Source organism: Podarcis tiliguerta, assembly GCF_965153285.1.
Source record: "Podarcis tiliguerta genome assembly, chromosome: 7".
NCBI lineage: Eukaryota > Metazoa > Chordata > Lepidosauria > Squamata > Lacertidae > Podarcis > Podarcis tiliguerta.
Genome location: NC_139540.1, coordinates 62,162,088 through 62,433,043, shown reverse-complemented (window position 1 = coordinate 62,433,043; position 270,956 = coordinate 62,162,088). Strand labels below are relative to the sequence as shown.

The 270,956-nt window shown below is 45.2% G+C and overlaps 2 protein-coding genes and 5 long non-coding RNA genes across 30 annotated transcripts; 4 read left to right on the top strand and 3 right to left on the bottom strand.

Moving 5' to 3' along the window:
- The first annotated feature begins 40,992 nt into the window (after positions 1–40,992).
- LY86 (lymphocyte antigen 86) lies at positions 40,993–60,036 on the top strand. The gene is made up of 5 exons (XM_083449729.1): positions 40,993–41,275; positions 51,827–51,913; positions 54,204–54,332; positions 59,005–59,057; positions 59,218–60,036. Exons 1-5 carry the CDS (start codon positions 41,161–41,163, stop codon positions 59,299–59,301), a joined length of 468 nt encoding a protein of 155 aa, XP_083305855.1. The 5' UTR covers positions 40,993–41,160; the 3' UTR covers positions 59,302–60,036.
- Positions 60,037–94,374: 34,338 nt separating this feature from the next.
- RREB1 (ras responsive element binding protein 1) lies at positions 94,375–219,624 on the bottom strand. Of its 23 annotated transcripts, XM_083449286.1 has the most exons (15): positions 217,630–217,992; positions 213,097–213,140; positions 165,123–165,253; positions 152,721–152,843; positions 150,890–151,011; positions 149,775–149,987; positions 142,548–142,637; positions 141,259–141,422; positions 129,329–129,476; positions 127,625–127,764; positions 118,372–118,561; positions 115,303–117,979; positions 109,450–109,614; positions 102,416–103,168; positions 94,375–100,197 (listed from the first exon to the last, which is right to left on the bottom strand). In XM_083449286.1, exons 6-15 carry the CDS (start codon positions 149,886–149,888, stop codon positions 99,683–99,685), a joined length of 4,956 nt encoding a protein of 1,651 aa, XP_083305412.1. In that variant the 5' UTR covers positions 149,889–149,987; positions 150,890–151,011; positions 152,721–152,843; positions 165,123–165,253; positions 213,097–213,140; positions 217,630–217,992; the 3' UTR covers positions 94,375–99,682. The 23 variants fall into 23 exon arrangements, with proteins under 23 accessions (XP_083305412.1, XP_083305408.1, XP_083305390.1 ...); XM_083449282.1 differs by lacking the exons at positions 165,123–165,253; positions 217,630–217,992 and adding an exon at positions 219,325–219,624; XM_083449264.1 differs by lacking the exons at positions 165,123–165,253; positions 217,630–217,992 and adding an exon at positions 218,897–219,593.
- LOC310681681 lies at positions 180,169–187,237 on the top strand. Its single transcript, XR_014513504.1, has 3 exons — positions 180,169–180,429; positions 181,155–181,297; positions 186,286–187,237. It is a non-coding gene; the product is annotated as an uncharacterized lncRNA (long non-coding RNA).
- On the top strand, positions 198,709–211,342 carry LOC310681759. The gene is made up of 3 exons (XR_014513591.1): positions 198,709–199,160; positions 210,882–211,092; positions 211,187–211,342. It is a non-coding gene; the product is annotated as an uncharacterized lncRNA (long non-coding RNA).
- Positions 219,625–223,429: 3,805 nt separating the features above from the next.
- LOC310681722 lies at positions 223,430–227,943 on the bottom strand. Its single transcript, XR_014513551.1, has 3 exons — positions 227,795–227,943; positions 225,946–226,069; positions 223,430–224,350 (listed from the first exon to the last, which is right to left on the bottom strand). It is a non-coding gene; the product is annotated as an uncharacterized lncRNA (long non-coding RNA).
- Positions 227,944–246,401: 18,458 nt separating this feature from the next.
- LOC310681679 lies at positions 246,402–248,061 on the bottom strand. The gene is made up of 2 exons (XR_014513502.1): positions 247,963–248,061; positions 246,402–247,599 (listed from the first exon to the last, which is right to left on the bottom strand). It is a non-coding gene; the product is annotated as an uncharacterized lncRNA (long non-coding RNA).
- A 39-nt stretch (positions 248,062–248,100) lies between these two features.
- Positions 248,101–255,000, top strand: LOC310681650. 2 transcript variants are annotated; one of them, XR_014513444.1, is made up of 3 exons: positions 248,101–248,476; positions 252,280–253,477; positions 254,005–255,000. It is a non-coding gene; the product is annotated as an uncharacterized lncRNA (long non-coding RNA). The 2 variants fall into 2 exon arrangements; XR_014513445.1 differs by having other exon boundaries at positions 248,148–248,476; positions 254,002–255,000.
- The last annotated feature ends 15,956 nt before the right edge of the window (positions 255,001–270,956 follow it).

The window sequence follows — 270,956 nt, the reverse complement described above, 5'->3', positions numbered from 1 at the left end:
TGGGTTCATCAGAGTTCACTTCTTATGCACTTCAATTGTCTATGGCAGGGATAGGGGTGAGGACTGTTGCCCTCCAGGTTTTACTGGGCCCTAAACCTAAACAACATTCCAAACAAAAAACCCAACACATCCAGAAACCTTCTCCGGTCGCCACTTATCACTTTGTTAATCTGCCTCTTGCCCTTGCCCTTATTGGCTAGTGTCTGTGACATCATTGCTTCTGATAGTCTCACGTCCAAAGTCTGGCATTTGGTTAGCAGGGTGTTCAAGCCTATCAGTTCAACACAGGGATTGAGAGGCTGCCTCGAAATCTTCTTCAGTGAGAGGTATGATCCTCCTCTCAGATGCACATCACCTTAAAAGGAGTTCTGTACATCTATGAGCAAAGCAACTGGGTTTAATGGAGGTGGGCAGGGAAATATACGATGTCCATGTCTCCAAAGTCTCCACACTTCCTTTGGAGTACAGTCGTACCTTGGTTCTCGAACGGAATCTGTTCCAGAAGTCCGTTTGACTTCCAAAAACATTCGAAAACCAAGGTGCGGTTTCTGATTGGCTGCAAGAGTTTCCTACACTCAATCGGAAGCTGCAAAAGCCGCGGAAGCCGCGTCGGATGTTCGGCTTCCAAAAAGGTTAGCAAACTGGAACACTCACTTCCAGGTTTGCGGCATTCGGGAGCTAAAATGTACACATACCTGTTGAGATTTCCATTCCACCTTAAGGAGCAGACGTGTGGAACTGTTGCATGTCACATGTCTGTTTACATTCCAGCACAGCTTGCTGGGAACTTCTGTTGTGTATAGCTTTTGCTTTTCCGGTTCTCTCTGAGACGATGAGAGAGAGAGATGACATGTTTCTTTGTCCTGATTTATGATTAATAAATCTGTAGTTGTAGTATGCTTCCACAAGCCTCATGCCTATTCTGTGTACACAGTTTGATCTGCTGATGGTGTGTGCCCTGGCTTTGAAGCACAGGTCACTGATTTACGTCAGAGCAGAGGCGAGGGGTCTTCGCAGCGGGATGGCAGGAAGGAGACGGCCCACCTGGGGCTAGCCAGCTGGCCTTGTGACCCTCTGCATGTTGACAGTACCAAGGCGTTCGAGAACCAAGGTACAACTATATTCCCCCAAATGACTCCAAAATGGGTATCCAAATTTCCAGTGCCTACATGTAAAACTAGAGCACCACATCTACCAGCATGCACAAAATGGCTTCCGCTCTGCATTCTGTATTGCATCCACCACACTCAACAACAACATGCATTCCAGACTGAAAGCATTCTTAGCATCGCTCATAAAAAACGCCCTTTGGAGCCACTGCGGACCCGAGATCCTATTTGGGCTGCTCTGCGTCTCATGCAGTCCTATTATTAGATGCAGCAATCATAAAAACTCACCATAAAAATAACACTGCCATGAATAATATTGCATGTATATTTGTTCCATACATACAAACAAACAGCAAGATCATCAGGAACTAATTCTGCATTTAATTGCTGGGACCACAGTCACACCTTGCAGGTATTGAGTCTCAAAAAGTTAAATGCATAACTTCTGGAACACCTTGTAACATTTCCCAAAACTGTGCTTAATAAGTATTCCAGAAATGCACAACAAGATCATCTACCGCAAACTTTTATTGGCCATTATCCTGCCCTGAATATGGTGCAATCACCCCAAATGCAGTAAAACTTGGTCGTTTTTCACAATGTTTCCCTGTGTAACTGACAAATTTACTGGCACCATAAAAAGGGCACATTTTTTTTTAAATCCCAAGGGTGTCTTAGAAGTAATGGTGTCAAACATGTTCCTGTTTTCATTACTGTCCAAGCCACCACAGGACCCAGCCAGACTCACTGTCTTCTCTTTGCCTTTTAAAGTTAGATCACGCTGGAAATTTACATCTGCAACTCTTGCTTATACCAGGACGGAGTGACGGCCAAGGCCCATGATACTGGCAAATCCACATCGTTAAATGCAGGTCTGTTCCATTTGTGTGGGGCAGACAAAGAGGGACATGCAGTGGGGGGTGGGGGTGCTGCTGTACACCTGTCTCGTCCCCCCCCCCTCCAGGGCCTAATAATGCTAAGTGAATGGCAAGGTGGGGCTTTTCCTTGCGTTTCCTCACTCCCAGAAGTTAAGGTCACTAAAACAGCACAGCAACTTCATATTGATATTACAGTAATTGTGCATTACTGGACATTACTAGATTCAGGTAGGTAGCCATGTTGGTCTGACGCAGTATAAATAAAAATAAAAATAATAAAATTCACTTTTTGAAATATGGTAACCCTACCTAGTAATGTCCAGATAAAAAAAATAATTTTAAAAAATTGTCCAGTAGCACCTTAGAGACCAACTACAGTAAGTTTGTTCTTTGTATGAGCATGCACACGAAAGCTCATACCAAGAACAAACTTAGTTGGTCTCTAAGGTGCTACTGGACAATTTTTTAAAATTATTTTTTTATCTGGACATTACTAGGTAGGGTTACCATATTTCAAAAAGTGAAAACCCAGAGACAAAAGCTGTTGAGTTGTTTGAGGAATTTCACCAAAAAATGAAATTCCAACATAGGTTGCCCAAGACATTTTTTCCTGTTTTTGGAAATTCCGCCCAAATGCTATTTCTGAAGGGCGAATCCTGGATATATCCGAGAAATCCCAGATGTATGGCAGCCCAATTAATGGGGGAAAGAAGAGGAGAGGATATTGTTTTCTGTCAGATGAGATTTACAGAGTACTCCTTGCCATAGAAAGCCGGCGTAAGCTCCCCCTATTCCAAACTCTGTTCAGGAGAAATTTGAATTTTTGCTGGCTTAGTTCCACTGGTTTGCTAGGTCATGCGACCAAGCTGAATTGAGTTTGAAACAGATATACGTTTCTTCTTGCCCTGTCCTGCCTCAAAAGCGGTTTTAGGGTAGGGCAACTGGTTGGGCCACCTTGGGTGCTGCGCTAAAGGGGGCACCACAACAACGCTATACAACGGAGCATAAGAGGCAGGGGCCACTGAATTTTAGCATCACACAGGGGTCCATTGACATTTGTGAGCCCAAAGTCTGCCACTGCCTGCCCACTCCATACACCCTTCACACCCACTTGGAATAACCTTTTTGGGGGGACTTATACCACCTGAGCTGTGAAAGCCCAAGGTCTGCTGAGTCAAAACTCTCTCATCCATTACTCCCATTTGGTTTCCACAGCACCCTTTACTATCTAATTTGACTAGAGGGGATTAACCAGATCCCAGCAGCCTTCTTTGGTAAACTTTATCTAGTAGTTCAATTTGTGTAATGGCTATTTCTTCAGTCCAAGGGTGGCTAACTTGCAGCCCTCCAGTTATTAATGGACTCCAGTTCCCATCAGCATAACCACTCATCAGGGGTGATGGAAGTTGGAGTCCGGCAATATCTGAAGGGCTACAGGTTAACCAACCCTGTAGTAAAAGAATCTCACAGAAATTAGCAAACCTCTCTGTCTACCCAATACTTGCTTTTATTTTATTTTTCTGCATTTGCACATTGTTTGAATACTGAAAAGATCAAATATAGGAATTAAATTCAGCTGTGTATGACTGTTTGTGCATACTTTCCAGGCCTGGAAAACATCAATATAGCACTTAATCAATGCTATCTATAGAGGAATATCGCTTTAGCATAGAATATAGCCAAATAACACAATTTCTGGCCAGTTTGGGATTTTGTTCCCGTTTTATATCCCCAAGAGGCTAAGAAAGAAAGATTTCCACATAGGGTGATCAACTTCTGCTTCTTTTCACACTTTATGTCAACCAGCATGACATCATGCAATAAGAACTCTTATCTTATCCACACTGGGCTTATCTGTACTGCTGACTTAAACTGGTTTTAGGAGCCATTCATTTCTCTCAGGTACCTTGGGGCTCTCACTAGGGAGGCAATCTAGAAACAGCATTCCTTTGGAATATTCACCCGCACACCACCACCACCACCATCACAGATACAAATTTTCAGGAGACCCAAACTGTGGTGTGTGCTTCTGGCATTTGTTAAAAACATAGCTTTTTGCTCAGGCATTCCCTAGCCATTAACACTAGATCACATTGCCCTGTTTTTGTGATACTTGGGGAGAGTGGGGAGTTAAGATGGCTTTGGTTTTGTGGTGTTGTGTTACTGGTTTTGCCTTATTGAATGTTTCGACATCGACTTCTACTGTAAACCACTTAAGATATTTTTTTTATCCTGTAAGCAGCCTACAAATTTACTAGTTACAAATAAATAAATAAATAAGTCACAACACACATAAACACCCCAATCCCAATTCCCAGGGTTCTTAGATGGAATCTAAAATACTTAAAGTGGTATAAAATTAATGTGGGTAATTCTTCTGTCACAATCAAGACTGGGTTCAAGTGTCACTGTCTAGGGCAGGCATCTCCAACCTGCGGCCCTCCAGATGTTTTGGCCTACAACTCCCATGATCCCTAGCTTACAGGACCAGTGGTCAGGGATGATGGGAATTGTAGTCCAAAACATCTGGAGGGCCGAAGGTTGGGGATGCCTGGTCTAGAGTCTGTCTGGAGATTTTTCTCTCTCTTTTATTCCATTGTGAGTTAAGTCCCCCTTCAACTAAACTTAGGACTCCCCACCACATAAGCACAACCTGAGACGTGTCCAAACAAGTGTTTAATCCATTCAAATCATCTTTCTGCCCCCCCCCCAAAAAAATCCCACAAGGATATTGAACATGTTCAAAGTTCCCCACTTTCTCCCAAAGTCAAGATGTGCCAATGTAAGCCTATGGCCTTACTCACAGTTGCTCCGAGGATGCAGTTTGTTGGTCAGTGTCCTTCCAACAAGGTCAATCCAGCAGGTGGCAGTGAACAGGCTGCTATGCCCTTCTCCGCTCCAGCCAATTTTTTAAAAGAGCATCTCCTAAAGTAGTTTTTTTAAACTTCCCCTTCTTTCACACTGGAAATTTCAGCAAGGAAGAAGAAGACCACCTATTTAAAAAATTCAGAGTAGTTTACAGCTGTGGTGCTTAGCATGCATCCCTCAAATGCTCAGCCAAACAAGTTCACCTCTTAGAAATAGATTGTAATATAAGATCTAATGCTAACCAACCAACTCCTTGTATATCAACTCAAAAAAGAAAGAAAAGCATTCCCCAATATCAACATCCTTTTATTCCAAGTCTTGAACCCCTGTCCTCTCACGACTACTTGTCACAGTGGCTGACACACACACACCCCCGAACACTCTACAAGCAACCATTTCTTCCATTAAGATATTGTAATTTGCACAGTTAAACAAGCCCAAGAGGCAATGCTGTAAAAAAGGAAAGGAAAATGGATTTGCATGTTAGGTGGAACTCCTGAATTTTCCTTTCTTTTTTTACAGCATTGCCTCTTGGGCTTGTTTGCAATAATGATGCAGTACCTGTCTCACAAGTAGAGAGTTGCAGCTTACGTTTTTCTAATGTTTGACATTGCGTCCTTTTGCCTTGCCATTTTTAATGGTAACTTTACAGGTGTTTGGAGCAACCAGATTGTTGCCCAATTGTTGTTGCTTATACTACATTTTTCTAGATTTGCCTTGAGAGAGTCTTTAAACCTCTTTTGTTGACCACCAGCATTACGCATTCCGTTTTCAAGTTTGGAATAGAGTAGTTGCTTTGGAAGACGATAATCAAGCATCCCCACAACATGATCAGTCCAACGAAGTTGATGTTGAAGAATCATTGCTTTGACACTGGCGATCTTTGCTTCTTCCAATAAACTGGATGATCGAGCAAGTGAGGGCTAAACAGCAACAGGATAGCAACATACATTTGTAATGTCAAGGCTTAGGGCTCCAATAGTGAAGATTCAAAGCCAAATACATCTCAGGAACAGTTGCCTTCAAGTGCAACCCACTACAGGTTCATTCTCACTGTGGGTTCTGTGCACATGCTGGTAGGTGATTGTGAGCTTCCTGTAAGCAACTAGTTGGCAAATCTGAGAACAGAAGGCTAGATTCAATGGGCCAATGCAGCATGGCTCTTGATATTTTTATTTGTTTCTTTAAAGAATTGCTATACCATCTTGAGAGCCAGTGTGGTGTAGTGGTTAAGAGCAGTGGACTCGTAATCTGGTGAACCGGGTTCGCGTCTCCGTTCCTCCATGTGCAGCTGCTGGGTGACCATGGGCTAGTCACACTTCTTTGAAGTCTCTCAGCCTCACTCGCCTCACAGAGTGTTTGTTGTGGGGGAGGAAGGGAAAGGAGATTGTTAGCCACTTTGAGACTCTTCAAATATAAAGAAAGAAATAAAGTGGGATATCAAATCCAAACTCTTCTTCTTCAGCAGCAGCAGTGAAGAAAGGCTTCTAAATCAGTGCAAACAAGATAGTCCCTGAACTCAGACTTTCAGTCTCTAAAGATATGATACCAAAGGAAAATGGGAGGGAGGAGGGAATAAGCAGATTCAGGTTCAAGATCCTGGCTACAAGTTCTTATAATAACCTCCTGGAGTGGAAAACTGAGGAGATTTCACTCCTCCCATATCCAAGAATCTCCTGAGGAGTCTGCTGATTCTGCAGAGAGGAGGAGGTGTGTTCTGCTCTTTACATATTCTGCTCCAGCACCACATCAAAGAGTCGGTCAGTGAGTGAGTCGGTCAGTGTGTGGGTCAGTGAGTCAGTCAGTCAGGGAGAGAGAGAGACCGAGTGTTAGAGATTGTGTGTATAGATAAGGTTGCTGCTAAGAGCAGCTGCAGGCACTCAGTGCGGTTCAGCATTCTTTATGCTTAGACCTATTTAGCTCTGTATATAGTTGTATAATAGTTGTAGTTATAGAATAAAGAGAATATTCTACAGAGCTGCTCTCCGAGTTGTTTATATACTCTGCTGGACTCTGCTAGACTCTGCTGTACGACGACTGTCTTGTTGGAGTGAATCCGGTGCTCACAACTCTAAGATGTGAGTCCACAGGACTTTGACCTGTTCCTGTGCTGAAGGTGGTCTCTGGAAGTGCTACCCAGCTCGCCTAGCCCAGTCGGGGCTGAAGCGGATGAGTCCAGTTGGTGGCACTGGCTCAAGGGCGATGCTGACAAAAACGTCGAAGACAAACAGCCCAAAGTTGGTGACTTCTCAGCTGGGAGTAAACTACAACCATGGTGTAACATATTATCCATGGCTTGGAAACATAACAGAGGACTGGGAAGGCATCAGATCCGAATGATTCCCTTCTCTTTTCAGTTGTGCTGATACCGGAGCTCCGATGATGGCAGAGTAAGAGCTGCAGCAGAGGGAAGGGATCCAACAGCTCTTCTTTAGTTCTAAAGCCTCTCTGAAGTCAGAGCATACTCTCTGCCCTGTGGGTGGAACAACTGGTGCTACCTATTAATGCAGAACGCCCTAGGGAAATAAATAGCTCTTTGCCTAGCACCAAAAGGACATTTGTGCAGGTGCCAGACAGACCTTTCTGGGAAGCGGATTCCATAATTAGGGTGCCACCACTAAGAAGATCCTTCCCCCCCCCTCACTTCAGATGGAGGGGGTACCTACAGAAGGAACTCTATATAGAACATCTCAACGTATGCAGACAGTTTCTCCCTCAAATCTCCTAGTCATTATGAAGTTCTTTGAAGGTCAAGATCTATAAATTTTACTGGTGGAGTTGTCGTTCCCTAGAAGACAAAGAAGGGTATCTAGGTTGCTTCAAGCAATCAAGCTACAACATCACTGTGAGAAAAGTTCCTTGCACAGACATGTGAATCATGGCAGGATAATCCAGTTAAAAAATAATATTTTGGACCCCTCTCCAGAGTATTAATGCTTATACAGGCAACCAGGTAAACATACATGCATTGCTAAGAAGCCCAAGACTACAACCGTAGCCTCCTCCTCACCACTAAGAATCTCTGAGACAAACCTGGTGTCCCTATATGATTCATTGAAATATATTTGAAATTTCAACATAAAAAATGAGAGAGACAAATCAATTCCAGTTTCCAGCACTCTTCTCCAATGGTCAGTAGTGCTGTAAAGGAATATTGGCGTCCCTGATAAAGGAGCGGCTCAGAAGAAATTAAATTTTAAAAGGATGGAGTAAGATATATTGATCCCAACCTTTCCAGAGTGTAAAATATTAACCAGAGGGCCTTTATTTTACACCAGACAGAGCTATTAGATCAATTAAAAACAAGGGAAACTTGGCTGCAAGCATGTGGAAAACAGCTCTGATTGAAGTCTTAATTTCACCTGTTTTTCCCCCCATTGATATCCGTTAAGTTTGAGAAGATTAATTTGGGTATTTAAACAGGAAAAGGAAAAGAGATTTTCCTTCACTTGTACATGTACATTAAAGAAGACTATGGCTAAGGAATCCCAAGCAACATAGCTAAAATGCTCATTCTTACATTTTGGCCTGAACACAAAAGCATCCAGATGTTCGTCTGTCTGTCATTAAGCTGCTGTGGCAAAAGGGGTCATAGCATGGAAATGGTCCAACAAACAGCATTATTTGACTAAGGTGTGATTTGCAATCCATGCTTAGTCAAATATCTCTTGAGAAGTTGTTGGGAGATGATGGAGGAGATGCTGGAAGAATTGGCTGTTCTTGTAAGAATAGCATCCTGTTTTCAGACGGTGCCTCATTCCTTTTCCTTAAAATGATAATTAGTAACCTATTGTATGAAGGGGATCCAGACTGCAGGGCATTCTGAATGTTTAAAGGTACACCAGAACATTTTTGTATCGTGAGATTGGCGCTCTGAACCAGTCTCTTACTACCCTGGTTTTGCCTGAACTGTCATTGATGAGAGATGGGTATGTATTTGCCCAAAGAACTTTAATCACAGAATCATACAACCGTAGAGTTGGAAGGGACTCTGAGGCCCACCCCCTGCAGTGCCTTTAAAGCACTATGATACCACTTTAAACAGTCATGGCTTCCCCCAAAGAATTCTGGGAGCTGTTACGGGTGCTGAGAGTTGTTAAGAGACCTCTCCCCCATTCCCCTCACAGAGCTACAATTCCCAGAGTTCCCTGTGAAAAGGGACTGATGACTGTTAAACCACTCAGAATCATAGCTCTGGGCAAGAGTTAGGATAGATAAGTGTGCTTATCTTTTCCTGAAGTTGAAATATGATAGTCAGCCACAGGAATAAGAAAGGGAATGAAATAAACGAACCCATAGCTATAAGGGTGTTTTTTTAAAGCAGGAAGGGGAAGGAACTGATGAGCTAAGGGTCTTGTAAAGCAATGCCAAAATCGCAGTCAAGGCTCTGAACTTTCAATCAACCTATCCATAGTATTGCAGGGGTCGGCAAGGTTTACCTCGCCTGGGCCGGTTCACTCCAGTGGAGATCCCTCCGTGGGCCGGATCACACGTGCTCCCGCAATTTCCCACATCTGCGTCTGTGAATGCGCAGACGGGATTTCCGGCGCTGTGGAAGCGAGTCCCCGCACCGCGCTGCGCTGGTTTAGCGCAGTGGCGGTGACTCGCCAAGCAGGTAGCTCAGTTTGGGGGCGGCTTGTGGGCTGGTTAAACGACCCCTATGGGCCGCTTGTGGCCCATGGGCCTTAGGTTGCTGACTCCTGTGTTAGGGGCTTCATAAGCTGGATGCTTACTTGGAAGAAGTTACTAGTTCTACAGTGACTGAACACAAAGTAACCCAAATTTGTAGTGGTTAAGAGTAGTGGACTCGTAATCTGGTGAACTGGGTTTGCGTCTCCACTCCTCCACATGCAGCTGCTGGGTGACCTTGGGCCAGTCACACTTCTTTGAAGTCTCTCAGCCCCACTCGCCTCACAGAGTGTTTGTTGTGGGGGAGGAAGGGAAAGGAGATTGTTAGCCACTTTGAGACTCTTCAAATATAAAGAAAGAAATAAAGTGGGATATCAAATCCAAACTCTTCTTCTTCAGCAGCAGCAGTGAAGAAAGGCTTCTAAATCAGTGCAAACAAGATAGCCCCTGAACTCAGGCTTTCAGTCGCTAAAGATATGATACCAAAGGAAAATGGGAGGGAGGAGGGAATAAGCAGATTCAGGTTCAAGTTCCTGGCTACAAGTTCTTATAATAACCTCCTGGAGTGGAAAACGTCAAAGACAAACAGCCCAAAGTCGGTGACTTCTCAGCTGGGAGTAAACTACAACCATGGTGTAACATATTATCCATGGCTTGGGAACATAACAGAGGACATGGAAGGCATCAGATCCGAATGATTCCCTTCTCTTTTCAGTTGTGCTGATACCGGAGCTCCGATGATGGCAGAGTAAGAGCTGCAGCAGCAGCAGCAGAGGGAGCGGATCCAATAGCTCTTCTTTAGTTCTAAACCCTCTCTGAAGTCAGAGCACACTCTCTGTCCTGTGGGTGGAACAACTGGTGCTACCTATTAATGCAGAACGCCCTAGGGAAATAGATAGCTCTTTGCCCGGCACCAAAAGGACATCTATGCAGGTGCCAGACAGACCTTTCTGGGAAGCGGATTCCATAATTAGGGTGCCACCACTAAGAAGATCCTTCCCCCCCCCACTTCAGATGGAGGGGGTACCTACAGAAGGAACTCTATATAGAGCATCTCAACGTGGTTAAGAGTAGTGGACTCGTAATCTGGTGAACTGGGTTTGCGTCTCCACTCCTCCACATGCAGCTGCTGGGTGACCTTGGGCCAGTCACACTTCTTTGAAGTCTCTCAGCCTCACTCGCCTCACAGAGAATGTTAGCCGCTTTGAGACTCCTTTGGGTAGTGATAAAGCGGGATATCAAATCTAAATAGAGGTGTCTCTATTCTCTTTTTAGTGTAACCAGCTGTTCATGAAATGCCCTCCAAACCAAATTTAACGTTACAGAATTCCTGGTCCCGGTCACAGAATGGCTTTCTAGAATTTGTAATGACCAGTGGCGCCGTGGTCAGTTTTGAAGTGTATATACTTGCCATAGCCAGGTTCCTGTAACCTCATCCCTTCTAAGGCTATACAAGAAAAAGTAACTTTTTACCAATGCAGGCAGCATGGCGTCAATACCAAGTCAGTTCCTCACCTCCCAATTTCCCCATCTACCCATGAGTTTGTTTGACATTTTCAGCCTGATGAAGACTCCTTGCTCACTATTTTGTGGGTTGGACATAAGACATGGATTCTGGATATTTTTTGTTCTCCCAAAATGAGAAAGAGAAATGTTGCACGTAACAATTATTCAGGAAAAACAAATCTATCTATCTCTATGGGAAGCACTGTTGCTGCCTTTAAAAAAAAAGCCTAAGGAATTAGCAGAGTCCTTAAGATTTGGTTTGTCCTGTCCTTTTGAAAAAAGATTAATGAAATTTCAAAGGGGAGTAAATTACTATTGGAAGGCATATTGAAAAGAAGGAACTGTAGCCAAAAGTAATTAAGATATTTTCAAGATTTTATTATTATTATTTACAAAAATCAATCGCGGTTCCACGTCCAATTCCTTTAAAATAGCTTCAGCCAGTATTCCCAGTCTGTAAAACTGTAAAAGCTCCAACAAATTTCTGTCCAAACCTGATTAGTTTCTCATTAGCAGGATAAATGTCTCCAATAAGCAATTGCACCACTCTGCTTGGCTCCATTTTTGGGACTTAAAAAATATATTCGCTTTCAAGTTTCAGACTTAAAAGGGTACACCTGATGCAAAAGAAAAGGGAAGATTTTCCGTTAGCAAGACTGATAATATCTTAAAACACAAATACCTTTAGCTGTGTTTTACACTGTTCTGATAAATCTGTCTAAGCAAAAGACAGAACAAATGCCCGAATTAGTGCCATGTAATGTGTCATTAGTGAAGAGGTCCCGAGCACTGTCCGGTTCAGTTTTCTTGGGTGAATTTCAGTTATTGGGACTTAAGGCAAAGTGCGTTTTTGAGTCCAGCCAACCACTTGTGTACTCGATCTACTAAATCTAGCAAGAAGGGGGTGATTCTCAAGAGAGAAAATGTTAGGTTTCCTGAAGAAACCTAAACTGCCCCCAGAATATGTTAACAACTACAGGGTGGTGTTCACTTCTTGGGCAAGTGCCTTGAGAGAGCAGAAGCCAGGCAATTGCAGTCATTCTTGAATGAAACAGATGATCTAGATCGATTTCATATGAGCTTCAGGCCCAGTTCTGGGATGGAAACTGCCTTGATTACTTTGTGGGATGCTCTTTGATGGGGGAGAGACAGGAGGAATGTGACCATGTCAATTCTTCTTTTGATACCATCAACCATCGCACTGGCTCATAATCTGTTTCCAGGTCCAGCTTAGTCTTGTTTACACCAGCCTCCCTCAACCTGGTGCCCTCCAAATGTTGATGGGTCCTGGTACCCATCAAGCCCAGGAAGCATGTCTAATGGTCAAGGATTATGGGAGTCATGGTCTAAATCATTGTGGGGTAAGCAGCCTCCTAATGCATGAAAGGAGTTAAGACCATAGAGTAAGCTGTCCTGCCAGGCTTAGCTAGGTCATCCCCCCCTAGTGTCAGAGCAGTGTCAGAGCAGGTTTCAAGGTTTTGTTGTCAGGCATATAAATAATTGTAATTAATTAGGCATTGGCACTGCTATTCACACCTTGCCATACAGATTACTGAGGCAAAGGGTTGTCTTTACCCTTTACCCTAAGTGGAGACACCGATCAAAACCTGCATATCATCTCCCTTGGGTCTATAATAACCAGGTCAACATCAGTGGAGGCAGCCCAAACTGAAGGCAAGGAGGCATTAGCTGCAATGTGACTCTGAGTTTGTTGCAACAACTATCCTCTTCTGGGGCTTTCATTCACTGTCTGAAATAAAACACAAAAGCAGTAATCAAGCAATTCACAACTGGGGACGATTACTGGAAGACTTTATAGACCATTTCCAGGAATATCTTTCACTCCAGCACCCATAAAAAAAAAACCTTGCTCTCTCCTGGACTAATTTCCCCTTGTAAAACTAAAGCTATAATAACTACGGGCTGTGCTTTATTCTGGCCTTCTGTCTAGAACTTGGTGCTTCAGAGTCCTTTGTCGGACTCTCAAAGTGTCCCCATTTTCCAAGGACAGTCCTGGATTTATCCCGGAATGCCCCGCTTTTCCTTAAGATGTCCCTATTTTCATCGGAGAAATATTGGAGGATATGGAGTTATGCAACCCACAGTCAAGGAGATAAGTAACTATACAAACTTTAGAAGACATCTAAAGGCAGCTCTGTATAGGGAAGTTTTTTGATGTTTATTGTTTAATTGTGTTTTATATATATTGGAAGCCGCCCAGAGTGGCTTATGCAACCCACTCAGATGGCCAAGGTGTTGTTGTTGTTGTTGTTGTTGTTGGCACCCCTATTTCCATCAGAGAAATGTTGGAGGGTATGCTCTGTAACTAAAAGAAGGGTTCTTACAATGTGATGTGGTTAATTTTTACTTTTATCAGCAGGTGTGGTTGATCGAGACGAGGATTTTAATTGAACCCTAATGAGGGAGTGGCATCCTGTGGTTACTGTTGTTCTTTGTGTGTGCTATAGACCAGGAAAGATCAATACCATGCCCTCCATATGTTTGGGGCTGTAATTCCTTTCAGCCTGACCCTTGGTCACGCTATCGGGAGATAGTGGGAATTGTAGCCCAAAACATCTGGAGAGAATCTCATTTATTACCTCTCATGAACTGCAGCAAGCATTTTAAAAGTTGCCCACTGAGAAGACATGAGTGTGCTTTTTTTCCACGAAAGTCATTCCCCCCCTCCCATTTTTAGCTATTGTTCTAGGCTTGTCCCAATGCACATGCCAAGAACTCTCTGAATCATGAGACCTCTAGCTGTCATCATTCCTTGCCAAAAAGCATCTTCTCATCTGGTATGCTATACAGACAGCTTTATTTTAACCAGAAGTATTGTAAGAATTGTTGGATCGCCATTCTGAACACTTTACAATCAGGTGGGATGTGTTTGGAAACAACTCAAAATCAAGTTTGGTCATGAGTTTGCCCTCCAGTTTAATCTTTCTGTGCTTTACTATTCTCTCCCCCCCCCCCAATCCAAAAAGAGAGAACAGACTCCTTTATAAGAGATATGCAGGACAAGGGACCTCTAACGCTGAGATACCATCCAACTGAGAAATGACTGTTGAAGAACTGACCAAAGCACTGGGCAAGAGATTCAACACCTTCAAGTTGTGAGACAAGAATTTCTAACTCTCTCCTCTTCCCTCTTTCTATAAAAACTGAACTTTAACCAAGTGATTTGCACTAAATGAAAATACTGCAATAACTGCAGATGGGAGGGTGGAAGAAGAAAAAACGAGAGTTCATAATTAACACAAGATGCAAAAAAGAAAGAAAAGAAAAGAATATAAATCAGAAGAATTTCCAGCAGTTAGAACATGTAAAAACAGCAGAAAACAGATTGTGATTGAAACTATGAAAAGTTTGCAGCCGTAATATAAAGTTTGCTGAGCATCCCTTCTGAAACTGAAGCAACAAAGTACAGATGTAATTTGGTTCTTTCGGCTGAATTAGGGAGATAATGGTAATTTAACATAGCATCAACAGCAGCTTCTCCCAGAAATGCTCTCAAAATTATTTTGTCTTGTATTCCGGTCCTGTTCTGCCTAGCTGCTAGAAAATTGAGATTTAAACAGGGCTGGAGGTTTGCCATAAAGGATAGATTTACTAGATTTATATTTCATAAAGCAAAATCAAATACTCCTCAGTGCATCAACTCAAGGCTGAGCCTAACCAAGGCCATTCTTCACAACCGGAACCCACACACAGACCTGCTGCTTTTTGAAAGAAAGCCAGCAAAATCCTATTTTAGATATGTGCACACACATATTTTTACCCCTCCAGAAAAGGGGGAAAGGAAATATTTGTATGCCTAGCCAGGAGAGGCAAACAAACGAAAAGAAGCAGATGATAACATCTTAGTTATTCATTCGCACATCAGCTCCCTTCCTGTAGCTTCTCAGATCCAATGTGACTATAAAAACCATTCTTTAAAGGCATACCTAAAAGAATTGCTTTTATGGAGCCAAATTCACTCTACCATATTGTAAGGGAGGGAATAAGGGAGGTTCCCGCCTTTTAACTCTCGGGATTAATGTGACAGTGACACAGAGTTTAAAATGTGATGTCTTGTTCTCGGCAGCACCTCTGTGTTGTGCAATCTAAATGACTCCCCAAAGGGAGATGCTTCTGCGTCATTTACCTAGAAAAATAAACGAAAGACGCGGCAGTTTATTGGGAACTCTGTGCTGCTTATGTAAACTGTCCTGGACTCTGCGTTCATCATCTGAGGCCCTTCTTCGTGCGCCTCCTCCACATGAGGTCTGGAGGGTGGTGACATGAGAACGGGCCTTCTCTGTAGTGGCTCCCTGTTTATAGAATTCTCTTCCCCGGGGGGGCTCACTTGGGCCGGTGCCTTCATTATATGTTTTTAGGCGTCAGGCAAAAACATTCCTGTTCAACTAGGCCATTGGCTGATTAATATTCTGCAGCCTTTTAAACGTGTCTGTGGGAAGCGGATATTATTGTGTTGTTGTTTTGATTTAATTATCTTGTATCTTATACAATTATCTTGTATCTTATTCTGTGAACTGCCCTGAGATGTGTTGAGGAAGGGTGGTATATAAATTTAACAACAATAATAACAATAACAATAATAATGCATGGGAGCTTTGCACAGCACTCTCATCAAAATGCTACCCCATATTATTTCCCCATTTAATTCAAATTGACCATTTCCATGGAAAATCTGATGTAAAAAAAACCAGTGGAAATGGTCAGTCTGGATTAAATGGAGGAGGAGAATGGTTGGCATATTAACTAAGATGACACCGCATGGACTTCTGCATAAAACTTTCCTGTGTGAGTTTGACCAATAAACTACCCATAGTGTCTGACCAATAAGATGCATCTGCAATGCATTTCTGCCAGCAAATGATGCCATTTCTCATTGTTTGCAAGATGACCCAAAGGTCCAAAATAAGCTATCCAAGGTGCCCAACTTCTCAACACACAATCAAAGCTTTCCCTGGGCTACTTCTTCTCAAGTGCAACCAGATATTACCATGGTATCTCCAGGTAGGGCTGTGAAAGTCTCCTGTCTAAATCCCTGGTTAGATACACCAACAGTCTAGCTAAGTTCTTCCATGCTTCTTGCAGAACGTGGCTGTCCCACAGTTAGGGAAAAGAAGCAGAGAGCAGAGGGTGAGGAACCATTGATTTTGCTGAGAGTTGTGACTATGCAGGTGACTAGGTAAAGGACCTCTGAATGGTCAAGTCCAGTTGAATAGGGATTTGTGGCACTCATCTCTGCTTTCAGGCAGAGGGAGCCAGAGTTTGTCTACAGACAGCTTTCCGGGTCATATGGCCAGCAATGACTAAACCGCTTCTGGCACTACAGAACACAGTATGGAAACACAGAAACGCCATTTACCTTCCCACTGCAGTGGTACCTATTTATCTGGTATGCTAGGATGGCAGAAGCTGGGACAAAGCAACAGGAGCTCACTCCGCCACATGCATTTGGACTGCTGACCTTACGATCAGCAAGCTCAAGAGGCTTGGTGGTTTAGACCACAGCACCACCCGTTGGAGCCATTGCAGCAGCGTGAGGACCCAACGGAGCTCGTCGCAGCCATGGCAGGCCCCACTGGTCCTTTCGGTGGGTGCGCAAGAGCCCCTCCCAATGTGTGACATCACGCACAATGTTGAGCAAAACCCAGCGTGCCTTGCGCATGCTCAGAGTATGATTATTTTTGGAGTCCATGAAACTTCATGCCATAATAAGATGCCCCGAGTCTGATTTTGTGGTACCTTATCTCATGCCTTGCTTTCTTAGGGAAGAGGGGCCCTATTCTGGGAACTACAGCAAGGTCCCCAACTACCCCCCCCCCAATGCTCTTTATGGATTTTATCAAGTATTACAATTATTCCATTTGTTGTTCAAAATAAAATAAGATACAAAAAGGAAAAAAACCCAATTCAACATCGTATGTCGCCGATACATTAAATCACAAATAGATAACCTTCTATTCTTTAAGTGTGACTTCCATCCATCTCACTACAGGTCCTTCTTTTTAAAATATAGATATAGATAGATAGATAGATAGATAGATAGATGATAGATAGATAGATAGATAGATAGATAGATAGATGATAGATAGATAGATGATAGATAGATAGATAGATAGATAGATGATAGATAGATAGATGATAGATAGATAGATCTGAATTTGCATGAGAAGTTTCAACTGGGTGATTCTTTTGCTTTGTAGACACTGGGGGAAATCCTATGGCAAGATCTGCCTGGATGAGCATTTTAGAATGCAGTGGATCTCCGGTTGATCCAGGAAGTCCCTGGCTCAGCTGCGCTTAGACAACATTAAGGTGAAGATGACACTGGCATAACTTGCTCAGCCCAGCTCAGCCAAGCTGACAGAGCCAAGGCCAGTTTAAGTCCCCAAAGATTAGCATTCTGGGGGCTAGATCAGAGAGTGGGGACTTAGACTGGATCCTAAGCCCATTCAGCTCAGTCACATGACCTGACGACTCGGCATAGAACACTATTTGAAAGACTCACCACCCACTGCTGAACGGCATTTAGATCTGGCGTAACTATATGGCAGCTTAACTTGCTTTGGGCCAGTTTCTTGTACAAAGCATCGGTCCCGCTCTGAATGGAAAACACCATGTATGAAATAGCCTGAAATTGTTTAATGGGATTCCACAAAGGCACTGATAATATGCACAGAACCCGCTGTAGCGAGAGGGTGTGTTCAATAATTCAATTTTTGCACCTGAGGGAATCAACTGGCAGGCCGCATTTTTTAAAATAAAAAAAACAAACAAAAGAGAAACCTTTTTGCTTCATCATCTACTTTTCTAAAGTTGACAAAATGGGGGGAAAGCTAGAAAAGCAGCTGTTAATGGATAATGACAAGTAGTTTCTTGTGGTCTTAAAACAAGCCATCAATTTGCAGGCAGCCTTTTAGATTCTACAGGCTAAAAAAGAAATTCAATACCATTCAAGCCGGTTGCATGTTGCTGAGTGATTAAGAAAAAAGGAAAAACCCAGGAGGGGAGGGTGGGGATGTATTAAAAAGAAATGATGCCCCTGTACTTTATCTGGATACTAGTACCATTTGGGTAAGCATTCCACAGGCACTTGGCTAATTTTCATCCTGGTGAAAAAGAAAAACAAGGAACATTTGAAACGCTACAGCAAGGTATTCACTTAATTTGCTGCATCGATGTCTCCTGACCTAGGAGTGAACTCATTTTTTGAATGATCACAAGAGCCATGCTGGATCAAGCCAAAGTCCCATCTAGTCCAGCACTCCATTCTCACAGTGACCAACCAGAGGTCCATGAGAAGCCCAAAGGCAGAACCAGAGTTCAACAGCACTGTGATTCCCAACAACTTGTATACCGCCTCCAAGAATAACCAGTATCATGCACAAACGTCAGCTTGGGGACAGGACCGGCCCTACCAGTAGGCAGAGCAAGACAGCTGCCTCAGGGAGCAGCAGCAAGGCGTCAGAGGCAGATAGGTGTTTGCCACACTGTCCGTTCTACATCCCCATAATGATCCTGCTGCATTCGGGTATGATGTCCTGTCACCAATGTTGAAGTGAGATATGGAAATAGGGGAGCGCCATCTTGACCTTTGCTTCGGACAGCAAAATCTCTTGGGCCTGTCCTGTTTTGGGGCATTGTGATTCCTTCATTGGGACTAAAATGCTGGTTTAAGGCACTTCAGGCAATACATTTGGTTAATCCCATACAACAAAGGCAGCTGCTCTAATTGTCAAAGTGTTATAGACGTTGAGCCAACACTGCCACACCCCTTTGCTATCCTATGTATGGGAATTAAGTGTTTCTGTAATCTCTTGCTACACCTAGTCGGTGGAACCCTCTGTTCCTTTCTCTTTCGGCTAATCCTGGACCTAAGATCTTCTCGGTGGCTGCTCCCAGACTTTGGAGCTCCCTCCCTGAGAAGTTAGACTGGATCCGTCCCTATTGTCCTTCTGCTGGCAGGGGAACACCAAAATGGATGAGACAAGAGAGCAAGTTGAGGGAGCCCCCAACCCCAACCTCAGGATCCTTGTTAGCACACTGCCCCACATTCTACTGGACCACTTCCTCAGATTTTTAGCCAATCCTGACTCAGCCATCCTGTGACAAAAATAATTATACTGGGTGCTTTCCCAGGGGGATTTCAATGTGACTGGATCACTCCCATCATGACCAAAATTGGTCAACAGGGAGTTACATTTGTAGATAAGGAAAGATATCCACGTATGACATTCAAAGATCTTTGCGGGAAATGCAAAATGCAAGACGATACAAAGAGCAATGCATTGTTGAGGTTATCTTGCATTTCTGTGCTGTAGCCCCATGGCACTTCCAGCCTGACAGAGGCCCTGCTCGTATCACAAGTGACAAAATACCACAAGAGATAAAATAATGCCGCCGCCTGCCCCACTCCCAAAAAAGAAAAAGATAAAGCCATTCCTGGTTGCCACTGTTCTCCCTTACCTCAAACGGATATTGTCTCATTGAGATATGCCAAGCGGTTTAAAAAAGTACTCCGTAAGCAATTCTTGCTGTGGTCTGAAGAAGCCACCAGAAAAAACAATATGCTGGCACATTGTTTAAATATTTACAAACAAAAAAACCCCCCAGCAACCCATGTGCATTTAAATACAGTGGTACCTCGGGTTAAGTACTTAATTCGTTCCGGAGGTCTGTTCTTAACCTGAAACTGTTCTTAACCTGAAGCACCACTTTAGCTAATGGGGCCTCCTGCGGCTGCCACGATGCTGGAGCACGATTTCTGTTCTCATCCTGAAGCAAAGTCCTTAACCTGAATCACTATATGTAGAAAGGTTCCTGCCCCATTGTTGCATCTCCAATAGATATCACTACAGTTTTTATACATTTTTGCCAGTCTGACCAAGGTCAGGTACCATCTGTATTGCATTTTCATTACATTCTCTCTTAAATTATAAAGGTAAAGGTAAAGGTACCCCTGCCCGTACGGGCCAGTCTTGACAGACTCTAGGGTTGTGCGCCCATCTCACTCAAAGAGGCCAAGGGCCAGCGCTGTCCGAAGACACTTCCGGGTCACGTGGCCAGCGTGACATCACTGCTCTGGCGAGCCAGAGCCGCACACGGAAACGCCGTTTACCTTCCCGCTAGTAAGCGGTCCCTATTTATCTACTTGCCCCCGGAGGTGCTTTCGAACTGCTAGGTTGGCAGGCGCTGGGACCGAACAGCGGGAGCGCACCCCGCCGCGGGGATTCGAACCGCCGACCTTTCGATCGGCAAGCCCTAGGCACTGAGGCTTTAACCCACAGTGCCACCCACGTCCCTTTCTTAAATTATAGCATGCCGTAAATTTGATATCTCTTTTCCACAGCCGTTCCCATTGGCTCATCATAATGTTTTTCCCTAAATCCTGGGCCCACTTTACCATCACTGTCTTCTGTTGTCTTCTAAAATTTAGATAGTTGTTTATTTCCTTGACATCTGATGGGAGGGCATTCCACAGGGCGGGCACCACTACCGAGAAGGCCCTCTGCCTGGTTCCCTGTAACCTCACTTCTCGCAGTGGGGGAACCGCCAGAAGGCCCTCAGAGCTGGACCTCAGTGTCCGGGCTGAACGATGGGGGTGGAAACGCTTCTTCAGGTATACTGGGCTGAGGCCGCGTAGGGCTTTCAAGGTCAGCACCAACACTTTGAATTGTGCTCGGAAACATACTGGGAGCCAATACAGGTCTTTCAGGACCAGTGTTATATGGTCTCGGCGGCCACTCTCAGTCACCAGTCTAGCTGCTGCATTCTGGATTAGTTGTAGCTTCCAGGTCACCTTCAAAGGTAGCCCCATGTAGAGCACACTGCAGTAGTCAGAGCGGGAGATAACCAGAGCATGCACCACTCTGGCGAAACTTCCATAATTCAACTATGTGCGGAGAGGGGAAAGGGTGCTGAGCTATCCTAAGCAAGATGGAACTTTGCCTTCTCCAGGGACCTGTCTCCTGTCATGCTGAGGGGTAGACAGGATGGGAAGAGGTCCTGATCTGCTTGTTTTCTTGTTTCAAAACTTCCCTCCTCCAGCCCTTCAGATTCCTTCAAGGGCTAGGTGCTGCTCCTCAGTAACGCTCAAGCCAAAGGGAATGAAATGCAGGGAGCACGGAACTGTATTTAATTATCCATTTTATGTAATCTGAAATGAATGGGACTGGAAAGTATCATAGCAGCCTGGAACAAACTCTTGAGATGACATCACTTTAATCACACCACAAGATGGTCCTCTTAAGCACTGTTGACATAAGCTGAAATAAATCAGAACTATTCTCCATTATATTACAAGCAAACAGAGCTCCAAAAGAAGAGCCAGAAAACAAATTCTTAGGGAAAGAGCTGGGTGCAAATAGTATTATCATTTTTTGGCACATCCCCTTCACTCTTCGTGTAGGCATGGCATTAGCAAGCAACCTAGAAATGCCTAGAAATCAAATAGGTGGACAGACTTGGTAACTTCATGCATAATGAACTCCAGGACAAGAAAACAGCTTAACTTCTTGCAAGCTTCTTCCATTGAATCCTGCCAAAATGCCCCTTCCTTTGTTAGGCCTCTGAGGCACTATACATTTAAAGTGGGATCATACCACTTCAGACAATCATGGTTTCCCCCCAAAAATCATGAGAACTGTAGTTGGTTAAGGGTGCTGCTGGGAGTTATCGAGAGGCACCCAATTTCCCTCACAGAGCTGCAGTTCTTACAGTGGTTTAACCCTCAGACCCTCTTCCTAGAGAAATCTGAGAATTATAGCTCTGTTAGGGGAGACAGGGGTCACCTAACAACTCTCAGCACCCTTAACAAACTACAGCTCCCAGAATTCTTTCATAACTGTTTAATAATAATAATAATAATAATAATAATAATAATAATAATAATATATTTATTGTCATTGCCCCCTTCGGGGACAACGAAATTACTCAGCTGCTCCTTAAAAACACTAATTAAAAAAATATAGTAAAATACAGCAAAGGAGATTTGATGACTTTCAAAGTCCGGGCTTCCCATTCAGGGACGAGATCGCTCTGGAGAAGAAGCTGTTCTTAAGACGGCTTGTTCTTGTCTTCATCGTCCTGTATCTCCGTCCCGACGGCAAGAGCTCGAAGAGACAGTGACCAGGATGCGATGGATCTTTTACTATGTCCAGTGCCTTCCTATGGCACCTTGTGGCATAAATCTGCTCTAAGGTGGAAAGTGGGCAGCCAACAATGCTCTCTGCTGCCTTCACAACCCTGCGCAACCCCATCCTGTCCTGGGTAGTGCAGCTTCCGTACCACACACATAAGCCATAAGTAAGCACGCTCTCAATGGCACAGTGATAGAAGGCAAGCAGCAGTTTCTGCGGAAGATGGTTTTTCCTTAGTATTCTCAAAAAATACAGTCTCTGCTGCACCTTCTTCACAAGCCCCCTTGTGTTGACACTCCAGGACAGATCCTCTTGTAACTCAATGCCCAAAAATCTGAACGTTGTTACCCTCTCCACACAGACCCCATCAATCAAAAGTGGCTGGACATTGCTCTTCTGTCTCCTAAAGTCCACCACAAGTTCCTTTGTCTTCCTTGTATTTATGAGCAAGTTGTTAGCTCTGCACCACTCTGTCAGCTGCTCCACCTCATCTCTATAATCCATTTCACCCTCCCTTTCAGAGATGAGCCCAATCATGGTTGTGTCATCTGCAAATTTGACAACCCTATTACTAGGGTGAGTAGCGACACAATCGTACGTGTAAAGAATATAAAGGAGCGGACTGAGTACGCATCCCTGTGGTGTTCCTATGTTAGTCTTAAGCATATTAGAGGTATAAGGGCCCAACCGAACCCTCTGGGGGCGGTCTGACAAAAAGTCCAATATCCACCCACAAAGTGATAACGGAAGCCCCAGATCTTCCAGTTTAGACATCAGACGTTGTGGTAGAATGGTATTAAATGCCGAGCTAAAATCTAAAAAAAGCAGTCTGGCATAACCCCCCCCCCCTGCTCCAAATGTGCAAGGACGGCATGGAGGGCAATCGCCACAGCGTCCTCTGTCGATCTTTTCGTTTTATAAGCAAATTGGAATGTGTCCAGTCCCTCTGGTAGGCAGGCAATGACATAATTTCGTACCAGCTTTTCAAAGCACTTCATGATTATAGGTGTGAGTGCTACTGGACAAAAATCATTCAGATCTTCCGGGTTAGGTTTTTTTGCTATTGGAACGATAATAGAGGACTTTAGGCAGGATGGAACAATAGCCTGGGCTAGGGATTGATTTAAAATCCCAGTGAAAACTCCTGCTAGTTGATCTGCACAGTCTCTCAATACCCTTCCAGCTACCCCATCTGGCCCTGTGGCCTTCCTTGGGTTGATTCCCTTCAACACCTTCCTCATCTCTTCTTTTTCCACAGAGACTACTGTATTCCTTTGTACTGATGATGGTAATGGTGGTGATGATGGCAAAGCCTTCACAGGGAGTGGTGTTGGTGTTGGTAAAGCCTTAGCAGGTGTTGCTGCAGATGTTACTTCAAAACGGGCAAAAAAGGCATTCAAATCCTCAGCGAGGGATGCCCCTCCCTCGTCTGCCAGGGAGTCCTTGGATTTATACCCTGTTAATTCTTGTACACCTTGCCACACCTGCCTGGTGTTGTTACTTTGTAGATGATTCTCCAGCCGCTGTCTATACGCCTCCTTTGCTACACGGATACCTCTCTTTAGATCGGCTCTAGCTGAGCTGTACAGCGACTTATTTCCACTTCTGAAGGCAGTATTTCTTGCCTTTAGCAACCCCTGGACCTCCCTTGTCATCCAGGGCTTCCTGTTTGGGTAGATCTTTATCCGGCGCCTCCGTGTTACATTGTCAGTGCAGAACCTAATATAGTCCAACACTTGCTCAATGTGAGTCTCTACATCCTGTTGGGCGAATACCTCCCAATCGGTGTCATGAAAACAGTCTTGTAGTTGTTGGGATGCTTCAGCTGGCCATATTGTAATGTCCCTCTTTATAGCTGGAGTCCGTTTTCTCAATGGGATATATTCAGGAGTCAGGAGCAGGGACATATGATCAGATTGGCCTAAATGTGCCAATGGTTCGGCCTTATAGGCCTGTTTGACATTTGTATACAGCCTGTCCAGAGTCTTTTCTCCCCTGGTTGCACACTTTATGTGTTGATAGAATTTAGGTAGGACCACTTTCAAATCTGCCTGGTTGAAATCTCCGCATACAAGAAATGCAGCCTCGGGGTACTTGCCTTGTTGCCTGCTAATGGCATCATGCAGAAGACCCATTGCCTCATTGATGTTCGCATCAGGTGCAATGTATACTATAGTTATCAGTACTGCTGTAAATTCTCAGGGGATATATATAGGTCTGCATTTAAGCGTCATAAATTCCACAGTTGGAGAGCAATAGCTAGCTATCACGGCGTGGTTTGTGCACCAGCTGTTATTCACGTATGCACACAAACCTCCCCCCCTTCTTTTACCAGAGTCCTCTGTTCTATCATGGCGGAACACTGTATAGCCTGTTAGTTCTATGGCTGAGTCAGGAATAATTGGTGTCAGCCAAGTGGCACTGCTTTATGGTATGGCACTGCTTTAAATGTATAAGTGTCAGGGACCGTGCTGAGGAGGGCTGCACTGAGGAGCAATGGTGGGAATCTTCCCAGGAGCAGGAGGACAGTATAGATTTAGAATAGTGGTTTGCAGAGGGGCATAGTTCAGAAGGTGGAAGCTGGGAAATACTGGGTGGGGAATAGCTAGGAAAAGAAACACTGGAAGAGAGAGGGTTAACAGATTCACAGTTGCTGGATAGCATTCCTCCGCTCTCCCCAAGGTCAAGAAAGTCTCAGAACAGAAAGTGCAGAGGGTACAAGCTCAGATTACAAGACGTAGGAGTGATGTAGATTAATAGGGACGGAGGGGGTGTGATCCTTAATTGGTAGCACCGCCATTCTAGGAGACTTTTTTTTGTTCTCTCACTGTGATTATTAAAGATTCTAACTGGTAAGAACTTCCTTTCGTTTGATCCTTTGTTTACTGCCACGGGAGAGGAAGCTGATTCCCTGAAGCTTGACAATAAGGTAGATGGGACCTAAGTGACAGTAGCTATGAAACCTGGTTACAGGAAGGTTGTTTGTCAATGCTAGCAGAAAATAAACCTGCTTGGTCATTGTTCACCATTCTTTGAAAGGCCCGAGACCTCCCTAACTAAGCGTTCCCAACAGTTTGTGAAACCATTACCACAATTCTTTGAAGGAAAGACATTACACTGAAATTTTACACTGTCAAAGAGATTCACATGTGTAAAGGCTCTTTGAACCAAGGCTAACGTGAAAGCTGCCGTGTGTTTTCAAAAGCCTGTATAATTCTACTAAAGGAGTAAGTTCGTGGACCAGACCACCAGCAGTTCATCTAGAGCAGTCGTCAACAACTGGGTGCCCTTAAGATGTTTAGGACTACAACTCCCTTCAACCCTGGCCAGCACATCCCTCAGCCCAGTAAAAAGATTAAGGAAGCTGCCTTATATAGAGCAAGACAATTGATGTTTATTATTAAAGAAAGCTAACTTTTAGTTAAGTATTTGCTGACTTGCCTTGACACTCCAAATCAGCTGCCTGAGGGGACCATCTTACCCTGCCTAATGGTAGGACCAGCCCATGGGCAGATTATTGCTTCATAATCCTTCCCTGTTCTTTTCCATTTCCCATCTTGTTCTTTGCTCCTGTGCACATCCAGCAACCTGCCATAATTAAGCACCTTTCTGATGATTTTCCAGATAAGTAAATCCAGAAGAAGAGAAACCTGTGAACTTCAGTTAGAGCTCATCCACACTTCCATTTACTGCTGAATCAGAGCAAACATCAATAGTGTTTTCTGCAGATTAACTTTGTTCCAATTCAGCAGGTTTTCCCAAGGAAAAAGGTGGGACAAAAGAAAAATCTCTCAGACCCATGCCTAGAAATTGTGTGGAGGGGTCCTTACTCAGCCCAGGAATCGAGAGACACTGTTCTTTGGGGGGCATGAAAAACATTCCAGCTTGCAATTTGACCAAAAGCAGGACAGAAAGGAAAAACTAACTTGAAAAGATGACCTATCTTCTAAGGAAGGATTCCCACCTCCCCACCCCTAAGCAGATTTTTAAAGCAAAGGCTTTTAAAGCAAAGGTTCAGCCACCAGCTGAACAAATGCAAGCAGGTTCACATTATTGAATATGGCATATACACAAGAGAGAAAAGCCAATGACAGTGGAGAAGCTGACTGTGCTAATCTGAGTCGGCAAGTTGAAATTCAGCTATGCAGAACCAATTCCATCCACCCAGCCAAGGTTTGCTCATTATTATTATTATTATTATTATTATTATTATTATTATTATTTATTATTGAAAACTAAACGTTTAGTTAACCATCTGCTGACTTCCTTTGACATCCCAAATCAGCTGCCTGAGGTGGCCACCTTAAAGGTAAAGGGACCCCTGACCATTAGGTCCAGTCGTGACCGACTCTGGGGTTGCGGCACTCATCTCGCTTTATTGGCTGAGGGAGCCGGCGTACAGCTTCTGGGTCATGTGGCCAGCATGACTAAGCCGCTTCTGGCAAACCAGAGCAGCGCACGGAAACGCCGTTTACCTTCCTGCCAGAGTGGTACCTATTTATCTACTTGCATTTTGACGTGCTTTCGAACTGCTAGGTTGGCAGGAGCAGGGACCGAGCAACGGGAGCTCACCCCGTCGTGGGGATTTGAACCGCTAACCTTCTGATCAGCAAGTCCTAGGCTCTGTGGTTTAACTCACAGCGCCACCTGCGTCCCTTGCCCAATTGTAGGACCAGCCCTGCAGTGTCTCAGCTCCTCACAATGCCACCTGCGTCCCTTGCCCAATTGTAGGACGAGCCCATGGGCAGATTATTGCTCCATAATCCTGCCCTGTTCTTTTCCATTTCCCATCGCTCACCCTCCTCTCTGAACAGCTGAAGCAAGTAGCACTTTCGTTTCCCATCCGCACCCCGCAGCATGTGAGACAATGATGAGCAATGGGGAGAACCAGACCAGAAAGCACAGCAGTGACCTTTCCTGCTGCATAGGCAACACTGAAGATAAGAGTGCAACCTTGGGTTGGCAACCTGGCAATGCCAGCTATGGCCATGTTCCCCTGATGCTGCTTCTCCTTCAGAGTCTGTGCCAGGTCTGGACTATTGGTCAAAGGGCAGCCCTGCAGTGTCTCAGCTCTTCACAATGCCGCTGCTACTAGCGTTGACACCTCAGCTCCTGTCCTTGCTTTTTATCCTGACACACTGGGGGAAAAAATTAGCTTTCCTGACAACTTCTCTCCAAGCCAGGAAAAGCTTCCTCTGTTCTCGGTGTATTGAGCTGAATTTGTAGGGATTCAGGGGAATGGAAATGTATTTTTTAGTTTTGTTTTTTTCTGTTTCATAAGTTGTATTTTTAAGCCATTCACCACCCTGGGCTCCTGCGGAAGGATGAGAGAGATCGACAGATTTCCCCCTACATATATCCCCCTCACCCATCTGTTTTTCATTGATTTCCATCTCTCCCACCAGTCTGCAAAATCAGAACTGAGCCTGTCTGTTCCTTCCCTAGAGTGGTGGGACGTTTGCCGGGGACAATTAGCCGACACAGGAGGGAGTATGCAAGCACTCCTCCTCAAATCCTTCCCTGCCAATGTCCTCTCCCCAATATTCTCTTATTCTTTTTTAGGATTTAATTGAGGATGGGACATCATCATCATCATCATCATCATCATTTATTATTTATACCCCGCTCATCTGGCTGAGTTTCCCCAGCCACTCTGGGTGGCTTCCAATCAAGTGTTAAAAACAATACAGCATTAAATATTAAAAACTTCCCTAAAGAGGGCTGCCTTCAGGTGTCTTTTAAAGAGAAGATAGCTGCTTATTTCCTTCACATCTGAAGGGAGGGCATTCCACAGGGCGGGCGCCACTACCGAGAAGGCCCTCTGTCTGGTTCCCTGTAACCTCACTTCTCGCAATGAGGGAACCGCCAGAAGGCCTTCGGTGCTGGATCTTAGTGTCCGGGCTGAACAATGGGGGTGGAGACGCTCCTTCAGGTATACTGGGCTGTGGCCGTTTAGGGCTTTAAAGGTCAGCACCAACACTTTGAATTGTGCTCGGAAACGTATTGGGAGCCAATGCAGATCTCTCAGGACCGGTGTTATGTGGTCCCAGCGGCCACTCCCAGTCACCAGTCTAGCTGCCGCATTCTGGATTAATTGCAGTGTCCGGGTCACCTTCAAAGGTAGCCCCACGTAGAGCGCATTGCCGTAGTCCAAGCGGGAGGTAACTAGAGCATGCACCACTCTGGCAAGACAGTCCTCAGGCAGGTAGGGTCTCAGCCTGTGTACCAGATGGAGCTGGTAGACAGCCGCCCTGGACACAGAATTAACCTGCGCCTCCATGGACAGCTGTGAGTCCAAAATGACTCCCAGGCTGTGCACCTGGTCCTTCAGAGACACAGTTACCCCATTCAGGACCAGGGAATCCCCCACACCCGCTCACACCCTGTCCCCCAAAAACAATACTTCTGTCTTGTCAGGATTCTACCTCAACCTGTTAGCTGCCACCCACATCCACATCCATGGCTGTATATACATGGCTTCTGGCTTCCTAAGTTCTTATGACACTCGTTTGCCTAGACAATGTCTAGCTTGGCTCTAGTTCTAGAATTCTAGGGGAAACTGGATTGACTGCTGGTCTCCATCATGTCCCAGGAGGATGGAGATACAAAGATTGCTGTTTAATGTGGCTCTGCATGATGATGACCAGCCGGAGTGTGCATTACCCAAGCCCTGAGTGGCCCAGGGATCCACTCCAGGAACTGTACTCACCATATGAAAATGCTGTTTTATTCACGGCAGACACCTGGGAATTAGACACCAGACTTATTTGCCAATATGGACACTTTAACAGTTATGACGTTTATGGGAGCCTGGGTTAATGATTTTTTGTCTCACAAAGATGTCACCTAGCTGTCTTGTTACACAGGATGATAAGATTTAGAAGGCAAGGGCTTTAAACAGAGGTGTACTAACGCACCCTGGAAAAACAGCACTGGAGGATATATCTCTGATTTTGCCTTGAGTCAGTTGACTGTATATCTCTGCAACAGTGGGCGTGTTTGCTTTTAGAAGCTGCCAGCTTTAGGACATAGAATTAGAATGTCTTATTTCAGTACAGATGGGACGCGGGTGGCGCTGTGGGTTAAACCACAGAGCCTAGGACTTGCTGATCAGAAGGTTGGTGGTTCGAATCCCCATGACGGGGTGAGCTCCCGTTGCTCAGTCCCTGCTCCTGCTAAACTAGCAGTTTGAAAGCACATCAAAGTGCAAGTAGATAAATAGGTACCGCTCCGGTGGGAAGGTAAACGGTGTTTCCGTGTGCTGCTCTGGTTTGCCAGAAGCGGCTTAGTCATGCTGGCCACATGACCTGGAAGCTGTACGCCGGCCAATAAAGCGAGATGAGCGCCGCAACCCCAGAGTCGGTCACGACTGGACCTAATGGTCAGGGGTCCCTTTACCCTTTACCTATTTCAGTACAGAAGAGGGTGCCTGAACTCTTCGGGGGAAATCTCATTGCATGCAGCTTCTCCCTTCATTCCTCTATTACTACGGAAAAAGCACACCAGCAAAAATTCTTGCTTTTTTTTTAATTCTCCCATTAAAAGGACAGGATATCAATGCTGTAATCCTGTGTAAAGGGACTAGGAAGTAAATCCTATTGACGTCAGGTTCAAGCTGCAAAATTGCCAACCCTGCATAGAAACCCTGCCCTTTCCTCTTTAGATGATCAAAGTTCGGTCAGCACTCTAATTTTAAAAGCATCCATTGAAATATTTGAACTTGCCTGCACTGTCAACAATCCTGAGCTCAGGTCAAGTGTGCTAAAGTCCCACTAATAGAAGTCAATGAGACTTTTGCTTGTGAAACTGAATTCTGTTTGACTTCTTCTGCGTCTGATCCCAGTGAGTCCTTAACACTCAGAAATCTGAATTTAAAGGCACACAGCCTGCACCGGCAACTTTTTGAGAATGGAATGGGTGCCATCGTTTGAGCCCCCTAGTTTGAGCACACAACTCACCTCAGCCGTCTAGGGTAACAGAATCGTAGAATCATAGGGAAGGGACCCAGGGGTCATCTAGTCCAACCCCTGCAATGCAGGAATCTCACCCTTGAACTGGGAAGAGCATAAAGCATTTTATTAATTTTTCTGAATTAGAAACAGTTGCAACACTGGTTAATGCCTAGCTATAGACCGATGGTTAAATGTTATGTACAAGACTTTTTGGACTGGAAAAGTACAGTCCAAAAAGGTCAAAAGGAAAAGTTTCTCTCTGTGTTGATTTCATTTCACAATAACTAGAATAAGAAGTTCAAGAGGGAGATTCGTAATTACAAAAGAGGGAATGTATAGCGCCTGGGGAGGTCTCAAGTGGCTTCCCAAATAAAGGGGGGAGATGATGGTATGAATTCTTGAGTTATTAAATTTTTTTGTTTGTAGTTTTTAGTTTTCAGGAATTTGAATTTTTTTCCCCTTCCTATTTCTACAGTTCTTTCAGCTGCTGTGTGGACAGATGAAATAATGCAGGTTTGGGATAGGCTGAGAGAAGCTGGTCAAGTGAGCTTTGTGTGGGCATTTTCACATCCAATTCAGTGAGGCATGGAAGGCTTGAAATAATTTGCTGTCTGTACTGGAGGCATCCCACAAAGCACAGCAGCGGTGAGTGTAGCAGGGCCAGGAGCTATGGAAATTTGTGTGTGTCTGCCACATATAGTGAATTACAGGTGGAAGCCTTCTTAGCTTCCAGACTGAGTTCATCTACCCAACCATTGGATCTTTCTGGGCAGGAAGTAGAAGAAAGGGTTTTGTTTTGCAGCTTACTCTTGCTTGAGCAACAAGGTCTTTCTGAGCACACTAGTATGTTCCTGTATTTCCTCTGTGGGTCCTGACTTCCGCCTTGCTCTGACAGGTCCAGCTCAATTCATTTTCCTGCCTGAGACAAAGGACGAAATGGCTCCTCCTGGCGCCAATTCCACGCACCAAAGCTGACTGGACTAGCAAATGAATCTTAATTCAGTACTGGACAGAGGGTGGTGCTCCCCAGTAGTGTACCTGAGCACAGCTTGCTAGTTTAGGGATATTATGACACACACAGCAGAGGGCAATGGCCTGGGAACTCAGGAGGAAATGGAGTGTGGGGCTGTCCCATTGCTTCCCAACATCTGCTCCACTCTGCCTAATGGTAGGCCCTGATCTCTTTGGTTCCTTACTTCTGCATCCTGATGTGTCCCTCAGTCCTGTCTTCATGACGAATAACCTTTCACGTGTCTCTTAATTCTCAGTTTCTGACTCATCTCAAACTGCTGCTTGTTGCCCAGCCTGTTCTATTTAGAATTGGTTTTTTCATCAAATTTGGGTCCCCCGGCGGTTGTTGGACTACAACTCCCATCACCCCTAGCTAGCAGGACCAGTGGTCAGGGATGATGGGAGTTGTAGTCCGACAACAGCTGGGGGCCCAAGTTTGAGAAACACTGATTTAGAACAATGGCCTTTGGTGATGCTTTGATAGTACCGTGGACAGTTCTATGCAAGATTTAGGCTGAAGCCTCTATAAGACCAGAGCTGAGATGTTGCTTCAGCAGCAATCAGCCTCCGACTGCACCTTAAGCAAGAACAGCAGCTTTATCTCAGGTGCTATCTCTACCTTTGATGAGCGGAGCCTCATCATTCTGAAGGACCAAGCCTTCCTTTAGCAGTTGGAGTCCCCCGAGTCAGAAGAGGAGACTGTGATATCCTCAGGCCTGAGGCGTACTTGCGCCACAAGCTTATCTTGCACAAGATCTAGGGCTGAGGGCAATTCTATGACAAGATTCAATTCAATTCCTATGAAATACTGCTCTTCACAACCTACTGTTCATGCATATATGGCAGGGATGAGGATCATCGGGTCTTGGAACCAAATATGGCTACTCTACCTGATCCTTAGAAATCTCTCCAGACCAAACACCTCTGCCCAAAGAAAAACGTACTTTTCTGCCTAATTTTGCCTCTGACCCTGCCCAGCACTAACACGTTACCTCTGGGAGGTTGTTCAGAAAGGAATGTGTCCCTCAGCCTAGAAATGCTTTCCTACCCCTGACATAAAAGGAGAAGCCAGATCGTTCCCCAGGCCACTGATCTTTAATGAAATAGCCTCCGCTTCTCATTTTAATAATCCGGTTTTCTAAAAGTCTTGAGGGAATAGGCATCAGTCAGAGAAAGGTGGCGGTGGAACGAAATAAAACTTACAGCCTTTAAAAATAGGCGCACACAAAATATTTTGCCACCTGCCGCGCCAGCAATTAGTATACATCTCGAAGACAGCAGCCATGTGGCAACCTGCTTCAGGTGGAGCACGCTGCTTGTGGATGCTCTGCCATGGAGCGGCGCTTTTGACGGGATTCCTAGGGAACACGATGAAATATTCATCAGCTCCTATTTGTAAATGGCCTGGCAACATGCTGAGTAAATGACCTCCGATGAAACATCCGCATTAAAATGGAATAGAAACCAGACAAAGCGAGGGAGCTACAAACAACCCGTGTGTTTCGTCGGCGCTGAAAAGCAGCAAACAGAAAAACAGAAGGATTTGCCGGTGTGGAGCCACTGTCTTGGCACTGAGCTACAAACAAGGAGGACACCTGTTTACCTGGGAGAGGCTCATCGGAGGGGCTGCCAGCACTAGAATGCTCCTCAAGCATCTCCAGGAACGCATGTGCCTAGAAAATAGCTGCAGCAAGGAGAGGGTCTTGTTTTATTCTCTGCACTAAACACACACACACCTCCAGGCTGCTTCACCATTGTGCAGGCTGCCAAAGCCCATTCGGCGGCTACTTATTGGCACCTGAAAGGAAGTCTGTGTGATGGACGAGCCAGAGTTGGACCTCCTCTCTTTCCTCCCTCCCTCCCTTTGGCACCTCTGTTGAAACTGAAATTGTGAGCTCTATAAGACAAGGATATAGACAACTTAGGAAGCGGCCTTATACTGTGGATCTGTCTAGTTCAGTATTGGCGACACCGATTGGCTTTCAGGGTTTCAGACCAAGATCCCCTCTGGTCCTACACAGAGATGCCAGGAATCAAAGCTGTGGCCTTCTGCATGCAAAAGAGATTCTCTGCCACTGAGCTATAGCCCTTCCGAAGACAACAAAGTGTTTTCATCACATCACACTGAAAAGTGCCTTGTTTGTGTCAAGTATGTTATTATAATAGTAATGAAAAGATGCAAGAGGCCCTATAAGATACAGGCTGTCTTTGCCTTACATGGGAAGAAGATACACAGCTAGGCATTCAGTTCTTTGCGTGGCGAGTTCCTGCCCCCCCCCTCGGAAAATAAAGACACAGGACACCAGTATTTTAGGTTAATGGGCAAAATAGGCCACAACCTTATTGATTACAGGAATTGAACAGTATTGGCTTAGGCATTGGTACTATTGACTATCCGGCTTCAGCCTGATTGCTTGAAGACCGGCAAGGGTTAACCGCCAGTAGGGGGAGTCCTGCTGATGCACATCAACTAGGAGCTCCCCCGGGGTCACCGCTCGGGGGCGTGCCTTAGGCCCACACCTCCATAGGCTTAGGACAGGGCCACGCCCCCCAGAATCCTTTACCGGACTACCCTTCAATTTGGGGGGAGGTGATGGCACTTCCTCCCCCCCCTTCATCTGCATAACCAATGCCTAACCGCCAATGCCGAGGAAGTTGTGACGATTTGCTACGAGGTAGGCGAAAAACCAAATGGCTGGTGCCAATTTGCCAAGTGGAAAAAAATCCTACCAGGCCCCTTGACGGCGACCAACCAAAGTCCATAGCAATGTCAGAGAGCCAAACCTAACGGGTGAGCGGGGTGGGAAAACCTGATCAGCTGGAGTGCGGAAAGAGGGAAATCCTCAGTCACGCCGGCCCTAAATAGGCCAGGCCATGCCTCCTGGGCCAGCCAATTGGCTGGCCGGGGAGATGACGCGACCGAGGATTCCCCAGTCTCGCGGGGGCTGTGAGTTAGCCCCCGCGCACGTGGGGAGGGCGTGAAGCCCACAACCCCACCTCCTCTCCAGCTCGGAAGTGGCTTTCTAAAACAGGTCTGCAGTTCTGCAAGATCAGTTCTATAGCTTGCAATCTTTCCTATTTGGAAAGCCAGCTCTTTGAAGGACTGCTTCCTCCGGGACCCTCCCCACCCAAAAAGAACTATTACAGATACTCCTGGAATATCACATTTCCAAACACGAACCTGTCCAAGGATGCAGGTTGTGTGAGTAGGAACTTCCACATTTCCTTGGTTTTGTCTTTTGGGGCTGAGAAAAGAGGTGGGTTTTCTCTCTTCCCTTTCAAGTCATCATCACTATGCAGGCGGTGAAATTTTCAAGGAGGTTTCCAGTTCTGCAGTGCATCACTGCTGACGGTTAGGTACCCGTATAGGAATGTTCCACTCTCGAGGCTGTGCAGTGTGTACAAGACCATTTCAGAAACCTGCCAAAAAAGAAAGATGTTGGTATTCTGAGATAAGCAGAGGCATCTGAGTCCAGCTGGTTTCGCCTCTTTCATTCCTTACGTGTAGGCCTGAAATAAAAGTTTAAAATTAATTGCTCTGGCACTTGCAGCAGGGTGAGATACTGTCACTAAACCAAACTGGAGACAGGCAGACACACACATGCACACACGAGAGAGAGAGAGAGAGAGAGAGAGAGAGAGAGAGAGAGAGAGATGTATGTATGTATGTATGTTAAATGTTTCACATTGAGAAGATTTGTCTTTGGTCAATACTATATTGTAGAATGAAGAGGTGGCTTGCAGAAATTAGAATGTAAACAGCACCATCTGGTGGCTAATGGAAGGGGGAAATGTCTGGAGCAAACACATTTCCACAATAATTGCTTTTGAACACTCCATAGTGCCCTGCAGATGTTTTAGACTACAACTCCCATCATCCCTGGGCATTGGAAACGCTGGCTAGAGCTGGTGGGAGTTGTCATCTAGAACACCCAGAGGGTGTTGGCTATTCCCACTAACACAATGGGGACTTTGACCCCCTCCTCCCCACTGTGGTGCCCCATCTCCCCCACCCTACTAGTCTCTTAAGACTCACCCACCACTCATGCTGACTCCAATCTGCACCGTGGCCCTTTTAAGACCAGGCTCCTGTTTCTCTGCCTTCAGCTCTCAGTGGTACCCTGCTGATTGACATCATCAGAGTATGCCACCAAGCTCAGAGCTGACTGCCATGCTGCAAGGGGCAGAGAGGCAGGATCCGTGTGGCTTGTTTCCGAAGCACCTACACTGGAGAGTTCAGTCCAGGGGTCAGCAAACTTTTTAGCAGGGGGCCGGTCCACTGTCCCTCAGACCTTGTGGGGGGCCGGGCTATATTTGGGGTGGGGGGAATGAACGAATTCCTATGCCCCACAAATAACCCAGAGATGCATTTTAAATAAAAGGACACATTCTACACATGTAAAAACACACTGATTCCCAGACCATCCGCGGGCCGGATTTAGAAGGCGATTGGGCCAGATCCTTAGTTTGCCTACCCATGGTCCAGTCCACCACGCTGATGGCAGGTGAGCCTCAGGCCCCATGTGGCTTCCATGATCTGCTTCCATGATCTCTCTCACTCAATGCTGGGGCCGTGCTGTGAGGGGTGGAGGGAAAACAAAGCCTTGAAATCAGGGCGCCCCAATTTCAAGTCAGAAGCTGTGGTGGCTTTACCAATTATGAGACTGTGCTAGGAAAATCAGGACAGTTGGGGAGTATACCCCTCCCCAATCTCCAACCAGGCAGCCAAACAGCATTATCTCAGTTCAACACCACACCTCACCCAGGCAAAAGTACTTGAGGAGAGAGTGGAGAAGGATATGCTATGGGGCTCTCCTTAGTGTGTGGCCTCCTCAGAGTCCCAGAGCCCTGGCCCAGAGCCCTGGAGGGCTACATTTGGCCCCAAAGGCCTGTGGTTCCCATCCTTAATTTAGATAGGAAAGAAGGGTAAACAACAATTGTATCTAGAGGATTTTAAAAATATGTGGGTCCCAAAATGCCGATTCGGGGAGGCCCTGGAAAGGGTTGGAGAGTAACACATGCCTCTTTTCAGACAAGAATGTGCTAACATTACCAGCGAAAGCTTCCAGTGCGGATGTCTTTGAAAAACAAAGAACAAAAATGACGGAAGACACGATTTGCATTTGTACCATCATAGCGGCAAGTGCTGCTGTCAGCTTGAGCAGATCTGTGACAAACCGTACAACTGGAAGGTCAGTCGATCGCACGAGCCTCCGCCTCTGGGGCAACGGGGTTCCTGTGTTCCATTATAAGTGGCGACCCAAAGCAGGCACAGGTCACCGTTAAAAGCCGCCAAAAATGGATGCTGAAATTCTCTGTTTCCTCTAGGCATAGTTGACTAAGCCAGGCTGCATTGCAAACCAGGTTCCCTACCATAATGATCTGGGTATCTCCTGCCTCTTATGAGCAGGATCTTCCTATACAGCATAATCCTGCACATTTACCTCAGATTTTCCGTACAATTAGTGCATTGAATTTTGAAGTGGCATTGGTCAATTTAAAATTTTTAAAAAATCATTTTGCTACTTGGGTGAGATTTCACTCATGCACAAAGAAGCTTTGTCTCAGTACCAATTTTAAATGTAGATCTACTTCAATTATTTTGTCCTTGCTAGTGTGTGTGGTTTTTCTTCCCAAACTGCTAATTGTGGCAGCCTACTGTCTAACAGCAGCACAGGCCTACTCAGAGGTGAATCCCATTGATTTCCATGGGGATTACAAGCCAAATATATGAATTCACGCGTGGCGGTAAGAGGTCAGAATGTGTAAAATTGACTTTGCAAGCTAACATCCAAATTGGACTCGCACGTAATTCTCAGCTGGAACTTTTTGTCAATATTAAATACAGCACATTCGCCGCCAGTGCCAGACACTCCTTCTCCATCACATTCCCTTGGATAATTGTTCTTGCTTTAACCAGACGTTGCTATTGGTTTGCTTGATCAATTGTTTGATCAAACTAGACAGATCTATGGCCCTGCTATCCCTTTCCTGGGCCAACTTACGTGATCTGCACTGCAGCTCAGTTCTAGATGGGCTGACTCTGAGCTTGCCCACTTCGAATAGGAAGTAAAACAACACAAAGAGTGTGAACCTTGACTTGTGCTTGCATGTGCCGCTCTGTATATAAAATGAACTCCCAATTGTGACTTTGCAAGCACTGATCTGCGCTGACAGTGAGCCCCACTGAGATCGGCTGCACTTACGAGTTCCCCATTGAGCGCCGTGGAATCAGGTCTGTCAGTGAACCTCGCTTTGCCCACTTGGATTCAAAATGCACCTGCAAACAGATTTCAAAGTGGCTCACCATAACTGCTGACCCTCAGCAAGTCCCTTTGATCTTTGAATGGTGCCATGGATCCCCTGGGTGGGTTACCACCAATTGGGAACCACTAGTCTAATATCAGGGACGCGAGTGGTGCTGTGGGTTAAACCACAGAGCCTAGGACCTTGACCCAAACATCATGAACCTTCTGCTTGTTTCTTTCACACAGAGAAGCTTCCAGAACCCTCTTGAACTAATTAGAACAGGAAAGATCTCTACACATCAGATCAATACTTTCTGCACTTAGAAATGCAAACTGACAATAACAAGTGGAGACAGTGTTGCTGCAACAAAGTGTTGGGCAACCTGAGTATTTAGAGTAAGTTCTTGTGCTAACCCCTTGAACGATTTCAAAGGAGGTTGAAGCACATGGTTCCATGTTCTGCCACTCAATAATATTCCCTTTCATTGTTGTTGTTGTTTTTTTAATAAAAAAACAACTTCTTGCGATCTGGTATAGTCCATTTCTCACATCATAGAACTATACTGGTGAAATATCCACAACAATGTAGTAGGGAAACCCTAGCCCCTCTCATATATTTGCTATGCAGACAACCACAGCATCCTTCTCCACAAGACTGAGAAGCCAACCGTGTAATGATTGCACATAACTGAGGGTGGAGCCACTTACTACATTGCCACTTCCTTGTTTCCCTGCATGTATCAGTCACATGAAGAATGTCTTTAAAAGGAGACCAGGAAGAGGCTTTCCCTCCCTTCCTCACGCTGATAAAGTTCTCAAGAACATGCGCCAGAGTAGCGTCCAGGGAGAAGTTGCTCCCATTGCCCTCTGGAAGTAATCATTTCTGCCTCACCCGAAGCTGACAATGCTCACTTGACAAATCAATATCAACACATCTTTTAAATTGGGATTTTTCACATATTGATGGACCTCATGCTTGCTTTTTTTCTGAAGTCATTTGGGCTCTGGTGTGTCACTGCAGTAGGGGGAAATGAAATGTTTTTGAAGCTTAAAGTGAAATGATGATGATGACGACGACGATGGCTTTTGCTTTGCATACAGTGGCAACTTTTAATTATACTTATAAGTTTTTCAGCACATAAGAATAACTCCCCTCTGGCCCTAGGATCCATACACAGCATTACCACTGACGTTTTTCAATCTGTGAATGTGTTTAAATGCAGTCAATTCATTGAGTGAGAAGCTGCGCTGTAGATCCATTCAAAAACATTAATTTCATTAATGCACATCTCTGCAGTATCCTCATTTCCATTAGTCTGCTAGCCCCTTGCTTTGCAAGTAGTTCTATCGAAATAAAATGGACCACTCAAGGCAAAACTACATACCCATTTTATGGGGATCCATTCCCAGACAGATCAGGTGTATAATTTTGCTCTTGTTAAAAAAAACAAACCACACATCAAACACATAAAAATATGCAATTCTTATGTGGTACACTAAATTTAAGATAGCAGCATTAAAGACTTCAAAATCCAGACCAGGAAAATGAAACACAAGAGCAAAATCACCACCTTTAAAACTCCAGACGAGCTGCTTCTAGAAGGGTTGTCCCTAGTACTACCCAATCATTACTATTCTGTTGATGTTCTACAAGGAAAAGTAGAATTGACTTTCCACGCCTTCCCTTTGCGCTTCTTCTGTGTGTCATCAACACCAGTGGGTATGACATAGCTGCTGCATGGTTGAGAGCATTTAAAACTCAGCACTTATTCACTATAACCCAGGGCAGGGAAATTTTATGGTCCAGGGTTTGGTTTTGGTTTTTAAATCAAGCTATTGCAAAAGAAAATCTGACATCTGGTGAGGGGGCACATTATGCTCCTTCTTGGGTAGTTTGTCCACCCTACACTCAGCTCTCAGCTGTGGTTTCTAGAAGCTGTCAGCATGCAACAGCAGCCACATCCTAGAAACAGCTCCAACTGGCTGGCTAAACCAAGTGAGGGAAGACGATGGGTCTCAAACTCTCAGTGAGTTAGGGACTTGCCCTGCATGCATAGATAGGCTCTGGCAGATTGAGCAGACGAGACCAATAGTGGGTCCAATGGTCAAGAAGACAGTTTCTACACGTGCAGGGGGAGGTGGGGCTTGTCAACCTGGGAAGGTAGACCATCAGGGAGAAGAATAACTCTAAGAATAAGAATAAGAATTTATACCCCACCCTTCCCGGTTCAAAACCCAGGCTCAGGGCGGCTAGCAACAAATTTAAAACACTTAATTATAAAAGCAGCATAAAATACAGTATAAAAACATGAATAACAATAAAAATAAAAAATCAATTAGATAATCCCCAGGGCTAGCTGGCTGAATTGGTCCTACTTGGGCCAGCGAGGAGGCCAGGGGAGAATTAGCTGTGGGGTCTCAGAGTGAGTAATCTTCATAAAAGGGGAGGGGGAGGGAAGAGAAGGGAAATAAAAGATCAGGCTGAATTCAAATTAAAGGCCGGGTGGAATAGTTCTGTCTTACAGGTCCGACGGGAGGAGGTTAAATCCTGACACACACACACACCTTATCCTAAACCCCCACTGCCGTGCAGGTTATCTTTAGGAGAAGAAAAGGCTAGGAGGTAAACCATATGCAAATCAGGAGTGGAGTCCCTAAGACAGTTGGATAGCGCCTTGTACTGCTCCTTCTGGCAACTCCTACAGCCAAGCTGGTGCCAAACATATTGCTCTGCTTTCCTTTGGCAGACATCAGTGAGGCCAAGAGAGAGGTCTTGTTGTCTGGGCTGCCCAGGTCCTCCATACACACTGTCCAGGCTTGCACACCATGGAAGGTCACTTTGGTGATGCAATGGATTGCAATGGATCCATTTGCTAATGCAATGGATTGACTTCACCCCCTGAAGTGCACTCCATTGTCTCTCAAGACAGACAGATGAGACTTCCAGGGCAAGCCATAGCTCAAACTGACACATGTAGTTCCTCTCTTCTCACCTCTTCTCATCCCCTGAACACCCGCAAGTTTATAATACAAGTTATTATATTAAAAAAACACAAAGCAAAACAATTGCAGAGAAGGGCTATTCCTATGTGCACATTCCTAACTGTGACATTTACCGGCTGGAGGAACACGAGGCTACATAAGGGATGAGACTACAGCCACATAACTTTTCTCAATTCAGACACAACCCGCCATTAGTCTGGAAAAGAAAGCTCTGTGTTCACTCTCTAATAACAGGGCTACTCAACCAAAGGTGCAGACCGTCAGCTTCATATTCACTCTTAAAAGCATTGCATCACACAGCAACTATCCCATTATATAACTGGAAAGAGCAGAGAGTCTCTTACTTAGAAGTAAGCCCTATTGAACTCAGTCAGTAGGTCTTATTTCTGAGTGGATTATGTATGAGATTGCACTGCAAAACTGGCTGGACTTTTGCTTGTAACCTGACGAAGCATGAAAGTGCTATAAAGGCTTTTGGGGACTGCATGGGCGATAGCATGAGTGTTCTTGCCACATGGAACTAAGGTTTAGCGAGTGACTCATTATTGGACCCTTCATTATTAGCACACAGTAGCAGGAAACACAGCCCAGAGACCTTAAAAGAGGAACACCGCCCCTCTGGTTAGCCAGTTGCTCACTCTTTCATACCATCTCAAGGCACGAGTCCTTATTGGATTAACATTTGTGTAAGCAGTTTGTGTAGTGGCTTGGAGCTGCCGCAATCACTAGAAGGAGGAAGCAGGCAAACAGACTGTTTTCAAGATAGAGACACAAGCACACAGTCCCTCTTCCTCAGCGTGAAGATGTTTAAAGTTGTTTCCTTTGTCTTTTTGTTGGTTTATACCACCCCCAGCATTGAATGGCCTACGCACCTCCTCTGCAAGACTGACCGGCTGGAGGTAAACTACAGAAGCTGTGGTGAGATCTTTTAGCTCCATTTAACTTTTTCTGATTGGCAGAAAACAGGCAGCTGCAGAGCAGTAGGTGGCTTGCTAGAGTTGGACATAGCAGACCCGTGGCAGATACCACATTCAGCCACAAAAGGTTTTGGGTTAATCTAAGACAGTCACTCATCCCAGTCCAGAGATTTATGTGTATCTGGGTGTGTGCATGTGGGTGTGTGCATCCCTTTCATGTGCAAGAATCTCCATCTTTTTTTTCAATGGAGGGACATACAAAAATGATCCAGATACAAAAATACACTGTCTGTGTGGATTGTTTCCTCCAATTTAACTAAATGGAGGGACCATTCTGTGCAAGCAGCTTCTTGAGTACATCAGAATTCCTCTGCTTAGAACTCATCACTAGATTGGAGCAATTGTTTTCCAACCTAATCACAGGACCATAGCTTGGGGGGGATGAACCATAGCTAAGTTGTAGAGCATATGCATTGCGCACCAAAGGTTCCACGTTCAATTCCTGACTTATCCTGGCACTGATTTGAAAGACTCTTGTCTGAAACACTGGAGAGCTGTTCCTGGTCTGTGTAGACGATGTGGAGCTAGGTGGATCAATAGTCTCATTCAGTGTATCATTCATTCTGTGTTCTTAATCTGCTTTCACTGGGCCATGGGAGCTTTGCATCAGATAAAACTGTGCATGATGAAACTTTCCGTTGTCAAGATTAAAAACAATTGTAATAAAAGAAATAGATACATAGGAGCCAAAGCCTAGGGGCCAAGGTCCCTTCGCTCCCTCCCATAAAATATTTGAGGGGACCTGGGCCCCCAAAATTGATGGATATTGGCATTCAAATGGTGTGTGCACTGCATCTTGTGATCAATTATATGGGATGGGACTTATCTGCCCCCCCCCCATATTTTATTCAAGTTGGCACCCCTGCAGAGATATAATGAAGAAAAGTCCCTAATATATGTCTTTCACCAATTCAGCATGAATTTGGGCTTTTGGACCAATTTCTAATAAAATCAACAAGGAGTCAAGGACAGGCCCACTGCAAAGATGACGCATGAGCAGTCAAAAAAATAATAATGCAATTTCGTAACTTTTGTAAAAAGGAAGATTTGTTTGTTCTTCAGATCTGCTGGAAAGAATAAGGGAAACAAGCTGCTCCGAAATGAATGGAAAGGCAGCCTCTTGGCAGTGCTTCCTTTTCAAGTCGGCACCTCGGCTGGCCTTGCGCTGCACTGATGCGCCCTGCAGTGGGGACAAAGGGAATTAGCTTCATAGGCATCTCATTCATAAGAGGCACGTGACGTGAAAAGTGATTAATGGCAAAGGAAGAATCTAAGCGTTTGTTTTTCCAATTCATCCCAACACAAAGGCTGCCCTCCCTGCTTTCCCCTCCCCTGAAGCTCAGGCGCAGCTTTACACATCCATTAAAATAAAACCAGTGAGGGGCACGAGGAGCAAATAAATATTTGGAATGAAATCTTTTAGCGGCCGATTCTTAGGAGACGAAGTTAGCTTTCAGGTATTGTAAGCGGATTCCCTTCCTGTAATAGGAAAATAGAACTGGCGCTATGAAACTGGCTTGTTTTGCCCCTTCAGAAAAGGAAAAACACACAGATGGCCTCTTACTGGTAGTCCAGTCCTGCCAGTCTCAGCTTTTCTAGACTTGCTACATGTGACCCTTTTCTCTAGTCGAGACACATGGGGTAGGGGGTATTTGCATTTTTAAAACCCATGAGGTAATTTATATGCACAGCTTCAGATTTATAAATGATTACTAGAATTCAAATAGAAATGCAAATTTGCATCTCACCACTGCAGAGAAGGTTGGGGACAGGTGACCAGAGTGCCTGCTCAGTCTGTTGTTCAGGTGCTGCTCACCTTTGATGGGAAACCTTGTGGTTCTTTTGTCTTCAAACTGGACTTTAAAATAGAAGACTTCTGCAAACAGGGGACTATCAACAGATGAGCCACTTTTTACAACCCAGTTCTAAAAGCCAGTTGTGAGCATCCCTGAGATCTACGGATGAAGGGCAATATACAAATACAATAAAATGAAACAAAACCCTCTCTCACACATGATAAGCAGACAGGTGTTTTTTTAAAAAAGTATATATATCCCAAACTTAATACTGTCTGGTTCATGCCACAAACATTGACTAGCAAACACAATCCTATACCTTGGTAGCATGTTCCACTGAAACCCATGAGGTTTTCGTCAGAGTAAACATGGTTAACTCAATGCTATACATGGTTTTGAATGGTGTTAGCCAGCCCAACTTCCTTGAATGTTTGGTTTTCCTTACAAATGGATGAGTAAATGAATTAACTCTGGTTGGTTAGCAAATGGGGGCATCTGGACCAAATCTATGCCCCCAAGAGCATAGTTTTTGCCCATCCAGCAGGTTATCTGCCACTTCTCTGATCAAAATGGGACCCTCCTGAAGTGCTGTCTCTTGAGGGGAAAAAGCAGCCATATTGGAGCAGGGTTATGCATATTGGTCCTTGCGCCCCAGCGACAGATTGAAGGCTATTGAGTTTTATGGCTGAATAAGGGCTTGGACCTGGATTAAACATCCAGCCCTCTATCAGCTGTGGCTCTCATGAATCAGTTTCTTCAGTTCATTTCTCAAAAGAGCTTAAATCGAAAGCATGTGATTCGGAAGATTAGGTCTGTCTGAATTTCTGTGCTTCCTTTGTATCAAATTAGCAGGCAGAGACACAGAGAGCTTTTCTTAAAAAATAAAAAGTTCATACCTGAGGAGAAAAAGGAACTCTCTCTCTCTCTCTCACACACACACACACACACACTTTTCTCTCTCCACAGCCAAAGTACTGTTCCCACCCCTCTCTCAGTCACTCTGACAAATTAAAACCCAGGCTCATCAACCATCGTGACAAGAGATCAAGAAAAAAAACAAACCCAGAAGCCAGTACATTTCAGATTTGTCTTTCCCAGAGGTTGTGGGCTTAGATTAAACTCTGTCATTTAACATGAAGCATAACCCGGTGCTATTTCCAGAAATCAACACCGTGGCAGCAGGAAGAAAAATATCCCTAAGCTTCAAGGTACCAAAATGGCTCCCCAGTGCATGCTTAAGGAGAGTCAGCAATAAAGACAGATTAGGCGCCAGATGGTTTTACTGATCATGTGAGGCACAAATCAGGGCATGTCAATAGAGGGCGACTTATAAAGCACTCAGGTGCCTGACACACAGGATGACATGAGCTGGTCCCAGCCAGGCTCTGCTCTTTGGGTAGACAGACACTGCAGTATTGGCAGTCCTTTCCTTGAGGGCCAAATATTGATGCCTTCACACTCAACCAAGCAGTTCAAGTTATATTGCTTGAAGTAGGCTCACGAGAACCGTTTCAGGTCTCGGCAAAGGGAGAGGGGGAAAGGCGAAATTCACCACTTGGATTTAAACACTTCTGGATGTTTCCAAGATTAAACCGCAAAAAAAACCTATTGTTGTGAATTCTGGGGGGTGGGCTGTTTGCCTGATTTCCCTTACAGGGTTGCCATACATCCAATTCCCCAGACATATCCAGGATTCAGCCCTTGTATACAGTGTCTGGGAATTCCAAACGTTTGGCAACCCAGATGTTTGGGCAAAACTTTTTTTTTAAAAAAAGCTCACTTTTTGAAATATGGCAACCCTACCTTCATGTTGCTGAATCAAAGCAAGGATTTAATTGCTGGAATAGCCGGGCCAGTTTCTTGGTGAGATAATGGCACAAAAAGCACAAAATCCAGAGTTCAGTTGAGGTGTGTGTGTGTGTGCTAGAAGCAGGAGGCTGCAGGTTGAAGCCTGTGAGGGAGAGAGATGCTTGATTTCTGATGGAATTCAAGGCAATGGGAGAAGCAAGACCTTCTTGGGGGGTTAATGCTGTGAGCCCCTCCACCATATGCTCAGGCAGTGTTTCTTTTCCAAGGGGGGGGGGGTGCCAGTACTTCACCGGCGGCTCCTGTGACCTCACTGCCCCACCCATCATGAGCATCACCAGCAAAGCAACCAGGGTGCACATGGCGGGCAGCAGAGCACACTACATGGTGGAGCAGGGCATGACTGCCATGCCACCCACTCAGTCTAATCTCAGTCTAATCAGTCATAGTTTGTTGCCTGTGTATTCTTCCCTCCCCTACCCTCCTTCTTTTCCTCACACATTTCAATAAGAACACTTCTTGGGAGGGTGGCATATCCTGGTTTGCAAAGGGAAATCAAACCATCGTTTCCCTGTTACAGTGCCTCAAGAAACTGTGGTTTAACAAGCCACAATAGAAGTACCGAAGTCGAGTGTGTGCAGGGCCACACGCTTCATTCTTGGTCTAAAAAGCCCAGGTGTCTGAGATTGAGTCTGTCATGACCAAATGTGTCATAGTCTTCATACCGGAGGCAAACTATGGTTTGCAGTAATCAAAGTTTGCCCTACTCAGTTGTTATAGCGAAGATGAGTTCTCACCAGCCAGAAAATTAGAGAGAGGAGACAACGGAAGCACGTCAGGAGAAATGCAGGCGTGAAACCATGACTTGGCTATGACACCTGAACCAAATGCCAGTATGCCGAATTAGAGCGGGGAAACAGGTGCTCCTGAGAGACCAGGGTTGTCTGTTCTGGCCAAGAGTGACTCTCTAGGGTCTCACATAGAGGTCTTTCCTTTCACCTGCTATCTGAGATATTTAAGAGGAAAGCAGCAGCAGCAATAGCCTGGAGACGCCAGGGACTGAAATCTGTAAGAAAAGCGTTTACTCTGCCCAGCGGCCTTGCATCTTAAGCCTTTGGGTGTGCTGGGGCACACATGCCTCATAACCAGTTGATTGCCTGAAATGTTACAACTTCCTCCTTTCTCAGGCAAATTGTTTGGCGGGGGGGTGTTGTTTCATCCCCCAGCAGGAAGTGGGGTGGCAGAAAGCCCAAAGTGCGTTCACAGTGCTGCAGACCTCTTTTTAATGACCTTCTGCATCTATGCAAGTGTAAAGCTGAAAGGAGGGGGAGAGCTTACATCAGCTGTCAGAAGTTTGGGCAAAAACGTTTAACTATGATTTTTAAAAATGTCCTGCAATCATTTTTTCATCAGTGCTGTTGGGAGTATTAAATGAGAGGGTGTATTTTTAAGGGTTTTGAAAGCACTATGTAAGTGTTAAGAATTATTCATTCATGTGTTCATTTCCAGCTTCCTTCCTGCTCTATTTTAGTGTGAACCTGGGGGATGGAGGGGGGGGAGTGAGCTAAAGTAATTCACTGCCCTGCCATTGTTTCACTGCTCCCAGAAGTGTAATACGGAAAGGCCAAAGGATTCCCCCCCACACACACACACCACTAAGAACTGCATGAACTCAGCCAGATCATTTTTTTTTTTATAATAATATTTATTAATTTTCCAAGTGTACAAAAAAGAGAAAAGCTAGAAATAATAATAAAAAAGAGATACATACAATAAGATAAAAAAAAAAAAAAAAAAGGAGGGGAAGAGAAAGCAGGGGGAAAAAAGCAAAGCCAAAATATACCCAAACAAGAATCCCACACCCTCCCTCCACCCTTCCCTTCAAAACATACAAAAAGAACATCAAAAAACAAAAAACAAAAAACAACAACAACAACAAAAAAAAGAATAAATCTCCATCATTCCACATCTATTTTCAAATAACTTATTTCCTTGGCCTCCTCCCCTCTCCCCTTCTGCATTCCAGTTATTAATCAGATCAGCAAATTCTTTCCGTCTTTTACTGCTTACTCACTTATTTACTTAATCCATTTATATCTTATTATCTTCCCAGTTCAAGTAAGCGCCTAAAAACAAATTTAACTAAACTCCAATTCAGCCAGATCAATGCCTTAGTAGAAACCCATGCCATTGATTTGCAGGGTTCTGTTTTCACAAAAAATAATTTAAAGCAATAATGTGTTAGAAAATTATCCACCGTTCAGGGTTATTGAACCAAATCATGCATGGGCAGTAAGAGGTTATTGGTGGAGGAGGTGATGGAACAATTCTAAACCCCTGTTCAGGTATTCAAAGAACAAATGGGGAGAAAGAGTGGAAGGGGCAGGAGTTTGTGGATGCTAGCTCCTCCCCCAGTGTCCCTGTAGGCTATGACCCCAACCTCCACTCATTAATGCTAAATGCCTGAACAGGAATTATTTATGGGAGGAATTCAACTTTGCGCTCTTCAGACCATTCACTCTGCATAAGCATTGCAGCTTGACAGGCAAAGCGATTCCACCCTCTCCTTCCTCCTAGGAGTTCTCCTGACCCCTTCCAGAGCTAATTTCAGGGGAACAGGATGCACAAGGAGAGGAGAGGCTTGTCGTGTAAGTGGAAATTCTCAGGGCTCCTAGGTGAATCCCATCTCATGCGTTTGGCTGAACTAGCTTAGTATTCCCGTGGCAATCAGGATCCCTGCACACCCAGGGTTCCTGAGCACAGGGAAGGTTCTAAGCATGCTCAGCCAAACAAAGAACCACCATCAGATCTTCAGCCTTGATATCCAGGGGATCTGGGTTGGTTCAGGTGGAGAAAAGGGGCATTGGGGGAGAGCTGGTACATGCTTTTATTCCCTCCTGTTTCTTTGAAGACCTGAATAGGGCTGTAGCATGTTTCTATTAGTGATTCCAAAATGCTGGGCAGGTCTCCTCTCCCCAGTGGCTCATAGGAGCACCAGATACTTCATTGTTTGGGACAGAGCAACCCGTTGCTTAGATTATTGGCTGAAGGCATGAAAGAGATAAGAATACAGTGGTACTTAGGGTTACAGATGCTTCAGGTTACAGATGCTTCAGGTTACAGACTCCGCTAACCCAGAAATAGTACCTCAGATTAAGAACTTTGCTTCAGGATGAGAACAGAAACCGTGCTCTGGTGGCAGCAGGGGGCCCCATTAGCTAAAGTGGTGCTTCAGGTTAAGAACGGTTTCAGGTTAAGAACGGACATCCAGAATGAATTAAGTTCTTAACCCATGGTACCACTGTACAGAGTTGGACAGGCAGCTAACCAAGTATTTACCCAAGTTGTTCCCTGGCTGAAGGCCTTTTGGATAGGGCATCATTGTGCATGCACACATCTCGGCAAGCTTCATCTCCAGAACAGGAGTTCATTTCCTTTTCCCAAGTCAGACTGTGGGTCTGTCCAGCTCAGTGTTGTCCAGTGTTCTCCAGATTGGGCTCTTTCCCAAACGTACCTGGAGAGGCCAGGAGCTGTCCTTGGGACTTTCTCCGTGCAGAGTTTGTGTGGCACAGCAGTCAACCCCTACTGGAAACAATATTCCATCCTCAGCGGATGTTCCCAGAGCTAGGGTCCAGTTCGCCATTTTTTCCCTTTCTCTTGGAGCATTGCGGCTTCCCATTGGTTCCCACATGGTGCATATGCAGCTATTCCATGATCAAAAGGATGAAGTGTGACGAGTAAACTTTGAATTCTGTGAGTGAGAACAGATTGGAGAAAGTGGGTGGAGGGAAGACTGTGAATTCAACAGTGCCACTTGTTCTAGAATGTGGCAGCGACGTGAAAAGTTGAAGTGAGAGTGTCATTTTCTCCTAGGAAAGAAGGGTAAACATTATGACTCTGTGAGAACTGAGGATGTGTACATTTGCAGCCTGCAGTTGGACGGGTGAATGAATGGGGCTCCCTGAGTGAAATAAGGAGAAGGCTGGTCCTCAGTCAGGACTGCAAACTGGGCTGGGCTTCTTTGCCCAGTCTGTGCATTTCAACGTAAGAAGAGCTTGCTGGGCCATCTAGTCAAGCATCATTTTTCACAGTGGCCAAACAGATGACTGCAGGAAGCCCAAAAGCACAACAATACTCTCCCCTCCTGTGGTTTCTAGCAATGAGTATTCAGAAGCATTGCTGTCTCCCACAGTGCACTGCTTAATCCGAGCCAGAGCTCACCTGGAGTTAAGCCCAGAATCTGCTTCCAAAAGCATAGCTCAGCATCAAAACTTGGGAAACAATATAGACAAGCATGCCTTTCAGCTTATATACAGCACCTTTCCTTTATCAGCTGAATAATCACCAACAGCCTCCCCACCACACAACCTGCGGAGCGCAGAAACAGCAGACAGACAAGCCAGTTAGGTGACACGGGACCCAGGCTATTTTGAGCATCAGTGTCAATCAGGGCCGTGTTAATTGGCTGTCCCAGGCACAACCCACTAGGTTGTGTATCCCAAGCTACACAGTTTTCTTAAATGACCTGCAGCACCCTGTAGAGCAGTCATGGCCAAACTTGGCCCTCCAGCTGTTTTGGGACTACAACTCCCATCATCCCTAGCTAACAGGACCAGTGGTCAGGGATGATGGGAATTGTAGTCCCTAAACAGCTGGAGGGCCAAGTTTGGCCATGCCTGCTGTAGAGGATAGGAAAAAATGCTGCATTTACTGAAATTAGCCCAATCTGCCATTCTGTGGATTGCACACACACACACACACACACACACACACACACACACACACACATATATATAGAGAGAGAGAGATTTCATGACATCTGAAACAAAATACAAAATGCCAGCTGCTGTACATCTCTCCCCACTGCAGGTGCAAAAGTAATCCACACTTGAAGGCACAATACACAGATAGAAGAATTACTGTTCTCAGATCTGTGACTTGTGCAGCATACAAGCAACATTTTGAAGAAGGAAGGAAGTGTCTCTCTCTCCCCCCACCCCTGACCTTCTGCACAAAAATAAAAAGAAGTAAAACATTCTCTTGCAGAAGTCAAATTACCATTATCCAGAAGAGGCCGAGGAGGAAATGGGAAAGGGGTAATGAAAACACTGAAAAGAGAAGTCAAAATCAACCTGGTTTTGTAGGTCCTTCCCGAAAATACAATTACAAAATAACTGTCAGAAGCTTTTAAATGAAAAAAACCACCAAACAACATTCTAACAGTAACCCTGTAAAAAAAGAAGAAAAAGATTGCTGCCAGGTTCCCAACATACATTAAAGGGAGATGATTGGGTGCTTGTCTCATTGGCTGAAATTAATGTGTGACATGGCTTCAACTGTGTTGGCATTTTCCGCACCCCGCACAAAAGGCAGCCAGTGAAGAAGACTGAGGGAACAGAGAAACATGAACGCTAGGAGATCACACCTGCAATATTCAAAAACCAGGAGGGAAATTTTGAAGCCTAGCTAGCTTAGACATGCAACCACTGAAAACAGAAAGAGCAGGAATGGTGAGGGGCAAAAGTAGGGCTCCATTTCAATAATTGCCCCATAAGTCAGGTCTGGCCTTCAGTGAATGAAGAACAAAGGAAAATGCAGCCTTTTTTCCTATAGCATTGGCTTTTAAACTGTGGCCTGGGAACCACCAGTGGTCCTTGGTGCCCATAAAGTAGTTCCTGGCACATAATGAAAGCAGAGGAAAACACTATGAGGTTATTGGGGGGGGGTTGCTCTGTTTCAAGTGCCATCTCAGCAGTATTGGGGGTCTGACTCCCAAAAAGAGTTCAGGTTTGAATAAAATCTAGATGGAACGAAGGGGTGCAATACAATGGTTTCAGAATTCTGGGTGACCCTGAACAGCTCTGGACAGCTCCGTACAGAGCTCAAGTGGGAGACTCCATACAAGTTGTTTCAAATGTTGTTTCAGCACCAGTCAGCCTCAGACTGAGCCTCCAAAAGGAACTGCAAATCTGAGAAGCTGGATCTGTATTCTTGCTTTAGTAATCATCAACTTCAGCTGAGATGGGGAGGCTGTGGTCCCACTTGAGTTTATGACCTGGAACCCTCAAAGTCAGAGGAGAGCAGCATGACCTCCTCGGACCTCAGGAGTACAGGCATTGTGGGCTCCTCTTGCACAAGTTCTTCTGGATTAATATGGACATCAGGGTCTGGGGGCAATTGCTATGCTATGCTATGCTAGTGTTTATTTATATACCACTTTTGCACCCAAAGCAAAACAAGGCAGCTTCCTATGCTGCTATGTAACTTGCAGCAGGTTTTGAGGTTCCTTGAGTTCATAGAATAAGGAAGTGTGGTGGCACTCATAGAGAAATGGAACAGCACGTCATCAGACCAAAATAGTGGTTCTCATTACAACATTTCATTTCAGAGTGGCGCTTTCATAGGACATCTGATCTTAGGGCCCCTCCAGACTGGTGTTTTATTGCAGGTTTTATTCTTAATGCAATTAGTGCATTAGTGGGAGATATCTTCTACTTTCTTTTGTCCTGTAATACTTTCCCAATGCTACCACATTATTGCCGTCCAGAGGGGCTGTAGCCCAACAAAAGCAGGACAAAAATAACCAGAACATTTGTGGTCTAAAAAGTGAGACAATGTCAGCGGGAAGTTACGGCACTGGTACTGACTGGAAATGCAGCACTGTGGCCAGCCCAGAACTTGTGTAACTGCAAGCGGGGGGGGGGGGGTTGTGTGTGTCCACCTTGATAGCATCAAATCATGATGAATGAATATTCAGTGGCGCCACCAGATTAATAGAACAATATTTTCTGGACCTCCCATTTAGGGGTCCACTTGCTCCTAAATCAAGTCTCCTTTGTAATGTATAGAAAATTGGTTCACCTGTGGCTTTCATTTTCGTTTCTTCACAGATCCACTGCAAGATTTGGCTTTTAGCATTGACACCTGCTCCAGTGTAGTGCCCGAAACTCTTAACATCAGAATAGCAACCATTTTAAGTAAGTATAATGTGTTTGACTGTCTCCCAGGACTCTCAGTCCTCAGAACTCAACCGCAGCCAGATGATACCTCCAAGGATGGGGGTGACTGAGTCCCTGAAGCTCCCAAGAGGCGATGTCCCTAGACAATGAGGTCTCCATCCCTGGCCTCAGAAAAGGGTATTCTACCCTCCTTCCTTCTCAGGGTGACTCAGATGACTCCTCCCCTGAACTACCATCAGCTTAAAAACACTCTCTTCCTATACCACACCAAACACAAGTGTTGCAGGGTATCTTTCAAGTATGGCATAGCACATAGCTATGTAATGGGACACATAACCTTTATTTTCCAAAACAGACCCCTGCCAGGGAAGCGGGCGGCTCAACCTGACCACTCTCTGGCAGTCTGTATAATGCACCCATTGACTTCAGTGCTGAAGCAACGCTCCAATTTCCTTACTTCCAAACTTGCTTTTATCTATGTAATAGCAAATCACATGTGACGAATTGCCCTTGCAAGAGTCCAATCCAGATCAGGACCCAGGGAGCGGGGAAAGACTGAGTGTGTGTCTAGATACATTCAGCCAATCTGAGCCCTGACAATAGGCCTTTCCCCCAACATGTACTTGTCTAAGGGGGCTGTCATGGACATATGTGTTTAGTTGGACTTACTCCCAAAAAAGTGTGTATAAGACAGCTGCCTAATTTTGGAAAGCATCACTATTTATTACACTCAGAAACACATAACATCTTGCTGCCACCAAGGTCCTCTTCAATATGCATAAATCTGAAGGATATCCTTCTTGGCATCAGCATCCCAGTAATGGAATTCCTTCCCTTTTCAGATTCATTGGACATGGACTTTGTTGGGTTTTCTTTTTTAAAAAAAATATTTTTATTAACCAACCAATCAAATCAAATCAAATCACATCACATAAATTCCGAATTACAAAGCCGAATTTTAATTTTTTTTGTTGGGGATACCCATATTTCAAGTTCCGAAGGGGATTCCAATCATCTTCTTGCTGCTGCGTTAATATCCACAAATCTGTCCAAATAATGTTCATAATTCTATCCAGTCCTATCTTGCTGTTCCCACATCTCATCTTATTCATATATTTTTCTTTTTTCTTTGTGATCTCTTCTGATAATCTCCTTAAGCAGGTAAACACCAGTTGTAATCCTGTGTGAATTTTTCCGTTCGTCCAATCAACATATCGAGATGGTTTCCACATATCATCACTTCCATAAATAAAAGCACTCTTTCCATCATTAATCTTCGCAAATCTGTCGCCCTCTGAGGAGGCTCGCCCGCAATATGAAAACAGATCCATTCCTCCTCCCAGACATAAGTCTTTCGACAGAGCTTGCCAAAATGGCGACGCTATTTTTTACTGCGTCATCCCAAAGCACTTATACTTTCCACGATCTCCTTAAAACATGCTTTTGGTTAGAAATTATCTCCACACAGTCTTAAATCATCAGCTTAGGTCATTTAAGCGGCATTTCTGACTAGTGGGGGGCGGGATTCTTGGTTAATCACATAAAGAAAAGAAAGAAAAGTCCCCCCCCCCCGCCATCCAGTCCCGTTGTCGACATCCCGAGCCTTGGTGTGTCTTCTCATAATATATTCCTGTTTATCCGGCCCATCTTCTTTCTCAGAGATCTCTTCAATTAGCAGTCTTTACTCCCCATTCTTCCTTGAAATATGTGCATTTGCTTCCTCCTAATTGTTTCTTGTGAAGTTGCTGCAGCTAGTGGCGCGAATCAGAGACAGCGTCCAGGAGAGCCGAGGTCCACACAAGGGCTTTCTGCCTAGTGCCCCCACCCCCTCGAATTCGGGGGTGGTATAGGGCACAGCAGGCAAGGGTAGTCCCCCCCCCATCTCCTTGGTGGGGCAGGGAGGCTGCTTACTCCCATCACAGCCTCTTAATTACCTCGTGTGGGTCGGAGAGATGTTATTGTCGGCCATCTTCCAATGCGCCCCTAGTGGCCCCCGGACTTTGTTGGGTTTTCAGGGCCAAGCTGAACTTGTTGTTCATACTGTTGATTTCAGCTTATTCGTTCTGTTTGTTTTAAATATGTGTTTTGCGTTTATTTTAATGTAACCCTCTCTGGGATTGTCTTGGCAATGATGAGCAAGTAGGAAATATTTTAAATAAATAAATAGTGGTGATTAAACCCATTATGTGAACAAAGAACAAAATTTCCCTCCCTCCCTGTTCTTTAAAAAAAAACTAACTAACATAGTGACAATGTTCTGATTTCCATACAATTGCTCATTAGATTTATATTCTGTCTCTCTCTACAGGGTACAGCATCAGGAAACTGTCTGTGGAAGTAACTCTTGGCATAAATGGGGCGAGTGTTCCGTTTTACTCCAAGGAACTTTGCGAAGAGGATCACCCAGAGTTTCTTTACTGCGGAAAGAAGAAAGGAGGTGATTAATTTTTCAGGAATAGCATGCTAAATGTTCAGTGGCTAGCAGTTGTAGTGAGCAGGGAGAAGGTGCCGTGTCAGTTGTACACACCAGGTTGGAAATATCTGACCAGCCTGTTTAATTTTACACAAACAATTTTCCATGACAAAATCATTTCCTGCAAAAAGCATTGTGCTAGAATTTTCTTGTAGGAGGTTCTACTTACAAGGCAGAGCACAATGTGAAGGTATACAAAGCTTACAGGTAGACAGGTGTTGCTCTGGTCTGGTAAGCACATGGACAGAAGACTACCAGGAAAGCTCATGGGTGTCTTGTTGAATTCCAGGATGAGCAAACATAGGACACAAACATATTAAATAAACGCAAGCCCAAGGGATAAGTGAAGCACAGCACCTTTAGCAAGGAAAGGGCAGTAATTCAGTGGTAGAACACCTGATTTGAATGCAGAAGATTACAGGTTCGATCCTTGGCAACTCCAGGTAGGGCTAAGACTGTCCCCTGCCTGTGACTCTGGAGAGCCACTCCCGGTCAATGAAGACAGTTCAATGGTAGACGGATCAATCCTACTACCATTCATTCCTGATTACAGCAAAATGTCTACAAGTAGAAATATGACTGGGTTAAATTATGCAAGAAGCATGGAGCAATTGCAAAACACACAGCTGCCATTCAGTACATATGCAGTAGCGCTGTTTTCATTACACTGGTATGCATGGTATTGGTCACATCAACAACACTGAGAAAATATCCATAGTGTTTGCGATAATGAACAACATTCCCACTGCCAAACATGCAGTTCCACAGCTGTATACCATAGGGGTAAAACAAATTGTATTCTTGGCATACATAACTGGTAAGCAGGGTGATCAATTTGTTAAAGATTTGTCAATCAATCAATCAATTAATTAATCAATCAACTGCCTTGCTTGGAACAATTCACCAATGAATTTTACATAAATATAATGACCTATTGCAAAGTCATACTAAAACAGCCTTTTTAAAGCTTCCTTCCCACATTACTTAAAATAACTCCTCATTTTATCCTAGCTTCTAATAAAGACAATAAGGGGAAGGCATATTTTAATTTTCTCGGTCATCAGATTTGACATTTGGAGGAATTACATTTGCCTGGCTCGCAGCGTGAGAGGTCCTTCAGGAGTTTTAAGCATTGTGGGCCCTATCAATTAATCAGGAGGAAAGTGGTCACCCGCCATTAACACGTTCGTTTGTTAAGCCTGAAATGCTATACTGTATACACTTACCTGGAATTTGGCGAGTCCAACAAGTTCTGCTGCACTGGGCGCCAGCACTAGAGGGCACTGCAGGGCTTCTCAGCTACAACATAGTGACTTGAGCAGAACGGAAGGTGAGAGGTGGGGGGTGCCAAATTTTGGCTTTGTATAGGGTGCTGTCGAAATGTTAAAGACCAACATCTGCCACTGAATTTGGGGACCCAAAATGTCAAGCTTCAGGGGCCAGGAAAAGGCTGAGCCACAGAAGCAGGTTTTTACAGGTTAACTACCAGGGCAGTTTGAACATGCTACTGCTTGGTGAAGCATCGAATACTGCTCATTGCTGTGCAGCCCTCTGCTATCGGTAGATAGCGCACACGCGGACAGTGTGCAATAAATGAGAAAGAAACGTGCTTTGATAACACAATAAGGTAATCATGTGCAAAGGCCCCCGTGGCTCTTTCTCTGCTGCTGTCACATCTCAATCTGAAACATAATAAACACCGCGCTGTGAGTTTCATGACCACGCAACGGTTCATCTACTAAGATGGCCTCGGAGGAATTGCTAGCACTTTTTAAAAAATATGTCACAGAATAATAGACAAATACTACATGAGCAACCAATCATGCAAATTATTGAAGTCGGACTGATGGAAACATTACATTCCGAGTCTCTCTCTCTCTCTCTTGCATATTGAATTAAAGAAAAATGAGAAGAGGAATAAAGGCACCCACAGATCTCCTGCCAGTCTGCCTTATTCTGATGAAGTGCTTAATAAGAACCTGTAGAAAATACATTAGAGAGTACTGGAGTCCATCGCGGGTCCCAACACAAACTGCTGTGCGCATATTAAATCAGAAGGCCACATTTTTTCTGGGGGTTTGCAAATCCTCAGTAAGACAGGAAGTATTGTTCCACGCTCACACACACCCCAAAGTGAAGCATATTGTGACAAAAAGTCACAGCTGATTGTATCAGATATTACTATATATCTTCATCTATAGACGCTGCTCCCAAATGCTAATAAAACTTTTTCTCCGTGCTTTGAATTGAAGCTACTTTCCCTTTAGTGATATGTGATTACAAATATTTCCATCCACATGCTCAAGGAGGATAATAGTACAGGTTATCTATCTATCAGTTATCTATCTCTACACTCTAGATCAGGGGTCAGCAAACTTTTTCAGCCGTGGGCCGCTCCCTTGTCCCTTGGACCTTGTTTGCCTACCCATGCTCTAGATTCTAGTGTGTAGAAGAAGAAGAAGAGTTTGGATTTGATATCTCACTTTATCACTACCCAAAGGAGTCTCAAAGCAGCTAACATTCTCCTTTCCCTTCCTCCCCCACAACAAACACTCTGTGAGGTGAGTGGGGCTGAGAGACTTCAGAGAAGTGTGACTGGCCCAAGGTCACCCAGCAGCTGCATGTGGAGGAGCGGGGACACGAACCCAGTTCACCAGATTACGAGTCTACTGCTCTTAACCTTACACCACACTGGCAGAGGTGGGAAACCTTTATGTCTCCCAAGGCAAGATCCTTACCAGGATGGGCCTCGCAGCACTAACCACCTGTCAGTCACATGAAATCATTATGACATCGCAAGATTGCCAGGTGTATTGTCCCGCCCGCTTGTCGAGATCCCCTGCAGGCTTCCCAAGCCCCAGCTGCCACGGAGAAAGAAGCCTGCATTTTAAGGTGCAGTTACGCTTGCTTCCCGCAGTGGCAGCAGCAAATGGGGAGAAAGATGTTCAACCTACAGCACTGGAAGAGGGAAGGATCAGCACAGGGCAGTTTCACAGAACCACACTGGGAGGGATAAGCGGCTGCCATCCTCCAGCAAGGCATACACCTACTGCTTATGGTCTGTAGACAGTGCTTTTTTTCTTAAAAGAAAAATGTTTAGGGCTACTCTCATTTTGACTCAAGAAAATCACCATTTTCAAATCAGGAAAAATAAATACAGAAAATGGAGAAAAGTACAAAGATTCACAGAATGCTTAAGGGTATCATCATCATCATGATTTTTTAATTTGTATACCGTCTTTCTATCTTATAATACTCAAGGCGGTTTACAAGCTGAAGAAACAAAAAAATGTACATCTTATAACAATCTATGCAATACAAAAATGTGGTAATAAAACTTTAAAATAGGCAACCTACATCAAAAAAGTAACATTTAACAATCATTAGAATAGTATTAAATAATAATAACATAGAAAAGGGACGCGGGTGGCGCTGTGGGTTAAAGCCTCAGCGCCTAGGGCTTGCCGATCGAAAGGTCGGCGGTTCGAATCCCAGCGGCGGGGTGCGCTCCTGTAGTTTGGTCCCAGCGCCTGCCAACCTAGCAGTTCGAAAGCACTCTTGGGTGCAAGTAGATAAATAGGGACCGCTTACTAGCGGGAAGGTAAACGGCGTTTCCGTGTGCAGCTCTGGCTCGCCAGAGCAGCGATGTCACGCTGGCCACGTGACCCGGAAGTGTCTTCGGACAGCGCTGGCCCCCGGCCTCTTTGAGTGAGATGGGCGCACAACCCTAGAGTCTGTCAAGACTGGCCCGTACGGGCAGGGGTACCTTTACCTTTACCTTTTAACATATAAAAGTTAAACAGAAATCCACTCAACAGTTACAATAAATAATTTCTAAACTATAATCAATAAAACAATGGCAAGCCTCAGTATGCATACTGCGTTCTGGGGGGGGGCACACAGGCGTATGCGTACCCCTGTGTCCCCCCCCCCCAGAAAAAAGCACTGGTTGTAAGCAGCAAAGGAGCAATCAGGAGTCCACTTTCAGCTCCCAATCGTTCCTCTGCAGCCTTGCCATTACCTGAAGTCATGCATGATGTCAGAAGTAGGGTGACTTGACATGGCTTCCTCAAAACAGCCTTGTGGGCTAAACTGGGAGGCTGGCAGACTCAGTCTGCCCCCTGAGGCAGAGGTTCCCCACCCTTGTCTAGAGCAAGGAACAGTATTCCACAACATGGAGGCAACAAGCAAGAAAGCCCCTTTTCATGTATCTTCAAGACACGCTTTGGAAATGAATGGCCATCTCTGTCTCTTGGCTCTGTTTTGATTCCAGTCTTGTTGGCACTGGCCACATCTATTTGGCATACAGGAGGAGTCCTACTGCCCACACTCAGTTAAAACAGCTATAAATACCCATATGTCCCGGTCACTATGATAAACTGCTAGATGTCCAAAAAGTTTGTATGTTCTTAATGCACCAGGGAAGGAGCGAGCTGGAGAAAGCACATTAGACATCTACTGGAACAACAACTCTGGATCTCAGTTCATTTCTGAGAGGGATTTCATTTCTAGTTTTCTTCCAGGATATTGGAGTTACCCATTATAACCATGGATATTATGTGCACAGACAGTACACTACCTAGCTGTAAAATCATTTCTGGCTCTCTCACTTGCTACTGATTTATTTCCTTTGCAGAACTAATCTACTATGAAGGGCCTGTCTCAGTGGGATTCCACCAGCTCCCTCAGGTAGGCTTTTTCTAGTTTGCCCTCTGAAATATAAGTATTATTCGAGTAGCAAAACCACCAGTGGCAGTGATGACATTTTAAGTGAACATGCCCCCAAAAGGGGTGAGCCAATCATTGCAGGGTTATTCTGATCTAATGACTTCCTCTTCTTTCTTTCTAGGGAGACCTTGATGTAAAGGTGGAGTTTTTAAATCAAGACCATCACACTATTATTTGTGCTAATTTCACTGTTAAGAGTCACTGAAAGGGTGTTGCTGTTGTTAATGCAGTCATTAAGGGACATGACTAAAGGCACCATGAACTAGAGAAGGGATTTGTTTTACTTTTGGAAACCTTACTGTCTGCAATCTTACAGATGTGGCATAGCAAAATAATGTAACACACAGGTTTAGTTGCAATTGCTGTTTACATTCTGTTGACCTAATGAAAGTACAAAATCCCTTTTATGCCAATTTGTCCCAGCAAGGTTCAATGCAATATATGCAGCTTTCCTTCCTATAACACGCTGCTTCCTTTCATTACATGCATTGTTTAAACTCAAAAGTATGACTCAAAGAATAAGTACATTGAGGTTCTCTCAGTTACTAATTCTTCCCATCTGAAATTCAGTTCCCCACATTTCTGCAGCTTTTTGCAAAATCCTCTTTTTTTAAAAAAAATCTTCATGAAAATTCTTCAGCATTTTCGTGCAACTTTTTCCTAATAAACATATTTTTATACGCAGTTTTGATTAGTATACACTTATGTGCAAGCAATTTCTCATCATGTAATGTATTTCAGTATGTTATTTTCACGAATATATTCATTTTTATGCAATTTCCCCCAATATATGCATTTTTGTAAACATTGTTTAGCTAGAAAACTGTATCATGAAGTCTACTGTCCCAGGGAAACTGGTGGAAAATATTTTTTAAAATAAAGTAAAGCATATGGAAGAACAAGTCTTGCTGAAGAGCCAGCATGGCTTCTGCAAGAGCAAGTCCTGTTTCACGAACCTATTAGAGTTAGTTGAGAGTGTCAACAAGTATATAGGAAGAGGTGATTTGCAAGACATAGTGTACTTGGACTTTCATCAAGCTTCCAGCGAGCCTCCGTGGTTTCCCACATTCAGTTAAAGCCCAGAACATGATGTCATGAGGTAACAGTCAGGGGGTTGCAGGGGACTGAATAAATATTAAATGGAAATAAAAAATGCACATACCACCCTCAGCCATCTCATAACAATAAAGTAAGCTCAACCGTATAACTATCAAAATTATAAAGGAATTCTAAAATGCCCTGCAAATGCAGCACAAATACAAACGCCTCATTTGTATTTTTCTCTACACACATTTTGTAATCACACAAAGATACCAATTCTTCAACTCAGATGCAATAAGCTGCTTAAAGTCACAGGGGAGAGGTAGGCCTAAGGCATGTTTGAACTCAGCAAGGGATGAAGTCTGCCTGCACCTGAAATCTGGCAAAATCCTCCTTACCACATGTCACAGTGAGAGAGAAAACTGAGGTCCTCTAAGGAAAGGGAACGCACCCTGAGAAGGCTTAGTCATGTGTTTGGAAGCTCTATAACAGGCATAGGAAACCTTCAGCCCTCCAGATGTTTTGGACTGCAATTCCCATCATCCCTGATCACTGGTCCTGTTAGCTAGAGATCATAGGAGTTGTAGGCCAAAACATCTGGAGGGCCAAAGGTTGCCTATGCCTGCTCTATAACAATCACCAAACTCTCTCTCTCTCTCTCTCTCTCTCTCTCTCTCTCTGCGTGTGTAAAGTCTCCAAAGATATTTCAAACAACTTAACATCATATACATGTTTTTTATATATATACATACATGCCTAACTTCTTCTTGACTTCCCACCCCTCCTTTCCTGATGATTATTTTCATTACTCCTTTTTATTAGCTGTTTTGAAACACATCTGGTTTTTTTATTATCTAAGACCCGATATCATTAATTCTTTCAATAATCTGCTGCTTGTATTTCAAATCCTGCCTGCGACTTCCAAGTACAGGTGATAATTTGATAGATATCAATGGTTTCCATTCTTATCAGTGAGCTTTTCTATATCCCCCTTGCTCCCACATTATTTTTAATTGTGTTTGGATATATAGATAAGTCCTCCCAGCTACTTGGCAAGATCTTTACATGCACCCTGTGAAAAAGGGGCACAGTAAATTGTCATTATTATTCCCCTTCTGTGAAGGACACATGGGTGCACCATGCTAAATCTTCACATTCAAATAATAGGAAGTCCACCCACAGAAATACTTTAATGGCCTGTCCACTGCAAAAGGAACGTCTAAGAGTGTTACTACAGGCCTTCTTCATGAGTCAAATGTGAGGATAGTGGAGGAATTTACGTAGGAGAATCAGCCTGTGTCCTACCTGTGGGTTCTTCTTCTTTTTACCTTCTTACCTGAGAACTCCCAGGTAAGTTCTGCCCACTGTTGTGTGGGCTGGTCGATCCCTCCCCTTACCTGGCCAACTCTCTCCTGGCAACGCAAGTATTGGGTATCTGACAGAGTTAGGTGGCTACCTCCTGGTGTCCAGCCTGGGGAGGGCGTATCCAAGCTGTACTGCCGGGAGCTGCATGGGATTAGGGGAGGCTGCGCGCAACCGTGCAAAAGGCGCCCCCCGTTTTGATGTGGGGAGCGGTCAATATTATTATTTAGTTTTACAAATTAAAATTTACATTCAAAATCAGGAATAATATAGAAACAAAGAAAGAAAGACTCGGTCAAATCTCTGGACTTCCCCCCAACCCTCCATGGGTTCTGTCACTGCATATTTTAAGTCACTTCAATTGTTTCAATATCCCATGTATTCCTAGTTCTTGTTACGTTACAAATGTTATTCAGATCCTTCTAAGGAGCTCAACTGTTTACAATGGTCACCTGCAGGTTCTTCTTAACAAATGAGCCCCACCATGGCTGGCTGGTGACCCACATGTCGTATCCTGAGTGCTGTTGGCGGGGGGGGGAGGCAAGGCATAATGTAAAAAATGGAACCTAGAAGTAAGCCTAGATGAGGCAAAATCAGAGCAGGAGATTGGAGTTACAGTGGTACCTCGGATTACAGACGCTTCAGGTTACAAACGCTTCAGGTTACAGACTCCGCTAACCCAGAAATAGTACCTTGGGTTCAGAACTTTGCTTCAGGGTGAGAACAGAAATCGCACGACGGCGGCGCGGTGGCAGTGGGAGGCCCCATTAGCTAAAGTGGTGCTTCAGGTTAAGAACAGTTTCAGGTTAAGAACGGACCTCCAGAATGAATTAAGTTCTTAACCCGAGGTACCACTGTACAACCATTTGCAGGGGAGATCAGCAAGTGCAAATGAAGCCAAGCACCTGCCGATTCTCCCTTTGCAAAGCACCCTGTCCCTGCCTCACCTTTGCCTCGGCAAACGTGGGTGTGTGGCCACACGCCTACCAAGGTAGCATGAAGTCCTGTCCTAATTTAGAACTGACTGCATCTGGCTGCCTGAAATAGCTTTGCGGAGCCAAACACAGCTATGCCCAGCAACCTCACAGATCCCGATTATAACCTGAGTGAAAAGAACATCCTACTATGACACACAGCTCCAGAGAGGTGGCGGAAGATGCTTTTAGAGAAACAAGGAGGCCCACGATCTTCCTGAAAATCAAGAGAGGCAGAGGCTCAGGTTCTTTGCTCAAAAGCTTTCTCGGAGGATCTGTGTGTGTTGGAAACAACTTTGAAGTCTGGGGTTTTTTCCCCCCAAAGCGTAAGGCTTGATTGTCTTCAAAAGGAGCCTTGGAGGAGGAGGGAGAGCAGCATGCAGTGATTTTATTTTTAACACCTTTGTGTGGAAGTTATCACTTTATCAATGAATCTTGAAGCAATGTCCCCAAGGCTCTCCACCTCTTTTGTAGATATTTGGGACCTAGTGCTGGCAGCCCTCATAGCCAACTCTTATATTTATACTCCTATACTCAACAGGTTTTGCTAGGGTTTGACCATTTTCCTTGTCCCACCTTTTGGGGGGAATACGTTGCATTATGCATATATTACCAAACTTGCATGGTCACATAAACATCATCATGACATGCATTGTATTTATGTATGTATGTATGTATGTATGTATGTATGTATGTATGTATATTATTCCTGTACCACCTTTCATCATAGGATCACAGGGCAGTTTAAAAGATAAAAATTATCATTATGGAAATTTACGTGTAGATTACGTGTTCACGGCCTGTAGTTTGGAGTATAGTTATTCTTGTGTATAATCCCTGGACCTTCCGGGGGGGAAAGATGCTAAGTATGCAGCTTGAACAGAACTGGGTGCTCAGTGTAAGAAGGGATCCCATAGGAGGCAAATCTCAAACACAGTGGAACTCAAATTCTTACTGAGATTCATTTCTACCTCATTATTGGCCCATCCATAGTTTACACAAATGGCACCTCAGTACACAGTCCCATTCCTGAATATCTTGCTTACAAGCTAGCAGCAAGAGCAAAGCAGCCCTATGTTGCAAACATTTCAAGCTACCTAGATACAGCTGTTGCACAGAGACCAGATCAGATACAGTGTCAAACTATGGTTTGTTGCTGTGCGATTCAGCCCTGTGTTCAACAGTACAGTCATACCTTGGGTTACAACCGCTTAAGGTTGCGTTTTTTCAGGTTACGGACCGCCAAAACCCGGAAGTACCGGAACAGGTTACTTCCGGGTTTCGGCAGTTGCACATGTGCAGAAGCGCTAAATCGCGCTTTGTGCATGCGCAGAAGTGCCAAATCACAACCCGTGCATGAGCAGACGTGGGTTGTGAACACTGCGGGTTGCGAACGTGCATCCCACACGGATCACGTTCGCAGCCCGAGCGTCCAATTTATCTCAATTTATCTCATACACTTTTGATTTAGAGTGCAAGAGGGCCTCTCCAAACAACAATCACCTAGTAACATTGGGGGAAGCATTGCAGGACAACCAATAAAATAGATTAACGCCACCACAAATGCACTACTATTGCATCAGTGACATTTTACAGAATACACCTGCGTAGAAGGAGAAGAAGAAAATGCCGGTCTGGAGGGGCCTTTAGTGATTTGCATTGGCTCTTGCTTAAACAACAGTCTTTCAAACCAACTAGCAGGTGGCAGCTTTAACCTTTCAAAAGTCACACAGCCTTGAGGCAGCCATAATCTTTTGGCTGGAAGCCAGGTTATACCTGACCAGAAAGCCACTGAAAGGGCTACTTAAGCTCATTATTATTGTTGTTGTTAAATGACAGAAATGGGAATTTTTGAAACATGCAGCAGCATTATGGCTCTGCTATAATCTGCCGGGGTTTTTTTGAAAGCACACACCTTCCAGGCTTCTTGACAGTCATTGGTAAACTGCCTAAAATCCTAGTTGCTGAACAGAAACAAAAGGTCTGACAGAGCTTTTCCCTCACGTGCCTAAACTGCTAAATTCGGAGGATTCTGGGCACTGTAGATTACCCCTCACAGGGTTACAAGTCCCAGTAAGCCGCCACCATTTACAGTGCTCAGAATTCTTTTTGAGGAATGGGGAAATGTGCTTCGAATTTGCTTTAAAAGTATAGTGTTTATGTATGTCACAATCAATTAACAGTAGCATTTCTCACAACTTGCATAGGGTTGTATAGTTTGTGTGAGATGGCCCTGCCCTCTATCTGGAGCATGTATGGGTTTTGATAGCCCAGAAACGACATCACTTCCATCCCTTTTCTGTTAATGTAAAAGCCAAAATTCTCAGAATTTTTGGAACTGCAGGCTTTCAGAGAAAACCTAGCAAATCATTCTGTGATAAAACTGAGGTCGTAACAAGTTGAGGTGCATCAAACTCTTGGGGCCCTGTTTGTCAATTTGGTACGTGTGTGTGTGTGTGTGTGTGTGTGTGTGTGTGTGTGTGTGTTTTCCGGTGGGGACACTGGAAGAATCCTATTCCACTGTTGTATTATTTTGTAAATTGCTTTGGGTTACTTTTTGTGAAAGGAAAGCGACGAGTCAGTGCAACCAATAAATAAAAATAACAAAGCATTCTTCCATGCAAACATAAAAACAGCTATTTGGGAACTGTGTTTGGACAGTAATATCCCAACTACATCACCAAATCTTGGCCAAAGGCAGCAAAATAGCCATTTAGCTCCGTCCAAGCCACTAGCAAACTGCCAAGTGATTTGCTACTCCAGCTAATCTGAATCGCTGGTGGGCATCTGAATGCTTTCTCCTCTTAATTATAGTCTTTGTGTTACTGTGATTTAGACGGCTCTTGCCTTTTGTTTGCGGTGAGGGCTGGGCGCGCATAATAGCAGGTAACACAGTGCGGCTGCAGGAGGGGAGGGCAGGCCATGCCAGCGTGTGCAAGAGCGAGCTAAAAAACAAACCAGTTCATCTGGAAACAAACAGCACAGCAGCAAAGGAGTGTTACTCATTGCCCATCATCTCCCCTCCCTCCGTACTCATGCAAGGACAAGAGGCAGGAAGCCAGTGAGTCGTCATCCCCCGCTCCCCACACAGTGTTTGCCACCAATTACTGCCACCAATCTCCTTGGCAAGATAGGAGGGCATTTCTTCTGGGTGCCTTTAGAAAGTCAGGCTAATTATGTTCTGTGCCCTGTCCCAGACTTCTTGTAGCTAACCAAGCAAAGGAAATGAGAACCCCACTGCGTACACACAATTCATTCAAAGAGCATATAAAGCACACAGCCCTTCCAAGGCATCCTGGGAACTGTAGCTACAATTCCCGGCACCCTTAACAAACTACAATTCCCAGGATTCTTTGGGTGTGGTGTGGGCTTTAAAAGCATGGTGTATGAGCAGATTCACTTGTCAGCAATTTTGTGTTGTTTTTCAATGCTCCGTGCCAGCTGTCGTTAGCAGGTGCTGAGCTCAAATAAATGTATTTGTTTGCTCATTTGTTTATTAATGCATCTATATTATACCTATCTTCCAAGAGTTCAAGGTGGATGGGCTTAAATAGTCTCATAGGCCAGATGGGAAATTTTGGTCTCAGTAATCTGGATTATTGGTATTCCAAGACTTGGCAAATTGTCCTTCTGGGGGTGGGAAATCTCACATAATCTAGCAATATTCTGGGGGCAACATTTTTTAAGATCACTTCTTTGCCATTTGTTTGAATTTCTTTTTATATACAAAGCGTGTGAGGTTCCACTAATTATAGACCACACATCCTTTCCCTCTTGGTATGATATATTATTAACTCAGTGAACTGCACACCTGAATGCTACACTTCTTTACTGGCAATTGTGACAACTGAATCTCTCTCTCTCTCTCTCTCTCTCTCTCTCTTTCATAATGGCTTTGTCTTTATTTTTATTTTTGAAACTTGTTTGTTCATATTAAAACTCAATAAAAAATACTGGGGGAGGAGAGAGAATTAAACCTGGAGGGTTTAATTCCTCTGAAGAGTGCTGAAGAGACATAGGCTGAGAGATGGTAAGTTGCCCAAGGCTGCTTTGGTGGCTGAGCACAGGTCCCAGATCTTCCTGGTCCAAGTCCAATGCAATGCTCCACACACCACACACACAAGCTCTCTAATCATGCCCTCCATCCATTTTGTTATCATCCTTCCTCCAGCCCTGAACTTTTGTCCTAAGCAACATACTTGGTTCCCTGCCAAAGATGACTGGATTATATTTTGCAATTGTTCTCTCCGTTTCATTAGTCATTAACCCAACACCACCTTTCCACTCCCCCTTGTATTCTTCACTCTACATTGTGCCTGGATCACTTTGACATCTTAAAGTCTTTCCTGGGCTTGCCAAGAAAAAGAACATGCTCTGCAATGCTGAGGAGGCACTCCCTTGCACCACAAAGAAATGCCAGTTGGTTCTTGGAGGCAGGGCATCGTACCTTACTCCCAACAGGTGCAAATTCTTCAGCCAAGAGCGGGGTGTTTGGCCCCTGGTCCTGCTCATGTCAGATAGAGTACAGTTAGCTTCCTGAGGACAGGACAGGAGTTGTGACATGTCCGGTTATAAACTAAACAGAAGTTCAGAAACTGGCTCACTCTTACAATAAAGGGTGGTTGCTAAAGTAAACCACCTGTTAAATATTATCCAGCTAGATCACTCGTTCTCAACCGTACAAGCTGCACAATTACAGATCTGGAAGTTACTCTTTGAACTCCAGGCAAGAACGGATTCAAAGACAGAAGATGTGCGTTTGTTTACTGAACAAATTTCAGGTCATGAAGGATGGTGGACCTCAACTGGCCAGTGTCAGACCACATGCTGTGAGGGGCTGAAAATCTGGAAGTTGTGGCACAAGTTCTGGAGCAACAGCAGACAGCCTGGTGACAACTAAGGCCAGAGACAGAGTCTTTTTAGGAACAGATATATAACCCCACTGATCACTTCAGGTCTGAGCTCGAAGCTGCAGTTCTGCCCTTTGGCCATCTGCAGTGAGGGCTCTTGAGAGCAACTCCATCCTCTGTCAAGCTGCCACAGTGGTGCAGATAGCACTGGCCCTGGTTCTTGCCATCAAATTCCTGGTTCAAATCCAACAGCCTCTTTCACTCAGTTAATTTACTGGCTTACACACTGAACCATTTGCTATCTTTTGTGTCTATTGACTTGCTTGCTTCCTGTGTGACACGCACACCATCAAGATCCCTGCAGTTTGCATGCTGACTCTCCAACCTACTCATCATAATCGCAGGGATTTGCTAGCAATAATAAACCAGGTCTTTTCTCTACAGGATTGGCTGTCTCAAGCCAATCAATCAGGACAAAACTCAGTAAGAAGCATCTCCCTTAAAGAACAGCAATGCTCCAATAACAAAAAAAGGTGTAAAAAAAATTGGGGTGATGCTCTCTCACCCTTGGAGTGACCCAAAAGGGAAGGTTCCCACTGGTGCTTTCCTTTCAGAATCAACACACGGAGTGGGCCTGAATTGTGGTGATACTGAATGACAGAGAAGTTGACAGGTCTTATAAAGCCCACTGACTACTACCCCTTCTTTCTGATTCATGTGGGTACAAATAATACTGCCACACATAGCCTGCATAGCAAGGGACTGTGAGACACTGGGCAGGGAACTGAAGAGCCTTGGGGCACAGGTAGTCTGTTCATCCCTCCTTCCTGTAGAAGGTCATGTGGCCCAAGAAGAGAGAGGAAAATCCCCTTGCTGTCAATGCACAGGCCTCGTGGCATCCTTCCAAAGGAAGGAGTCAAGATGAAGCAGAACCCCCTGGAGACAAACTAGCCTGATAGGCGCAAGGGTCATTGCCACTGCATGGGTACTCTCTGCCACTTATTTTAAGGTGGCCATATTTAACAAAAGAATTTCAAAAGAAGGCTCCGGCCTGATTATAATCTGCTGGATCACAATGAGTCAAGACATTCCTCTCTGTTCCTTTGGATATGAATAACGACAATGGTTTCCTTTCCCATTGCAGATGTTAATTAACACGGCATTGCAGAGTTGCATTGTTTCATCAGACTACTGTTGTAAAGGCCTACAGTGCTTATCTTGCATACATTCTGGTTCTAGCTGAATTGTTACTTATCTGGGCTTCTTGTCTTCCATTTCCCTTTGATCTCAATGCTTACAGCTCTTCCGCCTTACTCCTCTCTCTCTCTCTCTCTCTCTCTCTCTCTCTCTCTCTCTCTCTGTGTGTGTGTGTGGTTGTTTGTGTGTGTTTCTGCAATTGAGGATTATGCCTCATCTAATGAAACCTGACGCGTACTCTAGTATACTCTAGTCCAGAAATGTTTGCGCTATTTGTAAGTCTTCCAAGTGCCACCAGACTCTTTGCTGATTTTGTTTGCAGCAGACTGTGCTGGTCCCGGGGGTAAGGTACCTTGGGTGTAGCAAAGTCCACACGAAGAGGGGCAAGGTCCGAGGCAGAGTGCCGGGCGGTGAACAGGAACGCTGGAACAGGAGGCTGTGCAGGGAACAGGAACACCGGATGGTCGGGAACAGGAGGCCGAGCAGGGAACAGGAGTACCGGATAGTCAGGAACAGGAGGCCGAGCAGGGATCAAGAACGCAGGAAGGTCCGAAGCCAACAACGACGTTGCTCCCGCAACCTGGGGCCGGGCTGACTGGGCTTTTATCCTCTTCTAAGGCCAGGGGCGGTCCCGGCCCCCAGGAGCCCCGCCTCCTCTGGCCTTAAGGCGAGCACTCCTCCTGGGGGCAACCAGTTCCCTTCGCCTCTCTGCTCTAAACCTCTGCAGATCAGGAGAGGCCGAAGGGTTACTGGGCCCTGGAGGAGGCTCACCTGTGGCCACTGAGTCGTCAAGCCTCTCTGGGGCCAGAAGGGCTTCACCTGGGGCCAGCTCCTGATGCACTGCCACAGGTGCAGGCTCTTCAGCACCTAGGCCTGGCCCCAGTTCAGCCGGCCCTGGAGGCGGGGACTCCTGTGCAGGCCGGGATTCCTCTGTTTCATCCTCCGAATCGGAATCCCAGGCCATCACACCATCCCCCCTCCCAGGCCCCCCCCTCAACCGAGGGTCCGGACCCGGCTTGCCGGGGTACGTCGCATGGAACTCTCGGAGGCAGGCAGGTGCGTGGACGTTGGCCGCTGGTTCCCAGGAACGGTCCTCCGGTCCGTACCCCTTCCAGTCAATGAGATACTGCAGCTTCCCCCTGCGGTATCGGGAGTCCAGGATGCGTTCCACCTCGTACTCAGGCTCTCCCCGAACCAACACTGGCTGCGGTCGGGGACGGTTCGGGTGGAACTCGTCGGGTGGGGCCACCGGACTCAAAAGGGACCTGTGGAAGACCGGGTGAACCTTCAGGGTTGCGGGTAACCGGAGACGAAATGCCACAGGAGAGACTTGGTCTACGATAGGGAACGGGCCGGTGAAGCGGGCGTCCAACTTCCGCGAAGGTCGAGAGGGGTGGAGGTGGCGAGTGGAGAGCCAAACCAGGTCACCGACGCGAAGTTCCGGCCCCACCTGGCGGTGGCGGTCGGCCTGGGCCTTGTACGCTTCCTTGGCCTGGTGCAGTTGCTCCACCAAAAGCTGTTGCTGGGACTGGAGCTCTTGAAGCCACTCCGTCACCGCCGGGACTGCGGATGTCGGCAGCACCTCTGGAAACAGCCGTGGATGATAACCATAACTGGCCTGGAACGGGGTCTGCTGGGTGGACGCATTCACCGCGTTATTGTAGGCGAACTCCGCCAATGCCAGGTGGTCGACCCAGTCATCCTGCTGGTAGCTGCAGTAACACCGGAGGTACTGCTCCAGCACCGCGTTCGCCCGTTCCGTCTGGCCATCGGTCTGTGGGTGGTAGGCTGACGAGAGGCAGACCTCCGTCCCGAGGGTCCGGTGTAGTGCTTGCCAGAACCGGGATGTGAACTGAACGCCCCGGTCGGACACCACGCGCTCAGGTAGGCCATGCAGGCGGAAGACATGCTGAAGGTACAGCTGAGCAGTTTCCTTGGCTGTGGGTACAGATGGACAGGGAGCGCAGTGCACCATCTTGGTGAAATGGTCGGAGAAAACCAGAAGGCAGGTACAGCCACGAGACGAGGGTAAGTCCACTACAAAGTCCAACGAAACCGTGTGCCAAGGGTGCGGTGGAACTGGCAATGGCTGAAGTAGGCCGGGGGGTCGCCCGGTAGGTCCCTTGGCGCGCCGGCAGACATCACAACCAGCAACGTAGCGAGCCACGTCAGCCTTCAGGCGGGGCCACCAAAACTCTCGACTGACCAGATGGGTGGTCCGATACCGTCCAAAGTGCCCCGCTGCTGGGGCATCATGGGCCATCCGGAGAACCTCCAGCCGTAGTGGCCCTGGCGGGATGTACAAACGACCGTGGTGCAGCAGAAGGCCCTGATGCAGGACCAGCCCCGGATACTGTGGGCTGGACCCTTCAGCCAGCTCCCGGAGTCGTTCCTGGGCCCAAGCGTCGACCCGCTGCTGTTCCCGCACCCGAACCTGCAGTGGCTGCGCCTCCTGGGTGGCCAGGAATGCAGCCGGAGGTAGGATCGTGGTGGGTTCTGCTTGCTGTACCGTGTCTGCGTTGTCGTCAGGTTTCCGGGACAGGGCATCCGCCTTCTGATTCTGAGAGCTAGGGATGTAGCGGATCCGGAACTGGAACCGGGAAAAGAACAACGCCCACCGGATCTGTCTTTGGTTCAGCTTGCGGGTGGTCTGGAGGTACTCCAGGTTCCGGTGGTCGGTTCTCACCTCCACCGGATGTCGTGCCCCCTCAAGATGGTGGCGCCAGACCTCAAAGGCTACCTTGATGGCCAGTAGTTCCCGCTCCCACACAGTATAGTTACGCTCCGCTGGTAGGAGCTGGCGGGAATAGAAGGCACAGGGTAAGAGTGGCGCTTCAGGACCAATCTGTTGAGACAAGACGGCACCGAGAGCCGTACTGGAAGCGTCGGTCTCCACCACAAAGGGTCGAGAGGGGTCAGGATGTTGTAAGATTGGTGCCCTCTGGAAACAGGCCTTCAACCCCTGAAACGCCTCCTCTGCCTCCTTGTCCCAGGAAAACGGCGTCTTTGGGCGCAGTAGCCGGGTCAACGGGGTGGTGCGATGAGCATAATCAGCGATGAAGGTCCGGTAGTAATTGGCGAACCCCAGGAAACGCTGTAGGTCCTTGCGGTTCCGGGGTGCCGCCCATTCTTGAACCGCTGTCACCTTCCCCGGGTCCATTTGCACCCCATCTGGAGAGAGCCGGTGACCAAGGAAGTCCACAGTCCGCTGATGGAACTCGCACTTGCTGAGCTTTGCGTACAAACGGTGCTCACGCAAGCGCTGCAGCACGGTCCGGACATGTCCCTCATGGCGAGCCGGGTCACGGGAGTAAATCAGTATGTCATCCAAATACACCACCACGTACTTGTCTAACAGGTCCTGAAACACGTGGTTGATGTAGCGTTGAAACACAGCAGGCGCGTTGCACAAACCGAAAGGCATAACCAAATATTCGAACTGCCCGTACCGGGTCCCAAACGCTGTCTTCCACTCATCCCCGGCTCGGATCCGAATCAAGTTGTAGGCCCCCCGGAGGTCCAGCTTGGTGAACACCTGTGCCCCTTGCACCCGCTCCAGCAGCTCCGAGATAAGGGGCAAGGGGTACCGGTCTGGGACGGTAATTTTGTTCAGGGCTCGGTAATCATGGCAAGGGCGGAGTTCCCCACATTTCTTCTTAACAAAAAGCACCGGCGCCGCGGTGGGCGAGGTGGAAGGCCTAATGAACCCACGCTCCAGGTTCTTGCGCAAGAAGTCCTGCAAAGCCTCGCGCTCTGGCTCTGTTAGGGAATATAAGCGACTCACTGGTAAAGGCGCTCCGGGTTGGAGGTCTATGCCGCAGTCAAAAGGCCGATGCGGCGGCAGCTGGTCTGCCCCCCGTTCCTCGAACACGTCCTGGTAGTCCTGGTACACGGCTGGGAGCGTGGGTGCTGCCTCCTCTGAGGGCGCGGCCGCCAGCGTTCCGGATTGAGCATGGGAACATGGGTCTGGGAAGTGCACGGTCCGTTTGACCCAGTCAATCTGAACGTTGTGGGCCTCCAGCCAGTCCATCCCGAGCACCAGGGGGAAGCGGGGCATAGAGGCAATGTCCAAAGTTCGCAACTCCCGGTGCTGCTGGAGACACAGGACCAGAGGCTGGGTCTCCTGAGTAACGGCACCTGAACGCAGAAGTCGTCCGTCAATCGCTTCCACCTGGACCGGTACTGGCTTGTTCCGAAGTGGCACCTGATGATGGGCGGCAAAAGCAGCGTCCATATAGGAGCGGGTTGCCCCTGAATCTACCAAAGCATGGGTGAGGATCCAGGGCCCACCTGGAGGGTATAAACGTACCGAAACCATAAGATGTTGCAAGTCCATTGGTGCGGGCCCATTCTGTACGGTTTGGGACCCCCGGTAGCTAGGGCCATCAGCTACTGGGGTTGGCGGTTTCCCTGCGGCTGGCGTTTCTCAGGGCAGGACCGAGCGAAGTGTCCACTTCCGCCACAGTAAAGACAGAGATTTCCATCCCGACGCCGCGCCTTCTCTGCGGGGGAAAGGCGTGGCCGCACTGCCCCGAGCTGCATAGGCTCCTCCGTTAAATCAGTTGTGACCGTGGGGCTGCCGGAAAAAGCTGGTGCCGTGAACTGGAAGTGTCGGCGACCCCGGGCCTGACGACGATCCTCCAACCGGTCGCCTATTTGTAGACTCCGTTGAATGAGAGTGTCCAGCGTGGTGGGGCGTTCCATTGTGGCCAACTGGTCCAGTACCTCGTCCGAAAGCCCTTCGAGATACTGGTCCCGCAGTGCCGAGTCATTCCAGGTCAAGTCCTGTGCCAACAGCCGGAACTCCGTGGTATATGTGGCCACCGTGGACTTGCCCTGTTTCAAATGCCGAATCGCCCGGTTGGCTTGACTCTCTTTCTGGGGGTTGCCGAACGCGGCCTCCAAACGATTGCAAAACCCCGTATAGTCTGCCAGCAAGGGGGAGTCTTGCCTGAGTAGCGGCAACGCCCACTTGGCCGCCTGGTCCTTTAACAAGCTAATCAAAAAGTGCACCTTGGTACGGTCGTCAGGAAAGTTCCGGGCTCGCCCCTGAATATACAGTTTGGCCTGGGCCAGGAACATGGGAAAGCTGGCCGGGGCTCCATCAAATTTCTCAGGCAAAGCCACTGGGTACTTGCCCGGAGCCGGGGCGTCGGCCCCAGAAGCCGGTAGGGCTTCCAAGCGTTGCTGAAGTGCCTCAACCGCGTCACTGAGCTGCTGCACGGTGTGAGACAAGGCCTGGTTCTCCTGGGCCAAAGCCACCAGTGCAGCCGCCTGTTCAGCCATGGCCTCTGGCTCTTCCCGAACGCACCCCGACGAAGGGGGAGTGCGGGAGGTGGCGGGAGCAAACTGTGCTGGTCCCGGGGGTAAGGTACCTTGGGTGTAGCAAAGTCCACACGAAGAGGGGCAAGGTCCGAGGCAGAGTGCCGGGCGGTGAACAGGAACGCTGGAACAGGAGGCTGTGCAGGGAACAGGAACACCGGATGGTCGGGAACAGGAGGCCGAGCAGGGAACAGGAGTACCGGATAGTCAGGAACAGGAGGCCGAGCAGGGATCAAGAACGCAGGAAGGTCCGAAGCCAACAACGACGTTGCTCCCGCAACCTGGGGCCGGGCTGACTGGGCTTTTATCCTCTTCTAAGGCCAGGGGCGGTCCCGGCCCCCAGGAGCCCCGCCTCCTCTGGCCTTAAGGCGAGCACTCCTCCTGGGGGCAACCAGTTCCCTTCGCCTCTCTGCTCTAAACCTCTGCAGATCAGGAGAGGCCGAAGGGTTACTGGGCCCTGGAGGAGGCTCACCTGTGGCCACTGAGTCGTCAAGCCTCTCTGGGGCCAGAAGGGCTTCACCTGGGGCCAGCTCCTGATGCACTGCCACAGGTGCAGGCTCTTCAGCACCTAGGCCTGGCCCCAGTTCAGCCGGCCCTGGAGGCGGGGACTCCTGTGCAGGCCGGGATTCCTCTGTTTCATCCTCCGAATCGGAATCCCAGGCCATCACACAGACTAATGCAGCTGCCTCTCTGGAAATTGATACTGTATGAAGGTATAGAAGTATGACAGCACTCAGAGAGATTAGCCATAAGAGGGCAGCATGCCCTTAATATAGATATATAACAAATTAAACAGCGCTTCCATTCAAAATGTCCTCAGCTAGAAGAACAGAGGTAATTTTAAAAAACCACACACGAAAAGGAAATAAACTCCCAGGATAACAATGTGTGTGTGTGTGTTTTAAAAAATAAAAATATATTTAATATTAATTAATAATATTGCCCAGATAATATTCTTATCTCAGTTATCTAACTAACCAATAGATCAGGCAACTGCAGTTTTAGTTTAAGGTGGGTTCATTTTCACTCAAATGAAGGACAAACTTATTTAATTTTGTCACCTTTTTTGTTGTTGTTCTGTCATGCCGCCATAACAGGGAACAAAACTGGAAAAGTGGGAAACACTGGTCTCTGTTTCTGCTGTTCAATGGGTTGTATAGTTACATTACTGTTCCTTCAACTCTCCTAGAGGTGTTTTGCAGACAGGTATCAAAAGATGTAAATTTATTTAAATGTAACTAGCCAACGAATGATTTAAAAGACAGAGGAGTCATCAACTAAACATTGACAGCTCTGCATTTCAACCATCTGATGCCAGGAATCTTACATTTGTGGCTGGGAGTTACAGGCATTAAGGGCTGAGAGAGAGAAAGATGGAGGTAGACAGGGACCAGTTTCTCACACAGAGTTAGCATGAGAGGGTACCTGGAGAGAAAATCACGGCCATTGTGCTCATCCCCCAAGTCCTGAAGCCAAACTCACTCAGGCAAGAGACAGAGAGGGGGAACATACCCTCACATGAGATTGCCAAAATGGTGATTAGAAGCATGGAGCTGGGGTTGAGAGGAGGCTCGCACAGTGGTACCTCGGGTTAAGAACTTAACTCGTTCCGGAGGCCCGTTCTGAACCTGAAACTGTTCTTAACCTGAGGTACCACTTTTGTTATTGGGGCCCGCCGCGCTACCGCTGCGCCATTTCTGTTCCCATCCTGAGGTAAAGTTCTTAACCCCGAGTTGCTATTTCTGGTTTAGCGGAGTCTGTAACCTGAAGCATCTGTAACCCGAAGTACCACTGTATTATGTTCAAGCAGTGAGAGAAAGATAAGCAATAAAACCAGGGTGACATCCATTTAAAGGCTTCCCCCCAAAGGACACTGGGAATTGTAGTTTGCCAAGGGTGCTGAGAGCTCTGTAAGGGGCATACTACATTTCCCAGGATTCTTTGGGGGAAGCCATGTGCTTTATGGTGTGGATGTGACCTGAATGTACTTATTGCAGTGGAGGGGACATGTGCAGATATTAATCAGGCAAAACAGTGGCTGGCAGCCTGGAGTCTGCTGTTATTTCTCTCCCCCACCCCGCAATCCTTGAGAGCATGAGATAGGTCTGTTGATTGAAGGGGGAGAGGGGATCGCCCTTCAGCAGGGCACCCCACTCTAAAATTCACCCCTCAGGATACAGAAACAGCTTGGCGTGCAGATGTTTTGTGGCCATGACATTATACGGGCAAGGCGGGAGCCGTGAAACTTGATCTCGCCACCTGGATACAATCTTCAGTACCCCGGGTGATCAGACTCTGGAAATGTTAGCTTGGCTGCCGAAGATGTGCGTCACGCTTCAAAGAGCGTAACAGCAAACTGCCAAGATTATAAGCGGTGGCGGTTCCCCCATCTCCACCTGGGGGGCCAGGGCAGTGCACCATCCTGCTTTGAGCAGCTAATTTATATCAAGCTGTTCTCTCACCCTCTTTCTCCTCACAAAAGCTGGGGGGGGGGGTTCCTATTGCACAATTGAAAAAACTGAATAAAAATAAAATACATACACACAAACAAGTCAATGCACCCAGAATTTCTAATTACTAACCACCCAGTTCCATGTTTGCAGTTATTTACACAGATTAGTGTCCTCATTGTGCCTACATATGAGCATTGCAAGGTTAGGGACCATCCCACATTTAGCATCCCCAAGCATATACACAAAGAGGTGACGATTGCTTATTAAACTGATGCCAGCTGATTGGTAGGTGCCCATGACTTTTGGACTCGTTGGTGGGTCAAGATCAGCCCAATGGCTGGATGGTCTCCACTCTTGTATTCCAGGCTAGAAAATCTTCATTAAGATACATTAAATGTGTGTCCTAAGCCATGACTGTTATTTTTGAAAGTGATTCATTCAACTACATCATTCTCATGTTGAGTTGCAGGATAGGTCAAGAGGTTTATTTTATTTGTTTACTTACATCGTTACAACCTGCCCTTTCATAAAATAAAAATGCATCAAATATATACAAATGTGTCTGTAGTGTTGCCTATTTCTTTCTTGTTAACGGTTCCTTTACACCAGCTAGTAAGGTAAAGGTAAAGGGACCCCTGACCATTAGGTCCAGGCATGGCTGACTCTGGGGTTGCGGCGCTCATCTCACTTTATTGGCTGAGGGAGCTGGCGTACAGCTTCTGGGTCATGTGGCCAGCATGACTAAGCCCCTTCTGGCGAACCAGAGCAGCACATGGAAACTCCGTTTACCTTCCCGCCGGAGCGGTACCTATTTATCTACTTGCACTTTGACGTGCTTTCGAACTGCTAGGTTGGCAGGAGCAGGGACCGAGCAACGGGAGCTCACCCTGTCGCGGGGATTCGAACCACTGACCTTCTGGTTGGCAAGTCCTAGGCTCTGTGGTTTAACCCACAGCGCCACCCATGTCCCTAGCTAGTACAGGCACAGAAATTGAGCAGGTGAATTGATTCCCCATCACTTTACCCCCATGCCAGGAAAAAGCTGCCCCCGATAAATTTCTGTATGTCAGAATTCACAGGACTAGTGGGTGGGGGGGGAATGTTGGCAATGCTAGAGAGATCGACTGCGGGGGGGGGGGCAGAGATCTGAATCGTGCCAGTGAAAGCCACGCCCTGATGGAACTTTTCATTCAAGGGTGAAATCAAGAGATTTATTAATGCTGAGCCAGAAACACAATGTACAATCTTAGCAAAGCAGAAACTTACTCCCATGAATCTTGGAGCCAAATTACATGTTCTGAATACTCTCCTGACATAGCCCTCTCTGGACTGTACCACTTTAGAACGTAGGTGGATAGCAAGTTTGAACCCTCCTCCACATTAAAAGTTCCCTGCCCAAGGTTAGCAAGCATCCGGCTGCCAGTTCTGAAGCCCTCACTCCACACTCTGAATGAAAGACTCTTGCATTTAAATCAAAAGGATCACATCGGTTCGTAATAAATGCAACAAGGTCAAAGTGTCCTTGAACTTCAACATTGCCATTTTCCCCCTTCCATTTCCACCCTGAGCTGAAAAATTGCCTTGGATGTGGTTTAGCACAGTAAGAGAAATTTGATGATGGGGACAGATAAATAATAACTCGTCATAAATAAAGGGCATGGTCCACCCACCTCCGATCGTCTTCATCTTCTATTACTGTCTGTGATGCAGGAGAAAGCCTTGGTGGGTTGGGTTCAAAGTCAGATAAGGATGTTGACAGTGACCCAGTGAAGGCTACAGTGAGCCCTGAAGGGCGAAGGACTCAGTAGAGAGAGGAAGAAAAAGAGAAAGTACAGCTAATTAGGACTAACGATGACCAGGCAGCTCAGGGGTTAAATAGGCAGCTGGGGGTACAACATGGGGGCAGCTGTCATAGAAATGAAGCCCAGGGTTTTCTGCTGGAAAGAATAGCCATCCTGCCATCTACAGGTGTTGAATGAGAAGGAGGCTGAGAAGGAGACAGTTTTTCCAATCCATTCAAACCAGGCTCCTGCATTGCAGGGGGTTGGACTAGATGACCCTCGAGGTCCCTTCCAACGCTGCAATTCTATGATTCTATTAAATGGACTCTTCAAGGTTGCTGACTTTCCGCTTCATGATCAGGAGCACTGCTTAGATCATGGATAGGCAGCCTAAGGCCCAGGGGGGGCTGGATGCAGCCCAATCACCTTCTCAATCCGGCCCACGGACGGTCTGGGAATCAGTGTGTTTTTACATGAGTAGAATGTGTCCTTTTATTGAAAATGCATCTCTGGGTTATTTGTGGGGCATAGGAATTCGTTCATTTCTGCCCCCAAAATATAGTCCGGCCCACCACATGCTCTGAGGGACAGTGGACCGGTCCCTTGCTGAAAACGTTTGCTGACCCCTGGCTTGGGTCATATATTCTTTGAAGTCCATCCAGGATCTTCACCTAAGGAAGAAAACATGCAATTATAAACACAACGAGCAGGATTCATCTAATGAACCCCATCAGCAGGACTTCTGCTTGTGCAACAGGGATATCTCCCTGCTTCCTGTGTGCCCCCCCCCCCCTAAAAAATGGAGGGAGTTCAGAGGACCTCAAGGACAGTTCAGGGAGAGGACGAGAACGTTCATGCTTGCATAGAGGAAACATTTGCAATAGCACGACATTGAACTTCACCCAAATATTCTCTTTATAGCAGGCAATGGAGCCCACGTGCCAGAACTTAGCTTTTCTGCTCTCTCCCCCAAACACAGTGTGACGTTAACGTACTTCAACAGAAACGCAACACAATGACAAATTTGAAGCTTGCGTTGCCTGATCCTACAGCACAGATCAATAATGAAGTGACGCTCTTTCCCAGTGTCCACCCCAACTGCAGAAAGGCCCAGCTGAGAACAAATGGGAGCAGTCTGCAAACCACTCTGTAGAAAAGAGCAGGCGTCGGATTAATGGGGTCTACAGCGATACATCACTCTCCGTAAAAAGGAAAGGAACCCTGTGCTTCCTCCTCCATCCCTTTCCCCCCCTGTTTTCATCACAGCTAACCGGGCTGCCACAGCAAAAGCTTTCATATTCCAGCATCTTCAGGACAACCGCTTGCATATTTCAGAAGGGGGGAGGGATTTTTATTTTATTTAGAAAAAAGAAAAACGGAATATAACAAGAATAACCAGCAGGAGTCTCATTCCTGCTCAATAACACATCGCCATTTAAATTGATTTAAACTGCACTAATTTCCCCAAGGAACCATGGGGATGATTGCTTAGCGAGGAAATTCCATTCTTTTAAAAACTAGCTTTATGATGGAAGAGGGTTACCTAAGGGGAACCCTCAGGAACCAGCTTGTGCTTCTCATATAGAAACAGTTTAAGGCAGCAGTGGTCAGTTTGGGTCTGATGCAAGAGACCCTCCCAAGGAACTGGAAGCACAGTGGACCAAGAAGAGTGCCATGGACCCATGCTAAGGAACCTGCCAAGTGCCATTTCAAATATGAAATACAAGGATGCTCTCGAGGCTTCAGGAGGGGAACCTCTGCAACCCTCCATGACTGCCTATCTGGCCCTTGAGATCCTCCCAACAACACACACTCATCTCAGGCTATAGTCCTCATTATCCCTGCTTTGCACCTCCTTGACTTTTTTGCCTTGCTGGAATAATAATAATAATAATAATAATAATAATAATAATAATAATACCCCGTCCATCTGACTGGGTTGCCCCAGCCACGCTGGGCAGCTTGGTGGAATGTGTCCTGAAATCTGTTCAGGGCCGACCTGCGCATGAGGCGAGGTGAAGCAGTGGCCTCAGGCAGCAGATCCAGTCTTCTCTGCAGTGGCAAGCTGGTGGTGGCAGTGGTGGTGGGCAGTGGCAGAGGAGGTGGTTGGGCCACAGAGGACATGGCCACAGTGGTGGGTGGCCATGGCGGAGATGGGGGTGGCATTTTCTGTTTTCCTGAAGCAGCAAAATGTTCTGGGCTCGCACTGTTAATACTGTGACAAAAAATGGGTGCCACCCTCAGCCACCGCTCTCTGCCCAGCATTAGCAAGATTCCAGGGGGTTCCAGGCACCCACCCAGGGTCTGTGTTCCTTTGAGAATCAAGACCTGGCAGAGACTGTTGTATCTTTAAGAAATATGATTTATTCACACATTTACACCTGAGTTTGAAGGGAGGAGTCCAGATCTTTTCAGCATGGTCATCTCAAGAGGGACTTGTTCCTCACAGCAGTGCAGCACTGGAGTCCAAGGCATCTCTTCAGCCAGCCTTCAGCCAGCCTTCCCAAGATAGATCCTTGTCCTTTCTCTCCTCCTCCTCCTCCTCCTCCTCCTCCTCCTCCTCTTCTTCTTCTTCTTCTTCTTCTTCTTCTTCTTCTTCTTCTTCTTCTTCCCAGCACACCTTGCTAAAGACACTCTTTTCCTGTCACCTCTCTCTCTCACCCTGCCACCTTGAGCCACCACCACCTTTTGTCATGTTAATGCCTCTTTCCCAGGTGAGGCCCCATCTTGGAAAGGAAGTTTAGCCTGTATTTTTCCACTGACCTGCAATACTCCATGTGGCTCAAGAAATGAGAGGCGTGTGTTGTTTTGCCCTGTTGTTTTGCATATCCCATGAGGTCAGGGGATTTGAAATCTGGTCCACAAGCTTCTGTATGTCAGAAGGGTGGGTGAGAGGGTTTGTAGAGCCTAATACATTTTTATTGGTGCAACTGATGCAATTCATTTGCCTCCATGAGATGATGTTCACCTAGAAGCACCCATGAAGGCTCTTAAGTCTGCACTCATGTCTCTGTACTTCTAAACATAAAAGCTTAAGTGCATCTCAAAACGATGACCTTCCTGGTAGTTGTACTGCTCTGTCAGTCTATATATCTAGCCAGGTCCTTTTCAATCCAGATGTTCAAAGGCATCAATCCTGTTCATTGATTTAATCCCCACCAAAGTTACAGATGAAGTAGAACCATATAATGTCTGGATCAGTTTTAACCTCCAAGGTCCTTTCTGCCCCAGTTCCCAAAGGTATTATATGAATGGAGGAGCACTTGCTCGCATGCACACAAGTGGCTATTGTCAGAATCGTTAGCTGTATGAAATGAAAAGGGAATTTACAGTGCTGGGTTTCACAGTGGCATTCTGAAGCTTAAGATCAAGGGCTGTGACATTTTTATAGTCCTTTCCCTCCATCCCCAACATAAATATGAAGCAACTTTAAGGGGAAACATCTGGTCTCACTTTTCTTTTCTCCACCGCCGTTCCCATCTGACAAAACGGCAACGCCTGCCAGTTCTCCCTAGCAAAATTAGCTGTTTGTGCTTGTTCTGTTCGAGAGCCAAGGCTCTCTCGGCTGTGTCATCTCTGGGAGGCGAAAGCGCTCTAAGCACTGCAAGAGTACACTCTGCCTCAGGCCAGAGGCATCCTTGGTCTGGCCATTTGAAAAAGCAACACCTGACCCACGGGGCTAGACGCCTGGATTGTCCTGGACATTACTGAGATTGCAAAAGCAGAATTGACACCCAGGGGGAGTTTCCAAAGGGTGGTGCTTTGTCCTGGATCTTGGTATCTTTATGCCTTCGTAAAAAGCTCAACAACTCCAGTGGTTTCCTTAAAAAAGCTGAGCCCGGGGTGTCCAGGTTTTTATTTCTGGCAACCCTACACGGGGCCCAAAGTTGCCTTCCATGTTGTGATTTGGAACAGAGCTCGTGAGCCACGTTCAACATCTCTACAAGCCACACTGCTTGTTAAAAGCATTAGGAAAACAAGCCATTTAAATCGAAACGGGTGTGGGCTACTGCCCTAACATTGAGATCATCTTTTACAGTTCAAGAACAGGGATTTCTTTTTCCCTTTCAGAGCAGATTTGGTGAAGAAGCCAAAAACAACTCACTCCAGATTTCCCCTGTTATGAGGTCCTATGGGAGCCTGCAGGCCCCATCCAAGCCTATTAAACGTCTCACAACCTCAATACTTCAAGGACTGCCTCTCCCATATGAACCAACACGGACCCTGCGGTCATCATGAGAGGCCCTTCTTTGTGTGTGTTCTTCGCAAGAGGTCCGGAGGGCAGCAACATAAGAACGGGCCTTTCTGCAGTGGCTCCTTATCTGAGGAATGCTCTCCCCAGGAAGGCTTGCCTGGCGCCTTCATTATATATATTTTAGGCACCAGGCATAAACATTCCTCTTTTCCCTGTCCTCCACCCATCCAGAGCAAACAGGAACCTGTTGCTGCCACCCCGGCCATTGGCCATGGTGGGAGGAGCTGAAGTCCAGCCACAATTGGAGGGCCACTGGTTCCCCCTCCCTGCTCTAAACAGTTGCGCCAGGAGACAAATGCTCTCTGACTCTGAATGAGGCAACTTCATAGAGGCTGCTGTCTGTACCCGTAGATCTCTGCCAACTAAAGGAATCAGTTTATGCATGTGACAATGTGGATTTTTACCCATGATGAAACTTTAAGCCACAAAAAAAATGGTTTAGTCTGTTAAGGTTTCACCAGAAAGTCTCCTTCATCCTCTGTAATATGTAACAACAAAGACAACTTTGATGTGAATTGGCTGTAACTACAATCCACAATTCTTTCCAGGCAGTGTAAACCCTTCAGTTCCTTCCAAATCAGAGTAGGAAGGGAGAAGGAAGTAAATGCTTTGCAATCTCTTCCTTAGTTTTATATGCTTCTTTAAAAAAAAAAAAAGAAGTGCTTTATTTATTTATTTTTACCAGAAACACACAGAAAAGGAAAAAGGGGCAGAAGTACCGAGACACAAAAAAGGCCTCTGTTTCTCTTTGACCAGGGAGAAGGGATCAAAGAAAGCAGTGGATATGAAAAACACCTAAATTAAACATGGTCTTAGAATGGTTGTTGCAAATAAATAAATAAATAAATATGCATGCCCTGAATGTAAATATTGAAATATTTCCACGGAACCACCTTCTTGGTTCAAAGCACCTTAAAAACTCCTCTATCCCAGATACATTTCTGGACTTTCTGGACTATCTTCAGGAGGGAGATCCCATAGTTCTAACTGCTCCTATCTACTAGGGATAGTTCCTGGTACCTGCAAATCACTGTCTCTTATATAATTGTCATCGTCATTACCATCAAACAGGATTCACATACAGCTCAGTTATCAACACCTCAAAGCACTTTACATAACATGTACTTTAAAATTACCAATAAAATCGGACAACTGACACTATATTATAGTCTAGAGCAGGGTTGGCTAGCTCAGACCCAGGGATGTTATCCAGCTGCTCTCCACGCCCCATGCCCTCCAGCAGGCCCACACAAATTTGGGCAGAAGGGACAAATGGAACGACAAAGGATGACACTGCCCTGGGGTAGGTGAAGAGGTTTGAACTTCTCTGCCCAGCCCAGTGCCCTGATGAGGATGCGAAGTATCCCTTCCCCAGTCATCAGATCAATCGCCTGATTATCAGGGAGGGAAAATAACACACATACACCCTCAGCTAATATCAGGTGGAGAGAGAGAGGGGGGCGTGTGTGTGTGTGTGTGTGTGTGTGTGTGTGTTGGCCAGCCACACATACCCAGGTGACTGGCCAAGGGTTAACCATTAGCTGCCACCACCCCATCAGAGTGTCCGACTAGGAGTCCTGGGTTCCAATCCTTCCCCCACCCCCTTCACTGGTTGTGAGAACGAAAGGTGGGGGGGGGGCTGTACATAAATCACCCTGAGCCACTTGGAGAAAGGAAGGCTATAATTAGAAGAAGCAAAATACCGTATTTTTTGCTCTATAAAACGCACCAGACCACAAGACGCACCTAGTTTTTGGAGGAGGAAAACAAGGAAAAAAATATTCTGAATCTCAGAAGCCAGAACAGCAAGAGGGATCGCTGCACAGTTAAAGCAGCAATCCCTCTTGCTGTTCTGGCTTCTGTGATAGCTAACAGCCTGCATTCGCTCCATAAGACGCACACACATTTCCCCTTACTTTTTAGGAGGGAAAAAGTGAGTCTTATAGAGCAAAAAATACGGTAAATAAAGGCAGCACCAGATACAGCACAGTGCACTCTAAGAACTGCCCTGAACCATTTCTTTGTGCTTGCATTCATCTCCAGATGAACTCCCACCTTTCCATTGCGACGGGTTCCTTGCGTCGATTCTGTTACCAAATGCCCCGTCTCCTTAAGGAAGCTTTGCTCAGGCCGGTTTTGCAACAGTACGTGAATGACAGCTCGTGTAGGACACTCCCTTTATTTCCTCAGCAAACTTTTTTTTTTTTTTTTTTTACAAAACACCGTCAATGACAGTTGCAGATTATATAACTCTAAGGAAAAGCAGGATTTCCTGGTGTGAAGAAAAAAAAGTAAAGATGCACCACAATGGCCTGGATTGCAAAGAGGAACTAAATGCAGCAAAGCAGAGCGAAACAGTTCTGGACCCCCCCCCCCTTTGTTTGCTCTTGTATCCAAAATACAGAAGAAGAGCCTAGCAGGGAGCAGCGGATGTCAGAGTCTGCAATTTCCCTTCCTTTCTTTGCTTCAGCTCCTCAAAACTGCCTCGGCTGCCTAAGTGCCCACCCACAGGCCTGGCAGAAGCAGCCAAGCATATTCTGCCCCAGGAACAAACCGTGCGATGCTCGAGCCACACACCTGTGAGCCACACATGCAAGCACCTGTGTGAGCTGCTCGCTCGGCCTCTTCTCTGCCGAACCTACTCCAGGACCTGAACAGGGGTTGGGAAATGCCAGCCCATTCTGCAAGCCACGCCAAAGGAATCACGGCAGCTGTCAAAATGCAGATCGCCCGCAGCCTGACAGTTGGGAGGCTTCGAGTGCAGCGTTTTTTTTCCTGGCAGTAGAGAAAGCTGCGTAGAGGAAAAGAGGTTAAGAAGGACAGGAAGCCTCCAGAGTTAAGGCAGACTTCGGGATGTTTTCACGGAGAGACCCAGAGGTGCAGCAGGCCATCTAGACTGGAGAAAGATAATCTCCAAAAGAGGGCTGTCGAGTTTCAGCCTTTAATACAGGAATCGGGGCCACATTCCATTCTGAGCAATCCTCCGAGGGCCGTATGGCATGGATGGGTGTAGCAACAAATGAAATTGTTGCTTTTTGTACTGCCTTGTTTCTGTTGTTGTTTGTGTTGTTGTTTAGTCGTTTAGTCATGTCCGACTCTTCGTGACCCCATGGACCAGAGCACGCCAAGCACTCCTGTCTTCCGCTGTCCGCTGCCTCCTGCAGTATGGTCAAACTCATGCTGGTAGCTTCCAGAACACTGTCCAACCATCTTGTCCTCTGTCGTCCCCTTCTCCTTGTGCCCTCCATCTTTCCCAACATCAGGGTCTTTTCCAGGGAGTCTTCTCTTCTCATGAGGTGGCCAAAATATTGGAGTCTCAGCTTCAAAATCTGTCCTTCCAGTGAGCACTCAGGGCTGATTTCCTTCAGAATGGATAGTTTTGATCTTCTTGCAGTCCATTGGACTCTCAAGAGTCTCCTCCAGCACCATAATTCAAAAGCATCAATTCTTTGGCAATCAGCCTTCTTTATGGACCAGCTCTCACTGTCATACATCACTACTGGGAAAACCATAGCTTGTTTCTACGCTCACTCAACTCCATCCCAAAAGGCTCCAGACTCTCCTCTGCAGGCAGATGCAAGGGCGAGGAGGAGATGGAAAACTTTCCTTCCACAAGCATCTTTAAGTTAACAGTATTTTAGGATCCAAGTCCCCGAGGGTGTATCTGGCCCGAATTAAATTTCTAAGCCCTTACACAACTATCAGATTTGCAAGGCAGTTTATTCATGTGATATTAATTCCAGCAACAATGCCATCACATTGTTAAGTCAGCCACAGTAATGCACTAAAGCTCGACTCTGTAGAAGCTCTCACATATGGAATGATCTGCGAACCACTGTTTTAGCTTCATTGCATTAAAATCCACTGGGTCCCATTTAAACATCAGTGGTGGTGTTGCTAGCTAAAAACGCAAAAGCCCTGCTGCATAGCTGAGGTCCGCAGGGATCTAGGACAACCTTCAAATCTTCTCTTTAAAAGCAAATCACACCAGAAGTTTTCCCACCAAGTTGCAAAACTGGCATTGGAAGTTCTGGTGTGACCAGGCAGAACCGTGAGGGAATGTTTTTACAGCCACAGGAAGCTGCAGGTGAGATGGGCAATTTGGGGCAACCATGATGCTATTGATAAAATCTTTGAAATGGACCTGAGTGGGCACCTGAGGAGATTCACTTGAGCAAATCCACTTTATTTTTGTTTGTTTAAGCAAGAGTGATTCACACACATACCAGGTCACATTCAGGCATGGTTAAGTAATTTTAGATGCTGAACTTACTTAATAGTCTTACAGGGCCACCTTCCTTAGATGGCAATGTTGATTACTTCACTTTTTTCACTACTGATTTTAAAAAGCACCTTTTTTTAACCAGATCTGCCTAGTATACCCTTGTACTATATTATTCAAAAGGGAACATCTATGGCAAACCCCTGCCAATGCAAGGGGTTTTTGATTAAAGACCTACAGTATTTGTTGTTGTTGGCCTTTGGGGGATAATGTACAGTGGTACCTCGGGTTACATACGCTTCAGGTTACAGACTCCGCTACCCCAGAAATATTACCTCGGGTTAAGAACTTTGCTTCAGGATGAGAACAGAAATCGTGCAGCAGCGGTGCAGCGGCAGCAGGAGGCCCCCTTAGCTAAAGTGGTGCTTCAGGTTAAGAACAGTTTCAGGTTAAGAACGGACCTCCGGAACGAATTAAGTACGTAACCAGAAGTACCATTGTATGTTCCCTTCAGGTTTCCACTTAATGTGGGAAGATCCGGGCAGAGACACTTCCTTATTCCATGTGTAAGAATACCAGATGTATCCTTTGAAGACCTAAATAGGGCTGGTGACGCTTGGAGATTGGGTAGGGCTTCCTCACCATCTAGGCTCCAGCCCATGGCAACTTCCAGTCACTGCTGACCCCCAACTGTGACATATCTGCCCAAAGTATGCAGGTGGCACTGTGCTCTAAACCACTGAGCCTCTTGGGCTTGCCGATCAGAAGGTTGGCAGTTTGAATCCCCACGATGGGGTGAGCTCCCGTTGCTCTGTCCCAGCTCCTGCCAACCTAGCAGTTCGAAAGCACACTAGTGCAAGTAGATAAATAGGTACTGCTGCGACGGGAAGGTAAACAATGTTTCTGTGTGCTCTGATGAGTGCCACAACCCCATAGTCGCCATTGATTGGACTTAAACCACCAAGGGGTCCTTTACCTTTACCTTTTTTTACTAGCAGAAACTGACCTCTGGAGGCAACATTGCAAATTTTATTTTTATTTGTTTCTTTGGTCAGGCATGGGCCCACAGTGCAAAAAATTACGCTTGTGACTTTGTGCAAAGGATGCAGTGTACTTGTAAAATGCTGCAACACCAGATAAGACACCTCAATTCACTCCTATCTGGCACTTGTGTTTTGACAACGTAGACAAAATTACTATGCCAACTCAGAAGGCTAACCAGGCCCAAACAGCAACTGAACGCTTTTCTTCCTTTTTTTTTAAGGAGTAGGCATTGGAGAAAGCTACAGAAGGCCAAGAAAACAATGGAGCTCACGCTCAGATGCTTCCCTGAGCAAATGGAAAATTGGGGAGTGTGTGTGTGAAGCTGTAAGTACCATTGCGTCGTGCTAGGCCAGAACGGATGGAGGCCTGTCATTAGGTTCGCTGAATACGGCAGCCGATACAGAAGCTCAACTATTCACCAAACGTTGTTAATTCCAAATTCTGTCTCAAAAGCTCTTTGCACTCGGTTGCTTCCGTTCCAGATACCGAATGCATCAAGCTGCCTTGCTAACAGCCTGCTGGGTTTTTCCTTCCTCACAGAGCAGAGAGGGAAACAAGAGGAGAAGCTGTTGGGCTTGTCGGGTTTCACAGAACTCTGCGTGAGCCACTTTTCCACATCCATTCAAGCAGCTCAGGGGAGTCTGTCAGGGTCAGGAACCGGGACGACAGGAGGAGAGTCCTCACCACAGCAACAAAAGGGGACCGTTTATAGAAAGGAAGGAAGTTCTCATGCATACGCACATACACATCTATAGGAGTCAAACTTTCAGACTTCCACATCAATCATGGGTGTTAAAAAAAGATGAGAGGTTGGAGAGGAAATGCTATTTAAAACAAATCCCCATGTGCAAAATCACTCCTGTTCCACAGTGCCTCGCAGCTCCTGTTTGGTAAGAGCAGTTTCTACATGAGCTGCAGGTCAAACCCATGTCTCTGCCTGAGAGGAAAATGTCTAATCTACCTCACAGGGTTCTTCTGAGGATGAAAACTCTAGTAGTATGTTCCCTTTTGTGCGTTTAGCATGGGGTACATTCTTCCTTAACTAAAAGCAGCTTGGGGGTGGGGTGTGAGAAGAGAATCGGTGTTGGATCGCTTGCACTCTGGACCGTTGCCACCCTTGGCTAATTAAAAAAATGAGCAGGGAGGGGACAGGGAGGAGGTAAATGTCTCCCTGCGAGAGGGGGGTGGTCCATGAAGGAGACAGAGGTCAAACCACTCCTTGGATCTGGAAAATCTAAGTAACTACCGGCCAGTTGCCAGTCTCCCCTTCTTGGGCAAGGTTCTTGAACAGGTGGCTACTTCAACTAGGCCTTGGGCTGATTAACATTCTCTGGCCTTTTAAACGTGTTTGTGGGAGGAAGTTATTGGTTTGTTTTTGTTTTATTATGGGTTTTGTGTTCCCATGTTTTATTTTTATATTGTGAACTGCCCGGCAAACTTTGAATGAAGGATAGTATAAATTATTATTATTATTATTATTATTATTATTATTATTATTATTACTACTACTACTACTACTACTACTACAGTGGTACCTCGGATTAAGAACTTAATTCGTTCTGGAGGTCCGTTCTTAACCTGTAACTGTTCTTAACCTGAGGTACCACTTTAGTTAATGGGGCCTCCCGCTGCTGCCACCGTGCAATTTCTGTTCTCATCCTGAAGCAAAGTTCTTAACCTGAGGTACTATTTCTGGGTTAGCGGAGTCTGTAACCTGAAGCATCTGTAACCCGAGGTACCACTGTACTATTATTCCCAATTGTGACTGCAGTGTGTGTGTGTGTGTGTGCGCGAACCCTTTCATCCCATGGTATACTTTAGGCATGCTGCAACTGGCACACGTTACCATTTGGGTTTCCAGAAATAAAATGGTTTGGTTGTGTTCGGGTGAGGAGCAAATGGAAGGCGAGGACTTGTGGTAGAGGCTGCCCACCAAAATATCACCGTACACATACCAATCCATCCACCAAAGGGGGGGGGGGATGCATGAATGAGCTCACATATCAGGAGTGACAGTGGCTGTATAATGGGTTTATTAGTACAACACAGACACACACACACACAAATATATAGGCTGGCATTTTGATGATGATGTAATGGGAACCCTGCAGGGGAAAAACATGTATACCTGTGCAACACTGATTCCTACTATCACGCAATGGGTCTGCCTGTTGCCCAGAAGGTTGGTGGTTCGACTGTGAGCAGGATTCCTGCATTGCAGGGGGTTGGACTAAATGACCCTTAGGATTCCTTCCCACTCTATACAGTTCTGTGATCCCTATCTGGAAGCATTCTAATTAAAGCAATTGTTCGTTTTATTTTAAGCACCCACATCTTAATTTTCAGGTGTACAGCTTCCCCAAGGTGTTTGTAAAGTGTAGAATAGAGTGGGGGCAATGATGATAGTATTTAATAATGATGTATGCAAATAACAGACTGGACAACAACAACAACAAAATAAAAACAATAGTCTTCACGTGACACTGAAAGGATTTCAGAGACACCCCCAGTTGACCTTCACTGGAGAGTTTCAAAGGCAACACAGCAAGTCATGCTCTGCCTCACCGCAGATGACCCAGGGACCCCCAAATGGGGCTCAGACAAACTTCATAGAATCTGCAGTGCCGTTTTACAAAAACAGATACCTTCCAACAACTCGTAAATGTACCGACTGTCAGCAAATACTGTTGCTGCTGGGATGGGGTGGGTGGAGAGCCGCATTGACAATAACTGTTCACTTTCCAAGCTGTATGGGTTTGTAAACAACACTTGCTTGGTTAGCTCTGGCAAGCAAGAATCCACCTCACCCCCTAAGTGACCATGCAGAGAAGCTTCCTTAAAATGTTGTGCCATTCCTTCGCAGCCCCTGCTCTTCAATCTGCTTTTGAACCACCAATGAGTAAGACAGTGAGTGGGCAAGTTGGCAGGATTCGCGGGGGGGGGGGGGGGCGCTACTAACTTTTACAGCTCAGTTTCCAAGGCTGGGTTCCCACATTTGTCATCAGGTACCAGAAACTAAACAAGAATAATGATGGCCAAATGTTGTTTACTTGCATGTTGTTGTTTTTTGTTGTTGTTTTCAAATTGCCAGCAAGAGACATGCTGGCATCTGCTGGCAATTCTGATGCAAAGCTTCCACTACACACCTGGGTCTTTTTCGAGCTTTTATGCATCCTGAGTGCCACGGCAGGCTGTCAGCTGTTATTTAGCAGCTCACGCTCGCCCTCATTACGAAACCTGGAAGGGGCGCAGGAGCTGAAACTGGAGAGGTTTCAAACAAGAACCAGAAGTGGCTTTGGAAGACGTGCAGAGATATGACGACACCCCACGCTTAATTTTGGGTGGTCTGCTTTTCAAAGCTGCACACACAGGGGCCACACACATGCACTCTCCGTGCCTGGTTTATGCATCTGAGCACTCCACACGCCCCGAAAGCAAAGGCAGAGTTATTTCAGTTGCTTGAAAAAAAATGGACTAAGGATCGACAGTCTTGAGAGCCACAGAATTAGAACTTGCAACAACAGATGCTTCAAACTCACATTTGCATCTGGCCCTTCCTCAGCTATGCAGTTCACTGGGCGACCTGGGGCCAGGCAGTGCTTCTCAGCCTAACCTATTTCACAGGGCCATTGTGAGAATAAAACTGGGGAGGCAGAGAATCATGTATGCAAGTTGAGCGAAAGCTGGAATAGACATAATATCAGAAATTATTCCATTCCTCCGATAAGCAACAGGCATCATGATGTTATGAGTTGTGAAGGGCCGACCACTACATAACCACTATATTCAGTGAAGGGTTAGAAATTGGACAAACTTATAAATTTACAAAGGCTAGGAAATAATAGTGGCAATCTCCCTCATGAGGTCGGGCTGGCAATGGCTCACTGGGTCACTGAAGAAACAAAAGGCTGAGAATGGCCTGGTTTGTTGGATAATGGTAAGCCATGGGCGAAGGAGAAGACCCTCTGGCCTAGTAGCTTTTGGGAAAGGGCTACTGATGTCATATCTGCCAGGTGTCCCGGAAAAAGCGGGACATCGTGCCGGCCATTTTGGGTGCCACAATCTCTCACTGGGCTCACCCCCTGAAAAACAGCTTTCTTCAGGGCCAAGTTTTGGGGCGCAGGGAAGAGAGTGAGGGCCACATGACTTGCCAGAGGGTATGCCCCAGAAGATGTGCATCCCAGTTTTGGGTCTCCAAATTTGGGCAGTATTTGATGTGAACAGTGGAGGGAAATGTCTTCTGCAATGGGCTTGGGAAAGAGGGGTCGCCAGGGTGACCAGGTTGGGATGTTGGAAGCAGACAGGGAGTTGCTGTTTTCAGCAAGTGCTGCTGGGAAGGAAAAGGAAGTGGGCAGAACTCCATACAGGAACTGAAGGGCAGCCAACACAGTGGATAGTTGGCAAAGACTGTGACAGAGACAGGAGATGGGTAAATAGGATGCCTCTGAACCCAACCGAACGCTCTGCATCCCCTCCGTCTAGGTGCAGGTTGTGTGTGTGTGTAAATAAATCATATCTCATAAAGACACCACAGTCTCTAATGCAGTGTTTCCCAACCTTGAGACTCCAGCTGTTTTCGGACCACACTTCCCATCACCCCTGACCACTGGTCCTGCTAGCTAGGGATTATGGGAGTTGTAGTCCGAAAACAGCTGGAGCCCCAAGGTTGGGAAACACTGCTCTAATGTGTCTTAATTGCCCCCCAAGGGAACACAGACCCTGGTAAGTGCCCTTGGCATCTCACACTGCTCATGGAGATTAGGTTGGTGTGGAGCAACATTTAAAACTTGATGCAGGCTCGAAGAGCCTCCCGCACAAATCAAGGACAACGAAAGCTCAAGCTACGCAAACCCACACAATGTTGGCAAAGCTTTAGAATAGAGGCAGGGAAACGTTTTCAGTCTGAGGGTCAACTTTCCATAGGACGCATGTCTGTGGTGTGGTGCAAGAGGCATTAGTGGGTGGAGCAACAGTATGCTACAAACTGCCTATCCCCTGCAAACCCCCCAAAAAACTAAAGAGGAAAGCAAGAAGCATTGCCACATTTCAAGGACAAACTCTAGTCTGGTGCAGAGGAGGCCTGGTGAGCGTTATGGCCTGGGGAGAATTTAGAAAGCCAATAATTTTACCCCATTTCAATCTGGCTTCAGACCTTCTTTCAGCACCTGAAACTTGGAAGATGTTGGCGGCCCACTTCCTTGAGAAACAGGCTCTCCCTGGGCCAAGTTCCACGGTCTCCACATCAATTGCAAAATTATATTTGAGGGCCTTAGGCATCTCAAAAGCCTTGCTATCCACCTCCTCCTCTGCCCTAATGACATCTACACACATTGCAAAATGGTCAGCTTATTTAAGTTTTTAAAAATCCCATTCAAGGCAGTTCCCAGTAAGAAGAAATTATTAAAAGACACCACAAATCAAACATTAATGCTGCTAGGACTGCCTGTTCTTATTTTCAAATCCTTCTGCATATGGAAACTTGGCCGCTATTCCTCTATTGTGTGTGTCAAAGTTAATTGCCTCCAGGGGGGTTATGAGTGTCCGTGGCCAGTTTTTACAAGGAAGTGTCAGCGTGTGAGAGAATTTAAAAGAAGCCCGATTTTCTTCCAGGGTTGCTTGTCCTTTTAAGTGTGCCTCCCAGTGGTAAGAGAGAGACATGACCAAGAGCAATTCCTCCCATTTAAGAACTAAGAATCCTTTCCCTTTTGCTATTATTTCTTATTGATTATTAGTCAGGCAAAGGCACTGTTCCTCTAAGTTGGATTTTGGTGGCATAAATTTCAGAGAGGAATGAGGGAAAGTAATTAGGATATTATCTATTCCAATGGCCTAGCAACTAAATAAATGATCAAATAATTCAACAGAGGTGAAACAGCAAGCATGACCAATTTAAATCACTACTAATAAACATAGTGTTATGTATTGAAGTTCTCACCCTTGCCACCAGGGGTATTGTGTATATAGTTTTCACTCAGGTCCACGTCAGTTAATTTAGGCGGGAAACCCTGGGATATTGTTAGTGTTGACAGCCGGCTGCCTATAAAAGCAGGCCAGCTGAGCTGTTTAGTTCAGTTCAGTTCCAGCTTACTATAAAGAACCACTTGGAGAAATCCCTGTCTCGTCTGCTTTGTCAACCCACTACTTAATACAGTGGTACCTCAGGTTAAGTACTTAATTCGTTCCGGATGTCTGTACTTAACCTAAAACTGTTCTTAACCTGAAGCACCGCTTTAGCTAATGGGGCCTCCAGCTGCCGCTGCGCCACCAGAGCACGATTTCTGTTCTCATCCTGAAGCAAAGTTCTTTACCTGAAGCACTATTTCTGGGTTAACGGAGTCCGTAACCTGAAGCGTATGTAACCCGAGGTACCACTGTACATAGTGTTTTGGCAACTTAACTTTTTTTTTTATAATGGCATAATGCTTTCATGGGCTAAAGCCTACTTTCTTAGATGTACTCTAGCCCATTAAAGTTTACACCATTACAAAAGTTGCTAGCCTTTAAAGGTGCCACACAGAATACCGCTGTTGATTTTGATGCAACAGACTAACACTGCAGCTTCACCGGAAATTAGTAGTGAAACACACATACGGTATTTATGTTTGGGAGAAAATTTACTTAGCTTCAGTTGGCAGGACAAAAAGAAATGTGAACTATCCCTCAGCACATGCTTCATTTAGAAATGTCACTTGCAACAGACTGGATTAAAATATAATCACATACAACGCCCCCCCCCCAAAAGAATTAATGCATATTTTGCGACCTCCAAGGTTGCTGTTGTTTTTTTAAATATAACATTTTATTGCGAAGATTGTTTGATACAGAACAGCAATTACTTTCATCATGTTGAATTTGGAAGTAACATACAACTGAATGAGAAGAGGAATAGAAACAACCAAACAAAACGCGTGATTCTCTGTTCATGTGGCATAAACCAGTCTTGTACATAACTTGTAGCAGCAGTTTTTTTTTTTAAGAAGTTCCCTTTAGAAAAAAATAATAATATTATATATATCTGCATGTGGATTCTACACACTAATTGTTGTTTCCTTGCACAGGCTGAAAGTTTAACGATTGAACTTCCTTCTCAAGGGGACAAGGGGGGGGGGGACAAAAAAGACAGTCCACGCCCCATCCTCTTATCTCTAGCGAAACTTGACTCAACCAGCCCAGGGACAGCGCAAGGGGGAGAACCTGCAATGGATACGTTGGCTCCTCAAAACTATTATGATGCTAAAAGAAACAAGGCAAGGATTTACCACAACACCTCAGTGTATAGACCTTATTTCCTTTCCAGGACCTTTTCCCTTAATCGCTTCGAGGGGCTAGAACAAGGATGACGAACCTGATGCCTCCTCAAAATCTTCCTGGATTCCAGCTCGCATCAGCACCACTCAGCATGGCCAACTGCCTGGTAGAATGGGAGATGCAGCCCCAACGCACCTGGGAGGGCTGCAGGTTCCCCACGCTGCACTAGTGGATCTACTCCAAGTGTCCTGCTCTGTCCTCACAAATCATCTCACCACAGTTTCATGATCCAACCAACACAGGGGGTAGCAACACAGAGACTCATCATGGGACATGGAGGTAACTCCAGTGTCTGCTCTAGGGTGATGGGAGAATTGGGGGTTTGGGTGCTAGAAGATAAAAGACTGTTATAAATCATTGCGAAGCTGGAATTAAATCAGCAGAAGAGCTAGCTCCAGATGAACTTTGTCAGCCTTCCCCAATCTGGTGCCCTCCAGAGGTTTTGGACTAGAATTTCCACCAGCCCTGACCATTGGTCATGCTGGCTGGGGCAGGTGGAGGCTGCCATCCAAAGAATCTTGAGGTTGCCAAGGGAAAGCCTGAGCTATGCCATTACAGCTGCAAATGTCACTGCCTCTTTTAAACCTTGTTTCTGTTCTTCCGTATGTATTGCTTTCACAGTCAGGTGCTTATTGTAGTGATTTGAATTTTCAGAATTTGCTCCATTGCAAATCCAACAAGAGAATTTCAGAAAGGGGTGGAGGGGACATGTTGTTTTAAAAAGCCCTGAGAGAAGAGGAGGTGGGGAGGGAATAAAAAAAACAAAACAAAAAAGAAAGATGTAGAGACGAATTAGCTGAACATGCAAAACTAAGCCTAAGATTCACCCATAGTTTAAACACGTTATAAATTTCACAGTTTAATATAGGGGGGGGGGTGTGAATGTGAGGAGGATGGAGGGGGAGGCAATCAACAAAAGGGGGAGGGAAACAAGAACAGAGGGGTTTTCTTCCTCCATCAAACGCGACTAATAAAAACATCAATAAAATGTGGCAAGATTTTATAATCTACTAGGATATAGATAAAGGCTAAATAAAGCTTTAAATCAATAGTGATTATTGCTAGCAGATGTCCCGGCAGGGTGCTGGGAAAATATTTGCCACATTACTCCTGCAGCATAGAGTTTAGTTCACGTCTGTCAAACCTGCGCCCGCCCACCCCCAAAAGACAGAAACCATGTGAATTGGCCTGCGAAGAGACTTGGCATGTCCGTGGAATGACCCACACAGTCTGGGGTGGGATGGGAGCAGTTTTTGACAGTCCTGGTTTAGTTAATGGCTTCTCCCCCACAGTATTGCGCAGTTTAATGTGGAGAGCTGCAAATTTATATATATATATATTTATTTAAAAAAAAAACCAGCCCAAGAACAAAAATACCCCCAAATAATAATTATAATATAATAATAATATAATAGCAATTAAAAATTAAGGGATGCATTAAATTGGCTTTGATGAAAAGACTCATTTAACAGAGGGATTTTGTAAAAAGAATCATCGGTACTGATTTTCTACTAATCTGGAGGAATGGTTTCAAAACATTTTTTTAAAAAATACTCAATGACAACAAAACCTTATCTATACCTCAACACCTTTCCCCTTGCTTCTTATTATATATTTACTATTTTCAGCTCAGAATGATTTCTCCCCTCTTCCTGTGCAGTCTGATTCGAAGTGCTAAGAAGCAGCAGACATTAAAAAGATAATTGGTGTTGGGTTTTGTCCTTCCAATTGCCAAACTGAATACCGGGGTGCGGCTGTGCAAGATCACTTGAGGTACGGAGCCTCACTGAGGGCAGGAGAGGTTAGCAGTGTGAAGAAAAAGAAGAAAAAGAGGCCCAGGGAAGGAAAACAGCAGGGGCTCCAGAAATGCTTCACTTCCCTCTTACCCCAGAAGACTAAGGGGCAAGTCTGGTACCCAACTAATTCTACTCTTAAGGCGCACTGAAGGTAGTGGGACTGAAGTTAACCATGACTAACTGAAGTCCACCGATTTCAGCGGGTCTCATTTGAGTGTGACTTAGTTGGATACCATCCAGAGCATCGTTTCCCAAACTTGGGACTCTAGCTGTTTTTGGACTACAATTCCCATCATCCTTGACCACCGGTCCTGCTAACTAGGCATGATGGGATTTGTAGTCCAACAGCAGCTGGAGAGATCCAAATTTGGGAAACTGATCCAGAGCTTTCTGAACAATGCCCAGCTACTGCGGCAGAATGCTTATGCTTGACCCACAAGTCAATCTGAACAAGAATACTTGGGTCTAAGCTGGTGAACAGTCTGCAGCAGACTACAGGTAAAACCCAGCAGAGCCCATCCTATAGAAGTTGGTTCTGTTCTGTTTTCAGTTCTGAAGGTTCGCACACCTACAGTTCCATTGCCCACTTCCAAAGGCTCCGTTCTTACAGGAGAGATGGGAAGTCAATGTATGAGAACTAAACTCACGGCCAATGGAACTGAGGGACAAGCCCAATGTTACTTCCCAACATTTTAAAAAAGGAAGCTACAGAATTGGTGAAACCATCCAAAGATGTGTGCTTCCATCAAGCTGGAAAGGTCGAATATAGAGCATGACACACAGACCTCGGAAAACTCATGAAATGTATCTGTGAGAGCCATTCTGCAGAGCCTGATGGCAGCGACGTGACCGAGAGGCACAATTTAAATCCAACTCTGTGTCTGTATCTTTAAATGCAAATGAAGGAATGTAACAACGCAGGTAATCTTGATCATGTGATTCAAGAGAAGGAAGTTCAAACTAATGGATTGTTTTTCTCCCTCTAAATAAATAGGTTCAGGGTGAAAATAAAGCTTACATCCCAGCATGCCAGCTTAACTGGTCTGCGGGTCACAGTCCTAATGTGGTTGACTTGCAATGGCTCCTGCTGCCAGCAACAGGATATGCAGTCTAATCCTGGCTTCATGGGAAATTTTGGGAAGGAAATTTATTTTGTCAATCCCTAGTTTTATCGCCGGTAGTATTTTCTTTATTTTGCTTTAAAGCACAGTAAGGTAGCGGCATCATTTAAGGCTTGCAAATTTTCTTTTCTACATTTAATCTGGAAGACTGAATCATCGTGCTCATTAACGTAAAAAAAATTGATAACGCAACTATTGCAGTTTCGAACAACGTCAACTTCACAGAATCCTGCAGTTCCCTCCTCATGCAATTTGGGGGACCTCCTTGCCCCTCGCATTTCTCTCCGCGCCAGCCTACTGCTAATTCCATCAATCCTTCTCCTTTTCACTCACTCACACTGAACTGTTCACCCATGAAATGCCCCCTGCCCACGCCCCGTGCCATTTTAACAACGGCTTAGGCCTTGTCAATGCAACCAACTTGGATAAACTGAATACACAGCGGGAAGGAAGGAGGGGATTGGCAGCAATGCTCAGGTGACCATGTGAACAACCCTACAGCCATGCCACCTGGGTGCATGTGGACCAGGGATCCTGCAATCGAAGAATAAAATGACACATACACACACATGTACAATGTGTATGCGCATAGGGCACAAGTGGTGGTTCTCCCCCCCCCCCCCCCTTACAATCCCACTCCCTCCCTCCCTCCCTGGAACACTCGTTCAATCTATCTGCTCTGGTTGTGTGAACGGGGCTTGAGTTGGCCTACACTTGATTCTCTAGATCAGAGGACTCCGTGCAAATACAGTAGAAGAGTTGCAATCCCGACGGGGAGAGTCGGGGAGAGATTAGATCACAAACATTTAAGCAGGCAATCCAAACGGCGTTGTAGATTTCCGTGGGCAAATATTGCCCATTGGTTTCTGCTGAACGCAGAGATTAGCAAACTGACAAAAAAATTTTTTTTTTATAAAATATTAAAATAACAATAATATATTGAAGCACAAATCAAACATATATATATAACAAGTGGGTGCATAATTTCCATAGGTTTCTTTTTTTTTTTTAAAGTCGCTATGCAACTCTTTCTGTAGAGTCTTTAAGTCCACAAGGGCCAGAAAGAGCCTTTTACAAAAGGACAGTAGCTAGGACATCATCATCGCTAACGCGGAAGGGGAGAGGCAGAGAAGCAGAATCGAGTGAGGTTGAACATTTCGCTTTTCCTGGTTTTTGGCTTGGACCAAGTTTAATCAACCATGTTTACACCTGGAACTGGTTTTGACTCTCCCCCCACCCCGTGTGGCAAGTACAAAAAGAAAAGTAGCAAATCAAGAATAGGAAAACAAAATCAACACCTTATTTCTAGTTCCTCTGTTGGGGGTTTCTCAAAATCTTCTTCCAGTTATCGGCTGCAAGTTTCCAAGGGCTTCCTTGCCCCAGTGACTCCTTGTTTCCAGCTCAGAGAACACACAAAAGCGGCTATCACAGATATACAGTAACAAGCTCACACACCCCAATACAAAAGGTAACATTAATGCTCAAATGAAAAAGGTCCTCTCCAAATAATTGTCATTAATATTTTTTTTTTTAAATCATCTTTTTGTTTGCGTGTGTGTGTTTTTTTTAAAAAAACCTATGATACCAAAAGACCTAATAAAGTAGTAAGGCACTCAAATCAGTATATAACTGTAGTCTTTTGCATTTTTTTTTATACTGAAAGACTTATGGCACTGAATCCAGACTGCCATCTTCCCACTCCCACCAATTCCCCAGCCCTCAAAGCCCATTCCTGCATAATTGACAGGAGGCCAATTCAGCATCTCAAAAAAGAAAAAGAAAAAAAAGCTTGCATTGTCAACTTTATTCCATGTACGCCGGGTCAGTTCGCTGGGGGTGCGGCTGATGATTCTGCAGCCGTCATTCGACTCCCAAGAGCTGAGGTGCACTCTCTGCAGAGGCGAGAATGTGACTCATGGAAGATTTTTTGTTGTGAATCTCCAGCAAGTCCTGGATGAAGCCAGACGGGCTCCCGCGATCACCTTTCCCTCGGGACTCTGTTTGCTTCTGGGCATTCTTGCTGGACTCTGCAGGACATGAGCCTGCCGTCCGACTCCCAGCGGTGGGTTTGTCTTCTTTGCAAACGGCCTCCTTGGCGGCGTTGACAAGGCTTTCCTTGCGGCTCCTGGTGACTGGGGAATGGCTTCCCAGCCCAGCAAGCGACTCGCTCTCGTTTTCCGAGATGGGGTTGGTGCTGCTGTGGAGAGACTCGTTTTCGCTTTCTTCCTCGCCCCGAGAGTGGCCATCCTCTCGGTCGCTCTCCTTCTCGTGGTTCTTAGCGCTTTTTACTTTCTGATGGATACGCTGGTGGCGAACCAAGCTGTGCTTCAGAGTAAAGGTCCGTTCACAGGTTTGACATTTGTAAGGTCGCTCCCCTAGGATAAAATCAAGGTAGAAAGGTTGGGATGCAGTCTGCCACGTAACACAAACCTACCGTATTTTTGCTCTATAAGACTCACTTCTTCCCCTCCTAAAAAGCAAGGGGAAATGTGTGTGCGTCTTATGGAGCGAATGCAGGCTGCGCAGCTATCACAGAAGCCAGAACAGCAAGAGGGAATGCTGCTTTCACTGCGCAGCGATCCCTCTTGCTGTTCTGGCTTCTGAGATTCAGAATATTTTTTTCTTGTTTTCCTTCTCCAAAAACTAGGTGCGTCTTGTGGTCTAGTGTGTCTGATAAAGCAAAAAATACGGTATTTAGCACAAGCTGGCAGAAGGCAAACGATTGTGCCATACAGCAATGCAAATTTCGATTTCTTAGAATATTTCCCCTTATAAAACGGCAACCCTGCATTAGACAGTTTCATCTGTCAAGACCATGAAAACATCAGCGATATCGTGACCTTTGATTTCCCACCATGGAAGGGGTGCTTCTGCCAGGGTGGAAGCTCCGGCTGGTTTCACTAACAACTGATCATGTTTATTGTCAAGGAAAAGGGACACCAGATTTCAGTGAGATCAGGGATGGGGAGCCTGTGGTCCTCCAGTTGTTGTTGATGGCAACTCACATCATCCCTGACCTCTGAGCCACATAGACTTGCACTGATGGGAGTTGGGAACCCATCATCTGAAGGGAGGGAGGTTCCCCATCTAACCACTCACAGCATACTAAAAGCAAGAGCTTTTACAGCAAAACAAGAAACTCTATGGACCATAGTCTGAATGTACTCCATGTTTTCATTTGCTTGCTTAACCCCTGACTCTTGGGAGTGAAAACTGGCAAAACCAGTTGCTTTTCTGAAGATCTGTGTGTCTGCACTTTATCTTCATATTTCATTAGCTCCCAATACATTTCCTAACACAATTCAAAGTCCTGGTGCTGACCTTTAAAGCCCTAAACGGCCTCGGTCCAATATACCTGAAGGAGCGTCTCCACCCCCATCATCCAGCCTGGACACTGAAGTCCAGCGCCGAGGGCCTTCTGGCGATTCCCTTGCTGAGAGAAGTGAGGTTACAGGGAACCAGTCAGAGGGCCTTCTCAGTAGTGGCACGTGCCCTGTGGAACGCCCTCCCAGCAGATGTCAAGGCAATAAACAACTATTTTACTTTTAAAAGACAACTGAAGGCAGCCCTGTTTAGGGACGTTGTCTGATGCTGTATTGTTTTTAATATTCAGTTGGAAGCCACCCAGAGTGGCAGGGGAAACCCAGCCAGATGGGCGGGGTATAAATAATAAATTATTATAGTAATATTATTGTTGTTGTTGTTGTTAGTCTCTCTACAACCATAGTTAAGTGCCCCAAAAAGGTTATTTCCAAGGGGGCTTTGACTTTGCAAATAGATGGCTGGAGAGATGCTCTTAGCAAGAATTAGGCCAAAATAGTTTGACATGCTGCATGCAACGTGAGCAATTTACGAGGTGTTCATTCTTCACGTTTAGGCTAGCGTGCTTTCTGCAGAAATTTTGTGAAATGCATCCAGCAGCAGTGACAAAGCACTTTCGCTCTGCAGTGTAAACAGGCTTCCTTCTTTTTCAGGGAAAAACACACACCAAATTTTCACTTATTTTCCAATTGGCATAATACAGCCCTTGGAACACGAAAAACAGCCCAACAGCTCATGAATCAGCACTTCCTTTTCAACCTTCAACCGAAGAGCAAATAAAGTAATGCACAGGGAGAATGAACCGAGTTCTATTTACTGATGGTTGTGCTTTGCTATAAGGAGACTGGTTATTTTATTTTTTCGTTTTTTAAAAAAGGAAGGCCAGGGAAAAACAGTTTTTAAAAAAAAAAACTACAGCAAAAAATTAAAAGTGGGTAACCTGCTGAAGCTAAAGGATTCTGGATATTATAAGGGTTGAAGAGAGCACAAGAATACCTTTTTGAAAAGAAACACAGGAAGCACTCTAGCCATATATACAAGGTGGGAGATGCAAGGCTGTTTTCCCTCCTCTGCCTATTGCTTGGCTACAGAAATAGGCAAGTCAAACCAGTGGCCTTCCTGGTTGAAGATTGCCTAAACTGGTGGCAGCTCTCTAGGTTTTCAGACAGGGGAGATGCTGGGAACGAACCTAGGAGCTGCTCCACACAGTACTCGGGCGCCGGGCTACAGCCTTTCCTCACAGTCATACTGTTGTGAATAATGCCCTCTTACCTGTATGGGACCTCATGTGCCTTGTCAAGTCTTGCAGAGACCAAAATCGCTTGTTGCACACTGTGCAGACTTTCTTCCTCTTGTCTGCCTTTGACTCGCTCTTAGTCCCGCCATTCGCTTTTGGCTTCCTGTCATCGTCGCTCTTCTCCGAAGACTTCCGCTCCGTGCTCTCCCCCTCGGAGATGCTCTCACTTTCCTCGTTCTCCTTCCCCGTGGCCTCGCCGTCCATGGGAGACTCTGCTGCCTTTAGGTCTCCTGTGGGCTCTTCCTGCTCTGGAGAAGACTCCTCCTGAGCCATAGGAACTTGGCCTCCGCCTTGGACGCTCTTGCTTTCGTCCTCGCTGCTCTTTTCATCCTTCCTGTCGTCGCGCTCGTGAGCCTTTTTGTGCCGGCTGAGAGTGCCCGCGAACTTGAAAGACTTCCCACAAATGTCACAGGTGTGCTTCTTTTCTGCCTGAATGCCGCTACCAGTGCTCTGGTCGCTCTCAGCCAGCTTGAAGTCCATGAGCTTGCTAGCAAAATTGAGGTCAAGGCTCCTGTTACTGGCAGAGTCTTCTTCTGGCCCCTCTTCGTCCTCGCTGAGTTTCTCTTGTGCATCTTCTTCCCCTTGAGATGTGTCCATCTTCTCCTCCTCTTTGGGACTGTGCTCAGGGTCTGGAAGCTCAGCGGCCTCCTCTAGGTGGTCTCTTTCGCCAGAGGTCAAGTCTAACGCTTCACTTCCCACACTTGCATTCTCCAGATCCGATTGGCTGTCTGCAAGAGGAAACAAGAGAAACATTGAAGTTCCTCAGCAATCAAAAGCACCAGGAATCATCACACACACAAAAAGTTTCACTTCACAGCCACCCACACATAAATTTGTTTTGAGTCAGGGTCCAACACATTCCTGGTCAAGGGTAACTTCAGAAGGTATGATTGGATGTGTGTTTTTCACCAATTTATGAGCTATTATTCTTGGATCTCCAAGTCAAATCAATAGTGTTACAGCCAACCTTGGTGCAAAACACTTTAGCCCAACTCACATGCCCAACAGTAGCATGGCAGTGCCTGGCATAGCACCCCTGAGCATCTGTTCCATGTGGCTGTTTGGGTGCAGCTGACTTCCAGCTGAACAAAGCTAGCACAAAAACACAGAAACTTGTATCTGCACAAGATTTGGTGCGTACAACAACAAGGATCTCCACATTTTGTTTTCCAACTAAGAAAAAACGAACTGCATGTTTTTACTTTTGGCGAGTTGGCAATTTTATTTTAAAAGGCATGTGCTTAGATGGACAAAGCCTAAAAATGTAAGAAAAAGACAGATCTACCTGTTAGCAAAATGCACTCACCCTGATCTAACATGAGGGAAAGGATATCTATCTTGTGTACAGTGGTACCTCGGGTTACGAACTGAATTCGTTCCGGAGGTCCGTTCTTAACCCGAAACCGTTCTTAACCTGAGGCACGCTTTCGCTAATGGGGCCTCCCACTGCCGCCAGTGCGCGATTTCTGTTTTCATCCTGGGGCAAAGTTCTCAACCCCGAGGTACTATTTCCGGGTTAGAGGAGTTTATAACCCAAAGTGTTTGTAACCCAAAGTACGACTGCATATGATTCCTCTGTGCCTGACCTGAGAGCAGGGCAGGGCATGACGGTGTTCAGTACCCCTGATGGGGTATCTATTTGGGAGGGGGCATAGAGTGCCCCATCCTTCTGTTGAGTAGATCTTGACATATTGTTAAAAGCTGTGGAAACGAGATCCCTTCAGCATTTTCCTGTCCTTCTATTGGATCAGGGCAACCATTTTAAAACTGTTGCCTCTTTGGTGCCAATGAATGGCCATTCCATTTCTCCTCTTTCTGTCATGAAGAGCCAAAGCAGTAGATGAACACCATATCTTTAGTTCTTAAGAATTCAATGCAAAATTGGTGGCTCGCTTTGAGCCTGCTGAAGTTCTGGAGAACTCAAAAGCTTGCTCGCTATTTTGTGACATTTTGGTTGGCTCTAATGTAGGTTTTGCTCGACCATGGATTTTGGGCTACTACTGTTTTTTAACAGACCAACACAGCATCCTTTAGTTTTTTTATTACATCTATTAATATACTGGCCTGAGTAGCCTCAATCACCTTGTAGGGTTAGCATGCATCTGAGTTGTTGAGAAGGCCTTCTACACATGACAAGCACAAGAAGGCTAAAAAGCTACAGATTACAAACCCAAGCCTTCAACTCATGAATGCTTAACAGCTGCTGAGTAACTATGGGGGATTTACAAACTCTTGATAAAAAGAAATGTTTAGGTTCCTTTCATGCTGACACACAGAGCACGTATTTATGAACGAGAACCTCAAAACCTAAGATAGGGAGAGTCCTTGGAAAAGAAGATGACTTTCAAGGTCGAGACGGACAGAAATCAACAAGCTGTAGATGTTTTAAAGCGGACTGGTGATAAGATGTTGGGTTTAATGCGAGAAAATGAGGATAGTTGGACTGGTGCAGAGGCCATGTGGAACTGCACAAAGACTACAACGCACACATTTGTGAGCTAACCGTTTTTAGCAGTAGGAATGTTCAGCGTTTTGAGACAAAATGGCAAACATAGCTAATCCCCAGGAACAAAACAGAGAAGATGGTTATGAATATAACCACATTCATCACAGCAGATTGGCAACAGCTTCATCACAACATTCCTGTAATTCAGAATTTATCATAGCAGTTTGGTTACAGCTCAAGAGGTGGCATTATGAGCCCAAGAACCCACAGCACAGAATGGAAGGCAGGGAAGTCCCCAAGAGCAACCAAATCAGCAATACTGGATCACATGAGCTATTAAGTGGCTTTCAGTGGGAGAGAATATTTAACCCTACCCTTCCTTTATAGAAAGAGGAGCCATCACTTACCACGTTACATACAAACGCACACAGTAGAAAACAACAATTAACACCCCCCCCAAAAAAAAAATCAAAAGCACAATAATTTTATAACTGTCTCTGGTGGCAAATCTCCCCTTGAAATCACAAGTTTGCATTCTGCCTTTCTAGCAAAGTATTTGCTAGCTTTTCTCATTTTTTCTTACAACCACAGCAACTTCCTAGTTCCCCTTTTACCGACTCCTCCTTTAATCAGCATCCATACAGCTAAGTAGTTTAAGCTCAAGAAAAGCAAAATGCAGCACATCCACCCACACCAAGAACCATTTTCGACCATTGTCATAGCATGGGGGGAAATCCAGAAATTTGATTGCTTCAGGTAGCAGAACCAATAGGATGCAGTGGCTAGAATCCTGGGTTTGGACATGAGAAGCCCAGGTTCAAATCACCATTAGAATCATAGAACTGTAGAGCCGAGAGGAACCCTGGGGTTATCTAGTCCAACCCCCTTGCAATGATGCTCAAATGGTGGTCTTGTATGAATTATTCACCCTAAGGCAGGGATCGGGAACATGCTCCCATCAGCCCCTGCAGGCCTAGCCAATGGATTATGAAGTTCATGAGGACCAAAAGTTTCTCATTCCTGCACCATGGGATAACCTACCCTACAAGGTTGTTGCAAGGATAAAATGGTGTTCTGAGTGGGTATTTAATATCATTTTCGGATACTAAAATGTGGGAATTATTCCAGTCGGATTATCTTTTGTAGCTTAGTTTCAGGAGCAACCAACTACTGACCATGTGAACTAATTCGGGTCAGGAAATAGGATGGTGATCTCTGTGTGGTATTTGGAAGCTGCCTTCTCTCTTGAAAATTAGGTGGTCTACCAGTTTTAAACCTATTCTTGAAAGTTGCCCACCTTTTAGTATTCACTTAGCACATTCTGTTGCCTTTCCTTGAAAGAGAGGACCTATTTAGCAATACATATTGCTCTGCTTTCCTTTGGACCACAGCCGCAAGTCCAAGAGGGGGGTCTAGCCTCGGCATCCCAGGACTTCCATACACACTGCCCAGGCTTGAGTCCTGGGGAGGTCACTTTGGTGCTGCTAACACAACAGTTTGACTTTACCCCTGGAAGTGCACTCCATTGCCTCTCAAGACAGATGGATGAAGGCAACAACAGCAGGACCTATTTTAGCGTGCACACACACTCCAAAAATAAAAACCGTATATGTTTCACTAAAAAATACATGGCTGTTGCATGTATTGTCCCTATAAGCCTATTTAAGGATGGCAAATCGCTTCTGGCTTTTGTGAAAGAACTGCTGACTAGGAAGCAAAGTGTGAACAGTGCATTCTTGTCATGGCTAAAGGAGGAACTCCTTACAGGGTGGGGCAGAAACTGGAATTCACTACTTAAAACCTTGAAATCTAAGAGACTAACTGGGTGGAGCCTCCAAGGTATAAAAAAAGCCCCAAAACAGGTCTAACTGAAATGCCTACATATGAATGCGAGAGATAAAGGACTATATCATTTGCATAACTGACAGTTATGCAACCCAAGCATGCCAGCTTCCAGGGATTTCAGTTATAAGCTACTGGTTCTGGGTCCTCTGAAGGACTCGTTTTTCATTCTTTCTTTCTTTCTTTCTTTTCGTTTTTCATTCTTTCAGTCACGTACCAGGGGCAGCGGCAGCAGCAGAGGGGAGGACCAGAAAAGGCCGAAGTTAACACCTGCTTCTATGCATGAATGCATACACACACACACACACACACACACACACACACACAGACACACACACACACCGTACTGAGGGAGGCCAATAATGCATGCAATAGCAATGAGAAAGAAGTTATGCAAGGCACTTGCATTGTTCTGCACTGACCCCTAAAGTTGCAACAGCCCTATGGAAAAACAGTGAAGATCCACTATAGGCACTTTCAATTTCTGCAGAACAGCCAGGTTGGTTTGGGGTTCTCCCTCCCCCCCCCCCCCCAAATCATCACACTCCAATCTCAAACAGCATCCACTAGGTGGAACACTTTGGTAAGCTAGGAATCTTACAGATAGAAGGATTCACCAAAGAGACCTTTCTCGTTTCACGTCTGAATTTTTCAAGAGGTACCTGTAACAAATGCCTCGCCATCATCACAAGCTGTCCTTTATTCATCCATCTGTTATAGGGAGCAACTCCAACCTATTGGGGGGTGGCAGGAGGAGAAGACAACTTTTCCCTAAACTAAACAACCGTAAGGGTAAATTCCAGGACACACACCAAACCTCTGGTTTCCTTCCTCAAGCTACTAAATTACCTGTTCTGAACTTACCTGCACAGCAGCGTTAGCAGCTGCTGAGCTGGTACCCAAGGCAAAATTTAAAAACTTCACAACCAAAGCACCAACACTTTTTGTTGTTCTTGGGATATCAGACGTTTTGTGGTCCTTTTGCAAATTCATCACATCGCTAGAAACATGTCCTACGTCTTCAGATTTGGGGGGGGGGGAAGCACCATGCACATCAACGCAATTGGCTGTTGTTAAATGAGGGTTTTAATCAAGGAGAACAATCTGATTTACATACAACTGAAAATTCCAATTTAGTTTAGAATTCGAACTACTGTGAAATTCTGAATGGATTGGGAAATCTGAGAAACGAGAAAAATGATCAGAGATGATTTGGGGATGCAGTTCTACACAATCTGGACTTTTAAACTGGGAGCATCTTTGGTAAGGTGGCTGTATATTTTGTGATCAAAACATTCCCCACTGCAAAGACTAACTCAATTGCTATTTAATTTCATTTTGGTTCGACCAGCAGTTCAACAAAAACTGGGTCAAACCTAATCAAAAACTTCCTCAGCACACAAGTGTGTCCTTTTTCAGTACAGTCATACCTTGGGTTACAGATGCTTCAGGATGCGCGTTTTCGGGTTGCGCACCGCGCCAAACATGGAAGTACCAGAATGGGTTACTTCTGGGTTTGGGCTAAATCGCGCTTTGCGCATGCACAGAAGCACCAAATTGCGACCCACGTGTGCGCAGATGCGGCACTGCGGGTTGCGAACGTGCCTCCTGTACGGATCACGTTTGCATCCCGAGCGTCCACTGTATGTCTGTAATTTTAACAAACTAGACTTCATCACAACTACAATTTGCAGAACTTGGTCATAATAAGGCAGTGTTGCTGGCAAAGCTCTCTTGCTGTAACTATAGTAAAAAAAAGTATCTAGGTTGCTTAACCTATTTAATCAAACTAGAAACAATGAAAACAACAACTACCCTGGGTGCTATCAGGTCGTTATTTACTCAGCACCCACTCCCTTCTCAGGGCTAAGCTGGATGTACAGAAGCACAGCTATTGTGTAATACACATTGTGAGCCTTCGTGATCTCAAATGAAGCACGGATGGGCCACCTATGAGGGGACAATGAATGCTTCCCTCCTTGTTCTGAAACTACCTCTCTCCAGCTCTGGGTGCCCCACCTGGAAAAAAAAACAGCAGGTTGCAGGATTTAACACAGGGCCTTTTCTACCTATAAACACTGGACTTTAAAGGAGCTGGAGGGCATTTACAACAGAGGGGGACTGCAGCGCAGTGTAGCATCTGCTTTGCATGCAAAATTGATGGTTTGAAGTTTGCACAGTTCGCTTCCCAGCAAGGCTGGGAAAGATTCCCTGGCTAAAACTCATTGCCGGTCAGTGTAAATAATACTGGGGGACTTCTGGGAGAAGGAATGGTGGATTGACCATCTCACTATTGGCTCTCCACTGATAATTATGTGGTGACTGGTGATAGGCAGATGGCCTGGCTATTTAATCACCCTGGAAGATAAGAGTGATCGAACAGGAGCAAGCTGAAATGCTTTGATCAAGTGTAGACAGTATTGGGCTAGTATTCCGCAAACTTGGGTCTCCATCTGTTTTTGGAACACAAGCCCCATCATCCCTGTCCACTGGTCCTAGGAGTTGTAGTTCAAAAACAGCTAAAGACCGAAGTTTGCAAAACCCTGGACTAGGTGGACCAGTGGCCTGATTTGATGTAATCTTCCTGAAAGAGGGCACCCCTCATTGTAATCACACATGTCTGTGCTGCTGTGACACCTAGCCAGTCATTCATCTGGGGGGCCCGAAGGAAAAAAGAAACACGACTTTGTTTTAAATTCTGGAACAACCTAAAAGAGCTACCTGTGCTATCATGAGCTCCAGCATCACTTTCTTTAGACTGGGGGATAAGCCCGTTTCTTCTCAGACAGTAGTTGACAACTCCGTGTTTGCGTAAGAGGTGGCGTTCACAGTTAGATTTGGTGGAAAAGAAGGCATCACATTTTTGACAGGGGTAGGGCTTCTGACCTGAATGGAGCAGGGAGAAAAAACACATTTATCTTCTTTCTAAAGTGTCACAGGAACTCCTGCGTGCCTCTCTATACCCTCTGCTTGCTTTGCGCAACTGCGGCTGAGTTTATAGCAGCTCAGTCCTCCTCTGAAGGAAGTCCAGAACAGAAAGGGGAATTACTTCCCAAGCAGCACTTTCCAGACTGCAGCTGTGGCCTAAGTCAACTCACATATAAAATAAAATTAGGAAGGTTGAATATCAAGCCTCTGAAATTCAAGCCCCCTGAGAAGTGTCCTATACAATAGGACTCAAGTTTAAGCTCTTCTGGGCTTAAAAAAGCAGAGCAACTATTTAGAAGCAGAGTGGTTAAGAAAACTCAACTGTATCAGAGTTAACTACTGTATTACACAGCCTGCCCTTCAGACGCCATGATTCTGCGCTAACCAGACGAATCCAGAAGAAACTGCTTAGCCAGCTGACTGTGGAGGATTTTAATATCTGCTTTTGGATTGGTTTATGCAGTAGCGCGCTTATCACGGAGAGATGTCTTCACTGGATGACCTCCCCTTGTTGGTGTTGAAACACATCTGCATCGGACATATCTCTACAGTGGTACCTCTGGTTACGTACTTAATTCGTTCCGGAGGTCTGTTCTTAACCTGAAACTGTTCTTAACCTGAAGCACCACTTTAGCTAATAGGGCCTCCTGCTGCCGCCGGAGTACGATTTCTGTTCTCATCCTGAAGCAAAGTTCTAAACCTGAGGTACTATTTCTGGGTTAGCAGAGTCTGTAACCTGAAGCGTCTGTAACCTGAAGTGTATGTAACCCGAGGTACCACTGTATATATTTTGTAGGATGTTTTCCCCAGTAGCATATGTTACAGCACCAAGAGAGAGACTGGTCACACTGTGAATTTTTGACAAGATAACATGCAAAACTGGGCGTCAGGGCTACAAAATGAGCTGGACTCAGAGGAAAACAGCTGAAACAGGTGGGAACTTAGGAAGAGCAAGGGGGATTAGGGTGGGAATGCATTATGGATGCCAAACAGAGGCTGGCTGGAAAGGACTCCGTGTGCTCTACATCATGCATCTAACCACCACAGAAATGTCTGGCAAAAACACAAAGACATCCTTCTCTCTCTCTCTCTCTGGGAGATGTTTGAGAAGCACATGGCAAGTTTGGGGGAAGGGCAGCAGCGGAGTGATAGAGCACACGCTTTGCATTCAAACAGTCCTGTGGTTCAATCTCTGGCTTCACCAGGTGGGACGAGGGAAACGTTCATTCGAAACCCCAAGGAACCTGTGCCATTCAGGGTAGACACTATTGATAAGGGAGCTTCCTTGCTGTTCCAGCTGCTGCAAGGAGCCATCGCCTTACAGAGCCCATTTTAGCCATCTGGCGTTCCAAACAAGTTCATCACACTTTAGAATCCAAGTTGAAATGTCAGTGCAGCTGTCGTGATTCTGTACTATTCAACACAATGTGGACTCTGATGAACAACTATGACTCTGCTCCATTAAAAATATCCTAAGCTCAGATATCTCCCCAGCCAAGCTCTCTTTCGGATGCAAAAAGTTTGATGTCCTTAAGAGGAACGGAGTCTGCCGTTTCACACGTTAACACAGCACCAACAGCAACCTCTGTGGCGCCACAGGCCTGATCTCTACAGTAGGATGCAAAAAATAATGGCGAGAGAATAGGACACGAAGGAATCAGCTACTATAAGGGTAGGTGTTACCACTGCCTCTCCAAAGCACAATGAAGGCTTTACGAATGTTTCTGTCACATTGATCTTCCACCAAAACGTGGCTTCTACACTACTTAAATTCTGAATCTGAACTTGAAAGGATCATGTGATTATTTTTTTTAAAAAAACACTAAGTCATTTCCACAACGTGCAGAGACCTGGAAGTGGGAGACTTGTTTGCTGTCTTGCTAATTTAAGGTTACCATTCCGAAGGTCTCTGGGATGGTTCACATGGTGTTGGTTTTGTTTGTTTTACTACACAAATAGTGACTTTCTCTTGCCAACAAAGAGCGAAAAAACGACTCCTTCAGATTGAGGAGGTTGATGCTGATTACTGATGTAAACCTATAGAAAATACTTGGAAGTGAAAATGGGCTAACTTTCCATTTTGCAGAGGAGTAGTTCGGAGCGGCAGGGAACTCTGCCCTCTGTGGCACTCGACCGAAGCCAATGCAAATGAAAAGCAACTATATATTTCACACAGGAATACAGCAACATCTCATCACTGCTTAAGTCCTGCTTTTATTTAAACCCAAAGGAACAGAAGGGTAAGAATATACGTTGAGTAGAGAGGTGGCAAATCAGAGATGGTGAAATGAGTTTCAGTGATGTCTGAAGAATACAGCACCAAAACATGAAAGCCTGCTGACAAATTTCCCAAGAGTACTCCAGCCGCTGCTCATTTCCAAAATGAGCTAACACCCACTGTTTTCACACACACAGGCTTCAAAAATACATTCCATACGGCATGTCACAAAATAAATACTTCTTTTGCGAGCTCTGCAACAGATCCAGGTATACATGCAGAAGTGGGCTGCACTACAGACAGTGAGGGTGCCGTTAAGAGCAATCACCAGGAGTAAGGACTTTCCCCTTCCCTTTTCAGCCTTTCGTTTGTTAACATGGGAAGCATCTTGCTAATGTAATGTCAGGGCTGTGGGGGGGTCTTCCCTGGGCGCTGTCACATCTCAGGAATGCAGCAGAAGTTCACATTTTGTCATCTGCTTCCTTCCCCATCTACCCCAAGTCTGTTGCACAAGCAAATGACTCATCAACATTTTAGTGCTGGTGGCTTCAACCACAGCACAGGGAAGAGCCAGTGGAGACTTCCAATCGTGTTCTGAGCGGCTTCAGACTCTGGGCTAGCAGAGTTAAGGCTCTTCAGGACCACTCAGAGCCTCCTTTTTAATTTGTTTTTACTTTGTTGATAGTTCACAATGTCAAAGGGGCAGGGGGATGCACAGACAACTATTGTGGAGCTGAATTGACTGGGGGAAAATGATATTCTTTACTCTCTATGTATTTTGTTGCTAATGATCTGAAAACTAACTTTGAATACAGTGATACCTCGGGTTAAGTACTTAATTCGTTCCAGAGGTCTGTTCTGAACCTGAAACTGTTCTTAACCTGAAGCACCACTTTAGCTAATGGGGCCTCCTGCTGCCGCTGCTGGAGCACAATTTCTGTTCTCATCCTGAAGCAAAGTTCTTAACCCGAGGTAATATTTCTGGGTTAGTGGAGTTTGTAACCTGAAGCGTATGTAACCTGAAGCGTATGTAACCCGAGGTACCACTGTGTATGTGTAAGTAGAACCATCAATACTAAAGTTGCAAAGGGCAATGAACGAATAAGCTATATAGGTATGCTATGCACTGAGTTTTCTGAAGGCTCCTCGTTTTTCGGAATGCTCTCTCCCCAGGGAGATTTGTCTGGCACTTTCATTATATATCTTTAGGCACCGGACAAAAATGTTCCTCTTTAACCAGGCCTTTGGCCGATTCATATTCTGCAGCGTCGGTGGGAGTTTCTTGGTTTAAACTACTTATATGTATTTCTAATCTTGTGAACTGCCCTGAAATTCTTTTGAAGAAGGACAGTATGTAAACCTAATACATAAATAAAAATTAACAGCTGGTTAGCTGATGCTTATAGACTGTGGGGAAATCGTGTGAGCATAGGTGATGGAGAGGAGCCCAACCATGTTATTTCAGAAGCACCCCTGGGTTCAACAATTTAACCAGGGACTATGTTTACATGAACCTGGAATATGCAATCTCCACACACACACACACACACACACACACACACCATTTTGAGGCCTATTCCTAACTACAGTGTACTCCTATACAGAGTACACTGTAGTGGTAAGTTTACCTCATTTCTGTCAATAAAGCTTCAGTGTGCTCTCATCACCCGCCTTCCTTGCAAAGCTAAAAGGTAACCCAGCAATGCCACCAGTATCTGCACACCCGAGTGTCCCAGCATTTTGCAAGCCATGTATCTGAAAGAACTTGGATAAGATGTGTTTCAGGTGAGCAGAAAACTGCTCCTGTATCTCATTCACTAGGATGCCTCTGAAAAGTAAGCTCTGTGCTGTGGAAAACTTTATAGAGGTTGACCCTTGCTCTCTGCAACGAATGTGGAAGTATGCAGGGTGCTACATCTGAAGGAGAAAACTTCCCAACTGTTTCAGACTGGAAAGACTACAAATATCTTATTTGGAACCAGAGAACCTCAACAGGAAAAATTCCCCAGGGATGCTTGAGATCCTTCAGCGCTAACACCACTTCACTTTCAAGATGTCTACCATGAGCACAATGACTTTTCAGTAGCAAACCAGTGGGAGAAAAATATGCTACTGTGATAGTTGCTCAAGTTTATTTTGTCCTTTGCTCTGCCTTTCTTTTTTGAGAGCAGCTGTGGCCTCTGAACCGCGCAACTAAACACCATGAGCTTAGATATGAAAACAGAACCACCAACTATGGCCATCTACTGCAAGAAAGGAGGTCTGTTTGGTTATTATGGTGTGTGTCTGGGGATTGGTAGAGGAGGCCCAGAGCTGCAGCCAAACACAACATTCACAGCAGTCTTAAAATTTTAGAGGACTTAAGAATTAGGCTTATAGTAAGGCCCAAACTATGTGTTACATGCAAACGCTCTTTTAAACGGTAGCTCAACAGCTTGTTTAAGGTAAGAAAAGCCACTTTTGGTGGTGGCAGATGGAAGTAGAGGCATAGTGAAAAAATTGGGACGCTCTTTCGCTTTTCCAAATCCCACCATTCCCCCAGAAATTTCTCTAATCCTCAGGATTATAAACATGGAGGAAAAGGGCACTGAACATCCCACAAGAGAGAATAGCAACTATGGGGGATCTGAAGCAGAGATATGGACTTGGGGGACAGGACTGAGCAGCACTCCCTCTGCTGTTTATCCCCTTCCACTCATCCCCTTTCAGCAGTTTCCTCAGACTAGTGTGGCAGGTGGCCTAAACCAAAAGATCCATTTAACCCAGTAGAGTCCACCCAGACTGGCAGGGATCCTCCAGGCAGTTGGCCAGGAATGTTTCCCAGCCCATCAGTTTTCCGACTAGGGATCCTGAACACTGAACACTCAAGCAAAACCATTGTTCCAGAAGTCCTTCAGGTTTTGCATTAGGGCATAAGAAATCCCTCAACCAAAACAGCACTTATAGATGCTATGGGATCAGTTCGCACATGACACTGAGCCGTTTTGGGCAGAATGGGGACAATCCCCGAGCTTGCATGTGTGTTCCCTCCAACTCCATTCCCATCACTTCCTTCTTGGTTTCCAAAGCACCATGGTTTAGTTGTGCAAGCTTATATTCCTGTAGCATTACATGCATGCTGATTCAATACATCTAGCGTCAGTCATTACAAGTGGCCTATTCATCAACGTATGAACACGCACATGAACACTTGAGTAGGTTTATCTCAAAGATGACCTGCTGGATGGTTAACTGGGTAAGAGCTCACATCATTCTGAACAACCCCACCGCACACTTCCAAGCTCTGTGTACTAAAGCTGGTTCATCCTGGCCATTTCCCTTAGGCCAGAATGACCCCCCAGCCCACCCCAAATCTATAAGGATGTGCTCTACAGCAAGCATCCATTGCATGGGTCCCCAAGGCCATTTCACAACAAAAACTCTCTTACCTGTGTGAGTGAGCATGTGCCGCTGTAAGGAACTCGCCCAGGGAAAAACTCTTGGACATTGAGGACAGTTGATTTTCTGAAAGCAATTTGAGTAAGCGTTTCTCTTTCCCCGCAAGAGTTTGTCTTCGGCCGTCTCTTTCTCCTCCTCACTGGTTCCGTTTGGGTCAGCCGCTGCTTCTTTGAAGTCCTCCGTCGACTGCAGGAAGGTGCTGAACTTATTGGTGTCTGTGGTTGCCAGCATCTTCTCTATGCTGGCGAACTCCCCGCTCGACTCCAGGTCCACGCTGCTGCTGCTGCTTGCCTTCAGCTTGTTCTTTGCCCCTTTCTTCCGGCCTCTCTTTTTCACAGAGCCAGACGTGGTGGACTTCTGGGGCCCGTTGGGGCTGCATGCATGCGGCGTCAAGTCAGTGGAAACGATGGGGTCCGCCTGGGCTGCAGCCGCGGGAGCTGCTTTCGGTTTTGGGGTCCCCAGCTTCTCAGGGCCAGCAGCTGCTTTGGGGACAGAGTCCGCAGCGTCCGTTTTCAACAGAGCGGGAGCAGACGACACGGACGAAATAATCTGCGCAATGGAAGCAAGGGGTGGCAGCTCTTTCGCCACGGGGGGCTTTGGCAAGAGGGGTGGTGGCTTAGGCCTCAAGGGCCGAAGCAAGGCAGCATTTCCCAGGAGGGAGGGAGAAATGATTGGGACTGTCAAATGCAGTGGACTCTTCAATGGCTGGGAATGTCCGGGAGCTTTGTTTTCCGGGTTATTGTTCACTGGAGGAGACTGCTGGCCGTTGTGGAGATTCTCCTCATGCCCTTCCTTCGTATCCTGACTCAGGGCGCCGTCGTCCTTTTCCTTCTTTGGAGCTTTGGGGATCGACAAGTCTATGGGCTCCATAGAGCCATCGTAAACAGAAGACCCAAACGGGCTCTCCTGCTTCACCAGCACAGAGTTCAGGTCTTTGTTCTTTTGCGAGAAGTCCAGAGGCTCGTCGAATTCCATAGGGAAGCTGCTTGCGTTTTCGAGTTTGATCGATGCGTGAGAAGGGGCGCCCCTCAGGAAGCCGTTCTGCGACTCCAGGAAGGGGGCGATGGGCTTGCGGTCTAGGTAGGCGCTGTCTTCGAGAAGCAGGGTGCCTGGCTGGCTCTCGGGAGGTGTGCAGTCCACAGCCAGCACGTAGCTCTCGATCTCCCTCTCCTGGATGTGCAAATGCTGCTTGAGGATGTGGTGGATGCAGTTGCGCTTGGCCGAGAAGGCGGTGCCACACTCCTTGCACTCAAACGGCTTCTTCTTCTGGCAGCCGCTGTGCGTCCGCATGTGGATGCGCAGGGCTCGGTAGTGCTTCAGGTCCTCCCCGCAAAACTTGCACACCGTGTCCGGAGAGCAGAAGGCGTCCACCATCTCCGCCGCGTTGCTGGCCACGTACTCGATGTTCTTCTCGATGTCCTTCCGCGTCGTCTTCAGGTGCTTCTTCCGCAGGTGGCGCTCGCAGTTGGCCTTCACCGTGAAAGGGTAGTGGCAGATCTTGCAGATGTACGGCCGCTCCCCGCTATGCGTCCGCAGGTGCCGGATCAGCGCCGCCTTGTCGGCGGCAATGTAGTCGCAGATGTTGCACTGGTACGGGGAGATGCCCAGGTGGGAGCGGATGTGAGCCCTCAGGACCCCGGAGAATGCGAACACCTGCTTGCACAAGTGACAGGGGAACGTCATTTTCCTCACGGCGGGGGCCTTCTTGCTTGCTGCCCCGGCAATCATGGCTTTGAAGTCCCGCTCCATGACCTCCTGCTTGATCTTCCCACCCATCGTCAAGGGCAGCAGGGCTTCAATGATGCTGTCTTGCTCCAGCTGCGTTTTCATCTCGCTCTGGCTCAAAGGCTCCGCCTTGGCCTGGGGAGAAGGGCTGGGTTGGTTTCCTGCTTTACCGTGAGGAAGGTGAGAGGCCAAAGTCGACTCTTCGGAGGTTCTGAGCGGCTTGGGTGGCGCCGGAGGAAGGCTTGGGCTGATGCAGCCGGGCGAGGCTTGCTGAGTGCTGACCAGCGGAGGAGGCGTCGAAGTTCCGACGACCGTCCTGGGCGCCACCAAGGGCTTTGGCTTCAGCGGAGGCATGTGCTTGAAGAGGGACTGCAAGGGGACAGGAGGCGCCTTCGAGAGGGGCGGGAGGCTTATCGGCGGCGTCGCAGAGGAAGCCATTTTCAAGATCTGCTGGATGTCCGCCAGCTCGCCGGAAATGGGCTTGACGACAATGCTAGTGTCGGGCTGAATGATGAAGCCTTTCTGGAAAGGCTGTAGTGACAGGAGCTTCATGTTTTCTTTCGTGGGGGCGAGGACAGAGAACGGCCCTCCCACAGAAGCAGCCTCCAGAGGAGACATGTTCAACTGGTTAGCACTACCAGGTTCCTGAGGTAGGTTACATTTCAGTGTTCGGAGCTGCATTTCTTGGGCCTCGTCTGAAGCCAGCTCCTCCTGCTGGGCAGGTTCAACGTCTTTGGTATGCTGCAGCCCCAAGGATGCCATGTAAGCTTTCTGGTCCGGGTCCTCCAAGGGCAGTTCGTGCTTGTCTCTTTCCTGATCCGTGGCGTGGGTCTCTGCGTGCAGCTTGAGTGCTGAGCGCATGGGGAACGCCTTGTTGCACACCTCGCAGACATACCGGTGATATTCACTGATGCATCGCCGCAGGTTCGTTTCACACCAGACCTACGAGACACCACACGAGAACGCAAATAAACGTCATGCAGCCAGAAGCGAAGGAGGAAACATCTACTCTCCTGAAGCAGCTAGCTTGTATACTCCTTGTACACAATTAATGGCTGAATTTATAGAGTCACCCGTCAAATATATTCCCTGAGCAGCATACAAACAAAACACTATTTGAACCCCCGCCCCCCAATAGAATAGGATCAGAACCAACCAAAGAAAATAAATTCAGGGGGGGGAACCAGAAAACTACCTTTCAGTACAACAGATACAGTATAAAAACAGCCCAGGTTTAAAATCACAGCTCAAAAAGCGCTTTGTTCCCAGAAAGAAAGAAAGAAAGAAAGAAAGAAAGAAAGAAAGAAAGAAAGAAAGCCAAATGGGGCAGATACCTGAGAAATGCGAGGAAATTTCCTGCAGGAGAAATCTGTGAATCCCAAATCGTGGAAGCCTGCAGGGATCGAAGGGTTATTCTGAATAAAAGGCTTTCCCAGTGGGTCCCTTGGAAGTTGTTTATGAATAACCGCATTATGCCGCAACAAACCCCGGTGCGTGCGGAAGGAAAGGCAACAGATGTCACACCTGGAGGGAGGAGAAGAAAAAGAACCTATGAAGAATTTTAAAGTACCATGTCACATACCTGGTTAAATGTTCGGTACCCCAACGAAAACAGAACACCCATCTATTTTCATCTACTCCGTTAGCTACTTATCAAATAATACCAGTACATTACCAAAACCAACAGTTTATATTTTACAACTTGCCTAAGGGCAAGCTGCACCTGTTTTCTTACTCTTGTCCATCTTCTAGTCTTAGAAGGTCAACAGTCCTTTGAGGCTACAAGAAGGAAAAGTCTGCCAGCTATATACCCTTGGCTTGATACACAGAGGCTCAGATCCAGCTCTCCGTACCACTGTCATGGCATTGGAGAAGAGTGTGAGGGGATTGTGACAGTGTGGGAATGCAACACAAGGATGTACCAAACTTGAGTTAGTATTTTCAGAGTTGCATCAAAAGGAAGCACATCCCGGAAACTCTCTAGTTAAAGTCAGCACAGCCAGCTTCTAACCCAAGCTGCAGGCAGCTCACCAGCCATATTGACAAGCTTAGTAAGACTCCTGGCTCCTCAACAAAGGCCAGGTACTTAGACCGCAATGCATAAACAGTAGGCTACAACCCAGCCTGGTAGGCCATACAATGGGAAGGTATGTCCAAAGGACTGGTCATTGGCATTTTGACACCTCAAATCCCTCCCCACCCCCATTCCACTACCAGCTCCTGGAGTTCCTTGTCCCAGCAGCAAATCCTTGCCCATCCTCCCTGGTCCTTGAGATTGTTGTGTCCCATTGTGTCTTCTTTGGTCACACAATACAAATATGGCAGCAAGCCAATCATTCCTCAGACATTTGGGATATATGGATTTTTTAAAATCTTTATTATCTAAATAACTTTCCACGTTATCATTTGGAGTCCCCTTCCAGTCCTCTTCTTCTGGTGCAATATGTAAATGGAAGTGCTCTGGTATGTTTAATTGGAAACTGGGTTTTTCCTAAGCACAGCATTTTTATTTTTATTTTTATTTTGTAACATGAATTTTTGCTTGTCATACTGAATAAGTGAGCACCACAAGTCCAAATGCAAAGAGAATGACTCCACTGGGTGCAGGAAGCAGTTTTATCAAGCACAAAAAGCTTTCCAATTGCCTTTCAAGTTCTGTTTTTGTTTTGTTTTTAATTTTCCTTTTCTTTATACTTATTCCAGAAGATGCTAACATGCTGCCTCCTGCAACTGCTTCAACTCAGTGCTTTGTCCAATCCTCATAACACGTTGGTATCACTGCAATTCTCAAGAAAACAGCTTCCTGAACCCATTAGAACACCTCCATTTCCACTTTTTTTTCTTTTACAGGCATTGCTGGCAGGCTGATGTAGTTGTTGTTTGTTGTTGTTGTTGTTGCTGCTGCTATTACTATTACTGCAACAGCATTTCCACTCCAACACAGACCACTGCAAATTCAGAGCCCTGGGGAAAATGTATAGGCAACGCTTCACAGAGAGAGAAGGTATCTTGGAATTACTTCATATAATGTGAGTACAGAATCACCGCAAGGCCAGAAAGCATTTGAAGTAACACTCAACACCTGTTGTCATGACTGCAGATGGAAAACTGAAGCAAAAGCCAGCAAGGGAAAGTAGTCACCCAGAAACATTTGAAACAGCCTGTATCAGCCAGACACTCTTGATTTCAACACACCACTCTTCCCAAGACCTCCCACCTACTCCCTGGCACCTTGTTTCTAAATCTCTCCAGAAAGACAATGAGGGTCATTGTAAGTGCAGTCTCTCAACTCTCAAGGTCTCCCAGGATTTGCAAACCCCACTTGGGCTTCTCAAAAACGCTTGCAATTCGCACGCCGCAGAGATACTGTTATTTAGCAAACCACTTGAGTCCATGGAAGATGGCAAGGGCTGAGGGAAATATTAACAAACTCTCATGTTTTCCCCTGCTACTGACCTCAATAATTCACTGGTACTGCAGGGAGGCAGGACAACAGACAGGGAGGACAACAAGGGCTTTTTGGAGCAAATCTCAAGCAGCTCAAGGCGTAAAGGTAAAGGTAAAGGGACCCCTGACCGTTAGGGTCCAGTGGCGGACGACTCTGAGGTTGTGGCGCTCATCTCGCTTTATTGGCCGAGGGAGCCGGCGTACAGCTTCCGGGTCATGTGACCAGCATGACTAAGCCGCTTCTGGCGAACCAGAGCAGTGCACGGAAATGCCGTTTACCTTCCTGCTGGAATGGTACCTATTAATCTACTTGCACTTTGACGGGCTTTCAAACTGCTAGGTTGGCAGGAGCAGGGACCGAGCAACGGGAGCTCACCCTGTCGCGGGGATTCGAACTGCCAACCTTCTGATCGGCAAGCCCTAGGCTCTGTGGTTTAGACCACAGCGCCACCCGCGTCAAGGAGTAGCAGACCTCATCTCATCCCAGCGTGGTCTTGCAAATGTCAAAAGTTACTAGTCCACAACATTTGCCTGTTAATTGACTAGCCTCCTAACACCACGGATGCCATTATTTGTGGTGTAAAAGGAGCAAACACAGAGACAGCTGGCGAGTTGTTTTGCTGCTCCCCAGCAACTACCGTACATCAGTAAAAGGAAGAGTCCTGTCTTTATTTTTCAAGATGGATAGGTAGCAACCGGGAGGCACCATAGACAACAGCTTGCAAGGGGCATAGTAATTCCGCAAACCAGTTTCAGGAAACCAGTTTCTTGGACTGGCATTGCCAAGCTGAGCACCAGAATACACTTAAATCAGCTTAACAATAAGCACTTGTGTGGTCTCTCAACGCTTTAGTACTAACTGTAATAAAGGATAAGAAAAATAAACAAATATTTGCTTAAATATAATGAGACTCCTTTTCACATTTTTGGGCCTAATTTCTGCTGCTGCTACTACTACTATATGAGGAAAAGTACACAATAAGAGCCAACTATTTGTAGGTGCTGAAGAAAGTAGATTAAAAAAACAGCACACTTTTCTTCTTCTGTTTAATGGCTTCCGAGTGAGCATTATTTAAAAGCAAGGAGCTGGACACCTCAAACTGAAAAAGGTTTAGAAACATATGGAAATACTTTGTGCGTGATGATGTCAAAAAAAGAGGGGTAGGGAGAAGCTTGCAGTCTAACAAGAATACCCCACACAGACTGTCAAGTCAAATAAGGAAGGGCTAAGTTACGTAACAAAGAGACTGAAGGAGACAGAAGGAGTTAAGCAGGGCAACAAATGACAGCAGAAGATAATATGCTTGCAAGGTAGTCCCACTTGGCCACACAACACTCTGGGTGACCTACGTACCTACCTCACAAGGTTGCTGTGAGCAATGAGAACCATATATACCACTTTGAGCTTATGTTAGAAAAAGGTGGGTGGGTTGCATTTATATCCCTTTTTTGCATTACTGTGCATTCCTTGCTTGCAGGTTCTTAGCAGTGAAAGAAAGGCATTCTGTACATGCTCAAAGGCACTTTGATTATCCATATGTGAATGTATTTTCAAAGACAAAACTCTGTTCCATTTTACATCAAGCCTTTTAGGTTCTGCTTATTTTCAATGGGCGTTTAAGCACATACTTAACTTCGCTCACGTAAAAGCCAACAGGAATCCAGAAACACCAAACTTTGTTATGTGCCCAATGTTAGTGCCTAGGCCTATACTACCTTTAAAAAAAATCATGTAGATGTTAGCCACTGTAATAAAACAAAAAATTAACCCAAGCTGCACTGACCCAATGCAAGGCTTAATCATTTACACTGAAATAGCACACACTGGTCGTTAACAGAAATCATTTTCTTAAATCTACAAAAATGCTACTTTGTTTGGAAAACAAAATTGAATCAAACTCGCTTCCAGGAGGGAAGCATGGAGAGGAATGCTGTTCTTTAACATAGTTATATAGCAGCTTTGAAAAGAAGGAACACCAGTTAGCACTTTAAAGCAAGAGACTTATTCCTTGTTGAAAGGATTTCATTGTTCACCCTTGTCAAAATGTGCACTGGTTAACGTCCCTGTTAACACCAGCCAGCTTGCCACATTGCTCTCCTTTTGGGACAAAACCCTCCTCTGTCTCTCCACACATGGGCTCTGAGGAGGAGAAACAGCATCATCAAACAGCTGCTCCGCAGTTGCCGGTGAGCAGAGCAAAGGCACAGTGGCAACTCTCAAGTGCCGCTGTGGTGTCCAAGGAAGAAGCCAAAGTTAAAAAGCTTCCCCTGCCCGTGTGTGTGTGTGTGTGTAGCTGGACCAACAAGGCAGCTTATAGCTATTACCACCCTTTTGCCTGAGAAAATAAAAAAGGGACTAGCACCATTACTAAACATTTAGGCCTGTATCCAATATAGTGCTAAGCAACACATTCCATCAGCACAAGGATTTCTGCTTGGAAAATGCAACTTCCCCTCCAATAGCCTCCTCCCATGCACCCCCTTAAATCTGTTCTGGGGTTCCCACAACACTAGGAGCAAATTTGGAGGTGGAACATAGGAGGGGAGAGGAAGCTCTTGCACTAATGGAATGAGTGTTTCAGACGGGACTGACAATCCTCAGCCTAATTTCATACAGGAGGTAGGAAATCAGAGAAAGGCCAGGGGTGGGGAAGAGCGGGGGATGGAGGCAGATCAACACAGAGGGTGTGGTGTGGGCAAAGCAAACAGTTCAGACCTCCATGGCTGAGCGCCTCTGCAGACGTCCTCTCCAGCCCTAACTAGAGGCGCTAGGGATCAAACCTGGTTCTCAGCCTAAACTAGGGCTGGGTGAGGTATCAATACATCACCCATTATCGGTGTGAAGTCCACACTGCGGTAACTGTTTCCCAATACCTCAGGTTAAGTACTTAATTCGTTCTGGAGGTCCGTTCTTAACCTGAAACTGTTCTTAACCTGAAGCACCACTTTAGCTAATGGGGCCTCCCGCTGCTGGAGCACAATTTCTGTTCTCATCCTGAAGCAAAGTTCTTAACCCGAGGTACTATTTCTGGGTTAGCGGAGTCTGTAACCTGAAGCATATGTAACCCGAGGTACCACTGTATCCAACATGGCAATGTATCGCAAATCACGCTGTGTGTGTGTGCGCTATGTAAAAAATCATGGTGTGTGGGGAAATCACAAAGCCCATCATCGCCTCTCTCGTTATTCCTGCCACTCGTTGCTCTGTTGTAACAATGTGTTAAAGGTAAGTAAAAACGTACAGGTTTTAGACCTCTAAGTAGTAGCAGTTGCCAAGACGTTATCCTGTTTGCTCTACAGTAGCATCTACGGTGGTCGGCGGTTCGAATCCCCGCGGCGGGGTGTGCTCCCGTTGCTCGGTCCCAGCGCCTGCCAACCTAGCAGTTCGAAAGCACCCCTGGGTGCAAGTAGATAAATAGGGACCGCTTACCAGCAGGAAGGTAAACGGCGTTCCGTATGCTGCGCTGGCTCGCCAGAGCAGCTTCGTCACGCTGGCCACGTGACCCGGAAGTGTCTGTGGACAGCGCTGGCTCCCGGCCTATAGAGTGAGATGAGCGCACAACCCTAGAGTCTGGCAAGACTGGCCTGTACGGGTAGGGGTACCTTTACCTTTACCTAGTATCTACTCTACAGTAGTATCTCGGTTTATGAACTTAAGCCATTCCAGAAGTCCGTTCTTAAACCAAAACTGTTCTTAAACTGAGGCGTGCTTTCCCTAATGAGGCCTCCCGCCGCCAGAACCTTTCCACCATTCGGATTCCGTTCTTACACCGAGGTAAAGTTCTCAAACCAAGACACCATTTTCCATTTTTGTGGCGTTTTTTAAACCAAATCGTTCTTAAACCGGACTGTTCTTAAGCCGAGGTACCACTGTACATAATTCCATCCTTATTTCAGACATTGTGATCTACTGGTAAATTGCGGTGTTTAGCTGGGGTTATATCACGATGTTGAAAACTAGACATTGCTCAGCCTTAACTGAAACCATGCGAGAGAACTGTGGTAAATTGAGTAGTGGGGCAGTGATACAGAGCAGAGAACCTTTGGAGAAAAAGGCAGGATAAGACGGCAACCCAACTTTAAAGTGTATCGGCCCTGCAGCTTTCAGAAAACCGTGTTTTGAGTCTCTGAAGCCGATGAGCAATTTAAGAGAAGATTTATAGCCTTGGCAGGAATAGAAAGCCGCACACAAGGGAAAAAGGCTCTGAGAGAAGAAGTCCGAGGCGGCTTCTTGTTTGCCCTATTGGCTGTGCAGCATTTCTCTGCTCTGCTAATTATATCGGTCATTCCTATGTAAACGCACCGAAATAGCTGGAGCCTCTCTGGTGGGGCAGGCTGCAGAGAAAACTGTTGCCTTTAAATAGCCCTAGCAGGAGGGGAGCGAGGATGAAAAGGATAGTGTTGTGCCTCCAACACCAGCCAGAGATAATAATGGTCCCTCACAGGAGACATCCCTGAGATGGCCTTGCTCTGTCTAGCTAATGCAGCTAATTAGGGTGTAACTTCAGGACAGTTCACTAGGAGGAGAGGCTCAATGGGAAGAGTTAATTCCACGGCAAGAGGCCTCCCTGCTCCAGCCAGTTGTCTAACATAACAAAAGGTCCCATTATTCCCACTCCCCCAGGAGACTTGTCCTTACCATAATTATCTGGCAAAGATGCATAATGTAAAGGCTTTACATCATCAAAAGAGACTGACCTAAAAAGGGGGGTGGGAGGCGGGGAAGAGTTTCTCTTACCTAATCAATGGATTAAGGATGTGTTTTTCCTTCGGTGGGTAAACAAAGGAGGGCCTTAGTCCTCCAGACTTTTGTATTTCAGAAGATAATAGGGCTCACTCACCAAGGCGATACCAAAATCCAAGGTAATACCAGGCATTTTTTGTTCTTGTTTTATTTTGCCCTGGGATGAATGTTGCTCATTTGGTAATACCAGAATGGGGGGGGGGGCAGCCCTGTCACTAGTTCACGCCCACTCATTGTACCAATCCAAGCCAGGTCACCCAAAAAAAGTCAATGAGAAGCAAAAGTCAATGAGAAGCGTTCTATGGTGATGAAGCTTTTTCTTGTTTGTTTGTTTTTTAATTAAAGGTTCTTAAATTGTACTGTTTACTGAGAACATTAGTTACTAGACAGTGTAAAAAATATTGTTTGTTTGTTTATATACCGCTCTTTCTTTAAAATGTATCACAGTGGTTCACAACAATATAAAACCATGTAGTAAATTTATAACAAGTTGAAAACAAGTTAAAAGCAAAAGAATTAAAAACTTCAGTAGACCATTGTGGTGGATGTACCCTTAATTGCCTGCATAGACCTGGCAGAATAGAAAAGTTTAAGAGTTGGCACAGAAGGCCCCCCCATAATCTCTAGTGGCAGGGTGTTCCACTTGACCGGGCCAATGACATGAAAGGCTCGGTTTGTCATTGTCATCAAATGAGCCTCGCCAACTTGGGGAACAATCAGAGATGTTCCTGAAGATGATCTCGGTGATCAAGCTGGGATGGAAGGGTTCAGGTGGTCCCTGAGATAGCCTGGACCTAAGTTGTTCAGGGAGTTGCAAGTCAATGCAAGAACCTTGAACCTGGCTTGGCAGTAGATGGGCAACCAGTGCAGTTGTTTTAACCATGGTGTTACACTTTCTCGACCAGAACCTCTCATCAGCAATCTGGCCACAGTGTTCTGCAACAGATGGAGCTTCCAAACAGACCCAAGGGCAGCCCCACACAGAGAGCACTACAGTAATGTAGCCTCAAGGTTACCAATGTGTAGACTACAGCGGTCAAGCTATCCCTGTTGAGGAATGGCCGCAGTTGGCAAATCAACTGGTAAAAGGCACTCCTGGCCACAGATGACACTAGGGCCTCTAGTCACAAGGATGCACCCAGGAAAAACCCCAAGCTATACATTTGCTCCTTCAGAGAGAACAGGTAACTTGCCAATTCCCTGAACAAGGGAGCCACCCAACCAAAGAGCCTCTGTCTCCAGGATTCAAAGACAGTTTCATCCAGTCCACCAACATTGAATCCAGACACAGGTTCAAAGCTTTCACAGCCTCTTCTGATGTTATGGAGAAACAGAGCTGAGTGTCATCGGAATACAGGTGACACCTCACTCCAAAACATCTAATGACTGTTCCCAATGGCTACACAGAGATATTAAGCAGAACTGGGGAAAGAAGAGAACCCTGTGGAACCTCACGGCACAAATGGCAGGGGGCCAGAAAACACTCACCCAGTTAATAAACTAATAAAATTAAACTGGATTTTTGTTTTAAGCAAAACCCAACATGTGCTACCTTTCCTAGTAAAAGTCCTGCACACTTGCTCTAGCCCCCAAATCCTGGATTTTAACATGCTCAGCATGAATAGTTCCCTGATAAAAGGAGTATCCTAGGAAATCAACTACATCCATCAATGCATGCTGAGCTCCTCCATGAGAAAGGTGAATCTTGTTCAGTTTGCCAAGGATTCCCCTTCAACACCCACCACATGGAGGCATTATATGCTCATACATTAAAATGCATGCAGGGCCTCTTCCCACTGCTGCCAAATGCGCAACCATCAGGCACATTGATGGGGGAGCTTAGCTATGCAGTCTCTTCACATGTGCTTTTAACACACGGAGTTCATCTGGACTCTGGTATCTCATCTGCAAGAAGCAGATTACATAGAACATGGGAGGTTGTCTTGTACTGAATCAGGCCATCTGGTCTGTCTAAGCTCAATACTGTCTACCCAGACTACGAGCTGCAGCAGCTCTCTGTGGTTTCAGGATGAGGGTGTCTTCCAGCCCTGCCGGGAATTGAACTTGGGACCTTTGGCATGCAACGCAACTACGAAACCATAGCCTTTCCCCTTCAATGGTTCATCACGACTTGCCAACACAAAAATCCTATCAGCACCATGCCAATCCCAAAAGCTTTTGCCACTTGGTCAAAAACTTACAAAAACTGGAAGAACAGTTAAATAGTTTTAACAAAAACGTAACCTCAAGTCAGATTCAAATGAGGTTTAATACTAAAATAACCTCATTTACTCAGTCCCACTGAATTCAAGAGGCCTTAAAATGTGTTGGAACATACATTTGCATCAAGCAACCATCTTCCACAACAAGCCACATCTCCCGTGCTCTTTTGTTACCTCAGTGAGGTGTCTGGATGCGCCTCCATGTGGCTTTCCAGCCCATACTTGCACGAAAATTCCTTGAAACACACTGGACAACGATAAACTTCATCCTCGGCCTTCTTCTCAGCTTCACCACTTTGCAGTTCCTCCACGGCCTGTTTGGTAGAGAAGGGAGAATTCTCTCACGCAAAAACCTGACTGAGCGCACAAATTCACATGGAGTGTGATTCCAGCCTCTTTGGGCTGCTTTGAACCTTCCCATTGATTTGCCCAAGAGTAAATACTCCCCACCACACCACTACACAGAATATGAACACGTAAGGGGAGGAGTGTGCCTTGTTACATGTTTTTACAGCAAAGAAAACAGCTTTCCGAGAAGGGGGTCAATGTCAGCCATGAAATTTGAGGGATTCTGAGAAAAACAATAATATTTCTAATCAACAGAGTCTTATAAGAACAGCAGACATAAAAAATGCTGTATTCAATGAGGTTTGCCTCGCTCAAGCTGTTTTCGTGACATCCTCTTTTCAGGTCAGCCACTGCAGATATGGAGATGATCATTTGGACCTTTGGACTTCCTTTGTGTCTGTCTGCACAGTAGCAGCCATCTGTCATGTTCATTCACACTTGCCCAACGTTGTACTGCATTAAAACGGCACCAGGCTGAAGCAACGCAGAAGGCTGTGCTCATAAACTTGCCTGAATGTGCCCTGGTTAAAAGCCACGACAGGACAGAGGCACGCAACCAAGTCCCGCCCGAAAAACCTTGGGAAACATCCAATCTTGGGTGCGTTGGCCCTGATCGTCCTGCACTGAACAAGGGAGGTCCATAAGGGAGGTTCATGGAGGGAGGCTGGCTCTGACTTGCATTTGCTTGAACACGAATCAAACTCTCCACTCGGTTGTAGTCCCCGACAAAGCAACGCCCCCAGCTGCATGGAGGGGTCAACTCCCATTCAGGCAAACGCGAATGAAAGCCCTCACCAGACCTTCCTTGCTCAGCAAAGAAATACCCAGCTCAGGGACTGAGTGGGCAGGTCTGGTGCATATAGGGATGTAGGGCGTGCATGACTTTCAAACCACCTTTGAAAGCATCCTACTTCCTTACGGGTGACATCATAGCGCATGTCACTTCATAAAAATGAATGTGTACAACACAAACACACACACCCCTACATTTTTAAACTTGTTGGCAACCACAATCCTATTATAATGTCCCCACCTCATCTCTTCCATCGCCATGTGATGAAGAGAATTTCTAATGTCTAATTTTAAGCTGATCATCCTCTTCTTAAACAAAAAAACCCCACCCCACGCATAAATCAAGGAAGGGGGACCTGCAGTCCCCCATGTTTTCGACCGAAAACAACTCCCATCATCCTTGACCACTGGCCACACTGGCTGGGGCTGATGGGAGTTGGAGTCCAAAAACATCTAGGAGGACTGCAGGTTCCCCCATCCCTGGAATAAATGGAAAGATATAAAGGGAAAAGGGGAGGGGGAGAATGTAACTTTGGGCAGAGCCATGCCCTACTTTTAAAGCGCATCCCATAAACATTTAAAGCACATGATGTCCCCCAAATAATCCTGAGAACTGTAGCTGTGTGAGGAGGAAATTACATCTCCCAGGATTCCTTGGGTGAAGTCACGTGCTGCAATTGTGTGTTGGGTGTGCTTTCAACCTATGGTGAAATTTTGCAGAAAACATTCTAGAAGAACCTTTTTGGCTGGAATTCGCTCCTCTTTGTCTGCCTCGGTTTCTAGGCTGTGTTTTCGTTTTGTGGACAACCGCCTGCGTTTCAGTGGGGAGGCAGGTGCTGTACTTGTAGTAGTGCCATTTGGATCCTTCTCGTGGATTTTCATGTGTCTAAAGTCAGGTGGGAAAGGGAAGAGAAGAGAATATATATATAAAAATGAGCCAGCTGTTCCCCTATAGATTCTGAACCAAAAGGAAAACGATGATCATAATTAAATCATATTAATTCATGTGACTTATCTATAATGTGCCTTCAACCCATATATTGCGCCATAAATTGTATCTGGTTATGTCGGAGGTAAGCTGATTGTTTATATTAAAGCTTAATTGTCAACAATGAAACCTCATTAATCCCTCATTAATGATCTACAGCAACCAGAGAAGACACCTCAATTTCCATGTTATATTATGATATTACCAGTATCATGGTCAGACCAGGAAGTAGACTTAGTCAGTCCCCCTGGCCAGTGGAATCTCATGAGGCGGGACCCCTGCTGACGCCCCACCCACCACTGGAGAAGCAGTAGTGGATTCTGGAAAGATCTCGCGAGAGTTCAACGAGATTTCATCAGAAGCTGTTGCCACGCAACCCCAGTAAGCAAGGCTTCAGTGGGGGGCGGCAAAATGGGATGGGCTGCCCCAGACCAGTATCATACCCTGAAGGATAAATTGGAATTTTGTGTGTAATAACTGGGGAAATTGTATATTCTAGAATGATCCTGCTATTCAGAACAGTAAATTGGTTTATTCTTTTTACAAGTTCAACAGGTTTCCCCCCCCCTCAAATAAGGGTAGGGCAGAGATTAATGGAGTTAGCAATGCCAGAGATTTTGCGGTACAAAATACAATGAGAACAGTTCTTTCCACGCTGGCCCTTTGCAGTGCTTTTACAGTGTAATCTTAATTAGCAAGATTAGATGCCTTTCACTTTTCCCAGACTTGCCTTCAACAGATATTTGACAGAGAGCATGCAAAAAAAAAAACCCCTCTCAGCTACACATTTTAACTCATCTCAAAAATGATATGCAATAATGACATGACAATGAAGTTTAATCCCTAAATGGCACCCTACACATATCTTACTAGTGGATCTTTTAAAAAAAAATCATTGTAGTTATTTCCCATTTGCAGAAGTAAACCTGAGCAAAAATAATCAGTTTCCCCTGTATTACAAAATTCAATATGAAGTTTTAAGAATACAGAATTAAAAACACAACTAGGATACAATCCTTTGCTTCATTAACAGGGAACTTTTGAGTAGATATATATGATTACACACTACTTTTCTCACCATCAGTTGCCAGATAAAATAGTCTCCAGACCCCACCAGATGATCAGCCACAGGGCAATTATTACAGCTTTTGAAGCAGAGAATTAATGACACAGAGATCAAAACACACACATTCTCCAAATAATGAGAGGTGCAATACTATGGAGAATGGGAAATTTGTATTAAGCAAGTACGGAAAAGCAAGGACTGAGTTTTTGGGTTTTTTAAAGAAACATGGCAGCATCATGGTTTCTGTTTATTTCCTACGAGGAAGCTCTTCAGGTTTCTGATTAAATGCCAGTCAAGTACAAATGCCTATATTTTTCCTGCCTATGATGTATATCATACCTTATATATCATTTCGTAACATATATATGCTACAGCTAGTGAGTTTCTCCTAAGCCAGTTTCACTCCATTTGTCTCACAGGCATGATATAAAAAAAAGAAAGATAGCAGTGATTCTCATGATTCTTCCTTGTAGCAAGGAGGAATTTTTCAGTCTCTTTAGGGCATTTTAACCACACCCTAAATCTAAAAGGACATCAGCACAATCATCTCCCTCCAAGGTCCCCGGGGTGAGAGGAGGACGGATGATCACACAATGGGAAAACATTAATATAGAGATCCAGTTGCACTAAAGAGTCCACAAACATCAGAGGAAGAAGAAGAAATGCCGTTCGCACAGTTCCAGAAAGCTCTATCTTTTAACTAGACTTTTAACTAAAGAGAAGGAGGAAGGAAAACAACTGATCTTCAGGACAGACCCCAGTTGTCCAAACAACTCACATTCAATCATAGCTCTGATGTCACTCATTGTCTAAAAAGACTGAGTGGTGGGAGCAGCCAAGTTGGCTCATCTTAATGAAATTACATAGATGGATACTTAAACATTTTGCTTCCTAACTTTTTTTGTAGGAGGGCTAGAGACTTGCCTTCCTTTTAAAGAAAGGAAAGCTCAGAGTCTGGTTCCCCTGCTGGCTTTGAGCCTGATAACCAGTTAACCTTTCTGCTGTTTTCGAGTACGTAAAGATCCAAATTTGGAGAATCAATTCACAATTACCGTATTTTTCGCCCTATAGGACGCAATTTTTCCCCTCCAAAAATGAAGGGGAAATGTGTGTGCGTCCTATGGGGCGAACACAGGCTTCAGGAAGCTATTCGCAAGCCTTTGGAGCTCCGCGGGAGTTCCGTCGGGCTCCCTAGGCTTGCGGATAGCAGCCTGTTCTGGGGGCTGGGGTCGGAGGAAGCTCGGGCTTCCCTTGCCCCAGCCCCGCGCCTGGGGGAAAAATATTTTTCCCCCTTTATTTCCCCCCCAAAAAACTAGGTGCGCCCTATGGGCCGGTGCGCCCTATGGGGTGAAAAATACGGTAGTACATATGAAATAAAACCGCAGGCAGAAGGCTTTACTAAGTGCACAAGATAAATGCTTGAATGAGCATCAATGTGCTCCGTTTTGAATAATCACTCTTTAGGGCTAAGTTAGGTTCCACAAGGAAGTACACGAAATTACAAAGAGAATGAGGAAAACAAATCACTCGATTATGTTTCTCTCAAATGCGCTTCTGGGTAACTGCTGCTCTGGTTCCACCTTAACAAGCAGCTAGATTCAACTCCCACCCACTCCAACTTGCCCAACTGGTTCTGCTTTGGCATGCAAGAATGAGCAAATATCAGAATGTACCTTTCTTGTCAGGCTCTCTTTTAAACAAGACCAAGAAACTGTCACCAATTTTATTTTGTTTTTTCGTGTGTGTGTGTTTTTAAAAAGGGGGAGTAAAGACAAAGAAAATGAAATTCAACATGGGAGTTTGAAGGCGACCTGCCTGTCACATCACCTCCCATTTTCTCATTTTGCACGCAACTTGCCTGCAGACTCGAATGATCAAGAGCGTAAACCGTACATAAGAAGTTGGCTGTCAATGCTCATAACAACAAGCAAGGCAGAATAACATAACATTGGGAGCATTCTATGTTCCTGGACAATTGTAACGTAAAGATGATGATGAACCATATGGGAAAGGGAAAGTCAGCAGAGGGGGACAGAACTCACCACTTACAAATGGTGCCTATGCTAACACAGAACTGACCCAAGGTCGGTAAATATAACATTACAAAAATGTAAAGGGACCACATCACTTTTTTAAGTGCACACTTAAAAAATCAAGGTATGTGTGCTTGCAAGCATCTCACTTTCTCTTTCTCATACCCAACACTAAATGGGCTAGGATTGGCTATTGCTCCATCCCATTCAAAGCATGTCTGTTAACTGTTCTCAAAGAATGACTTGGAAAGCTCAGCATTAAGCTGCACATCTCTTGCAGAGAGAGAAAGATCAGCAGCTACACCACTTAGAACTAAACTGAAAACATTTCCATCACTCTGCCACGGAGTTGTGCGTCTTCGCTGTCAACATGCCTCTGAATGCAAGTTGCTGGGAATCACAAGTGCGGAGAAAGTTGTTGTTGCAGGATCCCCATGGGCATCTAGCTGGCCACTGTGAAAATGAAATGTTTGACTACGTGGGTGTTTGGGCCTGAGCCAGCAGGGCTCTTCTAACGGTTGCTCTGAAATCCCATGTTTAAATTATCTGATGCAAAGCAATTCAGGCCACACCTGCAAACGCTCTCAAAAGAACACAGAATTATTATTTTTCCATTATACATGCCACTGTTCAACAAGTTGCCCCATTGCTTTTAGTCCTTTCTTGGTGCTGTGTAACTAAAGGTAAAGGGACCCCTGACCATTAGGTCCAGTCGTGACCGACTCTGGGGTTGCAGCGCTCATCTCGCTTTATTGGCCGAGGGAGCCAGCATGCAGCTTAAGGGTCATGTGGCCAGCATGACTAAGCCACTTCTGGGAAACGAGAGCAGCGCACAGAAACGCCGTTTACCTTCCCGTCGGAGCAGTACCTATTTATTTACTTGCACTTTGTGCTTTCGAGCTGCTAGGTGGGCAGGAGCAGGGACTGAGCAACAGGAGCTCACCCTGCCACGGGGATTTGAACCGCCGACCTTCTGATCGGCAAGTCCTAGGCTCTGTGGTTTAACCCACAGCGCCACCCGCGTCGCTTGTGGTGCTGTGTAGGTCACAACTATAAGCACCCTAGGAATAAATTGTGACTTCTTCCTAGGATTTTCCCCTTTGGGGCAGTAAGTGAGGATATGCAGACTCTACCAGTTCCTCTGTATTTGAGGGGAATAATGCAACAGCCAGGTGGTCTGTGCTGGCAAGACAAATTGCCTGCATTGCACCCGACCCCCAAAACAAATTATCCTGTGAACATGTCCTTAGACTGCATCCAATCTGCTCCAAGACCTTAGGTTCTAGGGATACATTCTGCATATAACACAAACTACTATACAGTAATTCTGTTAGGAGAACCCACGCCTAGGCTCAGGGCAAGATCAAAGCCGGAGAGCAGAATTCCCAAAACATCTGAAGACTCATGGATGGGGACTCTCTCACACACCTCCACACCCAGTGCATGAACTTGGGCTTGAAAAGATTAAGGGGTGACGTGTAAGTCACAGAAAGAAAATTAACAAGCCTTGCTATTTGAGCAATGTGCTTCGGGGGAAAGGAGACACGAAGGAGGCACCAAGCAACAGGAAAGGGACGGCGAAACCTCAAAACGCTACTGACAAATACTTTTTGCACACACGTCGCCTTGACAGAAGAACACTTTTCTTCTGCCTCTGAGAAAGTGAGCCATAAACTGCAACTTGTTGGCATAGCTGTCAATGTTTCCCTTTTTTAAAGGGAAATTCCCTTATTCCGAATAGGATTCCTCGTAAGAAAAGGGAAAAGTTGACAGCTATGCTTGCTGGGCATTTTACTTTTTTTTAATATTAGGACTATTTTTACAGATCAATTTGCCAGCATGATTTTGAGACGTTGCCTCTCTCTTTTGCTTCCTTTGATTTTTGGTGCTATCCTTCTGACAAAGGAGCTAACTTTACACAGCTAACTTTACACAGAAAGCAGCAAAACACGCCCCCCCCCCCCAATATAGAACTTCTTAAAAACGAAAATGCCACACAATGAAGTTTAGAGGTACAGTCACATTGCATATTTCCATTGCACATAATTAAAATGGAGAGCAATTGTGTGCATGTCATGGATATGAAGGAATGGCCGATTAACCATTTTTAGATAAGAATACATTGTTCATTGCAAATGCGATGGAAGAAGAGGAGGAGCCACGAGCGAAAGTGAACTTTTAAAAAGTGACCCTTTTTTGCAAGACTACGGGCAACGAAAGGCTCTTGGAATTTGGAACAGATGGACACTGGTCCTTTCTTGGGAGTGGGCATTTTTTTACTAGTGTGCTGAGTTTTCATCAAGAATCACTACCAGGCCTCCAGGCTTATCTCCACAACCTTGATCGTTGTAAACTGCATTCTTAGGATTCTCATGCGTAGTGCCTGAGAGCAGCACAAACTTGCTTTGTGGCAGCTCATGTGCTCTGTTTGGTTTAAATGCACTAATTCGGGCACCAAAACCATATTTATTTCTTCTGCCTCTGAAATTACTTAAGGAGACTCAAAGCATAACATATGCAGATATTCAAAAATATAGGTATGAATAGAATGGTTTGGAAAACAAAGCTTCTACAGATTACGTTGTTATGGTGCAAGCAGAGGTGACCAAAGACCAATCCACACAAGGAAAGAAATCACATTATAGTATCCATCTCACCAGTGTGAAGAGTTTTAAAAGTGAGCTCAGGTTGTTGTCACACACACACCCCTTCAAAACCTAATATAACCCAGAAGAATATTGGCAGAAGTTATCTTATCTCAGGTTGAACTAATTGCCTATCTAGTTTGGCATTTTGCATTCTGACTGGCAGCAGGTCTCCAGGGTCTCAGCCAGCAGTCTTTCCCATCACCTTGCCATCACCTGATTCTTCTGAAGAGGAGCTGAGCCTGGGATTGGATTTGAGAACTGCAGGATGCAAACCTGTCCCCTGCTACTGAGCTATGCAGTCTTACGCCATGCAATCTGAGGAAATTTATAACCCTGATTTCTCAACATGCACAGGCCACATTCTAGTGAGCAAGTGTGGATGAGCCACAGAACCCTGCTCCACATCATGTGACAGAACCTGCAGTCAATCACTCCCTTCTCTTGCAACTCTAATACGCTGGAACAGACTTGTGCCAGGCTCTAGGGATGAGGGCTGCTTCCAAAGCCACCAATATGCAATGCTTGGGGTAATTTCTTCTGCACTATTACTCCCCCCCCCCCCCGAATTCATGGCTCAGCACTTCTGCACATAAGAGCCAATGACTGCTGCTATGCCAGCCTAAGGCAGCGGCGGGGAACCTGTGACCCTCCAGATATAGAACTACAGTTCCCAACTTCTAACCACAGGTCATGCTGGCTGAGGCTGATAGGAGCTGGAGTCAGCCGCCATCTGTAGAGAACACCATGCAGCTAAGACTCCGGCCATTTATTTAATAAGCTGTGTTGGTTAAAGGTACTTAAAGGGAGGTTAAAACGCAAGGTGCAGTGTAATGAAAGAGTCCAGTCCAAAATAAGTAGGGCAGCTTGTTAAAGGACATTCTGTTCAAGCTCTGTCCTGCAGAATTGGCACAACAGGGAAATTTAGACCCAAGGGTGACAACAAAGGGGCAGAAGCTATGAGCAATTCGAGAGAAGCTCACGGGAGGAATCCACGTTCTCCGGCGCAAGCCCCACTGAAATCACACTCCCGTTTCATTACGAAGAGGTTTGGGCAGGAAAACTTCCGTGTGCCCTTTGAGGCTTTATCTTTAAGGCTGACAACAGAAACTAGACCATCCAGGTGAGAAAACAAACAGGCACTTCAGGAAGATGCTATCAGCGAGTTCGTGTCTAAACCAGTTTGCCTTTTATGAGGATTAGGCATAGGAAGGAAAAGTTCAGAAGATGTACCATGTGCAAAAGACTGGAACTTTGTCTGTCTCTCTTTGGGGGGGGGGCTGCCTCTTAAATGTGATCGTTTGAGTTTGCAGGTTCAGAGAAGCATCAGAATTGAAAGCCACCTAATCCAAGCCCTTGAATGATGCAGGCAATCTAGAGCTAGAGCATCTCCAATGGAGCCTCTCCCTAAAGACCTCTAGTGAGGAATAGACCCAAGGTAATTGGTACCATTGGACTATAGGAGTATGCGAAATCCAATCCCCAGCCCCCTACTTAGCTCATCTTTTTAATACTCTTATTTTAGAGAATTAGATTTTTAAAAAGCAAAAAGTCTACAACGCTGGAGGAAAAGGGGGATCTACCTTAACCACTTAAGCATGCTGAAGGTGGGGGAGATGGAATGATAGATGCGGTTTTGTCCAAGGTACACACGTTTCACCCTGGCAGAGAGCTACCAACCCCAGAAGGCCCTCACTTTGCAAACCTGCCTTGTTAATAGAAGTTAATGCATCATTAATCGATGTCAATGCCTTCTCTCCTGCGGCCTGTTACCTTGCAAGCAAGGTCTCTAAGAAGATGGAATTAATAGCCAAGCTGTTGTGCTTGAAACACACATTGTATTTTGGGACAATGCCGCGAGATGCAACTAGGATAGGGCAACAGGGAACACCTGCACGGAAAGTAAGTTGGGGAAGTTGAGTAAAAATGGTTGAAGGAAGTGCAATTTGGAATAGTTTTTTTTCTCTTGGAAAAGAAATCTAGGCATGTTATTAACATGCGTGGCACAAGGCATGCCCTTGCAGATATGACTCAAGCGCAGCAACTTGAAACATTTCAGCCCAAAGAGCCCCACCTTTGCTTGATTCAGGATAAGCTCACTGTTTTCTCAAGGGAATGGGATGTCTTCTGGCACCGGTTTTTGACTCGAGAAGGAAACTGCAAACCTGCACGTATTAAGTTCGTATTTACTTTTATCAATGGAGCATGGGAGCACCTCCAGCGCTGCCCTCTGGACCTGACCAGAATTCCACAGGCGTCTCAAGTTTTAAATGGGGAAGGAATTGGGGGGGGGGGGGTTCAATAGCTTATTTGGAACTTTCACACTAAGCCTTAGCAAATCTGTTGTTGTTTTTTAAAAAAAGAATAGCACAAGGATTGCACAAGGTAAGGCATTGAAGCAGTTAAGACATCTCCTCCTCTCTGGGCCTCTTCTCTTTTTCATACATAGTGTCTAGGGAGTTGGCAACATGTGTCTTGGGAAAGATGCATGGGAGGTGAGCAACATTCTTCTTGTTTCTCCGATCAGGAGTGAGCACGTGTCAGATAACTGAAGCTGCAGGATTCTGCCCGTGTGACCGAGGAAGCAGCAGTATGGGGTGTTGGGATAAAAAGTGCTTGGTTTGTGCAAAGAGCTAGGACAAAAGTAGCTAGGTGCATTGGAGCAAGGCAGTGACCATTTTACCAAGATCCTACCTAAGGCACACATCTCAGCAAATCTGAATGGGCAGCCCTGCAGAGCAGAAAGATAGGGCAAGTGGTGTCAACATAAATTCTATGCTCATTGTCTCCCGAGGTGCACAGCTCGCCAAAGTGGTTCTGCAAACACATCATTGCTGCCTCTCTCTTCTATTGGGCTTCTCCATAACATTAAACTGTAAGATAGGAAAGAGCCATGAAGATGCATGGTCAACCTGACACTATTTTGCAGGGTCAGTGCATGGAAAAGTATTAAGGAGAGCGATGGAATACCAACACCGTGGTTTGCTCCTTGAACGACTATGCAGCATAGCAACATCCACTATCTATGTGGCTTTAGGATAGATTAAACCAGCTTTCCCATGCCAGGCTCTCTTCCAGGGGTTGTTGAACTGTAGTTCCCCTTAGCCCTAGCCAGCATGGTCCATGGTCAAGGATAGTAGGAACTGTATTCCTGGAAGCACCTGGTTGGAGGAGGCTGGACTAGACGAATTCATGGAGTAGGAAAAGCAAACGTCATTAGCCAAGGACAGCTAAAGAGAACCTCCAAGTGCAAGAGAAGCACACCTCTGAATGTTAAGCAGGGACACACTGCTACCTTAGCACCTTGCCGGAAGGTTTCCTGAAGGCATCTGACTGAACGTTCTTAAGAAACCAAGATGCCAGGAGGCTATATGGTGCGTAGAGGTATCTGAGAGCTTGTTAGAAGAACACATTGGATTATGTCAAATTCTGTGTGCTTCCGTCATAAAGAAAAGTACTGCTAGAGTTGGTGGGAAGACATCTCAGTCCCAGGGGCCTCCAGCCTTCTACGCCTGGCCCTCAGTGTTCCTCTGAAGGCTCCTCAGGGCTGACCCCGCTCCTCAAACTGTGCTTCTGATCAACTCTGCCCCACTCTCTCCTCCTTGAGTGACATTGCCTGGCTTAAATGTGTCACCTGAACTGTAATGCTGCCTCTTCCTTGCCTGGATAGAAGATGAAAAGGGTTGTGTGAGGGGTGGGGAGGATAAAGGGCTTGCCCACTGTACAAAAGAATCACATTCATTGCTTTGCCCAATGTTGCATTCGGCTGTGCAAACTAGCAGCTCATGGCACCCAAAAGGCTCCCAATGAAAGTACATGACCACCAGCCTGAAAAAGGTCACCTGCTGCTCACTTATCTGTCCCTCTCCCTCATTTGGGCATTGGATCTCTCTACCTGGCCAAAAAAAAGCATCTAATTCAAAATAAAAAATAATTGAGAATTTTTGTGTGCAAAAAAAAAGCATCTGCCTATGTTTCAAGCTGCATCTGCATGCATTTTGTTTTGCATCACTGGGAATGCATCTCGGCTCTTTAGCATAGAGTATGATCATCCTGGGAAACAAGCGCGTCCTATAAAACTCTTGAGGGGGTGGGTGGCAGGGAAATCACCCTCCCCTCTGGGCTTGCCTCCCTAGAAATTTGTGCTTTAAAGCTCACATCTGAAGATCTGCCTAGAGACACGAAGTTAATACAAACCGCTCTGTGATTAGCAATCGGTTTACAAAGATCCCTATCTCATTTCATACTGCTCGTTGCACAGAGTACCAAACCTTATGTGTATTACAGCTGTGATGCAAGAGGTGTTAACAACTTCTCTCTGCTCTCTCGCCTGCAAACCTTGCTATCAGCCATGGAGGGGGGGGGGGCAGTGCCAGTTTTACCAATCCAAGTCACTCCTCCTCCTGGCAACTACATGAAAGCATCAGGAATGAAAACGACAATAGATTCTGAAGAGTCCAACATGGAACTTTCACATGATGCAGAGTTGGGCCTCCACAGGAAACATCCATTACCAGCTCTTACACCAGCAGTCAGCAAACTTTTTCAGCAGGGGGCCGGTCCACTGTCCCTCAGACCTTGAGGGTGGCCGGACTATATTTTTTTTTTTGGGGGGGGGGGGTATGAACGAATTCCTATGCCCCACAAATAACCCATAGATGCATTTTAAATAAAAGCACACATTCTACTCATGTAAAAACACACTGATTCCCAGACCATCCGCGGGCCGGATTGAGAAGGTGATTGGACCATATCCGGCCTCTGGGCCTTAGTTTGCCTACCCATGTCTTACACCCTTCACAATTCCTATGGATTCTCTTTTCTGTAGGCTTATTAACTATGTATGCTTACTTGGAAGTGAAGCCCCCACCCTAGTTCACTGGTATTTACTTCCACCCCCACTCCACAAGTATATGCATAGGACGGAAGTCTTATAAAACTGCCCATTTTAGAAGTATTTGTCATTTAGCAACAACACATTTCAGGAACTGAAGTATATACGATGCAACATACAAATCAAGCACAAATTAGGGACGCCTTTAGAGGGGCAGTATTTTAGTGCAGTGGTACCTCGGAAGTTGAACAGAATCCATTCCGGAAGTCCGTTTGACTTCCAAAACATTCGGAAACCAAGGCACTGCTTCCGATTGTCTGCAGGAAGCTCCTGTAGCCAACTGGAAGCCGTGGAAGTTGCGCCGGACGTTCGGGTTCCAAAGAATGTTCGCAAACCGGAACACTCACTTCTGAGTTCGCGGCATTCGGGACCCAAAACGTTTGACTCGCAAGGCATTCGCGAACCAAGGTATGACTGTATTTTTAGCTGGGTTCCAAAAATGACAAGAACCTCGTTGAGTATTAGTAAATTATTGGTACAGTGGTACCTCGGGTTACATACACTTCAGGTTACATACGCTTCAGGTTACACACTCCGCTAACCCAGAAATAGTGCTTCAGGTTAAAACTTTGCTTCAGGATGAGAACAGAAATCGTGCTCCAGTGGCATGGCAGCAGCAGGAGGCCCCATTAACTAAAGTAGTGCTTCAGGTTAAGAACAGTTTCAGGACCTCCGGAACGAATTTAGTACTTAACCCGAGGTACCACTGTACTAGAAAACTTGTTGGAGAAAAGCGCCACGATCCATGGGCATCACAAACAGATGTATGTAGAGTTTTCAAATCTCCACCACCAAATACACTGTCCATTCCTGCATTGCAGGGGGTTGGACTAGATAGCCCTTCCAACTCTATGATTATATGACTATGATTCTAAGGGACAAATGCAAGATGCTGCTGGAAGGAGGCTACAGATGCCAAAAAGATGGGATTCTTTGGATTGCAGCCCTCAGGTGGAACAGGGCATGCAGTAAACCGTCACCAACATACACTCTCACATTTATCAACCTTTTCCCACACTGTCACCTCATTACCAGCTCTCACCTGTGCATGTTTCCATTGGTGGTGAAGGACTGGTCACACACCGAACATTTGTAAGGCCTTTCGCCAGAATGGACTAGCATGTGGCGGTCGAGGGAGCTGGCGGAGCTCAGAGACTTTCCACAGATGCTGCAGGAATGGTCTGTCCCTCCAGTGTCCGTGTTATGCTAAAGAAAGCAACAGATTTGTTGGTTTTGAGTTCTTCCTGTGCAGCTTCAAGGACATGTCAGTCAACTGCAACCATCATCATCATCATCTAAGAAGGTTTAATGCAATGCATTTAAAATTAGCATGGCATATCTGCAGCTAGCAAAAGAGACAGGAAGAGTAAGAGGCCAAGCAAAACAAAAAGTCTATAAGGAGTGGAGAATCTGTAAAGAATATTTAGAAAACTATGGAATAAAAGGAAACATCTTGGCAGAATTAGACTGGTCCCTGTATTGTATAAATCTAAGTTTGTTGGGAGGTAAAAAGAAAATATAGAAGAAATATGTAACTGTGAGGTATAAAGTAATGGATAGATAAAGTGCAGTGAGATTAAATGGAAGTCAGTTTTAAATTTCTTTTCTATAAATTTTATAATTGTGTTCAATACCAGAAGTATATATGATGATCATTATATTAAGCTTCTTATATCTTATAGTGTGGTGGTTTGTTTTTCTGTTATTTGTTTGTTTGATTGTATGTTTGTTTACTTGTATGTACGTCGTTTTTCATAAACGTATTTATTTTAAATTAATAAAGATATATTTTTTAAAAAATTAGCATGGCATACCTGGGTAAGGGTGCAATTCTATACTCCCTGAAAAGTTGGCTGAGGGGCTTTTTAGCACATGACCTAGGTGCATCTCTGCTGGTGGAGAAACAAGGTACATAGGCAAACGATGCTTATGTCACCTGAAGCCCCCCTAGACACTGGCAGAAATGGGGTGGGTCAGGGAGGTATAGGTATGCCGTATCCAAACTGTGAAAAGCACCAAATTGGCTAAATTAGCTTGGGACATGAAAGGCTTATGCTGAAACTACAGACCATTTCTTCCTTGGCAGAGTAGCTTTGTAAAACCTCTGATTATTTTACTATACTACCAAAGGGGGAAGGGAAGTGGCAAAAAAATATAGGAAGGACAATAAATGCAAAAGTACAGTTGAGGGAGTGAGGGAAGAAAGCATAAGGAAACAAGCTGATAGCCTACTATAATGTCTATGTATTTTATTGTACTGACAGCTGTTTGTCTCCAAGGAAGACACCTTCAATGTTTTTTTTTAAGGTTTTTAAAAAGTCACCGGCTTACCTGACGAATATGCATTGTCAACTGATGCTGAGTAGTGCAAATCTTTTCACAAAGAGGGCAGGTATAGGAAGACTTGTCATCTTTTGTTTCCTGCATACAAAATATTATTTAATTTTTTTAAAAATAAGAAATTAATCGTAACACACATTTTAAAAGTAATTAAAAATATACAGACTTGAGGTTTTTATCCCTCGCCCATTCATGCAGAGCATGCATATGCAGCAGCAAAACATAAATTTACACAGGAAATTATTCTAAACGAGACCCTTTTTAGAAAAAGAAATTTGAAATCACAGTCTGAGTCAGTGAACTTGAGTGTGGTGCAGGGTGTTGGCTAGAACCTAATCCTTCATCAAGCATTAGGTCTACCCAGCCAAAAGTCTACCCAATCCAACCCAGTGGACAACCAGATGGGTTTTTGGGAAACCCAAAAGCTAAGACATAACGGCAATGCACACCTCCCAACAGTTGTTGTTTAGGGAGTAACTTTCAGGGGTATGATCCCTGAAATAGCCCACAGCCTTCATGGCTAGTAAAACAGCCACTGATAAACTTTACCCTCCATTAATTTATTTAAAGTCCTTTCTAAGCCATCCAAACCAGTTGGCCATTATGGTTGCCCATTATTACCGTATCTTGAGGGAGAGAGTTCCATGCAATGTGCTGCTTGAAGTATGAGCTTCCTTTTGCCTATCCTATAATCTACAACCATTTAGCTTCATTATAGAAGAAGAAGAAGAAGAAGAAGAAGAAGAGGAGGAGGAGGAGGAGGAGGAGGAGTTTGGATTTGATATCCCGCCTTTCACTCCCTTTAAGGAGTCTCCAAGCGGCTAACATCCTCCTTTCCCTTCCTCCCCCACAACAAACACTCTGTGAGGTGACTGGGGCTGAGAGACTTCAGTGACTAGCCCAAGGTCACCCAGCAGCTGCATGTGGAGGAGCGGAGACACGAACCCGGTTCACCAGATTATGAGACTACCACTCTTAACCACTACACCACACTGGCTCTCTGAGAGAGTGAGAGAGGAAGGAAAACTTCCTCTCACCCTATGCACTTGCACTACACATGCATAATGCCCTGTCTTGGAACTGCACCAGATGGCATCTGAATAAGTAACATGGCACACCTCAGTTTTTCAACCCAAAAACTTAAGGTAGAGGTGAGGAAGCTCCCCCATAGAGCAGAGACTCTCTCTTTATGCTCCTCTTCTCCTCCCCCAGAGGACCACAGGTCCCTTTGCACCTGGATACCTGCATGGTTATAAATTGGGTGCAGGGGTGGTTTCAAGGTTTCCTCTCTGCATGGGACAAATTGATTTTTGCTTTCATTTGTGTGCTGCACTCCACTGCAAAGGGGAACTCAATCCATATACGATGCCGGCAGCTGCCACCCTCACACATACAACACACCCAACGTTCCCCTGCAATTGTGCACCGCAGGGAAGCTCAATGATGAGAGATTGGCTGTCTCTCTTAATTCAAATGACCTTGTCAAACATTCTTGATCCTCCAATAAGCTTCCGATAATCCCTCACATTGGTGGAGGGGGGACTATAAGGGGAAAGGAAATGCTATGAACTAAACAAAAAAACAAAACAAAATAGGAACAGCTAAAAATAAGGAGTTTTGGGGGGATGGAGAGAGAAAAGTACAACATAGTACAAGGAAGAAATAAATTCCCTTAGCTAGCTGAAAGGTTGGCCAGTTTGAAACTCCCCCAGCCACAACTTGGCCAGGATGTTTGTGCTAACAGAAGAGATCTTCCCCCTTTCTTTTCTTTTAAAAGTTGCCCACAGGATGCTTCACGGGAACAAGTCGCCCACACACCCCTGGCGCAAGTGGAGGCTTTGCATCACACCTCTATGACAAAGCAGTAGGTTTCCACCCTCAGCACCAGCCATTCCAATATCGTCTTCACATGTAGCCCCAAGTACAAGCCACACCCACTTGGCAATAAGCCCCATTTCCTGGAGGATCCCAAGTTTCCCTCCCTTGGAAGGAGATCTAGTCTCACTGTTGAAAGCTGCAAGGAAATCCTAAATAAGCTCATCGTGCCCTTTGGGTGAGCAAGAGTGGCATTTGCATTCAAATAAAGAGGCTGGATGTAGGCATGATTGACACTTTCCTTAGAGCTGCTGCAATCAGAAATTAAAATGAATCTACTCGCATGTAAGAGAAGAACACCCTGTGTTTTCTTTTCGTTTTTTAAGGATGCCCTTGAGAGGCTGAGTCAGACACCAGCCTTTCCAACCAAGGACAGAATGGGAACTTTTGGCTTGAACCAAGTCTTCTCTTGCCCAATTGTTTTAAAACAGGCAACATGATTCCCCCCCCCCCCCATTCCACAGAACGGGGCACTTCTTTCCCACACTTTCTTGTAGGCTTGCATATAAGCCCATAAAAGCTACTGGCCAGCCAAGAAGCTAGTAACCTGTGTTTGTTTCCTTGCTGGCAGTACAAGGAAGGGGAACACAGGCTACGAGCATCATGGCAAGCTAGCAAAAGGAAAGGCAAGGCAAGGCAAGGCAGGCAGACTGGTTGAGAGCAGGATATTCCTGGATTCCTCAACCTGCACAGAACTCCTGGTCGCCTACAGGAACCTGGTGATTGCTAAACACAAGGTTGCCTTATCAGTAAAGTTCAAACACTCCTGTTTCGAAAGAATCCTGCCTCTCTACTAACTCTACTCTCCTTTTGTTACTCCATTACGAACAAGGACATCATTTCCATTCTGAAGACAAGGCTGAACCAGTGCTTAAGCTTCAAGAGTCACTAAAAGCCTAAGAGTTGCATCATAAGTTATACATAGCACTGCAGGAACCCAGCTGCCTTCATCATCTTCTTTTTCTTCCCTATCAACCTGTTATTAGGGTCCGAAAAATTTCAAAATGACTCTAGTTTAACAGAGAAAATAAGATTTGATAACGGAAAAGCGTCTGGACCCCACAACATCAACCTAAAACAAGGACAGCCAATATAGTGTTCTTGAAGTACAACTCCCATCAAGCCCAGCCAACATGGACAGCAGTTAGGGATGATGGAAGTTGTAGTCCAGCCACATGTGCAAAAGCTATTTGCTACCTCAATGGGCTATCAGGGCCCATTAGATCTCAGGAGTAAGTTTCACCCTAAGGGGATTAATTTAGACTCTGAGTTGGCATTATCTTGACACAGAATGACACACAAGCAGAACGAAGGAATGTTATGTGCATATGTTTTGGACTACAACTCCCATCGGCATCAGCCAGCAGAAGTAATGGCCGGAGATGATGAGAGTCAACAACATTTGGTGGGTATTATGTTGGAGAAGGCTGTTCCCTCTCCAACCATGCATATAGAGAGACATGTCCGCTCAGGATAGCATTTAAGGCATCTGATGAAGAACTGAAGCTTGTGGCATAACAATTTGCTATTTAACAGGTTATCACAAAACTCTTAAGTTTTCTGATGTGGTTGTTGCTCGGGGTCCGGGTTCTCTCCCGGAGACCATTTGGACTCATTGCATTGTTCCTATGAGATTCCATAACACTGATATACAAATGCATCCAACTATTTCCATCTATCTTGTTTTGCATTAAGCTATTTTCACGTATCAGGGTTTTTAAAATTATTCTTTCCAAAGAAAATCACTGCCAATCAGTAAAAGGGTGGTTGTAAATCAGCTCCTTTCATCAGTGAGAGGATCAGCCTACTGTGCAGAAGTAGGATCTCAACAGCTGCTCCGCCCACCTTTTGCCTCTGACTCCACCCACTATGGGCATGGGTATTAAGATTCCTCACCCCTCCTTCAATCCATTTATATTTCCAGCCTTGGCCATTTCCTCTAGCTGCGTGTCCCCTGAAGCTTAAAGATTATCGGGTAAAGCAATTTCTTTTCGCTGGTCTTGAACCCTGCTGCCTAACGAATTTCAAGGGTCTGAAACAGGAGTCATCCACCTCCCCTTGACTGCCATTATTATGATGATGCATATTTTGCCCAACGCACCTCTGTGCATGCGCATGTTCCCATCCAAACACTCCTGTGCACCCTGCACACAGCTCCTCCCAAGGACTTTTCGTGTTAGTTTATAGGAACAGCCTTCAGATCCAATTTTACTGCAGCCCTGTTAAATGTTGTCTCAGAGCCGAGAGCACAAACAATATTGGGAGGAAAATCCTTGCAGCTGTGCTGACCATTTCAGTGCTTAATCCCCAGGGCTATTCTCTGAAATCAGGCTACGGTTCTCCTTGCTGGAGGAAGGAGCTAGCTATCTCTCAATGCAATGCTATTAATTGTTTCGAAGCCTTGCTTTCGACAATGGCCCCCTTTGAAATCGGCAAATCAACAAAGGGCGATTACTTCTCACCTTGAAAGCAAAGAGCAACATGCACAGTGTGACACTGCCAGAGTTGATTAGTGCAAGCCTTCAGATTTAATATTAACCCAACCCCAAAAAACCTCTTCCTAGCACTCACTCAGGGTCCAGGTTGCATACCATAATAGCAGTGAACCAGACAAGAGAGCAGCAGTCCAAGGAAGAGGATTTGTTTGACCCGGTCTCAAGCACAAACAGTTTAGCATAACTTCTCCAGCTTGGGCTAGAGAATTTTAACATGCAGCTCTGCGATGACGGAAGAGTACTTCCCCAAGTTAAGAGACAAAAGTACCAGCTAATTTGATAACAACTCTGACTTTATTAAAGTGACCCGACACTCCTCCGCTAGCAGCAAACATCTCTCTAAGCATTCTGTGTTACGTTACTCTACTTTCCCTTTTTTAGAAAGAGTCAAAAGAGCCCCCATTTCGTGACACAGATTAAAGGAGGGGAGGAAACATGGTGTGATTTGCAATGGGATAATAATCCTAACCAGAAACTAAGTCGTCTGTCACAACACACACTTAATGAAGGAACTAGAAATAAAAATGGCTAATGAAACCTTGACCAAAAAGTTATTTCCACGAAAAGGTGACGCAACATATGGTGGATTTTTAAGAGCTAAAGACTAAATGTTTTACTGTTTACTAAATGTTTACTAAATGTTTACTAAATGTTTGTCAATTGGCCAGAAGAATAGTCAAAAGGCAGCTCCCAAATAATAAAAAATCCTACTATATTTGGGACAGGAATTCATCTGGTTCTACATTCTATGGAAGTGGCTAGCCAAACACTTTTAGAAAGTGTATACGCAGCTCCTAAAAGGCCACCAACATCTCTTTTGCTCGGTATTTCCAAGGCACGCAGCTTCTTAAGAAAATGGTTTCATTTTTCTATAAAAACCAATCTTCTTCTTCTTTCTTCTTTGGCAATCACTTGTAGCCAAGTAAGACTGTGTTCCATAAACACGGTTTTAACCATGAGTCCGTAAGTGACTATGTAGGCCAATTCTGGACCCACACGTTCTTCCACAGTGGGAACATTGGTTCCCGGGTGGGAGTTGACTACGGTGTGGATTTGCCAAGCGTGCCTTCCTCTTAGCACGTTTCTCCCTTGCGTTCTGAATTTGAGTGTCTTCAAAGTCCATGACACCTTTAGTAAAGGCTGTTCTCCAACTGGAGCGCTCGCAGGCCAGTGTTTCCCAGTTGTTGGTGTTTATACTACATTTTTTTAGATTTGCCTTGAGACAGTCTTTAAACCTCTTTTGTTGACCACCAGCATTACGCATTCCATTTTTAAGTTTGGACTAGAGTGGTTGCTTTGGAAGACGATAATCAGGCATCCGCACAACATGACCAATAGTACCAGAACAACCACAGTAAGACTGATTGCCGGAAATCAAACAATCCACGGTTCTCGCCCCTCTCTCTCTCTGCTCCCACTTCTCTCACCATGCCAGAGATTTCCTATGCACAATCTTGCAATTGCCACTCCCTTCAATTAGACAGAGGGGACTGCTGTTTGGTGAAAACACTTCACCCAACCTGCAACAGCCTTGGCGGGTAGCTCCCCCAGGAAAAAAAAATGGGGCTCATTTGCTTGCATGCTGTCTAGGTATCACAGGATGGTTTCAACAGTAAAACCTAATTAGTAGCTAACTTCTGTGCTGACCTACAGGGAAAGCCATTCTTGGCCTTCCTCCCTTATTTATTTATTTTTATAGCGCAAGTATCTCTCTTAATCCCGTCACATTTTCTCCCTTGATCCAGCGCCCAGTGAAACGGCTGGTGGAATTAAAAGGTCAGTGGCTCCAAGCAAAAAACGACACACAGCCAACCCACCCACCCTTCATGCTTTTGCAGCAGCCAGCTGTACAGTAGGGTCTTCACCACTCACCCTGTTCCAAAGCTGAGCTGCAAAATTTTGTCCTCCCTGAAGGAATCAAGCTAAGAAGCCCCCGATAGGGTATGCAAACACACACGGTGTTCTGTGAGTTATACTACGATATCTTTATTGTCATTGTCCCTTGCGGAGTATCCAACAATCTGACTATCTCTGGGATCAAAAATTTCTTGTTATCCAGGGTTACAATAATCTTTATTGCCATTGTCCCATACAAAACAACGAAACTGAAAAAAATCTACATCAGACATTCAAAAACCAACAAGCCTGCTATCCCAGCTATCCCAGCCTGCTATCCCAGCTATCCCAGCCCGCCACCTCAGGTCAGTGGCGGGAAACACATGCTTTGCCAAGCTGCACTCAGTTCGCAAGGAATTTTGGTCCTGCCACAAACTCTTAAAAAAAGATTCGTAAGAATTGCAGCATTTGTTTTTGTTTTTATTTTAATCCCAACAAACTAGTGGGCTGTTGTTTCTGGTTCACATAGAGAAGATAAGGGTTTTAGAATACAGTGGCAGGTCTTTAAATTTAAAAATTGAATGGCTTGACAGTTACATTTGACCATTTGATGTGTTCTTTCTTCAGCTCATGATACTGAAAACTGATCTCTGATCACATGCAAATTAAAGCATTCAGATTAGTTCGTGACGTAATGGGTGGTATCCAACCAAGAGCTTCCGACTGGCGCATGGACTTTTGGGTGAGCAGTGGGATTTTGCACTTCCTCTCCCCTGTGCACCCTATGTTTGTTCTGGGTGTCTACCAAACCCCCAGAGCAGATTTGGGGAGGGCACAGAGGGGGCACAGAGAGAGAAGTCCTGCCATGCAAACAGAAATCCTTATGCTAATGGGAATTGGATACCGCCCAGTTTCTCCAAGGGTGTGCACATAAGCGCCCTCGGCGCCCTCAAAACAGCTTCATGTGAAATGGCATTCATTTATATCAAAGTTAAGTGTGTTGATTCTTTACCTGGTTTCTCCTGCCAATCCGATTGGGAGCAAGAGGTTTTGGTGGGGACTTGGCATTCTGAGATGGTGCGGTGCCATTTTCAGCGATCTTCCCCAAGCTCATAACAGCTGCCATTATGACGCCGACACGCAGCAAATCTGCGCCTTCAAAACAGTTTGGGAACTGTGGTGCCGCTGTGCAACTGCTTTAAGCCTCCGAGTTTATTCTCTGGAACTGTAAACAGAAACAAATTGGGTGGTGAATTTCTGAGATGGAGAATCAGATCGATCATGGGAGCAACAAACCCACTAAGAGCTAGAATGGGTGGCCAGTCCTGGATACATATACACTATTGACTTTTTGCACACACAAAGCAATTCCAAATCATACAGTACAGTGCATCTTGAATGGGAATCTGTGACCCAAGTTGCTGTTGGACTCCAGCTCCCATCAGCCCCAGACAGCATGGCCAAGGGTCAAGAAGGATGGGGATTGTTGAACTACTAGTGTGCCACAAGTTCAACATCCCTGCATTGAACATGGTGGTGTGGGTTGCCACTGAAAAGGCCTCCACAATGCATAATCAGCAAGATCCACCTGGTCCAATTGCAAAATTTCCACACCAGAAATCAGTGATATACAGCCAGACCACACAATCTGGCCTATCCATATTGGAAGCCAATTATAGACATTATAACCACTGCATGGAGACGCATCAATGCAAAATAAATTCCTTCTGTGCTAATGCATGAACCAGGCTTTCAGTTATTCTGGTTAGGAAGACCCCTGTGGATTATTCACTTTTAAAGAACTGGAATTCTTAAAGGCATGTTAAATTGAAGCACATGTACAACTTAATCCCATGTATATTTACTCCAAAGTGAGGACACTTTGGAGTTATCATTGCTTAGGGTTAGATTATTTAATCACACTTATTCCCAGTAACTCAATAGTGTTTAGAACTGCAGCACTGATGTATGAAGAAAAACAGAACTTCCATGCATCACCATTTGTGCTAAAGGAATATCAATTTTTGTCTAGTTATCCACAATGACATACTGTTTTAAGCAACAGCGACATAAATATTTACAGGATAGCTTTATTCTTAAACCAGTCATTCTAGCAGAGCCAATTACCTTCATTTTCCTTTCTTGACACTGTCTAGTGAAGCTTCCTTTCCTTGTGTGCTGCTTTTCGGTATTTGCCTAACAAGCTGAAGACCACCTAAATCCAGAAGGGAGCCTTTCCTCAGCAGCACCTGTTAGCAACGAGTGAAGAGAAGAAGGGAATAGGTTAAGTTTTACATTTTTTCAAGGAGGGAAGCTGAGAAGTAGTGTTTAAAAAAGAGAATTTGGTACATATTCAGTTGCCGAAAACAGAAGCAAAAGCAGCACAAAGGATTAGACAACGGATCTCTTCTTACGTAAAACTTTTTCAGCTAGGTAAAACTTTAAAGATGAAGGCTTCACACAGGCTGTCTCCACACACAAACACACAATGTCTCGTTCTTGGGAGAGTACAGTACAACGCAAATTACGGAGGAAACAGATATGCCTCCAAATATTATCAGGTAAAAAAAGCAATAACAATACAGGAACTATAAGCGCTCCTCCACTTCAGACTAACAATTGAAAATTTAATTGTCTTTTCAGTCAGCTCCTCACAATCTACCCGTAAGAGCTGCATCAGACCCACAGCCCAACTATGGCCAGCATCCTTCACTCAAAGCAGCCAACCAGATGTCTGGTTTTATTGCATTCTGCACACTGCCTTGAGACACGTGTGAAAGGCAATTAACAAACGAATGATAATAATCCAGTGCGTTTTTCAGCCGGAACTTGCCGGAACTCAGATCTGGCATCTCTCAGGTGGGTGCCAGTGCCATTCTAAGAGAATCAGGGAGGTGTTCGTGGTGAGTTACAGCACCTCTTTTTTTTTTTGAAAAATAGCAGTTGACAATAATGTAATGCAGCACAGAGGTTTGGTTTCAAGAATCTGTAATGCTTATAAGTCTTTCTGAGGCCTTGGGCCCTTCAAAACGTGCTCAGTTGCCTATAAGGTCCCTGCCCTCACACCTTCAGGGGAATCTTCCGCCACTCAAAATGTCGATGGAAAGCTAAGAGGGCCGTTTTCATGGCCATATTCTCATGAAACGCTTCCCTGAGGAAACTGACCTTTGCCCTCAAGGAGCGAGTTCCCAGGACATTCGTGTACGTCTGATGAAAGCTGCACAGAGAACGGCCAGCTACGCTATGAAAAAAAAGGGACCCGCTTAGATCAAGGGTAAAAACGAGAAGTATTAGCAGAGGTTAAAGATCGCAGGAAGGCTCAACCACTTCCATTTTGATGCTGGCACTCTTAAGGGGGGTGGGTGGGAAGGCACTACCAGAACTGTAGGCTGGGAGATCTGTTGCAGACATAAACAGGCTATCAGAAGCTGCAGGGCAGCAAAAGAAAACGGCTGGCTTTTGACAAAGGCCAGCCCTGAAGCAATACCACAGTAGTCAGCCAAAAACATCCCAAAAGAGGAGTTTAAAACAAAAGTGATGGGGGGGGGGTGCGGGAGAGAGAAATGAAGTTAAAGTAGGTTGCTTCCCATTCAGTCTCAACAGGAAAACATTTGCTAAATCTATTTCCTCCTTTGCAATTCTTTTCTGAAGTGCTATTTGACTGCATGCTGAAAACTCAGACGATGTTCACTCCCTGTAAATTTGCAATATCAAGGGGGGTCGCAGTAAATGGATGTTTACAGCATCTTTTCTTTCCTGAATGATAAGAGGAAAAGGCCACCTTTTAATTTTCCTTTTCCTCTCTCTCTCTCCATCCCCCACCCACCTCAGCCGTTCAGGATGCTAGCGTCTTTGTTTTACTTGTCATCAATATGCTTCTGCGGAAGAAGTTTCCCCAAGCCAGAGTTTCTCTGGACAGGCCTTTGCATTGAGCACTCCTTTCTCTCCAGCCACTGACCTTTGAAGTTTTGGGTTTGCTCTTGCTTCTAAGATGCTGGTGCAAATGGGACCCCGGTGGAAGGTTAGCAACTGGAGGAGTCAGATCTGTGTCAGCACAGTTGGAGGACTAGTACAAAACTACCTAGAAGAAAGAAAAGCAAGAATTAAAGCTCTTTACCAACTGCAGTTTTCTATTGTTGTTTCTTCACTGCATTTCTTGCCACTGGGGGATTTGGGGCTTGTTGCCATGACCTGCTTCACAGGGTTATTGCAAGGAAATCTGCAAAAGCAGGAAAAACGTATGCTACTCTAAGTTCCTTTGGCAAGGAGTAGGATAAAAGTGTTCAAAATGAAATATTTTAAATGGGGACAGTTCGATAAATAAAGGAATCCTGGAGCAAAGAGGACTCTTTCATATTCAAGCATATAGGTCACTTTGAACATCTCTGTGAAGACTAGGAACTGAGGAGGAATTTATTTGGCACATGTTTCACAGTGAGCCAACCCAATACAGCAATCCAAACTTGCTTGTGGACCTGACTGCGATCTCCAGCCAGATATTGTGATGTAGTTTTGGTGTGCAAGAAGTACACACAAAAGTGTGCATTTGATGTACAAAATGCATATACCTTTGTGAACAGGGTGGAATGCACCTATGGTTGAGCACCAAACTGGAACACGACTGAATTAGACTGCTCAGTCCATGCCTAATAAGGACTAGAAACTTGTATTTTTAATGAAAGGCGGCATTCTTAGAACACAAGCCTGCAGAATGTACTAAATTGGTGGTTGCCTGATGCATGCATCTACTTTGGCTCAATGAGTTTCGTATTTGTGAAATACGGTAGGATGTGGAATCTAAATGTCTAGCAGCAACAGAAAAGCCCTCGGTCTTTTGGACAGACTCTTCCGTATGATGAAAACAAAACTTGATGACCTAAGCCAAAGGATTGAGAAGTCAGCGCCTGGTACTTGGCATATTCATTTTGTGTCAGCAGAGTGCAAGCCTCTAATTCCCCAAAATATTTTTTACTGACTTTCATAACTTTCACAACTGGCTCAGTTCATGAGCAGCTAAAGGAATCAGCCACTGCATTGCCTTTCTGGAATGAAGAATATGGGCATGGCTGAAGGTCTATGGTTCTCCTAGCTAGAGACAAACTTTTCAGAAAATTCTACGCATTGGAGGAAAGAGAAAATAATTCGTTTCCTTCGAAAAACCTAACAGAACATTTCATTCTCTGCCCTACAAGTTTTAAAACTAAATTCTAGTTGGTTGAGTCATTTTTATCCTGCCTCAATGCCAAAAGTGCCCTCTTGGTAGTGAACAATAAATGGAATTTTAAAGAGAGAGAGAGATTATCTATCAATACCAAATAAACTACAGATGCTACTAAGAACACTGAGCAACAGATACATCTTAAGATATTTGCAAACGCCTGTCTGAACATAATATAGGAGTGAAAAAAGCTTTCCTTGCGCTCATTTGCTTAAAAAAGCACCCTGGCAAATCAGCTACAATCCACTTTAAAAGTTTGTTAGCAAATATTGGCATGTGAGGTTGCAGTAACAGAGCTGGTTCAATGGTGTAACACACTCTTTACACTGCACCACCCACCCTCTGAGATGAGGAGGGATCCCAAACCACTCAAGAGTCCACCGTGTTGATTTTGCACCCAGTGCAACACTGTCCCCAACTAAGAATAAACCGAAGTCACTCCCTGGAAGAAACGGCAAATGTGCTCACCCAGCACACTGTTAGGCTGGAAGCCAAACCTGCCACCTGCAGCTCCAATGTCTAGGGCAAGTGTCAAGACTCACAGAACTGTGAAGTCTGGAAAGGACCCAAAGGCCAATCTAGTCTAACCCCCTTCAATGCACGGGGCATTGATGTCACTTGCCCAATGAAAGGAATGTACATATACCTGTGTTCCAAATTATGGACAGTCCACTTGCCCTACACAATACAACAGTACCCACTGAGTCAACCTACATATATCTGATGCATAGCCAACTCTGGGGTACCACGACATGGTGGGATCTTTGCATCATGGAACCCTGGAAAACGGCTTTTATACATAGATGTCTCAAACTGGGGGAGCAAGAAGTGAAACAAACTGGTCCCCAACTCTCAACAGAAATTCTCAAGTTATCTTGTAAAAAGCTGGCTTTGTTCAATTGTCAAGGATGATTATTATCCTGCTAACCCCACACTTCGCCTAACCTTACCAGCATAGCAATATCTCTACAAAATCACAAGATTGATTTTAGCTCCAAGACTCAAGATCCTTTCAACTGCATTAAATCAAGGACCTTATCTATGCAAAACCTACCCTGTGCACCATGGAGCTATAGCCCGTCATCTGATTCTATGCACATGATACAGGGAGAGCTGCTTTCCCTCAACATGTTGCCTCACAGCCCTTTTTTGTTCAATCAGCTGTCTGGCTTATCTCGTCTGCTAAGAGAATGCCAGAAAACAAGGGTTTGGCCTGTTGCAGGAGGCTTCAGAGAACATGTCCAGGCAAACTGGAAACCAAGATTTTCAAAGAGGTACGTTTTTTTGCTTAAAGCTTCTAGCAGCATCTTTGGCTACGCAAGTCAGAACAACATGGGCAATTTCAAATGCGCACCACCACTTCAGGCAACAGCTTGAGAAAATTGGAAGCAAGCGTTTCCCATTCGGCCCCTAACACTTTGGGCAACGAGAAGGGCACATAAGAGACAGCTTTTCCCGTAGCCACTAGACACTACCCATGAGATGCTACTTTGTTGTAACGGTAACCAGATCCATATATTCCCAGAGTCATCCTTAAAAAGAACAAGCAACAGTCACTAAGCATCCTTGGCTCTCCTTTGAAAGCAAGAGTTCCCTAGATTGAACTTGCAAGCCACCACTCTGCATGCATCCCAAAGACTGACAGCTTAAAGGAGCAACCTAAAAGTGTCAGTGAATGAATTTCCAGCTTCAATTGTGTGTGTGTGTGCATATGTGTTTGAGCAGCCATGTCATAGAGATTCCTGCTTCTCCCTGCAAGATTGACATGCATAGGCTGCGCTATCTTGTAGCTGGGAAACAGGGGGTTGTTGCAACACGCCCTGTAATACTCGAGGTGGTAGCTTTGATTCATGATACCTCTTGCTTTGCATCTTCACAAGGTGATTTATCGGATTTGCACCCCACCCTTCCTCCGAAAGGAAAATCTATTTATTACCACTGTTAAGAGGAGAGACTTCTGCAAGCCAGCAAGGAGAACCAACAGGTCCCCCCTCACTTTGCAAGTTTCTCTCCCGATAAAAGTGATGAATCAAAACAACCAAAGTAGCAGCCCGTACCAAAATTGGGCTTGAAACCAGTATGAATGGGTCATGGTAATCGGCTTCATTCAAGCATGCCTGAAATATTACCTATGTTCTCTCAGGCACCTTGCTAGAATAGGGGGTGTTGGCAACTGGGCAGTCCATCTTCCAAGCCTCTGGATCAACCTAGCTCAGATATGAGAATCTGGGTACCTGCACCACACCTGACTGCCTTCGTTCATTGACAGTGCTACTTCCCAACTTTTAGCTAGTCTTGAAGCTCACCTCCCACGCCTGCCCCTATAAATTATTCTGTTTAGTAAGTGATTCATTCCCCCATTAAGGGTTTAAAAAAGTAATGCTGCTAGCTCTCAAGTGCTTAAAACATTTTTTGTTTATTGAAAAGGCTTTCCCTGAAATGTGACCCAACCACTGACGCTTTTGATCAAATTTATACAAATGCTTTATTTGCATCCTACAGCATTTTAGTATTTTATATTGGACACCGGTATATTTTTTTTATTGAGCAGCATACAAGCAAAAATTAAAATACAGCGTTCCTTGTTTTGGGACCTAATCTCACACTGCGGATACGACAGAATGTTTAATCTGCATTTCCAATCCTCATGACCACTGCAAGAGTTCCTCATTCGCACTACAAGCTCCCGGCCATCTGAACTCATCATCTGTGGTTGCAACAGTTCCTTGGGATCAATGGTGCCAAGAAAACTCAAAACAGCCAAGAGAGATCTGCAGCTGTTTCAGCCACTCAGCTCCAAAGACTAAACTGTGAAGGCAGCAGGAGACAGGAGCTAAAGCCAAAAGCAAGGTGACGGGAAAATGAAGGAAAGAGGCAATGCAAGAGGTTCCAGGAATGAAAGCTGATTTACTGGGCCACAGAAGGCCAACACGCTTAATATAATTATTTCCCATCCTGCACTCATCCCAGACATAAAACTGACAAGCTGCTGTGCAAGTTAGGGTCTGTAGAAGTATGCTGCACAAAAGATGTTTCTCGAGACACTCAAATTTAAAAACACACCAGGTTTCTGATTTCCATGGAGATGGGCAAGTTTAATCAGTTGCACACTACACAATTTCTTTCCCCTTTTACCTCCAACTCCTTACCAATATTTTTTTTTAAAGAGTATTTTTCAGGAGTGTTTCACAAAAATAATCTTCCTTATATTTAGAACTTAGCCCAGCTCTAAAAACCAGGACATAACATATGCAGCCTCCTTTCTTGAATAATATTCCAGCTTTGATGAACAAAAATAGTAGCCACTGTGCTTTTTGAGGTTTGCAGAAGGAAATTTGCTTTCAGAATACACAAGCAAAATGCATCCAGCTTTTTTAAAAAATGAAGTGGAAAGTTTTCAAGGCCACTAAAGTATTGCAAAGAAGTTGGACCAGAGAATTCATCAACATGTTGGTTAGATAACGGAGAAGAAACAATTCAGCTAACAGGGCCACTCTATATTTAAAATGTGGAACACAAGCTTTCAAGTCTGAAAAACCTTTCTTTTCTTTCTTTCTTTCTCTCTCTCGCTTTAATTAGTCTTTATTAAATATTTTCTTGTGTTGCAAACAAGTACATATAGCATCTCCATTTTTGATTCATAAAGTCATTTTCACAGTTTGTTTATGTTCTGTATGAGACACTATCATCATGAAAGAGAGGGAAGAGACAGAGGGATACATTCATTAACTGCATAGTGCTTGTGTAGGGTATGTTGTTTCATCATCACATGGGGAGGTCCTTTATTTTATTACTGCATTCAGTTGGTTGCAGTGTGGTTTGCTTTTGCATGTGTGTGTTGTTGGGTCAGATATTCTTTCAGCAGAAAGTTTAGTCTTTTCTTTCTTTACCACCTCTTCCATGTCTGCAAGAAACAGCAGTGAGGTTTAGCTTCCCTGACAAGGCCTCCATCTCCATCTCCAAGATGCATCTTTAAAATGCAGAGTTAAGCTATCAATTAAAAACTTATTCATCCCAGACGGAAAGTGGGCTATCTCTACATTTCAGCAGCAGCAGGAAGCAAGAACCACGTAAATCGCAGCGCAACGCTCATTGCTACAGCTGGTCCTTATTTATTTTTTAAGTCAAACCAAACCTGTGGGCAGGCAATCTGGGACTGCAGCAGGCAGCGTAATTAAGAGGCTTGCTGCAAATTACCGTTTTCAGATACCAGTTTGCACACTGGAGACGTTTGCCCCCCCACCAATTGGTCATGCAGATGCCTAGGCATGCAACGCAATGATGAACAGGCCAGGAGCAATCAGGCCTGGCTGTTCCTATTAAGGCACGGTGGAAACCAGAGAAGCCGTAATGCCGCGACGAAGGGAAAGCTGCAATTCAATGATGTCAGAACTCTCTGTGGGCATTTGCTCTCTGCACCTGTTATAGCTGGGAGGGGAGGCAGGGAATCTCCCCTCGCAGCCCCCAGCTTACAGGCCTGGCAGGCGCAACGAGAGCATGCCACAGCTCTTGAAAACTTTGGGAACAATACATTTTCTCTGTTCATCTTCACGGCAACACATGTGCTTTCCTCCACGCTTTGAAAAGGAAACGGTGGAAAGCTAATCTGGTCAGTGCACATTTATGCAGCAGTTTCGCTTTTAACTCTGGGGTGTGTGTATATAAATATGTGTGTTTTCTTACTGGCTGCCCATGTTTGTTTGTTCCGTCAGCAAGGTGGAAAGGGGGAGGTAGATGGAGGACAGAAGAGAATTTAATCAGCATAGTTCATACACAGGAAGCAGCGGGAAGATGCTCACCACCAGGTTGCCCTGGTTATGACCTTCAACCATCTCAGAGACTTCCCCATCCTTTCGGCAACAAATCCTTCTACCATTTCCCCACTGGAAACGCTTCCAGTGATAGCACTTTAAGTAGAAACTGCTGCTGCTGCTAACAACACCTCACTTGGAAGCTATCAGCCAGCAGCAGAATTTCCCCAAATCTTGGCATTCTCAGGTTCATGAGCAACATGGAAAATGCCTCTCCCGCCTCCTGGCTGCAAATAGAAACAGGAATCAATGGACCCATGGCTAGCCACACAGCTACCCGTATGCAACAATGGTAACTCAGAGGTCCACTTTTTTGCCGCAGCCAAGAGGTACAAAGTTCTGCCATGAAATCAAAGTTCGCAGTTCCAACTAGCAGCTACTCGTATTTCCAGGGAGCACCTGATCTCGTCCTTTGAAAACCACTGGTTTCTAGTGATTTCGTTTTGGGGTTACAATATTATTTGCACCTTATTTTGCATTTGAAAAGTTCTAAACTACTTCTGGTGTGCCCTACTTTTCTCTCTCTCTGCAATGAAAAGAGATGGAGGAAGAAACCCGTTGGTGCATCCTGGAAACTGCATCCCATAATATGCACCTCCTCTGTTGGGTCATAGCTCAGAGGGTACTAGGGAATGGAATGCAAGGAACAAATTCTCCTCCCAAGACAGACCGTCTTACATTTTACACCTGAACTTTTTTTGGCTCAACAACTTTCAGGGTGTCCTGGTTTTGATTTTTTAAAATATGGTACATGTTGTAATTTAGTGAGTGGGGCGGAGCACCGCTGCCTTGCATCTTGAATAAAGGATGCTCAAAATCTCATTGTATTTGATACTAACTGAAAACCCAACTAATATTTGTTTTATATAATGCAAAAACCAACAACATTTGCCTCTGCACATAGAAGCTTTCGTAATGGTGGCTATGTCTACTGCATCCTTGGTGCCTCTTGTTGTGTGTTTTTTTGGTTTTATTTCTGGAAAAAAAGGCAGCAAAGAAAACAAAATTTGAAAAAAGATCAAGACTGAGGAAGGATGTAAGTATTTTTTAATATATATATATATATATATATATATATATATATCAAAAACCACATTCCACAGCATGGATTTTGATCAATTGTAATACAGACCCTACGAATTTAGTTTTAAAGCGGCGTTTGCAGTCGTGGCTGCTGCTCTTTTCCAGGATGCAGGCCCCGCTGACAGGATTAAGTCCAGGCAGACTCAAGAAGCTGGGAGACAGCTGCCACATAGTCATTTATTACAGAGTGCCACTCCTCTGGAGTCGAGAGAGAAACAGACCCTCTTATTTTCAGCTGTGTTATCAGCAGGGGTTTCTTTGCTCAGAGGGTTTTAGCGACTAGGCCTCTCCTGAACAAATATCTCCTTGGCTGTCTCTTCCACCCCCGCCCCACCCCCCACCGCTTATCTTTCTCATCCTCTTGTCCTATGCTTCCAGTCAAACACAGGGACTCTCCCTTCGAGGTTCACAACCATCCAGGGCTGCCATTTCTATATTATAGAAGCCTCCATCTTTTGAACCATGAGTCTCGGGGAAACTCCACTGAAACGCAGTTAATCCTAGCGGAAACATGTGCAGGGTGTTTTTTCTTCCCTCGTTTTGCTTTTTCTTCTTGTTTTCGACTGCTCAAAAATATTTGCCATGTCGCCTTCCATTTCAATAAGCAAAAGGCACTGCCCTGTGCTTGTCCCACCTAAAGCTTGGGCACGATAGCCAGTGTGGCGTAATGATTACTAATGTTGGGCTAGGACCTGAGAGAGCAGGGTTCAGCTATGAAGCTCACTGGGTGACCCTGGGCCACTCAACATCTCTTAGCCTAACCCATAACTGTCAACTTTTCCCTTTTCTTGCGAGGAATCCTATTCAGAATAAGGGAATTTCCCTTTTTTAAAAAAGGCAAACAGTGACAGCTATGGCCTAACCCATGATTTCCCAAACTTGGGCATCTAGCTGTTCTTGGACTACAACTCCCATCATCCCTAGCTAGCAGGAACTGTGGTCAAGGATGATGGGAACTGTAGTTTTAAAAAAGTGGGAGACCCATGTTTGGCCTAACCTACCTCACAAGGTTGTTGTGTGGATGAAATTGGGGTGGGGAGAACCACGTGCACCATATTGAAATCCTTGTAAGATGAAGGTGGTATAGAAATGAAATGAATGCTGCTCAGAGGAAAAGTCCTGCCTCCATTCAAAAGGGCTCACTTTCGGAACAGCAGCCTTGTGCACCCTTATCTGGCATCATCCCCATTAATTTATTAGGATTTATTCCCGAGTAGAGATGAATAGGATTGGGCTACTTGATCCAGGACCTTGTGCTGTTCCTCCACAAGGCGCTGGTGATGGTCTCCCGGTTACATGGTCCCCTCACGCACACCCTCCAAAACTGTCCAGCTTTATTCCACAGCTTGGAGTTGGGAGCGGTTGCTGTCAGACTCCTTTCCTGTTATAGTTGCATTGCACCCTCTGATACTCAGTGCAACTGCAGGGGATGAACCCCATCCCACCTGTTTATATGAGGGATTTTATCTTTTTTTCAAAACTGCTTTTCAATAGCCACTCACCTGGGGCTATTCTCTGGCTTATTATTATTTATTAAATCCAAAGATCACACTTAACACAACACAAAAACACAGGTGACTAGACAAAGGGACGTTGCAGAAGTCATGATTGTTTTGTTGTCTCCTCACCCACCCACCCCTTCCTTTCACGTCACCAATGTCTAAACACAAAAGGTCTGCGAGAGTGAGCAGGCTAGCAAAAATGTTTGTGGGCCAGTCACTTTTGCTGACTTCTTCGCCAGGCTGTCTTTAACAACGTGCTAAAACTAAGGGGGTGAGAGAGATGGGAGTCATTCCCAAATAAGGGACTCTGTACGACATGTGGGAAAGTGGTTAAGCGAATCTTAATGATGGCAACCAGATGGCAGAACTCACCTATCGAGAATTAAGCCAAAGCTGACACAGGCTCGCTTCCTGGGATCAATGTCTAAATTGTGAAACAGGGAGCAGCAGCAAGGGAGCCCCACTCCCTGTCAACAAACTATGGCAGAGGCAGAAAGCGGTTCTGGTATCACATCTGGTGTGGATTTCCAAGTTTCCGTTTTGCCTGCTGGGAATTGGGACAGAGGAAGAACTACTTGCTCAAGGCGATTTGATGTGTAAAGAGGAGAACAAAGGCAGTTGCTTTACACTGAGTCATCCCTGACCACTGGTCTTGCTAGCGAGGGATGATGGGAGTTGTAGTCCAAGAAGAGCTGGAGACCCAGGTCTCCAGGGATCTAACTCAATATTGTCTACACTGACTGGAAGCAGCTCTCCAGGGTTTCAGGTGGGGAACATTCCCAACCCTACCCAGAGACTGAACAGGGGACCTTCTGACTCCAAGTAATATGCTCCACCACTACAGCCCTTCCCAAGAAGAAAGAAGAGGAAGACATGCAAACTCAATGGGACTTCATTGCACCACAGTTATTTCCGCATTCTCAGCGGCTAGCATCAGATTATCCAAAAACTATTTTTGAGGAGTGTCTGTGCAGGACTGCAGAAATTTCTCAAGCTCCTGGCCTTCAGCATTATTATTTTTATATATCCCGCTTTTCCTCCACGGAGCTCAAGGAGGTGTGCATAGTTCTTCTCATTTTATCCTCACAACCACCACCCTGTAAAGGTAGATTAAGCTGAAAGTGAGCAAACTGGAAAACATGGTGAGCTTCATGGCCGAGTGAGGATTCGAACCTTTGGGATGCCCTCCAACTTCACAATTCTATGGTTCTAGGCCCTAGTTTTACGTTCTATCAAATTCTTAGGCATCTAAATAGCTGAGCGCCTAAGATTCTTCTACAAGCTATACTAAATCCCAAATGGACTCAAAATAAAGAGCAGTAAGCTTGTTTTTCAACATCTCCATGCATGTTGGCTTATAATATAACATGACATGTTATATATATGTATATATCTATCATTATATAGATATATATAAAAGTCCGATGACTTTTAATGCAGATGCCTGAGCAGAATGCCCCTAATGATGCCCCTAATTTCAGAAACAGAATATCTGCAGTGTCACCTCCTTTTCAGAAATCTTGATCTGGCAACCCTTATTTGTTATCTTCCTTTCCGAAGTAACAAAGGGGCTTTAAAATAGCAGTAAGATGGCTCAAGGGAGCGTGGCTCGATTCTGGGGATTATTGCGTTTTGGAGGATGTCAAGAACGTGCATCCTGGCTGTATTTCATGCCCTTATGCACCCAGGGGAGCGATTAGTTCATGATAAGGCCATTCCCTGGAGTGCCTAATTGCTTAACTGGCTTACCAAAACAAAACGGCTGTGCCAGTCTGAATCACACCAGATTACGGGAGACGCCTCTTCCCTTTTCTTCCTTTACAATCTCACCCATTGACTAAAACACACACACACAGCACTCGGGAGACCTACGAGAATGTACTTGCTGCTTAATTGGTAACAAATGCTCTGGAGTTTCTCGCCCCTTCCCTTTGGGTGAAGCGTCAGCAACTATGGATGCGAATAGAAAAACTGGGGGGGGGGCGGTAAAGGGGGGGAAGAGAGAGGATGCAATAAATATAGATCAGATGACTTTCAAATAGTAGCTCCATTCAGTTATTGCAAACTGCTGTAATTATTACACAGCCTATAATCAACTGGGAGCTTTAAGGCAGAACGTTTAAAGGAGAGGGTGTTGTCTGGATTCAGTTGCGGGTGGTGGTGGGGCTAAAACCTAGCGCTATCTGGTGCCATTTGAAGAAAGAGATTCTATCAATAAGCTAGGAAAGGAGGGGGGGGAGGAAGAACATTGGTGTGTATGTGTGATTTCTATGCAAAGCAGCCTATTCTGCCACATTAAAAAGGGGCTGTGAAACAGGATCCTGCTATTCCAGGCACCAAAACACTTAACAAGTCAAGCATCCGTCCGGCTTATGCCTCGCTTCTTCTGTCTTGAATTCATAAGAAGTACCCACAACAGGGCAGCCCCTGTTCTGTCCTTTCGGTTCAGCTTGCCATTCGCCAGCACAAGCGAGTCCGTCCCCTCTACACACAGCTGCAAATGTCTGTGTGTTTTTTAATCTTTTGCTGACCACGCAACGGCAGCTGGATTTCCTGCTGCCTTCCTAAAAGGGGTTGGTTCAACTTAAGTAAATACTGCTTGCATTGAGACCTTTGGAGCCTTGCCCAAGCAATGTTACTGCACAGGTCTCTTACGTTCCACAACACATTATGTTCTGCCTCACTGAGAAGGGCCTGATGCGGTTAGATATTGGACAGTCTTCCATTTATTTTCTCTTTTTTGAAGACCTAGCCTCTTTCCACATGCCACAGTTTATTGCAAAGCTGGGAGAGCTTCTGACTCCTGAATCTGCACTGACTTTAATTCTCAAAATCAGCACATTCGAATTAGCAGGTTGAGCTCCTGCCAAGAAGAAAACAGGCATCTGCCCATATATTGTTGCTAAACAGATGTGTACAGTTAGCATTAGTTCATTACTTTAGATCACAAGCACAGTCAGAATGGTTGCAGAATTCAAGTCTTGCAAGTTAATTCAAGCTCCCCGCGTTTGTAATTCTTCCAAGACAACAAAAATGCTGGAAAAAAATTCGGGCAGATCTTTCAGCCAGGTCACAAAATATGAGAAACCAGCAACTCGCCAGAAATAGCCTTGGGACTGGGGTTCAAATCCTACTTAGCTATGAAACACTTAGGCAAATCATACACATCTCAGCTACAACTGGTTGTTTGTAAAACAGTGACCTAGAGTGTAACAATATTACAACAGCAACAAAGGTGCTAGTTGCTTACTAGCAACGTGCAGGCTGGATGGATTTTGAAGGGGTGTTGTTGTTTTTAAATTGTATTTAAATTGTATTTATAAGCATGTCTTTACAATAGGCAAACCTCTCTGCCAAATTATCTGGCTAAGTCTTTTATTCCTAATAGGATGTTTGGATAACCTGTGGCCCTAAAATGCCAAAACATGGGGAAAAAATATATAAACACTGTTTCAGTTTCATCTCTGCAGCTATAAGGAAAAATACATGTTTTTATTTAATAGTTAAGAACCCAGAAATACAGACGGGAGCCTTGGGAAGCTAGTGGTCAAGTCTGATCGCTAAATGGTTCCTTCCAAAAGCTATACATCCACACAGTCATAGTTCTTCCATAAACAGAATTTGCTCCAAGGCAAGTCAGCTACTCAGCACTTAGCAGCGCTGCCTGCTAAGGACCAGGATAATCACAGGCTCAGTTTATCATCTGGGAAACGTGCATCTAGCTCTCTAGGCAAACTGACACCAACCTGCCTACTGGGCTCCCTTAAAGGAAATGTGTTGCAAGCCAGCTCCTGCATCAGAAGAAAGCTCATGTTCTGCAAATTCCGTGAATCATCCTTCTCAGTACTGATAGGGAGTCTTTTTCAAAAGCTTTGCCCTTGAGAGAAAAGGGGGGACGAGAAATTGCAGCCCTTTTAACAGGCTTCAACTGATGCTAATAAAAAGAAAGATGTGTGTATCAGAACAGATAAGCTCATCTCTCGTGAATTTTGCAAAGTGCTTCCTTCCACCCTCCTTTCCTAAAGTTTGCTTGCTAAATGTAATCTCTGCCACCCACCCCCCACAGCCCAAGACCAAAGGAAAAGCTGTGCTTTACCATTCCTTTTGAAACACTGCATTTCGCTAGCTACTCTCGCACCACTTGCCTGGAACAGAAACAGAGGACCAAGGTCAGTGCAGACGTGGGGGGCTTGAAAACTTCAGCCCATAGGAAGCAGAAGGAGCCACTCAGCATCCTAAGAAGCCACACCAAGCCATGTAGGGACCAAGGTTCACTTACGACAAACCCACACCGTTAAATTTCTGCACAGAGACCTATTCAGAAAGCTTCGCACAAATGCCATTCAGAACCACGATGGAAGAACTTGTCCACACCCACCACAGAAATAAAGTTTGTGTTGCTCTTCTATCAGTCCTGCAGCAGGCCAGTTTAAAAGAGGAAAAAAACTGTTGCAGGCTACTGACTTCTGCAGGCTGATTCACAAAACTGGTGAGCATCTATGCACAATATCCAGAAATTTAGCAGCCTGGGCCAATGTGGTAGGAGCTATATGCAATAAAGCCAAGGGCCCCAGGGCAGCAATTGTGGGAAGCTTTGCTCAACAATTTAATTCAACAACTTCTACCTTTTTAGAAATCTCTACCCTCCCCTTTTCCAGGAACTCCACATAATACAAGCAAGCCAAGTTACAGATTCTGAAAAGCTGCACCTCTGTAATGGCGTGAAGCAATTAACAATGCACGGAATCCCCTCTGTTTGCAGAAAGTATTCCAGCTGCATAATTTGGAACGGTGGGATGTTGTGGGACGGCAGCGTTGTCAGCCTGCATGCTGCATCTTTCGAGACGTGCACAAAAACCATACGGTGCGATAAAATGTGATGTGCCGACTGTGTAAGGACACCTGGCCCAAGGCATCGTGGTGCCAAAAGGACTTTCCCCCATTACTTCAGCCTTACAATGAGCACAGTCAATTAGCGAGTTAAGAGAGAACAGCAGCTCCGCAGCTCCAGTCTCCCAAGATGAATTAAGGGCTCTCTTTGCAGAAAACAAACTTGATCTCTACAGGACGACACTTGCCAAGTCCTGACAAACAAGCCAATCATCATGAGTGTAGCTTGAAGTCTACTAAATCTTAATCTTTGTTTAGAGACACTCAAAACCAGCCAGTTTTTTTCACGGGTTACCTGTAATTTTAGCATCACCAGGCCTTCCCAGCTCCATTTCCATTCCTGGCACTTCCTACGATATCAACAACCACTATTATATTCCTCACTCAACAGTGGGGGGGGGGGAATCCAGGGGGTGAGTGGGAGGGGCAGAACAGGGCCGGTTGTCTGAGAAGATCCCACGGCCATGCAAGCTTTCCTCGAGAAATCTCTCTCAAAGCTTGTAGGTGTGTCACATTCCTTTTTCTGAGCATTCCCACTGTGTAGAAGGGGAAGGTAAATATTGGTGTGGTGCGTAGAGATGGCAGCTCAATAAAGATACTGACAGTCAAGCAAAACAGACTGCAGATGCAATCCAAGAAACACATCCCGAAAACAGGATTTCAACAAGGGCAGTCCTGAGTACTGACTGATGCAGAGATCTCTTCTAGCTTGGACCAGATAATCCCCACATGAGGTGGCAAAGTCAACTCACTGAGGTGAGGGGATCACTGAAATGGATCATTTTGGGTGTGAGGGGAGAATTACAGCTTTTGAGCATTGCCCTACATTAAAAACTACAGTGGTACCTCAGGTTAAGAACTTAATTCGTTCTGGAGGTCCGTTCTTAACCTGAAACTGTTCTTCACCTGAAGCACCACTTTAGCTAATGGGGCCTCCCGCTGCTGCCGCGCCGCCGGAGCATGATTTCTGTTCTCATCCTGAAGCAAAGTTCTTAACCCGAGGTACTATTTCTGGATTAGCGGAGTCTGTACCCTGAAGCGTATGTAACCCGAGGTACCACTGTATATGCAAACAGAATATGAACGTTCTAGCTCAGGTTTCTTCAAACATGGCCCTCCAGATGTTTTGAGACTACAATTCCCATCATCCCTGACTACTGGTCCTGCTAGCTAGGGACCATGGGAGTTGTAGGCCGAAAACATCTGGAGGGCCGAGCTTGAGGAAGCCTGTTCTAGCTCAACCTTCTGTGTACAAGTCGGAAAACTGGCACGGCAGGAAATGCTATGTGGAGGGAAGCATTAAAAATGTGGAGTCTTCTCACCTGAAGTGGTGCAAGGAACTCATTCTGGTGCACAGGCAGATTTAAATCTTAGGATCCCCTGCGTTTTAACTTGCTCATAATGCTCAGGAAAGTCAGAAGCTCCGGGCCACACAAAAGGAGCTGTGAGTCTTCTCCACAGTAGAAATGGGCAAATGCTGACACAGGAACAAGCTGTAGGGCCTCAAAATGGCCCAGGGCTTCTCCGGCTAGAACAGCACGGGAAGGAAACATACTGCAGCTCCCGTACCATGAAGGTAAATGTCAGAAAGGGAAGGAAGCCGTACCACTTTTTACAATGCTGTAAAATCTTCTCTTGTCCCAAACCTGCTGGGCCTTTAAAGCCGCTCTCAAACACTTTCAATGGCATACGCTACCCATAATACAGAACTGAGCCTCATAGTGCCATGGAAGAGGCAAGCAAATATGGCAGAAACGCATCACTGAGGTTGTTGTTGGGTCGCACAGAAGACCACATTTCAGGCTGTATTCAAAAGCACACCAGTGCTCCGATGTGGAGCATAATTACAAGGAAACAAATCCTGTTGAACTGAGCAAGACTCGCTTCAGAGTAAACCTGCTCTGAATTATAGACTTCTCTGCTCTCTCAATCACCCCTTCCTAAGCTTATATAAACCCAGTAGTGACCAGCATGTTCTTAGACTACCACTCCCAGAATTCCTGAGCATGGCAGACTGATGGCCAGGACTGATGGGAGTTGGAATCTAGCAGATTCCTGGACAGTGCCATGAGCATCACTCATAGTTAGCATGGCACTGCCTTAATGGTTAGTCATGTGAACACTTGAGAATGGTTCATTCCAAGCAGGAATAAGCATTAGAGCTGATTTTACATAGATAGCGAAGACGGACAAACACATACAAACATAGATCTCAATTATTACTATAATTGAGGATGGAGTTGCCCTGTATCCAAATGTCTATGCATGAAAAAAGCTCAGATGAAGCAGAAATTCACTCATGGGAGCAGAGAACGAAAAGACACCTGCTGCACAATTCTTCGATCCTGTTCCACAAGTGCAGAATGTGGGAAAACTTTACTTCTTACTTGTGTTCTCCCTCTGAACGTTTTTATTAAAACCTGAAGCAGCTGGAGATCTTTGAAGTTTGATATTTAAGGCAAAAAAAGGGGATGGGAAGGCACACACAAACTCTCCAAGGCATTCCCAAGTTTTACTTAAGGGGTGTAGAGAGAATCAAAAGATGCACATTTTCTGGGCAAACGTGGGGAAACCCACTTTAGCTTCAAAAGTGAATAGAAACAGGCCCATAGCCGAACAAGGCAGTTTGAAACACGTCTGATTGCTCGATTATATAACCCATTAAATAGCATGTTAAGCTACTGGTTGCCAAGTCCCAGCTGGGCGTGGGGGGAGGGGAGACTCCCGTGCTTAAATTGATGTGAAAGATACAGCTCCTTTGCCTGTTGCATCTCCAGCTGCGCAGCAATTAAAGACACTCTTCCTTTCTTGTCTTCAGAATTACACTCTCAAGGACACTGTTTTGAAACCTCCTGAAACAACCATCCCCATGGACGATCAGATTCTACAAAGTCAGCTTCACCCGGCAGCATGGGCTTTGTAGGTATGGAGCACAATGTTTACCCATTCATTCATAAATACATTTATATCCCACCTTCTGTCATGGAAGCCAAGGCAGTATGCTGTTCTCATAGTTCCCACCATCTATGGTTCTCTCCACCTTGCCCTCCAAAGTTGCTGCCATGGCCCAAACAGCTCTGAGAGCCCAGCCTGCTGTCACACTGCAATTCACAGCACCACCTGTTGGAGGCCAAGCAAACTTCAATGTGATGACATCCTTAGGAAAATATGTACCAGGAGAGAAAGTTCAGGAGGAGGCAGAAATGTAAGTAGCTTTCGAGGCCACATTTTATCTGTGGCCTGCCTGCCTGCCTGTTGTCTACACCAAAGCTGACATTAAGTCCATCACATGAGTCTCTCTGATACTGTTCTTCGGTTCTGTTAAGGCACTTACGAAAGAGGGGAGAAAGTTTGTTTTATTAGCCATAATTTCTGAAATAGTGTTCAGTCACCTCCACAGATCAAAATTGCTACCCTACAAATTTGCAAGAGCTTTGTGGTAAACAACTCACCTGGGTCAACAGAGATATGGAACTCCATGAAAGCCTTTGGGCTTCAATGGCTAGCATGGAAATGCAGCTTCTTAAAAGGGTAGTAAAAAATAATTTTGAAAAATTACAGGCTAGTAACTTCTTGCTTATTTACAAGGCTGATATATAATCATAAAATGATGGAGTAGTGGGCGGAGGGGAAAAGGTTTGCAAAAAAATATGCATCCTTAATATGCTTTTAATCAGTGCGGCTAAAGAGTACAGCGGTACCTCGGGTTACATACGCTTCAGGTTACATACGCTTCAGGATACAGACTCCGCTAACCCAGAAATAATGCTTCAGGTTAAGAACTTTGCTTCAGGATAAGAACAGAAATCGGGCTCTGGCAGCACGGAGGCAGCAGGAGGCCCCATTAGCTAAAGTGGCGCTTCAGGTTAAGAACAGTTTCAGGTTAATAACGGACCTCCAGAACGAATTAAGTACTTAACTCGAGGTACCACTGTGCTTTTAAAGGGACAAACTAATCAATGTAAAGTGATTTTGACTGCAAACCCTCAGGTCGGAGCAGGATTTGCAAGGCACAAGGGAACACGGAGCAGTAGCATTCGTACACTCTCCTCTTTGCAAAGTCCAGAGAAACATTCCCCCCCCCCAAAAAAAAACCCAGCTGTGGGGAGGCGCAGGATAGTCTCCCATCCATTTCTGTAGCAGCATTCCCAGCAAAAGCCGTTCTCCTCCTCCTCTTCCAGCCAAAATGACAGGTTCACATTTAGCCAGTCTTTTTTAGACAGCGCCGTCAGAGACTCTCAATTGAAGCTCATCGAGGCAGCAGCTACGTGCAACTTGTGTGTTTGTCACCACCACAGCAGCACACTGCTTCCATTTCCTTCTAAAGCGTTTCCAAAGGGGAAACGCAGTGCTTTAAAAGTTGGTTCTTCCCACCTCACACCCCACCCTGTTCTCTCCAAAAAGCACAGCCACTCCTTGCTTCGGCTGATTACCAACCAAGCTTAAAACCTCCCTGTCTCACAGAGGCTGTGTGTGTGTGTGTCCCCCTTGATGAAGTGTGTTAATCGCCAATCCCACAATACTGGCCAATACCCAAGCAAGACCTTTGGTCCATCTAGCAATGCCTCTTCCAAGGTCTCTGGCAGAAATTTTGCTACATGATCCTTTTATTCCTGGAAATGCCAGGATCAATCCTAGGCCTGGGATCAGCCTCCCGCAAAAGTAGCTCTCTCTGGCCCCTGAAGGCTCTTTCTGAACCAGGTACAACACACACAGGTGAAATGTTAAACTTAACCTCTTGAAAATGAGAGACAGTGGGAATTATTCTTTAAGATAACCTAGGAAGATCCCAGGACCAGGAAGTATGGCTCAGTCACTGAGCTGTGAATCAGGAAGTTCCCGCTGACAGGAACTCACGAAGCAGCCTTAGGCAAACCACACCGCCTGTCACCACCAGTCCTCTTTCTGCAATATAAGGACAATATTCTTCCTTACAAGTTGTTGTAAGGAAGAACGCTAAAATTTATGTGAAGCTGCTCGCATACTAAGGACAAGTAAAAAATAATTAGAACTAAAGGAAAGCAATACTTTGCCTGAATAAACACTACAGTGGTACCTCGGGTTAAGAACTTAATTCGTTCTGGAGGTCTGTTCTTAACCTGAAACTGTTCTTCACCTGAAGAACCACTTTAGCTAATGGGGCCTCCTGCTGCCGCCATGCTGCCGGAGCACGATTTCTGTTCTCATCCTGAAGCGAAGTTCTTAACCCGAGGTAATATTTCTGGGTTAGTGGAGTCTGTAACCTGAAGCGTATGTAAACTGAAGCGTATGTAACCCAAGGTACCACTGTACTATGCCAGTATAAAGGCTGCAACCCTACCATGGCCCCTTAAATCCCTGGGAAACTCTTGGAGAACGACAGTCATGTAGTGTATCCAGAGCAGTGACCAGAGGAGGAATGACCACTGGGAAGAGCGAAGAGAAGAAGCACCATGGTGAACCTGTAGTAGAAAAACTAGGCCTCTTCACCTGCAATGAAGCATGTCTCTCCCGTATCTGTCTCTACAACCACAGCAGACAATGTAACTCTCCAACGGTTTGATTTTACCCCCAAAGATCCACTCTACCATTGTCTCTCAAGACAGAAGGATGCCCCGAACAACAACAACAGAAAACATGGGTTCTCGCAACTAAACTGAATGCATGGTTGCAGGCTGACTACAGTATATAGATAACTCTGTGTGTGTCAGTAACAATAACTGATAAGCATTTTCTCATAGTACACTGTGCTTAGAATGTTTAGTGAATAAGTAAATTATTCGCCTTCCTAAACAGTTTATCTTTTATTTTAATTTAAGAAACAAACACTTGTAGAGAGCTTTCAAGTGTTCTGCAGGCATTATCTAGCTGCCAACCTTGCAAACAACCCTGTAATGCAAATTAGGATTAACATCCCTCAACATGCAGATGGCAGAACAGAGAGACACTAAACTGACTGACTTGCCTTTGGGCCACCTTCTGAGTTCATAAAGGTAAAGGGACTCTGACCATTAGGTCCAGTCACGAACGACTCTGGGGTTGCAGCGCTCCATCTCTCTTTATTGGCCGAGGGAGCCGGCATTTGTCCGCAGACAGCTTCTGGGTCATGTGGCCAGCATGACTAAGCCGCTTCTGGTGAACCAGAGCAGCGCACGGAAACACCATTTACCCTCCTGCCAGAGCGGTACCTATTTATCTACTTGCACTTTGACGTGCTTTCGAGCTGCTAGGTTGGCAGGAGCAGGGACTGAGCAACAGGAGCTCACCCCGTCGCAGGGATTCGAACTGCCGACCTTCTGATCGGCAAGCCCTAGGCTCTGTGGTTTAACCCACAGCACCACCCGTGTCCGGCTCTGAGTTCATAGAATGGGCAAAATTCAAAGGGCTTCCCAGTTTGTAGTGGTTATGCTACACCACCTGTTCACCAGGAGAGGCACCACGGGTTCATCAACTTGCAGGGTTAAGAACTGTAACAGCTCTAGAACAGGACATGGCAAGCATCAGATAACTTAACAAGTTCTTTCCCTTTGCAAAAGCTAACAGGTATCAACCTTGTTGTTGCACAGTGATCCAATTTTTTCTTAACTAGCTTGGGGGAAATGCTAAATTGCAGCTAACAGCTGCTTTGTAATTGTGCCAGGACTCCATTGTCCTTTCCATAGCACCTTAAAATCCAAGAGGCAACTGGAAACTAATAGCAGGCAGACAATAACAATAAATTCTTAAGCCATGTGAAGTTTATCATCAGCCGATGAAGCTCAGAACCCCACTCATTAATGTTGTGGGAGGGAACTAGATTCAAGAACTGCACAGGCCAATTTCTCCCCCTTTTCGTTCTCGTGAATTCCCTCAATCAAGGAATGAAATTCTCCAATTCTCTTTTGAGTGCTTCCCCCAAGTGCTTACAACTAGACATTGCTTCAAGAAACATTCGCACAGACTTTAATTACAGAGCAGCTAGAACACATTCAATGTAATAAAACACACGGAACACAAGGGCAGCTCAAATTAATTTAGCTTCCTCTTATAATCTTTTGTGAATGTACTACCACGGTTTTAGGGGTGCTTAATTGGGGGGGGGGGGGTAGAACAAACTGTTTTCCATTTGGAAGAGCGACCTTTCAACCTTGACGTGTGATGTTAACACAGGAACAGGGATGTGTGTGAAATTGATCTACATTAAAATCCAGGGTCACGTGGTACAAACAGAGTCAGCATATCGTCAAACAGCATCGCTTCAACTCAAAACCCGCATACACTGGTACCTCAGGTTAAGTACTTAATTCATTCCGGCGGTCCGTACTTAACCTGAAACTGTTCTTAACCTGAAGCACTAGTTCGGGGTTAGCAGAGTCTGTAACCTGAAGCGTATGTAACCTGAGGTACCACTGTATTATACAGGCAGCCACACTGTTATTAGTATGTTTTATACTGGTCTGTCAATCAAGAGATATTTACATTCAGTAAGTGCATTTTTAGTCCTCATCATGACAGGCTTGACAGTCTGAGCCACCCCAAAAGAATAGGGAACATTTTCAGTGACAGTCACTATAAGCCAAGTGTGAGGGAGAAGATGAAGCTTAGGAGACCAGGTGCAAAAGACCACAAGGCTTTCAGAGTTGCAAAGGAGGGAATTTCAAGAGGTGTATCTTGTGAGAATGAGAAGAGTCCTTCCTGTTGACGTTTGTACCTGGGTCTCCCAGACGATCATTCCCTTCCTCCTCATATCACATTTCGCCTGGCTTTCTCCATCACCACTTGCCTAAAAATAGCCACATTTGGTGGCAACCAAGCTGGGCTCAGAACCAAACTATTTGGTTTTTAAAGAAGATAAAGACAAATTCATGGAGGATAAAGCTATCCATAGATACATCATGGCTATGATCTGCCTCCACAGTCAGTCGTGCTTCTGAATACCAGTTGCTAGAAACCACAGGAGGAGCGAGAGGTCTTGTGCTTTGGTCCTGCTTATAGGCTTCTTCCCATTGGGGCATCTAGTTGGCCATTGTGAGAACAGGATGCTGGACCAGACGGGCCTGATCCAGCAGGCTCTTCGCATGTTCTTAACTATTTGCACTCTTCCGCCACTTGCACACCCACATGACTGTTGGGAAAGGGGTAAGAAAACTGCTGAAGAGCAGCACACAGGACCAGGAGGAAGCAGGTGGAGGTGTGGAATCCCCAGGTTGCTGCTAACACAGGGAGACTGCTGACACCCTGCCAAAGTGAACTCCTTTACCTTTAACAGCAGTGCTGGAGTGGGGATTTCTGCAGTTGCAGCTCTTCCCAGTCCTCCATGACAAGCTGAAAATCACACCCCTACACCTCTGCTGAAAGGCACAAAAGCACCAACTGTGAGGGGTAGGGCTGAAGCCAGTGTTGGAAAGCCAGTGTTAGAAACTCAGGTATATAAGTTAAGTGACAAATGACTCCTTAAACCAGGGTTACAGTCGCCAAAACAGAATGCCTAGTTGCCGTTTTGGGGCCAGACAGCTCGAAAGTCATATTTTTTCAATACAACTTTTTGGTTCCTGAAATTCATTCCAATTGTGCAGATAAAATATAACAGAATTCAATAGGATGTGTTGCTAGTGTGTGAAAACAGTCAAGATCCAAAGATCCCCAGGCATGTACCTCCAGATGGAGGCGCCATCCTGGTGCCCAGCGGCGGAGGAAGCCGCTCAGGCGCCTGGGGCAGAGTGCCCAGGGGTGGGGCGAGAAGCCCATAGGGGCAGGGCCTCCGGAGTCTGCCTGCCTCCTCCCACTCAGCCGCCCTACAGCCAGGGAGGAGGCAGCGCATAGACCATTTGGGCAGCATGTAACCTGCATGCGCCCAAGCCACCTCATCTCTCCCAGGAGAGATGCGTGGCTTGGGCATGCTGTAGGCCCCGCGGTGAGTGCCACCCAGCATTTTGTCACCCCCCCCTCAGTGGTGACACCCAGGGCAGACCGCACCCCCTTCCTCCGTCCCTGCATCTTCACTTGGTCACAAGTGGCCAACAGCCAGGCACAAAATGCACCTAGTGTCTGGCGAATTTCGAACACTGGCTGAGTCTATTAGTAGCATACCTGCCAATATCCCACTGATCAAAATCGGGATGCTCGGAGAGTTTCTTTGTCCCATACTCTCGTGGCATCAGCTGATTCACGCAATTGCGCAAGACCAAAAAATGAGCATCTTTTGATCTGGTGCTAGCCAATTCGTGCAAGAACAAAAAACCGAGCATCTTTTGGTCTGGCAGTAGAGCACAAGACCAAATTACAGGACATTCCAGGATCCAAACAGAAACCAGGATGGCATCTGTAATTCTGGGAGGTCCCACTCAAATCAGGACAGTTGAGGAGTATGTAGCAGCCATATCCAAATCAGGACCTGGAGGTCCTTCCAGTGCGGAATCCTTGAGGTAAGAGAGTCAGGGCTTGAGTGAGAGATGCTTGAACCTAGAATGCCATACCCCCCCCAAAAAAAAAAACACCAATTGGCTGATTAGGCAAAAGGCTCCCTGTATTTAGAAAAGTCCTGGCCAACCAAGATGTTTCCTACAGACTGCCAACTGCAAGGGCCATTGCTATGGAGCCAATTTGCACCCAAAGGAGGGTCCAAGTCCTGAGAACTAGATACAGTGGTGCCTCGCAAGATGAAATTAATTCGTTCTGCGAGTTTTTTCGTTCTATGAGTTTTTTCGTCTTGCAAAGCACCACTGTGTATTGATGGTTTCCCATAGGAATGCATTGGCGGTTTAAAAAAAAAAAGGCGCAAGATGTTTCGTCTTGAGAAGCAAGTCCATAGGGAAATCCGTCTTGCGAAGCAACTCAGAAAACGAAAAACTCTTTCATCTTGCGAGTTTTTCGTCTTCCGAGGCATTCGTCTTGCGGGGCACAACTGTACTTGTTCACAGAAGCTCACTAGACCTAGCTCAAGCCTCCCTCCCCAACATTGTGTCTCTTTGCATCAAGTAAACCTATCTTTCCCCCCAAAAAATCAATGCCATTCAAATGAGCCTCTAAAAATTCTTGTTCTTCTACTAGTGCTCAAGCCCTAATAATTAAATGACCATTTAGAAGCAGGCAAGAAAGGATGTGTTTACATGCGTATCTGTTACACCAGACTGCTCCTTTACTTCATCTGTTTGTTAAACTGGCCGTTTTGCTTTAAGAGAATCCACAGAAGACGACGACGACAGTGGAGGAGGATTTGGAAGATCTTCTGGAAAAGGCTAAGACGTTGGAGGATGTTGTGCGCACAAAGATGCAGCTATTAAAGAGACCACAGTGCCCTCATTTAGTCCAGCAAATAGGAAAGTGGTTATTCTGTTCTGCAGCAGCTTTAGTAAGTTCTCAAACAAAGAAGCTTGATGAAGGCAGACAGAGAGGGACTTATCAGCTTAGGAAATGGGAAGGATGCTCCAATTAACTACCAAGCAGTCAGACGTAATTCACTCTGATGAGGCCAATGAGAGAAGACAAGATGGAGAAAATTCGTGGCCCAGCCACTTACACAACACTCAAAACATTCCCCTGCTGGCAGTTAAGCTGCCCACTCTTTTCTACAACTTTCCCCAACTACGTCAAGAGATCATAGGTATGTTGATCATCCTAGGGAAACAATCCATGGGAGAGTTGCTCTTGTACAAGCCCTAGTGACACAAATCTGTTTCCATTGCTTCGACTCCATCTCTACTAGAGGAAAGTTCACCTGCTAAGAGTCCTGCATGTCAGAACTCTTGTTGAAAGGCAGCGGACCCCTCCTAGCAACAAGATCCCGTGAATCTAGTGTGTAGCAATGGCAAACTAGCAATGGCAGCTTAAGCCAGGATCCTGCTCTTTTCTGATGGCGTTTCCGCCCAAGGAAGTGTGCACAAAAATATTATTTCACATTAAAAAGGCATGCATAGTTAAGTGTTTTTAGGGTTGGAATGCAATCGGATGCATTAAAAATGTGTATTTCACAGGAAGGATGCATATAAATTGTGCGCATTTTGCATACAGATTTTTCATGTGCTGTTTCATTATGTCCACAAAGAACAGGGACAAAATGGCGCTATGAGTGAGTGCCAGTGAAACTGACACAGAACAGACTTAAGCTAGTTGTGTGTTCTGACTTGTCATAGACACACTATAATACTGTATTCACCAGATACTGGAAAACCAATTATTACAGGCAGTGACCATTTTGCGCACATCTGACACACGATCGCCGACACATACACCACCTTTGGCCCCCAACGGGGGCAGAATTGGACAAAATGACCCAGAATGCAATCCCTGTGCAAACGGGAAGCTGCCTATATTTATTAAATTGTATGCTGTCCTCCATCTGAAGATCCCACAGCAAAGAGCCATGGGTTAAATAAAAAGTTGAAAAGCCCCAAACTCATCAGCTCTCATGGTACAAGAACAGGCCTTGTGACTCTTCTGTTGACCTGGATTTAAAGTAATTGTTACTAGTTACAGGGATACTTCAACCTCAGTACAGATCATTGCTCTGTATTAAAAATCAAAAACAAAAAAGTTCCCTTTCTCTTCTGTCTGTTTAGCATTATAGCCAGTGCAAAGGGCCTCATTTAAAAATTACACCATGTGCAAGAAGTGCTATGCAGTGAGCTGCGCGCCTTTAGTGGCTCACCACAACGATCAGGCAGTTTTCCACATGTCACCTCAAACTGTCATAAAGTTAGGCTCACATCATCATCTGCATGGGGAAAACACTTCACCAGAAAATGGCTCACCGTGTATCATCGGCCTAATCTAGAGTGGTCAGCCCATGGCAGCTGTATAACCTCACCCAAAGCTAGTCATGACGTAAGCTTGAGAGTATTTCAAGTTAGCCAGTTTCAGCAATGAAGTACTTATCTGGGAAATGCCAGCCCTGAACCATTTCACTCTTCACTGTATATCTACGGAGATTATCTATCAATCAAGCAATCATCCAATTTGCATGCCACCTTTCCAAAATTAAAGCCATGTTCAAGGCAGCTTACACACCATACGAAAAACTGCATCACTACAAGCATAGCAAAAGTAGCCATAAGCAATAAACAAGACGTGAAAAACACACAGAACCAAACTGAACATTTCCCACATAAGTAATGAGATACAAAATAAAGATACAGAAAATTAAAACCATCAACAACCCGCCTCAACAAAAACCCTTAAACAAGACCCAAATCCATGAGCCTGTTCAGCACTCCGCTTTTGTAGCTGGAGTCAGTCAGAGCCCCACCTGCCCAGGCCAGGTGGGAAAAGGCCTACAAGACAGAGAGCAGATCTTCCAGGACTCATAGCGAAGGTGGGGTCTACCCACCCCAACAAACCGCTCTTGCTTAGCATCCTATTCAGAAAGTCCCATTTCCCCAACGAGCCCCAAAAACAAATAAGGAAATGATTAGTAGAGAATGGGAAGAGGTGTAGTCGTGATAAATATCATGCGTTATTTCACATTCCAGGAAGGCCAGCTCCAGACTTTTACGGAAGTGCGAGGTGCTCCCTACACACTGCCCACTATCTGCATATGCTAACACATATGTATTATATATACAGGGCTGCTCCTCAACTGGTGTGCTCTGCTTAAGCAGCCATGAAAGCCTGCCTTGCCTGCCAAACTGTCCATTGTCAGGAATCTGGAGAGTATCGTGAAGGAGGGCCTAGAGTTTAGGATCACAACTCAGTTGACAAGAGCCTGAAACTCTTAATCTCAGGGCATGGGTTTGAGCCCCACGTTGGGCAAAAGATTCCTGCATTGACGACCCGCGTGGTCCCTTCCAACTCCACAATTCTGGCAACCGCAGCAGCCTTTTGGAAGCTCCAGTCCGTGACGGCTCACCTTCTGGTCTGCAGGCCTCATCAAGATGCCCGACTCTGCTAACCTTTGACAGTAAGCATGCATTTCCAGTGCTAGCATACATAGAATCATAGAATACATAGAATACATCTAGGGCAACACAGCATCCTTTTAAAAAGCACTGTTACATCTCCACTTGCTCGAAAACCAATGAGTATGTGTCCTGGCAACCCAGGGTACATTAATGTGTGCCCTTTTAAAATGCGTTGAGCAGGATTACTCTGTTGTTCTTGTTTTATTTCTTTATTACGCAGTGCTTTTTTTCTATAAAAAATGTAGAAATAGTACCTCAGGTTAAGAACTTTGCTTTAGGATGAGAACAGAAATCGCGCAGCAGCAGCGGGAGGCCCCATTAGCTAAAGTGGTGCTTCAGGTGAAGAACAGTTTCAGGTTAAGAACGGACCTCCGGAACAAATTAAGTTCTTAACCTGAGGTAAAGGTAAAGGGACCCCTGACCATTAGGTCCAGTCGTGACCGACTCTGGGGTTGCGGTGCTCATCTCACTTTATTGGCCGAGGGAGCGTACAGCTTCCGGGTCATGTGGCCAGCATGACTAAGCCGCTTCTGGCGAACCAGAGCAGCGCACGGAAACGCCGTTTACCTTCCTGCTGGAGCGATGCCTATTTATCTACTTGCACTTTGAGGTGCTTTCGAACTGCTAGGTTGGCAGGAGCAGGGACCGAGCAACAGGAGCTCACCCCGTCGCGGGGATTCAAACCGCCGACCTTCCGATTGGCAAGTCCTAGGCTCTGTGGTTTAAGCCACAGCGCCACCCAAGTCCCTCTGTGGTGGTGGTGGTGGTGATGCAAGCATGCTTTGTATTCCTAAAGAACCTACATCACAGTGGGATGCTGGAGCAAGCAGAATCCCGGGCTATATATGGTATGTTTATCCAACGATCTGACATAAACAGGTTACCAAAAAGAAAAAAATAGACAACGGTGAGGTGAGCAGAAGTCTCAGTTCAGATCCAGAGTTTTCTGACGACCTGCCGTCGGCCACCAAGTGGCTTCACATCATTCCTTGCAGGCATGCGAAGCGAGGGTTCTTGAGAAGCCTCTCGAAAGCAGGAAGTTCACAGAGCAGCTATCTGCAGAGCTCTCCACAGTTGCTGGCTCGGCTCCACCCCTGCCTACTGCCGCTGCTGCTGCTGCCCCTCCTCTCTGCCCCATTCACAAGGCAACCCCATAGAGGGCACGAAAGTACATACGGCAAAGAATGCTGCCTGTTCCAAAGGTTGACGAGCACCGACAAGTGCGCCATCGACTTTAAGGAACAGCTGGGAGCAGCCAAGAGCACCGGCGCTCTCTGCCCACCCCAGGCACAGGCAAGAGAGGACCTTTGTAAGACTATTTCATAACAGATCCAAAAAAGAAAGGGGTTTTTTTTGGGGGGGGAGGGAGGGTAGTTGTTTAAAGGGGTGGAGGAAGGAAGGTTTACTGGAGATGCCTCAGAGCAGGCAGAGCAGACTCATAACTAGATTTAGAGTCCTGCCTAACCTGTTTTGTGGTATGTACTGTTTAACTGTGCTCTTTCTTTCCTTCCTTCCCTCCCTCCGTCCTTTCTTGGCAAGAAGATCCGCAGCCCCTTTTCCTCCTCTCTCTTTCACACATTTCTAAGAGGCTGCGCTGTGTTAAAGTGACATTTCAAAAGAAGCCCATCAGACTGCCACAAATGTTTATTAAGGCATACAACATCTATATTTCGTAGCACTGAATTGTTCCGCACGTTTTGCTTTCATAAGTTCCTTTATCCTTCTTAGCCACCTCTCCTACTGCGAAAACCGAAGGTTCTCAAATAAAACACCTTTTTTCCAAAGTAAACCTTTTTAAAAAACTGTACACCGCTTTGAGACTCCCCCCCCCCCCCCAGTAAGCGACAAATAAATATAACAAGTCCAGCCGGTCCGAACTTGCAAACCACCCCACCTCCCATGCAATAAAAGAAAACAAACCTTTCCTTTGGCATTGCAAGGGCACATGCATGTATATATGTCAATGGAAGGAAGGGGGAGGGGGAAAATAAGAGGTTTGCCTACTTAACAAGAAACTGCTAAACTTTACCACAGGACACAACAGCAGAGAAAAGAGGGCATTCTAGTGATGGAAAGAGGAAGATGTTCAGCAGCTGTTAAGCAGCTGACATCAATCATGGCAAGGGAGCAGTTAACAACAACAAAAAAACGAGAGCAGAGGAGGAGGAAAGAGGAAGGTAGGAAATAAAGAGGCTTCTCAAAGCCTAGTAATGTTATTTGAATGGACTTCAGAGATGCTCAGTCCAAAAGCTGAGCTGGACAGAAAGCTAGGCACAAAGTTCTAAAAGCAAGCCTCCGTACCATTCAAAACCCATCAGGCTGAGGCCCAGTTTCTGAGACCCACTTTGTTACAATTCCTAGCATTACAGCCCAGAATCTGGAGTAACACAGCCCCACAGCTCTGCAAAGTTACCCCTTTCTCCAGGTGTGCATGGCTTCGCCATGGAGCTATTTATTGCTTGAGGCCCTTTCGCTCCTTTTATCGTTTTTTCAATGAAAAGCATGACGATGGTCTCTTGGGATCCAGGACGCTGCTTCAGCAGTCCAAGCCCTACACAAACAGAGCTGTGTGTGTGTGTGTGTGTGTGTGTGTGTGTGTGTGTAACAGAGATCTATGGTAAAGCTCATAGCGGCATGGTTCACGCGTCACCCTAAGCTGAACCATGGTTTGGAACAAATGTGTGAGCTCCTGGAAAGGAGATCACAGCAGCTTTGCTGGTCAGCAGTCATTTTACTGCCGTTCCACACTGACAGTGCCAGGTGATCCAATCCTAAATCACACAATTTAGCTCTCTCTGCGCTAACCACAAGCTGTAACCAAGGTTTGCCCTGTGATTTTCTGAGTCATGGTTTGTTGGCTTAGCACAGCAGCAAAACTAGGAGGGAGAAATGAACTGACCATTATTGCCTCTTCCAGAGCCCACAAGCCAGTCCAGCTAAACCATCATTTGGCTTAGCATAACAATAGGGAACAGGCCATACATCAGCTGCTTTAACACTGTACCCTCAAAGTGCTGATATTCCACTTTGAATAAGCCTGAATATTTTGGAATAGATTTTATTTCCTTGTTTCAAAGAAGAATCTGCTTAAAAGTTGTGCTGAGCCAGTGCAATACCCCAAACAGACAGGGTCAATGTAGACCTATGAAACCCTCCCTTGAGATAATTTCCTCACATCAATCTGAATTTGGGCCTTGGCTACAACAGTTTAACAGCTTCCATTCTGGAAATCTTTTAATTTTGTGTATCTTCTCCTGATGCTGCACATACCAAATTACAACACGCAGTTTCCAGCGACAAGGTGACAAGGACATTTGTGGACCCCTGCTCTGCAAAAAAGAACAAGGCTTCTGTGTCTTTAAATGGTTGCAGGGCTTGGAATTCCTATAGCGACCACTTCTCTCGTTGTTGTATGAGATGGTGAACATACTGAAACTTCCTCCAACTCTTTAAAACAAGCAGTGTCCTGAGGTTGTGTTTGAAGACTTTTCTCATCAATAAGAATGCACACAAGCTGAATAAGCACAACGAGGGGCAGCCATTTTTTTATTTTCCCAGTCACCCCACTGCCCCTTCCATGATTGGATATCCAGATTAAGTAAGGGAGATGGTGTTTGCAACTAAAATAATAATAATAATAATAATAATAATAATAATAATAATAATAATTCCAGCCCACCCAAATAACTGTACTACCTCCACTTGTGTTCTGTTTCCTGTTCTGCAAAGCCACCCAAAGCATTGGCATCATAAGCCTCAAGTGCCTCTTGCAAATGTTCCCATACCTGCAGTGACAGCCAAGCCAGAGAGGTTGAAATATAGCGCTGTCAACCTTGCCAGTTGGGCTAGGCAGCTCCTTCTCTGCTCTAAGGTGGGGCATAGCAGGTGCTTATTATTAATCAATGTGTCATTCGGAGGGACCTCTGCAAATCTGCAAGGGATCGTTAAGACAAGCCCCAAAATATACAGAAAGCAAGGAACGTTACAGCCATCAACCACCTGAGCATGTTCACTAAATAACAATTTTGCAGTTCTCATCTGCACTGCTGCATTTATAGATAGATAGATGATAGATAGATGATAGATAGATAGATAGATAGATAGATAGATAGATAGATTATGTCTGCATCTGGGGAGGGAAAGGTGCATTACTCTTTTTACAGAGGGAAAGGGATAAAAAAAGAACTCAACTGCCAGAAGACAAAATGATGTTGCTTCAAACACACCCAAGAAATCTGGTTTGTGCAAAAGACCTTCTGCAGACCAAACTGCAGACCAAGGAGAGTGGGATGCAGCCAGTTATATCGAACAGTTGTGCTTCCAGCAACAAACAGGGCATTCATAAAAACTGGAAGAGCCTCTGTTCTGGGGCTTTAAGTTCTGCAAATGAAACAATCCACTGCTGATGCTTTTCAGAGGGAGTGTTTAAAAAAAAAAAAGTGTTTCGGGGGGGAGGGAGGGAGATGCCTCAGCTGCAGAAAATGTTATATGCAGAATATCAATTAAAAATAAACACACATGCGGCGCTGAAAATGAATGAGAGCTACTGTTGAGCATTGTCACTCATTACTGAAAAGGTTGCCCCAAGGCAAAATGAACAGTATAATAGAAAATATATGGAAAGTTGGGGTTGGGGAGGAGGAATGGCAAAGAGGAGGCTGAGTGAAGGGGGGGGGGGGCGGGGAGACAGACTACGCATTATGCGCTTTATAAGTAAAACGGGAAAATAAGGCATTTTGACACTCCAACATACAGATTTTGCATTTTCATCAACTAAACAGGAGCACCTAGTTTGCTTTCCTAATAGCAGCTACACCATTTCCACACTTGCACCAGAAAAAGGAAACATCTGGTGCTAACTGTCATTGTAGTCCAACCCCTTATAAATGTTTCAAGGAGTTTTGAGCTATTCAGCCAGAGGCTTTTTACACAAAACAGTATCCCTTTAGTGGTACCAGGGTGATAAAGAACCCCAGTCCATACAGGTAGACCATGCCTTCTGCCTAGATGGCAGAACAGCAGTTTGCAGATTGAGACAAAACCAGCCGAGCTCAGAATAAATACCTCAGTTATGTCAATGTTTGATCAGTATGTGAAGCCATCAAGCAAGCTGGAGGTTGAGGGGTTGCAGGAGGAGAAACAGGAACAGAGAAACAAGGATTACAAACCATTTATATGTGCAAGGTTCTGTCTCATTTTAGGAGATCGGTCCACATGTGACCTTCATAATTGACCAAAAGGGTATTTCAAGGCTGTCCTTGGAGTGGGGAGGTGGTGTCCCTATTATTTTGCAAATGCTTGTCCACAAATCTTCTCCTGAGTTACATTGGGAGTTGAAACAGTAAGTAAAATTGTTTATTTTCAAACCAAGTCTCTACCCTTCACAAACCTCCCTGAAGAGACCAACAGGTATCTTACATCATCTCCAGACACCCCAAATTTAACTGGTTTGTACTCTCAACCCCAAAACCAGGGTCCCCCTGTTCAATGTGGAAAATAATATTCAGAGGTATTTTATTTTTCCTGAACAATGCCAGGCTGTCAATTGCACAGCAACATGAACCTCCTCTTCCTGGCAACGTATAGGAAATGCACAATTTTTTCTAACAAGACAACAAACCCCCAAATTATTAAGTTCTATACATGTACTCTTTGAGAACATTTTGGTCCCACGGACTAGTTTTAAGGAGTAACAGGTGCACTCAAGCAGAGGACAGGAAGGACATTGCCTTTTAGTGATAAGAAAAGCACAAGGAAATCTTTGGAACGTACTTATTAAGAGAGAGAAAGAAGTAGCAGCGTTAGTAGTAAAAAGTTAAAGATGGGATTGGTCAGGGTTTGGAAGATGCTACTCCCCACCTGTTTGAAAAGCTGCGGTGCTCCTTTTCTAAACTACATTTAGAAGACAACCACACGGAAGCAGAACTTAAAATTCTGTTGTTGTTTTTCTAAGGGCTCGGCATATTTCGCATAGTATTCTTGACACCAGCCCTGTAAAGTAGACCAGCATTCTATCCTACTGCAGGTTGGAGACAGAGGTTGAGACATATCAACTTGCCTAAAGTTTCCGTGTGAGCTTATAGAGCAGGTGAGATTTGAGCAGAGGCTTGCCTGGTTCCTATTTTATTATCCTCTGGAGGCTTGGAGAAGACTTATTTCCCCAATTTTTTTAAGATAACAATCTTAATCCGGCTGCTTCATGCTGGCATGGTGCCAGTATTCAGCACGATGGGGGGAAATGCCAAGGACTGGTACCAGATCAGCTAATGCAACTCTGCTGGGTGGCAGAAACAGCAAGCGGAAATCCATCCCCTTGGCATGGGTGCTGCCTTGTTAATGGCACTGGCACCCCTACACACAGAAAGAGAGTATATACATACACCAAAGTTGGGGCTGACAGTCTTAGCAGTGGCGCCAGCCAAGTACATATGGGTAAGCCATTGAGAGGGCAACCTGGTTCTAGCTGCACTGAGCAGGGCTTTGGGCCTGACCAGGTGCATGTGCTAGCTGGCACCACATGATTTATATGCCAGTCCCACCAACAACGTATGCATGTCAAAGGGCAATGCCGGTGTCCTTAACAGGGTGGTGCCAGGAAATAAATGCAGACTGAGTGGGGCCATAGCTCTGCTTGCCACTATGGGCTGCACCCACTAGCTATTACGGAACCTCAGGGATGCACGCACCACAAGCGACTTACCTAGGGGGCCAACAGAGCCTGAAAATCTAGGCTCTCGTATTATAATTTCCACTTCTAAACTTAGCTTTTTGCTACATTGGCTTGTTCATTTTCATAGCATTTGCTGTTATCTCGAAGTGAACTAACGCTGCCAGAATCAGGAAAGAGCTCAAAACACACCAGATCATGGACACCGCAACACAGCAACTGCAGAAATAGAAGGGGGTTTTTTGCTGAGAAAAATACTGTTTGAATTAAAGTATCATGAGCATGGCCAGCGTCTTGGGGATTCTGATGCTCTCAAAAGAAAACTTTTAAACTCTTCCCTGTTCTCTCCTGGTTTCAAGTTCATCTGTTGAAACTTTGATAATGTTTAAGTATCTGAAACAGTCGGGTAGCTGTGTTTGTAAGCCATGGGAAGGCTGCAATTGCAATACTGCCTTCTCAATGTAATCTCTCTCCACCCCCCTCTCGGTCCCTTTCCAGAGCTACAGGCATGAAGATGCAGGCCAAAGTACAAGCAAGGGAAATTAGCCAACCGGAGCTGCTGCGGAGGCTCACCTCCTCCCTAACCCCATGTGGCATCTCTGGACCAATCAACAAGCTCCACCCAGCTGTTCAGCTCTGCTCCCCGCACCCAATGACTGACAGCAGTGCACTGTTACTGCAGAAGGTGTCATCCATCACTGGAGAAAGAGAGCTTTTCAGTGTACCAGAAACTTTAGACATCTTAAATCCATCCTAACACCTGCATTTTCTCCTTCCACACCCTGTTCTTTTCTCTCTTTTTAAGGGGGTGGGGTGTGATTTGAATGCATGCACACATACAGATAAGAGACCCAAAAGCAGACAAAAAAAACCACCTTTTAAAACTTCTTGTTATAACATGGTTTTCAGCCACTGCAAAAAAAAAAAAACTCTGCATACAAACAACTTGTTAAGGATCTGAAACACCCTGCCATTGCATTGTTCGTCCAACATTGTGTAGCACACACACAACCTTACATTGGCCTCTCCTGAAGCTTTGGGAGCTATGGGTGGCATGATACTGCTAAAAAACAGAAGAAAGAAATAGACCTGACAGCGTATAATATATGCCCAGATGACAGAAGACTGGCTTTACTAAAGACTCACGGGCATGCAAAATGCTTATCGAATGAGGCAGCTAGTATTTCCAATGTGGAGACTCCTCTAATTTCCCTACACAGAGTCTATTTTTAATCACCAACTACATGCACCATCGCGTGTGCATACGTGCCACAGTATAACTGAACAAGCTCAGTAGTTCAGTGGTTCTATTTCACAGTTAACTTTGTGCTTCCATGTATGAGAAGAAACATTTCTCCCATTTCCTTTAGAAATTTTGCAAAAAGCAGCTAAGGGCACAATCCTGCTGCCTGAGCTGAGATTCCCACATCCCCAAAGTGCAAAGTAAACAGTTTGTCAAGTGCATCCCTTAATTCTTCCCATCAAGCCTGCACTTATGAACAGCAATTGAAGGATTAATGACAGAGCTGGGAATTTTAACCTAGGGCTAGGGCCAGAGATTTGAAGGCATCTATAAAGTACGAGCGAGCGAGACCAGGTACAGCTCTCTCTCTCTCTCCATGTCCCATTTACTACCTTGAAAGCCTCTTACTATTTTCACGTCCAAAACTAACATCTCACAACTGCTCGGTTTGCACAAGGACAGCTATGCCTATCACGTTACGCAGTTGAGAACTCGTGTCATCCAAGCAAAGCCACAGCCAGCCCCAGAACATTTCAAATTAGAACTACGCAACATACCATCTCCCAAACTTAGGTCTAACCAGGGTTGCACACTGCCAGTGCCGATCGGTTTCATTCATGAGCAATAACATGACGCAATGGCAGCAAGGCTACAGAGCGTGCTCAGACAGAACAAAGTGACCTGCAAATCTGTTTACCCTAAATTTGTGCTTTACTTTTGAGATCAAAAAAGTTCAATCCTCATGGCACTTTACAGGCAAGACCTCTTGGGTTAAGTTACTCATTTAAAGTGGAGCAAAGCTTTGTTGGTCTAGAGAGGGCCATGCAAGTAGACTGGAGATTAATTCGCCAATATAATTTCCCACTTGTGGAACAGAATAAACAATAACGTCTAGAATTTACTGCACGTTTATCGGGGAGGGCATTCATTTGTATGTCAAGACTTGAAAACGATACACATTTTGAAAACGGAAAAGATTAGGTCCAGTTCCAGACCATTTTTCTCCAACATTGTTGCCATCCAAAGTGGGAGATGCTAAGCACAGGACTTTCTACAGACAGGATAGGGCCAGAAATTGGCATCATTATTTTTTTTTCAGTCAGGCAATAAGTTCAGGCAAGTAAGCTGATGCAGAATATGCCCTCAAAGGACACAATTTAGAAGCACCTTTTTGATGCACAAGAATTTGCAAACATCACCCCTGACAAAAACACTTGTGTGAGACTGGACAGTTTAACTTTCTTGGACAGTTGCTGAAGCTTCATGGCCTCTCTCTGCTGTTTTTTTAACTGCAAGTTACACCTTAAGCAGGGAAGGGAAGAGCATGGATTTGCTTTCCAGCCCCTACATCCCCTAACTTAAAATCAAAAAATAGTAGTAGTAATAATAATAATAAAAGTCTTCCATCCTTTTGACCTTGGACTTGTTCATTTTGTCGGTGTCTTTCAGCACATTCTCTTTGCTAACTATTCCACACACTGCGAGCCCTGATAAAAGTGGTTAATGTTTACTGAAACCTGCGCATGAACTGTACTAAACCTGATAGGGAGGAAAAAAGGCAACGTTCTGCTAACAGCATCTCTGACCTTTTTTATTTAAAAAAAAGCTGCACACATTTTGACTTTTTAGCAAACTGTTTTCAAATAATTTGTATGTAGTTTTGGAGTGGGGGAGAGGGCTGAGGAGAGAAGGGCAGGCAAGCAAGAGATCAGAACAAGTAATAAAATAGAAAGAATTTCTAGACTGCCTGCACAGCAGCTGACCCAAACACAAAGATGTGTACCAAACCAGCCTCTTGGGGTCTGGGAAAGGACCCATTAAGTTTGCTTCCTACAGAAACAAAAGGAGCAGCAGCAGGGAGCCGAGAAACCAAAGATCACATCACATGTGTACAAGGTTAGCAAATAAAAGCTGTCGGAAGAAACATATTGGCATCTATTCTAAGGCAAAGGTGCAAAAGTGGTGCCCCTCCAGGTGTTATTGGGACTGCAACTCCCATAAGCCTCAAAAGCATGGCCAGCGACCAGAGCTGAAGCCCAGCAACATCTGGGACAGCTACAGGTTACCCATCCCTGTCCTCGGACTCCTACTCAGGTACACAGGCATGACCTAATATCCCATTAAACTCAGTGCCTGCAGTTATGCCGCTGCACATTACAACACAAGGTTTCTGTGACGGAGGCGGCATGATGCGGTTTCGCAAAGCGAGAAGCCAAAAGCCAAGGTTTGGGGGTGCCAGAATAAATCTATTACTTTGGTCCTGCCAGCCTTCAGCAGCCAACCTTCCTCAGGACATCAACAGAGCTCTCCCAAATTTTCCAGGCTATCGCTGTGCTTGCTATCATTTTGTACAGATTAGCTATCGCTTTGTGCTGCTGGAGTCAATGGTTTCTTCCACACAGTCATTGTTCTGACCCAGATTTGGGGGGGAGTGCATTGTAAGCCATCACCATGATTTGATCTGATAAATTTTCCATTCTTCTTCTTCTTTACACATCAAGAAGGGCAATGGAAAGAAGGCTTTTAATTATGTTAACATATTCGTGCATAAGGATTAAAACTCAATCTGAACTCTGCAAAGAGCAGCACTTTTCTCTCCCCCCCCCCCCACTTTTATTTTTTTGTAAAGCAAGATGCTCTCCCAGGTGTTTAAACCAACTTTCCCCCGCTCTTCCCTACACAGCAGCAACAGAAAGGCAGTCACCTTGGAAACAAACATTGCCCAGTGTTTGCAGAACAAACAATGGTACCTTTTCAGCCAGTATGAAGCAGGCAAGGCATGGGGCAGCCAAGCAATCCTGGGGCTTACGGGAGTGTTAACATATTACATTCATTCAGAGAGTCAAAAAATAGTTCAGCACTAGAAGTGAGACTCTCTCAAAGAGTGAATCTTTGGCTGGAAACCACAGCCAGACAATCCTGTGAGGTCAGCCCAGTCTCCCAACTAGGTGGCAAACTTTGCTGAGCAGTTAAGCCTGACAATTATTTTAATTGCCTCATGGAGAAAGCAAATCAGTTAGCTCATCCCTCCAAAGCAAACTTTGAAAAAGGAGCGAACGTTTGCATCCATACGCTACATATGTTTTATTCCACCAAGTTTACAAATGCTTCCCATCAGATGACAATGTTTAGGGTTGCCATCTCTGTGACTGAAAGGTGTTTATTATTTCCCCCTGAAAACTGGATGCAGAATTATGCAAGCACATGCAGGCATCTCATCACGGACCCAGGTCTCAGCCTCAAAAGAAGGCTGCATTCAGCAGACAAAAATGGTGATTTATAAAAAGTCACCACCTCAACCTGAATACACAAGCATAAGCAGGGCACTCAGGTCACAATGCTAATTTCAAAAAGCTGTTGGGTTTTTTAAGAGAGACTGGCCGTATGATTCTGCACAGTAAACAACTAGCAAGCTGTTAAAAACTGTAGCGCTTTAGCCTATCATAAAAAGTAAAGCTGTTATGCTTATAAGGATGCAAATGTAAAGATATCCTATGGGGGACGGGGAGAGAACTATCAGCTTGACACCCAACGGCACCACTTTGCATAGAAGGAATGAGAAGTAGCAGAGTCTGGCTGGATCAGGCCAAACGCCCTTCTAGTACAAGCATTCTGTTCTCACCATGGCCAAGAAGATGCTCATGGGAAGATCTCAAGCAAAACCCTAGCGCAAGAACATTTTCCCCAAATGGGATTCCCAACAACAACTCAGCGTTCAAAATCAGCCAAGCGCCTGGCGCATTTTGCAACAGGCAAAAAACAGCCTTTTGCGAGGAAGTTGAGATGTTTGGTCGCCAAGTTTGGTGCCTAACATCTCCATCTGGCTGGCTGGCATGGGTCTTTTGGTGTTGCGGTGCCCCATTGACCGAGAGCCAGTGTGGTGTAGTGGTTAGGAGTGGTAGATTCGTAATCTGGGGAACCGGGTTCGCATCTCCACTCCTCCACATGCAGCTGCTGGGTGACCTTGGGCCAGTCATACTTCTCTGAAGTCTTTCGGCCCCACTCACCTCACAGAGTGTCTGTTGTGGGGGAGGAAGGGAAAGGAGATTGTTAGCCGCTTTGAGACTCCTACGGGTAGTGATAAAGCGGTATATGAAATCCAAACTCTTCTTCTTGCCTTATAATCTTGGTTTTTTTTATTTAAAAGGGGGAGGGGCCAAGCACAGTGTTGTGGTGACCATAACCTAGTTTTAAGGTGCCTTCTGGCTCCTAGATTTTAAATCTCAGTTTCCAACAGTGCAGCGGTACTCAAAGGTCACTGCCTCAAAGAGTGGAGGTTGAACATGGCTTCTTAAGTATCAATGGCACCTCTGCACCCAGCAGTTAGTATCTAGCAGTCCCTTCTCATACCAGCAGGAATATAAAAATGTCAAAAAAAGGCTGGGTGCCTCTTTGTACACAGTCAACCGAACTTGTCAAAGCTCAAGATGTGCGGATCAATCAATGTTTTAAGCTGTGGTGCAAGCAGTGAACTCCACACCCAGAATTCTGTTCAAGCAACCAATTTAACCCGCAATCCAGTATGCAAAAATATCTGACACATAAACACAGGAGCCCTGGAAAACGATGTTAAGCTGTGTGATGCTTGCTTGGTTTCCCCTTTGGCAACCCCAGCAGCTGATCAAAAAGAAGGAAACAAAACCCTAAGATGATTAAGGAAAAAACAGCATTCCGAGTGGACCATCGCTGTGCTTCATCGCCAGCTACAGCTACAGCTCTGCCCTGAAATCCTGGCTACATTCCTGAGAACAATTACATATAGGAAACGCCTGTTTATATTAATTGCATTAAAGCAGAAGATACTACTGCTTAGCTGCCTTTATTATTGCAACCCTAGAAAGCTAAATCCCGTTCTTCCTCTCCCCCTCTTAGCAGAGCCCGAGAGGCAAAGAAGGAGTTAAAAATGTATAAAACATGGTTCCCAATGACCCGTCGCTCACTTAATAACAGCGGCGCACAAAGAGAGCGCATGACTGGAAGCAGAAATGTCTCGAGGATGCTGTTCCTATGTTAATATGCTGCACCTTCTAAGGAACTTAGAAAGAAAAGGGAGCAACTTCGGGCCTCATCCCTTTTCCACTCTCCACTCCCAGCACTATTTCTCCCTATGGAAACTCAGAGAGTAAGCAAGCTCCCCCACAAAGATGAAGGAAGAGGCGATTGTGAGCTTATTCAGCAACTGCCAAGGAAGAAAGGGGTTAAGCGTGACCATCTTGCTGAGGGAAACAGAAAGGAGCAGCAGGCAGAGGTGCAGGCACAAACAAAACGAAGAGTGAAAGTTATCGGTAGCTTTCAAAAACCGCACCCACAGAAAAAACGCCTCTCCTCCACTACAAACACAGGCGAGCAGAACAGTTGCGGCAGAACAAATTCGTCTCTTATCTCTATCTCTCTCCCTCCCCATCACAAGTTTTCAGGACAAAACTCTTTCAGTTGCAGGGGGCTGGGGGCAGAGAGAGAGATGAGCAGCCTCGCCCACCCAACCCCTCCTTTGCTAATAAATAACATTTTAAATAAAGCCTTGATGACCCTTCCCAGCTTCTGTCCAGCCACAGTTAAGATACTGCTGCACACAAAACAATAAACATCTGCAGCTTTTGTGTGTGTGTGGTTGTGTGTGTGTGTGTGTGTGTTATAAAACCCTTTGCCTCCCCAACACATCCCAGCCACCTCCACTCCTCTCTTAAGCAACCCAAAAACTACTGTACAAGCTTCTGGTGCAAAGGCTTGCGTCTACCCGCTGCACGATTTTGGCAGGGAATTGGCAAGCAATGTGGCATAGTCTTCCTCAAATCTGAATTATCAGAGTCACCTAGCTTGTCTTCCTTCACAAAGTGGTTCTCTTGTCATTTTTAATATTTACCTCACAAAAATATATAGTGTGAAGCCATGCTTTAAAAAGACTGCAGAAGTGATGTTACGGTTGCCAACTTTATTATTTTTCTCCTTTTAACCTGACCTTGGTTAAATGTCTTGATCTGCCACCGTTCCTCTCTGTTCTGGGAAACCAAGTGATTTTTTGTTTTAAGGTCAGGTTGCTGTCAAGCATAGAAAGAGGCCAGGCTATTGTTTTCTGGTCAGCTGGCAACCGTTGGTGTTACACCTTTTCTCTTCAATGGCTTTCCACAAAAATAAAAAATAAAATGTAAAGACATCTTTGGCAAACCAGCCTTGTCCAACTCTTACCATGCAAAAGAGCCCACAAGGTAGCATATAATTCCATGGATGGTGTTCTTCACACCTGCAACATATCTTACCTCTCTAGATCAGTTTTGAAATTACACGTTGGAGGCAAAAGTGAAACACTCACTCCAAAAAAACCCCAAAGCACCAGTTCCGAACACACCAATTCCAATTTACTGAGCTTACAAATCAGACTGCAATTCTGTAAGAGGACACAAGGGTCAAGATCCACAATATCAGGATGGAAGCGTGCTTGGAACTGAAGCCCAGCTTGTATTATTTAAACGTGCAGAAACCCAGAAGGTAACCAACACTTCTTCCATCCTTGTTGCAGATCAATGCCAAGATGATTTCCAATTTTGATTGTGTGGTTAAAGACACAGGAGCCTTACAAGGGGGGAAAGTAGGCAAACTTAGCATCCTGAGGCTGGAAAACAAACTGAAGTACACTATACTCCTGTCACACAGTCATGCTCCAGTTCCTCTTCCCCCTTCCACAGTCATTTGATGTTCCACAAAGTGAAGCAGAACTTGCAGTAGCTGCGTTTGCCAGCAAACCATTTATTTTTAAAGTGGGGTGGCACACTGTTGACTGAAAGCAAAGGTCTATCAGTATAGTGCACCTCATTTATTTTATGTAAATTGCTGCAAACTCATTCCAGCCGGTGTAAGTAGAGTTATCAAACTTTTCAACCAGCTCCTGCAGCTGTGCGTGTCACAGAGCAGATGACCACATCCCTCTCCATTTGGGTACCAATTTTTGAACAGATTGCTGCAGTGGAAAAAAGACACGAGCAGGCCGGGCGCTCTCCAGCAGGACAGTTGGCAAGGCTAAAATGAGATGTGGCTGACCACCGTTCCCCGTGACAAATATGCAAACCTGAAGGACTGCCTCTCCCCATATAAACTGCCCCAGACACTGTGTTCATCATCTGAGGTGATTCGCTGGGTGCCTCCTCCATGTGAGGTCCAGAGGGTGGCAACACAAGAATAGTCCTTCTCTGTAGTGGCTCCCTGTTTGCGGAATGCTCTGCTCAGAGAGGTTTGCCTGGCGCCTTCATTATAGATACAGTCATGCCTCAGGTTACAGATGCTTCAGGTTGCGTTTTTTCGGGTTACGGACCACTGAAACCCGGAAGTACCGGAACGGGTTACTTCCGGGTTTTGGCGGTTGCGCATGCGCAGAAGCGCTAAATCGCACTTTGCGCATGCACAGAAGCACTGAATTGCAACCCGCGTGTCCGGATTGCGAATGTGCATCCTACACAGATCTCGTTTACAACATGAGCACGTACGTAAGCGGAGGTACAACTGTGTTTTAGGCACCAGGAGAAAATGTTCCTCTTCAACCAGGCCTTTGGCTGATTAAAACCCTACAGCCTTTTAAATATGTCTGTGAGAAACGGGGGGTTATTGTTTTGCTGTTTTGTTTTACTTATTTACTTGTTTTTATTCCTGTATTTTATTCTGTGAACTGCCCTGGGATCTTATGATGAATGGGGGGAGGGATGTAAATCTAATAAATAGGTAGCAAATGCATCACTATTAAAAGCCACTACTATAACATATGCCACTGATTTTTACAAAGTTCACTTTGATCCAATGCTCAATCTTCTTCCAACATAAGCAGCTGACCAGAGTATGACATTGTTAGAGCACATGATACAAGTGGAAAGCACTTACTGACATGGAAACTGCTCCAGAATTTATTTATTTTTAAGGCTGTCACTTTTTTATACAGCACAGCTCCACAGGACTCTTGGTAACCAACACAACAACTCTGCAAAGTAGGCCAGTAACAGGCCCGGATAGCTGATAGACGATCAAGGATGAAAGAAAGTACTGCTCAAAGTCATCTATGATGAGACGTTTAAATTGGGGGGCTTTCTTTGTCACCAAGCTCAAGCTACTCCAGTTCACAAATTTGGCTCTATCTTATGTATCCATATACAGATTCACAAATTTGAAGGGACCACGGGGGTCATCTAGTCCAACCCCTTGTAATTGCAGGAATCTTTCACCCAATGCGGGACTCGAAACCACAACCTAGAGATTAAAAGTCTCACGCTCTGCCAACTGAGCTAGCGCTCCTAATACCATCTATAAAACAGCTTTTGTTGGGTTGTTGTTTTTTAACAACCAACTCATTTTAAATTAAGTGAGCAATAAAAGAACGTTCAGTTATCTAGCGTGAGCCAGAGTATTGCACACCTAATTTTAAAAAGCTCCGAACCTTCTCCACTCTATAGAAAACCTACAATAGCCTGTTTAACAGGGCTGCTAAACACACACACACACACACCTGAAGCCAGCATGGATTACCTAGATGCAATGCAATTGATTTGTGGTGAATTCTCACAAATTCATTAGGACTAGGAACACTTGTTATACCCATCAATGAGCTATTATAAAGATTCATTGGTTTAAAAAATTGTATCTCTCAGTAGATCGAATTATTATAAAATCCATGCAACGGCAATCACCAAAACAATCTTACCACTTACTCACAGAAATATATTAATCAGAACCCATTAAACAAAATGGATTGACTCCAATAATTAAATATAAATGACTGCTGGAAAACCCAAACTTGGCCCCCAGTGTCTAATTACAGCTGTATTAATCACAACAATCATATAAACAAGATTCATTAAGTTTGTTGTACCCCCACAAGTCAAAGTTGCAAGTCAGAGCTGGCTTACAGGGTATTTTAACAAGTAATGTTTTGCTGCTACTAACAAAAAATTATTTCCCCATTTTATTTTCCGGTTTTGTCCAATGCAGTTGTAAACACTAGAAATTCATCTAATAGATTAATGTTTAAACTTTTATTATGAATTATTGGCAATTCATATACAACTTTAAGAAAACAACAACCCACAGTGCTTTATAGCTCCTGCTAATGATCTTACAGCTATTACCTCCATTCTACAGACATGGAACATGATGCTGAAATGCCAAACTTCCCCAAATCATCCATATGGATAACAAGGAATTTGAACTCATAACTCCAATTCCCTGTCTGTTGTACAATGCTGCATCTCCACATATAGCTCCAACGGTAGTAGAGCGTGAGACTCTAATCTCAGGTTTGTGGGTTCAAGGCCCCACGTTGGGCAAAAGATTCCTGCATTGCAGTGGGTTAAGACTAGGTGACCCTCGTTGTCCCTTCCAACTCTACAATACTATGATTTCAATACATGACACCAAACAAGTGATAACCATTTCCCATAACAGAGACACAAAAACAACTCTCCTTCCCGACACCAAGGTCACAGCGCTATTCACATGGCAGCCATATGAGCAGATATGGGAAGTCCATTCTGACTCTCATGTTAAGAGTTATGTTCCAGTGCTCAGCTCCATGACCTCTTTCCAATGCATGGAGTCAACCCTGAAACATATGAAGCAGCAATAAAGACCAATCATTTCCTATGCAAGGGCATCAGGACTTTCGCTAAGCACTAAAGCACACAGGCAACTGATACTGTGGACCAGGGAAGAAGGTGGCTTCCACAGCAAGCCAATGCAAGCATTTCCACCTAGACTTGAGGCCCCGCATCTCACAACAATAAGCTGCAATACGTATCAGATTCCTAGTGATCTTAAAAGTTTTTTTTTCCAAGCTAAGGTTCATCTCCATGCTAGAATTAAATAATAATAATTCCATTTTCACATTATATGGAAAGTGATCCTGCTACTTAAGTTATTAATTATTATTATTTATTGAATTTATATACAGTGGTACCTCAGTTTAATAAAAGCCCTGTTTAAGAACGACTGGGTTTACGAACTCTGCAAAACCAGAAATAATGTCCCAGTTTGAGAACTTTACCTCGGTCTAAGAACTGAATCTGAACAGTGGAAGGGCACCGGCAGCGGGAGGCCTCATTAGGGAAAGCTGCCTCGGTTTAAGAACAGCTTTGGTTTAAGAACAGACTTCTGGAACGGATTAAGTTCATAAACCAAGGTACCACTGTACCGCCTGTATGCCTGCAGGTCTCACAGCACAAAATCAGAACACAAAACCACAAAATACATAATCGAAACAAAAACAACCCGACAAACACCCCAACAAAAGGGCATAGGATGACAATCAACCCAGTTAAAGAACAATTTAAAGGCAATTTAAAAGAAGAAGCAGTACTCTCTTCCTGGGCGGCAGCAGTCCTTTTGAAGCCTGTCAGGCCCCGCCCTGGGCCAGGTGGAGAGAGGCAGAAGCAGGGCCCTCAGGCTCTCAGAATGACTCTCCTTATACTGGTACCCGCACATAGGCCTGGTTAGATGCAAGGATCACTACCCACTCAGCTCCCATAAAATGTCTACAGAAAAGCCGTGATGGACAGGGAGAAGAATGATTCATAAGAGCTTACTTTGACATGACTCATCCAACATCTGTTCGTTGAAGACAGATACTCAGAGGATTACTACCTGGAGGCAACTGGGAACAACATAGCAGTGAGATGATGCCTCCCATCTCCTTTGCAATATTCAGGGGCAGATCCTGGTACCAGGATGTGAGGAGCTCAGGGACATTCTGACCTCTGCCAACAAACTCCATCTCCAGTTAAGAGAACACTGAAGATCTATGAACTTGACTGGCAAAGGAGGAAGGCTATCTCAGTAACAGGAACCATACAACAGAAGTAGGTTGACCAAGTCTCATCAAACGTAAGATCAATTTACATCCTGTTGCCAATGAGCACGAAGTGAAATACAGAAAGGGCGTGCATCCCTCTGCGCTCATTTTCAAACTGACTTTTGAACTCGGCTTCAGAACAGAACAAGGATCGTCGCCCCATAAGTTTCCACCTCAAAGGGGCTCAATACAAATCCTCTGCCAATAATACTAAGCCAGACTTATTCACACATTTTTTAATAGGGTTTACTTGTCCAGAGGTCTACTTCCCCTCGATAGTGCTGGGTCATATGACTCAACGCCTGTGAATGCCAAGAGAACTCTTATGCCTCTTGTTTATAGCATGTGACATTGTGGCACGATGGCACCGTGCTTCCACGATTCAAATTCCTTCACTTGCTTGTCTGTATGATGATCTACAAGCAGGAAGAATCAAAACATAACACAGGCTGAAGTGGCACCAGCAACGACAAGCACCAGGAAACGAGAAAATGACAGTTCTAGCGTTGCTCGTGCCACTTCTCTCCTAAGCAAAACAAAACCAATCAGCTCCAAAGGATGCTATAAGGTGCTCATTTTATTAAATTGGTGCGGTATCTTTGTGTGTGGCTAATACAAAGGATACAAGCTTAACAGGGTCTTAGAAATCTGCTCTTATTTCTGGTAAAGAGGCCAGCAGCAAAAAAATATGTTTGGGACTCTCCTTGGTCAATGAAAGATTGCCACACAGTGTATGTCCTATTAGGGTGGAAGGCAAGAGAGACCTGCCAAACATGGTGGAAACGGTTTCAAACACACACACACACACACACACACACACCTGCATTTCAAGGAATTTTATTTCACAATGCCATCCTCCTGTTTCACTGCTCCCTAAGCTGCTTCAGGATGGCGCCTGTGGCTATTCCAGATTTCAAGGCAGGCTTAAGAGTCCAATTTTTAAATATGAAATGAGACACCATTTTTAATTCAAGATGAACTGAGGCTGGATCCCGCTGGCAGGCCAAATCTTCCCTTCCCTATTCCTTGCAGGTCAACTCTTGACAGGTGGAAATATAAAAATGAAACCATCTCCCAAACCTGTCTTTTTGACTGACCTGTCAATCACCTGACATCATTCTAATGTTACCTGTGACATCAGGTGTTGGGCAGGTGAGCGCAGTTTGGAGAAAAGGGGCTTGAAGGCCTAATTAAGGCCCCTATCAGACCAGAGATTCTCCATCATTGCCACAAGAAAAAACGCTAGAACTGTCCAGGGTGAAAGGTCACACACACTCTCTCCCTTCCACACTTTCCACAGCATCTATGGTGAGCATACAGACTAATAATAATAATAAATTTTATTTATACCCCGCCCTCCCTGGCCAAGACCAGGCTCAGGGCGGCTGACATCAGGTATAAAAATGATTAAAATACAACTTAAAAACATGATTAAAAGACAACTTAAAACGCAGCCTAGTTTCAGTGGAAGCCCAGATCAAAAACTGTTTTGGGGGAGAAAACGTCAAATCTTCACCAAGGCCAACTATCCAGACTGGTCCTACGTGGGCCAGAAAAAAGCCAGGGAAGTCCCCAAATAGGGGTTCCATCACTGAAGGAAAAGGAAAGAAGGGGAGGGGATCAGGCTGATTCCAAGCCAAAGGCCAGGCGGAACTTCCAAGCAGATCCTAGGGATTTTGGAAGGAATCTAACTTTATACCAATATTGTTGTAAAATATATCTAGCCCCTAATATTTTTTTTTCTGAAAGACCAGCACCGCCGAACAGAATCCCATCAGTAGTCTTCACAACAACCTTGCTTGAATGAACGCAGTTTGGTTTAATCTAAGTGCTGGTACCTGAATGTCAACATCTCGCCAACCTGCCAGCATCATAAATGCTCAAACATCTGCCTCCTGCATGAGAGTGCCAGGCTTACCTTCCCAGATGCAGGGGGAAACACTCCGGGGCTCCACCCTACATTTCACCCTAGAGCAGATCTAGGGGGTGGGGGGAGAATTGGTGTCTGTACTCACCCCTCCCCGGTTTCCAAAAACGAACATGGAGACAGAGCTGACTGCCTCAGCCAAAGCGCCAGCAGGAAGAGGGAAACAGATGAGTTGGAATGCAGAGCAGAAGAAGTAGGAGCCATCAGGATGGCAAGTTGGTATAGAATTGCAGAGTTGGAAGGAACCACGAGTGCCATCTAGCCCAACCCGCTACAGCGCAGGAATCTTTTGCCCAACATGGGCTTCAAACCCAGGACCCTGAGATTAAGAATCTCATTCTAACCTCCTATAATATCTTTTGATTACAGTGGTACCTCAGGTTAAGAACTTAAATCGTTCTGGAGGTCCGTTCTTAACCTGAAACTGTTCTTAACCTGAGGTACCACTTTAGCTAATGGGGCCCCCCGCTGCCACTGCACCGCCACTGCACAATTTCTGTTCTCATCCTGAAGCAAAGTTCTTAACCTGAAGCACTATTTCTGGGTTAGCGGAGTCTGTAACCTGAAGCGTCTGTAACCTGAAGCATCTGTAACCAGAGGTACCACTGTACATTCATATGTACATTTTTAAAAAAATTATATTATGATAACCGGTTCACCCTAGTTAAGGACACCCTTGATGTATTAAGAAAAGAAAGCAACTTCCCAACAACTAGAGAATAGAAGCTAAGCAAGAATTGGGAAATCTCCCTAGCCATGATAGATAGATGGATGACAGATAGATGATAGATAGATAGATAGATAGATAGATAGATAGACAGACAGACAGACCTGTCTTTTGTGTAAATGTAAAGGGGGGTAGATCTTTATCGACTGCGCTTATTGTAATTGGTTTTAGAATTTCTGTTGCGTCTATAAGTCGCTTTGAGTCATTCCCACAAGTAAAGCAACTAATAAATATAAAGGAATCTCAAGTTCCCCTGGGAATAGCAGCAAATGACAGCAATGTCATTTTGCAAAGAATCACAGCACAATTTACACAGCACATGTGGGATTCTCCAGCTACTTATCGAAATATCATGTGTATCGTCATTGGGGAGGTAAGTAAATGTCATCCTTCTAACACTAACAACCCAGAAGCACTGTGATCCCAAGTCTGTACCCTAAACCAATTTTAGCCCCATACTATTGCTTTGGGGGAACAACTCCTACAGTAGAGGAACTTACCTAGTGGCGATTACCATAATCCACCTACAATTATAGAGCCAGATTCTCAACGAAATGACTACTACTCTATGACCCAAAATAAATACTGCACCATTCTATCTTAATGGGATAAGCATCAGTTAACTCCCCGGGGTACTAATGCCACGTGGCTATAAAACCAAGGAAGCGAAACAGACAATTTCCTAGTCCATTTTTACATAGTGATTTGAGTGGACCAAAGAGCTGAGTAAATGGCTAGCTAATCTACACAAAGCAAAAGCCATTTCCCAAACTTATATCAGTAGATGCAGGTCATCAAAAACACAGAATACATTAAATATGTTTGTGTGAGATCAACCCATACAGCGCACTCCCCTGTAGGTCTACTCAAAAGGAAGCCCCACTGAGTTTAAGGATACCTACTCCAAGGTAAGTTTATTGGATTGCCCAATCATCCAAAAACCTGGAAAACTGAATTAAGATACCTCTCTAAAAGTCACCAATTATTATGTAGATCATACAATGAAAAATCCATTCCTGCTCTCTTCAAGAGCGCTAGCGATAGCAAACATGACCATACATGTCCACAGGAGTTCAATTCAATTGCATGAATCCATTTTCTGTTTTCAGGAAGGTTCACTTTCGATACATATTCAATGATCACATCTGAAAGATTATTTTAAGAAAGACATAGCCGTTTCATAGAAAGATGCCACGAGCCTTATAAAGCATTGCATACACTGGCAGCCAGAACAGATGACAAACCATCTAAGGTTGCAGCAAGTACCCACATACTTGGGAAGAAGACCAAGTCACATCAACAGAATTACCCTCCAGAAGACTGCAAAGGGCTGCAATGTTAATTCAGCTCAATTCATTGGGCATTGTCCTTTCACAGAAATATATGTACATCACTGCAAAAATCCCATAGGTCTAAAAACTCAAGTTGATTTGGTCTCAATTTAGTATTCCGAGGATTGAAGTTATTTTGCATAAACGCAATAGCAAAATCTAAATTTTCTGTAGAGGTATGTTTTGAGTCATGCACATTGCATAAAGAGGAGTCTCAACCACACACACAAAATTGCTAAGGAGCAAGAAGCATCTGCACTCTTGAGAATTATTTCAGCCACAGGATTTAATAACCTGGCACCCCACTTCTAAAAATACACCTATCAGCAACAGCACACTGGACAGCTTATTACCAAAATAGCACCCTGTGCAAGTCAAGTGGGCATGGCCATCTTGCTATGCCGCATGCCAGGTCCAATGTAATTTTATTGACAAGACACCATGTACAAAAGTCGTGTCACAAGCTCCACAAGCTGGTCTTATCCCAGTGCAAACAATGCACAACATAAAACCTATTCAGGTGTTCTTTTTCCTCAGGAGATGAGGGGGCGAACGTGCTGGTCTACTCTGCTCCCTCCAATGAACTGGAGGGCAACTGTCTATGGCAGGGAGCCTGCTGTTCTATTGGGGTCTCCTTCCATGATTATGGAAGGTTGTCAATGGGACAAGGAACCCAAAGAAGCAGAGCAGCCATTAACATGGCATATATTATATATACATACACAGAGAAAGTGTGTGTGTTAATTGAACTCCTGAGAACTTTAAAAGAGTAGACTGGGAATTCTAGGAAGGCACCATCAAATAAAATAATCTAAAAACAAAAAACCCCACTGTGTACACAGAACATGCACAGGAAACAAACCCACTTCAAATTTTAATAATTATGCCACATACAGTATTATGGCAATGACATACTGCGGCTCAAAGTACTTGGGCATTCAATTAACATTAAACAAGGGCAGCTTGATCAACCAATCTCAATATTCTATCTTCCAAGACCCAATTGTTACTATTCCTGCTTCAATTGAATGAAACAGGACATACGTACACTCAGGCATATTTCTGAGCATCAGTGTCCAGCTGAGGGCTTTTTAAATATCAAAGCAGCATACAAAAAACTTTAACAGTTCTATATATTATTTAAGTCGCTATAAACATGGAAGCACAAACCATCACAGATTTGGACACACAACAAAGTACTATGGGGTAAAGATCACATGTATACTCAGGACAGTATGTTTCTACATCAAAAGGCACAGGAGTGTTTACACAGCCAATATGGGGTTGCAGAAGTGCTTTTCTCAGCCATCAACTACAGGGCAGTAGCCAAACTTGGCCTGTTGCAACAAAGACAGCCTTAGTCAGTACACAACTACAGTGGTACCTCAGGTTACATACGCTTCAGGTTACAGACTCCACTAACCCAGAAATAGTACCTCAGGTTAAGAACTTTGCTTCAGGATGAGAACAGAAATTGCACGGTGGCAGCAGTGGGAGGCCCCATTAGCTAAAGTGGTACCTTAGGTTAAGAACAGTTAAGAACGGACCTCCAGAACGAATTAAGTTCTTAACCCGAGGTACCACTGTACACTGGAAAAGCCAGGCCACATACCACTGGTGGCAGTAGATTGTTTGTTTACATGCACATCAACCCTCTTGCCCTCTACAATATAAGTGGCTTTGGCCTCACATCTGCCACACCACTACAGGCCAGCAAGTCACATCAGGGCTCAGTTGTGCTAACACACCCAGAAGAAATGAACGGGAATGCTGCAGCTCCCCTCCCAAAAATCATAGTTCACATCTCTATTCAGTATTTTCTCCCAGCCTCAGGATTCACAAAAAACAACATGTGAATCACAACAGCCTGCAACGCGGGTTGCTGAGAGTGAACAAGCAGCAGAGATTCTCTGTGCACAATTAAATGCAAAAAAGTGATTATTTATTATTATTTTTTAAATATTTATTTAAAGTTTTTTATTTATACAACAAGAAAAATCAAACAAACAAAAAACACAAATACCAAATTATACACAAATTACAAAAATAACCGTAAACACATAATATTCTTAGCAAACAATAAAACATCTATTGGTCTTATCACTAAAGACCCAACCTCCCGTCTATTCCATACTTCAAATTCATATTACTTATTGCCAATACACATTTTTTTATATAATTAAACATATTCTCATTAAATCTAATTTCTTATATCTACCTTACAACTATTACTGAAGTTCCTCGAATGCTGCAACAGAATTTAAACTACTATATTTATTTTTCAGATATTCTTTGAAAACCTCCCATTTAGAAACAAATTCCTGTTTTGATTTAAAAAGTGATTAAATGTGTGCTAGAACAGTCAGCAAAAAAAGAGAAGAGGTGATGCCCAGATGACTATGGACTTTGCTTTGCTGGGAACTGCTCAGGGTTTGTATTCTCCTATACACATTTTGTTGCAGTGTATAGGGGAAAAAACTCTGTATGGATCCACTGCCTTCCAAAGTATTTGTGGTCCAAAGACTAGTTGGCCTTTAAAAAAAAGTGAGCAGGAAACATGAATTCACCCACGAATGAAGTTTAGCAACGGTACGTGCAAAAAAGCTGCTTCAGCCACAGGGTGTCGAGTAACGAATCACACTCCTCGACGCAACGGGTTTCTTAACATTTCATGCACCTGCCCACTGTCTTCAGAGTGCCTGGCTCTGCAACCAGTAGAGGCGGGCTGCTTACTAAATTGCAAGGATGCCAAAAGAGGGAAAGGAAAGGCATACACACAGGTAAATAAAGGATCTTCCCCAGGGTGGGGGAAAGAGTTCATATTCTTTCACATATACTGGTGTCCTGCTCCCGCTCTCTTTTCTTGTACAAGCTCCACCCAAATGGAAGACTCAATTGTCATTTCATCAATACCAATAAGCAAAACCACACACACACATGTCAGTACAGTTTCTGGGCTGGGGAGCAGTTGCAACAGCGCACAGAGCTATTTGTGATGGGGCGCAGAACAGGAAACGGCATGTGTGCCGCTGGGAGTCAGCAAAGAAGAGAAAAAACTCAGCACAGCCATTAAGGCAAGCCCAGCAGTAAGGAGTCCTAAAAACACAAGGGTTAGAAAAGATAGATGAGCTAGAGGAGTGTTTCTAGGAACTCCATGTTATCTTTGCAAATCTCATTTTGTCAGCATGTGGCATCACAGAGGCTAAAAGACCGAATGACCACTTGGGGAAGTCTCCTGCAATAAATGTGCTAGGTAGCCTTAGAGCAGGGTTTCCCAAACTTCAGTCTCCAGCTGTTTTGAGATTACAATTCCCATCATCCCTGATCACTAGTCCTGCTAGCTAGGGATGATGGGTGTTGTAGTTCCAAAACAGCTGGAGACCCAAGTTTGGGAAACCTTGCCTTAGATGAAAACCCACTCTATAAACAACATGGGAACAGCAATATGGGTCTACCATTTCAGGTGTTTTGTAAGATTACAGAAAGGTGGCAGTCCCTTTGACCATTCTAAAATACGAAATATTATAAGCGTTCCTATATTTCGGGTAACCCCAAATAGCTAAGATACCAAATTATATTAATCCATTGTCTACACTTCCCTGGGCTTAATCTGTGCAAGTCCTCAGCCCTAGCATCTGTTCTCAAAGCTACGGCACAATTGCAGAAAAGATGGACTGCACTACTCAGCAGGTGAAGAGTGAATTTCTACTGTCACTGGGCAACCAGAGTGGCTCTAGGCGAATGGGAAAGGCTTCTAGGATGGACTGTGCTCCTTAAATTTCTGGAGATAAAGACTTTCCAGCATACAAGAGTGGGATTTCTCTCTCTCCTTAAAAATTCATTTTGCCCTGGCAAGTAGTGATACCCATAAAAACCCAAACCGTTCTCAGTGCTGAGCATCATTTACCCAAGTATAATACTTTCCAGACACTGAAACAGCAGGATAAGAGAATTTGCGGCCCTACGGATGCTGATGGGACTCTCAAGAGACGATCCGCTCCAGCCAGCAGAACCGACAGCCAGGGATGATAGAACCTCTAGTCAAATCCATATTGGGAGCACCACAGGTCCCCCAACCCCCGATTTAAAGTAATGCCTACTGCCTTGGAAACCACGAAAAATGGCATTGCAAAAGTATTTCATTAGCCACGTGCTGCGAGCTAAGCATTTCCACCATCTTTATTTCATGCCTCTTGTAACCAGTGTTCGAAATTAGCCTGGCGTGTTTTGCGACTGGCGCAGGTCCAGTTGCGACCATGTGGAAATCTCTGGATGCCAGGTTGGCAAAATGTCACTTCGAGAAGTAATTTCCTTGAAGCTTAAATTAGTGTTATTCTGGGTTGGTTTATTTGACCTTTTAATTGTGCTGTAAACGGCTTTGAGATTTGTTCTTTAAAATATATAGTGGTATAGAAATGGAATTAATAATAATAATTGTAATAATAAATTCCATCAGGGGGGGGGGGGAGAGGACAGCACCAAGACATTCCAAGGTGGTGACCGCAGCCCAGGTTCAAGGTACCATTTGGCGATTAGATTACATATCTGAGTTTCTAACACTGCTTTTAACTTCTGTGCATGCCATAGATGAGGCATAGGCACGCACTGGGGTGCTAGCTAACACATCTACGGCAGGCATAGGCAAACTCGGCCCTCCAGATGTTTTGAGACTACAATTCCCATCATCCCTGACCACTGGTCCTGTTAGCTAGTGATGATGGGAGTTGTAGTCCCAAAACATCTGAAGGGCCGAGTTTGCCTATGCCTGCCGTAGATGTGTTAGCTAGCACCCCAGTTCAAGCCCCCAAATAGAGAGCTCTGCACAAAGGCCACAGCAAGCAGCCAGCTTCTGTTGTTGTTTTTAGAGACACTTCCTAGAATACCAATATGAGTAAGAGAACTAAGGGGTAGTCATAGCACATGACATGCACAAACACAGAGAGCAATCTCAGTAAAAGGCCACAGCCACACTTCACATACTGACACAGCAGAATTCCACATGCAATTGCGGAATAGAGCACAGCCCGAGCTTTGCTGGATCCGTTTACCCGTATTTAGGTCCTCGGCTCCAGCAGGGCTCAAAGCATGTTTCCATTAGGGTGGCCAGATGTAAAAGACAACACAGCTCTGGTGCTCTCTTAACAGCTGTGCAGAAGAGCAACCGCTGGCACAGCCAGAATTCCCCCATCCACGTAAACCTTAAGGGTCATCAGAATTTGGTCTTCCCTTTTCCCATCTGGTCACCTTCACTTAGAAATGTCAAGTCTCTCTGAAGCCAAATATGTGTCACGCACAGAACTGTTGCCAAAAGGAGCAGACAACCAAGCACAACTGCAGCGACTTATTCGTTTCTGTACGGTTTGTGCAGCAGCAAAAATCAACCCAATGAGTATTTTGTTGGTTATTGCCGAAAGCAGGCATGAGGCCCAGAAGGCTGTGAGCATGAAAACAGTGTTAGAAATTCAGGTATATAAACTAATCACCAAACCTGGGTTATGGTCGCCACAATTGAAATGTATAGGTGCCAGGGTTTGTTTGTTTGCAACTGAATTATTATTATTAACAATTATTATTGTTATTTCTCTACCGCTTTATATATTAAGGAAAAAATCTCAAAGGAGTATACAACACATTAAAACATCAAATAAAACAATCCAGAATAAAACAAATTCAAGCTTCAAGAGAAATATTTCAGATTCTTCTCTAGGTAAGATTTTGCTTTCCCTAGTTGCCATCCAGAGATCTCCACGTAACTGGACCCATGCCAGTCACAAAATGTGCCTGGCTAATTTCGGACACTGCATGGAACCTGCAGGATTTCCAAACTCCCATTACTCCTAGCTATTGGCGATGCTGTCCGGAGCCGATGGCAGTTGCAGCCCTCCAGAAGGTGTTGCGACTACAGGTTTCCCATCCCCGAGAGAGAGACCTGTGTCTTAAAATCAGGGGCGAATACTTCCTCCAACCACTTCCTTAAAATGCAATAAATTTACCTGCTAGGCAGCTCCACCTTGTCCAGCAGTATTCAGTGTTTTTGATCCCCAAGTAACCCTTTCCACACAGACTTATTTCCAAAAGAATCCCTGAAGAGGATTCTGGGGCACAGACAAGTCATGTGAGTCGTGTGCACTGACCAGGCCTATCAGGCTTTAGCATCAACCCCCCCCCCCATGTACTATGGGTATAGCCAAGAGTACACCTGACATTTCTTTGCAGTAGAAAAATGGCTGGTGATCCAAAATGGCGGCCAAGTCATGTTTCAATAAAGTTTGAGGAACTATAGCTCGGTTGATGGCTTTGCTGTCACCCAGTGTGGAGCCAGTATGGTATAGCGGTTAAGAGCGGTAGATTCGTAATCTGGGGAACCGGGTTTGAGTCTCCGCTCCTCCACATGCAGCTGCTGGGTGACCTTGGGCTGGTCACACTTCTCTGAAGTCTCTCAGCCCCACTCACCTCACAGAGTGTTTGTTGTGGGGGAGGAAGGGAAAGGAGAATGTTAGCCGCTTTGAGACTCCTGAAGGGGAGTGAAAGGCGGGATATCAAATCCAAACTCTTCTTCTTCTTCTTCTTCTTCACCCTATGTGAAAATAGCCTTGAAAATCCGTGAAGATCCATATATTGAATCAATGCTTTTGTGGTACTGGCTGGCCTGCACTGGATCTGTTTTATTTGGTGTTTTAATGTGTTGCAAATTGCTTTGAGATTTGTTCTTTAAAATACGAAGCAGTACAGAAAATGAAATTAATAAAAATAATAAATCCCAATGCAAAAAAAGGGGCGCCTAGACATTCCATTGTGGCGACCATAACCTAGGTTTATGGAGCCATTTGGCAATTAGATTATGTATCTTGAGTTTCTGACACTGGGTTCGAACCTACAATTCTGAGATTAAGATTCAAGCCCTCTGTAGTCTAAAGAGAAACATCAGCTGCTGCTGCACTGCTTTAAAAACCAAGCCTTTCAAAACTACCAGGTTAAGAAGAGCACTCCTGTCAAAAAGAGCAAGTTGCCTTGAAGTGCTAGTTTTTCTGTGAGTCTCAAGAGCAGAGCCACACATTATTATTTTTTTTAAAAAGAGCAAGGCCACAGAAGCCTGCAGAGTCCTTAAGATTCCAGAGGCATGTGCCTCAGAGTGACGAACTTCAGCAATATGAGGTTACCCAGCTAATTTTCTCTGAGCAATCCAAGCCAGCCCTCTGTGCAACTACCAAGAAAAGTTGAGTCGACATTCTGGTCTGAGCCAGACAAGTGCAAACTGGATCATACATAAAATCTGGACTCAGAGGGGACAGGGAGGGTGTGGCACATTCCCTAGCAACCAGCTGCAGAACTTTAGGATGCTTCAAGTGCTGTTTATACGAAGCCTTGCTTAAAATGACAAGAGGTGGCCCCAAAATCCAAATTGCATGGAAAATCCAAACTGTATGCAGAGTTTGTTGATGACAACCGGCTGCATGTAGAAAAGGTGTCTGTGCAGAATTCTCCACACCCCTTTAATCACATACTTTAAATGGAAGCCCAACATCAGGAAATGATAAACAATCCTTAACTGAGCAGCAATTATAACTCTAATAAATTAACGGGCTTGCCCATTAATTCCCAGGAAGCAAAGATTCCACTTAAAATAAAATAAAAAGGACAAAAACAAAACCCTATTTTTTTTTTTGCTAAGGACCACCCACTAGCCAGCGCTGCCGATGCCATGGTTTGGCAACTTGGGAGCAACCCATGTCTTTGCATACCTCTCCTCCCCACTCGCTCAGGCACTGCCTCTTCTCCCTTTCAGTGCAAGATAGCTATCATTAGCATTTCATAAGCAAAAGCCAGAACCCCAAATTTAAAAGGTGTATGCTGGGGTGGAGGTTTAAAGAGAGCAAAGAGGGGCATGCAAACCCAGAAGATGCTCCTGACTGCCAAATCATTGGTCCGTAGTTCAGTGGCAGAGCATTTGCTTAACATGAGGAAGGTTTCAGGTTCAAATCCTGACATCACCAATTAACTGGACCAGGTAGCAAATGATGGGGAAGACTGTGTGGCCAGTGACCCTGAGAAACCCCCCCCTTTTTTTCTTTTCTTTTTTTGCTTTTTATTTACCTAAGTACAGTGGTACCTCAGGTTAAATACTTAATCCGTTTCAGAGGTCCATTCTTAACCTGAAACTGTTCTTAACCTGAAGCACCACTTTAGCTAATGGGGCCTCCCGCTGCCACCAGAGCACGATTTCTGTTCTCATCCTGAAGCAAAGTTCTTAACCTGAGATAATATTTCTGGGTTAGTGGAGTCTGTAACCTGAAGCATATGTAACCTGAAGCGTATGTAACCCGAGGTACCACTGTAATAAAGAAATTCCCGGGTGATTTGTATGGATGTTCACTCACACTGAAAAACATTCACTCCAGAGATCTGCCAAACTGAAAGCCAACCCCCTGAGCACTTGCAAGAGCTATGCTTGATGCAAAATTGCATTTCAGAGAGAAAACTCAAATCTCCCTTTGGAAACCACACAAGACCTTGTAGTGCTTCTAATTCCAGAAAGGGACACATTTCTTTTTAATCTGTTGCCCCAAGAGTCCTGTGTCATCTTAAAGACTAAAAAACACACACCAACAAATCAGAACGTGAGCTTTCGGAACGGAACGCAGGCTCTCTCCTGCAGGTAAGTTAGGCAATACATCTGCCAGTCTTTAAAGGTGCTACCCTAAGGGGTTTTTTCTTCTGAAGGAAGGCGCTAGAGAATTTGCACTAAGGAAAGGATACAATGCAGACCCACTGGACTAAAGCAAAGGGGAACAACAACAACCACAAAAAAAGTCAAGATCTTCAAAGCAATTGATAATCCCCTTTAACCATAACAATGCCTGGATAGGGGTTTCAATTGCTTCCCTCCGCCTTTGTTGGTAAAGACCCCTTGAAAATCTGCAGGTGAATCCTCCTTAAAACTATTCAGCTGCCTTCTCAGAGGCCTTCGAATTCCCTTAGCATTACTTACCTGAATCACATTGAATAAACAGTCCCCACCCATCACCTACTTCTTTTGTCTACAGCACCTATTCAGGGAGAGCTACCTTTATTGACTGCAAGGCCGGTTAGCATGAAAAACTGGAGAGGTAGCACAGAGAACAAGATGCACTAGAATGGCTTGCATCCTGCTGCAGGCAACGAAATCTACAGGCTGTTCTGCTGAACCGATGGGGAGCAACTCAATATTCATTCCAGACCTGCAAGGTTTGGTTAAAAGGCCTCTGCCCTTCACAGGTGAGCTGCTGTTCAGCCATATATCCCACTGAGGAAGCCAAAAGCAATTTTAAAACAGCACACCAAAAAGTCACGTTTCTTTTGCATTTCACAGAAAAGCAACTGCCACGGGGTATAGCTTTTAATTGGGCCTAGAAGTGAGCACATCACCTCCATGTTATCCTTAAGATTCACACCAAGAAAGAAGCAAGGATGCTTCAGTTTGGCTATTTCTTCCGCCAACACCTGTTGCTGCCTTAAATAATGTATGTCCTACCTGCAAAACCATTGCCCTTATTTAATGCCAACAAGGAGCAGAACTGGACTGCAAGGTGGGAATGTTTCAAAACTGTTTTTGAATTAGAAAAGGTACAACTGCTCAATTTCTCCACTGAATCTATGGCTAGGTTAAGTACCTTGTTTTCAACAGCCTATATTTCAGGGCGATAATGTTCCGTAACATAGAAATTGGAATCCCTTGTTTCATACGACTGCTACCCAGAACAGTATCGTTTCATTCCATTGCTCATTTCCAACAACTGCATTTAGCACCTTTTGCACAGAAATGCACAGATTTAGCACCTGTTGCAAAATGAAACACATGGGGCTAATCTCCTCAAATTCCCCCAGTTCCTTTGTGTCCTAAAAACAACCATCTTCTCCCTCAACCCCCCACACATACACTCAACGCAGCCTGGAAAGAGGCGCGAGAGAAGACACATAACCTCCCTAAACCTGCATAGAGAAGATGCCAGGACCACCCAAGGTAGCAAATTTACACAACATAGCTCCCCATAACAAGTGCAATGCTTCAGCTAGGCAGAATGTGATCGTGCAAGAATCCTACAAAAAAATACAAAACACCAATCCTAGTTTGCGAGCAGTAACAATTTGGAATTTGGTTGTGGGAAATCCACACTGAAATACTTGCTCAGCTATAGCGCTAGTTGACTTTGGACGACCCACCACTATCCATCTTGCAGCCAAATTTACCTCCCTTGGCTGCTGTGAGGCAAATAGGGCAGGATACTAATAATCCTTCAAAAGAGGTCCAGAGGGTGACAACACGAGAACAGGCCTTTTCTACAGTGGCTCCCCGCATGTGGAATGCTATTCCCAGCAAGGCTCCCCTGACACCTTCCTTAAATGTATTTAGGCGCCAGGCAAAAACATTCCTCTTTTCTGGCTTATTAAACAATCTTTGGCCTTTTAAATTGGGAGGTATTGTTTTTGTTTGTTACCATGCTATGTATTTTTCTGTTTTTATATTGTAACCCACCCAGTGATCCTCAGATGAAGGGTGGTATACAAATTTAATAATAAAATAAAAATGCAATGAATACAAGCAGAAAACACATTTTTCTCCTATTCGAGCCAAGTCATATTTCATAAGTGAACAATTTCATTTAAAGAATAGGTATCTTTCTGGACAAGAGCATCCATAAACAGTACAGGTGTCAGGGTGGCAAATTTGCTTGAAAGAGATATGTGAGAAACACTCATAAGCCATAGAACACCACCTAGTTTATATACTTATCTTCACATTATATTTCCATGAACCCAACAGGCATCAGATTAGTGAGTCACACACACTGTACAACTTTCTTATTTGCTAAGAATCGATTCTTGAAAAGCAGTGTATATTTCTGCCCTGACATGTTTCCGTCCGCACTATTTGTTTCAAATTTAGTTTTCATTGTTCCTGCCACAACCGTGAGGACTAGCAACCACAGGCTTCTGACAAGATTTTGCTGCATACGAAAGGCCCACAGAAAATGGGATGATAAACCTACTTCTTATCACAACTGCTGGAGACTCCAGGGCAGGCCACGATTTCTGAGCCACTTTACAAATTCAGAATTCCTAGCCTTAACAGGGTTTTCCCTATCAATTAATAAGATAGGGGCCATTGTCACCACTTATCTGCTATCCAAAGACACTTCTTTGCAAGTTTGAGGGCAAAGGTATTTTAAAAGGGAGAGGGGTGGGGGAGAAGAGAGAAGGAAAATGTAAATTAATTCCTACCCCTTTCTAAGCTTCAGGTCGCTCTTCAGAAATGCACTTTATATCTGTAATGGGGGAAGAAAGAATAAAAAGTTAAGCTAAGTGTTTTGTGTGGAAAAAATATGTGAACCAGTATCCAGAAAGTTAAAAAGTGATGGAATTAAACAAAAAACAAAAAACCAAACCAACATTATTCATCTGGTAGCATGTCACATAGCTTTCCCCAACATAAAATGAATTGACACAAGCACACAAGCTTTGAGAACAGCATACAAGTTACACACCACGACTCCAGCTGTGCTGTAATAGACTTCTTTGTTTCCTACACAAATCTATCTGATGTTTGAGGCAGAAACATTGCATTCCACCTGTGTTTCAACTCACTACATCAGCCAGTACTGGGGGCTGGGGGGGCAGGAGGTACGAGAAAAAGGAATTTCTGCTGCAGACGTTTCTATAAACACCAAGTTGGAAGCAAGTATGTTCTCAGGACATTTCCTGATAAATTGCCACCATCAACCCTAAAAAAAATAGACTTATATGGAAGCACATCACATTTTGAAAGTTACCTGTAACCAAGACTTCTATCCTACTAAACCAGCCACACTTAGCAGGGAGCAAATTCAACATGACTTGCTTCTGAGTAATGATTATTAAGCTCATGATGTCATGTGCTGTTAACTTCTCAACTCTATGAAAGCATCCATTAAGGGAACGCAGGTCATAATTCTACAAATACGTAAGATACAGGAGTTTACATATTAAGAATGTGATATGAAAATATTTATGACATTGAGCACCAAAGTTTAGTCTGATTTTAAGTTTGAGAAACCCAACGTGGTAATTTAAGAGAAAAAAAAGTGGTTTTATTTTATTTACAAAAGGAAAGGAGAAAGAGGATGAATCCCTGATAGATGCACTCGGGTTAATTTTAGCATCCTTCTGTTTAGCTGCTTAGCAACACTTATCCTATGACCTTCTCCGCACCACCTACTTTCGCAAGGGATAACATGTATAACCTGAGAGAGCTAGCAACGATAGCCAGTTTTGACTAGCAGTGTAAGACAGCCGGTGCAAAAACCAGCTTTTACTACAAGCAAAAAAAAAGAAAAAGAAAAAACCAGGGAAGAGCATCTCTAATTATGACACCTTCAGTAACTGAAAAGCTGAGTGTAGATGCAGAAATGGATCTAGAGTACATAAATCATCTCGAAGAAATCCAGGAAACCCATAAGGTTACAAGGGACATTTTGCAAAGGCCTGGAAGAGAAGGGGAGGGGGAATTTTGAAACGCACTGTCTGCCCTTAGGCCAAAACAAGTTTGCGAAACCCACTACTAAGTCACAAGAGATTTTCCCACCTGAGGTTTTACTTTAAGCAATCTCTAGAGACTCTCAGAAGTCCAAGCAAGGTTCATCATATGACATAAAGATGCAAGGATGGGGGTCACCTATCTGGCTATTGAACAGGAAAGAGTGAGCTCTCATGCAAATTGTTTGATTTTCAGAGCAGTTCAATAATCGGAAGAGTTCCGGTTTTTAAAACTTCGTATTAAAAACTAATTATAAGAGGGGGAGACAGTTTTATTAAACGGGCACGAATTAGCGGGAAATTTTCAGGTGGCTTTTCCCTAAGCTTGAAAGGTCTGCAAAATTTTACATTAACACAAACTTAACATACACCACGTGTATACAGCTGGGATTGCTATAAGAGGCAGACACACACACATACACAAGACATCAGTTTCTGGCCAATTGCCCTGAAACAATTAAAGCCATTAGGTGTGTCTTAAGCGAAGGATGAAAAGAAGTGTTGTGGTAACTTGATTGATTGGATGATGGAGCCATGCTGTTTCTGAGTTTCTAACACACAAAGGGGTCTATTCTCCCAGGGATGTACTTGCAACACCAGTTAATGCTAATGGGCATTATGCAGACACATCAAGAGGAGGTCTATACTCCTAAGCCTTCAAAGGGAAAATAAAACCCTAAAACAAATATGGCTTGTGTGACCATGAGTCACTGGGTCCATGTCTATCTCCCCCTGCATGCGCATATACGCATATTCATCTGAGGAGAGAGAACCAAGCGGCTGAGGGCAACTTTTTTAACCCTTCCCAAACTGCATCCATTTCCTCATGCCACCATACCCTTTTAAGGATATCAGCCAATAGTTAGTGGAAGGGCCCCAATTCCAGGAGTTACTGAAAAAGCAGCTATCTTAAAAGAGGCAAGCATCGGTGTGAAAAGCAGAGAGAATTAAGATTCCCCCTTTCGCACACGCAATTTTTTTCCTGCCCAAAGGATGAGAAAAACTGCATTAAACTCGAGTGACCTTGTCCAAAAGGTAAGACAGAAAAGGCAGTCAGAAAATGTAAAGTTTCAAGCATTTTTCCCTTGCCAGGAATCAACCAACTAACTTAACCGCCTTCTCAGGCTGAAGACACCAGATTTATAACCAGATGATAATATATACCTGCTACAGATTTCCCCCTCTTAGCACCAAAAACTGTAAAGAAAAAGGACCAATCCCATCTCAAGAGGAAAAACTAAGGGAAGTGCAACTCCACCATCCCTTTCAGACAATTAAAAGTCAAGGAAAAAGCATTTTAATGAGATATTTTCTCCCCGCCACCCAAGAAAAAAAAAAAAGCCTAAAACCCCCCACAATCTCCCCAGGAAGAGTGCAGTTTGGGTATTGCTCTGAAGCCCCTGCCGAATTTGGGGCTGTCCATCGGGACCTGGGCTCTTCGTTCTCTCTCCTCGCCAGGCAAAGGAGCACAAATGTGCTGAGCTAAGAGAAACCGCTCTCCCCTCCTCTTTTATAACCCATCAAGGATGCATTGCAGAGCACTGGGAGAGGAGGGAGAGACAGATAGTGTAACGAAGAGGTAAGAAGGGGGGGGGGAGAGAGAGCCGGAGGGAGGGGAGGGCAGAGCCAGAGCAAACTTATCAACCCACATGACAAAGTTCAATCCACCTCCACCATCAACAAGCAGCGGCAGCGGCAGCAGCGGCGGCGGCTCCTCCTCCTCCTCCCTCTGCGAAAGTTTTCACAGCATCTCCAGCCTCCTCTCTCTCGCTGCTCTACTCTGCCCGGCAACGAGATGCCTCTCTTTGCCTGTTGCACAACTGCGAGCTAGAAAGCTGGAAGTTACTTTGGCCGAGGACGGAGGAGAGCAACCACCACGTTTTCCATGGCTGCTCTTCACCCACATACACCCACCCACACACAAAAAGCACCTTCTCTCTCTCTCTCGGTTAAATAAAGGCAACAGCGAGCGAGCCCAACGGCAGGGAAAAGTTTTGAGCAAGGGCAGAAAAAAAGTTTGATCAAGTTGCAAAGAGCGGCGAGAATCTCTCTTTTTTTTTTTGCAAACTCGCTCCATGTTTGCATGGGTGTGGGGAGGTCATAAAAGATCGGGTGGGTGTTTATTTTTTCCTCTCCCCCCCTTTCTTTCCCCTTTTTAAGTTCCCAAAGAAAGGAGAGACATCATCATCTCTTTCTTTTTGCATCCACAATCTTTTAAGGGGAAAAAACGGGGGGGGGGAGAGGGTGGCGGGGCAGGGAAAGACGTCTTTCGACCAGGGGCGGAGGAGAGAGAGAAACCTTTCCCCCGCTGCTTCTTAGCAACGATTAAGGTCGCAGTTTCCTAAGAGACGAGTCCCGACTAGTCTGCATTAACACGGAGAGAGGAGAGAGGAGAAGAGGGGGGGGGGAGCAGGGAGGGGGGGTGCTTTTAGAGAAGTTTTGGATGTAGCAATTGTGGGGGGGATAGAAGGGGGTGGGAGAGTTAATAGCGTCGTCGTTGTTCGTAATCCGAAAGGGTCGATTAAAAGGATTAAAAAGAGATGCGAGAAGAATCTTTTTTTAAAAAAAAAGAAACAGAAAGAGAGACCTGGACCAGTTAAGTTCAGAATTCGACGCAGAAGTAAAAGAAGAAAACAGAAGTAAATAGGACACGCGACACATTTTCCTAGGTTCGGACGCACGCGGGGCTCCTTCCTGTACTCGTGACGATGCGTGTGTGCGTTTCCTCCTATAATCCATTGGAAGGGGTGGGGGAAGAGAAAGATGTCCCTCGGACCCAGTACATACAATTGGGGGGGGGGGGAGAGGAAAGGAAGCGCAGATCCCCTCCCGCACATACGCATACACGTACCCCACAGGACCATAAAAGACGCCGAACCCTTCCCAAGTATTCAAGGAGGAAAGGAGAAGGATGACGCGCGTGCACCTTTGCTGAAGGCCAAGCGAGAGAGAGAGAGAGAGGCAGAACTGATCTTGTGAAGGCTCCAACCTCTCCCTCTCCCCCCCCACCCCCGAGGGTGAAGGGGAGGGGGAGGGCAAAGGGAACGAGAAGTACCAAAGTACAATTATATATATATTTAAAAGGAGCGACAGAAACAACACACACACACAGATGCTTCCAGCAACCGCCCTTGCGAACAAGGAGGGGAAAAAGTTAGCAGATGCCCGAGAGAGAGAGAGAGAGAGAGGAAAAAGAGACCAGGTTTTTTTTTAGGGGGGGGGTAGAGAAGAGAAGAGTTGTACCTTGAGAGTCGACTCCACTTCAACTTAAAGGGAGGGGAGCTGCTTCGCTCCCCATCATCTTCAAATCATAAAAGCTTTTCCCTCTCTCGCACAACCCCAACGCAACAACAAAAAAAATTGCTGGAGAAGGAAGAGGAGAGCAAGCCGGAGGAGGATGTAGTTGCAGGGAGCGGAGGCCAATTGGGTTAAAAGATGCTTCTCCTTCTCCTTCTCGCAGGCCCATCCAAATCGTTGGTTAAAAATAAACTTTGCAGTAGGAGGGGAGGGAGAGAGATGATCTGGATGAATTCCTGAGCTCAGACGGTTTAATATGGATGAGCATCAGGTCCTGCAGGCAACAGGCTGCAACGGGTGTTGCTGGTTGGTACAGTTTGCAACACGGAAGGAGCGGTGGGGGGAGCCGAGAAGGGGAGGCAGGGAGGAGCGGGGGATGGGAAAGAGAGAGAGAGAGAGAGAAAACGCTGCCCCAACTCAGCAACAGCAGCATCTGCTCAGCACCACTGCCAACCAACTTTTCAGAAACTTTCCTCCACGACACACACACAAAAAAGCAAACAAAAAAAAACACCCGGCCACCTCTCGCTCCCTCCCCAAAAGCTACATTTGCGACACCAGCAAGAGAGTCGCGCCGCTTGAAAAGGGGGGGCACTTTCTACCTTTCGCCGCAAGTGTCCTCCTTCCTCATCCCCACCCATCCATCCGCACGTTCGTAAGGGGGGGAAAAGTTTCTTTGCACGCCTCGGAAGCTCCCCCGGGCAGCTTCGCTCCCAAGCTGCGCCTTTCCTCTCTCCTCCTTCCCAAGAGGCACAGGTAGAAAGTCGCCCTCCTGGCATCAGCCTCGCCTACTTACGTCGGACTTGCTCCGGGCTGGGCTGCCTGGCTCGAGCCAGGATGGAAAGCGGTGAGGATGGTGATGAGGATGATGATGATGCACGGCCGCCCCCCACACCTCCCTCTCCCGACCCCCCCGCACGCCACTCAAAAAAAAAAAAAAGTTAAGGATAATAACCGGGAAAGGCCGGGGACGCGCAATTACCAAAGGAAAGCAAAAGTTTCCGGAGGGAGGGAGGGAGGAGAGCGAGCAGCAGCCGAATTCAAAATGGCGTTTCGATGGATGTGCAAAGTTCATCAACTCCCCCAGAACTTCCCTTCGTCCTCTCCTCCCTCCCGGAGGAGGATGAGGCGAAGCCGAGGAACCCTCCGGCCCGGCAGCGGCGCCCGACGGTGCCCCCAGTCCCCCCACCCCGCACCGCGCGCCCCCGCTCACCCTCCGAGGCAGGCGCATCACGTGTGGCTCCGGCCAGGCTCCCGGGGACGTGTTACTCAGCCAGGCTGCTGCTGCCGCCGCCGCCGCCTCTTGCAAGCGGTAGCATCCCTATCTCGCTCGCTCGCTCCCTCTCCTCGCCTGGGAGGGGCTCTGCTCCTCGCAGCAGAGAAGTGAGTAAAAAACTTTTCTCCTTCCTCCTCCTCCCAGTTGCACGGAGCCAGCTCAGCCTCCTCCTGTTGCTCCTCGCTTAAGCAACTTTTTGCTAACCATCGGAACAAAAGTCCAACTAATCTTGCAATAAGAAATAACTCCCCCCACCCCTCTCTTTTGCTTGCTTGCTCTCCTCCCCCTCCGCCACACACACACACGCAAAGGATGGTGGAAAGAGGGAAGTTTCCAGACTAGAAAGTCTCTCGGTGGTAAAGTACCATCTGGCTGCTGCTGCTCCCCTCCATTACAGACTTGCAGTTGCAAGGAGGAAGCGCCGCCGCCGCCGCCGCTGCGCAGAGAGAGGCAGTTGAGTGTTAGGGACTGATAAAGCGCTAGGGATGCAGACGGTGCAGTATCGTCTTTGAAGGGATCGCCCGCTGCCTGTCTCGAGCTGCTTAATCCATTGTCAACCAGGTGCCGCGCATTCAGCTCTCTCTCTCTCCCGTCTAATTAACGAGAAAGGCAGAGAGAAGCCCCACGTCGTGGCTGCTGCTGCTGCCTTCCAGCCTGGAGCGGATGGAGCAACAAGTCCCAGCAATTAGCAATACACTTGCAACCTTAGGCATGAAAGCCCTGGGTGGCGGCGGAGACAGCGGCGGCGGGCATCCCTTCCGTGTCACCAGTTGCTCCACCATCCAGACGAAGAAGGAGGCGCGAGGAGGCCTACACAAACACACGCAGCCCTCCTAGGTTTAGGTTGATTGAACACCTGGCAATTAAAACGCAGACAATGGTGGTTGTAAATAATTCTCCTGAGGCATAAGGTAGGCCCAGACTCCTGGATATTTTGAGGAGGATGCTAGTGGATTAAAAAAAAAACCTCTGTTTAAGAAATCTGGTACCAGCCACCTCCCCCCCCTCCAAAAAAAGCCCCTAAAGTCAGATTTCTAAAATAAAAGCCCCTCTATCAAATTAATTTCTGATTGGTTGGGGGTTGGTTTTTACAGTAGCACAGGGTGGTCCATCGCCCCTGCTATTTTTGTAAGAGGATATGATCAAACACTTAATCTCCAAGCATACAGCAGAATCCTAAGAACATTTGCTCACATGCAGAGTCCAATAGGTCTTAGTCCCAAATAAATATGCAGAGGATTGTGGCCCTAACTTGGCTTTGAGACCATTGAAAAATATGGAATTTGTTCCTGCTCGTTCTTTGCTTCCACATTTCCCCTCCCTGCTATGCTTGACAGGCAAGTAAAAAGTATCCAGAGAAAATTGTTTGGTCCTCTGAATCAAAACACTCTTGGAGGTGGCCTTGAGTTCTAGTTTTGGCATAACTATATAAACAGGTATACAGCCCCGGAAGCATTGTTATTTCTGGTTTTTAATATCATTTTTGCTATACTTTATTATTAGCTTTGAGTGCTACGTTTAACAGCTTTCCTTGGGTCCGGATGCTGCTGAACTGCAGCTTCCACCATCCCTGACCGCTGGCCATGCTGGCAGGGGCTGATAGAAGTTGTAGACCCAACAACATCTGGAGGGCCACAGATTCCCCATCTTACAAAATGTCTGACAAAACGCTGCAATCTGGAGTGTTCCTGCTTAGGTTTCCAGATGTTTCATTCCTTTTCATTCCGCCACTCCTTCTGGCCCTGTTTCGGCAGAAACACTCCAGAAAATGAATTTGCTCTCGGTATATAGAATATTTCCACGGCTGATTCTGGATGCTTTAAGAGCAGCTGTGCTTAGAATATGAGGCAGGTATGAGTGGAGAGTCAATGACAGAACAGAAGTCTTGTTCTCTGGCAGCTCCAGTTAAGATGGGGGGGGGGGGGTTGGAAGAAAGCTGGGACAGACTTAGGCCTCCGGGACCTTGATGTGCTGAGAGCCTGAGCAAGCAAGACAGGGCTAGCTAGATCCACAGTCTGCCTGCCTCTATATGAGGCACCTTCCAATTTTCCATGTGCCTTCCTGACTAGTGGTTGGAACAGGAAGCAACTCACACTGAAAGACCAGGAAACAGAAGCAACTCGTGGAGAATTCTTTCCAAGGCAGGGGTAGCCAAGGGGGGGGGCACACCAGATTTTTTGAGGGGACTGCAACTCCCATCATCCATGATCATTGGCCAAATTGGCTGGGATGGATGGGAGATGGAGTGCGGAACATCTGGAGGGGACCACATTTTACACCCAAAGTGAAGGCATCTCAGGTTGCAACATGATTCTCCTACTGCCTGCCATAGTCCAGGAGTACAATAGCCTATCTCTTATTATGGATAGACATTTTGCCACTATCGCACCTGCTTGCTCCCCTTCCAAACCTCCCAGCTTTTAGAAACTGCTCTTAGGGGCAGAAATATATCTCCGTGGGCTTCCAGTCTTTCCCTTCCTGCCTAAATTCCTTCTGGGGATGCCAGGAGGAAAAAGAGCTCAGTTTCCAGGCAGTACCAGGGAGAGGAGGAAAGGAATCTTCCTCTTGCTGTGGCATGATTCAGTGTGTATCCCGCCCTCCACCCTTCTGAGGAAACCGCATGGGGAGCTGAGCCAAGCCTGGGCTATGCCAGGGAGCGGCTATGCTGTTACCTGGGATTCCTTCACTTTCCCCCCTTTCACTCCTAAGGAAACTGAGCAGTACTAGGGAAGTCCCTGGTCTCTCCTCTCTCACAAGCAGCAGGTGCTCGTCTAAGGGAAGGGAAACAGGTGAGCAAGAAGGGAAGTTGAGGCCGGGGTGTGCGAATGGAAAGAGAAATGCCTCTCTCTTTATCCACCAAGAGGAAAGTTAGAGCTGGGGGGTGTTATTAGGACACCTCCTATGCCGCATAATTACATTCCAAGACGCGGCACGTTTAAGTGAAATTGCGTATATTTGAAACAGCATTGGGAAAAGTCTGAAAACACCCCACCCCATTCTGCCCCTTTGGGGGATGTTTTTGGGTCTCTTCTGAATTTGGTGCAGTCACACACAAATCGGATGCACCTAAAACGGTTGCCGCCTGTATCATTGATTTTAATAATTTTCTAAATTTCATTGTTTTGTTCATATAAATTCTATGACAGAAATAAACACAACTTCTGACCGGCTGCACTGAAACACAAGCTGCTAACACAATGTCAAAGTTCCATGTAAAAAAAAAAAAATCTCAAGAGGCCAGCTCATGTTGACAGTTCTAGTATTTAAATTATCTTCTGGGACAGCACAGCAAAGCACTCACTTAGTTCCTGAATGCACAAGGAAGAAGCTGTTAATGGAATATAATCCAATGGTGTGTGACAGCTTTTTCCAACCTGGTGCCCTCGACGTGTTTTGAGATACAACTCCCATTGGTCGCATCCAACACTACTGTTTGGCAAAGGTTCTCATACAGTAAATATCATTTAGCTACAGGGTGGGTTTCCTACAATATCTTGCTCCCTTGAATTTTGCCCACTCTTGCAGGAAACTTGCACCCACCAAACATGACATTCAGCTGCAGGTTAGCTTATATGTGCTCCAGTATCTTATAAACAGACGCCATATATATTGTTTGGGAAATGTATAGTGTTGGGGAAAATAACAGAGATTGATTATATTATAAATTAATCCGTAAAGGGGCAGGTGATTAAAGATTAACTACTTGGTATATACTGTCATATATTTAATTCTGCTACATAATTCTGCATCCAGTAATAGTTTCAGGATGGCAATTATTATAATTATAGTGTCAGGCAAAAGGAGAGACTTTAAATAATTGCTTACGGTGAATTCAGATCATCCAAGGGATAGTTACAGTTGTCATAGGGTATCTGGTTAACCAAAGCTTTCGCAAGAGGTTAATCGGCGGTGTCATTTTGTTTTCTAAGAACAATAGCTTACAATGAGAAGGAACTTCCTTCATGATACAGTTATCCCCAATCGGGAAGGGGACCCACTAAGGGCATCTCGCCCAAGGACCTGTCAAAACCTGGAGCCATTGTTGGTTCTTCCAAAAGCTATTGGCGCAAGTGGAACCTCCATAATGTGAGGAACTATGTGCTTGAATGACACGGGTGGCACTGTGGGTTAAAGCCTCAGCACCTAGGACTTGCCGATCAAAAGGTCGGCGGTTCGAATCCCCGCGGTGGGGTGCGCTCCCGTCGTTCGGTCCCAGCGCCTGCCAGCCTAGCAGTTCAAAAGCACCTCCGGGTGCAAGTAGATAAATAGGGACCGCTTACCAGCGGGAAGGTAAACGGCGTTCCGTGTGCGGCTCTGGCTCGCCAGATGCAGCTTGTCACGCTGGCCATGTGACCCGGAAGTGTCTTCGGACAGCGCTGGCTCCCGGCCTATAGAGTGAGATGAGCGCACAACCCTAGAGTCTGGCAAGACTGGCCCGTACAGGCAGGGGTACCTTTACCTTTTTATGTGCTTGAATATCGAATACCGAAAAGCAACTTCAGAGTGGTAGCCATGTTGCAACAAATCAAAGAGTCTTGCGGCACCTTCAGGATCAACACACAGGGCAAGGATGGCAATGTGGTACCCTCCCGATGTTTCTGGACTGCAACATCCATCATTCCTACCACTGGCAATGCTGGCTGGGGCTGATGGGAGTTGAGGTGTCCCCCCAAAAAAAACATCTGGAAGCCCCCACATTGACTACCTCTATGTCAGGGAGCCTAAGCTTTTGTGGGCTACAGACCACTTCATAAGATGCACAATGTTTGTCTTCAGCCAGTGGGTTTACATGGGCATATAGGGGTGAAGTATAGAGAGTGGAATCAAATGTTCGCAAAACGTAAAAAGCACATTCTGTGACATTGAATTAAATGTATGACGAATAAGCACAGCCACCATCAGCAACAACAGGAACTACATTGTGATAACGCAATTATCCTAGATTTGCATTATAGTGAACGGCTATCTCTGGCATCCTCTTGATAATCAAACGCCACCAGGCCCAGCTGATCACTTTGGGGAGACAATAGTTGATTAGCCAAGCACTGCCCCCATTCACAACAGAAGTAACAACTTGACAATAACACAAATTATCCTAGATTTGCATTGAAGGGAATGGCTAAGACTTAAATCACATTGACTTCTGACAATCATCGTTTTTATAAAGACACTACTTGAGCCGAAGAATTGATATCCAGGAAGACAAATTCTTACTACGACTGCATGCTGTTTGACTGTAGAGCAGAGGTGGGGACCCAGTAGCCTTTCAGATGTTGTTAGATTAGAACTCCCAACCTCCTTGACTGTCTTTTGACTATAATGGCCGGGGCTGATTGGAATCCAACAACATCTGGAAGGTCAAAGCTTCCCGATCTGTGCTGTTTTAGAGAGCTGAAAGTGACATGTTAGAGCTATTATTATCTGAGGCATGCACACACTTATTCCTTTTTGTTCCATTATCATTTCTGCTCAAGCAGGTCTGGCAGCCTTCGATGCACCGCGAAAATCTAAAAGGCCTGTTTGACCAAGGAATACAGTGAGAAGACAACAGAGGGCTTTATCGTTGCTACTTTCACCTTTGCGGAGAGGGAAGCAACTACCTTTCATCTCCAGCCTTTGTGCCCATACTCCTAAATTCTACATCATGTCATAAGAGGAGAAGGAAGAAGTTGTGAGAGAAGAGCAAATAGGAAGTAGCAAGCAAGGCTTGTGTCTGTTAGGCCTGGGGGGAAGTGAGACAGCAACCAGGAAAAAGAGTGAATGTGCATGGGTAGTTTTGTGCGAGAAGGGCAAAGCATGTGGAAACACTAAAGGGAGAAAGAAGACAGAGCTCACAGTAGGAGTGTGGCCTTGGCAGCTGCCAGGAGAGGGGAGGGCATTTAATCTTCCTCGAGTAACACTCAAGGTGTTTTCCACATTTGCTCATGGTGATGGGTCAGGGAAATCACTGGCAGTCTAATCCGATACATGTCTACTCAGAAGAAAGCCCAACAAATACAGTTGCCCAGGTGACTATAAACAGGATTGCAGCCAGATTTTAATATGAAAGAAGCTTCTTGTGGAATTATTTTTTAAAATAAAGGTTGTGCAAAGGTAGAGTTTTAACCTCCATCACCACAGGAATATGGGAGGAGAACCTGTTGCTTTTCTTTTCTCTACTACACCATTGTTTTATAGTAAGAGGAATCCAGCAATTTATTTGTGTGTTTTTTTATGTCTGAACATGACTTTCTCCTGATCTGGGTCACCAGAGTCTTTCCTAAGCATCATAGCTCCTTTGAACAGTTTTTAAATAACTTTATTGTTGATAGCTAATAAAAAGCAGATCATTAAAACACGTGTGGCATGCTTTACCCCTGTCACTGTCAGCCTGATCCTGTGCATATAATTCGGATGTAAGCTTTGTTGTAGTTGGCTTCTCCCAGGTAAGGAGAAGCAATAAGAATGCCATCTTACACAGTGCGTTACAATTGCTACAACAGGCAAACAAAAAACACTAATGGTCCACTAATACCCTCAGTACTTTTCAAGCAGAGTGGGGTTGCAGGGTGGGAACCACTGGCATATGGAACTTCAGACCGAGATGTGGGGAGAAATTCCTTTGTCACTTGTGAGCCTCAGAACCCTTAACCGAAGGTAAACTTATTCCAGGCTGGTTCTAGCAATCTGGTACGGTGGTAGAAGCTGTGTGCTGAGGCCTGTGTAAACCATCTCTAGATAAGTGGTTCTCATATTCCATAGGCCTTGAACACCTTTGCAAATAATCCAATCTATCTGGGCCTGCAGACTTGCACAAGTGTTCATACCTGTGTCCTCTCCCACAATCCACTACCTATACCCTGTGAAGAGGAAAAGGAGCGAGGGAGAGGCTGAACACGACGGCGTGTCTGATTCTTGGCACAATTCAAAGTGCTGCTTATGACCGATAAAGTCCTAAATGCTTTGCGATCAGGTTACCTGAAGGGCAGCTTTCCCTATAAACCTACCTGAGTTTCAAGCCCTGCCAACATCTGGGTGGCAACTGGGGAGATGGCCTTTTCAGTGTCTGCACCCAGGCTCTGGAACTCACTTCTTGGGAAGAACCGTTTCAGCTCCTTCCACAACAACCTTCTGCAAGCCAATAATAAAAATGCTATTGTTTAGGTGGGCCTCTGAACTGAGCTGTTTTAAGTGGGTGCATAACGCAGCAAAGTGCAATATCAGTTTAAACAAACATGCCACACCCCCATAGCACTTCCATCACAATTCAGTTCTTAACCTGCACGCACACATTTACATCTGCTATACCTGTTGCAGATGCATTAGTTGCTATATCCTTATCTTCCACCCCAAAGCTCAATGTAGTTGAGAATTTATTTTTGCAGCAAACATGAGAGGTGGATTCACTACAGAGAGAGCAAAATGACTGGTGAAATATCACGTAGCTTCATGGCTGAGTAAGACCTGAACCCAACTGTCCCTGGTCCTCTATTATATCGCGCTGACTCTCTATCATCACCCAACTTTCCACTTTCTTACCGCAATTTGTTTCCAGAATGACCAGGAGAAGCAGGGAAATACATTGTGCCTTTTCACCTGTCTCATAGCAGTGGCTGGGAGGCAGAACATAGTAACTTTGAGACCAGTAATTCATACCCTCCAACTATTATCCAATGAAACTAGGGATGTCCTATTCCAATAATGTTATCATTTATACGCCACCCATCTGACTGGGTTGTCCCAGCCACTCTGGATGACTTCCAACAAATATAAAAACATAACGTTTGAAAAACATTCTAAAATTCTTCCCTATACAAAGCTGCCTTTAGATGTCTTATCTCCTTATCTCCTCAGGGGTTGCATAACTTCATACCCTCCAACATTTCTCCGGTGAAAATAAGAGTGTCCTAAGGGAAAGCAGAGCATTCCAGGATCAAATCAGAAACCAAGACAGCTTCTGTAAATCTAGGACTGCCCCTGGAAAATAGGGACACTTGGAGGGTTTGGAGGTTTGCCCTCCAACAGACACTTGGAGGGCCTGGAAACTTGCTCTTTCCTCCCCCCTAGCATGGAAAGGAGGAGAAAAGTCGAAACCAATGCATTCTTCTAGCTTTGCCTACTCATCTAAGGTGAATAACAATAGCTTCAGGCAGGGAATTTGACAATCTCACTGCCCAAGTGATTGAACTCGATGTGCCTGGGACCAGGAGGTTTTCCTGAGTCTTTGCATAGCTGTTCCAAGTGCTGCAACACTGTTTGGCCACCACAGTATGGAAACAAATTCCCAAAGAGGTGTAAATTAAGTGTTTGTTTTAGGGATCGCTACCCTGTCCTTCAAATGCATTTGCAGGGCGGTTTACAAAATAGGTTTTAAAAAACAAAAACGAAATCCTAGAAGCAGTACATCTAAAAGCAGCATCGTAAAGCCATCTTATTTATTTATGTTATATGCCGCCTTGGAGCATAAAATTCTCCTGAAGAAGAAGAAGAGGAGTTTGGATTTGATATCCCGCTTTATCACTACCCTAAGGAGTCTCAAAGCGGCTAACATTCTCCTTTCCCTTCCTCCCCCACAACAAACACTCTGTGAGGTGAGTGGGGCTGAGAGACTTCAAAGAAGTGTGACTAGCCCAAGGCCACCCAGCAGCTGCATGTGGAGGAACGGAGGCGCGAACCCAGTTCCCCAGATTACGAGTCCACCGCTCTTAACCACTACACCACACTGGTATAGTGATGGAGATGAGATTAAAACTGATTAGATGTAAAGGCCTCGGGAAATTATATCTGGAGCCAAAAACATCATCAAAGGTGAACAGGTGATACACATGAATTGTGGATGAGAAATATAAGTCTTACCTTGATTTAGGGAGCAATCCTGTAGCCCCTGGGAGGGCGGTTGAGGGGGGGCCATTGGATACCATGGAACTCCTTGCTCAAAGTCAGAGTGGGATGTCCAAAGTCAAAGACCTTCTCATTGCAACAGCAGAAAGCTTCACTGCCAGTGCTCTTTAGTGGGGGTTGAGAAGTGGGGGTTGAGAAGGAGTGAGTTAGGGAGTACTGGAGATTTTGAATACAACATGAGCTGCTACTTAACTGCACTTAAGAACGCCAACCAGCTAGCATTTTACTGGTCCAAACAGTAAAACAGTAGTAATGGAGTCTGAAAAGGCAGTCAAATCAATATAGGCCCTGACTACATGAGCAATGTGGGGAAGCTCTGGCCCTCCAGTTGTTGCTGAACTACAACTCCCATCATCATGAGCGCCAGTGTGGTGTAGTGGTTAAGAGTGGTAGACTCGTAATCTGGTGAACTGGGTTCGTTTCCCCGCTCCTCCACATGCAGCTGCTGGGTGACCTTGGGCTCTGAAGTCTCTCAGCCCCACTCACCTCACAGAGTGTTTGTTGTGAGGGAGGAAGGGAAAGGAGATTGTTAGCCGCTTTGAGACTCCTTAGGGTAGTGATAAAGTGGGATATCAAATCCAAATCCAATCTCTGGACATTGTCCATGCTTCCTGCAGCTGATGGGAGTTGTAGTTCAAAAGCATTTGGTGGGCCAAAGGTTCCCCACTTCTGCTATAGGGGAAGTGTGGAGTTTTTGAAACCAGCAGTTGGCAGCTCTAATTGACAGAATAGTACTGTTATTTAGACTTCGGCCCAGAGAGATCCCAGTTCAAATCCCCACTTGGCATGAAACTCACTGAGGTGATCTTGGGCCAAGTATTCTCTCTCCCTGCCTAGCCTACCTCTCAGGCTCATTGTGAGAATAAAACGAAAGGGAGAGAAGCAGGAGCAGCACCTTTAACTCCTTGGAGGACAGGCAGGATTAAAAAATAATAATCAATATTTGGCACAGTTAGCCTCAGCAGAGAAAAAGCATTGTGTTGTTGTTGCTAGGAATGGCTCGATCACAGCAACATTTCTGTCTCATAGACCAGGTTGCCTGTGAAATCATCTCACCCACCAGTCCTTTCTGCTAGGGAAGGAGAAAAAAACCAAAACATGATGCTAATAATGCATAGGCACGTTCCATTTCCATTTGTGGTCTGATTTGTTTCCTCTTCTTGACATACTCTGAACTGATAAGATCCCAATTATTGGGTGACATCGTGTCACGTCTTTCTCGCGTATGGATAAAGATTAACCTCAGAGCCCCCTTTTAATAACATTATATTCTCTGACAAAATTAGCAATAAATGCAGAAAATGTAAGCGCTGACTAGGAAGCCTCTTGCAAGATGGGGGGGGGGTTGTTTATGAAGCTGAGGGCCCAGTGGATTAGGAATCAGGCCTAGCCTTTTCACCTTTGGGAACCTGGATTCCAATCCAGATTAAGGACGCAAATGGAAATAAATTTGATGAATTCATCCTGGCCCCAGCTAACCTGATGTGGCTGTATAAGCAAAACAAAGACCCCAAACCTGCCACCATTCCTGATATTTCGACAATGTAACATGCCCAATTTTAGAATATTTTTTTTAAACTATATTTTTAAAACACTCAAATGCAAATAATACACTCAACCACAAAACCAATAGTCCAACTGACACATTTTATATTGGTTCTGTGTTCTTTTGTTATTATATCTGAAAGAATGTCCAGAGTGGATCTATAGGCGATGTTTCAAGTATAAACGGTAGATCCTAGGTGTACAATGATATACTATTTATTTACTTGAATTTCTGTACTATCCTATAACTACTTTTCTCAAATAAATAAAATAAATATTGGAACGCCTTGCCCATTAACATTAGGCTGGTCCCTTCCTTGCATTGTTTTCAGTGCCTTCTGAAAAATCTTTTTTAATCTGGCAAGCCACTCAGGCATGTAACTTTATCATGTAATGTTACTATGTATAATGGTTTTTGAAATTGCTGATTTAATCTATATATTGACAACATTCTACATTAATTTGTTTTTAAGTTTGCTTTTGTTGATACAGTTAAATGAACATTTTAGATTGTTCTTTGTAAACCGCTTAGAGTTTGTCTGCTGAGTGAGCAATATATAAATATGTTAAATATGAATAAATAAGTAAGATAGGTTCAGTGATTGTCTTACTTTTCTATGAAATAATTTATAAGCCAGCTTTCAGGATATAATTTTCCTGCCAAGGTAGTGCACAGCAATTTCATAAGACCATCGTCTTCATCATCTAAGGTGGTTCAATTTGCATCCCCTTAAAATTGAGCAGTGCCTATTAATTCTTCACAGCAGTTACAGAAAGTGGAAATAAACAGTAATTTTTTTTGTTTTAAAATTGCGCAGATGGACATACACGTAATTCCTTGGTTGACAATTCCACATTTTCCTCGACAAAGAAACGCTGTGCACACAAAGTTCAGTAAATGAGGTTCAAATGTGATCCGTAACAGAGAGCAGACACTTAGGCAAAGGTAAGCTAAGATTTTCTAAAACCTAAAACTGTAAGGTCGCAGGCCGATTTCTGTGTACATTACCACAGAGAACAGCTGTCAGCAGGTTTCTGTGTCCTAAACAGAGAATGGAGTAAGCTCTGCTTTGCAGAAGTTGTTTGTTATGTCTGTTTGCCTGGCCAAATTGTATCCCTGGGCCTCCTGGGAATACATAAGAGGAAATCAGGAAACAGGACGTGTCTGGTAAATGTGAAGGCTACCTAAGATGCTGCTGTAGAACATATCTATTGTTCTATGCCTGGCTTGTCTTTCTCTCCCTTGTCTTATTCTTCCTGTTCTTTCCACCTGTTCCTTACCTGAGGGACTGACTTCAGGTTATGTGTAAATGTATGCAATGAAGTCCCTATAATGTTCGTGTTCTTTAAAGATTCAAAACACTTTCGGGAAGGGTGGTTTTGAGTGGAGAAGATGCTTAACCCTTTCCTCATCCACTTTCCTGTCTACTCCTAATAGCTTCTTCAAGTGGGCCAACTGGTTGAAGCTATATGCCGTGTTCCCTTGTGCAAAATGGGTACTTAGTTCCTCGCCTTTTCCAGCTGATATTGGCCTGGTTGCATGTTCCTTCACAGGGATTCCTAAGTCTCCATTTCTCTCTTTTCCTTTGGCTTTTGTTTATACATGGTACCTGAAGGATATGCCTGAGGTGAAGTCTGAATGGAGGGCATAATCCACTCATCAGTATTTACATATTAATGCAGTTACAGGATCTATTCACACATAATCAGTGTGGCTTAAAAAGTAGGCAGACAGGGTTTTCCTGAACTCCTTTTCAAGACATGTTTTGTTTGGCGCAGCAGTTCCAATCCGTAGGCCAGATTCAGCCAGTGCTTTTTTCCCTTAAAAAATGTTTAGGGGTACAGTGGTACCTAGGGTTACATACGCTTCAGGTTACAGACGCTTCAGGTTACAGACTCCGCTAACCCAGAAATAGTGCTTCAGGTTAAGAACTTCGCTTCAGGATAAGAGCAGAAATTGTGCTCCGGTGGCGCAGCGGCAGCAGGAGGCCCCATTAGCTAAAGTGGTGCTTCAGGTTAAGAACAGTTTCAGGTTAAGAACGGACCTCCAGAACGAATTAAGTACTTAACCCAAGGTACCACTGTACTCTCATTTTGACTCAAGAAAGTCACCATTTTATAGTTCAAATCGGGGGAAATAAATACAGTAAATGGACAAAAGTACAAAGATTCACAAAATGTTTAGGGGTATGTGTACCCCTGCGTACCCCAGAAAAAAAAGCACTGAATTCAGCTAAGGAGTCCTGTTAGTGGAAGTGTGGACAAGGACTTCTAGCGCAAGAGGGCTGTCCACCCTCTCTCTACCCCTCTCACCTTCCAAATTAAGCTCTGGGGGTTCAGGAGAACCCCGAGAACAGGAAGCAGGCGGAAGTGGGAATTGTTCTGTCTAGCATGCTGAAATGCATACACTGATGGGACAATTACCATAGCGCTTTGTTGAATCCCTCCCCACCGATGTACCTGCATTGTGCGCAAAGTATTGCGAAGCAGATTGGAACAACCTCCCCTTTCCTCCTTCCTTGGGCTGTTCTGGGGGGTTCTCCTAAGCCTCGTAGCAGATTTTGGGGAGGGCACACAGTGTGCATGTGAAGTGGCAATATCGTTGTGCAAGCAGAACTTGTATACAGTGGTATCTCTGGTTGCGAACAGGATCCGTTCCGGAGGCCTGTTCGCAACATGAAAAGAACGAAACCCGCAGCAGCGCATCTGCACACGCGGGGGTTGCAATTCGCCGCTTCTGCGCATGCACGTGATGTCATTTTGCACTTCTGCGCATGTGCGAGCGGTGAATCCCGGAGGTAACCCTTTCTGGGTTACTTCCTGAAAGAACATAACATGAAGCGGACGAAACATGAGGTATGACTGTATAGCCTTATACATTTTGGGATTAATCAATGAGATAAAAGATGTGATTGTGTTTGGGGTGACATTGAGGGCTTTCTGGAGGGCAGGGGCTTTTCTTCTGCCCATCTGTGTGTTCTTGATGCCATTTGCACCTTGCCTTAGACCCCAAACAATAGTGTGTGCAAATATTTACAAATACAGTGCGTGCCTTTAAATAGGCAAGGCAAGGAAACCAGGGCTGTAGCTGGATTGTAGCATAATATTTTTGCATGTGCATGGTCTCAGGTTCCAACTTTGGAGAGCTGCTGGCAGCCAGTGCTGCCAATTCTAAGCTAGATGAACTGATGCTCCGAGTTGGTATAAGACAGCTTCCTATGTCCTAAAGCAATGTTAACTTTAAAAGGTACAAATTTATACAAAACAAATAATCTCTCTCTCTCTCTCTCTCTCTCACACACACACACACACACACACATATACCATATTTAATCAATTATAAACACACACCTTATTTCAGTTCTTCTTTTCTTCTAATTAATTTCCTTCATCCTCAACACGGTTCCCCTCCCCCCCATTTTTGGTAAACTGTCTCCTTTTTAGCTCATTATTACCCCTATTTATTACTGTTTTTAACTTAAGAACCATAAATTATTCTGCAGAGTCAATAGAAACAAGTCCAAGTATTAATTTAAGGGCGCTGCTTTTTAAGATATTCTCTATATTTTACCCATTCTTTTTGGAATTTTTGCTTGGTTTGACCCCTAATTGTATCTTCCGAGCTTTAACACCTCCATGAGCGTAGCCAGGATTTTTCTTGGGGAGGACAGGACTTTGTTAGGGGGGCAGTCGTGATTGGTCAGTTAGTTGTTTCAGTTGTTTTACTTGATTGGGGGGGCTGTCCCTTCCTGCCCCCCTGGCTACGCCCATGAACACCTCTAAGATATTGAGCTCAGCATCCAGGTTATAGCCTGACAAAAGCAATGAATACAAGTCATCACAGCGTACTATGGCAAAGGTGCCTGTAAGGCAAGGAATAATAATGCTAAGTGACTCAGTCAAATTAGCTTTGCCAGACTGGCTTCCAGAAAAGGTGGGGTGGACGACAGGAACGGGAAATCAGTGCCTTTCTTTCTGCCCAAAGAGAGCTGACAAATTCCTAATAACAGAAACCTGTTCAGTAAAACTTCTAACACTGCTTGTGTCTATAAGGTAAAGGTAAAGGTACCCCTGCCCATACGGGCCAGTCTTGACAGACTCTAGGGTTGTGCGCCCATCTCACTCAAGAGGCCGGGGGCCAGCGCTGTCCGGAGACACTTCCGGGTCACGTGGCCAGCGTGACATCGCTGCTCTGGAGAGCCAGAGCCGCACACGGAAACGCCGTTTACCTTCCCGCTAGTAAGCGGTCCCTATTTATCTACTTGCACCCGGGAGTGCTTTCGAACTGCTAGGTTGGCAGGTGCTGGGACCGAACAATGGGAGCGCACCCCACTGCGGGGATTCGAACCGCCGACCTTTCGATCGGCAAGCCCTAGGCGCTGAGGCTTTTACCCACAGCGCCACCCGCGTCCCTGCTTGTGTCTATAAGTTAACTATAAATGTAAACCTTACACAGATATGAACCATTCAATTATGATTGCTATTCAAGGTAGTTAACCATTTGCTTTAAAAGTACAAATACTAATATTTTCCAAAGCTGTGTTAGCCTGTTGCATCAACAACGACAAAGGCTTGTATCCAAAGTAGTGGTAAATCTCTTGTTCCATTAACACAAGGATTTGCTCTTGCATGTCTGAATGTCCACCCTCTCTTCCCTCTGCATGGCATGATCTGTTAAAACAAATGAAGGTTCGCAAGTGAACAACAAACTTTGGCTACAGAAAATGTCAATAAATACCCCATGGAAATCACTAGTGATTCTACACCAGTGATATGCTGCAGAGAAAAGTCAAACAGCTGGAAGTTTCCACTTGGATTTACCTTTGCAGCCAACAAGTTGCTTTTTTAAAATTGTTGAATTCTTATAGTTTAAAATCTAAAAGTGTCAAGGCCCTTCAGGACAGTTTGGATCAAGGAGGGAGAGCACCGTAAAGTAGAAAATAAATAAAGAAACTTAATCGAAAACAGCTTACCTCTTCATCTATACAAGCGGTCAGAGCCCCCATTAGTAGTATAAAATGAACGTGTAACGATTATCTCTGAATAATAGTATCTTGATTGATGCATCTCTAAAGCCCACCTATGCAAACTTCAGAGAATCCTGGTTGGGCTAAGATTCCCAAGTTATGTGCACAGAGGGGCTTATTACACACATGCACATCTTACTCTCAAATCTTCCTGCCAGAGACAGTCATGCTCAACTTTGGCAATGACCTTTAGAGTCACAGGGCATGTCCAAACCTTAGAAATCCCCACCTGCTTCTTCTTAGCCATTCCATCCTTTCCCCTTTCACTCCACGCACCTGTTTTCTATACATTTCCTTAAAAAATGCAGGTAGGGAGATGTGATTCATTTGAATATATATTTCCCCATCTTGGATGTTTACGTCTTGGAATCTTGCAACAACACCATAACGATAAGCAAGCCATTTATTTGCTGGTGTATTTAATGCTTGACTATGCCGTTTCTTGTTTTGAAAGCTTACTTCACGCTACACACCATCAAATTTGCAGTGGAAAGATATGGAGCGAGCTGGGAGAGATCTTTCAGTCTCCGGTTTTGTTATTTTGCCTTGAGGCATAAGGGTGGCTGATTAGCTCTATCTTGGCAGATATAACTAACTGCTTGTTCTTGTTTTTTGAGCCATCACCCTTCTTCCCAGGAGCTTAAGGCTGGTGCACATAGAAGGTTTGTCCCATTTCATCCTGTGCAGGCTGGCTAGGTGGAAAAACTATGGCATGACCAAAGCCACCCAGTAGCTTCATCAACCAAAGTGCTGGTTCATACAATACTCTGCAGCCTCTCTCTTTTCATGACATCCTCATTTCATAAAAGGAGGTAGAATAGTCAGTGAGCTTCTCCAGAAAGCTCTGAAGCTGGTCAAAAGTACTATTTCAGTGGGATGGTATTGACAGTCCATGCACAGAGCTGCTGCCACCAAAGGGGGCATATGACATTGTGCCCCAGGAGCTGATTACATATGTCATGGATGGCATGCAGCACAGCAGCAGTCGCAGGTGATAACCTATCGCCATAGGTGCATCATCTGACCTGGACGCTAGTCAACATGGTGTATGAACTACCCATGGTGGCATGCATACTATGCCTTGAAAGGACAGTGAAACACTGCTGGGATTTGGCTGAAAGAGAATTGAGCTTGGTGGACCAGGGGAATGCTGTGGGCATAGTGTAATAATAATAATAATAATAATAATAATAATAATAATAATAACAACAACAACAACAACAACAACAATAATAATAATTTATTTGTACCCCGCCCATCTGGCTGGGTTTCCCCAGCCACTCTGGGCGGCTTCCACAAATACCAAAAATACACTAATATGTCATACATTAAAAACTTCCCTGAACAGGGCTGCCTTAAGATGTCTTCTGAATATCAGATAGTTGTTTATCTCTTTGACATCTGGTAGGAGGGTGTTCTACAGGGTGGGCGCCACTACCGAGAAGGCCCTCTGCCTGGTTCCCTGTAGCTTCTCACAATGAGGGAACCGCCAGAAGGCCCTCAGCGCTGGACCTCAGCGTCCGGGCAGAACGATGGGGGTGGATTTTCAATCTTGATTTGATTGAAGTAAGGCTTTTGACAAAGTCCCCCATGATATTCTTGGGGCGAAGCTGGTAAAATGTGGGCTGGATGAGGCAACTGTTAGGTGGATTTGTAGCTGGTTGGCTGACTGAACAGAAAGAGTGGTCACTAATGTTTCCTCACCATCCTGAGAAAAAACACAAGTGGGGTGCCGCAGGGTTCTGTCCTGGGCCCATTGCTGTTCCACATCTTTATAAATGACTTGGATGAAGGAATTGAGGGGATGCTCATCAAATTTGCAGATGACACCAAACTGGGAGGAGTAGCTAATGCCTCAGAAGACAGAATCACGATTCAGGGTTACCTTAACAAACTGGGGAACTGGGCCCAAACTAACAAAATGAATTTCAGCAGCAACAATGGTAAGGTTCTACAGTGGTACCTTGGGTTACATATGCTTCAGATTACATACGCTTCAGGTTACAGTCTCCGCTAACCCAGAAATAGTACCTCAGGTTAAGAACTTTGCTTCAGGATGAGAACAGAAATCATGCTCCGGCGGCACAGCGGCAGCAACAGGAGGCCCCATTAGCTAAAGTGGTGCTTCAGGTTAAGAACAGTTTCAGGTTAAGAACGGACCTCCGGAACGAATTAAGTACTTAACCCAAGGTACCACTTTGGCAGGGGGGAAAACAGCTGCACAAATATAAGATGGGGGAGACCTGGCTTCCCAGTAATATATATGAAAATGATCTAGCAGTCTTAGTAGACCACAAACTTAACATGAGTCAGCAGTGTGATGCAGCAGCAAAAAACCTAATGCTATTCTAGGATATATCAACAGAAGTACAGTGTCCCGATTAAAGGAAGTAATTTTACTGCTCTATTCTGCCTTGGTCAGACTACATCTGGAATGCTGTGTTCAGCTCTGGTCACCACAATTTGAGAAGGATATTGACAAACTGGAACATGTGCAGGGGAGGGTGACCAAGATAATCAAGGGTCTGGGAACCAAACCTAATGAGAAATGGTTGAGGGAGTTGGATAAGAGGAGTTGGATAAGAGTCTTGGATAAGAGGAGACTGAGAGGAGATATGGTAGCTATCTTCAAATATCTCAAGGGTTGTCACATGGAGCAAGCTTGTTTTCTCCTGCTCCAGAGGGTAGGACCCAAACCAATGGTTTCAAGTTACAAGAAGGGAGATTCTGACTAAACATCAGGGAGAACTTTATGACAGTGAGAGCTGCTCAACAGTGGAATGGTCTCCCTTGGGAGGTTGTGGACTCTCCTTCCTTGGAGGTTTCCCAGCAGAGGTTGGGTGGCCATCTGTCTCGGATGCTTTAGCTGAGATTCCTGCACTGCAGTGGGTTCAATGAGATGACCCTTGGGGTCCCTTCCAACTCTACAATTCCATGATTCTGTAATCCTCACAAATGTTTCTCCTTAAAATTCCAAAACAAGCTACGTTTTCAGAAGTGTACCGGGGACCTGTCCCTTAATAAAAAAGTTAATCAGACACCCAATTGATCTCTCAACTGGGAAATGTAAATCTTTGAACAAGGCTGCTCTTAACTCTGCATAGATTAGGCAGAAAATAACGGGAGATGGTGTCTGTCTCATTTCAGCCACTGAGCACTGTTTGCCTCCAAATCCGAATAGGAAAACATCATAGTTCACTCAGTTAGGATGCAATAGCAAACTTGTGGTTTGGCTAAACCCAGATGCGAGAGATGGTGAAAGTATCAGTGGGGAGAGAATACATGAATCCAGGGAATGGGTCTGGCAGTCAAAAAGTGTTTTTGGGTGTTTAATGGGAACTGAGTGTGTGACCAGTCATGAGGGATGCATCTGCAAAGCTGTGTGAATAACCTGAGATGCTTCAATCTGAATCTTAGCCAGTTCTGAAATTGGATCTATAAAATACAAAGATCATTTCAACGTGGAAAAAAAATGACTTTAAGCAAGTTTTCACTTGCACAAACCAAGTATTCTGAGATGTCTGTAAGCATCTTCATTAGAGGAGTTATAAACCATAATTAAATACTTTAAAAGTGGGGGGGGGCACTAAAATAATAAAACCTTCAAGAAAACATGCTTCGTGAATATTGCTCTTGTATGAAATTTTCTGTTTCAGAGGTTCGGTTGTTGTTACAAAACTCGTTTAGTAAAGCCCTCCAGCAGATGGGTGTTATGAAAAAGCAACCCGACTGGTTTTAACACATCTTTTCAGGACTGATAAGCAGGAGTTCGTTTAAGTGCTTCTGAGAAACAGGAGCAAAATAATCATTTCCTTCGATTTTCCATTCAGCGAAGTTCAAACATGGGCCAATGACACATTATTCTCATGAACTAATATACACCCATTTTTAATGCGATTAGAAACACTTCACAATAGTTCACATACTGTTATCTGGACCAGCGTCACATCCTTTTAGTGTCTGCCTTTAAACCCGTTTTGCAAGTACCAGGAGGGACTGAATCTTCAACTGTGAGCGCCTTTGATGCTGTGTTAACCAGTCTGAGAATCAGGTAGACAAATAGTTGTATTGTAAGCTGTTAAAGGTGAGAGTCTCAACCACTTACATGGTTTTCTGAACTTGGCTAACACTGCAAAATGCCTTTAAACTTGGGATAAATAGAATAATAGATTTCACAGTCCCTGCATATGCTTATTTTGGGAGTGGGCAAGCTGTTATCTCTTCAACCTGTTCGTACAATTTGGACGGCAATCCTAGGCACACTTACACAGGAACGAGGCACCAAGAAATTGAGTAAGAATGAGAGAAGTAGAAAATTAACTGAACTCTGTTTGGTGAACTCTGAGGAATTTCTGTAATTGGTCTGTAGGCTGCATACACACATTAAAACTGATTAAAGTACATTGGGGAGTAATGAATAGTTAAAGCTTCCTTAAGGGTCTCTAATCATACAAGTTGTATTTCTCCATAGCATCCACAATGCAGACATGGTAAATTACAGCCCCTCTTCTTTTACATACGATGCCATAGACACAGCTCATGCGAGAACTCATGAAGGCCATTAAAATGATTTGCCCCAAAATCCTATTAAGAAACAGCTTTGAAATTAAAGTGCTTGCCATCACCCACTGGGAAACTTGGTGAGTCCTTTGCCAAGGTAACCACACTACCCCAAACAAAAACCAGTCTGTTTTATGATGAGGACAGACAGGCCGAGAAGAATCTAGCTTGAGTTTCCAAATGCAAAGCTGATTGGCATTGCCCACAATTTTAACTGTGCCTGGAAAATCTGGATATCATGTTTTGTGATACTGCGGAAGCGCTCCAGTCTGGGCATTCCATCCTTGGCACTTTTTTACTAGTATAATAAGGATTTGCATCTAAACCTTGTTCAGTCCACAGCCAGATGCAGAAAGTGTAATGTTAGAACTACCGTATTTTTCGCTCTATAAGACGCACCAGACCACAAGACGCACCTAGTTTTTGGAGGAGGAAAACAAGGAAAAAAATATTCTGAATCTCAGAAGCCAGAACAGCAAGAGGGATCGCTGCGCAGTGAAAGCAGCAATCGCTCTTGCTGTTCTGGCTTCTGGGATAGCTGCACAGCATGCATTTGCTCCATAAGACGCACACACATTTCCCCTTACTTTCGAGGAGGGGGAAAGTGAGTCTTATAGAGCAAAAAATACAGTAGTTTGCAATAAAAAGGGAAAGGGGAAAAGCCCTCTCTAGCTGCAATAAGCACAGGATGACTCTCTCTAGTAGCTGTGCTCAAAGGCTTGGGCATATAGGGCTTTCAAAATGTACAGTAGAGTAGGGAGAAAAGCAACTGGATTCAAATCTTTGCTCAGCTCCAATGTTCACTAGGTCGTTGTTGTTTTTTGAGAGCATAGCCTGTTCCTCAGCCTCACCTAACGAGCGAGGATAAAATGTGATAACCCTGCTATTTAGAGATGGGCAGGATATTAATGCGATGATACGCTTGAACAACAGCCCCTGCCATGTCCCACATTTCAAACACAGCTTCCCCTGTGGTGTGAAGTGTGCTGGCCTGGCGAGACAAGCAGAATTAAGTTTTGAGGTACAGACCATTGCACCAGATCCAAACATCCAAGAGCACTTGTCTAAGGCAGGGGTAGCCAGTGTGGTACCTTCCAGATGTTTTGGACTACAACTCCCATCAGCCCCACTCAATACAGGCAGTGATCAGGGATGCTGGGAGTTGTAGTCTGAAAAAAAAAATATTCAAATACCTCAAGGGTTGTCACATGGAAGATGGAACAAGCTTGTTTTCTCCTGCTCTGGAGTGTGGGACACATATCAATGGACTCAAGAAAGGAGATTCTGAATAACATCAGGAAGAACTTTCTGACTGTGAGAGCTGTCAGCAAGAACGGATTCACTCACGAGGTTCCTTCATTGGAAGTTTTTAAGCAGAGGTCATCAGTCATGGATGCTTTAGTTGAGAATCTTGCATTGGACTAGATGGCTCTCAGGGTCCCTTCCATCTCTACGATTCTATAATTCCATGATGCTATTTTGGCTACTCCTGGTCTAAGGTTTCTTCTATGGTACCCACAGACTGCAGTAAAACCAGTGTTCGAAACTCCCATTGTTTTAGGCGCATTTTGCGACAGGGAATTTCACTAGCAGTTTCTGAGCTCTGGGCGCAGTACTGTGCCTAAGATTTCAGATTAAAACTGCAGAGTGGAAGGAAAGGAGGACCTTTTTCTGCCTCCCCACCCCCACTTCCAGCTACTCTCTGAAAACTGGAAAGGGGACCCTCTTAAGAATATTAGTTGGGTGGGCAGGGGAAGGACTAGACCATGTGAAAATCGAACATAACATTTTAGCTGCAGTTCATTCATTTTCAGCTTTGTATTGCTATTTAAAAAACCATGCCTAGATAATTCCGTTGTTGTGCCCATAACCTAGGTTTAAGGTGCCATTTAGCTCCTAGCTTTCATTTCTCGTTTTCTAACACTGGGTAAAACTCTCCACTTGTTGAAAAAGGAAGATCTTCAATAGGCACCCAAAGGACAACAGAGGAAGCGCCTGCCTTATATGTAGCGGAAGGGAATTCCAAAGGGTAGGGGTCACCTCTCTAAAGGCTTGGTTTCTATATCATACAAAACAGATGTCCTGATGAAATGGTGTCTGCAGGAAGCTCTCACCTGCAGAGCACAGAGATCTGTTGGGTACGTAAGGGGTGAGTTTATCTTCTGTGCACCAGTACCAACATCTTGAACTAAGCCCCACAGCCTGTCATGATGGTGAAAGTCTGTCCCAGTGAGTAATTCAGTTGCTGCATTTTGCCCTGGCTGCAGCTTCTAGGCCGATCTCAGGGGACAGAGCCACATGGAGCACATTGGCATAGATCAGCGTGGCAGTTACCAGTGCATAGCTAAACAGTGGTCAAAGTATCTGATACAAATAGCTAGGGGACAGTTTGGAGAGTAAAGGGTATATTTCCTAAGAAGCGGAGGTCTAGAGAGGCTTAGAAATGATGGAGTGCATTTTAGTAGCCCATTGGTGGCTGGCTCTTCCATGAATTATGTACCACAGATGCAACAAAGATGAGAATGTTATAACTTATTACAAAGTGATTTCTCCCCAAAATCTAAGGCTGCGATATTTAGTGCACTTAATGGAGAACAAACACCATTGAACTCAGTGGGAAATCTCTGAGTAAACATGCACAGAACTGCTTCCTTTGCTTAGACAAAAGGAGTCTACAGTTTCTGTCTCTGAGGTTTGCTGTTGTCTTTTGCAATTAAATACAATTCTCCCTCTTGATAGGTAGGTGTCCACTTAGTTTTTATTACATTTTTATCCTGTCATTCTTCCAAGCTCAGGGCAGCACCCACAGGATTATTCCATTTTATGCTCACAAGAATGCTTTGAGGCAGGCATGACTTGAGAAACAGCGTTTGCCTAAGGCTACCTAGGCTGCAATCTTGCGCCCTTGCCAATGAATTCTTTACCGTTTATTTCAAAGTAAACATGCATAGGATTCTGCCGTGAAGATTTGCATCCATGCCTCCCCAGCCCAACTCCTGTGCATTCATTATTAACCTGAGGGCTTCTCTGGCAAACCTAGAAAGAGATCTGATTACAGCAGTAAGCCAGAGAGGGACTTCTCAAAGTATACATTTTGTTCTTTTCCCTTCCCAGCAAACGTGAAGCCGATTTGCCTAACCAGCTTTTCAAGAAATGCTCAGGGCCCGGTTAATGCCTACATAATGTGCTCCTTCGGCCAACTCCAAGGGTGTGTCTACAGGGCATGGAAAAAATGGCACTTCGTTTCTGCAAACTACTTTCGAATTAAGTCCATCCGTGGCATGGAAGTGGAGAAGGGAGAATTCTCAAGCTGGCCGTGGGGAAAATCAGGTGCCGCCAAGGCTTTAAGGCCTGCTGGGCAGAATACTTCTTGCATTAGAGCTTCGATATTGCTTCGGGCCTGCACCCTGCTTCCTCCTCCTTTTAGAAAAGCTCACCTAGGATATTTACTGCACCATTGCATCCAAGCTAAACTTGGTTGCTGAGGAAACCGAGTCGGCCCCCCCCCCAACTTTCTCCAGAGGTCACAGCGTACACAAGTCCTTCAGAATCCCTTGGTAACCATCGGCCAGCGTGGTTGGGGAACATCCATGGTGTAACACAGTCTTTCCATCGCTAAGGCGCTGCGGCCTGTGTCGGAGACGGGAGTGGGGGGAGCAGAGTCTAGTTACATTCCTGACCCACTTTCCCATCCCCTCCCTTTTCCTCCTCCCCCCTGAGGGAGCAGCCAGTAGGAGCCTCCGCTTACAAGAAGCAGCACACCTTCAGCTACCAGGCAGCGCAGGGCGTGAGCCGTCTGCCTGCCAACTGACTCCTGTCTCCGCACAGTTTCTTGCTCAGCTATGACTCAACTCAAAACATGCTTTCTCAGAAAGGCAAGTAAGGCGGAGAGACACCTGCAACGGAAAAGCCATTGTTGCAAACTTTAGGCTGGGGGACTGGGTTGATCGGTTCTACCCGAGCAGATTGCAGGGATGCGGAGAGGTCGCTATTCGATCCACCCGGGTTTCTCATTCCCAGTTCTTCAGCAACGGAATCGACACAAAGGCTTCTCCCTGCACACCCTTGCATCAAAGCCGCAGCCACCCCAAAGTTGAAACGCTATGATACCACTTTAAACAGTCGTAGCCTCCCCCGAAGAATCCTGGGAGATGTAGTTTGTTAAGGCTGCTGACAGCTGATAGGAGAACCCCCCTACTTTCCCCTGAAAAGCTACAGTTCCCAAAATGATTCCTGCAGCTCAGCATCCCATCAGACGTACTGTTTGGCTTGGTCTGCGCTGGCTGGCCTGTTGATATGGTAAATATCGCAAACCAAGCTTTGTATGTTAAATGCAAAAATGACTTTTTGGGTGATCGTTCAGTCTTTTAAGTTTATTTTAAATGCGGCCATTAAAAAAAAAAAAGAACCACCCTCCCAAAGTGATTTATAACCAAAGTGAGCCATACAGAGGCAAAATCCCATTATTAAATGAAAACAGATTCAACACGACAATATACTCGGTGTTGCCCAGACATCTGGCAAAATGAAAGCAACTTTGCTTGGTGATGGAACAATGAAAATATTGGTGCCTCTCTGGGGGCAAGATTCCCTTGATCAGGGGCCACCACTTAGAAGGCCTGTTCTCTTGTCACCACCCCCTGGAGCTCCCTTGGCAGTAGCACACAGAGAAGGGTCTGAAATTATGCTCTCAGTGTCTGAGCAGTTCATAGGGGAAAGGCAGTCCTTTAAGTATAGGGATCCTCAGCTGTATAAAGGGTCCCCGGGAAAACCCAATTTTACCACTGAATCAGAGCAAACGTCCATCAGGTTTTCTGCAGATTGATGTTTGCCCTGATTCAGCACTAAAGAGCAGGATTTGCTGGGGAAAGCGGCAGGGCAAACAGAGAACCACTCAGTCCTGTGTCCAGAGAGCACAACCAGAAAACAGCTTGGACCCAGAGGAAGTGGGGACGAGCCCAAACTGGCAGCCAGTGCAATCAGTCCCAAACCAGCATTATCTGTCCATGCCGTCTTGTTCCAGTTAACCTTTCCTCAGAGGGAAGTGTCTCAAGCCTCTCGATTGTGTCGGTTGCCCTTTTCTGCTCCTTTCCCCAATGTCTTTTTTGAGGGGCAAATGACCAGTAACCCGTGCATGGTATTCTAAGGGTGGTTGCACCACCCTAGATGAGCATAAATGCACTATAATACTGGCCGTTTTATTTTCAACCCCTTTCTCAACGATCCCTAACATATCAGCCAACCCCAGCCTTGAGATCAAAGGAGACCCTTCTCATTGTTCCATCTGCCTGTGTGGCTCACTGTGCGGTGACACAAGAGAGGACCTTATCCCCGATTGTGAAACTCCCTCTCCCTGGAGGCGCTGGAGGCCTCTTTGCTGGGCTTCCCACATCCTGTTAAGACATCTGTTCACTCAGTCTTTGGGTAGAGGTGATTAGACTGCTCAAGTTCTATCGATAAATGAGTGACTGCTGCCGTGTTCTGCTTTCTGCATTCTGTTTCGTGTTGTTCTAATACATTTGGATACTGGTTCCTCCCCCCCCCCAAATATCTGTTTTGCAAACAGCCATGGTATCTAGAGGATGCCACACATCAACATTTTCAATGATGCCAAGCTTATATAATCATAGAATTGTAGAGTTGCAAGGGAACCTGAAGGGTCTGAGGTAAAAGGTGAAGGACCCTGGACGGTTAAGGCCAGTCAAGGGCAACTAAGGGGCTGCGGCGCTCATCTTGATTTTCAGGGCAAAGGAGCTGGCGTTTGTCCACAGACAGCTTTCCGGCTCATGTGGCCAGCATGACTGAACCGCTTCTGGTGCAACGGGACACTGTGATGGAAACCAGAGCACACAGAAACGCTGTTTACCTTCCCACTGCAGCGGTACCTATTTATCTACTTGCACTGGCATGCTTTCAAACGGCTAGGTTGGCAGATCTGGGACAGAACAATGGGAGCTCACCCCGTTGTGGGGATTTGAACTGCAGACCTTCTGATTGGCAAGCCCGAGAGGCTCAGTGGTTTAGACCACAGTGTCACCCGTGTCCCATAACCCGCATCTAGTCCAGCCCCGTTCAATGCAGGAATCACAGCTAAAGCATCCATGACAGATGACCATCCAACCTCTGCTAAAAAACCTCCAAGGAAGGAGAGCCTGCAACCTCCCAAGAGAGACCGTTCCACTGTCAAAAAGTTCTTCCTGATATTTAGTCAGAATCTCCTTTCTCCTACCCTCCAGAGCAGGAGAAAACAAGCTTGCTCCATCTCCCATGCAACAGTCCTTAAGATATTTGAAGACGGCTAACATATCTCCTCTCAATCTCCTCTGACTAGGTCTCTCAGTCATCACCAGTTCAGTCCCCATTCTATGTGAAACTGGTAGGACTTTTGTTTGCCCCAGCATTCATCCAGTTTGGAGACATCCTTTTGGAATTCCCCACAATCCCTTTTTTGGCCTTACATAAGAAGAACCAAGGGACGTGGGTGGCGCTGTGGGTTAAACCACAGAGCCTAGGACTTGCCGATCAGAAGGTCGGCGGTTTGACTCCCCGCGACGGGGTGAGCTCCTGTGGCTCGGTCCCAGCTCCTGCCCACCTAGCAGTTCCAAAGCACGTCAAAGTGCAAGTAGATAAATAGGTACCGCTCCGGCGGGAAGGTAAACGGCGTTTCCGTGCACTGCTCTGGTTCGTCAGAAGCGGCTTAGTCCTGCTGGCCACATGACCCCGAAGCTGTACGTCAGCTCCCTCGGCCAATAAAGCAAGATGAGTGCCGCAACCCGAGAGTCAGTCACGACTGGACCTAATGGTTAGGGGTCCCTTTAACCTTTAAGAAGAACCAAAGGCCCATTTATTCCAGCATGCTGCTCTCACAGTGACAAACCAGACACATACAGTGGTACCTCAGATTACATACGCTTCAGGTTACAAACCCCGCTAACCCAGAAATAGTACCTCGGGTTAAGAACTTTGCTTCAGGATGAGAACAGAAATCGTGCTGTTGTGGCAGCAACAGGAGGCCCCATTAGCTAAAGTGGTGCTTCAGGTTAAGAACAGTTTCAGGTTAAGAACGGACCTCCGGAATGGATTAAGTACTTAACCCGAGGTAGGTACCACTGTACATAAAACCCACAGGGAGGACTTGAGAGAAACTACATGCTCCCCAACTTGTGATTTCCAGCAACTGGTCACCCTGAACAATTTGATGTCATCAGCAAACTTGGCCATCTCACTGCCCACCCCTAATTTCCATGTAATTTATGAACAAGAAGCCCTGGGCTTGGGCTTGGTGAAATAAACAGTCTGCTTATATGTGTATATGCAGTTGTTTCAGAGTAGGCAATTAAAACTATTTTCGTGTACATTAATTTAGGGAAATGGAATTACGGGATCCATTATACACTTAGGAAGCAACCCTATACATGTCTACTCAGAAGTAAATCCCATTAGATTTATTGCACTAATTCCCAGGTAAGTGGGTGCACGACTGAAGTCTTATTTACCTCCCTTGCTACTGGTTAAACAGAGCTGTTTCCTTTACACTTTTTGCAAATGTTTGGGGATTTCCACATTGCAAGCAAGCTGTATAGAAATTCGGAGAAGTTGCATTAAAACTAAATTATGTGCCAATTCTTGCGTTGAGAGGGGCATTTGCCTAATAAATCCAAATACTCTCCCATATTTGGGGAAAAAATCTACTCATGCAGTACAGGGAATTGACTGATCCCTCAAATTCAGCGTTTTAAGATTTGACATATTTCCTAGTTTTCATATTATAGTTCATCTTCATGTAACCTCTTGTGTTGGATACAAAAAAGTAAATAGTTACCCTCCAGGATCAAAAATAATCTTGTTCCACATCACACATAAGGCTTAGGGTTGCCACCTTGAACAGCGGCAGAGCACAACGGACATTTTGCTGGGGAAATGTCACCAAGAACCTCCATCTCTGCAAGCGTTTTTAGATCCACAAGGGAGAGTCTAATAATTCCCCAAGCGAGTTTCAGGGCATGCTAGTCATTTTGCTTCCGTTTATTTTCAGCGCATGCAAATGCAATACCGTTCTCCCGCAATTCCTTTTGCGGAAGGCGAGTCCGCAAAACACGCTTTTAAGTGGAGAGCAAAGATGCTGCACGTTGCTGCATTTCGAAACCAAAAGGTGCCTAGAAATCGCGCGCTTTGGGCCGTAAAGTCTCATTGCTAGCCGAGGGCGGGCTGGGGGGGGGGGGAGTCTCAAGAGACGAGGGAAACGCATTCAGAGGCACTTGAAAATTTATAAACCGCAAATTTATGAGCCGCAAATCAAAACTCGGGAAGGACACGGCAGGAATGGTTTTATCAAAAGTCTGCAATCGGCTACTTTTTGTTTAGTTTTCTTTAATGCTGGTGGGGTTTCTGGACCACTGACAGAATTTCCGCTTGTGAAGCTTTTCCTAAGGTGGGGTTGTGAATAGCAGCAGTTGAATTTCTGCCTGTTATTCGGGCGTTAGGAGGCTTCAGAAACCAAGATCATGGTCAGGAGGGGTGGAAGGTGCCACCCCCCCCCCCAGTCTGTGTTGCGATGGGGAGGGGCCCAGAGGCGGCTGATTCTCCGACTTGCCAAAGCGTCGATTTCCAACCCCGTGAGATCCCCACCTGCAAAAACAGAAACTATTGAGATCTGCCCTGCAAGACAATTACGCAGAGCGAGGTAAACGAGCCGCTGAAACCAACGGGCTGCACGGGCTCAAGGCTATAAACTGCTGGAAACCCAACCCTGAACGTGCCATTGAAAAAGACGGTGGGGTTTGCTTCGGAATAAGCAAACCAGAAACTAAGCCAGCCGGCTCCCGATCCGAGGACGGGAACTGCAAAGCCAGCAAGCTCTTTAATCTGGACTTAAGGCTGCGATCCTGCAAACAGGAAAATAGTCAACCCGGTTGGAGCGCAGCGGGACTTGCCGCCCAATAAAGACGCGCGGGGTTGCGCGCTAAAGTCTCGATAATATACGAGCCTTACTTCCGAGGAAATTGGGTTGCTGGTTCTCCGGCTCGTGCAGAGGGCTCGGATCGCGCCCTCTTCTCCCCCCCCTCCCCTCCTTGCGGCTGGGCGGCTGCGCGCTGCGCTCCTCCACCCCCTTGGAGAGCCACGTGTCCCTGCCTGGTCTTTATTGTGCTCGGGCTCCTCGCCCGCCTCCTCGCTCCATGAAGCGCGCCCAGCGCTCCAGCTTTGCAGACACACACACGCACGCGTGCACGAGGAGACAACCGAGCAAAGGCACCGCCGCTTGTGGTTCCTCCTGCAAGCCGGATTAAGGCTGCTGATCTGATGCTCAGCAGCGCCCCACGGGACCCGCTTCTTGGTCGACCGGGGGACAGGTTGGGTGGCAGCGGCGCTTCAAGCCGGGCTGCTGCTGCTGCTGCAAGGCACCCGGCTAAGTCTGCTGCGGAGGCGCAGGCAGGAGCTGCTGCAGGGAATCCGGTTTCCGCCCCGCCACCGGAGGAGGAGCAGCAGCAACACTGCCCAGCCCGGGGTAAGGAGCATCGCGTGCGCATTTTTCCGCGTTTCTCACGTCTCGAGGGAAGGGCGATGCGATGGCAGCCTAATGCAAAGCTTCCAACCTCTTCCCCCAAACGCAGTAAGTCAACAGGTGCGGTTTTGCAATGCGCCCATTGGATAAGGCTTCCCCTGTTGAACTTTTTTTCCTGCTAAAGATTGGGGGCGGGGGGCGGTTCGTGTTGTAACGCAGAGGCGGCAAGGTGTGCGCTGAGGTTTAATTCTATTTCTGTGGCGCCCGCCCTTCAGTCTTTGAAGCCCGTTATCATCTCTGCCGGAGAGGTCCGAGCTGCAGTTTTTTCAATTAGTAACAGATACTTCTTTTATAAACTGCCCGTGAGATTACCTGTTCCAGCTGCCATGCCTGGAAAGCCGGGCATCCGGTTCTAGAATGTTTTAATTTTGTGGTAAGTCTCCACTACGCACTATAACACTTCAAGGGCTTGAGAGTGTAGATTTTCTCTGTTTTTTCTCTCTTCAGCCCCACAATAAGACCTACAAACATTTCATATATCAAACTGTTCTCAATTGCAGAGTTGGAAAGGACAACGAGGGGCATCTAGTCCAACCCCTTGCAATGCAGAAATCTTTTGCCCAACGTGGGGCTCAAACCTACAACCCTGAGATTAGGAGTCTAATGCTCTACAAACTGAGCCATACTGACTTCCATAGTTTGCGTAGCTACTGGTTTCTTTAGACCCTCGCTTTCTTTCTCTTGTAGGCTCAACTGTCATCAACTTTCTGTCAGCTCACAAGTTCCTGTTAAGTGCTTTCTGGGTTGTGGTTTTTAAAAAAATAAGAAATAATTTAAATTAATTCACAGCCCTAGGGGTTTCCCCATGGGTGTGTTAGAAGCAGCTAGTTTTCTTTTAGGTGGTCCTATGCTTCTTCCAAATTGATTGGCACTCAACCACCTGAGTGTGCTATTAGAAGGAATGGTGTTGCTTTAACTGTGGCCTGTCATGTTGCCACATAAAAGTATGGTGTATTTACAGCAATGAAGACAGGAACTTGGTGGAGGTTTTCGTGTACTAACTCTTAACGTGGGCTAGGATGGGCCTTGTTCATCCCCAGAGGGAAATTTCACAAGGTGCCACAAAAGTGGAGGGAACTGATGCTGAGAATATTTATTTTATTATATTATTAAATTTCTATCTTGCCCTTCCTCCCGAAGGAGCCCAGGTCTTAGTATAAAAGCTGATCACTTGAGCCCAGGTGACAATTTCCACACTCTGCCACGTAAGGGATTTGTGGCCTTAGCCAAGTCGTTCAGTATTTTTCCAGACTATTGTTCTTTCACATTTAGCTGCTACCTTGGTGGGCAACCTCTGGCTTGGGGGGCAGGGGGACATATACCCCCCCCCCAGTCTGCTCTTACATGGTGACCCTTGGAATTTGACCCTCAAGTGTCTCTCCATCCTCGTTCTTGTATCCTCACTGAAAGAGTGTCAGGTCTATACTTATATCTAGTATGAGAAATTGGTACAGTGGTACCTCAGGTTGCAGACGCTTCAGGTTACAGACTCCGCTAACCCAGAAATAGTACCTCGGGTTAAGAACTTTGCTTCAGGATGAGAACAGAAATCGCACTACAGTGGCGCAGCGGCAGCTGGAGGCCCCGTTAGCTAAAGTGGTACCTCAGGTTAAGATCAGTTTCAGGTTAAGAGCGGACCTCCAGAACAAATTAAGTTCTTAACCTGAGGTACCACTGCATTGGCCTCTACCATCATGCAGCCCCTGACAAATGGATTAACCCTTAGGCTGCGTTCGAAATTCGCCAGGCACATTTTGCACGTGGCTGTTGGCCACTTGTGACCAAGTGAAGATGCCCAGGTGGCCAGGATGATTCCTGACATCTCCATCATCTGGAGGTGCATTCCTGGGGATCCTCAGATCTCAACTGTTTTCACACACTAATACTACATCCTGTAGAATTCTATCTGTTATATTTTACCTGCACAATCAAGAATGAATTTCAGGAAACAAAAAAGTCGTACTGTATTGAAAAACATGACTTTCAAGCTGTCTGCCCACTCCCCCCCCCCCCCGAAATGGCAACTAGGCAGCATTCAATTTTTGGCAACTGTGTCCCTGTTTGAAGGAGCCATTTGGCACCTAGCTTATACAGTGGTACTTCGGGTTAAGAACTTAATTCGTTCTGGAGGTCTGTTCTTAATATGAAACTGTTCTTAACCTGAAGCACCACTTTAGTTAATGGGGCCTCCTGCTGCTGCCGCACCGCCAGAGCACAATTTCTGTTCTCATCCTGAAGTAAAGTTCTTAACCTGAGGTACTGTTTCTGGGTTAGCGGAGTCTGTAACCTGAAGCATCTGTAACGTGAGGTACCAGTGTATATCTGAGTTTCTAACACTGCCCATAGGAAATATGGCCTTTGAGAGAGAGAGAAATGGCCCACTCCTGATGCAGAGGGCATAGGGCATAGCAAGAGTCCTTGACTCGGTAGATTGTGTGTCTGTGCTTGTTTCTGGGAAGCTTTGTTTCCAGGGAGTGGTGCTGAATTTTTCTTTCTGGTAGTGAGAGATTCCCAGAAGCAGGACCATCAAAATGCCAAACCCATTTTTCAAAATGGTTTTGATTCAAATAGCAGCAAGGACAAGACTTACGTGTGCTTAGAAGTGTATAAACAGTGCATCAGCTAGTGTATGGGTAGGCAAACTAAGGCCCAGGGGCCGGATCCGGCCTAGTCGCCTTCTAAATCCGGCCCGTGGACGGTCCAGGAATCAGCATGTTTTTACATGAGTAGAATGTGTCCTTTTATTTAAAATGCATCTCTGGGTTATTTGTGGGGCATAGGAATTCATTCATATGTTTTTTTCAAAATATAGTCCGGCCCCCCCACAAGGTCTGAGGGACAGTGGACTGGCCCCCTGCTGAAAAAGTTTGCTGACCCCTGGGTTGGACATTGACAGGCCCAATTCTCTGCTCAAACACAAAGCTCACTGGGTGACTTTGGACCGGTCACTATTTCTCAGGCAAACAGAGTTATTATAAGGATAATATATTTGTAAACTAATGTATGCTGCCCAGATTTCCTTGGATGGATGATGGGATACAAGTGAAATATAGAAATATTGCCGTTATGTCTTTAAAATCCAAACTGTTGTCTTAAACTAAATATCAGCTAAAAGCTCCCTGGCTTCCCCCCACGGTGGTTGCAAAGAAAAACTTGATAACTGTAGTTTTCAAATATTTGGGCAAGCAAAAAGCAAAACCCAAACGCAAACGCATGTCAGCAAAGAACGTTATTTTTAAGCTGATCTCATGACTTGTGACATCAGGTTACACAGATCTACCAGGCTCCTGTCAGCCTCCGCTGATAAGAAGGAATTTCTTCGATAGAGAAACTGCAGCTGGAATTTAAAGGGAGGAAAGGAAGCACAATTCTGAGCATATTTGCAGAGAATTAAGGATCAGGCTGTGTGGACAGAGTCTCTCATGTGAAACTTAAAATCAGCTTTATTTTAAACCACTCTACAGTGAGAATGTGTAAGCCTGCTTTGACTACAGTATACAATTGAATTCTGTTCCACATTTAATCCTGAATGAATAGCATTTCACATATGGCGTGATTAGTGTGGAAGAAACGTAGACCGCATATTCTGTCTCCCACCTACCTTGGAGTAAGCCTCACTGAACTCATTGGGACTTGCTTCTGAGTAGGATAGGAGTGCAACTGTTACAGATATTTGTGCCTTGATTGCCTTAAGCGTAGATGGCCTGATCTGCTATTTATTGTTGATTATTTTGATCTGTCACCAGAAGGTGCCAAGCCATGGATGGAGATCTTCTGAGAAACTGGAAAATGGAGGAGTCTTCCATCTTCATGTTCTACCAGCCTCTGGAGAGATACCAAGCAAAAGTGGCACAGCTTCACTTCTCTGCTAGGACTGTGTAAACTTCTGTGCCTTCCTAAGCTATCACCTTCTCCTCGTGTTTCATTGCTGCTGTTATGGTTTCAGTTTTATGCACGCTTACTTGGGAGTAAGTTCCGTTGGACACAGTGGCACGTATTTTGGGGGTAAACTTGCATAAGTTGGAGCTTCATGATAACCAATAATAATACCCTCTTGACCGTACTGTAATCTGCAGTCCCAAGTCGCAGGGCATCTAGAGAGGCGTTTTCGGTGCCTGCTCCGACACTTATCGAACTCCCTACCTTGGGAGACTTGCCTGAGGTTGGACCACGTATAAAGCACTTCTCAAAAATTAGAGCTGGTGAGTGGAGCACCACCATGTGGAAAGAGATCTTCCGTGATTCTGAACACGCATTGCAAATACGAACGGACAAATACAGTTTTAGGCATGTTTGTTTCGGCAAGCCTATGCGGCCTATGTAAAATGTTGATACGTGTTTCAGTCTGATATTTAGGCTATTGTTGGTTTTAATTATTGTTTTAAAATAATTGTTTTTAATGACAATACTATTTTTTAAAACTATTTTTGTAGGGTTATTGCACTAAATAATAATAATTGAATGGATTTTAATAGCAAACTAAACAAAAGAATAACAAATTGTGGACCAAGGAATAGTCTGCAATGTGTTTTTAGCCAGATCTGTATTTTATTATTCTTAGAAGAATGATTATTCTTCAGAGCTGAGCAGGCCCAGAGTACGTTCACCCAGGATTTGGGTTCCTGGATCCTAATAGCAGTCCATTTCACTCTCCGTACATCATTCACCTAGCAATGGTTAGAGTTTCAGTATAAGCTCTGAACCATCACAGCCTCGTTTTCAGAATGAAAATAGGTTATTCATGCAAATTGCATTTTAACTGCTGACTTTAAATGTGTTGTGATGTATTTTAACTATCTTCTTTTTAACTACTTGTGTTTTACAAGTTGAGATGGGCTATAGATATATTAAATAATAGTCACCTGCTGTGTTCAAGGAACGCATAGCTATATTGTGGAAGTTCATAATGTGGTGAATCTGCAGGATAAGGGAAAGAGCTGTTAAGTATCATAGAATCATAGAGTTGGAAGAGACCACAAGGGCCATCGAGTCCAACCCCCTGCCAAGCAGGAAACACCATCAGAGCACTCCTGACATATGGTTGTCAAGCCTCTGCTTAAAGACCTCCAAAGAAGGAGACTCCACCACACTCCTTGGCAGCAAATTCCACTGTCGAACAGCTCTTACTGTCAGGAAGTTCTTCCTAATGTTTAGGTGGAATCTTCTTTCTTGTAGTTTGGATCCATTGCTCCGTGTCCGCTTCTCTGGAGCAGCAGAAAACAACCTTTCTCCCTCCTCTATGTGACATCCTTTTATATATTTGAACATGGCTATCATATCATCCCTTAACCTCCTCTTCTCCAGGCTAAACATGCCCAGCTCCCTTAGCCGTTCCTCATAAGGCATCGTTTCCAGGCCTTTGACCATTTTGGTTGCCCTCCTTTGGACACGTTCCAGTTTGTCAGTGTCCTTCTTGAACTGTGGTGCCCAGAACTGGACACAGTACTCCAGGTGAGGTCTGACCAGAGCAGAATACTGGATAGTAAACAGGGCCGGCCCACCTACGAGGCAGTGTGGGCAATGGATCCGGTCCATCCGCAGCCATGGTGACAACAGTGGCTGTGGCGCGCTGCTTGAAGTCCTGATCTGCCTCTACAGCGGCCTTGTTCCTGATGTAGATCTTCACTCACCCATTCTTCCCCAATTGTGGGAGGAACCGTTTTGTGGCTCGCCTCGGGTACCAAAATATCTTGTTGGGCTGGCCTTGATGGTGAAGATCTCAAGGTATTCATGTTTACATACCAGGAAGTTCTCCAGTTTTGAGTCTTCCTACATCTCCGACTCTTATAGCAGAAGGCACCCCAAGCAACACACTACCAACTATCAGGACGTAAAATAAAATTGCAATCCCACCCCGAGGTGGTTCATCAGCCAGGGACTGGGTAGTCAGTGGGCCACCAGCAATGCTTGCCTTGAGATGATGGGCATCCCCAGTCATCAGTGATATCTGGCAGATTGAAGATACATATTCTGTATTTCAGAGGCTTGGCCATCTGTCTCTCTTGTAGATTTATATAGATTAGAAAAGGGCTCCATATACTTAGGGAACAAAAAATCTGTTAGCAGGTAACAGAAACTTTTAACTAATGGGATATCGTTTTCATGGCAGCTTTTATCCAGAAATTTTAGAATCTGATTGCTGGGTCTTTGCTTGCCACTAATTTTGCAATAAACAAAAAACACTTCAGAATATGCAGCCCAAACAAATTATTGAACTACTATAAATGTGTGGAAGCTGCGGTTGTAAAACATAAATTGTATGTTACAATGCCTACTCAGATATGTAGAAAGTTGGCCTGTGTTTTGATCAGGCTGTTAGCTTATTGTTGATTTTTTATGTTTTTAACTGTTACTGATAAATTATTTATTTTTATACTTGAGCTACTTTGAGGTTTTTTAAAAACAATTGAGTGGGATATGAACTTCTCTGAAATAAATGACATGTTATTTTTGTTTTTGAACTGTAAGAGATTTAAGGCTGCATTCCTATACTCCCTTGCTTAAAAGTGTTATTTGTTGAAATGGGTGGGATTTATTTTGATGAAACATACGTGCTATGGGTGTTGTTGTCAAATGCATGTCCAACCCTGCGGTCACACTCCTATATCTTAGGGTAGTAACTGAAAGAATTGCATCACCAAAGAAATGGAGTATGTGTACTAGTTAAGAGCTAGTAAAATCCTCCTAAGAGTTTTGTGAATGCCTCTCCTACAACACACTCTATGATACCCCAGAGTGAGGAAGGAGAATACGGAATGATTCTGTGACCCGACCTTAATAGCCAGTTGATGGTCTAGTAACCATATACAGTCGTACCTTGGAAGTCAAACGGAATCCGTTCTGGAAGTCTGTTCAACTATCAAAAGCGTTTGGAAACCAAAGCGCTGCTTCTGATTGGCTGCAGGAAGCTCCTGCAGCCAATCGGAAGCCACGGAAGCCCTGTCGGACATTCAGCTTCCAAAAATAGCAAACCAGAACAGTCACATCCGGGTTTGCTGCATTCGGGAGTAGAAACAGAAAACTCTACAGGTTTTATTTTGTGAAAGGCTTTAAGTTGTATCAATAAAAGATGATATTTATAAACGGCCTGAAGTTTTCTAGACACTATTAAGAAAGTAACACAATCCCTTCTCACAGGCCACAATCTAAGCCCCCCATCTGCATTAAACATTTAAAACAGTATCTTAATATTTTGACCAGGGATGGCTTTCCTCCAAAGATTCCTGGGAGCTATAGTTTAAGGGCGCTGAGAGTTGTTAGGAGACCCCTATTCCGCTCTGAACTACAATTCCCAGAGTTCCCTGGGAAGAAGGATTGGCTGTTAAATCAGTCTGGGAACTGTAGTGAAGGGGAATAGGGATCTCCTAGCAGTTTTCAGTATCCTAAATGAATCGTAGCTCCCAGGATTCTTTTGGGGGGAAGCCATTGCTGGTTAAAACATGATACTGCTTTAAATGTATAGTTAGTGCAGATGAGGCCTAACAGACACAATACAAAAGGAAAAACGTGTTTGGGGGGGGGGGGAATAAGCATATGCAGGAACAAGTAAATGATTCATGACCAATTGGGAAGGCTGGTAAAGGGGAAATATCTGGGAAATGAAGTTGTTCCAGTTGGTGGAGTGGGCTTTGCTGTTTCTCCTCATCCTCTTCTGTCCACTTCTGAATTAGTCTCAGGAGCACAGCTGCCAGTCATTGGAGGGGAAAGTACTACACATTAATCATAAACTCAGATGCAGAAAAAAAAGAGTGGAGGAAAACAACGAAGTTCTACCACACTTGGAAGTCAAGGTATCTCCAACAAACAGAATGCGCTCTGCTGATTCTGCTGTTGCTGGTTGATCAGCAGAAAGCCCAGCAGCATCTTGTCTTCCTTACCCCATCAAGTTGCAAAGAAGCTGCTTGGAGCATGGTGTTCTTTACAGCAGAAGGAAGTGGGAAACTTCTTAACACTGGGCTCTGAGCAGAGAACCAGGAATAGGCTTTAAAGTAAACGAGTGGGAACAGACTGTCATTGAGTAAATGGCAACCGGTGCATGTTAGAATTTGCTGTTTGCAGTTTGCATCACCCTGCTAAGGATAAGAAGGGTTATATTGTACATCAGCTGATGCGTGCTGACTTAATATTAGGATTAGTTAGTTTGTTTAATTATAAGAATTGGTTGGCTTCTGTGTATTGATCTCGGTATAATAATGTGTCACACTTTCTGCCTGGTATCTTCTGACCTTAATAAGGTACCTTCTAGCGGTGTCTCTGTCTGTCTGTCTGTCTGTCTGTCTGTCTCTCTCTCTCTCTCTCTCTCTGTGTGTGTGTGTGTGTGTGTGTGTACACTTTACATTACTTAAGTGCCAAAATGGTATTTGGCCCACAAAAGCCTATTTCAGTCTGTTTGTTACTCCTTATAAAGTGCTATGGGACTTCATTGTTTTGCTGCAACTTAACAATACGGCTGGGTGCGCAGGTGGCGCTGTGGGTAAAAGCCTCAGCGCCTAGGGCTTGCCGATCGAAAGGTTGGCGGTTTGAATCCCCGCGGCGGGGTGCGCTCCCGTTGCTCGGTCCCAGCGCCTGCCAACCTAGCAGTTCGAAAGCACCTCCGGGTGCAAGTAGATAAATAGGGACCGCTTACTGGTAGGAAGGTAAGCGGCGTTTCCGTGTGCTGCGCTGGCTCGCCAGATGCGGCTTTGTCACGCTGGCCACGTGACCCGGAAGTGTCTCCGGACAGCACTGGCCCCCGGCCTCTTAAGTGAGATGGGCGCACAACCCTAGAGTCAGTCAAGACTGGCCCGTACGGGCAGGGGTACCTTTACCTTTACCTTTAACAATACGGCTGCCTCACTGGAGAATGTACCTTTGTACAAAAAGGGAATTGCCTGCTAATTTGTGCACAATTGCTAACTTTGAATACCTTTCCGCCCCTTGTGGAATTGGAAATGTTGAGTTTGATAGCACTAGGTTAGCGCCGTGGCTATACAGATTCACCTTCCCCTACCTGGTGGCTTCCAGTTGATGTTGGACTCTCAGCTCCCACCAACCCCAACCAGAACGGCAAATTATCAGGGAAGGTACAAAATCCAAAGAAAGCTTTTTCTCTTTGCTTCTGGGCAAAAGCTCTTAGCGTCTCCCTCTCCAGCTGAAATTTCACACACGCCTCTTACTCCCCCACAGTTAATGTAATTAATGTTCCTTGGCATGAACATTAATGTTCCCCCAGCATGTTCCACCCCAACCTGACAAGAGGAGGGAATTCTTCCACAAAGCCTGAAGCAATCAGTGAGAATTGCTCTACAGGTCAGGGATAAGGATCCTGCTTCTGCAGGAGCTTTTGCAAAGTCTTGTATTCACGCTCTGCCATCAAGGTACCAAGAAGAAGCCCAGTCTGCTCATAGGAACTTCGAGATGATAGGTTGTCTGCTATCCCTTGTGGCTGGGAAAAATGAAGGTGGTGGAGGAACGTGTTGGTTGTTTTTGTTTTTTAAATCCTGGGGATGCATAAAGTCTAATCTGTTGTATATTGATGCATTTAAAATTGCATGTGCTCCGCACTTATTGGAATGTTTAAATAATTCCTTCGCCTGGAAAGGCACAGGAGGTGAACATCTGCATCTGGAAAGTATCAAGCAATTCCCACCTGCCCCCCAAAAGGAAGTGTAGTCCATGGATGCAGCCTGTTGCAGCTTAAGGCAGAAACACCAGTGGGGCTGCCGAGTGCTAATCAGTAAATCTAAATTACTGATTTGCTCTTGAGCTAAGCAATGAGATGGGGACGCGGGTGGCGCTGTAGGTTAAACCACAGAGCCTAGGACTTGCCGATCAGAAGGTCGGTGGTTCAAATCCCCACGACTGGGTGAGTTCCCGTTGCTCAGTCCCTGCTCCTGCCAATCTAGCAGTTCGAAAGCACGTCAAAGTGCAAGTAGATAAATAGGTACCGCACCGGCGGGAAGGTAAACGGTGTTTCCGTGCGCTGCTCTGGTTCGCCAGAAGCGGCTTAGTCACGCTGGCCACATGACCTGGAAGCTATACGCCGGCTCCCTCGGCCAATAAAGCGAGATGAGCGCCGCAACCCCAGAGTCGGCCACGACTGGACCTAATGGTTACCTTTAAGCAATGAGATATGTCTTTTCAAAGGCAGCAAAACTCTGTGTAGCACTTGAGTCCAGTTTCTTGGCAGGCTTCAATGCTGCAGCCAAAGTAGTCTATGGGGTAGGTCTCAAATATGTGATTAAGGCAGCGTATCTCACCTTGCTGCTGCCCCCTCCCACCCCAGCATTAACCATCTCTGAAAGCTAAGTATGCAAAGATCTTGAAATGCTGCTCCAGACGCTCCACAGCTGCACACAAGAATATGTAGTTCAGGGGAAATCATAGGTGCTTTTAACAGAAATCTCTACCCATCCCCGTACTGTCCTTGGGCTCTACCCTTTAGCCTGGAAGATAGAGGTCTACCAGTAGATCACAACCTGAGAGAACTGGGTCAAACTGATAGCTTGGCCATAACAAGGTGTGTAAATTAGGCTGCTAAAACAAAGATAACTTGGTTCTTAGGGAACCAGGAGTGGAGTTTGGGGTTGGAAAGACTAGGAGCTCATTTCTGGTGCCAGAAACAAATTCCTCAGCTGAGCATGTGCTCTTCTCACACAGCCACTCAAGTTCCTTCAGTCCAACTGTGTGTCTGCCTTGGCTGTTATTCTGCCACCAAGCTCTGGTTGGTGGACCTAGAATCTCTAGTGAAAACGCACCAGCAAAATTGATCATTGAAGCCCAAAGTCTGTCCACCCCTGCCTAAAAACCTGTCCTCAGTCTTGGAAGTCCTGTGAGATTGGAAGTAGCGGCGAAGAGTGCATTTGAGGACATGCAGAGTGCATTTTCCTCACAACAAGCTAACCACAGCCTACTCCCTGTCTGTCACTGGAGCCGGATGTAAACTCAAGGATGGTAAACATTAAGCACAACAGCGGAATAAGCTGCTCTGCACAGTATGAAAGAAGGGCAAAGTCTGGGCACAGTGAGTTCGTTTGTCTGCTTGATTTCCTCTGGTTTGCAAGGTAGTTATTACTGTTTGACAAAATTCAGCTATCCAAGGAGAGGCTCTTTGTGGTTAGTATGACTTACAAGGAGGGGGAATAAACAAAACATAGTACCTAATGAGCCAGTCCAATTTACAGATATCCTTTTAAGGGGGAACTAGCCTTACAGAAAGGGACATGGGTGGCGCTGTGGGTTAAACCACAGAGCCTAGGACTTGCCGATCAGAAGGTCGGCGGTTCGACTCCCCGCAACGGGGTGAGCTCCCGTGGCTCGGTCCCTGCTCCTGCCAACCTAGCAGTTCGAAAGCACGTCAAAGTGCAAGTACATAAATAGGTACCACTCCGGTGGGAAGGTAAACGGCATTTCATTGTGCTGCTCTGGTTCGCCAGAAGCGACTTAGTCATGCTGGCCACATGACCTGGAAGCTGTCTGCGGACAAACGCCGGCTCCCTCGGCCTATAGAGCGAGATGAGCGCGCAACCTCCGAGTCGGTCATGACTGGACCGACTGGTCAGGGGTCCCTTTACCTTTACTATCCTTACAGAAGTCAACCATCTTTCAAGTCCCTTGTGCTAGTTTGTTGGGTACAGCTTGATGCCAAGATGAGCACTGCCAACAGAAGTATTTAGTCCCCTATAAGCAAACAAATAAATATAAGCCAAATTGTGACACGGGATTGATCATCTTGTTACAAATTTGGCTGTTTAGGCTGAAGTCCTATGTACGCATCACCTAGGAATAAGTCCCACTGAAATCGTTTGGGCTTACTTTTGAATAGACATGTATAAGACTCCGCTGTTGGATTCTTGTGAATGGATTTGCTTAGCATACTACCTAAGTAGAGATCACAGGTTAAGCAAAGAGGTTTAATGTTCTTTAATAGCTGGAATATTCTCTCTAGCCTCATGTTACAGCCTCCTGCTGCTGGGAGAGGCAGAGAAACAAGAGTTTGAATTTAGGTTACCGACCAAGCGATGGGAGTTCTGAGCTGGAGGCAGCCCAAACTGGGATGCAAGTAGGGGATGGTGGATAAATTGCAATAATTGTTTTGTGGGAATCTGTTGAAAGGTTACTAGTTGTGCTGCCTTCTTTAGGTGCCTGTTTGCTTCCAACGTGTTCTTCCCCTATACTTACAACAAAGTTGCCATAAATCTCTCATAACCTGAACAAAAACTAAGCCACTCCTAAAACACTTATTCCAGTCAGGAAAGCGTCCTTTTTAGAACACGGTTAGTTGAATGCTGTCGCTAGCACCTTCTGACCTGCTCCTGCACAGGTCCCCCCCCCCCCGAAACGCATTAGAATAAAGATAAAACAAAAATCAAAGTCAAGCAAATGTCAGCAACATTTTAAAATGAGGTGGAAGGGGGTGGTGTCTTTAAGCGCCACGATTCTTTAACGCGCAGGGTTTTTATCTGCCACATGTTTCAATTTCCTTATTTTCCTTGGCTTTTCATCTTGCTTGACATAATCCAATTAAATGCCTCTTTTGTATTTGGTTGTTATAAGGGGGGTGGGAAGAACTCGTTCATATTAGGCTGTCTGAGAAAATTGCAACAGGACATGCATTAGTAGAGAGAGTTTGTGGGGAGCATTAAGGGAAAACGTGAAACCTCACTGCAATCTGAAGTCCATACTATTACCGCAGCATCTTGCCATCATCTCCCCATCATTCAGTTCATGCCTTCTCAGTGATTGGGGTCAGTGGTCTCTGGTCAGGTCAAGAACCAGGAAGATCTGTGGCATGGCTTTGAAGACTAAAATTGATGCTCTGTTACCTCCTTGAAATTCTTCCTCCAAGTATTTATTTGTTAAATTACTTGCATATATATGGTATACACACACACACACCTCAAGGTGGTATACAACCTACCAGAATAAAATCAGCAAAAAGCAACCTTAAGAACAGGCATAGGCAAACTCGGCCCTCCAGATGTTTTGGGACTACAACTCCCATCATCCCTAGCTAACAGGGCCAGTGGGCAGGGATGGTGGGAATTGTAGTCTCAAAACATCTGGAGGGCCGAGTTTGCCTATGCCTGCTTAAGAACATCAACAAAACATCAATAAACAGTGGTTGGTTAAAATGGAAAAATCCATGTTGCAAAGGACTATCAAAACAATACAGTGGTACCTTGGTTTACAACCATAATCCGTTCCGGAGGTCCGGTTGTAAACCAAAACAGGGTGTAACCCAAGGTGCGCTTTCGCCAATGGGGCCTCTCCCCCAAAATTGGTTGTAATCCCAAAAAAGGGACACAAACTTCTGGGTCTGATGTGGCTGTAATCCAAAACGGTTGTAATCCAAAATTGTTGCAAACCAAGGTACCACTGTATAGTTTTCAAAAGGTGTCTGAAAGAAGGGAGAGGTGATTTCTCCCAAAACTCCACAGGCAGGGAGTTCCACATCTGAACCCCAGTGATATGGGGAACCAGAAGTGCTCTAGCAGGGAATCTCAGTCATTGAGGTGGGATGTAAGAAATCAGATCATTCTTAAGGTACTTTTGGCTTTGTGGATTAACACGAGTACTTTGAATCTGGTCTGGTAGCAAATTGGCAAACAGTGTAGCTCTCTGAGCAGTGGAGTAGCCTATTGCCAGGAATCTGCTCCTATGAGCAGCCTAGCCGCTGCATTTTGTGCGTGTTGAAGCTTCTGGGTCAGATAACAAGGGCAGCCCCACATAAAGCATAGTACAGTAATCAAGCCATGAGGTTACAAATGATGGTCAGGCGGAAGCGGTTGAGGGATGGTTGCCGCTGATGTATCAGCCAGAGCTGGAAAAAGAAGACACTTGAGCCTTGAGTGACAGAGGTGGATTGAGGGTTATATCCTGTACCCCTCCCAAGCAGTTCAGCGATAGAGGACACAACTTGCTGCCTGGTACCCATGGGCAGGATCATTAAGAGAGAATTAGGTGCTTATCATAACTGACACCATGGAATCACAAGACAAAGGGCAACTTCTCTGCGGTGCTTTCTGCCCGAGGCTTGCCAGTGAGTCACAAGCACCAACCTGCCCAGGCAGTGCCGCTACGGCAATGACGTCAATGGCCTCCGTGCATTTCAAGCAGGGTGTGGCCTGAGAAGGGAAATGCTCTTTCCTGGAAGATGTGTACAATAAATGGGAGCTCTTGGCTTTTTCAGCTCATGCCAAGAGGCACTTTCTTGGTTTCGCACACAAAACAGTAGCAGGTGGGGCTGTGCTCTGCTCAGGTGTGTGGCCAACATAGTCTAGCTGAGCCCAGTTCTGCTGCCTTAAGAACAAATTAATTGGAACTGCAGGACTAACCTGGCCTTGGGCACAGGGTTCAATGCAGATGTGTCATACCTGGAAGAAATAGGGGGTGTATTCCTCGTTCCCTGCGTTGGCTTTGTGCTAGCCCTACTTCTCACTCATGGACTGGACCGCTGCAAGGGGTGAAGCTCATATGATGGGATGCTTCTTCATACAAAATATTGCTGCATTTAGCAAACTGGCACACTTGTTTTCTGTGTGAAGGGCATTATTTTTTATTTTGCATTTGACCATTTGAGACTCCACTTCTGTAGCAGAGTAAACTAGCCAAGACACAGCTTTGCCATCTCTGGTGTGTCCCAGGTTGCATTCATAGAAGTTGCTCAAGCATCCTCATATTAAATTTGGAAACAGGAGCATGGCAGTGACAACTGGTTTGGCTTCATAGAGCAACAGCAACCATTCCTGCCATCATGTTGCCACGGTTTGGATTACTGTTATGTCTCAACCTGAGCTCATGGTTTCTCTCATTTTAAACAAACCATGTGTTGTCATGAAGGCTTGTTCTTGGCTTACCACTCATAGCTTGTGGGGGACAAATTATGAACCAGGATTTGGGTGTGATGCTAAGCAAACCATGGCTTGATTCCTAGGAGTGTGGCAAGACCAGGGAAGGAGCAAAGCAGCCACAATTTTCTCCCTGTGCACATTTGTTCGTTCATAGTTAAAGCCATGGTTTGGCTTAGTGTTGCATTTTAAAGATTTTAGAAGCACCACCTTTCTTATTAATCTCTTGTGCTGATGACAGCCCCTACAACTCTGTTTGGCAGTCCAGTCCCATGGGACATAGAGGGCTTCTGAGAGATCAAACCTGATCATTGCAGTTTTTCCTCCCCCCCCCCCAATAGTTTGGAATTAGCTGATAGAGCTGTTGGAAGAAGCAGCCTAAAAACCACTCAGCTTGTCATGGTCTGGGGTTCACACTGATTATGTTCAGGGGATAACAACTTGAACAGCTGCTTTTGATTTCTTCTTAATCTGTAAACATGTTTCCACAAAAGCATGACTCAAATAATCTCCTGTGCTGATGGAAACTAATCCTGAGTATAAAAAAGCAAAACAAAAACCCAACACACTGCAGGCACACCTCATTGTTTTTGCCTTTACAGGCAGTAACCCAATTCTTATATTATGGGAGCAGAGTGTTTCCTTCTCCTTGCACTTGATTCAATGCTGCTTCTGCCGGGGTAGTTGACATCCATCTGTCTCAAGACACAATGGAGGGCACCTCTGGAGGTGAAGTCAAACCACTGCGTTTGCAGCACTGAAGTGACCTCCCTGGGGCACAAGCCTAGGCAGTGTGTATGGAGGTCCTGGGTGGCCCAGGAGACAAGACCTCCCCTCAGCCTTGCTGAAGTGGTCCAAGGGAAAGCAGAACTATATGTTTTACACAAGCTTGGCTGCAGGAGTTGCCGGAAGGATGTGTACATGGCACCACCCAAGCGTCTTAAGGACTCCACTCTGGATTTTGTAGGGTTTACTTCTTAGCTTTTTCTTCTTCTGAAGATGCCCCACAAGACAGTGGAGGCTTAGTATCAGAGTTTTCCTTCTCCTAGATGGGCTACCTTCCATGGTGGACAAGTCATTGGCTGCCCTCACCTGGTTTAGCCAGCCAGTCGAAGCCCTTCCCAAGGTGTGGGCATTGTCACATGCTGGCAGCTTCTAGAAGCCACAGGTGAGTGCAAAGGTGGGCAAACTACCCCGGAAGGTATTACTCCCTCCCCTAACACCCCATACACTGTGGCAGAGTACATATGAAGAAATAATGTAGAAGAGTCAGAACCCAAGTGTAATGATGCTGTCCTAGTCAGGCTTGTGATGCCAGCACTGTTCTCATGTGACTCTCCTGTGTTGGCAAGGCAGGTGTTTGGTGGTAGAGCAGTCTCAGGGTTCAGTCTCAGGTGTCTCCAGGTACAGCTGGAAGAGAACCTCTGAACCGCTGGAGAGAAGAAGAAGAGTTTAGATTTGATATCCCGCTTTATCACTACCCGAAGGAGTCTCAAAGCGGCTAACATTCTCCTTTCCCTTCCTCCCCCACAACAAACACTCTGTGAGGTGTGTGGGGCTGAGGGACTTCAGAGAAGTGTGACTAGCCGAGGTCACCCAGCAGCTGCATGTGGAGGAGCGGAGACGCGAACCCGGTTCCCCAGATTACGAGACTACCACCCTTAACCACTACACCACACTGGCTCCCAATCAATGAAGACAATGCTGAGCTAGGTGGACCAGTGGTCTGATCATTATAGGGCATCTCCCAATGTTTCTACCCCACTTTCCCACCTGCTTTCTTACATTTTGCTCCGACTGGGAGCAACATGGACCACTGCCGTAGGGAAGCAGAAGACGGCACTGTGCTTCTGTCATTTAAGAATCGGGTCAAACTTGGATGTCCTTCTGGAGCTCAACCCTAAAAAGACTTCCCTGAACTGCTCGGAAGGGAGAGAATGTTCTTCTGTTAACAATGGCAGCAATCTTGAGGATTGCCAGTGCGTGAGGTTCCCAGAGGTTGGGGGCGGGAACTGCAAAATCGAGATGGCCGTGGGCCAGACTGGAAACTTTTATTCATACCACTAATGACTTTTAGATACCAGCTTCAACTCATTCCTGTGCTTGTTCTAACACTGTGCAAAATTGGCATGGGAGGTTGACTGGCTGATTTTATTAATTACATTTTTCTTGTACTCTTTCCAGTAATGTTACCTATGGGCTGTTGCCCAATGTGTTGAAAGCACATTGAGTTGGGAAGAATCATGCCCTTCTGGGGATCCTGCTCCATCACTTGCGCAAAAATGAGCTTCCCCAGCAACTAACTTGCTTTATTGGCTTTCATATCACCCAAAGACCACAGATTTTATTCTATTAGTCAGGCTTTGAATTCCTTTTTTAAAAAAGGGAGGGAGGGGGAATGAGACCTGAAAGGCCACTGAAAATACAGTGGTACCTCGGGTTACATACACTTCAGGTTACATACGCTTCAGGTTACAGACTCCGCTAACCCAGAATAGTGCAGCAGCAGGAGGCCCCATTAGCTAAAGTGGTGCTTCAGGTTAAGTACGGACCTCCGGAACGAATTAAGTACTTAACCCGAGGTACCACTGTATGGCCATTTGTTACTAGGGTTCTGGCAAGCAGGACTAGTATTGTAATATTAAAAAGGTGCCAATTAAGAGTCATTCTATGGTTTCTCTGTCAGTTCATGTGTTGTAAATCAAACCCCATTCAAAAATACGATTCCAACAAGAACTTGATAGCTTCAGCAGAAAGATGTGGACTATTTGCAAATTTCCCCCACTGTTATCAATCAATTTATTTGTATGCCTCCTTTCCAAAGTTAAAACCATGCTCGAGGTGGCTTACAACATATCAAAATATCACGTAAATTACAAGCAACAAAAGTAGACCTAGACAATAAAAAATAGTATCAATAGCAGCAGCAACCCCAACAACAAAAACCCCTAAACAGTACTCCAGCTCTCTACAATTATTCAGATAAATGTATTGGTGATTTAAAACATTCTGCTCTTCCATAACAGAATATAACCCACTCTTTATGGAGTATGATTTGCATCCCAGAATTAAAAAATCTTCAGTCATGTATATTAAGGTGAAGTTACCCCACCACTGCAGGCCTTAATTGTTGGTCTATTGATGTCTGTGTCTTCTTTCCTGTATCTAGGTGTTTCCTCTCATGATTAATAGACTATTCTTTGAGCTGTGGGTTCCTTAAAATAACACAAAATGGATGCAGAGACAGGCTCATACAGGTAGATACCAATAAATTCACTAAGATACGCACACAGAAAAGGGGAAGACTGATGACTAGATAGATATGTACATAATCATACTGAAATTGTAAAGTGTGTGTAGCTCTTTATGTAGATATAACCACAGATGTGTGACCATTTTAAATGTCCTGTATGGGACAAATACGTTTTGACCTCTTTCATTATAAAATGGGATGACCTGTAAAACAAAGTCCCATCTTACCATCCCAGTTTTGGCCCTATATCTTTTATATCTGTGTAATGTGTTCCTGAAACAGAATAGGTTACAAATAAGGTAATAAGATGATGATGATGAATTGAATTTATATAACGCCCTATACCTGAAGGTCTCAGGGCGGTTCACATAAAAAGATCACAGTATATAAACTAAAAAAATAAAAACAATAACCCAATAATACCCCCCTCCAAAAAAGAGCCACATTTTAAAAGGGTATGGGATGTTGATCAGGTAAAAATTAAATATTTTAAAGTGGTCCGGTAGCTTTGTTAGGGTTTGCAATGCCATAAAGTGTTTTTAAAAGATTGTGTAGGATTTAAGACACAAATAATAGTGAAGACTACTGAGTTATCTCAGGATGTAAACATTTCCCCACATATAGGCCAAACTACATGCTCGTGCTTGATTTATGGAAGGGTAAGTATCATTGTGTGTTGCCTAATACAAAACATCTGTAGGTGACTTACATGCATGATTAAAAAATAATCATCAGATTTATCAATTCATTATTGAGAGGGGGGCTGCAACTGCAATGTAAGTACCCATATATTTGGGGGATCAGCATAGCAGAAAGGATAAAAAAATGTGGTAGTACCACAGCCGCAGTCCAAATAGTCACCATGCAATGTATTTTAGGAAACTTCAGAAGTCACCAGGAGAGCCATCTCTCTCAAATCACATGTAGTTTGGCCCTATGTGTACACAGGACTACAGCCTTAGGTTTTAGATGCAATGATTAGCACACACCTTTGGCTTTATGGCTGTTCCCAAGTGAGGGCTTAATATTGCAAATGGGCCATTCAGATATAGCAAATGGCAGCAGGGTTTTTTTTAATTTATTGGATTTTCTCCAAGAAGGGTAAACCCAAATCAAATGGTTCTGGAAGCAACCTAAGTTGCACTGATCTCTTCTGAGTGAGCATGTACAGGTAAGAGGTCTTTAAGCAGAGGCTTGACAACCATATGTCAGGAGTGCTCTGATGGTGTTTCCTGCTTGGCAGGGGGTTGGACTCGATGGCCCTTGTGGTCTCTTCCAACTCTATGATTCTATGATTCTATTCTAAGAGTTGCCATATTTCAGAAAGTGAAAATCTGGATGCAAAAGTTGTTGAGCCTTTCTTCTTCTTCTTCTTCTTCTTCTTCTTCTTCTTCTTCTTCTTCTTCGACAAAGTTGTTGAGCTCCCCCCCCCCCCATTCCAACATTGCTTGACATACGTCCAGATTTTCCTGGACATTTAAGCGATTTTCGCCCTTACACTGCTTCCGACTGCGGTATTCCAGCTATGTCTGGAAAACTCCAGACATATGGCAACCCTAGAGGCTGTTAGTCATGACTAACTTCATTGGATTGTGACGAAGTTATTTCCAACCTGAATTTGCTGAGCTGGGATTTATCTGGAGATCTGATGCAATCTGACTCAGACAAGACTGGGAGTGGGTGGTTCAAGATAGAAAGTGATTGCCCTCCTTTAGATGTTAGTGTATACATTGTTCCTCTTGCTTTGCTAATTTATCACAAGCTGGATAAGACCCCATTTGATTGGATCTGCCATTCTCTTGATTGGATCTGGGTTTTTTTCATGCTTTGCATTGGTGATAACACCCCTGCATTTCTGAACCTTCTGGCCACATTTTGTAATAATATTTCTGTCCCCCACCCCTTTGCTGGCTTTCTTTTGGACCAACTACCACACCAACAAAAAACAGCACTTTATGCATCATCAGAGGATGGTCCAAGGAACTTTGTGCCACAATAAATATGTTGGTCTTTAATGTTCCACAAGTCTGCATTGGTTTTGCTGCAACAGACTAGCACAGTTACCCCTTTGGAATATTGCTGGAGTGTCCCTATTCTATTAAACAATTTATTGTTATCAGCGGTACATCATCTGATAAATTGATATGAAGCACTCAGTATGGTGCAGCAATAAAACTGCTAGCACATTTGCAAAGCTAAGCAGGGTCCATTGTGGTTTCAACTTGGATGGGTAGCCATGTGTTGAGATTTCTGCACTGCAGAGGGTTGGACTCTAGATGACCCTTGAGATCCTTTGCAAATCTACAATTCTATGATTCTTTGAGATCAAGAGCATCTATCTCTTGACAGATAGATTTAAAGTGAAAATAAAGTTAAGAATTTAGCAACGTGTCCCAAGTCCAAATATTTCCAACGCCCCAGAGGAAGAAAAGCATCTTAATCAAATCACCTCCAACATGTGCACACACCTGCTTTTAGTGGAAAGTTGGCAGAATTTGCCCACGATTCCCTTATCGGTGATGGACTTGAGGTTGTGTAGAGGCTCAATGTGGCTTATAAAGATTAGATTTTTTTATCAAAAAAAATAAAAAATTGAGAGGGAAAAATCCATGCAAAAATCTTTGTTCCTCCAGCTATGTTAATTTAACTTTCAGAAAGTTATGGTTATTCTTAGGCTGATCTGGGCCTTTGTGCCGCTGGTCCCCTTCTCAGCTCTTCCTCGGTTCAGTTTTACCCAGAGTAACATGATAGTGAGCAGCTGCTCCTCTGCATCTCCCATAGTGACATCCCTTCCTTTTCATTTTCGGCTGAGCATTCCAAACCTAAAGCCAGCCTTTGTCCAGAATCCCAGAAATCTCAGCACATGTTACAAAATAACCCCTCTGCTCCCAACTCCCTTGCTCCTATAACGTTAACAAGGACTGTATATAAAGTAGATGGCGATTCAAAATTTCTTATCTCCAATCTGGGTTTCCTACGCACGTCCCCCTACCCACCCCATCTCTTTCCTGTGTATCTCCTCCTTCTCCTCCTCCTCCTCCTCCTCCTCCTCTGCAGGAAAACCTTGCGCTCTGTGTTTTTCTGGCTGCTGCAAAACTCTGGTGAGTTTGAGAAGTTCCCGTTAATCTGCTCTGCAGATGGATGTTTCTGGATAGGGCTCAGCAGCCAGACCCTCCCTTCTTTGTGCTTATCAAGTGAAGCAGAAAAAAAACACAGCACTAATTTAAATATGCTGACTGAATAACCAGCGAGACAAGATTGATTTGGGTCTCACCCATGAGTAGTAAAGAAAGCAAACGGACCGGCCTGGATGTGGCCTCCTCCTCGCAGTAATTCATAACCAATAAGGTCCGCAATCAGTTTTAACAGAGAGGCAGTAGGGAAGCGTGGGTTAATTATACGCAGGGAGAGGTGCCATTGACTAACCTACAGCCATTGAAAGCCAGTGCCTTCTTGTTGCTGGCATTATTGTGCATGGGCTATGGAAACCTGACTTTAGGTCCCCACAGGGTGACCTTGGGTCAGTCAGCATCTCAGCCTGACCTATTCACATGGTTGTTTTGGAGATCGAATGGGCTAATCCCGCGTGTGACCCTGGAGGAAGGATTGGATACAAACGCAACGAAAAGATTCCAAAGTCTTGCATCACTTTATCCTTATGCTAGGAAACTGCTCCACCTGCTACATGTCTGTGTTTCAGGCTGCTGTTAAAGGCACAGAAGCAGGGTCCTTCAGAAAAGGTTATACAGTGGTACCTCGGGTTATGAACTTAATTCGTTCTGGAGGTCCGGTCTTAACTTGAAACTGTTCTTAACCTGAGGTACCACTTTAGCTAATGGGCCCTCCCGCTGCTGCCACGCGATGTCTGTTCTCGTCCTGAAGCAAAGTTCTTAACCCGAGGTACTATTTCTGGGTTAGCGGAGTCTGTAACCTGAAGCGTCTGTAACCCGAGGTACCACTGTACATCTCCCCCAGCATTTTGGTATTATTGTTATTGTTACTGTTAATTGATTTATTTATTTTTACCTACCCTCCCCCATAAGACTCCAGGGTGGGATACAATGCTAGAAAGAATACAATGAGGAATTCAACATAGCTCTATGGCTATTGTTCCTTTGGCACAAGTTTTCCAGCTTGCCAGAGGGAATGGTCCTTCACATTCCCCCCTGCTCAGTATTCTGGGTGTTCTTGTGACCCACCCCACACCAATTTCAAGGGTCATGGGGGTAGAGACAGGGGAAGCTTTGTTGCATTAGCAGAAGTCCTTCCACCAGCTTCCGCTAGCAGGAACTGATTAGCTGAGCCCCAACCACAATACAAAAATCAGTTAAACCCAGGCCTT

Coding starts and splice junctions, on each gene's coding strand:
- LY86 (XM_083449729.1), top strand. CDS start 41,161: ATGTTTAAAGTTGTTTCCTTTGTCTTTTTGTTGGTTTATACCACCCCC. Junction 41,276..51,826: donor GGTAAACTACAGAAGCTGTG/GTGAGATCTTTT, acceptor GTTTCTTCACAG/ATCCACTGCAAGATTTGGCT. Junction 51,914..54,203: donor CAGAATAGCAACCATTTTAA/GTAAGTATAATG, acceptor CTCTCTCTACAG/GGTACAGCATCAGGAAACTG.
- RREB1 (XM_083449282.1), bottom strand. CDS start 149,888: ATGGCAGCTGTTATGAGCTTGGGGAAGATCGCTGAAAATGGCACCGCA. Junction 142,638..149,774: donor GGATTGGCAGGAGAAACCAG/GTAAAGAATCAA, acceptor TTTTGTATGCAG/GAAACAAAAGATGACAAGTC. Junction 103,169..109,449: donor TGGAGCTCATGATAGCACAG/GTAGCTCTTTTA, acceptor TTCCTCTTGCAG/ACAGCCAATCGGATCTGGAG.